The sequence below is a fragment of the Ostrinia furnacalis genome, unplaced genomic scaffold, assembly GCF_004193835.3.
Source record: "Ostrinia furnacalis isolate ACB-3 unplaced genomic scaffold, ASM419383v2 OfSCF1234, whole genome shotgun sequence".
In the NCBI taxonomy this organism is placed as follows: domain Eukaryota; kingdom Metazoa; phylum Arthropoda; class Insecta; order Lepidoptera; family Crambidae; genus Ostrinia; species Ostrinia furnacalis.
The window spans coordinates 91,190-378,047 of NW_021131473.1; the positions used below are offsets into that span (position 1 = coordinate 91,190).

At 38.1% G+C, this 286,858-nt stretch overlaps 11 protein-coding genes across 17 annotated transcripts; 5 read left to right on the forward strand and 6 right to left on the reverse strand.

Annotated features, from left to right (window-relative positions):
- Positions 1-16,438: 16,438 nt before the first annotated feature.
- On the reverse strand, positions 16,439-39,784 carry LOC114351986 (integrin beta pat-3). The gene is made up of 6 exons (XM_028303386.1): positions 39,716-39,784; positions 20,729-20,923; positions 19,442-19,755; positions 17,927-18,005; positions 17,463-17,841; positions 16,439-16,691 (listed from the first exon to the last, which is right to left on the reverse strand). The coding sequence occupies exons 1-6, from the start codon at positions 39,782-39,784 to the stop codon at positions 16,471-16,473; spliced, it is 1,257 nt and encodes a 418-aa protein (XP_028159187.1). The 3' UTR covers positions 16,439-16,470.
- Positions 39,785-47,300: 7,516 nt separating this feature from the next.
- Positions 47,301-86,928, reverse strand: NGR-A5 (neuropeptide receptor A5). The gene is made up of 7 exons (XM_028303406.1): positions 86,183-86,928; positions 69,145-69,292; positions 63,269-63,410; positions 61,133-61,254; positions 59,438-59,591; positions 58,508-58,620; positions 47,301-47,930 (listed from the first exon to the last, which is right to left on the reverse strand). The coding sequence occupies exons 1-7, from the start codon at positions 86,813-86,815 to the stop codon at positions 47,593-47,595; spliced, it is 1,650 nt and encodes a 549-aa protein (XP_028159207.1). The 5' UTR covers positions 86,816-86,928; the 3' UTR covers positions 47,301-47,592.
- Positions 86,929-94,641: 7,713 nt separating this feature from the next.
- On the reverse strand, positions 94,642-110,251 carry Akt (AKT serine/threonine protein kinase). Its single transcript, XM_028303387.1, has 8 exons — positions 109,611-110,251; positions 105,061-105,205; positions 99,281-99,478; positions 97,936-98,190; positions 96,661-96,764; positions 96,177-96,276; positions 95,364-95,528; positions 94,642-94,842 (listed from the first exon to the last, which is right to left on the reverse strand). Exons 1-8 carry the CDS (start codon positions 109,901-109,903, stop codon positions 94,642-94,644), a joined length of 1,461 nt encoding a protein of 486 aa, XP_028159188.1. The 5' UTR covers positions 109,904-110,251.
- A 2,315-nt stretch (positions 110,252-112,566) lies between these two features.
- On the forward strand, positions 112,567-120,409 carry LOC114351988 (uncharacterized). Its single transcript, XM_028303388.1, has 9 exons — positions 112,567-112,641; positions 113,520-115,847; positions 115,925-117,486; positions 117,614-117,782; positions 117,915-118,066; positions 118,146-118,311; positions 118,752-118,967; positions 119,468-119,612; positions 120,263-120,409. The coding sequence occupies exons 2-9, from the start codon at positions 113,551-113,553 to the stop codon at positions 120,407-120,409; spliced, it is 4,854 nt and encodes a 1,617-aa protein (XP_028159189.1). The 5' UTR covers positions 112,567-112,641; positions 113,520-113,550.
- An 87-nt stretch (positions 120,410-120,496) lies between these two features.
- LOC114351989 (uncharacterized) lies at positions 120,497-131,168 on the forward strand. The gene is made up of 15 exons (XM_028303389.1): positions 120,497-120,532; positions 120,930-121,118; positions 121,398-121,680; positions 121,772-122,704; positions 123,108-123,268; positions 123,735-123,896; positions 124,290-124,826; positions 125,325-125,393; positions 125,618-125,738; positions 125,773-125,960; positions 126,300-126,543; positions 127,636-127,854; positions 128,066-128,191; positions 128,781-129,190; positions 129,441-131,168. The coding sequence occupies exons 1-15, from the start codon at positions 120,497-120,499 to the stop codon at positions 129,675-129,677; spliced, it is 3,915 nt and encodes a 1,304-aa protein (XP_028159190.1). The 3' UTR covers positions 129,678-131,168.
- Positions 131,169-131,272: 104 nt separating this feature from the next.
- Positions 131,273-132,585, reverse strand: LOC114351995 (intraflagellar transport protein 20 homolog). Its single transcript, XM_028303401.1, has 3 exons — positions 132,353-132,585; positions 132,036-132,190; positions 131,273-131,716 (listed from the first exon to the last, which is right to left on the reverse strand). The coding sequence occupies exons 1-3, from the start codon at positions 132,474-132,476 to the stop codon at positions 131,600-131,602; spliced, it is 396 nt and encodes a 131-aa protein (XP_028159202.1). The 5' UTR covers positions 132,477-132,585; the 3' UTR covers positions 131,273-131,599.
- Positions 132,586-132,729: 144 nt separating this feature from the next.
- Positions 132,730-164,609, forward strand: LOC114351990 (spatacsin). Of its 2 annotated transcripts, XM_028303391.1 has the most exons (16): positions 132,730-133,060; positions 133,253-133,667; positions 134,116-136,001; positions 136,197-136,376; positions 137,233-137,421; positions 137,704-137,986; positions 138,074-139,006; positions 139,427-139,587; positions 140,290-140,451; positions 140,898-141,434; positions 142,081-142,278; positions 160,467-160,786; positions 161,734-161,880; positions 162,462-162,518; positions 163,335-163,481; positions 163,833-164,018. In XM_028303391.1, the coding sequence occupies exons 1-16, from the start codon at positions 132,884-132,886 to the stop codon at positions 163,903-163,905; spliced, it is 5,865 nt and encodes a 1,954-aa protein (XP_028159192.1). In that variant the 5' UTR covers positions 132,730-132,883; the 3' UTR covers positions 163,906-164,018. The 2 variants fall into 2 exon arrangements, with proteins under 2 accessions (XP_028159192.1, XP_028159191.1); XM_028303390.1 differs by lacking the exon at positions 161,734-161,880 and having other exon boundaries at positions 162,315-162,518; positions 163,833-164,609.
- On the forward strand, positions 147,799-148,655 carry Leb3 (lebocin). Its single transcript, XM_028303400.1, is given in 1 exon segment — positions 147,799-148,655. A coding segment is annotated over 1 exon segment (600 nt). The 5' UTR covers positions 147,799-147,935; the 3' UTR covers positions 148,536-148,655.
- LOC114351993 (lebocin-4-like) lies at positions 150,016-160,223 on the forward strand. The gene is made up of 2 exons (XM_028303399.1): positions 150,016-150,682; positions 160,030-160,223. The coding sequence occupies exon 1, from the start codon at positions 150,059-150,061 to the stop codon at positions 150,668-150,670; it is 612 nt and encodes a 203-aa protein (XP_028159200.1). The 5' UTR covers positions 150,016-150,058; the 3' UTR covers positions 150,671-150,682; positions 160,030-160,223.
- A 603-nt stretch (positions 164,610-165,212) lies between the features above and the next one.
- On the reverse strand, positions 165,213-178,169 carry inaE (inactivation no afterpotential E). Of its 6 annotated transcripts, none has more exons than XM_028303393.1 (15): positions 177,919-178,169; positions 174,581-174,676; positions 173,778-173,877; positions 173,085-173,188; positions 172,736-172,845; positions 171,592-171,810; positions 170,990-171,317; positions 170,480-170,597; positions 169,212-169,335; positions 168,914-169,039; positions 168,660-168,752; positions 167,540-167,694; positions 166,992-167,132; positions 166,449-166,519; positions 165,213-165,947 (listed from the first exon to the last, which is right to left on the reverse strand). In XM_028303393.1, exons 2-15 carry the CDS (start codon positions 174,673-174,675, stop codon positions 165,785-165,787), a joined length of 1,947 nt encoding a protein of 648 aa, XP_028159194.1. In that variant the 5' UTR covers position 174,676; positions 177,919-178,169; the 3' UTR covers positions 165,213-165,784. The 6 variants fall into 6 exon arrangements, with proteins under 6 accessions (XP_028159194.1, XP_028159197.1, XP_028159196.1 ...); XM_028303396.1 differs by lacking the exon at positions 177,919-178,169 and adding an exon at positions 176,194-176,473; XM_028303395.1 differs by lacking the exon at positions 177,919-178,169 and adding an exon at positions 176,173-176,473.
- An 85,527-nt stretch (positions 178,170-263,696) lies between these two features.
- LOC114352004 (deoxycytidylate deaminase-like) lies at positions 263,697-264,306 on the reverse strand. The gene is made up of 2 exons (XM_028303415.1): positions 264,088-264,306; positions 263,697-263,869 (listed from the first exon to the last, which is right to left on the reverse strand). The coding sequence occupies exons 1-2, from the start codon at positions 264,126-264,128 to the stop codon at positions 263,719-263,721; spliced, it is 192 nt and encodes a 63-aa protein (XP_028159216.1). The 5' UTR covers positions 264,129-264,306; the 3' UTR covers positions 263,697-263,718.
- Positions 264,307-286,858: the final 22,552 nt, after the last annotated feature.

The following is a 286,858-nucleotide window of genomic DNA, read 5'->3' on the forward strand; positions in this document are numbered from 1 at the left end:
ATGAGGGTAGTGGGACTCGTCGTGCGGCGCGGCGGCGCGCTCCGGCCAGCGCACCAAGTAAGCTAACAGCTAACGGCGCGTACCATTAGTGAAATGGTCAATTAATGTTACAGCGTCTGTCATTCTAACAAGTTTATGTAGGAAACAAATTTGACTCTGAAATAAAAGAAGTTATTTAATTTTGGAAATGTTTGTTTTATTTAACGACCGCTTCGGTTTTCCAAGCAAATGAAACGAAGGGATTGATTTATACATTTTATTGACTAGCTTACAATAAAATTAGACACTAAATAATACAAATTTACAAAAATATAAAATACTTATTCGTAAATCGACGTATACTGATACACAATAATTAATTACCAGAATTGTTAATGGTTATTAGATTATATTTACACAATTATTTCTATATTACAAAATGAGATACATTGAAAATTATTTTAATGTGATGTTAATATTGAAGATTTCAAGAAATTATAATTTATAACATTTAATGAACAGAATTTTTACACAAAATGAAAATTCCCGGTCGATTAAATGTAATAAACGAAATGAAAATTGATAGAATATTTACAAATAGTAAATCTATCTACACAACTAAAATACAGCTCCCTTCTCATACCATACACTTATTGAACAGTTAGGTATTTATTTCAATACTCAATAGGCAAAAATGATATCAACGTATTAATAACAATCGTAACAATATTTATGTAGACGTAAAGTTATACACTTCTTTCTACATTTATTAAAGTAGAGCCCAAAATAAAAATACAAAAAGTATTTTTAATAATAAAAATTTGCGTTTAATAGCATAGCCATCATCTTAATTTAAAATAAATTAATATTAAAATGATCTCTTTTAGATTTAAAGACATTACAATACGTATAGGAACTTCTCGATGATGGCATTTAAATTACGACTAATCTCGTTGGGTCTAAAATGATCACCAAAGATCATGAGTGTTTTAATGTTAGAAGTGCCAGTCCAATCGTCATAATGTTAGTTGTAATGGGTATATTGTGTCATAGTTCGAGTAAAAAACCCGTTAGTCACCGATGTGCCGTTGGTTCAGACGCAGTCTGCCCACGGGCATCGGCTACACTATGACACACCCACACACTCATAAAATTCACTATATCTATTCTACTTTCACATGTTGCTTTCTCTAACAATTGCAAATCATTTTTCAAACTATTCTTTTTTATTGTATAAGTCGTTGTAATTGTAACCTCAGAAATCAAACCGCGCTTCGGTGTTAATTTTAACACCGCTTGTGCGATATTACTTTTGTAACTAATATGGATGTGTGTTGTTTATTGCAAGTGACTAAGGTTCACAACCGTATGTAACCTTGCCATTGCGCCAATGTCAACACAGTTCGTTGATATAGTGATCAAACAACTTAATGGTGATTCATTCAACTATTACCTAATCGTAATAAATATCACAGAGGTGTTATTTTACTTTTATAATTACTAAATACGCTACATTATAAAGTGTAATCTAGTTTGCGACACATACACCGGACGAGAGTGATTTCTCCATCATCGGTGTTGCTCGGCAGTGGAATGGTTAACGCAGGACCGCGTTCAGACTTCTAGATTGGTGTAGGCACACAGTACATCTACAGTACAGGATGTTTGGCAGGCATGGTTATGGAAACGTATAACTCCAACACAGTAAATGTACGTGTCTAAAATAGCGACTCTAGTTTGCTCAAATATCCTGTACACTTAAAGGCACTAAAAATGCATGTTTATAACTTCATCGTAGAATCAACATCAAAAATACAAATTAATTTACATCCTCTATACAATAGAGAATATAAAGTAAGTACAATCAAAAGCAGAGACAACCAAATTGCATCAATAAATTAGGTAACTCTACACCTAAAATAATAGATTTAAACTAATTTGAATGCTGATGTTGAGTATGATACCAGTTTTAATCCGTCGATTAACACATTGGCTGCGAGCGCCGCGCCGTACGTTATCCCTCAGTGCTAAAATCTCACACAAAGCGTGAGCGCCCGCACCGGCGTTCCGCGCGCTATCTGGATCCAACGCCTGTGCGGCCGAACACACATTACGCGTAAAAGTTCGACGCTACGGCTGTGCGGGCGCACACGTAAAGCGCGTAATAATCTGCCCATACGTCAGTGCGGCCCAACACATATGCTGTGTTTTTCTATAAATTATGATTTTCGAATGTTTCTTTTGTCAAATCGCGATCCTGACCACACATACGTTTTAAAAAGCAATATTACGATGAAAAATACTTGTTAATAATAAGTAAGTAAAAAGTAACTTGTATTTTTAACGTTTTACTTAACCTATTATGAAAGCGCGAGTTAATAACGAATCTCGTTTTCCAGAAAACTACTTACATAATGTTTAACTAAGTAGGTAAGTATATAAATGATTTATCGACATAACTCACATAATAATGGCAGAACGTTAAAGTGCATAACAATAACAATACATCCGACTTCGTTGTTATGAGCAATTTTTGTCCCCACCCCCCAATAAGAGAGCGGAGACTCAAAAATAAGCGTATATTGTTAAAGGCGTGCGTGTTCGTTAATTCATTTGAACTTCATTTATGTGTAAATATAAATAAATTAATCGTATTAATCAAAATTAAGTCCTGGTACTTAAAGGAACGGAAAAAAACAAATGAAACCGCGATTTAACTTCCTACAACGCCATCTATCTTACTGTAGAAATACAGGATTTTTTGAGGTAATAATGTTTCTACTTTATTACGACAGATGGCAATTAAGCAAATTAATGCATCTATCGTAAAAAAAAAACTGAAACACCATCGAAAGTAGTTAAAAATAATAATATTATTGACATTATTAAATGTAATAATCTACCAATCTTTAATCAAAACAGTCGGGTAAAAATAATACTCGCTATCTAATCATAGACTAGATTACGATGAATGATTATAATTAATATTTGTGTCTATTAAAAATTTATAAATGTAGAAGTAACTTGTATTACAAACGTGTACCTTCTACCTATAACGAAAAATGCGAGACTTCGCCGATAGTGGGTATTTTTATTAAATTCCAATTCCCAACTCTACAATATTAGAACAAAGTTGGTACGAACGATTGTTTTGGTTAAATAATAACTAGGAATATACTTAACACAATCTTTTTAACGATGAGTTAATTATATTCCTAGCTGACGACAAGACAGTCCAGATACTTATAAGAAACGGAAAAAAAAAAATGAAACCGCGTTTTAATTTCCTACAACGCCATCTATTGAAAAGTAGAAATTAATTATTTAAGTTTATTCCTACTTTCTACGATAGATGGCGCTGTAGGAAGTTAAATCGCGGTTTCATTTGATTTTTTCCTTTCCTATAAGTATTTAGACTGTCTTTGCATCATTACGATTAAAATGAAATTACATTTACAATGAAATTATTTATTTAATATTTATATTGAAATGTAAATATGTAATATAACAATATTTATTTATTCTCTCTGGCTTCAAACAGCTAAATTTTTGGAAAGCCTTCTCTCCCCTCTACTGGGGAGTAGAAGGCTAAGAAAGATACTGATTGAATAGCTTAAGTTTACCAAATTATTTCATGCGCTAAATATCTACTGCCCGCGGCCGCTGTTGCTTGGCGGCTACTTAGCACTTGCACGATGAAAGCATTGCCATGGTGTTGGCTTGCACTGCGCGCGAGTACAAACTAGCACTGCCGATAGATAATGCCTGTTTTCACCATCAATTCCTAATTTTTAAGTGACCCCTATGGTATCTAAACTCCTGTTATGTGTTACCGTAGAGGTCACTTAAAAATTAGGGACTGATGGTGAAAACGGGCATAAGGCTGGTTTTAGTGTCACATGGACTGTCAGTGCGGATCGCTCCGCACAGTCGATCTGTTCTAAACTGCTAGGGAGCGGAGCGGTTCCTCCGGACCGCATTACTCTAAACGCTCGATCCCTAGAAGTTCATACAGATTGGCCGTGCGGAGCGGGTCCGCACTGGACGGTCCGCGTGACACTAAAACCAGCCTAAGTAGGTATATAGTGAGTGAGAGGGGGCTATTAAGTTCCTAGTTCTTTATCTTCCTAACTATATAATGTAGGTATGTGCATTCTCTTATTAATTTTCTATATTTTATNTCCTTATAGAAACAAAAACTACTCGACGGATTTTAACGAAACTTAATACAATTATTCTTCATACACCTGGGCAGGTTATAGTATACTTATGAATTCCCACGGGAACAGGAATTAGCGGGAAAATCCTTTTGTATGAAAAATCTAAACGCTGAACGGGAGTTAGACGCTTGAAATTTGGCGTGTAGGTACCTTAGTAAACTCAAAGCTTAGTTACAACAAGGAATTCCCGAAATTCCCACAGGAATTAGCGGGAAAATCCTTTTGTATGAAAAATCTAAACCGAACTTAAGTAGACCTGAAGTGATGCAGTGACCGCGCGCTCTCCGCCCTCTATCTCGGAAACGGTTCACCGTATAAAAAAAGTTTTTAAACAAAATTTGTAGAGAATTTAGTATTCTACAATATTGATAATAAATACAAATAGCAAAAAACCCATAGGAAATGAGATATTTCTAAAAAAAGCGCAAAAAACCGATTTTTGTGACCGTTGACCTTGAAATTTAATAGTTGCTTACACTCTACCCTAAGTAGGTTTTGAGACAACTTTTAGGGTGTCAATATACACGTATTTACAGACTTACAGCTGGGTATCTCGAATTCCGAGGTGAACTTACTATAATGACTGGACTAAAAGCATGAAGTTTATGTTCACAGTTGTAAGTCTGATGAGGAGATAGTAGGCATTATAAGTGTTATTAATTAGCTAGACAAATGTCCCTACTTATACGTAGAAAAACTTACAGTAGTTCGTTACTATTTGCCATTTAACTTTATTATTTTTAAGTCTAGTTTTCAACTTTTGGAAGTTATAGTGATTTTAATGTTTAAAAGCTTTTAACATTCAGTAATGTTTAACGGGATCGTTAAAAACAAAACATCTACAGAAGTATTTCATTCTATGTAGGGCATTCAAATGTGCACAGTTAGCTGTATTGTTTGTTGGCAAGCCTAGTTTTAAACAGTGCATTTGCTTATAGGCGAATTGACAAGCCGATACCATCGTGGTATATTACTTAGCGAGACCAGATAATTGGCCTCAAACTGGCGCAATAATGCTTGGTTTTACCATAAAGCTTGGGCTATTGGCACGAGATAACCGCCAAGCTGGCTTGGCAGGTTGATCACTAATCATAATTGTTGCATGCTCGCCCGATCTAATGGGCGACTTAGCTGGACTTATGGTTACACCTTGAGCAAGATTTACGGCGGCTATAAAAATACCTTAAGTGTCCCACTTCCACTTAGCACTAGGTAAAATGTTTTGATATTGACGCATTGTGGTAAATCTAAGCCTGCAATTTTAATCTCATTGTCAGCATCTTGAAAGCATGACTGTTTTTAATTGAGTCGAATACGTAAGCTCCGGTTGGACAAGTAAGTAATGATGATTGTGTTGTATGAAATGTATCTATGTCATATCGTCGCACAGACATGCCTTATGGAAAGCTATAAAATGATTGAATAACTGTAGATCATTAGGCTGGGAGTTATGCAGCGGGCAGATGTACAGACATGTCCTTTATAGACGTCCTGCGAGGGTCTTGACCCGTTATCGGCAATCGAGCCGCTGCTCGTGCCCCTTGTGCCCCGCACTAAACTGGGCTCAAATATTTGAGCTCGGCCAACAGCGTGATAATGACATCAGAGCATAACAACATGTGTGTGCACTTAGTGGCTTGTTATGGGTCACGTAATGACTCCTAAATCTCTAGCTAGAGCAACCTGAAAATGCTTTTAAGTTGAAAAGATTATCATATTTTGTTAAATACATGTTTGGTAGAGTCATTTCTTGTATCTACCTATACTATAGCAAGAGTAAGTAATTTGTTCATTATATGCAACGAAAGAATCCACCAAAGCTAAAAGAAAGAAATAAGGTCTTCCAACATAAAATGGTGTAATGTCACTATTCTTACAGCAGAAATAGCGTTATGAAGCCGATTACTATCTCGGTGCATAATGGCTGTATTATTGATCGTACAAGCCCGCGATAGCCCGATCGAGATGATCCAAGGAGTTACTCATCCAGTGCCCGGACCAGTTCTGCTACGAATGCGTATAATGTGGTCCGTGACGAAAGAATAATTAAGATGCAGCTACGAATAGATAAACGTAGGCTACACGAGTTTCCAATTAGTGGACTCAAATACTTATCTTATTCTGATTCAATAAGTATTCTCTCCTAAAATAAATTTTGTAAGAGAGGGAGTTTTTGTCATCGTGCCATTTTTAGTAAGGCAGAATATTTAAATGGTTCTAAAAAATTTATCCAGGCGTTCCAGAAGCTGTGTGTTTTTACAGCTGTAATTTATAGTGGTACCTATAAGAAACGTTAAAAACACGTCTGACCGTCTGGCGTCTTCAAGTGTCTCGATTTATTTTCCTGTTATGTTAGGTTGTACCTACTTATTAGGTTATTTGTAAAATTATAGCTTTTTATGAATGATGATCCATTTGCCCCATGACGCGCGATGCGTCAACTACCAAGTCTTCTATCAGTTCACATAAAACGTAAATAACAAGTTGGTAATTGGTAGTAATATGTATTGATTTATTTACTTTATCGTTACTCATATTCATAGCAAATTGTTTTAGTAAACGTTACCTAATATTACCGCGGGCATTAGACGTATATGAACAACGGCGCGACGGTCTATGTTTTCTTCGATTAACTAACTACCTCTACGATAAAAATATAATTTATTCTTATAAGGCACAACAAATGACACAGCGAACAGACAGGAATAGCAGATCGCGTCAATTCAATAAAACAGTGAGTAATCAATCAATGCTCTTTGATAAAACATGTTTTGGAATAAACAAAGTAGGCGCTGGTTTAGTAATTAGTTAGTTATTATATTTTTTTATTAAGTTCAGGGTTGTGTTTTTAGAAATGAGGTCTTCCACTTTACTTTCTTGACGTGACCTACCCTTTATGTATGAGCATTAGCTAAACAATAGACCAAGTCTTTGTTTATTACCAGAATTGTTATTTAAATAATTAACTCAATGAGGTTATTTATTAATCTTATGTGGTTTTCCTTAAATCAAAATTATGTGACGCAGTTTCAAATTGTTTTCCAATTTTATTAAATACTTGCTGAGGATACAATAATATGTTAATTAACATTAATACTATATGTTTATTATTACAAAACAGCCCATCATTATGAGTGATACTCGTAAGTTAACGTTACTTAAACTCAGACAACCCCAGTTGAAAGCAGATGGACGGTTTACTTTTATGTTAAAACTACGCAGTAGACACAACATTTAAGTAAACCACTGAATTTCATCACTGATACACCAATTAGCAGATAGGCTTTGCACGCCCTTGGTGAAGAACAAGTAAATTGCAGTGAGTGTAGAGTCGTAGGAAAATGCTAGTTTTAATATTATGATTGAGAAACAATGAGTAATCGAGAAAACAAAACGTGTCAGAACTTTCATGGTCACTAGATTGGAATTTAATTTAATTCTATATCGCAAATGTACCTACATCGTAAGTTGTAAATTGCAATCTAATTATTTATAATTTCTGAATATTATAAAATCGCGTGAGCTATAATTTATTACCGTTTAAAAGGTATTGCCCGGGGTGTTTCCGTTTATTAGTTCTACATCGCTAAGTTTAATATCAAGTATGCCTTATCAGATCTCACTAAGGACCCATTGGTTCTAAAATTGGTAGCATGGTCAATTTTGTCTGTAAAAGTAGTTGCATGTCGTTAACAGTGGACGCACGAAGTCCGATAGTCCGCTCGGTGCAAATTAAGGCGTGGAAGGGTAATCGTACTAACTGATCGCATAAGTCGCATGGAATGAATGGTACTGATGGCAATCTGAGGAAGGAGGAGCGTTGTGAAAGAATCTGCTGACAACCCGTGATAGATATTGCCTTAAATAAGTTATTCTTAACCATATTATTAACATAGACATTACCGATAGTTTTTACTTTTCAGTCTTTATTATAACTGTTAGACATCAGTAAAATAGTCAAGTACCTACCTAAATTCGAGGCTAAAGCTTAAGTTACTCATACTGAAAAATATTTTAAAATTGTATTTTGTAGAGCGCATTATATTCATATCAATTTGTATTTTTGAAAGAAAGATTACCTACTTAATTTAACAAAGCAACAAAACATTGGGTAGACGGTAACGATATTACGAGTATAATGAAATAATAACTGTTTTGTACATAAAGCTCAGCTGTATCAATACGGTTAATATTTTTTGCAATAATTGCACTTGAGACCGGTTAGTGTAAATTCCCTGTCATATAAAATTACAGTGCATGCCACGAGAAGTATCGCATCGAGTGCGAGATCACGTACGCAACTGTGACGTGCGGACTGGCCTGTTTCGCTGGCCACAAGTGGTAAATGAATAAAAAAGATAGTCGACATTCTTTTATTTATGGGTAGACAGAATGAGACAGTTAATTTAAGCACTTTCCGATATAATTTTTGTCTGGCTGCTTCGTGTATCATTCATTACTGAGAATGGAGCTCAATAGAGAGTTAAAAGTATTGTTCAGATGACGGTTTGATACATTAACTTGGCAAAAACATTCAAATATAGCGATTAGTCTCAAAGTTACCTAAGCATTCTTATATCGGGTAAAGGCAATACAAGACTTTCTTTCTTCATAGAGCCATTAATTTTACATGGGGATTTAGGTAAACTTGTTTAAAAAATCCTCAAAGCAATAATGCATTTTACATTAAACTGGATGATGAAATTATTCCAATAGATGACTCCATTAAACCATCCCATAATCAGGGTTATAGGCGTCAACAGAAATCGTTTTATATGCTAACTCGGGAACTATTAATGTAAGGCAATATTCCATAACGTTCAATGTCGTGAACGGTTTTTAAAAACTGGCTTGCTTGTAACTTATGGCGTTGAATGAGGTCAAACCACAAACGCAGCTCCGTAGAGTTAAGAAATTGTAGAGTTAACGACAAACTTAATTAGAACGATAAAATTTACGACTCTAATTTCTACCTTATATTGGATTCTCTGAAATATCAAATCCATTTCTAATATTAGTCGATGAATAGATTAAATAGATAGATACATGGTGACATGAAGTTTTATAGCTTGTTTTTGTTACCAATGAAAAATATAAAACACAAATAAAACAAGAGAAAGTAAGTAACCATCGTCGTAGTAAGTAATGCAGTATTCAGATTATCTGGTTCTATAAAGGTTGTTCTACTCGTAACAATCGATGTAAACATTCCTAATTAAAAATACCGACAGTCTTTCGCAACCCCGAGCACGTCACGTCAGTCAGCATTCGTGGAAGCCGAATGTGGTGCATGCGCCGGCGCATCGCGCGCATCTGCCGGTAATTAGCCCAAACAATCCGCGCTTTTGAGCACGTATGATTATGTTAACATTTCACGGCATCATTTGCGAGATCAAATGATAATAATATAACTTGTTTGATACTTTTAAATAAAATGACTTCTTCTTTCTCTTTGAAGTCTCGAGCTTGGCTTTTTAGTTTTAGTGCATTTGGTTATTTTATTTGAACAAAGGAATTAAGGACCTCAATTCAAAGAGTTCAATGTGACTATGTCACAAAGGCAGACCATTTGACTTATTAGGTATGCAATGCAATACAAGGTATTGAATGAAGGAAGTCTGAATGAGGTAAACCACGGAAGCGTTCTGAGGTGGCTTATTGTTGTGATGTCTCAATAATTATTACGCAATTGGTGCCATCTTTTCTCAAATAAGGATGTGGGAAATCTCTAAATTGCTCTACTATGAATGGTGGCGGGCAGTTTGGCTCATTACGTATGTTCAGTAGGTTGATGACTCGCACAGGAACCCACGGCGCTGATGATTGTGACCTCGACTCGCATTTGCAAGCGCTACGTCATGCCAAATAACTGTACTGTTCGTATATACTGGTATTAATGTTAACATTCAACTGGTTTTTGTGCGTCTGCCGGTTAAAGCTTTAAGATTAACCTATAGATACCTAACCTATAAATAATTAAATACATGTGCTTTTCAGTTTCGATTGTTAATGTTGCATAATGTTTTTAACCACAATTGAATGAGTATATGATTTTCAGCCTGAAACCGCAAATCACTTCTAATAGGTATTCACCGTTTGCTTGACTCAACTGCCTAGATCCGCGGTTATGCCTACACGCTTTTGTTCCCCGTAGGAGTAAAATATAGTCTAGTCTATGTCATTATACTCTATAGGTATCCATTTATTAGTTACTCTGTGCAAATGTTAGAGAAGCACAAATAAATACACATTCATATTCATAATATCCTGATATCGCGTTTGGTATTGACATTGATTTTGTAAAAAATACCAATAAGGAAAACGGATATTACTATCAATAGTGACCAGCTACTCATATTGTAAATACTCCCACTGGATGATCTAACCAATACCTTTCCCATGCATTACAAACAATTTGTCATGCACATGTCATTGTTTACATAATGTACAGTGAATATGTGGAAAAAACATATTTGCTAATGTCGTTGAATTGTAAGCAATGAGGCACCATGGGAATTCTAATAGAAAATAAAAAACAACACGGTCTTCAAACTAATGTTCCATAATGCTACTGCTGTAGACTTACGCAAACTACATAAAACGAAGAGTAAAAATTATTGGTTTATCTAAAACCACAATGGATAGAAGAAGTGAAAACGTGAAATGACAGACTTTCGACTTTATTAGAGCGCAATAAAATATATTGGTTATGGACCCTGCCTTCGAAAGTAGGTAGTTTATATTATTTTATGGCGCATTATCGTATATTAAGAACACGTGCTGAGATTTATAACCCGAAAAAATAATCTCTAAACACCTACTCTTTCAATTCTTATAAAATTATGGGAGCCGGTTATCAAACAACAAAATTAGGATTGAGTTTGCACGAAAAACCACGTTTATGTAAGTACCCATAACATTTCTATTTGAATCATTAAAATTTTTAGAAACATGCATGAAATTCCATAGTGCATTGACTATGCCGTCAATGGATAGCAGGCATTTTTTGCAACAATTTTTGATATTTTCGGTATTTATTTTCCTGCAACTGAGTGCAGTGGAATGAGTCGTCCTTCAGAACCTCGCAAGGCATCCAAAATAAACAACTGCAGGCCGTAAACATGCTAATGAATAAAGGTGTCCGAGTTCAACGGACCACTTATGCGCGCGCGCCGGACACACTTCGGTAATGCTTGATTTCGTGACATTAAATAAAAAGTTATTAGTCATTTGAAAAATACTTAACTTCGTCTATGATCTTATCATTATTGTACTGTAACTATAACTATGAGGCGTATAATGTAGAGTCGAGGTTCGTTCCTTTCAAGCTAGTGCCGTCTACTGCTGGGCAAAGGCCTACCCCAAGGATTTCCACAGTTTCTTATCTTTATCTGCCATAAAAAATATAATTAAAGTTCTTTCAGGAAGAAATAACACATTTCTGGCACCTACAGGTAAAAACCTTGCAGAATATGGCAATAAATATGAAAATTATAAATTCAAGTAATATCATTTTCGACAGAGAGTGAGACGCATGGCTGTACTAGGAACATTGAAGATTATAGTTTAATCTTAATAACATATTATACGCACGTAATTACTATTATATTAGTAAGTAAGCACAATGCCAAGCAAGTAGGTAAATAATATAGACTTATTATTCGTCATATCGACTTGACCCCAATGTCAGTGAACGGAAAAATTGAGAGTTCTAGTGGCTGAGTTCGAACCTATGTAGTAGGTGACTCAGTGATAGACCCATTACGTTCGTTATAATCTAAACACCAACTGAAAAATGTTTGTGTGTGTATAATTTGTATGGAACCTCGTAGGTATAAGGATTTTGTTGAACTAATAAGAGCCACGAGTAAACACTACTCTTTAAGTACCGATGTTTATTCTACAGATAGTCAAACCAACGATAATTTCGCCAATTTGTGGAACACCGTAATTTCATATGAGAAGATTATTCAATAAATTAAGTCAAACCTATCCTGCATCGTGATTAGATTAACCTAATTCTGCAATTTATAAAATTGCTTACCGTTGCTACGACGCAGTTCATGATTACCAACAAGTTTGAATCACGGAATAAAGATTCTGCATAAAAGGTTATACAGGATTTAAATAATATGTTACTTATACGTGATTACTTATAGAGGAATTCCCATAGAAGAGCCGTTATTTTTATGCTGTAAAGTAAACATAATCCAGGGACAAATAGTAGATTAAAATAAAATCCGCTTAGGATTAACATTAAATCTGAGATTCGTTTGAGAGCTATAAACTTTACAGTAAAGCTTCTATCAGACTAGCATGCTTTTGAAAGTCTCTGATGAAAACTGAATAACGCAGTGATAGAAAAACAAAAAAATATTTAGGTATTTAGGTCATAGGAATATGGACATCATCTGCTAAATAATCATGTAATTAAGCTTACCTTCTCTAAAAGGTATGCAGATTTCCCAATTTTGAGGCAGGAGGTTTTTTGTTAGTTAACTATTTTTTGAATCTGAAGACAGCCTTATTATTACAATAAGTATAGTTATTTATATTATTTCCGTTTCCGAAAGCTGCTAAAATATTAAGTGTGTGATCATGAGAGGTCGACGCAACAGTGCAGTGGTATGAAGGCCACTGTTTCTGTTAAGTAGGTAAGGTACAGGACAGGGTGGACAGAACGTTAAACTTAAGAAAAATTAAACCCCATAAATCATAAAGATTATTAAAATAACTACAGCTTTATACTCCCATTGGATGGATGGCTTTATAACGATACAAATGCTCCAAAGATGCGGTTAGTTTTTTAAAGCTATCGGTACGACTAGGTAAAGTATTAGAAGTAAACAAAGGGCTTTAATACGTAACCTCGAGTTTTCCTCTTCGTCATGGTATTCATATGACTGTGTGACGATTTCTATGACAAATGTTTTGAGCTTTTAGTGAATCATTTATGGAATTAATTCTAGGAGTTGTATTTGGGAGAAAGCTTAGCTCGTAAACACAGATGAGAAGGTAGGAGGTAGGTACATAGACGTATTCACGAAGCGTGTGGGCTCCGGAAATGTGCGTTGATATCTGACATTTCATCAGCAATTAAAGTACATATTTTAGAGCATTTATTAGGGGAACAATTCTTGCGTAAGGCTCTATAAACGATGCTACTTTTTGCAGCGATACAAACGCGCGTTTGACAATATTGATGCTGCATCTAGTCTAGAGCGAATCGCTTAGCATATTGCTGTTAAAGCATTGTATAAACTACTAGCTTTCCGCCCGCGGCTTCGCGCGCGTGGACTACATTATCTACATATTTTTACGGAACTCTATTTTTTTCCAAAATAAAATTTAGCCTATGTTACTTGTGGATAATGTAGCTTTCAAATGGTAAAAGAATTTTTAAAAACGGTCCAGTAGTTTTTGAGCCTATTCATTACAACCAAACAAACAAACAAAGTTTTCCTCTTTATAATATTAGTGTAGATAAAGGGCCTTAATGTAGAGATTAACATAGTGAAATAGAACACATTATCAGAATCGAGTTTTCACGAGTGAAAATCAGATGAATATCTTATCGTCAATAGCGTTGTAAGATGTGCGTTTTGAAAAAAATACAGGCCTGATTTTTTTCTTTACTTTGAAGTGATTTATTGCACTAAAATGTATACCCTAAGGCCTAAGGCCTAAGCTAACGTATTACCTAACTTGCAGCATTATCAATCACCTTGGTACTAACTACACTTACAACGCGTCTTAACATCATTATTCAATACTTCGCAATAGTAGCCTCGGAATCCTTCAGTTAGGCAATGGATTCTCTATACATAGATACTATTGTGGGGCATTATCTTTATACAGGATGTATGTAAACTATTGATACGTGTGATTTATTCGCATTTTAGACTATATTCTAATATTAACTAGTTACTTTTTACAACTGTTTATTACGTTACACTAAGTTTACTACATTTCATGATTTATTACCAACACCTACTTCCTATAGGTACATGTTTTATCAGCATAATATTAGCGTCACATGCGGTCAATTGATTTATAATGCTTTATAAATTGATTTACACGTAACTTGCTATCTTTGCGTCTGCGACATTAATCATTTTCGGTCAAAGGGCAATTAAAAGAACATTTAATATTGTATTAAAATGTTTTCTTTAACCAATTTGATTTTTTCCGGAGATTTGTTCAATAAAATCCCTTGCATTAAAAACTTAGCTCTACTAAAGGTTCGGACAAACCAACGCGATCACAGCGCGATCAGCCGGCGTGCAGCGATGGCGACCAGACCTAAATGCATTGATCGCCATCGCTGCACGCCGGTTGATCGCGCTGTGATCGCGTTGGTTTGTCCGAACCCTAAGAGATTCTTCAAGAGTTTCAATTTATTAGATGCAGATTCAAATGAATTTTGAAAAAGGGGCATTTAAGTTCATAAAAGTGACCAAAGAAAACAAAGAATAGACGGAAAATGTAATTTAATGAACGCCAGGCCTCTTCTGATTTTGCAAAATTTGTTTTTCGTTGTAGATTTTGTAAATAGGCGAACATTTTACAGCCTCGGAGACGGTAAAGATAACATCTGTTTAATAAGATTAAATCGCATGATAATGCGTCTTATCGTCTTTTTATAATCATCTCGGATAATTAGCAGATGATTACCTAGTAATGAGTTTTATGTTCAGCAGTACTCATTTACTTGTTTAGCACTTGATAGATTTTACTGTAGGTCGAAATTAATATCTTTTCGGGCATGATTAAGTTCACTTACTTTGGCTATAATACGAGTAGCACTTATATTAATTCAATTTGTGTCAATGGCAAATCATTGTCCATCCAATCGATGTACCCTGACCACTTACTTGTGACCTCATTAGGTGTGCCTCAAAGGATAATGTACGATAATAGCAATTCTGATACAGTCTATCTATAACTGTTCGATGGAGTTGCAATGGAGAGATCATATTTTGGAAGAATGTGTTATATAAATTTCTTGGAAAAAAAATTAGCAGTCTTAATAATTTAGGACCAAAAATTTATTTTTCAATTACTTTCTACCTACCAATCACTTAGCAGATCCTAATCTTTTAGTTAACCTTTCGGGACACTATTCTGTATTATGAACGAGAGGATAAGTAATAGGAGTTCGAAGGAAAGAACAAAATATCCAAGTTGTGATTCAATAAGTACATAATATTTCTCTGAAACATTTGCTGTGCCATTTTACCTTGGCTGCAGTTAATTTTGCAATTCCGGCATAGCTTTAGGCTGTTACTTTGTTGCGATTAATGGAGACTTACTTTTATAATATGTAGTAGGTAATGTAGTATACAATTAAAATTCGCCAGTAAATCAACTTACTCTCACAATGCTCCATTTCCATTGAGTTCTTTTCACACAATCTAACTAAAACTGTTTAAATGACTCTACATAGCAAGTTAAGCTAGTATTATTACACAGCTAAGTAACGTAATAAGTTATTATATTATTGTTCTCAGTCTTTAAAGTCGTCTCTGAAGACTCATAAACAATAAAATAGACAGACGAACACTGCGGTTATTATGTGTTAAGGAGAAAAGTTAACTGTAAATAGTGAACGGGCTGACATTATCGCTATATAAGTGTATAACTGACCAGTATAAAACTGCAAGGTTATCTTGCGATACGACCACCGCCCTGAGATCGAGTGAACTCGATAACGCGAGGAAATAAATTATTTTGACTTATTAAGAGGGAATTTCTTTTGTTTCCTCTTTTTCCTGATATAATCTCAATTAAATGCGCCATAAAATATATTAATAAAAAACTATAAGCGTGGCCTGTCAGACCGGTTAAGTTTTTGTGTGAATTGGACCGGTTGAGGCGAGGAATATGATAAAGAACGACAACTATCACAAACCCATAAATCAACTATGCGTTTCATTGGAGATATGGACGCAATCTTGTATGAAAGCTCGTCTTGTTTCGCATTTAATGTTTACGGAACTTTACGCAGGAACTCTTATGTGCAAAATGTGGAACTTTATGATATCAGACCTAATTTTTATATTGTCTATATTATTATCTTAATTCTAAACAGTAGCTCATCAATTATTGTTATCTACAGGGGTTAAGTCACGGTCACGTCTTACACCAAAACATCTGTGTTAATTGTTTCGATTCACTTATATCTTTGTTTCAAAACATTACTCTACCACACATTTCTCACACAATAAATCATAAGTGCTATGAAATAAGGTTCATTTTAAACTTACCAGGACTAGACTTTGGCGGCGCCCTTCCACAACGGATTGTTGTAAGACGAGGTGGGTGCTTTGTACAAGGGGTTGATTCCGGCGCTGTTCTCAGGACCCTCCAGCTCTTGGTAATGAGAAGCAGCCAAAGGAACCGGCGCGTTCTTGGCCTTCCACACCATGTAGCCCGCCACCGCTGTCGCCGCAGCTACGATGGCAATCACTCCCAGCACGGTTGGTAGAGTTACTGTGGAATTATTATTACTATTTAACAACCATATTGTAAATTCATCGTCATAAATTGGGATAAAACTAACTTTACTGATGCTAATCGATGCGATTTGAGTACCTATTGGTTAAGCTAACTACGGATTGTACTGTTTGTACAAGACAGTACCTACCGGCTGAGCTTTTCAGTCAAAGGTGGACTTCACCGGGTCAATATGAGATATTTTTTGTTACAATCATGGAATGTTTTTGAGGTAGGTAGGTAGCACATAAGTTTTAACTATGTGTGGCATCAAGGTGGAGATAATCGGTTCTGTGAGTGAAGTAAAAAGTACTATGTTAATATTTATGATAGATAATTTGCGGTAAGCGACGAAGCACACGACTCGGTGACGCACCGCCTTTGGCTTGTCGTCGTTCGATTGAAAACATGAGTTAAGATGACCTCAGAATACATGACGAACAGAACTTTTGCTGCACGATACAGTAGAAAGGAGCCATATTTGCTTAGAATAAAAACAAACAAACTTCGAGCAGATGGAGAGCGGTTACGTGTATGTAGCGAATGTCACACAAATAGACCGAAGCCATCTGTGTAAACTTAGTTTACATTTTTGATTTGGATGTTCATCGCAATAGCAATATTACCTATAGCGTTTATGCTCAATCATTTTGAGACTAAGTTTTTGTAAATGAAACTAATAGAGATCGTTGAAATGGTGGGTTTGTGACCCTGAGAATACCAAACCAATGTTAAAACGGAACGCAAAAGTTTGGTACAGGTACTCACTGTTGACATTTCCAGTGACGAATGAGTCCTGAACGCCATTGCAGGAGTTGATCTTCATCACGTGTAGTTCATCGTTAGCGTCCCTCATAGCCAGGTACTTGATGTTGCAGCCGTCAAGCAGATCTTGGCACTGTACCCAGACTTTCCGGTTCATCTCATCCGTTTCTGATGCACGCGTCTTGTTGTAAGGGTCTATGTTCAAATGGTCTTGGCATTTCCCCTCAGGCTTGTCATGGAGGCACAGCTCGTAATTATAGTTGATGATCATGCAGAGATCAGCGCAGGCGTTGTCTTTTTGGAAGTACTGTGAGCCCTCCCGGTCGTCGAAACAGATGCAGGCGTCGCAAGGGCCGCAGTAGCCGTTGCCTGAGCATTCCACCTGGTAGAGATACAGTTTAGTTTGGCATGACAACGTGTTTGATTCATAGTGTTTTGTTTTATTTTGTATGAGGATTAAAACTTACGTCACTGTAAGAATTGGTGCACTGTAGATCTCCTCGCCGATTGTCGCATACTGGTGGGACATCGCAGTATTTGCCGGACCTGTGAAAAATATAATTAAATTTTAATCTATGAAAAATGTGTAGGTAGGTAAGTTTTCAATTCGTATTGCGTCTCATGAATGTCCAATTACGCACGGGTATTCTTGAAAAGGTTTATTAGGTCCACTTATCATAATTAGGACGATCAATATCACAACAGGCAACTAATAAAGCAAGGATTTCCTGCTCTATACGAGACCGATTACCATCTAATAATACATCATAATATCCGCTGCCCTGCGATACTCGTAACTTTTGGCATAACATTGTTTTAATTTCAAGTCACGTTTCGTAGTTTATAGCGGTGAATTTAAACCCGATAAGTCACAAGTTTATACATTAATTTATGAATGTATCATACAAATAATGGATTGAAAGTCTGTGAACATCGTTATTAGGTCCAAGAAACAAAACTGACAAATTAATGGTCTTAAATGAGTTCACAAATTGTTTAATCATCTTTGAACATTTAAAGTAGCGGAACATGACACTATTGGAACGTTATCTACAAAAAGCCATTTGTAAAGTTAGATCCAAGACCCGTATTACAAAACTCTACCCAATCATGCGCGAATCTCTTTTTACAAGATTTCAACAAAGCAAATAACGACGATGTTCTATTGCCAGTTTTGACACAAATTAAGCAGCAATTTCTAAATTGTAGTAAATTAGTAAAAAAAACTTGAGTAATCAATAGGTTTTTCAAAGCACTCGTAAAAAATTCGTCTGTTTTTATCCAATAATTTGCCATAAAATCGAGTAACGTTCTGTAATATGGGTCCAAGCTTTCTCTAGAAACAGATGAATCGCATCTGTCATTGAATTGGCGTTTTTAATATGACGGCCATTAAGAGAAAAGGCTTCTTGATTGAGGCCGACTGTACAGAGCTGTTTTTGTTCTGCGCTTGCATCGACTAGCTACTAATGGCTCTTTACTGGGTTAGTAGTTGAGCCAATGGAAAAACACGACGTTTCTCATCGGTATTTATTTATGAAGCCTCTTGAGTGTCTAATTAATAAAACATGCAACTGTGACTCGGTGCTCTTAGGAACAGAAAGCTTATAAGTTAAAGCAATCAGTCTGTAAGTTATCTGCTTCTTTACACAAAAATCGAGACTTATTTTTGCTGAGTAATAAAAGGAAATTAGATCTAGTTCAAGTCTTAATTGTATTTAAATTAAGGTGTTACTGAACTACTGACTTAATTGTTTATGCATATTAAACTTAGGCTGAGTTGCACCATCTTACTTTGACTTTAACAAACGTCAAAATTCTGTCAAAAACACCGGTTAATGTTATAGTTACTGTTTTCACGTGACATTGGCGGAACAGTGTGCCCCCAGTGGCGATAAAACACAAGTCCATCGCCATCAACAAATGAAGAAGAAGAAGTAAAATGGTGCAATCCAGCCTCAGTATCACTAATCGGGACTTACCATCCTTTATGGCACTTGCAGACGCCGCACGCGTAATCACCCTTCCCGCCACAGATTTTCGAGTCTTTCTCCGCATTGTCTGAACACTTACACGCGCAGGGTACGTGGTATTTTATCCTGGCTTCCCCAGTCACATTCTCTACCTTGACCTTCACGTTCAGAAACTCGTACTTCCCACTGTTCGCCGAACAAAAATCGGGCTCCGTTTTTATCGAGACGTGGGTAGTACACTTCTCATGGATACAATGATCGGTGTTCCTCTCTATAATTTCAAAATTCGTGGACTGCGTCGAGTTGATAACGGTGATGTCGACCTGAGGACAAAAGATTTACATTAACCGCGATGCAATTAAAATATCATCAGCGTACGAGCTGTGGTACGAGTTTGTAGAATTTTAGCTATTGTTCTTCTAATGCTTGTTGGAATGGATGATATAATTGTTTAAGCCACATAACTGTCATGTATAATTATAGCTATTATGACAAAACAAGCTCGTTTATGTTTAGACGACAGAATGGAATTCGTGTACTTTATGTATTTTTAGACGTCAGAATTGGTGTAGGTAGATACTCAGAAATTTTAATATTGTATTATGTGCAGAGGATATAATCTGCCCGACAACACATCGATTGTGCTGATTTCTAAGTAAAATGTAACAAAGTACTCGTACGAGTTCGAACTCGTAGGGTCGTTTACCCTTCGATCCGTACATGAATCATACTTAAACGTATAAAAATCGAGTTAGCCTTCGACTTTTTTTCATAACTGGAATCTCCAGCTCTTTCTTTCTATTGGTCGTTTTTGCTTGGCGCTTAGTATGCATTATCCTGCAGCTCAGGTACGCAATCAGCATTTGCCAGTTATCAGACGGAATCGATGAATAAGAGCTACTTACAAGTACTTACAGTGCCAGGATTGTTAATTTTAGATTTAATCTTTGCTTATACTATCTGTCATTAACAATAAAATTACCCAGAGTTACTGAAGATCTTATCCCAGAAATATGGGTGAAATGAATCAGATGGAAGAGACAGCAAAAAATAATTAAGGACCTACGCTACGAGTATAATTATTATATTTTATTCCTAATTGTAGAGTCCATCAGGACCATCATGCGATCAAGGACTGCCGTATATCCGTAGGTCATAAAAGTCAATGATTTTTTAAAAAGCCAATGTTAGTATTTTTGTTTGATGTCTGACGAAACAGCCTCACGGTGTGTAAATCTTCTTTTATGATCCCGTTTTAGTGTCACATTATAATAATATGTAGGGTCAAGTACTCACTTTGGGGTGGCTATTGTTTGGATAGCTGTAGATGAAGGGTATCCGAGTGCTGGGCTTGTTGACCTTGATAGTGAGGGCTCTGTAGTTGGGCGTAATGGTAGCGCCGTCCATGGTCTCTTCCGGGATGGTGGGCAGCGCCTCGGTATGGCCGGGACACCAGTTGTCGTTGAGGCGAGCGGAGCAGTGGACCTCGTGCTGCAAAAGATAAGTTTAGATAAGTACTTGCTATTGTTTTAGGAATAAAGGGTTGATGGTGGTTCTTGATGGGGGATATTTTGTGTTAAAAGAGTTAATAAATAATAATAATAAATATCCTTGGACATTTTACACTGCGCTTCTAGTCCCAAACTAAGCAAAGCTTGTACTATGGGTACTAGGCAACAGATATAAATATACTTAAATGCTTTTTTTTTGTAAATACATACATACCTATTATACATAGAAAACACCCAGTCCAATACAAACAAATATGTTCACGCACACAAATGTTTGTACTGTGCGGGAATCGAACCCGCAACCTCCGGAATAGTAGTCCGTTTCGAACCACTACACCAAACTTACAAATCTAATTGAAGGTACGGTTTAAGTCAACTTAAAGATATTATTTGATTTAATTGCATTTTCCAAATAGGTAATCATTGTGTCTATACTCGTTGGTGACTAATTTTTGCTCAATTTTTTATGTTACCTAACACTGATTTAGATTCAAATAATAAGTTGTGGATCATAAGGGAATTCAATATAATCAAATAATTTATTGTGCATAAATTTGGGTATAGGCATAGGCAACAAACTGCAGAGGGGTTTTACATATTATGTGAGAATCCTTGACAGTTGGCGCCAGCAGTTGCCAAGTAGCTTAAGTATACCTAACATTAACCATAATTCCTCGCAAGACCTAGCTTGGCGTAAAATTACACAAATTACCAAGCAAACGTTGCACAGATTGACGCCGGTTAAAACAATTTTACAATGACGCACAATCAGCCCAGCTAGATGCGGCAAGGGCGAGATTTACCAAAGAAATAGAGCGTAGTAAATTATCCTGCGATTTGTCATTGACATTTGTTTACAGTTTTCACGGTTTCATTAGTGATGCCTTATTTTTCTAACCGTAGGTTTCATGACAGTTGTAACAGATACAAGGTTTGTTTTATTGTGCAAGTAACTTCGACTGGTTTCTTTGAAAATTGTAATTATGGTACTTATATTAGTAACTCTGTACCATGTAAATTATCGACTGTTCAAATCAAATCAAAGCTGTTGAGTTTCCAAATAAGTAAACAAATAAATGTTTGTATTTATATTGGAGACAGAACTTATAATTCATTAGGTAACTACCTGTGCATGTATTTCATTTTTTATTTTTTTGTACATTTCATTTATTTATTCCAGAAACAAAATACATTGTATAGGAAAATTATGTGTATCATATCATAGTATGGTGGTTATTGCAATTTATTTTTATATCGCTCTACATCTAGTGCTATAACAACGTTTAAAATGATTAATCGCCGGTAATCTCAACACCTAGTAATAGCCTTTGTGACATACCATTACTCGCTAATTAGGCGTAGCACACTTGTCTTTTCCATGTCGGTATTATAATTCCGTGTAAATGTCTCAGTGGCGCCGGTGTGGAGACGTGGATTAATGTCCACTGTTGGTAACTTGCTTAACCCTTGGCTTGCTTACTGGGTCTGTTGAGACCTGATAAACTAAATTAACTAACTAAGATGGTGGCTGGTGCAGTGACCCAAAGTGAGTCTTGGATTAAGCCAAGGCTTCTGACAATAAGAGTCTCCATTTCGGTCTGTTTTGCGCCACCTCTAAAACACTATTTTCGTTTAAGTCGGTTCAAAATAAGTGCTAGTATTTCTGTTTATGTGAATTGAAATCTATGTTTCTCGAAATTGACTAAAATAGTAAAAGATTATTAGATAACAAAGAAAAGAAACAAAAATAGGTACGTGGCACATGTGAAGATGACCGTATACTATCGGGTGTCACATTCAAGCAATAGTTTAATATTGAATGGATCTGTTAGGCCCTACGCGTAGCAAGGGTTAAGGCGGACACTAGCAAGATGCCATACCTGCCTTAATGATTGCTAATAATAAGGCCCTTTGTTGTGCATTATGATAGCTTGACCACAAGCACTTAATGAACGTCATAGCGTAGCTCCTTTGTTAGCGCGATTACTGTTTACAGCACTGTAAGCGAGTTCAGTATTAAAATTGTTTTTTATTCAAGTTTTACTTTGATATTTGAATAGTATAATTTATGTTTTTTTAGGAAATCACAAAAATTACTTCCTTATAAAAGTATCTACGGTGGACTTTTAGATTCATCTCCATGCGTCATTTTTATGTGAAAATCTACGATAAAGTTCTCCGCTTAATTATTATAGAATCGCATACTAAGAAAAACGTTTGAGGAAGGTAGTGATATGGAATTAGTAATTAATTATCTAAAAGTAAGATTCATCGAGGAATAACCCATATAAATATATTTAGCATTAGATATAAGCCAATGAAGAACAGCCGACATAACGTTTATTTACAAACTGTAGATTTTCATCGCTAATTCATTTATTTTGTTTTTTTTAATCGTTCGGGATTGCCACAGGATGACGATTCTAAGAGCATGGCGCTAACCGTACATGGGAGTATAATTATAAGCGTGACGGAGTTCATTAGAGTGCATTGTGATGCTGCCCGTGGATGAAGGCCACACGGACTCGAGTGTAGTTAGAAAATGCACAGTGGGCCGAGATTGGAAATTGAGAGGCACGGAATTTCTCTTATCGTTTCATCGACGTACCGGTTTTAGATCACGATTTTTATATAGAGCAGTGTGTGTCAAGATTTGGTTAGTTTTGCATTGTTTGGTGAAATAGATATATACATAAATGGTTTAATCTAATCCCTTTAGTATTTAAATTGTTGTCAGTATTTTGTACGTCCTTTGTAGTACCTATGTAGATAGAGACCATAAATAAACTTTATTTTAATTAAATGCTCTAACGATAGTTTAATCTCATCAGCAATGCGATATTATCATTTGATAATTATGCGCCACGTTCTAGAATATATTGCAATAATAATTTACAATGCGTTCCATATAAAGTATTCTTATAATTAGTAACTAAGCCAGTTCAGACAAACGAGTACATATTTGTGATGCAAAATGCAATGTTAGTTTTTACAAATAATGACTAGTTATTTCCTGTAACGCTTTTGACTTTGTTTTAGGAGTAAATTAGTGTAAAATAAAAATATCGTCTTATTTGTTGACTCATTTTAGGTCGAAAAAATCATGATGTGGTCATAAGTACTTAGCAGTGGTAAATACACGATGCAAGAACATAAAATGGTACTAAATAAGAATGTCGACCTTTTTAATTTGGAATATGAATCGTAGTTTAAAAAAGCTACTAATGGATCACTTTATTTTAATCCCAGATGATTTATAAATTTGGAAGATTATGATAATAATGGTGGACCACATTAGTCTTCAAATCTTGCATTATCTGCGGTGGGTCTAGTCAAAGGCCAATAAACCTTTAATCCGAGCGGTTTGCGCATACGCACCAGCGTGGGAGTACTCGTAATAGAGGAGATGTTGACGATTATTCCTATCTGACTAATCGACACAATTCCACCCTCTCACTCACTCAGTGCGCGGGTGATAGAGACAGGGCTAGGGACGGTAAAAGGAAAGAGTAGAACTGCAATAATAAGGTTCTGGGGTGTGGGTGGTGAGGTGCGAGCGCCCACAGAATGCAGCTTCTTGCGACATCTAGTACTCAGCGATTTAGCTGTGTAACCAGTTTTAACATAAATAAAGAGCGTTCAAAATAAACAACGCTTCAGAGATGAATCTTCGTTTTATTTGAACGCTCGAGGCTTTTGTGATCGTAGTGCAACGTATTTATTAACTCTTTAAAGAAAATACATGTGTCGGATTAAATAAATATACAGTTCGTGTTTTGAAATATGTAATGATCTATTGCTTTTATTCTTTCTCAAACATATTACGTAAAGGAAAATAAAGTTTACTTAAAAGGAACATTCCTATATTTAAGTGATTTAAAGTAAGTTACTTATAGGTATTTCAAAAGAGTTATTTACTTCGACCCCTGCGTTACTTGTAAACTTAATAATTAGTCTTAATTGTGGCTTGATGAACGCAACATCTTTTAAACGTTCTTGGAAGAAGTAAAATCTCTCATTAGCTTTCATTAATGCAGGTGGACACAGCTTGAGTTTGAGATCAAAACGACATCCTGCCCCATTCGCAAGGAGGATGAGACCCGATTTGCAAACAATGAGATCTTAACGAATTTTTAATTAGTTAAGTGATCCAGTAATGCAGGGTACCGCAAACGTGGACTGTCGTATTAACACACATGTGTGTTTGAAATTAAAATTACAAATTCGTACGGATCGGTTTTTTGCGGGACACTGCAAACGTATTACCTACTACTAAACGGGATCCTACAAAAAACAGGATGTCTCTGAGGGAATAAGCCCTAAGAACAACGACATCCTGCCCCATCCGTAAGGAGGATGAGCTCCGATTTGCAAACAATGAGATCGTAATGAATTTTTAATTAACTAAATCTCTGGAGCGGCGAACCTGATCTGCGCCCACGCACCGGCAACAATGTTTCCAGTCATGTTATGTGTAACTACAGGTTTGTGAAGCAACTGTTGCTTTTATTTTTGAAAGTGAAACTAATTAATAGCGAGTATCACAGGTGCTAGTGATAGACTGAAAAATTAGGGTTACAATAAAACAAGTTTGAGGAAAGTACATTTCTAATGTTATTTTTCGAATATAAACTTATGTTACGTTCTTGTTAACAATATTTGAAAGCATCCAAGCGTTTCAAGATGGTAGACAGGAAAAAAATACTCGTCATGTAAGATATTTTGGTTTTCCCTATTTATTAGTGCATCTAAACAGCTATGAATAGTTGGGGCGTACTCTAATAAAAGGTTTTAGTTTACAATAATGACATCACCCGCAATACCCGCATATGCTTCTCAGTAACCCCACGCCCTTTGACTCATAATGCTTAAACAATATTCTAATGTAGGACAAACAATCACTTCTTATTTAGATGAAAATGTAAAGGAAATTTGAAAAAATATTCAGTCATACAATGGGATACTTATGTTTTACTATTAGCATGAAGATTACATGGCCATGTATGTACCTATGTTGGAAAGTGAAAATTGCAGCCAAATCAAAACTATCAAGAAACATACGTTACAGTTATTTTAAGTTTAATAAGTAGGAACATATTGTTTTTTCCTGGCACAATATTTGTAATTCCTTATTTTTTCTGTCGGTCGTTGACTCAGTCCTCATTCGGAGAACAAGTGGAGTATTGTCCCAGACGACGCGCAAACTTACTAGAAAAATCGAATTATTTGCCAGTTGGCGTGATTCCAAACAATAATAGGACATTGCACTTTCCGAGTTTTATTATGCACTATATTACTGTCAGGAATGCCATTGTCGCGACGCTTTTTAAATGTCCCTTATCTGGCCATTTTAACTGGCGCAACCACGAAACTATTTGGATTTATTTGTTTGTATTCAACTCTATCACTTATTCCAGGGATTCTGCCAAGCTACCAATGTAGAGCCAATATCATAATGGGTTTGCAGAGTCCCATGGGATATACTAAATGCGATAAGAAAATTAATTTTTAACAATAGTTTGAACTAATTTCCATCGTCATTTAATCAATGCTGGCTCTACTAGATGAGAATATGATAAGAATTACATAGCTCTTAAATAATTTAAACCATATGTTTGTGTGAAAACATTTTGATATCTCCAAGAGTTTGTCTTATAGACTGTAGCACTATTATCGTAAATTATGAAAACACGGAACATACTGCGATAATCGCGAGATTGAACTTCTGAATGTTGATCTAGCTAGATTGAACTGCCTATTCCCGAAAATGACCCATTTGTTTTGCGCTCCTGCCAAATAGATCATCGGCTGTGAATCCTATGAGAATATATTCCAAATGTCAGTAATATTTGACGACCTCGTTGGCGCAGTGGCTTGTTGGTCTAAAGTTCCGGGTTCTATATAAATGAAGTCTAGGATTATTTCACCACTCACACAATTAAAGTCAAAGGTAGTTTATTAGTATTTCACATGGTCGGTTTCATTCGATCAAACTTTTATCCGAGAGTATAACTGGCATATTGACAGTTTCAATATGGGAAATATGTCAAAATGTCGAATAACTGACGATTTATTTTGAGATTAATATTTACTCTTGTTTGGTCGAATCCTACCCTGAGTGGTTGAAATTATCGTGGATTTTTAATCTTATTATGGATTGCCAAAATAAGCTAGAGCTAGTTTTTCAGTATTTCCAAGGGACACTATTAATTCGACATTGTGTTCTGTTGTGGTATAAGACCTGTTTAATATAACTGTATGTAAACATGATCTCCGTGCTTATGAATACTCAATAACATCGTAGTCTCTCAAAACACCACTATACCTTTACCTATACACAGGTATTTCAAAATGAGCCTAATGCTCCGTATAATACGAAGTATTTATGTGCCAATATTGCATGTGAATTCAATTTAACCAGACACTTTCACGGTTCACACAGGTAACGTTCAGTAGGAAACCTGATCTAGAAAAGAAGCGTGGGCGGTGTGTCTCAATACGGGCGAAGGGTTTCCTCGGTAGATAGAGTTAGTTATTTACGGCTACAGTTATTTCGTTGCGTTGAAAGACATGTATCAATTATATTGAGTAAGTGGGTGTTAATTTATGTTTTTTTTTTCATGTGCATCACTTTCTGTGTCATTTCCATTATTAATGCTATTTTTAAAGTGTTTTGTTGTAAAATCTTTTAAAAAAAATAGATTTTTAGATTCGTAATGAATTAATATATTTCAGTTGACGCTTTATAAACACAATTTGTTATCAGTCTATGTTAAACGTGTCTTAGTGCGCACAAATCAACCGACCCTTGCAGCAGGTGGTTTCGCAAGTACATAACTACGAGTAGGTAGTTATTTATAGTATCTGTAAAGTAATGTAGGAATCTAGTTTTACATATTAAAATGATAAATTAATTTATGATTTCAATGTGCATTCCCATGATTATATTATTAATAAGTAGGTACCTAATTTCATTAGAAACATCTATGGTTTACATTTATGTACAGTCGCAGAATGAAAAGGTTCGTCACCTTAGTGTCGGTTTTCGCTTGCACTAGGTACTGTAAGAGTCAAACCTGCCAACATAACAGTGCAGCAGTGCAAGAAACAGTGCTGCTAACATTTAAATAAAAATGAAGTTTGCTATTACGAATAAGGTTTTGCTTGTTTATTTTTCTATCCCATCAGTGCAATGCAATGATGACATTGACCAATTGACAATAGTTTTTTTATTTGTTAGAAATAATAATGGCAGGTTGAACCAACAAGAAGGTTTTAGTTTATCAATCATAATAATCTTCTTGACAAGATAAATCGTCAAACAACTTTGATCTGAATAATTTTCAACTTTAGTGACGAACGGTTAAAGATTATTTTCTTTACCTCGAGATTATTCTGTAACATAGTTTCAAAAGGTAATATGTGCTCGCGATTCGTTGAAGGAATCAATTTGAAAACTGACGAAACTTTTCATTCCGTGACTGTACTACGTACACTGTTACATCACCTTTTGTAGCATTCATCTGCCTATCTCAGTAGCTACTATTAAATAAACTTGCAACTCCAAAAAGTGCTAAATGTAACTCCCAAGTTGTTCTTTGTTCTTCAATTAATCCGTCGGAGTTCACACTTTCCGAATCGGTTAATGCTTTCAGTCAATAGAAGTTTTTAAGGCCCTTAGGGCGATTGCAAGACGTCCACTGGCCGGGTGGGGCCGTAAGAGTGAAAGCACACGATGCGTTGCGGCGGCGGTGCGACGTCGGAGCGGGGTCGCTGCGACGTCTTCCATAGAAATATCTGTGGCGGGCACACGAGTGGTGCGGCGCCGCGCCGCGCGATACGCCGAAATCTTTACGGTGCGGCGCCGCAACGCATCGTGAGCTTTAAGCTCTCAGAGCGCCCTTTGTGTGAGAGACGCTTGCGCAAACCACACCGAGATGTTTTATGCATATCGCAAAATAATGTTAATAGGTAAGTGGAGCGCGCCTTAATTGCACTGATTGATATACCACCGGGATACGAAAATACTGCCTTATATGGCCAACACTCATTTCGGTATTAATTGTCAGTACCTTATCTCCAGTAATTAGCGCGGTAAGTTGTCGATATTTCGGTAGGAATAAAGAATTGCCCTTTTAATGTCGATGATGGAGCAGCCCGGTCAGTATACATCAATGTAAAATCTTTTTTGACATTTATTCAAGGTTATGATTATGCATGGCAAATAAGAAATTACTTGTGTTGTAATAAATATTTATTGCCATTAACAACTTCTTACGTCTTCATCAGTTAAATTTCAGCATAGCTTTATTACATACATATTTTGGAAACCGTGATTATAGGGTTAAAGGGTAAAATGTCTCTATGTAAACATAATGTTATCAATAAGAAGGATCATAAGTTACTTCATTAATCGCAATTCCCCTGCCAAATCAAATTACTGCCTAGTTAGTTTCATTATTACAGTTAGTTACCCATCAAATGACCTAATTTTGTATGTACCTATACATAGAATGGAATTCTATGAATTACTTACTCATTCAATAGAGTCATTTGGGTTGTTTTTATAAGATTTCTTGCTTGTTTGGACTGTAAAAAATAGCAAGCAATTTATTCTCTATCATACCGTGACAAATAGGTTAGGTACCTTTCTATTTTTTTTTTTTTTTTTTTATCCACAACGAGGAAGCTCTTGGCCTGTATCTCACCTGATGGTAAGTGACGATCAGGCCGAAGGTGGGAGCGAGCTTCACCCGGAATCCTCAACCACGGAGGAACTGGCTATCTTACCTCTAACTGTCGGAACACAATAATGCTGTAACTTATCAAGTTTGGGTTTGCTGGATTTGTCTTTTCGAGCACTTTGGTGCTAAATTGTATTGTAATTGAACCAAGGCTCTGAGATTGAGATACTACTAGAAAGTGTAAATTAAAAAACTTTTTTTAAAACAAGCTTTTATTCTGAAATGCAGTTGTTTGTACTAAAACGAAAAAAATAATTGCACTTATGCAAGGTTCAAATAATTTCGAAAGCTTGTAGCATAAAAATAAATTCCACGCGCGATACAAAAGCTTTTGAAATTATTTGAACCTTGCATACAATTATTTTTTTCGTTTTATTATCATGTGTTAACGGATTAACGATTAACGTTAACTTGCGTTAAATCTTGCGAAATGTAACGTTTTAACGTTTAACGAAGTTAATTTTTTTATTAACGGTTTAACGATTAACGAAGTTAACTATTTGATTAACGGTGCCCAGCTATGATTATGGCCAGTCGAACCTATCAAGTAACATAAAACTTTGTGTGCTAATTTGAAGTAATATTTCACTGTTTTTTTTTATTAGGTCACGGAAGTTAGTAAAACTCATTTATTTTTGTTAGTAGGCTTTTAAAAAGCAGTTTTACATAAGTACACATACAAAAGTCCTATTGCTCAGTAGGTAAGGATATAATAAAGATATTTAATTTCATTCAGTCATAGGCTTAAGTACCTTGAGTTTTGAGGGTAGTCTTATTAACAATTTTGTCTTAAGTATTTCCATTAGAATAAAGTTCACAATACAGCCTCGTCTGAGATATTAATCAAAGTGTACCTCGAGAATGTGTTGAGCGTTCGTGAGTTGGGATTAATTTCAGACAAAGAGAATAGAATAGAAATTGCTTTGTTAAACACCTCGTAGTTCAGCTGGTAATTAAGAAGTAAGAAAACAAAGATACCTTGTCATCTTGAGTGATAATAGGTATGATTTCGCAACAGAAATGTCTAGGTGGCTGTAAAATTGGGTGTAAATATTTTTGCATAATACTGTACCAGACAGAATTTCAAGATTATTCAGTTCTTATCAACGAAATATCATAACAACAATGTTAACAGCCTTATTGTGTTCCGGCAGTTAGAGGTAAGATAGCCAGTTCCTCCGTGGTTGAGGATTCCGGGTGAAGCTCGCTTCCACCTTCGGCCTGATCGTCACTTACCATCAGGTGAGGTACAGCCCAAGAGCTTCCTCGTTGTGGATAAAAAAAAACCCAAAGATGACTGACTGACTAACTGACTGACATAGTGATCTGTGTCTAAGACGACATCGTAAAGGTAGCAGGGAAGCGCTGGACGCAGGCCGCTACCAATCGATCAACATGGAAAGCATTGGGGGAGGCCTATGTTCAGCAGTGGACGTCCTATGGCTGAAATGATTATGATGATGATTGTGATCTATCAACGCACATCCCAAACCACTGGACGGATCGGGCTGAAATTTGGTATACATACAGGTAGATGTTATGACATAGACATCCGTCAGAAAGGAGTTTATGAAACTCCACCCCTAAGGGGGTAAAACGGGATCCACGCGTACGAAGTCGCGGGCGGCCGCTAGTTAATACGAGTAATAAGTCATCAATCAAACATCATGCTGGTTGGGATTTACGTCTTTAGTCTAATAACAAATTCGCTGCCTGCTTCTGTCTTTCCCGAACACTATAATCCGGGCCTTTTCAAGGCGAGAGTGAATAGGCATTTACAGGGCAGATATGTACCATCCTTGACTGCATCTCACTTAACACCATATTACGTCCACTGCTGAACATAGGCCTTTTTTTGTCGCGGAGGAAATGCTTTGAGCACTGTCACCATTGCCGGGGGACCGGGTGGTGTGTGGGACTCCCGGCGCCCTGAAAAGGGCGCTGCTCTGACCTGAAAGGATTTTTTTTTTCTATTTATTAATTTAGGCCTCTCCCAACCACTTTGCTTCATTAATCAAATTTATACCATAATATATTTTTTTTATCCGCAACGAGGAAGCTCTTGGCCTGTATCTCACCTGATGGTAAGTAATGATCAGGCCGATGGTGGAAGCGAGCTTCACCCGGAATCCTCAACCACGGAGGAACTGACTTCTTACTTGTAACTGCCGGACGGAACACAACAATGCTGTTAACATTGTTGTTATGGCGACAGACTTAGGTAAGATGGTGGTAGCTAGCCAGGCGGACTTAGAACAAGCCCTACCACCAACCAAACCGAACAGATAAACTGCCCCCACTGGGAATCGAACCCGGGACCTCTGCGTCTGAAGCAGGTGGTCCTACCACTAGACCACAGAGGCGGTTAAATATATTTTATGTGCGTCCTTGTTCTTGGTTTTAATTGGAGGTCAAACTATAGACCCCGGCTATACCTACAAAAGTTGAAGTGGTGGAAAAGAGGGATTAGTCCCATTTAGGTATTCCTACTTTATATTCATTTTTTTTGCCCTTACAACTTTACTTCATTTATTGTTTTTTGCCGAGTGCTAACCCTGTTCTCGTTAGGGAACCATTTTTGGGCTGACAGAAGCGCTATTATTATATTATTCCCGTCGAATCAGCGAGTGAGTGCTTTTAAGGGAAACCGCGTTATATCTGTCAAAAGGTTTTTGAGTACTGTTTGTGAGCAGCGATAGGTTTCCGAAGCTTTGTTATTGTCATACGTTTAAATATTTTAGTAGGCCTGCCTCGGAAAATTAAACAAAAACGAACCTACATTGTTTTGAACATTGATGAGAAAGGGCTGATATTTTCCTGTTGAAACAAAGGTTACTGGAAGTGACTGCATTACGGCATTAAGTGCGCCTTGTGTACTAAATACTGTAGTACGTAAAGGATTATTAATACGATAAAATTGAAAATGTTTTGAATATTAAAACCATCTTCCTCGCACATATAATTTTCTTGAAAATTACGCTGTTGGGTAAGAAGACCTCCTTTTGCATTACGCAGTTGGGTAAGAAGACCGAGAGTCTATAAGTAACGTTATGCTTTGCGCCTACTTCATATTGACCAAAGCAGTTCAAGCTTACCACGACAAGTAAAATAGTTTTAAAAGTATTCTGCAAGAATACATTACTAACAGAGTGTATTATGCCCGTTTTCACAATCAATCCCTATTTTTAAGTGACCCCTATGGTAACACATAACAGGAATTTTGTTTTCATAGGGGTCACTTAAAATATAGGGATTGATAGAGAAAACAGGCATTAGTTTTTTTTTTTTTTTTTTTTTATCCACAACGAGGAAGCTCTTGGCCTGTATCTCACCTGATGGTAAGTGACGATCAGGCCGAAGGTGGAAGCGAGCTTCACCCGGAATCCTCAACCACGGAGGAACTGGCTATCTTACCTCTAACTGCCGGAACACAACAATGCTGTTAACATTGTTGTTATGGCGGCAGACTTAGGTAAGATGGTGGTAGCTAGCCAGTTACTTTACTAAAATAAGTGGCTCTTTCTTCTTACCTTCACTCTACCTTTGCACTTACTCTCTTCTTTCTTTGAAATTGATAAATCCATGACACATTTTTATAAAGGCCTAATGTGGTCAAACTTAGAAATCCTGTTGTTTCCTAAGTTTTTCCGGACACCCCAATAAATGCGGACAACTTAACCAATAAACAAATCGAACAAAACAGACACTATTTTCTTCAAAGTGAAAAATTCATTAGCTTGAAAAATCTTTTGCTAAGGTGCTTGTAAATAAAGGTAATATTTTCGTTTCCACCTGGAAAGAAATGTAGGTCCAAGGAAATTTGCTTTTAGGCCATTGTTTTGTAAAAATGCTGCGACATCGCGGATACAAAACGGCACGGGACTTTTGTACAACTGTGCTTTCATAACGGGGGATATTGAGTGAAGGTCTACTAGAGGCGCCATTTTGATTTTGTTTTTCGATTGCTGGTGTCGAGTGGTTTTTAACGATAAAGTTACATTACATAGGTATGGGATGGCGACTGGCGCAGTAAAGATTTATCCAAACCAACGCGATCAATGCTTTTAAGTGTGTTCGCCATCGCTGCACGCCGGCTGATAGCGTTGGTTTGACTGAACCTTTAATGCGCCAATCTAACCCTTAAACAACATAATTTCGGTCAATTTACTTGCGAATTGATTCCTGGTTGAATCAGAATTCCCTTGACTTCTGAATCAACCAAATAATAGATCAATAAAAACCTATAACTCTTACTGATGGGTATTTTACAAATGAAGGTTTTTCACATTTTAGGCAGACAAGTTTCTGAGGCTATTAAAGACTGTAGTACCTACTGCAAGGCTGCAAGGCCCTCGTGAATATGATCATTTTTGACATTTACACAGACTTAGCCGCAGGAAAAGCTAGTGTGTTAAGATAATTAGAAATTGATTGATTGTCAGCCCAAAATTCCGCTATAAGAGTGGCGTTGTCAGTAGTCTTCACCTGCACTCCAAGCACTCCAAGTTTACGCCGTTCAAGAAACTCCACTTGAACAGATTGTCCTTACCGAAGGATTCGCTTGTCCGAAGTCTATTCAAAGACTTCCAGGTAAGCCAGGGGATCTCAAGTCTTGAGAATTGACTGTTGATAAACAAGCATGAAATGGTTCAACAATTATAGTATCAATTCGGTTATTATCACAATATTGAGGTAAAACAGAAGTTTCCAACTAGAATCGTAAGTCAACACGATAATGTTGATTGAAAGCGTTTTCAAACTGAATTTAGTTGAGTACCTTGTTACTGAAGTTTGGAGTTTGTTGTTGTAGTATCATTAATTACAATACAAGTAAACATTTTTGGAATATTCATTACGAAGTTGGCGGTTAGTAAATGATAGTTTTGTTATTACAAAGTAACCAATAGTTTTAAATATCAAACGTCAGAATGCAATCAAATTTTAATTTAGGTGCTAGAAATAATAGTTAAATGTAAAACTTTCAATATAATGTAGATTGTTTCATCCACCAAGATGCGCCCCACACCATTCTATCGCTAATGTTTGAGTGTTATAGGTACACGCTAAATTACCCATGAGTGCACTACAATAATGACGATCGAATTTCTCAAATCAAACTCCCCGTACCCCGCGCTTCCCTCGATCAAAAATTGGTGGGGCGCGTCTTCGTGGATGAAACTATCTATAACTATGGAAACTGATGGTATTGGCTAGTACCTAGCAAGTAAATAAAAAATATGAAGAATTAAATGATAAACTAAATCATTTAAAAAATCACAAAAGAATATAATTATGTTGAGTTTAGTCACAATACTAGCTTTAATACCTTATTACTACAATTACTTTTCGAACAAACAATACCCATAATAATAATTATTAGTTTCCATTTTCATTGCTAATTTGACACCATAATTGGGCTTATTAAAAACTTTCAACGAGAAACACAAATTGCTTCAAAGTAATTGAGAAAACAATCCATTATTTAGCTAACTCTGAAACGTGACTGAACTTCATAAAGATACGCAATGCGGGCCGTTAGTGTTAATTTTTATTACGGTATTAACCTGCACAGTTATGGAAGTAAGGTTGGTTGTAGGTTAATGTATGAAAGTCGTTCGTTTCAGTCAAATGACGTCCACTGCTGGACAAAGGCCTCCCTCAAGGGTTTCCACAACGAACGGTCCTGCGCTGCCCGCATCCAGGTGCTTCCCGCTAAAGCCCGGTCTGTGAGCACGTAGATTTTTTTCCAATGCTACCCATCCTTTTTTATTTGAAGGGACGCGCTGGAGGAGCTTTTCCAGCTTCACCGGGCAGAGTGGCGAGTACAGAAGGTACTCTAGCCGTTTGGCGATCGTCGGTGCGCGTGCCGACGAGGCCGAGTGTGGGCTTCGCTTCGCGAAGCCCAGGCTCGTCCGCGTCGGTCGCAGACCGACGTTCGCCATCGGGCCGTATCGAGCGCATAAGGCGCCCGATCAGTGGCGAACCCAACTAGAGGGTTGCCCACCGCGGTGTTGGACCTAAGTCCAGCCTACGGCGGGCTCACTCTAGTGGGCCCGATCGAGGTACCCATCCTTATCGCACGCGCGTAATTATATTGGTGTCGCGACTGTGAGACTGGCACCCGCAGTGAGTGTGCGAGCGCGATAGCAACATAATTACGCGCGAGCGATAAGGATGGGTAGCTTGGGGTCATTGGACAAAATTCTACGTGCTCACAGACCAGACTATACCTTCAAGTTCGAGCTACTGGGAACTGTCTTCTGGCCCGTAATCGTCACTCGAGAACTTTTCTACCCCAGCAATTTTATTACGAAGCTGGGTATTAACCTCATCGTTATGGAGAAGGTTGTTTGTAGGTTAATGATTTTGAAGTCAGGATTTAATATTTACATACTTATGACGCAGGACCGTGATAGAAATCCTTTGGGAAGGTCTTTGTTATGAAATAACTACATGAAAAATATCACCAAAGTACGTTTTATGTCATTTTTCAGTGGCTTTTTTTTATGAATAACAAGGCAGGTATTTGAACGCAATCGCACCTGATGTTAAGTGGGATGCAGTCAAGGATGGTACATTTATCTGCCCTGTAAGTGCCTATTCACTCTCGCCTTGAAAAGATCCTATTCAAGACCCTTTTATGGTCTTAAATAGTTCACAAGAATTAATTCAACGATTTTTGTGCTTGAAATAACGTAACTTTACAAATACTTAAAATTAAAAGAAAAAACAAAGAACCTAGGTACTGTAATAGTTTTATCAGACCAAAGTTGTAGTTCTTTAAAAGCACAGACGAAAACCATTTCACGCACCATTTGCATACTCAAAAAGTCAAGAATCAAGATGTATCTCTTCAAATCATCAGCTTTAGTTTTACGAGGCCGGAGTGCCCTTTATTCACGTTCGTTCACTTTTAATGCCCTCTCGCTATAAACGCTTTAATGGCCGAAGGGCGGTCGTTTCCGTACCATTGGCACCTTGGACTGTCGACAGCATAACAGATTGTTCATTTTTGTGGCATAATAGCTCTTGTTCCAACTACGTAAGATTGTTTACCCTTATAACGACTGCTTTCAGATTGTGAAGCTTTCGGTTTACGGCAAACCCTTTTTAAAGTTTCGTGTTTTAAAAGAAAAATGCGCGAACCCAAGAGGATTTTGTGCTCTGCCGGTGATAGTAAACGCCTAGAAACGCGTCGAGGTATCATGAAAAAAATAATATTCATAATTATGTCTTCAATCCCTCGGAAGGTAAAAAAAACACACTGAACATTATATTTCTTGGTTGCTATACTGTCAAGATGATATTACTAAGTGGGAGTGACCTTTTTGGCATCAAAATTTTTGTATGATGTTTTATAAATCTATATCTATATAAGTGAAAGGTCACTGACTGACTGACTCACTGACTCATCACGAAATCTCAGAAACTACTAGTGCTAGGAGTCTCAAATTCCATGGGGGTTCTTTTTAGAACGTAGGTGCTCATTAAGATGGGATTGTGCAAAATTCAACCCTTATGGGGGTAAAGCGGGATCCACGCGGACGAAGTCGCGGGCGGCTGCTAGACTAGTGTATTTTATGTTACAGTTAAAACCCGTTTTCATTTATACATGTGTTTTTTTGCTTTTCTATTCTTTATTTTATCTGAAAGAAAGAAAGAAAGAAAGAAAATAATTTTATTTTGACAACAACAGATTCAGGGAACAAAGACATACATAAAAAAAAAATACTTAGTTGCCAAAAAAGGTCACCCACTCAGTAATATCTTGACAGTGTGACTGCCAAGACACTGATTTTCAGTGGGTGCCTTTTTGCAGCGCTATTTAACAAAAACAGAAAGAAGAGTAAAAAATAATAATAAAAACCATAAATTAATAATTCAATAAATTAATCAATTATACAAATTTTAAATTAAATAATAACAACATACATAATTAATTAAATTAAAAACATAACAATATTAATAAAATTCATACATAGACATGTCAAAACAAAAACCATTTCTACTGCATGGCCATAAAAGTCGAGGCAGAGACAGAAGAGAAAAAAAATACATAAAAAAAAAGTATCACTTGTCATCAAGTTGATTTGACAATTGCCACGTCCACCAGCCACGTAACAAAAATTATCAATCGGTTTTTGCAATACATACTAATTATAATTAACTTAACTTTTATAAAATTGTGATTAAATTAAATTGAGTAGAAATTATAAAATTGTGGTTAAAATAATTAAAAATGTCATAATCAGGTGCCGAGAATTGATAAGAACATAGGTGAGTGGATTTTTCTAACATTGACGAATAATCCCGCGTGTCTAATAAATAATTTACTCAAATAAATAAATATTATCTAGTACATTCTAAGCTCTATGGAGCATAGATTAGTGTGAAGCTTCATATCCGAGTGTTCGGCGACAATGCGAGCATCGATTTGTCTGACATCCATACTGGTGTATGAATCGCGGTGTTTGTATGCCAAACAAAGACATACAATGGATATTAAAACCTATGCGGTTGTTTGTTCGAGTTCAAATTCTGATAACTGGGGTTCTTGATGGGTCTTCAAAGATTTTTGCGCCAAATCAGTAATGCTTCAACCACACCAACGGGTGCAGATCGCCATCGCCGGCGTGATCATAGGGAAATGACAGGTCGCGTGAACTGTCATGGGTCGCGCGACCTGTCATTGGCCTTTGATCGCGTCGGCGATGGCGATGAAAATTGCGTCAAGCCTCAACACATTATCTTTATTCTTTCCTGGTTCTACTCTTCATTTTTTCTGACCAAAAAAAGCCAGAGTTATCAAAAATAATTAGCACAGTCCTCGCCTCAATTTTTTTTACCTGAAAACCTTACATTCCACTAAGTCATCTTTCTTTTGTTACATTATTATAGATAGGTATTTAACGGTTCTCGAGTGGCGACCACGGGCAGGAAGACGTAGCATGGGCAGGCCTACTATTGTGGAATACCTTGGGGGAGGCCTTTGTCCAGCAGTGGACGTCATTTGGCTGAAACGAACGAACGAACTTAATGGTTTAACGGTTGTGTACCCTTCCTGGTATTTAAACTTGGGTCTTCCAAATTGTCAGTGGCAATTTGTCACGCCTTACTTGTCATAGAGGCCAAACATTCAGTTAATGTTAAAATCTTTGCTCACAAAACGAAACACTGTCAGATTTGTTACTATAAAGGCCATTATAATGGATCATAACTTTGGGAACCCTTTGAGGAAACCTTTTAAGGCTCCCAATAAAGCGCCGATAGCCTAAAGTTCTAAAGTGGTCATTATAAAGTGGAACAAAGTGCTTTTAACGGTACGGTTTTAAATTTAACCCTTTTGTTGTAGAATAAAGATTGGGAATCGATTAAATTTAGTTTCTAGTTCATAAACGGTGTATCTAGCTAAGTAAGTAAATGTATCGTCAGGAACATCCTGATTGGGATTTAAATCGAAAAGTGATTAAATTTTGAAAAGGTACCTTCGTGAATACGACACAGTCCGTCACACACAGTCGTAAACTCGACAACTTCAAGAAAAATAAGCCTAAAATACTCCAACCTGTTTAAGTAGTATCGATGATTCAGAAGAATTACATTGAAAGAAATTTCAATTCCCATAGTCCAGGTTATGGAAAACCATTCAATCATGTCCTTACTCAACTTCAAAACACACTCTAATAATAATTTAAATCTCACTGAATTATCGAATTCATATTTTCTGTCTGCAATATTTTCTAATTCTAAAGTTCAATAAATCCCTTTCGCTGGCCAAATAAAACTTTCCTAACAAAGACAAATGCCCCCGAACTTGTAATGCCAGAAATTAAGTGATAGCAGGTTTTAGAAGTTGGCCTATTTATCTAATAAAACAGAGAGGTAACGCAGATTTGTGGAGCTTAACGACTTATTTGATCACGAAGGAGAACTTTTAGGTACTGATAAAATACTTTGGATAATCTATTTCAAATTCGATTGTATTATAAGATTTGTTGCACCTGTATCATTCATAGCATTTTACGTACCTCGTGGTCTGGAGGTGAGAGAGAGCCGGATTCTCTCGATCCTGGGGTCATCAGCAGTCTCATAGCCATAACCGACCAAATGCACGAAATCCCGGCCGAATGCACAAGAAAACACTACCGTTATTTCTATAAAAATATTATTGGCAGGTAGTAGTTGCTAATTGCTCATAAGATAGACCCCCTTAATTGATATTTATTGTCCGTGGTGCATAATCTTTTCTTAAAGGTTTTAAACCTTTGTTTGTCACCTGTCATCCGCTTTGCAATGGAGGGAAGTTGAACCTTAATTTCGAACTCCTCCCATGTTCTTCTGATTAATTTCGTTACAGTTTAAACTTTCCCCCGGGACAAACTTGACCTTCATTGGTTGGGTTTTTGTGGCAGTCAAGCTGTGGATCATGGCTACACAGGAGTTGCAGTGGTGGGAATAGTCCCGAATACCGTTATTTCTCTGTGAATATCCTTTGTATTCCACCTGGTCATCAAACCCAGGTCTTATGAGTTCAGTGATCTTGTCTCTCCAACTGAGAGACGAGAGAATAGTTAGGCTGAGTTGCACCACCTAACTTTAACCGTAACTATAACGATAGTCGGTGTTTTTTGTGTGGAGTTTGACAGATTTTTGACGTTTGTTACAGTTAGGTCAAGATCATCCATTTTCAACAGCAGCACATGGATCTACTGTCACTGGCTAAAAAGAATATAGACAGAAAAAAATAAAGGGCTTTTTAAGTAGCTTACAATAATGTATGGTATTTAATAAACAAATAACCCAACTGCGTAAAAATGAACTAAAAAGATAAAAACAAGACAACTCAGCCTTAGTGTTCACAAATGCAGGAGGCATCAATGACTAATAATTATTTTGTTGGTGACTATGTATTTGATTGTCCTCCTTCTGGCGCAGTCGGGTAAAAACAAAACAATGTAGGTAATTGCGATTCTACTGCATCAGTACTAGCTGTGGCAAGAACAACAAAGGGTGAAATTGGAAGGAGTTGCAATTAATATAATTTCGGGCCAATTTTTCGCTGTCACTTCGGATTTGACGGCGTTTTGAATCACCTTCTAGAAGAGATATTGCGGCAATCAGTGTTATTTCCTGGAGCCAAGATAATGATCTGTATCCATTCATTTAAACTTGAATGGGAATGAGAATGAGAATTTAAATTGTGTCACTCCAGTGTAGAAGTACGTTCATTATGTACAATGACTTCAAATAAAACATCAAGCAGTCTTTCGTATTCACAAACATTTCTATGAGGTTTCACAGTGCGCGTGGACGCATAGGGTGACACTCGAACCAATCACAGAGCTCTATTAAATGCTGTGCGTTCGATATGCTGTTTCACTTAAGCAAGCATCGTTTGTAAATACGGGCGTTTGTATACTTAGTTATTGTAGGACCGTAGTATACACGTCGTGTGAGGTATTGGTCGTAATATCATAATCCCATCAAAAACAATACTTGTCAAAAAAACCAAGTCTCGCAACTCAGTTGTTCTACGGTAAAAAGTTGTGAGATCCATGTAATACCAAGTCCAGGCCAGGAAATCTTTAACGTTTTACATAAATTATTGACTTGGCCATCGCACTAAATAATTTTATTTACACGTGTTTTCATGCGATGGCCAAGTCAATATATTTATGTAAAACGTTAAAGATTTCCTGGCCTGGACTTGGTATTACATGGATCTCACAACTTTTTACCGTAGAACAACTGAGTTGCGAGACTTGGTTTTTTTGACAAGTATTGTTTTTGATGGGATCTCATTTCTTTTTGTATTTTGTAGACAGCAGTTATGTATCTAGAAAACTGGACCGAAATTGAAAAATTTTACTCGACTTGGCGGTTGCACTACCGTGCCCCCAAATATTTTAGTTTTTCCTTGATTCATACACCAAACACTACTTATATTCCAAATTTGAAGCTTCTAGGTCTGCTAGAAGTGCCTTAGAGTTTTGATGATCGGTGAGTCAGTGAGTGAGTCAGTGAGTGAGTGAGTCAGTCAGTGAGTGACAAAATTAAGTAACTTTGACCCGTTATAATTCTTAAACTACTGGTTCAAATTGAATGAAATTTTAAATATACCGTGTCTTTACAATGCCTGCATAGCTAATGAAAATTCAGCCTTCTAGTTTTATCCACAACGAAGTTACAGGCGGTCGAAAATGGCCTGAATTGCTTCGAGAAAAGGATGGTACGGCCGTGCCGCTTTTTTGCTCGACTTGTTGGGGGCACTGCCGTGCCCCCAGATGTAAAGCTTGATTGATAATCAGCTAATGTAGGTACTGATCCTTTATAAATATTTTCATTGAAATACATCGGTTGATTTTAGTGTGATACCGACACTTTTCTTATATTAAGCACTGTTTTTATACTTACTACTTTCGTCTTTCTCCGATTCTTCCGAGTCCCAAAATTAACCCATTAACGCCCGCCGTACAATAAATAGTACACAACTTTAAGTTACGATAAATCTGGTTTAGTGGGTATTTTTACTCTGGAAATAATTACAATCGGTAAACAAAGGTCTATGCATTATATCCTGAGATGAAACAGACCATAACGATACAATCTTAAGGGGGTATTTTGCGATTTCGTTTCAGTGATTTTTTCGTGTCTTCTAGTGGGTACTTGATAATTTTTTATGCAAGGTTTAAGTTACACAAAATACCAAATAAGTTGTTTGTGTAATAGCTAACAACATATCCTAATAAAAAATACAAAGAAAAGTTCATTTCATGGAAAGTTTTTCATGCTATAACTCCCAAAGTGATGCTGTACTAACTTTTGTACAATGGGCGCTTGACACGTTACGTAAAATAGCACAGTAACGACATTATTATTAGAGTGTTTACCTATTGCTTCATAGTTTTTATATGTAATCATTGTTTTCTTTTTCCAATGACATGGCTCTTTATTTATGGGGTTACAGACAACAAAAAGAAACATTTTGTTTTCCCAATTATGACCTGTTTGTCGACCTAAAGAGACTTAGTTACATAGTTTTTGGAACCACACGTGAAAACAGAACCAAACGGTATCCTTTGATTACTTATAAAGATTTTCACAAAAAGCATAGAGACTTATTCGACAAGCCAAACATAATTTTACTAGTATTGATTGAAAGATAATAATGTAAGTACTATTGGATCAAATTTTGATGCTTTAGAACCATTGGGAAAGGTCATTATTGGGGTCTTTTGATAAAAAACCAGTAGAGTTAGGCACCACAGGGTGTCCAGCTACAATATAATAAGAAGATCAGTGGGTTAGATCAGATGGCTAGTCTATAGAACTTTACCAAATTGAGGTAAAAGGAAAAAAAGCGGTGGATGGGTCTTGTTCGCTTATATGGTGGACATGACAATTTCAAATGCATGCAGACTGCACTGCATAGTAAACCCATATAGTCGCTTAGATCAGCTAGCATTCCGAAAATATATAGTACGCACATATTTGACCTATAAAAGATAAATAAAAGTAGGTAGTCTTGCTCTAGTTGATGGAGAAAAAATATGAAATAATGGTTATAATCAAAATAAACCAGCAAACAAGCGGATTTGACAGCTTAAAATTACTGTGCGTTTCAATAGAGTCAAAACAGCTTATAGCAAGTGCCTGAAAATACTGTGCCAGGATGGAGAAAGCTTTGCTCAATATGACTCATAAGCACCCATTGTACAAAACTTAGTACACCCCTGAAAATCTAACTTCTGATTTTGTTTTTGGTTTTCTTTCTGTTTAGTATTATTTTTGAAGTATTTTTATAAAGAAAATAAACATTGGCTATGTGAAATTGACCGTAGTTTTCATTTGGGCGTTAATGGGTTAAGCAAAGCTCTTCCTAGTGAACGAATATTTAAAGTGTAAATATGACGTAGGGCATCCAGAAAGTACAAATTTAATCATCATCATCATCATCATAATTTCAGCCACAGGACGTCCACTGCTGAACATAGGCCACCTCCAATGACTTCCACATCGCACGGTTGGTAGCGGCCTGCAACCAGTGCCTTCCTGCTACCTTTAACAGGTCGTCGATCCACCTTGTGGGTGGACGTCCCACGCTGCGTTTTCCGGTACGGGCCTCCACTCCAGAACCTTGCTGCTCCATCGGCCGTCAGTTCTGCGTACTATGTGCCCTGCCCATTGCCACTTCAGCTTGCTAATCCTTCGGACTATGTCAGAGACGTTAGTTCGTTTACGAATCTCTTCATTTCTGATTTGATCTCGTAAAGAAACATCGAGGATAGCCCTTTCCATAGCACCCAATTGAATATTTACGTATTCGGAGTAAATATTTGTATGATCCTGAGATCAGACCTGAAGAGTCCTGAATTTGAGTACTTATTTTAGTTCATAAAAAATCGCTACTCTGCATATATCACTCCCATTTTGACCCCTCTCTAAATATTTTTCCCAGAACGTTGTAATATGCAAATCACTTATCTCTCTAATTTGTTTTGCAAACAGTTAGCTTGTTCTTTCACATTTAATTTTTATTTCGAGATATATTATGCCTATTTATTTCGGCTCGACCATTCGCATTGATCACGGCTCCTCAGAATACTTTGCACGGTAGACGCCGATCGTTCGTATCAGCCAAATGACGTTTACTGCTGGACAAAGTCCTCTCTCAAGGATTTCCATAAAGACCGGTCTTGCGCTGCCCGCATCTAGACCTCTCCCGCGACCTGGTCGGAAGACTAGGTGGACCGACGATCTGTTGATATAAAAGCCATATTAAAAAAAAATCTACGTTATACTTGTAATTTGACTATGAATTACTGAAATATTAGATATCATTACGTATTACATGTTGTCCTTTTCACTTTGAAAAATTTGAGTGTAGCGTCTATTCACATGAGTGGTCTGTGTTAATTTCACATAACATTAATTCGACGTTGCTAAATAAAACCAAATGATTCAATTCTCTCACATAATTTATTTGTACATTTGTGAATATTTTTCGGGCTAGACACATAATTCACTATTGGAAAATGGTGTGGGGGCCGTTTATTTATAGGTATATAAACATACATCATTGATTATTTTAACATTAGATTTTCACAACTTTGTAATACTATAGATAGACCCATTAATTACAAAATAATTAACTTTTAGATCCATTTAAATAATCTATCTCTTAGAACAATTAAAGATTAGTATTTGGAAACTTTAGTTTACAATAACATATTTAATTTCATATCGTATCTTCTGGAGATTAGGATAAATGTTCAATAGCATCACCAGGGTTGTGTCATAGAAACATGTCAACATAATTATTTGTCAAAATAAACTGTCATGACTAGTGTTCTTACATCATAGAAAAGCTCTGGAAGTATTGTTTAACATTTACATTAAATATTATAATATTAAAGATAATTACATTAAATATTATAAGATACTGCTCAATATTATTATTACTATGTACAGTTTACAAAAATAGGATTGTGGAAAATACTATGTACAGTTGATTAGAGGATAAAAATCTTATGTAAATACATTAAGTAGGTAAATGCAAAAGTATACACAGTTTTAAAATGTTTGTTTTTTTCTCTACTTAAGAAATTAAAAGAGAGATTGAACACTTTGTGCTTCAAGAACTTCATAAATTACTACTTATTAGTGTTTAAGCACACACTATTTAAATTATATTTTATAATTACAGCTCGCATATAATTTTGGTCTATTATAATATTATTAAAAAAGCGTAGATAAAAACACATAGAAACTTTTTAGCCGTTTCACGTTCAAGTTCTCTTAGTTTGATGAAAATAGCCAATCACTTGTTTGGACATAATAATGGTCATAAAATAAAAACAAAGAGGCAGAGTTACATAACATTAACATAGATTTCAATATATTTATCTTCATTTCGAAGTCCTGCTAGCATTATAATTAATATATTAATTTATGTACAAAACAAAAATATCTCACGTATAAATACATTCCTCTACATTATAATTTTATTTTAATATTCAATTTAATTTTAAATCTTGATAAAGAATCAAAATATATTCCAGCCTGTGATTAGGCCACACAAATTTGTGTCTATGTTTAAGTATATCGTTTCATCCAGGAAGACGCTCCCCATAAATTTTTGGTCGAGGCAAGCGCGGGGTGCGGGGAGTTTGATCCGAGCAATCCGAGATTCATTATTGTAGTGTGCGTGTGCACTCATGGGTAATTTAGCGAGTACCGATAACACTCAAACATTAGCGGAAGAATGGTTGTGCGCTTCGTGGATGAAACGATCTATAGGTGTGTACATGATAGCAATTTCTACGAGCCTAAGATCCAAGTTCACTGAACCATGGCACAACTATTTTTGCAAATGGCAAACCAATGACTAGTTAAAAGGAATTCCGAACATTGTTTCAAAAACAATTCACAGCTCAATCTTCTAAAGATAGACCGCCATGTTTTCCAAAACATGCCGTTTCCTGCCGCCGTGTTTATAAACAAAATTATAACGTAACAGCAATTATTTTGGTCACTCAATCGTTATGCGGATTGTGGTTTCAAAAAATATTTTTTAAAATAGGAAGTTCATAAACAGAGCGCGAAAAAGATGTACTTTTAACGTAGTCTAGGTAACCGAGACTACTAATGTGAAATAGTATCTAAAAATTTTTTTTCTGTTCTGAGCTGAGGCTAGTGTTTGACTCTATAAGCCGCTATTAACGGACTCACAACTCAAATAATCAATATTGGTAGGCTTGTGGGATGATTTTAGTGGCTGGTGGAGAACTTACTTTTCCTACTGGTTAAATGACATTTTAAAAACTAGGTACTTAAAATTTTATCATTTATAAAGAGTGTGGTATCTATGTACAAAGCTTGTCTGTGTTAATTTTTACTGCAAGATTCCTCTCTATTTCTTTTTGACTCTAACCAGTCTTAGACAGGTAATTTGAAAAACATTACTAGCTTTTGAAAAAGTTGATTAATTTTTGCCGTCACACTCTTTGTCAACCTTGTGGTCGGCTACAAATGTTACATTATACATACAATCATATAAATTAAATGAATATGGCAGTTCACATCTTAAATCCAAAATACTAGAAAATCATTATTACACACTACCAACTGCTTAGCGGTCGTTGTCACAAATTAATTAGGATAATAATACTGTGAGGTATTAAATCTCTGCTAATTAGACAGACATAACGAGCTCGAAAACAAAAGTAATTTAGCGGGACAGTGAAAAAGAAGATGCCTTTTTGCTAACATTTATCAAAGAACGCCATAAATCTTATTCAATCACACAAATGCGACTACAATAAAGTAAATAAGCGATAAAATTTTCCTTTGATATTTTTTTATGTATCCTAAAGATTCATAAACTTTATATAAATTTTGATCAAATTCCATTTGTCTACTGAGATTTTTTAGGAAACTTCAAAATCATATCTAAATTAATACACAACTAGATTTATAATAGTTTAGTTTAACGATGTATTCATAATGTTATTTACAAGAATTTTTAACAAAAAAATACAACAATATCATCTACAAACACAAATATAAAACGAAAACTTATTATTTAACATACAGTATTAACTTTCCTCTTATTCTTAATCTGACAACTATTAAGACTACGGTTAAATTTAAATTTAAACCCGTTTTTGGTTTCGTCGTTCAGTGTGAAAAGTTCCTTAGAATCTTTGTCGTTTTCTCTATAATCGGTGCAAGTATCGCTGTACCTTTCGTCCATGATGTGTTTCTCGTTGCAGCTAGTGCCGGGGCCTTTAAAGCAATCGTAGTAAGGTTTACAATCGATGCTGTTGGTACTTTTGGCTATGTAAGTGACGATGCCGTCAGATCTGTTCCGAATGTTGCCGTAGTATAAGTCCTTGCCCAACTGTCAATCTTTACCGACATCGGTTGTGAGAGTGAATCTGGTGGCTGACTCGCTGATGGAGTCATCTCTGACTTTGGGGCGGCGGCCATTGATTTGTTCGATGAAAGAAGTGTTGGTGTTCCTGACGTAGTCTCGATGGATACTGTTGTGGTTGGAAGGGGAGAGGTGGGTGAGGCGGTAGCTGACGCAAGAGTCGTTCCTCCTGACGACAGTCCTGGTGGTACCAGCTCGGGAGCTGCCAACGGGAGCGAAGGAGGTCCCGTTCTGGTCAGGGGCAGACTGGTTGAGGCAGCAACAGAAGCACTTGAAGTAAGACCTGTGGAACTCCCTACGGAATTTGCCTGGAACAATAGAAACGCTGTTGGGGAGATTTTCTAAGAATACTGTACATGGGATATAATTTAAAAAGGTACTTTTAAGTGACTTTTCAGGGTGCATTAAGTGATGATACTGTTTCAAAGTGGACAAACTTAAAATTTGTGTCTTTAAAAATACCACGGTGCGATCTTATGTTTGAAAAAGTGGCCATGCAAAATAAAGTAAAACATTAATCTGAGGTGGGATTCTAAATACCAAACAAGGTGCAAATTACGATGTACTTGTCAGTTCTCAGCACATCAAGTGCCACAAAATAATCAATTCTGAGAAAATTCGGTATTTTGTAGAAGCTTGAAGTACCATCGACTGTACTAAATGCAGTACTATTTATTTTGCATGCGTACAATTAACAGCTTGCCACTCAAAAAGAATTTCAAGAATCAGAAATAAATAATATTTTTAAAAGGGTAAAACGTGGGTGCAACTTTTGTATGGCGCACACTTTCTGGGAGAGTCTGGATTTTAACGCGTGCAAAAACTAGTATTGAATAGGTATCCTACACATTGCGTAACTATACTAAGCAGGTCTTTTGACTCCAGACGTAAAGGCGTTCCTTGCTACTTCAAATTGATTCAACTTTTTACAAATTTTGTAGATCCTCGCTTCTTTGTAAAGCTCGTAACAAAGGTTACAGACTTACAGACAAGACGGTTGGAAACTACTAAGTTTTAATTAATAAAAGTTAGTGCCTTTAAATATTTTGAGACGTTATAGTTTTTGCAACACAAGAAGGCGAGTGAGCTTTACTTGCGTGTGTACGTGTACATGCACATAACGATAGTGTAATGTCTATCAAAACTTTTGAAAAGCGAACAGTAGCGAGCCACCACACATAACTCACTCGCCTTCGTGAATTGCAAACATCTATACCTAAACTACTTTTTTACTTCTCAAAAATTCTATTTTTTTGGAGCTTCACAATTTTCTAGCCTTATGAGATAGAGTCTTATAAATACTTGGAATCTTCCCAGAATACTAGATTTATTAACTTGAGGTTCTAATTAAATTGACCGCTTTTGAAGTTCTACATTAAATAGACCGAATTTAAAAATTAGCTCGTAACTAAAGCCCAATTTTTTAATTTCAAGCCTTTATGTTTAGTTTTCTGTAGAAGGGTTTGTATTTAAGCGTAAAGATTTGGATACTATGTAAACCTCATTTTCCAAATTACTTTACGCCAGAAAATATTCTCGGAAAATACCTACTTATTCGTATAGTTGTCCAACACTGAACCGTCCCGTCCCACTATAACATTGATAAGAGGACCCTTCTATCAATACTGGGTAATCAGTTCCAATTTTTGCCACTTGACATTCCAGAATCATTTGATTATCTAAACTTAAAGGTGACTGACTGACTGACTGACTGACTGACTGACTGACTGACTGACTGACTGACATAGTGATCTATCAACGCACAGCCCAGACCACTGGACGAATCGGGCTGAAATTTGGCATGCGGGTAGATGTTATAACGTAGGCATCCGCTAAGAAAGAATTTTATGAAACTCCACCCATAAGGGGGTAAAAAGGGATCCACGCGTACGAAGTCGCGGGTGGCCGCTAGTAATACATATTATTTTCAAAAGAGCGTGCCCCCACCAAGTCGAGCAAAAAAGCGGCACGGCCGTACCATCCTTTTCTCGAAGCAATTTAGCCCATTTTCGACTGCCTGTAACTTCGTTGTGGATAAAACTAGAAGGCTGAATTTTCATTAGCTATGCAGGCATTGTAAAGACACGGTATATTTAAAATTTCATTCAATTTGAACCAGCAGTTTAGGAATTATAACGAGTCAAAGTTACTTAATTTTGTCACTCNTGAACCAGCAGTTTAGGAATTATAACGAGTCAAAGTTACTTAATTTTGTCACTCACTGACTCACTGACTGACTCACCGATCATCAAAATTCTAAGGCACTTCTAGCAGACCTAGAAGCTTCAAATTTGGAATATAAGTAGTGTTTGGTGTATGAATCAAGGAAAAACTAAAATATTTGGGGGCACGGTAGTGCAACCGCCAAGTCGAGTAAAATTTTTCAATTTCGGTCCAGTTTTCTAGATACATAACTGCTGTCTACAAAATACAAAAAGAAATTTACGAAACTCCACCTCTAAGGTGGTAAAACGGGATCCACGCATACGAAGTCGCGGGCGGCCGCTAGTTTTAGTATAAAATTAATAATGTCACATTAATTTATCACAAGTGCCAATTTTATTGCGAGTTAAAATTGAAATAAGAATTTTCGCTCTCCAAATTCGTTTATTGCTCATGCATACGCATGAGTATTATTTCATCTTAATTTAATTCCTGAAACTCCATATTTGAAGATCGATTTCACCTCAATAAGTAATCCAATTCTTATGAAATGTAAGGGAAATGAATACCATTGGAAGTATTGGAATGCTGTTCCAGATGATTGAATTCTCATGCTGAAGAATTGGGTTCTTCGAAAAACATTTGCCTATCGCTAATAAAGTTATGACGTCGATGAGTGCCTTCTTTATGCGTACTAAAGATAGCACATCAGAATATAAATTTTTGTGCCAAAATCGCCTTTATTACAACAACTGAAGATGCTTCAGTGTTTGGCGTTATGCCATCGTCTGTACTGTTTTCTTAATTTAAAGTTTGGGTGGTAACAATTATTGAAGTTACAGGTTTTATTTTCAGACTTTACGGGTTCTATAATTATGTAAGTATTGGGGTCCATAGCAATTTCGTTGTTTTGTTTGAACTAAGCTCTTCTTTTTACTGGCGGTCAAACTGTAGATCTACACAGGAGTTTCAGTGAATATGTCCAACTCAGAAAAGATTTGACCAAAATGTTTTGATTTATTTGAAAACATTTACAAATATCAAGCACAACAACGTTATCAAAATATTGTTCTCCCGTACTAAAGTTATCTCTATCATTGTCGCTCTGCAACTGCATAGAAAAACACTTAGAAAATTGCAAACAGACAAACTTTACTACCTTTTGTGCGCGATATAAAAATGTGCACTAAATTGTCCGTTTCGCTGTCGGGGCAAAACTAAAAATAGAATTCGTAAAAACGAATTTAAGCGTTTTAGCGTTTTCATTCCCGCAAATTCGTAGTGCGGAACGCGTAAAAAATGAGAGCTTTCAAAATTTTAGTGCGAATTCGTTTTGTGTGGCAAACATTAGGGCGGGTGTAGACGAGGGACAGTTCTTAATTTATTGTTTAATTTTGACAAGAATTTAGTAGGTTTTTGAATAAGTACAGTCCCTGAATAAAAAGTTGTGATGAAATTAAAACGAATAATATAAAAGAAGAAAATGAATAATTATATTTTGAATAGTTAGAAAGCATGTGGTAGTTTGACACGGCTGTCACAACACCCACTAGATTCAAGTCCTCTACTAGTATCAATAGTCGACTAACGATACATTTACATTCAAATAAATCAATTTAACGAAACACTATCTAAGGGATCAATCGTTTTGTATTATGTACGTACACTAACGCCCGTTTCCCATATTCAATCCGTGTCCAAATCCGAATTGCAACTGTCAAATTTGAATCTGTTTTCGATCAAATATCCATAATTTTTGATGCTGCTTAACTTTAATATTGTTTAAATAGTGTTATAAAATGTAAAAATATTGAAAACCGTAGCTATTTTGTCCAAAAACATATTGAAATTTGACAGTTGACGAACGGAACTGAATTAGGAATGAATAAAGGAAACCAGCATAAATTAATAGGAAATTGATTAGTTTTGGTTATACTTTTTTGCTTAGTGAAAACTACCTACATCGTTGGTATTAAGACGTGCATGATCGACAATAATATCAATTTCACTAGTTTTCAAAGTCGACTATCGATACTCTATCGTCGCTATCCGCTGCAAACTATTAGTCAATAAGTGCCAATAGTGGTCTAAATTGAATAAAATATTTTTGTTTTTGATTTTGATTGAGTCCATCGTCTACACACACCCTTAGATACCGACTGACCTGAAAACCCGGGGAATCCTGCAATCAAAATAATTAAATGACTTATTTATCTAAAAGTAAAGCATTTATGTAAATGGTAGATAAAGGAAATATCAAGCAAGATAATAATAACAAAGTTAAAAAAGTAAGACGAAATATTGTTTCAGAAAGAGCAAAGATTATAGAACTAAAAGATGGATGGTGTCTGTGATTAAAAATATTTGTTATAGTCCTTTTTTCATCGTGGATTGTGAAAAGGGCTCGTAAGTCGTCGTCGATACGATGTCGCATTGTGGTCGCATCGTGCTACGATGAAGCATCGTTTCACGACGATGTCATATCGAATCTACGACGAACAAGCGACATGATATTTATCGCATTTTATGGCTGAGTTGCGCCATCTTACTTTGACTTTAACAAACGTCAAAAATCTGTCAAATTCTATACAAAAACACCGGTTAATGTTTACCTACTGTTAAAGTACGATGGTGCAATCCAGCCTATTTGTTGTAGCCCTAAAACTTAAGTCAGAACCCTGGTAGTAGACTGGAGTAGTTTCTTGGAATTCATTAATAGTAATCTATACTAATATTATAAATGCGAAAGTAAATCTGTCTGCCTGTCCGTCTGTCTGTCTGTCTCGCTTTCACGGCTAAACCACTGAACCGATTTTGATGAAATTTGGCATAGAGATAGTTTTAGTCCCGGGAAAGGACATTGGATAGTTTTTATCCCGGTTTTTTTGCTTGTTCTTCGAGTGGGTTCACCACAATAGTCCAGCAGCGGGGTTCGAACCTGCGTTGCTCGGATTTTGATTCGGCTGGTTCGTCAACACCATTGGGCTATTGCCGCTTCAATTCATCATTTGGACATAACTTAGTAGTGTCACTTGGGTCTATTCACACTAAGTTTTGGGCCTAAACTTAATAGCCAAAGGAATTATTTAGATGCTCGCCGTTCTTGAGACCAACAGAATTTGGATGCAGTAACGTCACAATTTTAAAATTCTTTGAAAATCTTCGTAAAGCATGAGATGGAACTCATTAGCATCCACTAAAACCCGCAGGTACCTATTTGACCGCAATCGCACCTGATGTTATGTGAGATGCAGTCTAGGATGGTAACATATCTTCCCTGTGTCTATTAATTCTCGCCTTGAAAAGGCCCGGATTGTAGTATTCAGGAAAGACAAGCTCTCAAATCGTCGTGGTGCTATAAACTATTCCCACATCTCGTTCCCACCACTGCAACTCCTGTGTAGCCAGGATCTACAGCTTGACCGCCACAAACACCCAACCAATGAAGGTCAAGTTTGTCCCGGGGGAAAGTTAAACTGTCATTGGACCCGCAACGAAATTAATCAGAAGAACATAGGAGGAGTTCGAAATTAAGATTCGACTTCCCTCCATTGCAAAGCGGATGACAGGTGACAAACAAAGGAGGTTTAAAACCTTTAAGAAAAAGATTACGTGGAGATCGTTGTGGTGCTACTCACTGCGGCATTATGAGTGGGTGAGTGGAAGACTTTTTGGCATCATTTTTCAAATTTTCAAGTTCTGTAATTTGCTGTTTTTAATGTGCCAAATAAATGTAATTTCTTTCTTTATTTCTTTCAAATCCTGAACCTACTGCTTCCATCTTCACTAGGCGAGGGTCACGGCATTCGAGGCCGAACAAAGGCCTTTGTTCCACGATGGACGGCTGAAGGCTTTCTTTGAAACACGTGGCGGAGACAGATTTTTGTAGCTGCAAGTATGCAGAATTTGTCATTTGGACAGTCTGCTGGAGTAGTCGTGAAACGTCTTGGAACGAAGAAGAAGAAGGAGTTAGATTTTTAGTTGAGTCAATTTTAAACTTCTTTAACTATGATTTGTGACTGGGTATACCCAGTATATAGTCGCTATAGCGAGAGGTTCTAAATTGAAGTCCAGGTAGAAGACCTTAAAAAAAACATAATAAAAGTATAGTATAGCCCATATTTCAGCGTGTTACATGTATAGTGTATACATGTAACACGCTGAAATATGGGCCAGTTGTATACCATGAAACTATTGAAAGCTGTAAAGACTTCCTCAGACCCACTGTTCTATGGACGGACGACCTATAAAAGATTAGCTGGATTATCTTCCAATTTTAATACAGTTTTAACAAAATTATAATTGCAAAAGATGCTTTAAGTGTTCTTGTTGTATAAACTTTAATTTTTTTATTGGTCCTTCGAGCCGGATAAATCAATGTTAAAGAAAACTGTGGAAGCATCTCTTTTTTCTCCAGTTATGTGGCACTCAACTAAAGTAAACCTCATTATAGTGCCACTTTGTACAAATAGCGTACATTTCAAGAAATCAAAACTTATTTCCCCCACATATCGTGTGAGAGAGAAGTAATGGTGCGCCCTTTGGCTCTCGACGTTTGATTGATAGGGCAAATCTAAGGGCAAGTTGAGCTATTTGTCGGTCCGGTGGGTCTCTATTTTTCATTCTTAAAAGTCTTGAGATAAAGTTGCAAGTCCTTTGGTTAAGTGCAACTACTATTGATTTACTTACTGTGGATTAGAAAGTAGTTTGTCATGAAAAAAAAAAAACTCATAAAACTTATTTATTTTTGCAAATAGGCTTTTAAAAATCACTTTTACACGTCCCAGTATAAACCCTACCACTGCTTAGGAACAATAAATGGGCCAGTGCTGAGAAGAAGCAGCGCAAGAAACTCAGTCACTATTATCAGCCTATGTTTATAGGGAAATTCACTATGGCTTTCAAAATGCTTTGTCATGTCAAGTTAATATTTTAGTTTCAAATATCAATAATTTTAATTATTAAATATATAACAATAAATATTTTAAAATAAAAGGGGATAATAATTTATTCAACAGCACCATTTATGCAGTTTAAGAGTAGGCGCACGCCGTTGATTTTTAGTTGGCCGATAGTTGTGCCCGATTTTAATTTTGTATAAAGAATCGGCCAAATCCAATCGGCGTAGTGTGCGCACTCCCATACATGCCCATACTGATCAACTGCCCGACTAAACTATCGGCCGACGAAAAATCAACGGTGTGCGCCTACTCTAATAGCTAGGAAGCGAACTCTTTCAAACAATCTTGGTAAAAAACATGGTATTGTACCTATATTTCGCGTCATCAGTTCGCTAGCGGAGCCAAATGGTGAGAATACATAATTTGAATTTGAATTTGAATTTGAGAAAAAATACAATAACCCTCCTTACTCGAGTATCGCCTGAGAGTTTGTCCTTTTGACCTTTTGTTCTCTTTGGTATTTTAAAAATAGCATGTACAAATTGCTGGCCAAGTGTTTTGTTCTCAAGTAAAGGCTTTTTCCCATGGTGACTGCTTTTTTTTCGAATTTAGAACACACAAGGGTCTCGTTCCCGCTGCATCCGATTTTGTGGGGTCCATTAATTTTTTTTATCCCCAACGGGGAAGCTCTTGGCCTGTATCTCACCTGATGGTAAGTGATGATCAGGCCGAAGGTGGAAGCGAGCTTTACCGGGAATCCTCAATCACGAGTTAATGCTGTTAACATTGTTGTTATGGCGACAGACTTAGGTAAGATGGTGGTAGCTAGCCAGGCGGACTCAGAACAAGCCCTACTAACCAACCAAATCGAACAAAAAAATCTGCCCCCACTGGGAATCGAACCCGGGAACTCTGCATCTAAAGCGGGTGCATCTAAACTGAACTGTCGGTTTTTGGCGGGACAAACGGGATGTTCGGAAAACCTTAAAATGTGTGTTCACACGACTGTACAGTTTTACTGGATCTTGCATTACTGGATGCCTAAAAACTGGGTTGCCGTGAACCAGCCCTTAGGAAGTCGCAAATGCCGTCGTAATTGAAAATAAATAATGAAGTTAAAACAAGTAATAAGACAAAATGCCGCTCAGAACTATTTGTGGCTTCCCTAAAACTTCGAGTATCCATCATTTATTTTACGGAACATAATTTAAGTTTTATTTGATTAATTTCCTGTCTGACTATATTTTTTCCTGCTTTTAGGCCCTATTTTTGGTGTTTAATTAAATAAAAGATGAATTTTTTGCTGGAATTATCAGAGAACATCCTAGTTTATAAAGCTTTCTTGAATATAATGTTTATTTTATTTTCTTTCAGATACCTACATCATTGCGATTTTACTGAAGGTAAGTTTTTTATTTGAACACTAGAGCGTCATTTTTGGACAGTATGGACGATAGTACACCAAGTTAAACACAGTAGCTTCTTATCTCATTGTGATACAAGCTATTTTGCAACATAAATGTATGGCTTGATGTGCTGTCGATTGAACAGTCAGCGTCAATTAAAAGTTCGTGACACCCAAAGTAGCCAAAAAGTTCGCAACACGTCTTTGTTACGATTGGAATTAAGAGCGTTTACGCGAAGCGCGGCGTTTCAAGAGGCATCATTGGAAATGATTCGCGCGCGGCGTTTTTTAATAGTTTTCAAATGTTTATAGCAAAACAATAACAATGAATTAAATATCAAGCGAAATAAATGATTTGATTTGATCGTTTCAAAGTAAATATTTTAAAGAAGATGTTGTTTTATTATATTAAGCTATTTTTATGTTGAATAAAGGAAGAAAATTGGTGAAAAAATCACTTTGATTTTTGGGTATTTCACGTTCTTTTAATTTGTGATTTCTTCTTGTAAAATGCTTAAATCTAAAAATTTTCTAAGATAACTATTTGCCCAAGGATCTATGCTATAGGATATAAATGTTTGTTAAATCGTTTTCACAGTATTTTTATAAAAATTTCAGCTTATAAACTGACGCTAAAGTGGAAATTTACAAAACCTGTGTGGACTTATCTTGATAGAATTCTTAAATACTAAACTAATCGCAATATTTTCTCAATTAACTATTTAGACGACGAAATTGCCTAACTATTTATGCCTATAACAAATTTGTAAGTACTCTTTTTGCGCCAAACGGTAAACGCTCTTAAGTTGCGAATCAACTTTTTGGTCACTTTGGGTGTCACGAACTATTTGTTGCTGACTGTACATGGTTTTTTTTTCAGTAAAAGTAAATTTGGCCTCATCTTTAATAGAAATTAATATTCCACTCTTAGGCTGAGTTGCACCACCTAACTTTACTGTAACAACAACGATAACTGGTGTATTTTGTATGGAGTTTGACAGATTTTTGACGTTTGTCAAAGTTAAAGTATGATGGTGCAACCCAGCCTTAATAAAGAGCATTTGTAATGTTAATTTAATTTAACAAATTGCAACATTGCAAATTTAATTAAATGATAAATTCTTTTGAACGGACATAAAGAGCGGCGATTGCGTCAGCGTTTTATTAATATTGCTCTATTTTAACTGGCTTCTGAACATGTTTATATTATATATGCAGCTGTTCATTTCCTTTGCCAATTCCAGTAAATTATTCTGTTCGATATTTCGAAAAATATTTAAACGAATGTAATATTATTTCTCTCTTAAATATTATCATATTAATATTATAATACCAGTTATTAATGTTTATTGTTCACTTTGGAATTGATTCGTTGCTGTGTTTGTTCGGCAATCAAATATTGGTAGAGCTGTTAAATTATTTTTTCAGTTTATAAACCCCTTTATAAACTAGCACTTTACACAACTTTTGAGGATTGATTGATTTGATATTTTAATCAGACGAAATTGATGACCATGACGTATAAAGCAAATAAAAAAAAATAGATGAAGAGTTTGTTATGAACTTGATAGAGACAAAAAAAGATAAAAAACACAAAGATGATTCATGAATTGGTGATGGTGTAATTACACAATATTTATGAAAGATTTACAAAAGATACTAACGATATAAAAGCAGTAACTACTCATCAATAGATATAGAAACTGCTAAATGATTGCTAACTTTCTACAAATGTTATAGAGTTAGAAAATTGCTACGATAGAACACCTAATTCTGATGAAGAAAATGATACTTATGATACTGAATCTCTTGAAGTGGTGAACAAAATTTGTCAGATCAAGTTAATATGATTTTACAAACATTGAAAACTCATGGGAATGAATTAGAAAGTGATGATGATAAAATACTTAATGGTTATAAAACGATGCTAATAATACTAATTATTTCGATGAAAAATATGCTAAATCTCTTGTAATGATGAATAAATCTATCGATACAAAAGCACTTAATGATGCTGATGATGCTACATGTTTTCAATTGATGAACCGAATTGATAAAGTACCTAATTTAAATGATAATGTTACCAAATATCTTGAAGTGATGAACGAAACTGTCGATATAATTGCACTTAAACATCCTAATGATGCTAAATCCCTTAAAGTAATGATTAAAACTAATACAATGGCTAATTTTAATGATGAATAAGATACTAATTCCCATTTTCACCATCTATGAAAACAAAATTACTGTAATGTGTTACCATAGGGGTCACCTAAAAATTAGAGATTGATGGTGAAAATTGACATCAATGCCTTAATATAATGACTAAAACTAATACAATGGCCAATCATAACGATGAATAAGATACTAAATCTCTTGTAGTCATGGACGAAATTATCGATACAAAAGCACTTACCGCTCATGAAGTTGTAAATGAGCGGGTTGACGGCGGAGTTGGCGTAGCACATCACGTGCGAGATGAGAGCGATGCACGTCATCACGTCACTCTGTTGCACGTCGTAGGCCACCCTGGACGGATAGAAGGGATAGTTGTAGTTTATAAAGATAGAAATTGAGAAGTTTTCTAACAAATAAAGTCGAATATCGATAGCAGATGAAATAAGGATCTATCTCTGAAAAATTATACAGTACGATTATTATCAAAAGTAATATCGATAGAGCAGCAAATTTTTTATTTTAAACACCGTGCGCGGTTTGGTGTTGAAAGACGAAAATCAGACTACTCGAATTGAGCTCAATTTACGTCGTAGTATAATTCTGTTTTTAGGTCTGTCGTAGTACATTTTGTCGTAGTATGATTTGTCATAGAATGTGCCGTAGCATGTTCTGTCGTAGTACGTTGTATCGTATTATTTGACTCTGTATCGTACTATATCGTTCCATTCTTCGTTAGACAACCAACCTACACAGTGTCAGCCCAAAACTCCGCCACAAGAGTGGCGTTGTCAGTAGCCTTCATTAAATCTATCTTACCATTACCATTATTTTATACTATTCAATTTTAGTCTTTCAGGGCTCCTGCACACGACGCCGCCGCCGCGCCTTTGCACTGTTTATACGCACCGCATGAACACCGCTGCCGCGCCGCCGTCGCGCCGCCGTCGCGCCACGGGCGAAATTATGCTTTGACGCCGCGGTGGCGGCGCGGTGGCGGCGCGGTGGCGGCGCGGTAGCGGCGTGGTGGCGCGCGTAAGAACAGTGCAGGGGCGCGACGGCGGCGCGGCGGCGCGGTGGCGGCGTCGTGTGCAGGAGCGCTTATTCAGTCAAGCGTTTTTTTAGTAACGATTTTCAAAATAACCACTATACGACTGAGAAGAATATTCACCTCAGTACAGAGAGCAGATGTACCGGGAAGTAGCATACGGCGAACATCACCACCACAGCCACCAGCATCTTGGCTGCCTTCCTCCGAGACCTGAGCTGGCCTTCCGTTGACGCGTTCGCGTGGATAGATGGCGCTGTACGGCGGTTTGCTAGCCCTAGGAAGAAGAAAAAGATTGAGATAATCCACCACATAAACAAGTCTTTATCTAAATCTGTGTCTTTATCAGTGACCGAAAAACTTTGAGGTTTCTCAAGTACAATTTTTGCTCGACCTTTTGTTGTTTGGGGAAATAGTACGAGTTGTAAGAAACCTCCTTCTTATGCCCATTTTCACCATCAATCCCTAATTCTCAAGTGACCCCTATGAAAACAAAATTCCTGTTAAGTGTTACCATAGTGGTCACTTAAAAATTAGGGTTTGATGGTGAAAATGGGCATTAGTCTTTTAGACCTTACAAAAGAAAGTATATAAACGAAATTAACGTATATCGATACAATTTTTTAGCCTTAACCATCGATAGACTTTCAGTACACAACACTACTCTGATTAGGACATTGCAGACTTCATTACACCCAATTGTGTAAAAAGTTGAATGCATGATGAAGAACGACATTGGTTGAATACGTAATGCAGCAAGTCATTTCAATGCTTGATTAGATTTAGATCCTTAAAAACTTCAAAGCCAGTATGAAGCTCTTGCAATTGTGAAATGCTCAAAATATTTCTTAAAAATGCTGAAAAAGTTAGGATTTTTATTGGCGTCGCGCTCCAATGCATATAATTATGACTCTATTGTAGCATTGTCATGCATTTTAAATTCAATTCAACTGAAACTTGTGAATCAATGCTTTATGCCCGCGGCTTCGCCCACGTGAAATTTTGTATGTCACAGAAAAACTTTATCGTGCGCGTCCCTGTTTCATAAACCGGAATAAAAATTATCCTACGTCCTTTCTTGGGACTTAAACTATCACCACATTCTGTGGTTTAGGCGTGAAAGCGTAACAGACAGAGTCACTTCCGTATTTGTAAATTAAGTAGGGAATGAGTAAGGGCAGTGAGGAGAGTAGGAAAGTAGGGATAGTTGGGATAGTAGGGAATTAAGGATAGAAGGGATAGAAGGAATAGAAGGGATAGAAGGGATAGAAGGGATAGAAGGGATATAAGGGATAGAAGGGATAGAAGGGATAGTAGGGAAGTAGTGAATAGGCTAGTTGCCTAAAAAAATTTTTTTAGTCCGTAATGTTTAATATCAAAAAATATTGGACACATATATTTTTATTTATCAATCTAACAAATAATTACATAGTTATGGTGCGTTGAAGTTGCGCACGACGTCACAACGTGCGGCATTTTTAAGCAAGCGTTGACGTCACGGGCCTCTTCTTATGAACTTTGGGGCGCTTTATCTCTTTAAATTTTCATTAGTTTGAAAAAGTGAAAAATACGTGTAGAGTATTTTTTGATAATTTAACTGACGGACTAATTAAAACTCTTGCTTTTTGACCCAGGCAACATCCCCATTAGGGAAGTAGGGATAGTAGAGAAGTAGTGCATTAGGGATAGTAGGGAAGTAGTGAATTATGGAAGTAGGGATAATAGGGAAGTAGTGAATTAGGGAAGTAGGGATAGTAGGGAAGTAGTGAATTAGGAAAGTAGGGATAGTAGGGTATGGTATTAAGTCTAGCTACTCACAGTTATTTTGTCCAGACTGCGTGCACAACTTGTGGGACTCCGTGTGCCCCGGGATGTTGTCTGACCGCCAAAGCACTCTGACAATTTGGCAGTACGCTATCATCATCAGGAACAGCGGGAATCTGGGGAGAGAATCAAGGGTTAGCATGCTTTGTTTGGAATGCCTAATGCTTCAACCATACCAACGCGTGCAGATCGCCATCGCCGGCGCGATCACAGTGCAATCATAGGCCAATGACAGGTCGCGCGGACTGTCATGGGTCGCGCGAACTGTCACGGGTCGCGTGACCTGTCATTGGCTTTGATCGCGCCAGGGATGGCGATCTGTACGCGTTGGTGTGGTTAAAGCTTAAGTGAATATAAATCTGTGTCTTTCTATTGGCTTCCAACAATTTTAGGTAAATTCTAAAAAAAGATCAGATCGAAAATTACCGAAAGGTCTGAATATAACTTTAGTAGTTTAGTTTTAATGTTATTTTATTTATGCCTTTTATTAAAAATAATATGTATTTAAAATAGTTCGTAGACCAAATTTCAAATATCTTTGTTTTTTATTTATTCGGCCAAGAAAATTAAAATTTAAAAGCTTGTCAAGGGATTAAGAATTCTACTTTAATTATAAAAATCTTCATTGGAGCGTATAAGGTTACTCAATTAATTTTGTTGAATAGGTTAAGCTACATTTTAGGTTGTGCCTTGCGCCTTTAAATAAATAAACGATAAAGTGTTGTTCAAATTGGTCTGCTCGTAGATTCATTTTATATTCTTACCTCCTTTTTCTAAATCTAAATACAGATGTCTATATGTCACTATAGCCTGACCAGGAACATAAAAACCCTCGCCATGTTGCGGAAAACTATTGGTACTAATTTCTTATAATGGCAACAGTAACTGAAAACTTCATTGACATGTCACCTTGCATGTTTTAAATGTGCGCAATTGATTTTGTGCCATATTTTAAATGTGCGCAATTGATTTTGTAAATTAAATTGCTAAAATCTTTTTATAGTCGTGAAAGAAAAGTGGTTCACAATGTGTTAAAGTCTTTGTCGAAGAGAAATACTAAGGGTTCGGATAATATTTTCATGAATAATGTTTCCGACAAAGGTTGTCAAATTGACTGACATGTTTATCGTATAGTACAGTCCACTATGAAAATTAGGTTTAATTAGGTGTGGTTTGTTTCAACTACCTATTTTAAATTTTTTGTTACTTTAGTGTTGAATTTTATGGAATTGGGAAAGAAGTACCGAGTTTGAAGCGTTCATGAGCAGACATTGCAGTTGAATATTCAAGTTCTGAATTTGATTATTGATGAATATTAAAATAAATCCTACCAGCTCGATTGATGGTTTCATTTAATTTATTTAAACCAGGTTACCTATAATAATATTTTTTCGTTAATTTATAATAATATCAAATTAGCCCGTAATCCTGAATCCTGATACACAAAGTTAGCCTAATAATTTAACACAGGTACGACTGTACTCAGTGTTGCACTATCAAATGCAATTGACGCGCCTCTATGACAGGGTTTTTATGTTCCTGGTCAGGCTTATACAAACGTTTCCTGCATTTTAGAGCCATTCTAAATTGAGTAGTCAATACGGACAAAGACAATAGCATGGTTTGGATCCGGTATTTCGGATGAACTCGAGTGGTTGAAGGACCACTCGTTTAAATTGAGCCCGTATTGATAGATTGTGAAGCTAGAAACACTGCACTAGTACTAGGAATACGGTTACAAGTACTGTTTAATTGGCGACAATGGCTACAATTTAAAGGCTATTGTTAGGAGAGTGTGTAAAGTCCGTATGCTCAGTCAGTACTTTAATTTGTTGTAACTTAATTTAACAGTGCATAGTTTTAACAAAACACGTTGTGCTTGAAAATAGAATTTAGAGATCGTTCTGATTCGTTTAGCCAAACCAACGCGTGCAGGTCACGTCGGCGATGGCGATAACTGCGCATACAGGACTCGCGTCCTAGCATTGGCCTATGCACATCATAAGCAGTGTTTTTTACCACAAAATTTAAACCTAGTTGAAAGTGCTGTCGACTGTAGGAACTTTTTTTACTAACAACTAAAGCATAGATTTTTGCAAAGTAACGTACCATAGAGTAATCAAAACTTACGTGTAAAGGAAGATCGCCTTTATGATATGCCATTTGAGGTCACTGTCGTCTGACCAAGTGGATGCGCATTGCATAAAGTACTGCGCATTGAAACGAAGTTGCATCTTCCGTTGTACTTGAAGCATCACGAACTCTGGTATGTCTGTGGACAAAGAGAATCATGTAGAGCTTTGTATATAGCAATAACAATCGTTAACTTTTTTTTATCTACAACGAGGGAGCTCTTGGTCTGTATCTCACTTGATGGTAAGTGACGATCAGGCCGAAGGTGGAAGCCGGAATCCTCAAATATACCCACTGATGACAAAACATCAAACGCTAGTTTAAAAAAACAGAGCAAAATTATTTATTTTCCTTAGCAAACACAATGGCCGCGTTCTGAAAAATGCTGTCCTTTATTATTTTATTTCTTCCGCCTTCCTTTATTCCCAAATTATGGAAATTAATTGGCATGGTTGTCTGGAATATTTATTAGTATTTATCGTGCGACAGGCATTACGAGTCTTGTTAGGCCAAATACTTCAGTGGAGAAGATAAATGCCTAAATATCTTTTACAAGGTCTTTTGATAAGTAAGTTGGTATAGTCTGGTCTGTGAGCACGTAGAATTTTGTCCAATGACCCCAAGCTACCCATCCTTATCGCTCGCGCGTAATTATGTTGCTGTCGCGCTCGCACACTCACTGCGGGCGCCCGTCGCACAGTCGCGACAGCAAAATAATTACGCGCGAGGATGGGTAGCTTGGGGTCATTGGACAAAATTCTACGTGCTCACAGACCGGGCTTTAGTTTACTTACGCCCGTATTCACAAACATTACTATGAGGTCTCACAGTGCACGTGGACGCACAGGATGACACACGGACCGATCACAGAGCTCTATTCAACGCTGTGCGTTTAGATTTGCTGCTTCACTTATGCGATGTATCGTTTGTGGTGTGGCCAAAAACAATATGGAGCCACCGTTAGTATGAAAGTAAATTATTCCCTTCACACCACAGTTAGAAGTCGAAACTCCTGGAGTGGACTGTAGGTGTTGGTTTTGCGGTTTGTACTATTTTGCCTTGAATGACAATCGATCTCCATAAAATAATGAGAAATAAAAGTGAACGTGGGCCAGCAGACACATGGGGAGGATGGAAATGTGAAAGGTAAAAGACTCACGAGAGATATTTGTAGACAAGATCCTTGGTATGATGAGCTGGGTTTTTCGGGCGCTGGCGTCCAGGTGGTATCGTCTACCTGGACGTCTTCTTCGATGATGATGATCGAGTAAGGAGGTATTTCACACACCCAATGTACTGCACTATGTGGTCCACGAAGTACACTCGCGGGAGATCTCCAAAATGCGATTAACACAATATAAAACGATAAATAAATTCAGTCCAGAGCTGTGGGACCGAACGCGGCGCGGGAGATGCTTTCAACGTCACATTGCAAGCCAAACTGATGATCCTATAGTCGATGCAGAGGGCGTAGATGTTGCAAATCTCTCGATGCTTTCTTCTCACTCTCTCAAGGGCACCTAGTATGCGGGCAAGGGAGAGGGAAAATAAGAAATGCGGAAGGAGGAAGGATTCTAGTGTCTGCAGGCAAAACACCGATATTCATGTGATTAGAAAAAAACCTTAGATTAGGCGCGAAAGTTTAAAAATAGAAAAGATTATATTATGGCGGCACCAGATTGTGAACACGGGCGTTAGACTGTTGACTGGTAGACATTAAATCACACATTTTAAGTTGTAATTCTAAAAGAACATATCATTTTGTGTTGCTAAGTTGCTATACAAGAAGAAAAAAGTAAACAACAATATAATTCAGCTGAAATATATTTAATTTCAATTTGTTTATCAGTTCACAAGATTTATACAAAGCTTAGGTATTCTTACAAAGCCAAAAAGATATCGAATAGGTCGGATTTTCGCCCGGATGTCTAGAATTATTTATTCCTCTACGAGACGTTGATCGTGAGTTATGCCTTACGTTCATAATGATATGGTAATGCACATGCCAGGGAGGCACGTGATAGAATTAGACAGACCGTGTATCAAGATCGATCGTAGAGTACCTTGTAGAGGATCAGGCTGCAAATTGTAGGTAATTTAAAAAAGTTTTGTACAGATAAAAGACAGTATCTTCCTCTTTCTGTTGTTTAACGGCACTCAAACCTCTTTAGAAGTCAAGACGGTGTTTTGTGGCTGTTAACATAGATCACAGCTGTCAAAATATGGACGTCCAAATGGACCGTGTCGCACTCAAAAATTAAGGAACGGAAATAATATGAACTTAAGTGGCTACAATAATTGTGGAAACACTACTTGTTTAGGTATGTAGTATTTGTAACAAGTTCACTCAGGAGCAATATTTTCTATTTATGTGAACTCTAACTTAAAAGTGGAAAGTGTTAAACTACTTAGACAAGAATTTATAATTTGCAGCATGTTTCTACCGCACTCGGGCGACTGTAGCTCATTCAAAGGTATTGTAGTCATTCCACTCTTGACACAAACATAATTTACCTCCTTCTCCTTAAATAATACTTTATTTCATCTGTTCCATAGCAAACTAAAGCCGAACGTCCACCGACGGCTAAACTAAGTTAATTTAGCTTAGCTCGCATAGTTGAGCCAGTTTTTCATACATGTGCGACGTGCGTCCACCGCAAACTATGCCACATGTATGAAAAACTGGCTCAACTATGCGAGCTAAGCTAAACTAATTTAGTTTAGCGGGCGGTGGACGTTCGGTTTAAGGGACGGTTGCACCATTACTTTAACTTTAACAAACGTCAAAAAACTGTCAAACTCCATACAAAAAACACCGGTTATCGATATAATTACGGTCAAAGTTAGGTGGTGCAACTCAGCTTAACTGTACTAACACTACTAACTAGTACTGTTCTATTTATGGTTAAAATCCACTCAAAGTGCTGTTTGTGCAAGAGTCCCGCGTATGGCACATTAGTGCCGCAATCCGCTTAGCTTTAAGCCGGGTCTACATCCACTTAATGTATCGTTATGATACCGCTAAGGTTTGCAAACGTTTGCGTCTAGTTTCTATTTTAGATTGTGGGTAGACCCCCTACTAAAATGGCAACAGCTAACTCGTGAACCACTTGCTATTTTTAGATTCTAGGTAGACCAGTAGTAATAGGTGGGGATTCTTGGATGGCTCAAACTTGGAGTGCAAGTGTGGTTTTGTTCCCCAGTCGACGAAGCACATGATGTCGTGCCCTGCGTGCCCAAACAACTGCACGCAGGAAGATTTCATGAAGGCTACTGACAACGCCACTCTTGTGGTGGAGTTTTGGGCTGACGCTGTGTAATTTTGTTGTCGACACGACAAGAAGGAGAAGATAGGTTATAGGCAAGTTATTCAGAATTGATTTTGATTTGTGAGGAAAATTGGGGGAAGGGGATTTGCATAGTTATAACTTCTCGCCTCAACCCACAGTCATGTACCCACTATCCACTTAAAAGACCTGTAATGGTTCGTAACGCATCACTTGACCTTTAGGCAGGCCTGTTCATCTCCGCTAGTTTGCATGGAAAACAAAATACGCGCGACGACACCTTCTAGGATAACTAATCGACAGGACAATCACGAGCGAGCATTGACGCACGAGCGCGTATTCTTCACCTATTTGCATTGTAGAGACATAAACTATGTGTATTGGAAAGTAGATAAAACGTTTCGTCATTTTCATGGTCTTTATACGTTTAAAATCCATCCATAAATTCTGAACCAGTTAAAGTTTAGCCTCGTGCCGTTTGGAATGTTCGTGATACGTTCGGACACGGAAAATGATACATTATCGTGTAGACCGGACTTAATATCCGTTGCCCCAACGGCGATTTTGAAACCGTCGCATTTGGAATTTCTACGATCGAGTACTCCGTCATTGCACTGTTATAAGAAAGAAAGAAAGATACATTTATTACAATGGACATCACACAAATACAGGCAATTACATAGACATGACAGTGGCACATAATAATGAAAGAAGAAAAAATAAAAATAAAAACAAGAGTAAACTGAGTAGTGCCACCCATTAACCAACAAGATGCCCACTGCAACGGGACCTCACTCAGCATATGCCGTGGCCCACGGTGACGAAGGCCACGGCGCTGGTTTTCAGTGTGCCCCATGCCAAGTGAGGGTCACGGACCATTGGTAAAATAAATAAAATAGTAAGCTGCATAGTATTTTCTAAACATACATAAATAGTAACATAAAGTGGTCTACGTGCTTTTATGGTAAAATTATTACGATACTAAGCTAAGAAGTTAAAGGGATAGAAACTGTGGCACCTATCCACGTGCCCGCCATCTTTTTTTACGTTTGCACACACTAGAAGTGGTACAAACAAGAATGTCAAGTGATATTGTAGGTACCCTAAAATGTCACGTTCCCAAGACATTTCTGGAGTTAAAGATAGCTAAATGACGAAAATGAAAACCACTAAAAACCAGGAATTAAGTGTCAATACGCACTCCATTGCATTGCATTCAAAAATGATAGTAAGTAGAAAGACAAATGCATTTTTGTCCGAGGGGGCACCTAAGCAATTTTTAGTGTATTGTTCGTTTTTTTTTTCCATGTATGAGTACCTATTTTTGCTTGCCTTCTGTCAAATAAAGAATTTTCTTTTCTATTCTAAAACCATCATCATTGTGTAGACTGGTCTTAATATCCTGCCCCAACGGCGATTTCAGAATCGCTCACATTTCGTATTCCTTCGGAGCGAGTACTCGTACCTACCAGAGTAAATACAAATGAGTAGGTCATCTTCATAGAAACGCCCGAGCGCGGTTTGTATGTGAGCGCGCCAATACGTATGCGGCGCGCACGCACACACTGACAAAATTTAGCGTGGATTAGCGGTGAGGTGCGCTGAATTTTGTNTGACAAAATTTAGCGTGGATTAGCGGTGAGGTGCGCTGAATTTTGTCAGTGTGTGCGTGCGCGCCGCATACGTATTGGCGCGCGCTCACATACAAACCGCGCTCGGTGCGTTTCTATGAAGATGACCTACTCATTTGTATTTACTCTGTACTTACTCCGTCATTGCGCTACTCCCATTCCGAGAATAGAGTTGTTTGAACGAGTGAGTTTTAGCTTTGGACGTGTTTATTGGGTTAACGGGTGTCATAGCAAGTCAAAACAAATGAAATTGCTTTCTTCTGTGAAGAAAATAGTGGATTTAATCGAACGTAGTTAGATCACACAGTCATGTAGGTACTCATGCCAAATTGAACGAAATTATTTGTAAGACTGACTTAGCCCTCTTTAATCTCACTAGTTCAGCACTGAACTATGGAAACTGAAAACCAGTGTTCGTCCCGGGTTTAGCTTTTTTGTAATAAGGGGGAAACGTTTCCTATCAATGAGTTACTTACTACAGCAATGGCCCACATTTTTGACCCGAAGTAGTGGGAGGATCAATTATTTTAAATCATTTTTAAACTCTTCCCAATCCAATAGATGTTGTAAAAGGTGACATATGCGAACATGAACTCTCTAAACTATCTTGGGGAGGCCAAATCCTCAATCAGGTATTGAGACTTGATTTTTTATGCAGAACAAGGCAGATATTTGACTGCAATCATACCTGATGATAAGTACGATGCAGTCTAGGATGACATACCTGTCCTGTAAATACCTTTCACCTTGAAGAGGTCTAATGCACTCGTAAAGTTTGGTCGCCGAGCACGTAGAATTTTGTCCAATGACCCCAATCTACCTATTCTTATCGCTCGCGCGTATATTGCTGTCGCAATTGTGCGACGGGCGGCAGCAGTGAGTGTGCGAGCGCCAGACTATAGTTGCAGTGGTCGTACTAGTAGAGACTAAATAACGTAATAATGATGATACTTACTGAACAGCAAAGACAGCAGCCAGATGATGAGTATGGCGGTCTTGGCGCGGCCGGTGGTGGACTTGAACTTGAGCGGGAAGCAGATGGCGTACCAGCGGTCCACGCTGATGAACGTCAGCGTCAGCACCGACACCGTCACCGACACCGACTGCCGACAAAACATTAGTATTAATAAACCTGAATGTTCGTTACCAATCGATCAACATGGAAAGCATTGGGGGAGGCCTATGTTCAGCAGTGGACGTCCCTATGGCTGAAATGATGATGATGATGAATGTTCGTTGGTAAAAACTTGGTAAAATTAAGTTCTTAAGAGGCGAACACGGACCGGAGGATAGAATTATGTAGGCTGGCCTACTAATAGGTGAACTAACAATCTGATGAAGGTCGCGGAAAGCATCTGGATACGGGCAGCGCAAGCCCGATCATTAGAAGTCTTTGGGGGAGGATTATGTTTAGCAGTGGACGTCCTGAAGTTGAAATTATGATGAGACTAGCGTCCCGCCCGCGACTTCGTACGCGTGGATCCCATTTTACCCCCTTCGGCCTTTGCCACACTTAACACGGAAATGCCGTCGCAGAATAGTAATAGCTTGTATTGGCGGAAGACCCTCAGATTGGAGGTTCGTAAAATCCGATCTTAGCATCTAGAGAGCATACATTTTAAAAGACAATTCCGTAAATTGGCGTCTTTTTTTTTTCGCGCGGCCATCGAACAAACTTTGTTTTTTGATTACAAAATAGTGTAATAAACCAAACTTATTATGACATGTATACCTCTAAACTCAGTCTGAACTGAGTTACGAGCATTAGAAGTTTGATGATTTTCATACTAGATTTGCTTTTTGCGCGCAAAGTTTTGTAAGAAATTGCAACAAACTAGTGAGATTGTATGTGTAAACAAACAATACCATCCATTAAAGGCTCCAGACATCAGTATGGAGCAGAATCAGCGCAATAAAAAAATTGCGCAATATTTTGTTGCAATTTCTTACAAAACTTGCGCACAAAAAGCAAATCTAGTATGAAAATCATCAAACTTCTAATGCTCGTAACTCAGTTCAGACTGAGTTTAGAGGTATACATGCCATAGTAAGTTTGGTTTATTACACTATTTTGTAATCAAAAAACAAAGTTTGGTCGATGGCCGCGCGAAAAAAAAAAGACGCCACTTTCCATACAAAATCTGGCATTGCCATTTCAAGTCTCTTACTTCAAAAATAGAGAACTTTCATACAAAATTCCAACCCCCTTTTTACCCCCTTCGGGTTTGAATTTTGCAAAATCCTGTCTTAGTGAGCACCTACGTTCCAAAAGGAACCCCGATGCACTTATAGTTTCTGAGATTTCGTGATGAGTGAGTGAGTCAGTCAGTCAGTCAGAGACTTCGCTTTTATAGATGAAAAAAAAAAGATAAAGATGAAATTAGATCCGAGTTGTGCAGTCGTGTGAAAGTTTATGCGGATGGAAGGGTGGACGGATTTTTATGAGGATTATCTAGTAACATGACCACACAAGGTAAAATCTAGTCATCTAGTAATTGTCGTCAGTGTTATGGTATACAAATAAATAGGAAAACACCATAAAGTACTCTTTAGGTACCTTATTTTTTAACCTCAAAGTGGTTCCATAATAAGGAAGAGCTTGATTTATGAGAGACGTATAAATCAAGCTCGACGAGACGCATGCGTGGAATGTAAATGAGGCGATGTGTCAAAGTCAACATTCCTCCAGTTTTGTTTAAGAAAAAGTTAAGGCCCTAGGGAGAACATAAACAATCGTGAATCTCTGCCATGCTCTATGGTTTGCTTTAAGGGAATCTCTTCAGGGTATGCTGGGCTGCGATTGTAAATTTTTGAATGAAAAGATTTAATTCAGAACCATATAAGGCAATTTCATCAATGCTAGGTACTGGAGTTACTTAATACTAACAACTTGAAGTTTCGGCTTGTCGACGCGACGTGTTGAGACACGTGTTTCTCTATTTTAGTTAAAATGAAATGCGAAAGTTTAAAATCTTATAACACACACTGATTGTAGACTTTCGTCTTTAGACAAGGAGGTATTTTGAATGAAAATAATGTTGTGTGCTCAGGGTGTCGGATTCAACAATTGACCTCTTCTAAAAAAAATACTAAATGGAAAAAATAAATTATGTTACATCATCAGCAAGACGCAGTGTTACCGACTTTTTATACCGAAAATACAAATATTTTTACCTTATTTTTCGCGTTTTATTCCGTCACTTTCGGGACAATATAGTCTTGGAAGCCATTAAAAAGCTCACAGAAACGTTTGCGAGTCCATTTTATTAGGGTTCCTTTAAACGACCAAAGGAACCTTTGTGGTATCTCTTCGTTCGTACGTAAGTTGCAACGGTCTGCAGTTTTTGGTAGCTTTATCCCGGTTTTTTAAACAGGGACACGCGCGATATGTTTCTGTAACACACAAAAGCTAGTTAGTCGTTCTTGTATTTGTGCAACTCATGTAATGTGCTATTAACTTGAAAGTCGTCAATAAATTGTGAAATTCACCAGCGCCTATAATAATTTTATGTTAAAGAAGCCCTGCTCTTTTCATTGTAGTTCTTGTAACTCACGAAGACAAGTGGAGTTTTACTTGTGTGTATACGTGTAGGCACATGCACATAATAACGATAGCTCACTCGCCTTCGTGAATTGCAGTAACTATACCAATGAAAATTCGTCGTACCGATTTCGTCGTAACCTAGTTTATGATGTTTTTGTAATAAACTTAATAGTCCACTTTAATCTCTTCAGGAACTATTCAATTTTCCGAGATCCTATAAGATAAGAGCCTTATTTTGTAAGCTTCAGGGTAAGTATACGGGGTTTATTGGTAGAGGCTGGGAGCACAATAGTAAGGCGATAACATCGGTGATTTTCCCAGACTAATTTCCGGGAAAATCGCTCCAGCCGACGTGTATTCCCAGTGGAGTAGTCCCATGATGGGACTGCTCCACTACATTCTCGACCCGGCTTTGTCTGTTTTTTGAAAATATTGGGGGTGGGATAGTTCAGCCACGGTAATACTATCTATACAGTATTCCAACTCGGCCATATTTTTGAAAAAAATGTCAACAGCCCCGCGGTACGTCACGGTATGACAAAATGCGATAGGGCTGCTTACCTACAGTACCCATTCTAATAAAATTACATCTGTCTACTTAGAATTTCTATCTAGTTTTGTGATTGTAATTTTTTTTATTTAAACGCGTGTTGTTTTGTGATTAGTAGATTTAATTTTAAAAAATATACTGTAGTAGGTTCTTCAATGAAAGGCAGGATTTCAGTATATGTCCGTTTACTTCAGGAGTTTCAGAGTAGGTACAGTACAATTAGCGACAAGATAACAACTAAGTAGGAGTACGCGGTGTCGCGGCGCGGAGGTGCAAGGTCCGGAATATCCAGTATATGGGATCCCGTACGCCAGCACAGTCGGCGGGAATAACGTGTTCCGATGCCCTAGTAACGCTAAAAGGTCCAACAGATCCAGAGATGGATGCTGCTGTACGCTTCAAGCTCCTATGCCATGGAAGACGCACGGGCAATCTTGCCCTGACTACTTAAGGACGGGAAAAAATCAAATGATATCGCGAGCTAACTACGAACAGTGCCATCTATTGACAGCCGTGCGAACTACGTAGTGTCGTTGCTCGGTGATAGGTGTTGCTGATTATAGCAGCTCGTTGTTACAATACTAAAATAATTTTGAATCTACTAACCATAATGAGTACTTAATGACCTGTTACTTTAATTTCAGGCGGGCGAAATCGTTGGCAAAAGCTGGTTTTATACAGTATATAATTTTCATTTCAAATCAAACTGACTGAAAATGACAATTTCTGACAGTTAATGACTAGTTTTTGACAAAGATCGTAAATGACGCTCAGTCAAATTCAATCAGCTTAGTCATTTTCAACGCCATCGACGTCCGTTCGGCACATTCGCGACACCCCTAACTTTTGGATTTCGACCACGTCCCGAGATTTGAAATTCGAAGGAAAGCTCGCGTTTCGTCGGTTTATATGAAGTTACAATACTGTATGATATTATTACCGTGGTTCAGCAGTGGACGTCCTATGACTGAAATTATGATGATGTTTTAAGTATTATTAGATTTTCAACAGATTTTCAACAGCGTTATTCTGGACGTGATGGTGAATACATCTCTTTCGAACTTCTTAAGAAAGTCGACCTTTTTCTTATGATTCTTCAATCGAAAGGGTAAGAAAATGAAACCACACGTACCATAGTCAACACACTCATTCAAACGTCTACAATTCTGGGATTTAGCACTAAAGAAATAAAGCTGCAAATGTAAGAAAGTGGTCATTTTTGGAAGGTTGATCAGCTATCGACTGTTTAAGTAATTGAATAAGTCTGATTGGTTATTGACAAGGGTGGGTTCTAGATGATTTATAGTAGCCAGTTAGGCAACCAAATTAAAGAGGGATTCTGTAAGTTTCCTCTGTAGGCTATAAATCCTTTATTGCGATTGATTTAGGGCTTAGTGAGCTGATGGGTATATAGCCTACTTTCTAAATTAGTTTCTACGCAATATACGAGTGTATCCCTATTCGTTATACTTAGGGTGGATTCGACCAAACAATAATCATTATCACATAATAAATCTACTTCATTCGCGGATAAAAGTTTGGTCGAATCGGGCCTTAATTGTGAAAGTAACTCTGTCTGTTTGTTACACTTTCACACTTACGCTCGTATTCACAAACATTGCTATGAGGTCTCACAGTGGTCGTGGACGCACAGGGTCACACACGAACCAATCACAGAGCTCTATTCAACGATGTGAGTTCATTTTGCTGCTGCCACAGAACCAATTTTGATGAACTTGGTAAAGAGATAGTTTGAGTCCCGCTAAAGGACTTACAGGATAATAATAATATGTAGTTTTTATCCCTGTTTCAGGATGGGTCACAAATGCGTGCCAAGCCAATGCCTGATCCTTCATTTTGCCTTTGGTAAATAAGAAAGTCCTTTGTCCAGCAGTGGACGTCTTTCGTCTGAAACGAACGAAATGAGAGAGATCGTGTTCCTACAGTGAATATTTACACCATTATCTTTTAAAGTAGACCTAGATACTGTACTGAAATGTCTTGTTTCAGCAAATAACAATGTTTTTTTATTTTCAGGTATGGTGTGGCGATAAGGCGCTCTTCCCTCCTCCTCAGGTCAGAATTCCAAATTATAAATAGCATTTTTGTAAAGATGACATAAAATATTCACAATTAATATTTCCCCCAAGGGAAATGGAAAATATATTTAAGGTTTCGCGAAGCGGAGATTAGAAATGCCTTTTAATTTGCGTAAGTCGAGGCTCGGTTTGTAAATACAAAGTTGAATACTGCGATCATGGATGCTTAGATTGAAGTATCAAACGGACTAATTAACCTTCTATCTAAATATAATCTGGCTAATACAAAGATAAAGTGTACTGAAAGTTTGATTAAGAATCGGTATCTTTTGAACCACAAGTGGAAGCTCTTGGCCTGCATCTCACTTGATGGAAAGTGAAGGTGAAATGAGTCAGCCGGAATCCTCAGCCACCAATCAGAAAAAATGCTATACTTATTATAAAGGCTTCCACAGATCAAACGCAGGTCAGAAGCAGTGCGGGTCAGTTGCAGCGCAGCCGAGGCACACCGAAAGCAGCGCAGTTTCAAAGCAGTTGCAACGCGGGCGGTTGTCAAAAAATTTAATATTCGAAAACCGCTTTCAACGCGCTGCTACCGCCCTGCGTCCGGTGTGTCATGCTAATATGGCCGCCATAGTAATACAACAGCGCGGGCACGCGTTCGCGCCGCTTCTGTCCCGCACCCGCGCCGCCTCGTTTGTATTTCGGCAGTTGCAGTGCGGCGCGGTTGGAGCGCGGGCCCGCGTTCAAATTTGGTGTGACATCAAGAGTTTCTTGTATTACAACTTGCGCGGACCCGCATTCAAACTGCGCTGCTACTGCCCCGCGTTTGGTCTGCCCAAGGCTTTAAAGTCATAGTAGACTTATCAACTCGGAAATAGATCAACACCGTATCGCCTTTTGCGAGCTGTCATCGCTTTTCGCGCGCTGTCAACCCTGAGGCGAGGCGTTTACGTTAGGGTGCGGACAGGTGTGCGTTGCTGTTGGATACAAAGAATACTGACCGCCTCAAGTTGATACGGTTACGATTCTTTTCCAGTTTGATTAATTTGTAAGATGGTTAAAACCTATATCATAGTCACCAAGCTCCCGTCGTAGATAGGTATATTAGGTATCAGCCTATTAGTTAGGTAAATCGATATTTACCTAGAGTGAATAGGATTAGTATTACTGCTAAAGTCACCTTATTTGTTGAAAAACACAAACTAGTAGAAAAAAGAAAACCAAAGGAAACAACTCAGAAAACCCCCATAAATTGTGCTATCGACATGACCCACACCCAAAACTTGGCCCAAGCCTAAACCGTGGAACAAAACTATGCTAAATTAACAAGCCATAACATGATTTACAAAACCCGACCTTATTGAATGAGCGTAAAGTTTATTTCGACGTCTGATGGATTCTAATTAATTGACCGAGACGTTGATTAAGGATCTAAACATTTCATTTGAATTATGGCCAGTGATTTGACACCATAGACCCTAATCTAAGAGAGATTCCTGTTTTATAAGATCGGGGGTAAATAATATAATTTATCTATACTAATATAATATTATAAAGCTGAAGAGTTTGTTTGTTTACTTGAACGCGCAAATCTCAGGAACTACCGGTTCGATTTGAAAAATTCTTTCAGTGTTAGATAGCCCATTTATCGAGGAAGGCTATAGGCTATATACCATACGCTACGAGTAATAGGTGCAGAGCAACAATGAAAAATGTTGCGAAGACGGGTTTTCACGCGTACGAAGTCGCGGGCACAGCTAGTTAATAAATAATAGGCAATCGGATTAATAGAGTTAAATGCCCGCTTAACATATTATGAGCCGAACTGTATGGAGCAGAAAAGAGAAGTGAAAATAATGAAGTCTGATTGGTTATTCAAAACACTTCTGCGCTCCGCTCCACTCTACTTCGCCTTTGTGGAAACTGGGCCTTACGGGTTACGCAAGAGCTCGTCGGTTCACCAAGTGGGAAGCTTGCCTACACTATAGCCCGTGGTCATTCATGCCCGTTTTCACCATCAATCCCTATTTTTTAAGTCACCCCTATGGTTAGACATAACATGAATTTTGTTTTCATAGGGGTCACTTAAAAATGCCGATCGATGGGGCAGCAAGGTTCTGGAATGAAGGCTGCGTACCGGAAAACCCAGCGTGGGACGTCCACCTACAATTGGACCGACGACATCGTAAAGGTAGCAGGAAGCGCTGGACGCAGGCCGCTACCAATCGTTCAACGTGGAAAGCATTGGGGGAGGCTTATGTTCAGCAGTGGACGTCCTATGGCTGAAATGATGATGATGATGATGACTTAAAAATTAGGGATTGATGGTAAGAACGGGCATTATGCTCCTACGCCTTCAGTTCTACAATACCACTTTTTGTCAATTTCACGAGCTATGTCTATTAAAATTGCTTTTTGTTGAATCAATGCCAAAAAATCTGATATCTCGTACCATCGCCGCGGTAAGTACGCGGTAGAGCGGTAGTAATTTGTATGGAAATGTGGAAAACTTTCATTCTTTACAATTCTATTCGCATTGTTGTTAAATTTTATGAGACATCGAGAAGTATGATAGTCAAGTGACTTCATGTTTATAGCTAAATAACACTATTATACTAGTTTTAATATCATTATGTTAACCCAAAATTATGGAAATAAATATTTGAATTTGAATTTAAGTATGTTATAGATCCATCGAGGTCTTGGGACAACAGTGGAGACAACATTTCTGGTCAATTTTGTTGTTGGCAGAGCATTGGTGTCTAGCTAATCATCTTAAATAACTTCATAGACATATTATTTATGATCCAAGTCCGTCCTATAGTTTTTGCGCGAAGGACTAACAAAAATCTTCACTCACTTTTCTGTTTATTCAAAAATAGAAATCGATTTTTTTACTGCGATGTGTCTAGAATAGAACAGCACATCCCTAGCACTCGATATCTCATCTTTACAAGTCCCATCACTCAACTGACGACAAACGAGTGGGTCGTTGCATGAAACTAAATTAAACGTCAGCTACATAACTGGGGCCTTTGGTTTGAGTCGCGTATCTTAAGTACTGAACAATAGGTACCACTCTATTATTGCATCATTTAATTATAGTTACATGCAGAAATGCGTCGACGTGCTTCATACAAACACCTTCAAGTTGTTCAAAGCCTGCATTTGCACATTAAGCTTAACACTACTATGTATTAACATAGAATACACCACACAACACAGACACAAAAAAAAGTAAATATTTTTTTTTAGTTTGATATTATCGAACTGAAGAAACAATGTTGCCATGACGGGAAATATTTTTCAAATAATTTTTACCACGGGCATATTTTTATTAGTGACCGACCGAATATTCGTTTTCGTTTTCGTTTTCGGCCATTTTCGGCCAAAAAATGGACATTCAGCCATATTTTCGTTTTCGGCCAAAAACCAGCCGAAGCTTCGGCCAAACCGAATATCAGAAATACGTGAATAAGATGGTGAAGTTTATCGTTCCGATATCTTCAGGAGTGAATCTGATGCACTCATGGTTCCAATCAGACTTGACCGGACGCGGTATTGTCACACTCTATTGAAGTTTTGAAGTGAGGTTACATTGTAAAGGGTGTCCAGCGAAAATTTTCCAAGTTCAAAATTGAATACAAATAAAACCAAAGAGTTTTCATTAATTGTTTCAAAATAGAGTCTAATGCGGATTTCAAATACGCCATGAGTCACTGGTCGATGTGTCTTGCTTCACAGCAAGAAGGTGTCTCACCACACACGGAGAGTACCTCGATGGAGACACTGAGGACTATTTTTTCTAGCCGCCTCGGTCATCAGATCTCACACCATGCGACTTTTTCTTGTGGGGATATCTCAAGTCAAAAGTTTACAGCAAAACAATCCTTAAATAATTCAGGTTCTGTAAGAAAATATCCGCCGTGAAGTTGCAGGAAAATTATTAGCGCGATTTGCTCTCGCATAGTTGCGAATGTAAGGGTCCGGCTGTGAGAGTGCCTATAGTAAAACGGGCATCATTTAAAAGACATTGCCTATAAAAAAATAAATCCGCATTGTTAAACTCCAGTTTGCATAAGTAATAAATAATAAAAAATCATTAATTTATTTGTATGAATCATTTTTGAAGTTGAAAAATTCCCACTGGACACCCTTTATTTCTTCTTCACTTCCCAATATTTCAATATACACCGGAAATAATATTCTACTAAGAATTCATAATTCATTTTTTTGTGTTTTAATGCCGGTTTTCTTTAATCAATCCTTATCAAAAACAACTGTCAAACATCTATGTTTTTGGTCAAAACATTAACGGTTTTCAAAGTTTTTACATAATTTCAGATTGAAATTTGAGAGTTGAAGGTCATTTTCGGTTTCGTTTTTGTTTTCGGCCGAAAATGAGACTGCAGCCGAAGCTTCGTTTTCGTTTCCGTTTTCGGCTGAAAATCCATATTCGGTCGGACACAAATTTTTATCTAGTTTACTTGTCAATAATAATAATTGACCTCAATACTCTTCTTCTTGTAATTTCCAGGGAAAATTAAATTATTGGCGAGTTAGATTTATGCAAAAAAGATTTCTTGGTGTTTTTTCCTTGAACAATGTCTGGAGAAAATGTTGCGATCTTTAAACCTTATTTGAATCATTGTGTTTTGACACCAACTGAGAATCCGCACCGAAATAAACAAAAACAAGTAAGTAAGTACTTACCTAGTTGAGATTTTTTCCATAACATTTATAATTAAACGAAAAACGCTCTATGGCATTTTAATAAGCCATAAAAGTTGCTCTAAGACTAGCCGATTTTCAACAGAAATATTTTAGGGTTCAAAAATGAAATAATTTTTGAAATCGGTTCAGTATTTTCCGAGCATATTCATTACAAACAAACAATTTTATAATTCAAATCTTTCCTCTTATAAATGTAGAAAAGTTTGAGATATTATCTGAAAGAGATGGTACTCGTATCTTAACAAAAGAATCGTGTATATTGTAGCGTTTAAAAGTTTAAATTTCTTTAATATGTCAGTGTAAAGAGTATCTATTATCCTATCTATCTAGGAATAGAATGCAGGAAAATCGTTCTATTGACAAGCAATTTTATTTATCAGTGCCTGGTCTAGGTGAAAAATAACATCGAACAGCGAGGCTGACTCCGAAAGAGTTTCTCAGAAATGTACGAAATTCCCATTCAATTCCTTCTTTGGACGGCCATCTTCGTGCCGCTGTAGACTACTTACGTCTGTAGACACATGTGATTGGGACTCCACAAACAGGACGTTTATTTCTAATAAATGTCAGTTCATGATTGGGAAGCCGACTCCGCGTAACAAGGCGAGGCAGAAGGATAAAACTCAATTTTTTCCCATATTTTCGTTGTATATGACGGCGTCTATCCAAGCATGGACATGCGCGTGGTTCTGATGTCCAAATCAACACAATACGACTGAGGCCTATGAATTATAGTAAAAGTTAAGCTAACTAAAATAATTTATAGATAGGCATCACTCAATTCTCTCTTCCTTACATCATGTCTCTTGGGGCCAAAGCGCATTATGTTGCAGCGACGGTGCGACGTCGTCTTACATAGAAATCTGTGGCGGGCACATGAGCGGTGCTGCTCCGCATCGCGCGATGTGGCGAAATCTTTGCGGTGCGGCGCCTTGCGCTGGTAGCTTGAGGAGCTTTTCCAGCTTCACCGGGCAGAGTGGTGAGTACAGAAGGTACTCTAGCCGTTTGGCGATCGTCGGTGCGCGTGCCGACGAGGCCGAGTGTGGGATTCGCGAAGCGAAGCCCAGGCTCGTCCGCGTCGGTCGCAGACCGACGTTCGCGATCGGGCCGTATCGAGCGCATAAGGCGCCCGATCAGTGGCGAACCCGCTTTGGCTCTTGGTTTTTCTTCTCACTCTCTCTCTCTTTCTGACTTGTTGTTGTAAATGAAGGCGTCTATCCAGCCCCTAGTCTGTGATCCCCGCCCATTCATTAAATTCGCATGGGCGCGCTATTGTCCGATTGCAGCGAGCATGAACGGCAGAAGATTTGTTCGTCTTTATTGCCCCATTTGATGGAGTGTCCTATCTCTATGGGGTATCTTTCATTGGCATGGCCTTTGTGGAGTACAAAACAGCCCATAATCATAAAGATAATAATAAAAAAATCTACGTTTCGTCTATTAATAATTATTAATTTTTTACATTTAAAAAATGTTATCCAAGTTATTATTACTTCCTTCTTCCTATACTAACGCCCGTATTCACAAACGATGCTTGCTTAAGTGAAGCACCAAATCGAACGCACAGAGATAAAGAGCTCTGTGATTGGTTCATGGATGGATATGTTTCGCCCGACCGAACTCCGGCAGACCTCCAAAAATGGCAGGGTCGCCATGTAAGGATGGGAGCTCGGGAGCATAAAGTAAACAACTTCTTCTTAGCTATCTCAGTTTATTAATGAATGATTAAATAGGGACAATCGATATTTATACATACTAATACTGTTACATGCTACACACACACTACAGTATGTCACCCTGTACGTCCACGTGCACTGTGAGACCTCATAGTAATGTTTGTGAATACGGGCGTATGTTAGACTCGTATGTCGTAAATGACAATTTTAAATGGATGAAAGTTAATTTGTTACGTCTACACTCAGAAACTACTGAACGGATTTTGGTGAACCAGGCTATGATTATAACGACATTGAGTAAATTTTACCAAATTACAACGACAACACTTTCTACTTTTTGGCTACTTTCATCATCATCATCATCATCATCATCATCATCATCATTTCAGCCATAGGACGTCCACTGCTGAACATAGGCCTCCCCCAATGCTTCCCATATTGTCCGGTTGGTAGCGGCCTGCGTCCAGCGCCTTCCTGACCTCTATGATGTCGTCGGTCCACCTTGTAGGTGGACGTCACACACTATTTTGGGTGTCACGAACTGTGACGCTGACTGTACCTACTAAATTTCACACAAAAGCCAATACTAACTAAATTAACTTAATCGATATTTTTTGGAACACCTGAATTTTCATAACACGACTTTTCACTTAAAAACTTGCTAAGTAACTTTACCAAGACCCTGTTGAAGTTTTCAAGTTTTTTAACGGTGTTTAAATGTGGTGTGAGTGCGTGAAAGCCACATGAATCGACAATTATACAGGGTGACTTTGCAATCAGTATACAAAAATTTAAATAAGCTCTACAGAACAATTTAAAAATACAATTTTATCTAAATTATTTTTAACTCCGCGCAGCGGATAAAAATATTTAGATATGAAAAAAAAAATGTTTTTTTTACGTAAAGGACATTGTCAGAAACCGCCTCAGATTCCTGGGCACAGCAGTAAAGTATCAAAATTAATCTCTTACTTTTTGAATACTTAAATATTAATTAGATTGTAACGGACACTTGAGGATTAAAAAATGAAATAATAAAAGTATTTTATATGTATTCCATAATACTATGACGACATCCGGACATTTTAGGGCGTGGCCTGCTCCATATCCTATGAAGTTCCATAATTTGTGTCGATAAAATCTATGTAAAATCGGCACAAGGCAATGCCGTACTTCATTGTTAGGAATCCATGTAATAGTGATGTTGACTGCGGTCATCATAGACAATAAGATACCGATCTTGTAAATAAAATAAATCGTCCAAATTGCTACAGTATGACTAGATTTTAATTAAAAGTTAAAAATATATTGCACGATACTACAAGAAGCTATCTAATGTGTCCAACTGGTCGAAGGTCATGAATAAAATAAAAAGAATTGTGATCATAACACTGATATAGACAATGACAACAATATGGGATCATCTTTAATATATCTGTTACAGTTTCAAAATTCGATGAAAAATCCAATGCCGCTTAAAGTGAGAGAAATGTCTAAAGTTCTAATAGAATTGAAAGTTTTATTCGCTCAAAATGCTTATAACAATAATTGGTAATACATTTCAAATATTAAGTACCTTTATAATGTATCGATAGAACCAAAATGATATCCTCTCAGCTTGGAAAGGGAAAACCCAGGATTGGGGGAGCGCTCCAGGCAATTTTTAGAACATTTCATAGGTGGTAGTAAATAATATTTATTTTATTATTAAAATTGAATATTTTGATATTGATAAAATTGAATATATCTTTCGATTCAAATACCGAATATTTTTCAATCGATAATAATTATCGAGAATTGTTAATAATATTCAATTAAAAGTTGTTCAATCCCTAGTCATGCATAGACTAAGACGGTAACCATGGAGATAGTTAGTTTGGTAAGTCACGTGTTAAATGTCAAGAGTGGAAAGTAAACATAGGATTCATGTTATTTATTTACGTGCAAAATGTAAGTAAGTAAATCATAAAAGTGGAACGCCGAGCTATTTCCAAAACCCGTCCAATATTATAATACAATTTGGCTGCGACAACTACAATACAGAACATCTCCCAAATCGATGTGCATAAAATAATATAATACAATACTAGTAAGTAAGAGGTTATGATAACAATATTGCTATCAATAAGTTTATAGAATTGGTCCGCCAGGAATAATTGTTCTTACATAAAGATTTGTGTCATTTAGAACCTAGAAAGTATTATTTCGGCACTGTTGATCTAACGGCGAACAATGTATGGAGAACGAACATTGTCCTTTATTAAGTTACTGATTCTGAGTCGCTCCTAAAAATTTGGATACTGACTGAAAAATCATCCTGTATTATGTTTAAATAACACCACCTGTTAACAATCAAATCCTGTATGTGTAACTCATAATGATTAAAAAAAAAACAGCTACAAAAAATAGCCTTTAAAAATAAAATTCTAACGTCGGCAAGTTTTATACTAATATTCGTAAGTGTAATGAAAAAAATATTATATACGAAATTGCGAAAACCATTATCGCCGAGAAAGATTGATATTACGTTTTTTGTAGCTATTTCATATATTAAAGTTATATTGAATAAATAGTAAAGAATAGCTCGTAATATGTATTTGAGACAATAAAACCAAAAAGAGAGCCAGGCATTAATAATATTGAATTAAAAATATTTTAGGTAGATAGGTATTTATTTACTTTTAAAGGTCCTAACCTCTCGTAGATATTTACTATAATTCATTAGGAAGAGATTGTATTACATTTTCGCCCTTCAATTAAAATACAAAGTGTAAGTACTAAGTTGAAATGTAATTTAGCTTTCATATCACACCTGAATGAGCTAGAGACGCAATTAATTGAATCATTAATTAATTATAATAATTGCGACTAATTGTCACAGCTTGGTGTGATCAGCATATTAAGTTTCGTACGTCAGGTTCAGCCAAATGAAGTCCACTTCTGGATAAAGGCCTCCCCCAAGGATTTCCACCGCCGATGGGGCAGCAAGGTTCTGGAGTGGAGGCCGCGTACCGGAAAACGCAGCGTGGGACGTCCACCCACAAGGTGGACCGACGACATCATAAAGGTAGCAGGAAAGCGCTGGACGCAGGCCGCTACCAATCTAACATTAACATTTAGCATTGGGGGAGGCCTATGTTCAGCAGTGGACGTCCTTTGCCTGAGATGATGATGATGATGATGATGAAGGATTTCCACAACGACCGGTACCGTGCTGCCCGCATCCAGGTATTTCCCGCGACCCTCACCAGATCGTCGGTCCACCTAAGTGACCACACTACGTCTTCCGGCCCGTGGTCGCCACTCGAGAACTTTTCTTTCCTAGTGGCCATTAGCTCTACGAGCTATGGAGTCGCAAGTCGCGGGATTTAATTTTTAAATATTTTTTCTTCAGGCATTTTGAGCCCACTCTAAAATTCTAGAGTAGATTTTTGGAGTAGATTTTTGTTGATTTGGTGTTCAATTTATTAATATGCACAAAGAAGAAGGGCCAGTTGCCGGAAAAAAAATTGGCGATATAGCGACTTGGCCCGTGGATCAAGCTAAAAGTGGGCCAAGTCGTTGGAAGACTCGAACTGAGCTATGTGCCCGCCCACTGCCTGTATTTAAGCTCATAAAATCATAATAATATTATTATGAAATTATGAGCTTAAATTATCTTAAGTTAACACGTACATATTTAAACGGCGCGTAGTAGGGGCTTTGTTTGAGTTGGTGTTACTTATTATAAGAATTAATTAATATAACATTAATTTATTCTTTGTAACATCTATTTAACGTACGTGCGGTGACTTTGAAGGCATCCACGTGTCTCGTTAACTTCATGCTTTGAATCAATTTAATTAACACGAGTTTGAAAACTATTAATAGTTTGTAATAGTTTACCAGCATACATAGTTTTAGTATTATTAATAAGTAAACAACACGACGGCACATCGAGGTAAATATTGGGGTATCTTATGTAAAAAGACTATCTGACTGAGCGAATTTCGTATCTCCTATATTCATCCGATCAAGAATCTCATCATCATCATCATCTCAACCACAGGACGTCCACTGCTGAACATAGGCCTCCCCAATGCTTTCCATGTTGCCCGGTTGGAAGCGGCCAGCGTCCAGCGCCTTCCTGCTACCTTACCTAAAGGCGATGTGGTGAATTGTTTTATGCAATTTTTATGCGGTTTGAAAGTTTCTTCGTTGCGATGCATTTTACTAAATTTTAAAGGATCTAAGTTAAAACGGGACTATTCCCACCTCTTGTTCCCACTGCTGCAACTCCTGTGCAGCCAGGATCTACAGCTTGACCGCCAATAAAAACCCAACTAATGAAAGCAAATTTTGTCCCGGGGTTAAGTCATTGGAAGGATCCGCGACGAAATTAATCAGAAGAGAGACCCCTATCTAAGTTACTTATTATATTAAATACTAGCTTTCCGCCCGCGGCTTCGCCCGCGTGGAATTTTGTCTGTCACAGAAAAACTTTATCGCGCGCGTCCCTGTTTCAAAAACCGGGATAAAAACTATCCTATGTTCTTTCCCGGGACTCAAACTATCTCTATGCCAAATTTCATCAAAATCGGTTGCGAGGTTTAAGCGGGAAAGCGTAACAGACAGACAGACAGACAGACAGACAGACAGACAGACAGACAGAGTTACTTTCGCATTTATAATATTAGTTGGGATTCTACATTTCATAATGTGATCAGCTTCTGTGAAGGGGTGAAGGGAGAGCATGAGCTGTTAAGTTTCAGCCAAAGACTGCTGCTGGTCTAGACTCCTATTTTGTAAGATAAAGGCCTCCCCCAAGAATTACCACGACTGTTTCTGCACTGCCTGCATCCGATGTTTTCCTTAAACTACATAGTTTTAACAAATTCATTGATTTCTATTTACTTTTTACACAAATTAATTCTTTGTTTTATAGCTACTCATATTTTTGTGTCCGACAATTTATCACAATCCTATAGGCTACTTTTTCAACCGACTTCAAAAAAGGAGGAGGTTCTCAATTCGACCCGTATGTTTTTTTTTCTATGTTTGTTACGCGATAACTCCGCCAATTATGAACCGATTTGAACAAATCTTTTTTCGGCGTATAGGTAATACCTCAAGGGTGGTCCCATTTAAATTTAATAATAGAAAAAACAACCCCCAAGGGTGGAAAATTGAGGATGAACTTTTTTCTACGCAATATCTGCGCCGATTATAAATCAATTTGAACGATTATTTTTTTGTTGAATAGGTATTATCAAAAGGGTGGTTTCATGCGAATTTGAAGAAAATATTTCACCCCCAAGGGTGGAAAATTTTGGATGAACTTTTTTATACGCAATATTTTTAATTTTTATTTTTTTTTGTGTTCACGCATTTGAAGTCAGTTTTATTTTTTAAAAAAGTTAATTATTTCTCTACAGTATGCAAAATAGAAAAATGTAAAAGACACTCACCTGAAAGTATAATACGATCCTGCACATAGCTGTCCCGAAGAACCACGTTTCAGTCACGTCCCACAGCACAGTCGGGGGCAGGCATATCAGGATCACCATAAAGTCTGCCACTGCCAGGTTCACTATGAAATAGTTCGTCACCGTCCTCATACTGTGGTTCCTATACACTGCTATGCACACTAGCGCGTTCCCTATCAAGCCTATCACGAACACAATCGCGTGAGTCGCAATCAAAACCCACTCGTATGGGTGTGGGAATATGTATTCATTTAGCATCTCCATGTACGCTTCTTCCGTCATATTGCAATATTCTGGATCACCCACACACGGCTCTTCTGTGTAATTGAACATTTCGTAATCTGTTGTATCCTTTACTTCTTTATCAATGTCTTCTGATTTATTTTCCTTAGATTTATTAACAAGAATAAATTCAGATTCTGTTGAATCTTTTGTAACATTGTCAGATCTCTTAACTCTTAGATTGTATACATCTAGGTCTAAATTAATGTATCTATCTACAGGGTAATTTGTCAGGTCGCTTTTTCTTCTATTTCTAACTACGTTTGTGCAAAGACAGAAGTTCCATAAAAGAACCATGGTTAAGGTTGTGACATGCGATCGTGGTATACCCATGTTCTCTTCTGGTATCTACGTGTACATGCCTTGAAGATCTTGAAGAGGTTTTATTTGTATTCCGTTAACGGTCATTATTGTGTGGTCTCGGGTCTTCTGATAGCAGACTAGTGCGCCATCTGGAAAGAAAAGTGATGATGAGAAAACTTTGTTTGGTTCGTTATTTTTCACAATTTACACTTTCTGATTCAAATACATAGTTTATTCAGTACATAGGGCCTTTGTAGGGCACTTATACACGTCCCAAATATAGCTTGCCCTACCACTTTTTTTGATAGAATTTAGCAATGATAAATTCCTGATTGAAACCCCTGTTACATATTTTGTAAATTTCAAGTTGTAGGTTGAACTTGCTTGGATCTTTGTTGTTCATATAAATTTAAGCAGAAGTGAAAATAAACTAGAAATAAAGTATTCTTTTAATAACAGGTATATTTTTTTGAGTTTGTTAAAACATAAAATTAGTTAGAGAGCTTAGTTTCGGGTTAGTTAATAAAGATAAAAGCAATTTATTTCATTCATATCTTTAATCATCCGAACCAATCATAATTAGTCCAATCAAAGTAAATTACTTCAGTTACTTGGTAGTTTTCGTCTAAAAGCCCAGCTAATTCAAGGTTTAGGTTCGTATTTAATTTAACACAGCAATTATTATTCCAACTTAACCCTAGTGAATCGACAGTCATTAGTTTGTTAGTTAGTTTTTAGCTTAGGCACAAATTCAGTGATAATTGGATTTAGTAACGTTAAAGGTAATCCGCTTAGTTCTATAACATTTCGCAGCGTGGAAAAACTGTACGTTAATTATGTGGCTTTATGAACGTTGAATGGATAAATACCTACAGCTACTGTATTAACGGGACTATTCAAACCTCTCGTTCCCACCGCTGCAACTCCTGTGTAGTCAGGATCTACAGCTTGACCGCCAATAACCCAACCAGTGAAGGTCAAAGCCCCGGGGGAAAGTTAACTGTCATTGGACCCGCAACGAAGTTAACAGAAATATTATGGAAATGTAAATCAATAAATATTGTAACCTTATTATGTAAATTATGTGTGTAGCAATGAAGAAATCTGCCTCTCACTGAAAACTAAAGTCAAAGTCAAAATTTCTTTATTTGTTTAGACTAATAAATAGTTCTTACAAATCGTCATTTTGCTCTTAAGGAGCCTCTACATGTCTCATAATCTTTTTACCCTACCAGCGCTTTGAGACCAACATTTGGCAAGTGCTGAGAAGAAGCGCCGCAACAAACTCAATCACCACTGTCTGCCGGTTAATATTAATAATACTAAAACGAGAACACTTGCAAAGTTTACGCTCATAAAGTTGGTTTATTAAAACACTTGGTGGTAAAGTAGTACCTACTTAATAACTTTGAGAGCACAGCAACCTACCACAGAATGACGAATTTAAATGCTATGTTTTCATGGTAAGCTTTAAAATCTTAACTTTTTATGATCTATAGAGGTGATAATTCTCATTCACTCTCTTAACATGTATTATTTAAAATTTTGTTTAGATTATAATCTACTATTTCTAAAAAAATAAATGGCCAAGTGCGTGTCGTGCCACGCGCAGTGTAGGGTTCCATAGTTGTCTGTCGTTACCACAGTAAATTTCTTCATCTAAAGTCACTTTTAATATTTTCTTCTATCCCTTAGATTTTTATTAGTTAAGAAATTTTATAATACATGAGTTAAACGACTATTACTCTTAAACTAATATTTCTAAAAAGGAAAGATTTGATTGTTTGTGTTGAATAACCTACGAAACTACATATAAGAACGATTTGAAAGACTCTTTTACCATTAGAATTCAACGTTATCGCTGATAAATATAAGGTATACTCGTAGATTAGTTGACTCGTAGTCTGGGTTGCACTATCGTACTTTAACGTCAAAAGTCTGATAAACTCCATACAAAAAAACGTCGGTCACAGTTCAAGTCATGGTGATGGATAAAGACATTGTGTAAAGCCGCGGCCACGAGCTTGTTATACAAGTAAAAGTGATTTTCACGATACTTCTCTTATTCTCAAAGCATCTATAGATATACTTCTATACTATTATTATAAATGCGAAAATAACTCTGTCTGTCTGTCTCACTTTCAAGCCTAAACCACTGAACCGATTTTGATTAAATTTGGCATAGAGATAGTTTAAGTCCCGAGAAAGGACATAGGATAGTTTTTATCCCGGTTTTTGAAACGGGGACGCGCGTGATATAGTTTTTCTGTGACAGACAAAATTCCACGCGGGCGAAGCCGCGGGCGGAAAGCTAGTTATCATATATCTTAAGGCCGGGTAACAGAGAAAATGGCGAAAATGAGGTTTTCATTTTTCATTTTTGAGGTACTAAACAGTAAAATAAAAGGCTAAGATTTTTTTTGAGCATAGTTGAGGATATTTTCTAGGGCTATTAACGGATGGAAACACGATTTGATGAAGTTGACTCGATAGAATAAATTCCCAAAGTTACCTCTATTCGTTTTCTAATAATTGTTTTATTTTTAAAATAAGCGATTTGAGATTCTGTATCTTTTACTAAACTAAAGTTCAGAAATAACTTGAGGGCTTTTAACGGATGAAATTTTTATATTGCGTCTTATTTAGTTACTATGTTAAAAAATGTGGAAAAAATCGCCCATGACGGCTTGGACAATCTCAATCAGTCGCGCGGTGGCGCTTACGGAGGACGGTTAAGCCGGCGCAGAACTTCCAGAAGGTCGGGCGACGCCACGGCCACTTTGAACAGTGTTTACTTCTGCAGTTATATTTTATATTTATTCGATTCTAGAATATATTCCCAAAAAGTCTGAAAGGTGTTTTTATTTGTATCACTTGGATATGATTTCTATTAGAAAGTGTTGTGAGTGTGACGCTTGAAAGGAAGGAAGTCAACCTAACCTAACCAACTGCGTATTTCTATACTGTGTAGCTGGAAATTGTGGCGGGAGCTCTTTGACGCGCTGTTTTCGGCGAAGAATTGCGCGCGCAGATTTTGACAGCGCGAAATACCTACTTTAGAAGAAATACCAAGCCTTAACTTATCTAGGTACTCAATTACCGAACTCCATTGTCGCAGACTACTTGACATTCAAACAGTGATGTTTAATCAATGACCAATATGTCGGTGTCTCTTTACTATGGCGCGCTAATTGATGATGTTGACTCCGCATACAGATCTGATTAATTGCATTTTAGTAAGGGTTTCGTGTTAAGCAAATATAATGCGATATGATTGGTGGCGATCGCATGTCGATAAATAATAGAAATAGATTCAGTAGCCATTAAAATGTGTGTTGAGAAATCTTAACCTCTTGTTGTCTCATTTACACAAAACTATGAATTTTTTGAAAAAAAAAAAAAAAAAAAAGGCGGAAATCGAACTAAATCTAAGTAGCTCACATGGAAGAGCAGCCGCTGGGAAGCGAAAGGTCGTGGGTTCGATTCCTGCTTTAGGCAGTTCGATTTTTTCAAGTTTTTTATAATTTTCAAATTAGTTTGAGATGCAACTCTTAACGCAAAAAAAAATAACAAAATTATTTTTCTGATGAATCTCTTCTGTGACAAACTACGTAAGTGACCAATCATATTCCTACATTACCTAATTAATGTTTTAATTTCCATTAAAGTTTGTATATTTTCTTTTTAGTTTAGTTTTATGTAGAGCGCTTTCTCTGTCCATTTCTGTTATACTTTAATCACATGTATTTATGGTTTGAGCTAATTCGCCAAGTCGTCCAATATTTAACGAGTCTTGGTTACTGATTACAAATCGAATGGTTAATGTTGACACAGGCGTTTCTATGAATCTGTAATCAGATCTATACTAAAATTGTATGTGAAAGTTTGTGTGGATGGATATTCAAATTCAAATTCAAAATGTTGGTTTCTGCTTAGCTAAAAATATTGGAGTTTACAATGTTTATAGCTCAATTCAAGTATAGGCTAATTTAATTTATTATCTTGTTTGAAAACATTTCGATTACGTTACTTTTTGTCGAAGTCCACCAAAGCAAAAATAGCTATAACTATAGACCCTACTTGTTTGGCTAGCGCTCTTCCGAACACCCTGTATTTGCACTAAGAAAAATGCATGGCATCAATATGTGGGTAAGTAAACACACCTGGGTGCTATCTTACAACCTTGGACCTAGCCCGTCTATTGTCTTCCAGTAGTCAACACCTACAATGCGTTTCATCGATTTTGTAAATATAAAATCAACATTTTAGATTTTTTTCCTTGCGTATACCTACTACTTTAAAAACACAACACTGTTAAACTTAAACTACTTTAAATAAAAACTCACATAGAAAGAAGTAAATATACGATATAAGGGTTGTTTATTTTGAGCCAAGCTGGACCAAAACTTGGAACAATATTTGTGGTCGCACCACTGGCAGGAAGTGCCTGTAACGCTTGGCTGGCTCAGTAAATATACTATTTTAAAGCTAGAGGCTCTTGTTATCAAATATTTGCCAAATAGCAGCAAAACATTGGGGATTTTTGTTGGTAGTCATTATTGTGTGCAGAGCAAATGAAAACCGTCCGTTATGTTTATCTCAGAGAATTTGGATGTTTAATTTTATTTAATTTCATATGAACAGTTCTAGGGAATACCTCAAAGTGGACGTATAATGTTGTTGAACGTAATTCAAAACCATTTTAGACTTTAAGGCAAAATTTTGAAGTTTTTGAAAGGAGTTGTTGACGCCTGGGTAGCACCATCTTACTTTAAATCTAACAAACGTATACAAAAACACCGGTACTGTTATAGTCACGGTTAAAATGAGATTGCACTATGGTGTCACTCAGCCTAACGCCCGTGCCCCGTATTCACAAACAATGCTTGCTTAAGTGAAGCAGCAAATCGAGCGCACAGCTTTGAATAGAGCTCTGTGATTGGTTCGTGTGTCACCCTGTGCGTCCTCCCGCACTGTGAGACCTCATAGTAATGTTTGTGAATACGGGCGTACATCGATTTGATATCGGCTGATTCCTCGTAAAAAATAGAAGTCGACCAAAATATCGTCTGATAAATATTCCGTAATAAATAGTCTGCGTGGACTCTATTTACTTAATTACAGAAAATAACACTTTTACAACTGAAAATAAACTTGTTATGAGAAACATTACTTTATTTCGCAAAATGTGCTAACAGGCAACAACTCAAGGACAAATAAGGTCGGTTCGCCTATTGGTGTCCAACACCAATCAGATAAATAAGAGTCTTTCAGTAACTTGGCCCACTTTTAACTTGGTCCACGGGTCAAGTCGCTGGTTTTAATTTTTAAATAGTTTTTCTTCCAGTGGTTGATGTTTAATTAACAAATTAAACACCAAATCAAAAAATCTACTCTAGAATCTTAGAGGTGGTAGTTACTGGTAGAAAAACTATTTCAAAATTCAAACCTGCGGCTTGGCCCGTGGACCAAGCTAAAAGTGGGTCAAGTCACTGGAAGACTCGTAACTCAAACTTTATTTTGTAAAGATTGAATATCATGACCACCACAATTTATTTATTGCGCTAAAAACTTTTCAAGACTTATTACGAATTCATAGCTTTATAATTGAACACGAATGCTTTGTTCTCTGAAATTGGTTTATGTTCAGCGTAGGTAATTTATCGCAGTTTTAATTCTTTGTTAGTTTAATTTCCCTTTCGACAGCTAACCCTATTAAGGAGTCAGCTCACAAAATTAATTATGGACTGGATTAGTGATGGGCTTAGTCGATAATAACTATCGATCAAAGGGCTAAGTCGATTAAACAATTACTTAAAAATTTCAATAGATGGACCTATGATTTATTGTTTGTTTTGTGTAGGACTAACGGACCAAGTGGTTAGTAAAACTCATTTGTACCTACTTTGTTTGATTATAACGTCGCAACTTCGCAAGCCTAAGCAGTAATTTTGCTCTTCTGAACAATACAATATTACTTTTTATCTAATATCTTAAGGAACCTGGAATAACGCAAATAAAGACTTTTGATTTGATTTGAACAATATTTTTATGCACAATTTTTTGTCTATTTAATATCTCGTAAACATAAGCACTAATTGATAAAGTAATTTAAGTATTAATTCAATTGTAAGGCTTCGGAATACTATTAACTCACATTGAGTCAATAGTATTTAATTCTGCATCAAGGCTTTTGTGTGTGCGTTCATCTATTACTGGAGCATTTGTGCTCTAGGAATATCGATAATATCGACTGAAAACGATAAAACGGTCGTAACAGTCCACACTACTGTCACCTCACTAGAACGAAAAGTGTATTAGTGGCTGGGCTTATTTTAATTACAACCAAAAAGAATAATTGATTATCTACGTTGCCATTTACTCTGTACAAATTGTACTTAATCATTTTAAATAAGTACCTATATTAATAGTCGCATGTTAACGTAAGGCGTAGGACGGTGAAGCCTTCTTCATCACAAGGTGGACCGACGACCTCATAAAGGTAGCGCAGGAAGGCGCTGGATGCAAGCCTTTAACCAAGTACCAATCGGTCATTAAGAACATCATTGTGGGAGGTCTAGAGTCAGCAGTGGACGTCCTAAGACTGAAATGTGATGATGACAATGATGATAATGACCGAACAACCAGACGCAGGATAGCGTAACATCCCTATGCTCACATTCCACCAGCTTACACTAAGCGTTTCGATGACTCTTTTATAATGCGAACAGCTAGGGACTGAAATTCGTTGCCTGCTGCTGTCTTTCCCGAAGACTGTAATCCGGGCCTTTTCAAGGCGACAGTGAATAGGCACTTACAGGGTAGATAGTACCATCCTAGACTGCATCCCACTTAACACCAGGTGCGATTGTGGTCAAATACCTGCCTTTGTATGCATTAAAAAAAGATTTTAAAGTAACAGGCAAGAATTTACTTGGACGAAGCTGCTACAAGAAGTGTGTTGAAATAAAGTGAGCTAAGTTAAAAATAGCACTTTTTTGATATGGGTAAAACATTTATAAAGGCTTATTTAGCACTTGGAATTATATTGGATCAAAATAAGTGTTTTATTTATAATTTGTAAGGACTCTAAGGTTATAAAATGTTATATGAAATAAAGAACGTAATTCATTTTTTGGAATGACTGGCCCATTAGCGTAATACCCGTGTGTGAATAAAGCTGTAATTTATTTATGTAAACACAAAATATTATGTTCCTAATGACACACTCGAAAATTTTGGTCAAATTAATGACTACGATTTGGGAAGACCCCAATGGGTTTAATTTGAAAAACAAACATCCCACCAAAAACATTCTGTAAAAAACTAGCCAAGTCTCGATGGAGCTGCTTGTTTATCTCTAAAAAGTAATGAAATCTAGACAAAGTCGTGCCAAGTCTATGGTTCCTTACTGCGATTTCTTTATTATTATAGTTAATGTTGTGTGACTTGACCGTTGAAGGGTGACAAAACCAGGTGCTCCATGACACCATTGCACCAATCTGTTTCCAGAACCGCTNGTATGTCATATTTTTACTGAAACAAGAAAAAACTCGTCAAAACAGCTCGTCCTAAGTGGTGTCTGTTTCCATTACAAAAACACTAATATCTTTTTACAAGTATCAATTTTATTTTTTTCCCAAAAAAAATCTATAGTTAAAATATTTTTTTCTAATTTTCCATACAGAACGTCTATTTTATACTTGAACACCTAATATTAACATTGTTTTGAACATTACAGTTGATTAATACGCACTGCCAGCGTTGTATTAATTCCATTTTAGTATATAGATTTAAATCAGTGATTTTTATTAAAAAAATCATGCAATAAAAATCGTGATTTAAATCACCTTGATTTAAATCATGCAACCCTGGTGAGCGGGGGCGGGTGCGACACTCACCTGGTACGAGAACTGCGGGAAGTGCTCCTCCTGGATGCGCGCGAGGTGGTCGGGGCGCTCGGGCGGCGTGAGCTCGACGGACTCGCCCGTGAACTCGGAGTCGAAGTAGCGCGTGTCGGTCTCCGACTCCACCTGCGGCTTGAAGGGCGGCGGGATCTGCGGGCGGGCGAACGAGGCGAAAATTCAAAGCCCGAAAGTCGAATCGGAGCGTTCGTTTCGCTTTTAGGTTTTTCGTGTGCGTGTAAATAAAATTATAGTAAAAAAACTTTTTTAAACACAAGCTTTATAAGTTTTTTTACTATAATTTTATTTTACACTTTTTAGTATCTCAATCTCTGGGCCCTGGTGATCATTTAGCACCAATGTGCTCGAAAAGACAAATCCAATGAACCCAAACTCGATGAGTTTCCGCCGTTTCGTTTAGGAGTTCCTATGGCCACCTCCTGTCTCCATCATCAGACCAGCTCAATGGTACCATAACATTGCATTGTCATCGTACTTACACAAGTATACCAAATTTCAGCTCAATCGGTTGAGGAGAACTGGTCTTAATTTCAGTTGCAAGATTTGTTCCACACATACTAACAAGTGAAGTCATAAAGCTTGTAATAAAAAGCTTGTAATAAAATATACGACGTGGGATCGGGACCGGAGAGCGGTCCGCTCCCCGCGGTTACCTTCTTGGCGACGAGGTCGGCCCAGTTGATGGAGGCGAAGAAGGGGTGGTGCATGACCTCGAGCGCGTCGTCGGGCCCGGCGCCCAGGCGCTTGGCCGGCTCCTTGGTCAGCAGCCCGGCCAGCACGCAGCGGCACGCCGCCGACAGCGCGCGCGGGAACCGCACCTGCGACGCGACACGGCGGCGTTATAACGTCGGCGATGAAATAATGCAACATTTTAAACATTTTCAACCGACTTAAAAAAAAAAGGAGGAGGTTCTCAATTCGACCCGTATGTTTTTTTTTTCTATGTTTGTTACGCGATAACTCCGCCAATTATGAACCGATTTGAACAAATCTTTTTTCGGCGTATAGATAATACCTCAAGGGTGGTCCCATTTAAAAATAATAAAAAAACAACCCCCAAGGGTGGAAAATTGGGGATGAACTTTTTTATACGCAATATCTCCGCCGATTATGAACCAATTTGAACGATTATTTTTTGTTGAATAGGTATTATTTGTGTTCACGCATTTGAAGTCGGTTTTATTTTTTTTAAAGTTATTTTCTCTCTCTTAATTGCTTTTAAACGGCGAAATATTTTTGAAGCGGCGGAACGACCCGATCCGGCGGTCCCGCGTGCCTGTGCTCGTGAAGGAACACGATGGAGAATATCGGAGCAGATTTTTAATCTCGTGGAACGAGTCGCGAACTCGCGACGCACTCCGAGCGTGACGGGGATCCCGGATCGAGTCGTCCCTCGAGGAAAAACGATCCGGACGTTCTTTTCGTCCGGGCTCCGGGCTCCTGTGGAAGTGTCGGGATGCACAGACCTCCTCGTTCATGATCAGCGAGAACAGCACGTCGTGGTCGCGGTTGTAGAAGGGCAGGCGCCCGCACGCCATCTCGTACATCACCACGCCCACGCCCCACCTGCGGGCAGGCGGCATTAGCACGGGCCTCGAGCTCTTAACGATCACTCGCTGCACATACAAATCACTAAAGGGCTTCGCGTTAATCTGATGAGTTTAAATGAGCTGATTTTAAACGAGCGAGCGACATGTTCGCTCTCGGTGCGAGTTTACATTGAACGTCATCGCCAGCGATTGCGTAAAAAAATGACACGAAAGTATGACAGAAAGTACCGCGTCCCCGGCGGACGCTTTCGAGAGCTAAAATCTTCATCGATTTTTTGACGCCCTCACTGGCTACGACGTTCGATGTGAACTCGCGCCGAGCACAACGAAAGCGGTATAATAGACACATATGCGGGATGTTGATATGAATGGTGAGCACAAGATAAGGCGTGGCACAGACCAGTCGACGGCGGGCCCGTAGTCCGTGTCCTCCAGCACCTCGGGCGCCAGGTACTCGGGCGTGCCGCAGAAGGTCTTGGTGGTGCGCCCGTACGTGATGTTGACCTGCGGGCGCGCGTCAGCACCAGAGTAAATACAAATGAGTAGGTTATTAGAAACGTACCGAGCGCGGTTTGTATGTGAGCGCGCCAATATACGTATGCGGCGCGCACGTACACACTGACATAATTCGGCGCAACCACGACTGGCTCCCCGCTAATCCACGCTAAATTTTAACAGTGTGTGCGTGCGCGCCGCATACGTATTGGCGCGCTCACATACAAACCGCGCTCGGTACGTTTCTATGAAGATAACCTACTTATTTGTATTTACTCTGTAAGCAGGCACTCGTACACGAGAGCGCCATTCGTACGCTCGAGTGTACGAGAAGCCCGCTCTTCTCACAAACGGTTATAGAACTATACTGGTCATCACAAAAATCGGCCCACCTACGTTTTACAAGAAAACTCGTTTCTACTGACACAATCATGGTGCCCCAACAATATTGGTGTTATTTGAAAGCCCAATAAATATCCTTAAAGAAAAACACATTTAATTTCTTAATAAATGATTAACATGTACCATAAATGTGACTTGAAAAAAGACCTCACTTTGGGCTCACCTCTGGGATCAATTAGACCAAATTTTATAGTTATAAAACCAAATAATGATCACACGTGTCCTCTTTAATAGATGGATAGCGATTAATCCCAATTCAACAGTTTTATAGCCATAAAAGTTGGCTCAAGCGTAACTACCTATTTTTTGAAGAAGTGGATGCTTCTAAAAACACATTTTTGGGGTAAAAACCTTTCCTTTAATGAAATGAAGTTTAGAACTAGGATTTTAAATGTTGCCAATATTGGCGGGAAGTGGGGATGCATACGTTTGAAAGTGCTTGTCGCGGGAGGTGCGATTTATTTAATATCGAGAGTATTTATCTACACTAATATTATAAAGAGGAAAACTTTGTTTGTTTATTTGTAATGAATAGGCTCAGAAACTACTGGACTGTTTTTAAAAATTCTTTCACCATTCAAAAGCTACATTATCCACGAGTAACATAGGCTAAATTTTATTTTGGGAAAAAAAAATGGGTTCCGTAAAATATGTAGGCTATATATAATGTAGTCCGGAAAGCTAGTAAAGTAATATTTAGATTAAATTTCAACACACGACAACGACAAACGAATTTGACTTTACATATAACGAACGCCTTACGAGTCCGTTCGAGTACCTTGCAGAGGCCGAAGTCGGCGATCTTGATGTGGCCGTCCTTGTCGAGCAGCAGGTTCTCGAGCTTGAGGTCGCGGTAGATGATGCCCTCGGCGTGCAGGTAGCCCAGCGCCGACACGATCTCGGCGCCGTAGAAGCGCGTGCGCTCCTCGCTGAAGGAGCGCTCGCGCGACAGGTGGAAGAACAGCTCGCCGCCGTTGGCGTACTCCATCACGAAGCACACGCGGTCCACCGTCTGGAACGAGTAGCGCAGCGCCTGCGCACAAGCCGGAGGAATCAACACGCTAGCGAGGTGCGAGATGTCAAGTCGAAGTGGACGTTACAGCTCGTAATGAAAACTTCTCAAAATGTCCACTTCTCGAAATGACAACTATAGTTCCAAAATACTGGACTGTCCTGTCGATGACATTGACAGTGGGGCGCCACCGTCAATACCGGATCGCTGGTTCAGATTTTTGCCATGTTGGAAACCATATAGTTGAACGATGGTAGCGCCCCCCTGTCATTGAGTTTGGTGGGACAGTTCAGCGTGGGTCATCTATACTTAAAATGCCAACTTCGCTGAAAGACAACTTCTCATAGTCTATTTCTCACAATGACAAATTCGCATTTGGTCAACTTCGCATAATGACATTTCTAGAAGAACTAGAACTCTAGATATAATGAAAATAAAATATCAACAAGTAGTTGACATTATGCGAAGTTGACCAAATGCGAATTTGTCATTGTGAGAAATAGACTATAATTATGAGAAGTTGTCTTTCAGCGAAGTTGACATTTTAAGAAGTTGTCATTTCGAGAAGTGGACATTTTGCGCCCCGGTTGTCATTTTGAGAAGTTGTCATTACGAGCTGAAACGGAAGAAGTGGACGCGGTCGACTATTGGGGAGTCAACAACGAATTAAAGACTGACCCGAGCGCCAGCCGAGAGAGAACGACATAAGTCAAGTAATATTCAGGCAGTGTTCCCCGGTGAGACCAGTGGGTGTTAGGCCGGGGGGCCCATCACCCACATTGCACGGTCCCACCCTGTCTGGGGGGTCTGCCAGTGTACCGGCAGACCCCCTCTTTAGCGCGGGAGGCCCGGCAAAGGCTGGGCCATGCGTCGGCACGGCGTGGTCTGAATCTGTAGGACTCCACGTCGTGCCAGTAAAACGCAGAGGGTGCACCGCAGGTTTTTAGTGGGTATACTTGTCGGGTGACAGCCGCTATTGCTGCCACCCGACAAGGGAGTCCCACATAACCCGTCGCTTCCCCCGAGGCGGCGGGTATACGCAAAGTATTTTCCTGCGCAAAAAAAAAAGGCAGTGTTCCCCGAGTGCGAGCGAGAAGGCAAGCAGGCTCACCGTGAGGAAGGGATGCTTGGTCTTCTTGAGCACGCGGTTCTCGGTGATGGTGTGCGCCACCTCGTCCTTCTGGATGATGAGGTTCTTCTTGAGGATCTTCATGGCGTAGAGCTTGCCCGTGCCCTTCTCGCGCGACAGCACCACCTTGCCGAAGGTGCCCTTGCCCAGCACCTTCACGAACTCGAACTTCTCCAGCGTCTGCAACAAGCAACAACCAGGGATCGACTGAGGGAGCTTTTACTTTACATGCGAGATACAGCCTTTTCTATTAAAAGGCATCTCGATTGATATATCGAGGCTAAATCTAAACCGATTAAATGATAAAAGTTAATTTGAAGAGAAACACTGTGTTTTCTTGGAAAAATATATAAATACCCTTTCTCTACACAAACTTGAAAAATAATACACTAATGCCCGTTTTCACCATCAGTCCCTAATTTTTGAGTGACCCCTATGAAAACAAAATTCCTGTCACTTAAAAATTAGGGATTGATGGTGAAAATGGGCACTAGCCCTTTTATGGTTTCGGGCGGTCACTTGCGCCTGGGCGACCTTGTATTTAATTCTCCAGTCACATTGTAAGTAATAAAACTTTCGAAATAGCTTGACGGATTTGTGTGTAATCAGTAGGTTGAAGGGACGTAAACAATTTTTCATAAACCTAGGTGCAAAACAACGTTTGCTGGGTTATTTCTTAAAATTATGAGCTGAATATGCTACTTAGATTTTGCTTTGACTGTACTTTTTCAAAGCATAATTTGATTTATATTTGAATAAAATAAATACAATGCTAGTTTTAATGAAAGAATTCTACAATAAATAATTCATCTCTAAACAATGTTTTATGTATCCCCTTTGACTGATAATTATAATATTGCAATAATATAAATAAAGAATCCGTTAGAATGCATGTTTGTAATATATTATAGAGCTGTGTTTTCTGAATAAATAAAATGTATTTTCTTTTTGTCCTGTCGACAACAAATCTACACAGTGTTAGCCCAAAACTCTGCTACAAGAGTTGCGTTGACAGTAGCCTTGTAATATAAAACGTATCGTATTATGATAAATACTAAAAAATCATCAATGAAGTGTGTATTTTTAAACTTCCATATTTATAACGCTTTCCTTGCGTTGTATTAAATTTTTAAATGTGGACCTTTTTAACCCTTGAATGGGAGCATTGTCAAGCGCGAGACAAAGCCGGAGGCGGCGCGCGCGTTGTCATTCACACGGCGTACGGACTAATTTTGAGCCGATTTCCCCAATCGGCAACTGGAATGTCCGATGTCGTAACGCTTTCGGCGAGCGTCGCAAACAACCTGACTCACGCTGCAGCCACAATAACAAGTCACGCCGCGCGCCCGTGCCCGTCAGGCCGCGCGGCTGGCTTGCTGGAGCCGACTCTGCTTACCGAAGACCATAATATTGTACTACATTATAGCAAGTGATTTTAATCACAATATCGGCCAGACTGCAGCAGCGCGGTCATTAACCTATTTCAAGAACCGCATTCTATTCTATCGTTATTGTTAAATTAATCTAATCGTTGCTTAAAGACGTGGTGATGTGTATATGTTACGGTTAAAGAGATAAATTGAAAATTATGAATAATCGCCGGTTATTATGAATAATTACCGACAGGTGAGGTAAAAGTGATAAATTAATCACATTTACCAGTGATTATTTCATAATGTAACCTTAATACTAACAAATAACATAAAAGAGAACACCGGCTCGTGTAGGTACAGCGCTCATGTACCTACAGCTTCACATTTTGAACGTTTTGATATCATAGGATTAATATAATTTGGCAAAATGAGTTTGGACTGTTTCTTGCGTAACATTACTTTGCCATAATGCCTATAACACATTGTTTTGATTTAAAGTGAAAATAGGTTGAGGTGCAGCGTGGGTGGCCCTTGGGCCACCCCTAAGCCGCCTATTTAGTTTTATACAAACATAAATGATCGCATTTACCAAATCATGAGGTAATTATTCATAATAACCGGCGATTATTCATAATTTTCACATTTATGACATCAACCGTGAACCATCATAAGACATGATAAATTGATAAACTAATTTATTTATGTAATACGAATAAAATCACGGTATTTCCGATTTATATTGACGGCAAGGAAACTGCCAGAACTTAATGGCTTACCCATTCAGGACTTGAGAATTTTATTTCGTACCTTAACAAAACAACAGATTTTTCAGGTTCTTAATGGGTTCTGAAGTAGGTACCTACATCGTAAAACAAGGATGTGTTTACTAACTTGGCAATCATTCTAATTTTTTTAAATTTATTTATTTATTTTATTGGGCTATCAACAGAGATACAGTATTAAACACAATTAAAAAAAATAAACAATTAAGCCAAAGGTCTCCAGCTAACTGCTCCCACACAAACGATAACCACAGCATGCATAATATTATAATGTAAGCAACCCGTGAACTTTACACAATAAAATAACATAATATAGTACCTAATTTTGAATTTAAACAACAAAAAGAAAGCAACAAAAAATAAAAATAAAGTAATAAGAGGCCTCCTAGATGCATGCCACCAGGTACGGGCACGTCACCCGTCTTAAGAGCGTTTACGCCGTTTGGCGCAAAAACAGTACTTTTTCAACTCGTTACAATCATTAACCAGTAATACTACAAATATGTTATAGGCATAAATAGTTAGGCAATTTCGTCGTCTAAATAGTTAATTGAGAAAATATTGCGATTAGTTTAGTATTTAAGAATTCTATCAAGATAAGTCCACACAGGTTTTGTAAATTTCCACTTTAGCGTCAGTTTACAAGCTGAAATTTTTATAAAAATACTGTGAAAACGATTTAACAAACATTTATATCCTATAGCATAGATCCTTGGGCAAATAGTTATCTGAGAAAATTTTTAGATTTAAGCTTTTTACAATAAGAAATCACAAATTAAAAGAACGTGAAATACCCAAAAATCAAAGTGATTTTTTCACCAATATTCTTCCTTTATTCAACATAAAAATAGCTTAATATAATAAAACAACATCTTCTTTAAAATATTTACTTTGAAACGATATTTAATTCATTGTTATTGTTTTGCTATAAACATTTGAAAACTATTAAAAAACGCCGCGCGCGGATCATTTCCAATGATGCCCCTTGAAACGCCGCGCTTCGCGTAAACGCTCTTAATTGTTTTTAAGAAACCAGCGAGGCAGACATTAGCATTTGTAGGCAACAAATCTGAACAAATCAGAACCTATGTATGGACCCTATGAACCTGCGAGCTGCGTAGCGTTCTTTGGTAACCAATATTAATGAAGATTGACTTTACAACTGCTACGTTAGGTATTGAAAAAAAAAAATCCTTCAAAAAAGTAACCGCCTAAGCTTCGGATTTAAGCTCAACGTAACACAACCCAAATATTTTCTGATTTTTGAGACACCTAGAAATTTTCGAGTTTTTGGGGTCTCGTGTTTCACCAACTGGACACAAGTGTGTCCGGTCTCTTGTCGATAAGTAATGCAAGAAATAAGTTTGGAAGAATATCCCGAAAAGTCATCATCATCATCAAAAGCATCGGAAGCAACGACATTTCACTTCACACACTGTCGCAACTACCTTTATGCAAAGCTGCGATGGCTGTCAATAAAATTTAATATAGGATTTCAAAATACTCGAAAAAACCCATCCTGTAATTCCATAAGTAAATACTTCTAAAGCAGCTCAGGGTCATGAAATTTGAACAAAATGTGCGAGGCAGTGGCCTCTACGACTCCCCGCAGTCTACTCTACAGACCTATTGTCGGCCGATAGTTTGGTTGGCTTCTAATTTGTATGAAGAATCGACCCTTGCTAAATCGGTGTAATGTGCACACTTTCATACATGTTCATACCTACTAAACAGTTCGACCGACAAAAAGTTTGTAGACTGTCAAAAAGATTCGAGAGTATCGCCCATATTCACAAACATTACTTACAATGAGGTCTGAGCGCGTGCACGCACAGGGTGACACACGAAGAAATCACATAGCTCTATTCAACGCTGTGCGTTCGATTTGCTGCTTCACTTAAGCAAGCGTTTGTGAATACGGGCGAATGGCTTTTTTGAAAGTCAAGAAAATCTTTTTTAACAGAATTTGTGGTCTAAAATTAATAAGGATTTATGTAGGTAGGCATACAGCTGGGTTAGGTTATCATTATTTTTGGATTATTATTTCTCGTATGTTTCCCTGATTCGACCACAACGTGAAATATTCTGTGAAATAATCTAGAAAGGGAAATCCAATTGATGATTAATAGTAAAATAATTTAGCTAATTGTTTATTCATAATAAAATAATTTAGCTAGTTTGCATAATGTGTACTGTACGACCAATGGACTTCCAGGCTAAGATCAATAGGTAATTTAAAAAAATATAGGTGCAATTTATTGAAACATCAATTTGAACCAGACCCTATATCGTGTATTTATGAACACTACTACAGGACGTTGCCTTCGAAAGCACCATTACGACTATCCGGATTCCAATTTTAATTTCAGAATGTTTATCTCAAGTGTTTCGGGTATCGCTCGTGATTCATGGCGCATGAGGGCTACTCCGAAACGCTGTCTACTTAGTTTCGGGTCCTTATCTGTCACCGTCGCTCATGCTGACATCTCGGTTTGCGTGAGGGGGATGGCAACATTCGAAACTTCAGATAACGTTTTTTGTAGTAACCCCGCAGACGCGGCCAGGGAGGCGCAGCTTGTCGCGCTTCCGAGAAGGCGCGGGCGCGCGTTGACTCACGCATGCAGTTTTCCTGTTTACCAAATACTGCACGCACGTGGCGGCACATCTGCCGCGCAATCATAAACCTCGACACATTATTATTTATTCGATAGCTACAGGATTTTAGACGTACCTATCTCTGAATGCTGAGTCAATAGAATAAAAAAACGCGACGTAACTCATTAAATATTTGCTTAATTTTTCATTGCTCTTTTAAATCATATTATATGAATTTCTTGCGGCTAAAAATTTTATTTTATAAAAACTAAAAACCACTTCAATGTGTGGTTTATTTTACCATTTTTTTTTTTCGACTAAAATGCATTGAGTTGCATACCCAATGGCTCGGGGGGGCCAATGGGTTATGTGGGGCTCTCCCTGCTAGAAGAGCAGGGCCTACCCACTAAAAACCAGTCGGGTCCCTCTGGTCGCGCTTAGTGGGGCACACCGCGAGTCAAACAAATTGTTCGGGTGCATGCCCCCACGCTACAGCCGCAGCCTCTCCCATAAGGCGTAACGTTATACTTTAACAGAAACCAATTGCCGTGCTGCAGTGCTAAGCTATTACGTATCCTGCTAATGATAGATGTCAACCGCAAAGCTGACGCAATTTGTGACATAATTTTCCTCTTAATGAATTCTAGTGTAGCTCCCATTACTTTCTCATTCAAATCAAATCAAAAATATTCAAAACAAAATAAAACAAAAAGTAAGCCCTTAAGCCCTAGTTTATAAAAACAGTAATATTGCAAAAAACTTTCTAGCTTTCGTGCTAACTATAATATAAATATTAATAGAAAGCCAAGGAAGATTCTTAACTTCAGGAAAGCGTCTTCGGTCACGGCGTAACTATGATACTTTGTAGAAGTTTCTTACGACAAATAAATATTTTAAACTAAATAATGTAAATGGCCACAGGTAGCGCGTACTATTACTTATTCGTAGTAGCGCTTGTTTATTCAGCGAACACGATCACTGGAGCAGTAAAGTAAGGCGTGGTAGTACTCACGATGCGGCGGGGGTCGCGGAAGCTGGTGCCGAGCTGCGCGATGTCGTGGTCCTCGGCGTCGACGGGCGCCGCCGCCGCGCCCGCGCCCGCGCCGCCCGCGCTCAGCTGCCCCGACACGAAGCGGATGGCCGCCACCCACTCCTCGCTGCAACACGCAACACCCTCAGCCCGCGAGCTTCATGGCGTGTCCACACATGCCGCCGGCTTTCAAATGGGGGCTATCGTTTTTATACTTAACAGTTGGCACCCCTGGCGATTGACAGGACCTTACTCTACAGTGGCGCCATCTTGATCAGTGCAAATGCGATAGTCCTCCTACCACTTTCGCGCTCACCAGTTGGTGCCACTGTCTTCGCTACTAGCAAGTGACGGGACCTTACTCTACAGTGGCGCTAACTGGTGAGCGCTAAAACGATAGCCCTCATTGCCTTGCCAGTGTGCCGTCCTGGCCGCCGGGTTGGCCGCCAGGAGTGCCGCCCGGCATGTGTGGATGCGCCATCACGCATAGGTTGATGCTGACCGATGAAAGAGTGAGTAGCGGACGGGGGCACAAACTATCAGAGACGGCTCTGAGCCGTCTGTCTACCACCGTGATATTCTATTAGCAATGCTAGCTTTTTGAGTTAAATTACCTCGTAAGATCTAAACGCCTAGCTAGTCTATAGGTACTGGGTTACCTACGCCATATCGAATGACAAATGATCGAAAATCAAAATATCGAATACGTTTCATCGAACGATCAAAATATCGAACGATCAAAATATCGAATGCTCAAAATATCGAACGTTCAGAATATCGAACGATCAAAATATCGAACGATCAAAATATCGAACCATCAAAATATCGAAAGTCGATATAGACGTTTTTATTTAATTCATCTACCTTGCTCGGCTCCGGTGCATGGTTGTGTTTGGTCGTACAGTTTTGTTTTGCCAGTTAATGTGTGCCTTAAGTATTTTTGTGCCTGAAAAGTTTATAAATTTGGAGAATAATGTCCGTGGGGACCTATTATAAGCCTAGCCTGTCCCAAAAAGGAAAAACAGTCATGTCACCAAACACAACCATGCACCGGAGCCGAGCAAGGTAGATGAAATTTAATAAAAACATCTATATCGACTTTCGATATTTTGATGGTTCGATATTTTGATCGTTCGATATTTTGATCTTTCGATATTCTGAACGTTCGATATTTTGAGCATTCGATATTTTGATCGTTCGATATTTTGATCGTTCGATGAAACGTATTCGATATTTTGATTTTCGATCATTTGTCATTCGATATGGCGTAGGTAACCCATAGGTACTAGGCAAAAACATAATAATTTGCAAATAAATCCTTCCTAAGTGATGACAACCAGAGAAATGGACCGCAATTTAAAGTAAAGCAAAGATCTATTTCCTTTTTTAGGAGTCCTTATTTAAGATAAGACAAGTTATTTGATAATCTATTATTTTTAGGCCCTAGGGCTCTTTCAAATTAGACGTTTTGAGACGGACGTTTGTCGTGCGTTTGCGATGCTGCACACTGTTGGTTATTGAATATTGATTGACATTTTTATTCCAATGCAGTTGTAATACAATTTTCTATGTGCGGTCCTGCAAACGGACGACAAACGTCCGTCTCAAAACGTCTAATTGGAAAGAGCTCTTAGGTTCTACATACATAAGAGACCCAGCATCACCAACAAACAGTTTATCAAACTTAACCTGGGTTTCAGCATTTTACTTTAACTTTAACAGTCTGTCAAACTCTATACAAAACGCAGGTTAAAATTATAGTTATGGTTAAAGTTAAGGTGATGCAACTCAGCTATTTAGTTCTGATAATGTCATTGCAATTTTTTTTGTGACAGCAAACACTCCGTTGCCATGACAATTAATTTAACAATACTCAATTCTTGGTGAAATTGGGTCTATAAATCTAAAGGCTGATTTACACGTATTAAGTAGTTAAGTGTTTAACTAAATTTTATCTTAATTTTAAGTGATCAAATTGCATTGTAACTAAATTTGAACTTGAAACTGCTTGTCAGATCGTGTTAAGTGACAAGCCCCGCCCACCAACTTGACAGAAAAATCAAGTTTAAAGCCTTAAAGGCTGATTTACAGGTATTAATGTGATAACTAAATTTTAATTTAATTTTTCTGTCAAGTTGGTGGGCGGGGCTTGTCACTTGACACATTTTGACAAGCAGTTTCATAGTAAACAAGAGCTTGACATTTGGACATAAACTTAAAATTAAGTTAAAATATAGTTACAATACAATGTGATCACTTAGAATTAGGTTAAAATTTAGTTAAATACTTAATACATTACGTAAATCAGCCTTAATGTTGATAAGTTGGATCAGTCTATACTTTAAGTGCCCCTGTGCATTAAATGGCCTCTATGATGCTGCCAACGACAAATCCCAAACATATTTTTTTATTTATAATACAAAAACACACTTATTATATTAATATTATAAAGAAATCAGTAATTGAAATAAGTTATTTTAATAAGCATTTTTTGGTTAGTATGAAAAATAATATGAGTATAAATATTTTTTTTGTATTAAATAAAAAAATTAAATCATCAATTTGTGTAATTACACTATTTATTTAATTATTGTGGTTTTCCACATGTATTAGATGTAATAAACTGGTAATTAAGAGGCTAACTAGAGAGATTGCATAGAGATGGAAACTAAATAAATAAATAAATAAATAAATTATTATTTTATAGTAGATGATGGCACGGCATGGCTAAATATGGTCTACTATACATAATAATGTGTATGTAGTATATTTGTTTTTGTCTTTCTTTAGCTATCTAGTTCGTTCGTTTCAGCTATTTAGTACTGCCAAAATATTTCTTTCTGCTAAGCCCGAACTTAAACGTGTTGAGAATGTCTTATGGTATTAAGTTCGCATTATGTACCTAGTAACAATATATTTGGGATTAATTTAAAATGGCATAGACCCTTCACACTAATATTTCAATTGGCATTACCAAATAACTTGCACAGATACTTTCACTGAACACTAAATTACTCAATTCAAATTGATGTTTGATGACTTTCCAAATTTTAATTACTAGGATCTATTGTAATTGAATTTAAAAAAATATATATCAGATCCATAATTTGTGTTACAATAATTATTCACAATGTTCAATGAATAATAGTTCACAATGTTCAATGAATGTAATGTTTGCAAATATCTTTCCAACTTCAGAATTACCATCAATCCCCAAGTGGTTGGATATGACTGTGTAATTAAGAACCTATTGGGTCTCCATTTGCGAGGCCTGAAGGGTTAAATGGACCACAATAGCGCTCTGATATACAGACAGAGTTGTTTAAAAATACAATCAAACCAAAAGTCTATTTGGAGAGTAAAATAATAAGTATCTTTTGCCACTAAAAGGACTACATGTAAAAAATATTATATGTAAAACTCAGTAAAACTCATTTATTTCTGTAAGTAGGCTTTAAAAAAGCACTTTTACACGTCCCAGTATTAACCCTACCACTGCTTCAGGACAATGAATGGGCCAGTGCTGAGAAGAAGCAGCGCAAGAAACTCAGACACTATTGTCAGCCTCTTTTTCAAAGGTTTACAGGTTTTCAAAATACATAGTTATAAATATTTATGCGAGCTAGGCAGTTACGCATCCCAAACATTTTTATCTTTTAAATAATCATCGACTTTATAGTAGCCCTTTTTCATTAAGGCACTTTTAATGTGCTTTGAATTTATGAATGGGTAGTTCTACAACAGTTTGTGGTAATTTATTAAATAATTTAATACATTTCCCCATAAATGAATTCCCAATCTTATGCAGTCTGAAATTTTATTTTTGTTTCTTGTATTAAAGTTATGCAAATCGCTTTTTTTCGTGAATTGATCTATATTTTTGCGAACATATAAAAGGTTTTCATAAATGAACTGTGAAGCTACTGTCAGTATGTTAATTTCCTTAAAAAATTCTTTCAAGGAAAATCGGGGTCCAAGGTTATAAATGGCCCGCACTGCTCTCTTCTGCAGAACAAACACAGTTTCAATGTCCGCGGCTGAGCCCCACAACAATATGCCGTATGACATTATACTGTGAATGGAAGCAATTACCATATTATGGTAATGGTCCATTTAATGGATAGGATTTTTGTGGAAGAGAGGGAATACAAGTAAGGGGAAGCACAAGATCCCAAGGGTCGACATGCTCTGCGCTCATGCCATAACAAGATAAGATGATAATGGTACTTTAAGTTACATATTTTTCTTAATAGTTCTCAATTAATAGTATAGGAAATATTATTATTTGTTATGCCATTTACATTTGCATGAGATGTCAGCAAATGATTAAGAGACCAATAAATTTATACTATCTAATGATTAGAATTTCAAAAGAATTTTATTATAAAATAATGTACTTAATTATGTACAATTCAATTAGTACTGAATATCATAAGACTGATGTTTTGACACTGACACAGTAAAAAATGTGATGAGTTCTATGATATCAGGCACAATAAATATTTAGTGTTATGGCAGTGAAGCATACTGACCGTTCCTTCTCCGTGTCGACGGAGAAGTTGCGCTCGATGACGGTGGTCCACTGCAGGCCGCGGATGGTGAAGGTGTAGGGCCGCGGCTTGTCCACGGCCATGATCTGGCAGTCACGCACCGTGAACTTGTTGAGGGGGTCGCGGTAGTTGTTCCGCTCGGGCTGCGTCTTGAAGCCCACCAGGTCGCCATTGTCGAATAGGATGAAGTAGCGGTCGCGCCAGTTACGGATGTGCTCTCCGCGCTTCTGCAGCCAACCCTCCTTCACGATGTTCCCGGGCGGCGCCTCCGCCATCGCCCTCGCGGCCTCGCTGTTTGATAACAAACGACGGCTACTGCCAGCCACACCACGTTGTGCACTTCGGTACCGTGGTGACAGTTTCACCTAGATTGGTTGGCGATGGGCACGATTGTACCGAACATTTTCCCGTTGGATATCTGTTTATGCACGATTTCAATGTATTTTACTTTTCAGAAATAACACGAACTTATGCGACGTACTCAACGTAGCCTCGCGGTTATAATACGATGAATTAGGGAAGGTGTCTGGAGAAATATCCGACTGAAAAGGAGCAAGTTCATGCCGGGGTTAATGGAATGGTGAGAAAGAGAAATCTTACACGTTTACGACGTCAAACGCGATCTTTTCAATTTATCCGTATTATAACCTATTTTGACAAATTAGTTCTGTATGTCTGCCACCAGAGGAATGAATGGCGCTAGGCTATTCTTTTTTTTTATTACGTTCCGTTTATTACAAAGTAAAATCGTACAACGCGTTCCGTTTTACGAACTAAATCTATTGTGAATTATTGGAAATTGAGATGAAGAGAAAATAAATTACTTAGAAAGGTATTGAATAAAATTAGACGTCCAACTGCCTACACATCTTCGGTCACAATAATAAAGTGTATCAATCGTTTAAGCGATAAATTAATGCTAATTGATAGGTATCGTCCTCATAACGATCTCAGCTGGATACTAATAATAGAAGTCATAATAAGTACCTACCTAGAAAATATTACACCGACCTGTTTTACGCCCACCACCCACCCCAGAATGGTCTGGTGCCCCCCATCCCCTCAGGATTTTGGGCTACCGATTCGCAGATGATAGTTTGTAGTAGTCACTTATGAGCTAGGGGTCGTGCAAGATACGAATCCCTTCAACTGCGGTGGTGGCCCTGAAGCTGGACCTGGATACCATCCGGTACGAGATGACCTACGAACACCGACCGGTTGCCGCATTAAAAGCGGTGTCACAGTTCCGAGCTCAGGATTGCTATCACGCGGCCTATGAAGACGGAAAACCTTCACCTCACCAGTACGGACGACTCGGTGACGGTGAGGATAATATGGTTAGCAGAAATATTGGTGGACAAGAGGGATGCCACAAAATTGTGTGATCATGCGCCTGCCGCAGAAGGTCGCCAAACGACTAGCCGAAATAATTTCGGCTGCTAATCGGCTATGCAGGTCATCCTGTTGAAACCAAGAACCCTGCGGTGCCACGCGTGTTGGGCCGATATCCCATAGCGCACAACTGTGCGGCCGCAGTGGTTCGCAGTTTCTGTATTTCCGCTGCGGCGAACCCCAGCCACAGACAGAGAGGCTGCCCAGCTGCGGCGCCTAAGTGCGTTTTGTGCGCAGCTGATGGGAGAGCTACTGATCATCTGGCAGGGACCAGGGAGTGTCCCGTGCTGAAACAGCTTTCCAAAGCAAAGAAGGTGGTGGCGACCTGCGAGGAGTTCATTATATCGCTATCTTCGAAGACGGTAACCTCACAGGGGGCACTCTAGACCGTTCTGAAGTGGGAACGGCGCGCATGGCGACAGAAGCACAAGATATTAAGCCATCTGTAAGCTAAGCCTGGTGTGCACCTCATCTTGCGCTAGCAGAGGATCTCATAACTCATGAGGTTCTAGGCTAAAGGGCAGCCCGCCAAAAATTCTTAGCGGAGTCCCACATAACCCTTGGCTGTCTACTCGGCCTGGGGTATCTGGAGTTGCACACAGCATCTCCTGGTGTAAAAAAAGGGCATAACAATATTCTTAATTCATGGCACCCCTGGACCCCTCGCTAGTTAGGCAATTTAATACAAAAATACTGGACTTGTGCTCGGTTTCTGAATTGAGACTTTAGCTTGAACAGGCTCATCTCCAACATAAAGTATGAACATTGATTTTTTTTTAAGAGACTGGAGGCAAACGAGCAGACGGATCACCTGATGGTAAGTGATTACCGTCGCCCATAGACACCCGCAGACCCAGGGGCGTTACAGGTGCGTTGCCGGCCATTAAGGTGAAGATACGCTCTCCTCTTTATAGCTTGCAGGTCGTATCCGTCCGGAAACACCGCATACGACAGTCCATTCCACAGTTTGGTTGTACGGGGCAGGAAGTTTCTAGAGAAACGCACTGTTGTGGACTGCCAACCATCTAAGTGATGGGGGTGGAAGTGCTGTCGGGTAGATCGGTGGCGAAAAGTGGCGGCAGGAATAAGTCCGGATAATTTTATTCTTCGGAGCACTCCCCGTGATACATGCGATAGAAGATGCACAGTGAGGATACATCTCAGAAACCATATTATTTATTATTTTCTGAAACTAAATCTCGTGATTAGGTAGCTTGATTTTTCTATTTTTTAAATACATAGGTAGATCTTTAATCGAGGACGTCAACGAGAAAGTATATTCTTGGTAGTAGCAGTAATAAACAAATTCTTCTATGGCTAGTAAGTTTAGTAACCTATATTCATTTTTAATGTGACCTAATAGACAAATAAAGTGCATAAACCACAGACACAGCTGCATCTAAATCGTTACGCAACTAAATAGATTGGGTCGGGCTGGTTTCCGAAGCAGCGGTGACACTTGAACTTTGAGCGGGCCGGTGGGGCCGGTGGGCGGTGGGGCCGGGGGCGGCTGCGCGCGCCGCGGGTCGATACGCGCGGCGGCAGCGCCCACTCCGCGCAGTGGCTGCCAGCGGCCCCCGCGATCCGACCGTTCCCGCGACCGCCGCGTGTTGCGATGAAGGTATAGAGCCCCTTGCCCGTAGCGCGGTAGTGGTATGCCTTAGCTGTAAGTAGCGGCGGCTGGAGGCGCCCCGGTACGTGTCCGTAGCTAGCCGCTGTGTGTGTCTCTGTGCCGCCGCGACCTCCCACCCACCGGCCTCGCCCGCTCCATCGCCTCTTCACTGCACGGAGCTGATCATCATGCCTCTGAATCACCGTCCATATCCTCACAGTGGTCTCCCATTTCACTTCACGCCAGGCGATTACAGTTCTTGATGTCATAAAGTACTTTTTTACTCTCTGCTGTTCACTTGTTGAAACAAACCTTTTGATCCAAGCATCTACTTCGAAATTCCTAGTATTACCGACATGAAATAGACTTTTATTACACTATTTTGGAGCAGACAATGCAGTTTCCTCTGTTAATTGATTGCAAATGCAATAATACGAAAGATTGTGTTAACAGGACATCGTCGATCAATAAATCACTTTTATGTATAGGCACATACGTCATGGCATGTCTGTCTATGTAACGAGCATCTAGCAAGTAGCTAGGATTTTTGTATGAAACGCGCTACAAATTCAATTCAAGAAACAATGTTTCATAAAATGCGAAATGGTGTGGTAGAAATAGTCACAGAATTACATAATATTTCATGGCTGAGACAGTACTTAGGCTACGATTGCGAAATTAATAATGACACTCAGGACGTCGTTATCCATATTCATTGCCGTACCAGTACCTACTTCTCATTTTTAAATTTTATGAGTAACTTACAATTACGAAAAAACTAATTAATTAGGTATCAAAGTTAACACTAACTAGTAATTAACTTAAATATTTGAAAAAAAAAATAGAAGTAAAGTCACCAATTACATAGCAAATTGATTTTGTTTCAGCAACACGAAGAACCAGTTGTAAGCACGTATAATGCTAAAGTTACCCAAAGGCCTTAAAAAGAAGAAAAAAGGGAAAAAGTCTAAACGAAAAGGTGAAGAGGAACTTTTCACCGAAGAAGAATTAGAAAAATATAGAAGAGAACATCAGCAACAGCAATCCGAAACAGGAGAAGGTTCTGTCAAAGAGAATGAAGAGTGGTCTAAGTTTAAGGATTTAACAACTGGTGTCGATTCTGTGCTTAAAAAAACACAAGGTGATTTAGATCGGATAAAGTCGACCTCATTCTTTCAACGTATACCCGCGGGAGCTAAGAAGGCTGAGAAGCCAGAAAGGCCAGCTCCTCACCGACCTGTGGTAGAGGTCACAGAGGCAGACTTCCCTCAACTGGTGCAAGCCGCGGCTGCAGCGGCGGACGACGAGGACAAGAGCGAGTACGGCGTCACCGACGACGAGTCCGAAGAAGACGACCAGGACGACATATTCGACACATCTTATGTGGAAGCAGTTGAACGAGGCGAAGTAAAACTAGCTTATGTTCCAGACTCTCCAGACGAACCACAGGACGACGACATATTTGATACCTCTCATGTTGATGCTTTAATCAAAGGTCAGGAAGTAAGAAACGTCAAAGGAAAGAAAGCTCTAGATATCGGCGTAGCAGTTGAAGTTCTTACTGGAAGAATCGATAATGTGAAAATAACAACAAAAAGACCAACCAAGAGAGTTATTCCAGGAGATTTGTTACTTGAAAATACTGAACAGGATTATTCAACAGTTACTGTGCAAGCTGTTGCTGAACCTGCAGAGCAAAGCATTCTAGATATTGATGCTGACCTTCCCATTACAACTCCAATCGACTTGAGCGTTTCTCTGCACACTTCATTGATACAGCAAAACAAATCGGATGACAAAGAAGATATTTTTGCATCTGATTCAAATAATAAAAATGCAAACGAAGAAGATGAATTAGACGAATTCGCTTTATTAGCTGCGGAGTCATTGGAAGTGAGTGGAGAAGTTACAAAATTGAAAAACAAAGAAATTAAAGTTGAACCAGTACTACAAGAATCTTGGTCTGCATTTGAAGCAGATAAAAATGAATCAGTATATGCAGAATGCATTATTGAGGATGAGATTGATGTTATTGACCCTTATGTAGATCAAGACGATCCATTTGACACGAGTTTTGCTGATGCTGTTATCCCTGTGAATCTGTCGCAACAAGTGCAGAAAGAAGCTGTCATTTTAGAAGACGACGACGACTTTGATCCACGTGCAGAAGAAAATCGTGCAAGACTAAATAATAGACGAAAATCGTCTGTACGTATTCACCTGACAGATCCTTCTGGACTGAGGGAATCAATTACATCAGATGACATTATAGAAAACAAAGGAGATACGTCACTATCTCGCGATTTATTAGGTGGCAGCTCCACTGACTTAACACAGCTCGGTGATTCGCCACTCGATCCCGTAGATATTAACAATCCAGGAGATATCGACCCTTTCGACACGACTATTGTTGACAAAATTGTTGCACCAGGCAGAGTTGAATTAAAACTTTTGGAACAAGAATTAATTGGATCTACTACAACTCCAATCTATAGAGTTCCCAGTGACCCTGACTTTGATCCTCGAGCTGACGAGCCAATAAAATCTGAGCGAAGAGCTTCTCGGCCGGAAAATCTTACTTATAGTAAAAGTGTGGTATTTAATGTTGACTCCACGGAGACGCTTAGCTTAGACCCAAAAACAAAATCTGCAGCTAAACCTTTGACGCCATATTATACGCGGGAGATCTCAATAACTGAAGATATTAATGAAGAATTAGAGGCAGCAGATACTGTGGGTGATATACTTCCAAGAACTCGCTCGGACGAAGATATAGCACCAAAACAAAGTTACCAAAATAAGAGACGTCATTCAGAATATCCTCAATCAGATCATACGAAAGTTACTATCAAAGCGAGTGACTTATTGCACAGTGGACAAAACGATATACCCGTGAAGGTATTAACTCCTTCAGGACCTCAAGAACCTATTTCTGAAGATACTGAAATAGACCCATTCGATACCTCCTTTGCGAGTAACATAGCACCGTGTAAAACGGAGTTAAAGTTACTTGCAAAAGAATTTTCGTGTGAAGAAAATTCAGGTCAATTTAATATTGAAGGAAAACCAGATTTATTAGACCCGTCTGACGACATATTTCAGGTGAAAGCTCTTACTCCAGAACCGACAGATACTGCAAAGGTTCCACAAGAAGATTTGGATCCGTTTGATACATCTTTTGCCAGCGATCTTAACCCAGGGCGCACAGAGCTGAAACTCTTAGAATCTGAGTTTTTGGGTTAAAAAATACTGTAAGCTTCAAGAGCAACATGGCTTTTAATCCGTTCTTAAGTATGAATGAGCCGGCGGCGCCAGTTTCCGCTGATGTGCTTAATCCGTTTATGATGTCAGAAGCAGAATCAGATGCATTCACAGGAGACAATCCTTTTGCAACGAGCAACCCGTTTTCAGATTTCGGTGGTAGCTATGAGCCTCCAGTAGGTGATGCCGTGCCAGTTGATATATTCAGCAGCACAGCACCTAATGACATTGGCGCTAAGCAATTTGAAGATTTTGCTACAGATTCAACGTCTCCTTTTGATATGTTCGGAACTCAGGATATGAAGGACAGCGAACGTCTTATCAAACCTACTGAACTAGATCTCGTTACAACAACAGCTGATAATAGTTATTCTGTTGTTGAAGATGCTCAAGGTCCCGCAATTCCTGCACGTCCACTGCCACCAGAGACACAGAACTTAATTTTGAGTGTCACAGGGCATATGGAATTTGCCAGTTCACATCTTTTGGATCGCATTCCACCGACACGGACTCCGAGCCCAGTTTCAGTGAGAGATATTCATTCTGCATGCCCAACCCCTGAGCCAGAGGTTCCAGAAGCACCGGAAGAGGCAATAGCTGCCGAAGCGTTTGACATCAATAGGAACAAGCCTGCGCGGCCACCGCCAGCTCGGCCGCCCCCCGCCGCGCGCCCTCCCCCGCCGCGCCCAGCACCGCCGCCCGTACCGGTTAAACCGATATCGCAACCGCAGCCTTCTGATGATATCAATTTATTTGATGCACCGATCCCTGCAGTGGTTAAGCCAACAAAAGAGGCTATTATGAGTTTGTATTCGGCGCCTAAACAAGAGGAAAAGCAGGTAGATTTTCTGAGCGATGACATCTTAGAAACTATTCCTCAGCATGATGTCAGCAACGAATTACAACTTCAGGGGTTAAGTAATCCTGAGCCAACGCCAGTTATAAGTCAGACAAATGATCATTTAACTGACGAACCGGTAGTCAGTGCATCAACACCTATTACCTTCGATACAGCACCAAAGGATGCGCCGTTTGCCACTGCAACAGATAATGTAGTGATGGATTTCACAACACCAATGGATTGCTCAGAGCCACCATCAGATACAAATGTTCTATCAAATACTTCTCCATTTGCGGACGCTGTAAATGACAATGTCGAAATTCGTCGGCCAAGCACCAGTGAAAAAAATCCTTTTGAGGATATAGGGTTCACAGAAGTTACTAGTGCATCGACTACATTCACCGATACCGCCTCAAATATATTTGGTGTGAATAACGAAGAAACGAATAAGCAAAACAATGTCATATCGGCAGTAACGCCAAATGATATGTTTTCTACAATGCCTACGGAGGAACCTCAGGCTTTGCAACCCGACGTGTTTACGTCCCCATCAGCGGACGCTTTTGGAAGCACTCAACAATCGCAATTGGTTGATGATCCATTCATGAGTAACGACACTCAGGCAGTCGACCCTGGATGGGGTGACATATCGTCTGAAAACATGATGCATGATCCCTTCCCAGAATCTCAAGACGCATTTGACGCCTTCTCAGCAAAGTTCGATTCTACGGCAGCTAATCATGCAAACACAGGTACGTACCTACGACTAATAAGTATTTTATTTACATTTAAAAGATACACTTACTTAGACTCTTACCTACATGTCTATTTTCTTAAGTTGATCCTTTTTAAAACTATTTACAATAATAATGTGTGCAGGTGCATGGGGTGATGAGGGTGCAGCGGAGGCGATCACTGACGGGTTTGAAGCGGAAGCGTTTGATCCGTTCTTGAGTATGGCTGCGCCGCCACCGCCAGCCGCCACGCCGCGACTCGATCACCAGGGATCGCGTGAATCAACGGATGATACTTTCTCTGTCTTCATAAGGTACGATATATGTTTTTTTTATGAAGAAGGTAATCCACCAGTGATGATTATCGGATTTGCTACTCAAAATGTAATATATTATTTCCTAAATTAATTTTAACGTACCTATATTATTTTTATGATTGCTGACAGACCAAAAGAAAGCGACGCGAGTGCCGAAGAAGCAGCAGTTCCTGTATTGGCACCACCTCCGCGACCTCAAGCTCTACCCGAGTCACCGCGTGTCAACCCATTCGACAAGAGCGGCTTTGAGGCACAACAGCCACCTCAGCAACAGTTTCAAGGTTTGAGTTTGTTCCGGAAAACGTATAAAACACCCACTCGAAAAGAACAATAAAAATAATCATCTTATGTATTTATCAGAAGACACGCGCCGGCACTCAGGCAGCGGGGGTGAGACGCCTCCGACGCCACTTTTCGATGAAGATGTGTCGATGCCATTGGAAGACTTCCCGCGCACCACCTATAAGGGCCCTGGCTGGGAGATGCAGCTGCGCCAGCCCAATAAAAAGAAAATCACTGGACAGAGGTAGGTACAGATAGATAGTTTTACATTGAACGCACACCACACAATACTCTAACAAGAAAGAAAAGAAATAAAAACAAAAGAGACGGTAAAATTTAGGCGGTCTTGTCGATATAAAACGATCTCTTCCAGATAAGCTAGCCAGAGGATAGTTCTTTGTTAAAAAATAAGTAAAAAAGAGAAAAATGCAGTGAACGTCATTATTAAGTTAGGTGTAATAAAATTTATGTGAAAAATCTTCAGATATTAATTAAATTTGAATGTCAAATATTGTCCAGCTTTTGCTCGCGACTTCTCCACCGTACAGCTGTGGAATGCGGTCTGTCCCAGAAAGTATTTATTGCAATTCCTTGTTATTGCTTTAGGAAACATTGCATATTGATTTATACTCACAGTAGTCACAGTCCTCAGATGGTGCACAGTAACGTGGATCGTGTCCACAGGTTCTGGAAGACGATCTTCGTGCGGCTGGCGTGGCAGGGCGACAGCCCGGTGGTGCAGCTGTTCAACGCGGCCGGCGACAAGGAGCCGTTCCAGGAGCTGCCGCTGCAGGCGTGCTACTCCGTCTCGGAGATCGGCGCGCAGCAGTACGACCAGTACGGAAAAATCTTCACCGTGAAGCTGCAATACGTCTTCTATAAGGAACGCCCTGGTGTCAGGTATATTGTAGCAATCACTCAAAATTTTTTATTGGTGCTTTTTCATTCGTTAAACCTGAGTTCATATTGCAGATAATGCAATTTATTCCAAAAACATACAGATACATAGAGGACAATAGAGATATAGTCACATCAATAACATAATAAGTATATTTTTTGCTAAGCCCATCTATAGTAATTTGGCATCAAAAATACATACCAAGAATTAATGTTCTGGCTGGAGGCTGCTGTGATCTGGCTGGCCCTATTCCAAATACGCATGCATATTGCGTATGTGCTATGATGAACCGAATGTCAATGGTACAAATGGTTGCCCACTCATCTTATTATTTCAAAGAGAATGTTAAAAATAATTAAGATTGTCATATTGTTAAAAATTTGGCAACACCTTGTAATGTCGCCAGTATGATTTGATTTGATAATCGGCCTAATAGTTTTCCACACTAATAACTGTAAAAAAATGAGATACGTCGATAATATCGATAATACTCGTTCATCAGACCGGGGCAGGTGACAAAAGCAGAGCGCATCACTAACAAGCTGTCGCAGTTCGCCGCGTACGCCATCCAGGGCGACTACCAGGGCGTCAAGGAGTTCGGCAGCGACCTGCGCAAATTGGGGCTGCCCGTCGAGCATGCTCCGCAGGTAACCCTCTTCTGTGCAGTACTACTCTTCTTCAAAACAGCACACAGCACACGTTCTTTTATCATTGTATGTTTTTTTTAACAATCGAATAGGGCATATAGTAGGTACGCAGAACTGACGGCCGATGGGCAAGGTTCTGGAGTGGAAGCCGCGTACCGGAAAACGAAGCGTGGGATGTCCACCCACAAGGTGGACGACGACATCATAAAAGTAGCAGGAAGGCGCTGGACGGCCACTACCAATCGATCAACATGGAAATCATTGGGGGAGGCCAATGTTCAGCAGTGGACGTCCTATGACTGAAATCATCATCATCATCAACAGCCCTTTACAGTCCACTGCTGGACTATGAGCCTCCTCCACTATAGTGGAGGGATTTGCCATAATCCCCATGCTTGGCAGGCGGGTTGGAGATCGCAGTCTAAAAGGTTGATGTTTTTCAGGGAGCGCTGCTGCCCGTTCTCTGTTTGATGTGTAGTCCCTGAGTCGCCTCTTACGACACCCGCGGGAAGAGTAGGGGTTGGTGACAAATGTATTCTTCTCTGCCGTCACTACACGGCACTGACATGATTGAAGACATGACTGAAATGATGATGATGAAATAACCAAATACATACCACATTTTTGCTAAGGCATCTTGTGCTCGTTAGGTGTCGCAGCTGTTCAAGCTGGGGTCGCTGAACTACGAGGACGTAAAGCAGTTCTCGTGCTGCGTGGAGGAGGCGCTGTTCCGTCTCGCTGCGCACCGTGACCGCGCGCTCACCTATAAAATGGAAGAGGTACTTACATTTTCCTGATGTTTTTTTTAAATTTATTCAAATCTTTTAACTTGTTAAANCGCCACGGGCCTGAGGACCCGCCCACCGCGCTGCTACGCGCCGCTGATGTGTGCAGGGAGCCGCTGTTGGTGCTGCTACGAGGTGAGTGTCCCCCAGTACAGTATCAGTCCCCCCCGGCGTTACTGTTTAGCATGTCAGCTTGTTTATTACTGGCGATCGCCGCTGTACATCGGAGTGAATGTTTAGAATACAGCTCAGTTTCAAAATAATCATACTTCGGTTACAAAAATTTTTTTAATTTTTTGACAATAAACACTTTCATGTTATTGACTGATTGTTTGCTTACCAACTTCTAGCGAGGATCAACAACGTGGAATAAAATTGTCATTAACCTACATCACTTCCAAATTATTCATGGAATTGTAATTTTATGCCGTATGTTATCTTACTTCACGGATCAAAGAACACCAAACTTTTTTCAATTTACTTCTAGATAAGATATTAACTTCGGTAAATGGTTTTATAAAATTTCTTCCAGCCAAACGCGGTCGACGTTCTCTGGCCGCAGTGGATCCTAGCATCATTGGGCCCGTCTGCGCAAGTCAGCAACCTTCAAGACATGGACCAACAGGACACGCCCGTTGACACCTTTCAGAGAGTGGCAGAAATCTGTCTTAGAGAAGGCTACATTTCTACTCTGCACGAGTCTATGCTTATATTTATGCCGGTAAGTTTTACTTTTGAATTCCATTCTTTGTATTTAAATAATATTAAAATCTTGTGGCTCTGAGATATAAGAATCGAAACAAAATACGTCTTGGTAGTGTAGGACGCCCGCTTGATGGAACGATGACCTGAAAAATATAGCATTGGTTGGATGAGAAAAATCGGGAGATAGTGCTTTGTTTTGCTCCTTGATGGGGCCAATAGTGACTTCTATAGGCTGCAAAGAACAATAAATAAACTCGTGATATATTAAACGTGTTTGTTTTAATAATCTTTTCAGGAAAGTCCCCTGACACAACTCACTTCGTTCCTCTACCGATGCATTCGCCACCGCAACTTCGATTCTGAGACGGTCAGATTGCTCAGCAACTTCTTGCAGCACTGCCAACGTAAATACAGTGTCGATGCTGCCAACATGACGTGGCAATTGTCTAAAGAAGCACTGCAAAGGATAGCGGTGGCGCTTGTCAAGATAGCAATCGGGCGGAGTTTTGACAGTGCTTTCCATCAGCGAGAATTCTTGAGATGCCTCGCTGTGGCGCAGTTTGAGAAAAATTGTACTGGTAAGACATTTTTTTTTACAAATCCGTGACGTCATATAAGACACAAGTAGTTAAAGCATAATGATCATGTTTTATTTGTTTGTTTTTACAGTGGCCACACCCAACTTCATGACCTTATATGAAATACTACAAATATCGATGGAAACGTCATTCGTAGTGGACATATCGAAACTGCTCCAAGACGACTCCAAGCATTACCTGACCGAATGTATCGATTTGTACATCACTAACCGAAACTATGATGTTGCCCTCAAGATAGCTAAACTGGCAAGTTTGCCTGTCGGTGAAATTTTGAAAGCCGAGTGGACGCATAAATACCAAGTGCTGGTGAATAAAGAAGATGTTACTTTAGAAACCAAAGACATTACATTGTTTATAGCTCAATGCAGCGAAGCGTTCAAAAAAGCATCCGTAACATTCAAAGAAGGAACAGATTTTCTCATCCAACACACAGAGAACATAACCGACTCCGTACAGAAGTTCTATTCGTACAGGATTATAATGAGTTGGTTCGAGGAAAATTTGGAATACGGTCATAGAAGAGAGGAGATCGAACATCGAATGTGGGAGGCATACTTCGATAGCGAGCCTCATAATGACGTGTTTCTCAACAACTATTACAGTACTTTGCACTTTATTTTGAACGGGCAGAAAGACCCTTCTGTGTCACGGAAAATTGGCGTTGTGAATGTTGAGAAGCCCTTTTCTTTGACTCTTGGGGAAATAGAAATCGAGTCAGACGTGGGTAATATAGAAAACGTGGTGATGTTGGAAGAGGCTGAGGCTATTGACGCTTGGAGGAAGGTTATTAACCAGTTGTTGGAATGGCGACTACTAGTAGATGCGTTCAGACTCTCAGCTTTGTTTAAGACTCCACCGGAGTACCGGTATAGGCATCCCGCGTGTCCCGTGCAAATTATGAGGACCTGTCTGAAGTTAGCTGAAGGATCGTGTACACCGTATGAGCTACCACAGGAATTAAGACTGGTGATTTCAGTGCCGATGCTGCAAAACAGATTGACAAGTACGTAGACAACATTCGGATAGATCTAGCGTTTAACTTAGTAAGTACTTGTGTCTGATCGAGCGACATGGGAGGCTGTATTTGTAGCGTCAAACGTCAGCGAGACTTCAGTGGGTCTAGACAAAGTGCAAATTATAATCGCAAACCAGTCGAAAAGTGGTCGAAAAGCCCCTTTTTTGTATGGAGTTTTGACTTCGATTTTCGATTCGATCAAAAAGTGCGTTTTGTCTAGGGGGGCAGGTCTCCTTCAGAATTATATGTTGTCCCGTCACAATATTATGTCAATGTCACTCCTCCTGTGCCGTTCCATACCTCAGGCACTGACTCAGTTGCGCTAGATAGTACATGTAAACCTGCATAAAGTTGACGTGCTTGGTAGCATTAAACTTTCTTTCTCTCACAGTCTCGGGGACTTCCGATGCCAGTTTCGAAGAGCTGGTGGTAATCCAGGAGAAACAGGACAATGTACCAGAAAGTGCCCACTTGGCAGCTCGCGAGGAAGCCGATAGATTGTCAGCGCTTGACGCATTAGCCGTCCGTAGCGGGTTGTCATTGGCTAAACAGGTATAAGCTTGTTCTTTTTTTTATTGTAATTTTTCCTTCTAGTACAAGCATGCTTACGTAACGCAAGAAATTATACACCTTATCTCCGCTGTCATCTAGTTTTTAGTGTCTCGATAGTTAAAGTATGTAGAGAAAATGATTAAATTATGTGCATACCAGCACAGATTGCATAAACTCTCGCTAGAGAAAATGCTATTTTTTCTCAATAGTTGTGCTGTTTTAGCATGAATTTACTTATTATATAAATGTAGGTACTTATTTGTATAAGGTTTTTATATGAATTCTGAATGCAAATGATGTAAATAGGCGACAATAGACCAATGGTGTCGGGTGTCTGTTTCTATCCGAAAAACGCGGATTCTATCCTTGGATCCACTCGTAACACAAGCATATTTAGCTTACCACGGGGGTTAAACAGGGCTTAATTTTTTTGAATTATTTATCTTTAATAAAATGTTGGTTTTAGGTGGCGAGTTACTTCCGCATAGCTTTACAAGTGGGTTGGGACTACATATCGGTGCTTAAGTACCAGAACCGCTCTGTGGACTTCATCAACCTCGTCAGCGGCAGGGCGAAGATGTCTCTGGCGAATCTGGTCTTCAGGACTTTCAATATACCTTCGAAGCAGGTAATAAAATAAATAAATCGATAAATGAAGAGGTATCCGTGGGTTCCACGGATTGTTCTGTTCATTTCCATAAATCAGCTAGTAGTAATTAGTGCAAAGAGGCAAAGCATGTTTGTAAGATGGGGATAGCGGTGCGGGTTGTACAATAACTAAATGTCGATGTATAACTTTACTGCATACCTGAATGGTACAATTGTTTGTTATACTAAATAAAATAAAATAAAATAAAATAAAAATAAATAAAAAATCAGTGAAACAAATAAAAAAACTTTCAATTGGATCCACTAAAGTTAAAAACTCTTGCATTAAAAAAGGTATACTAAACGAAATCTTAATCAAAAGGTTAACCTGTTTTCTAAAACTTGAATTTGAAATTTTATGTTCTGTTTGCAGATTGCAGAATATCTTTGCCGCGAAATGGTAGCTGCCATAATATCCCCCCACCTTGTAAAGACTTCCACTTTTCGCCAAAAAGAACACTTCCAATACACCCTCTGGGGTTACACACTCAGTTCCGACGTAGAAATGTTCCTGAACATGCGACCTGACGCTTGTAGCCAAATCGGCAGATTGATCCTCGACCATCTGATGGCATTCCAAAAGATATACAAAGCGAATACAGCATCGAAACTTCCAGAAAACACAATGGACGACAGTTCCCTCGACGTTGAAACGTTGATAGACGAGGAATACCAAAACGTGGAAGCCGATGAAGTGGAATCTGTATTAACTGAAGAAGGAACCCTTATGTCAGCTGATACAGAGTCTATTTATTCTGTTTCCACAGTTTATACTGTAGGGAACAAAATGTCCAGAGATTCGAGAAGAAATCTTTTTGATGTCATTGCGAAAAGCAACGTCCATATTCGATACGAGGTCAAGTCCAATATAAGGAAAATTACGAAAGGCGCTAAACTGTCTACGAAGCAGGTAAATACCCTATTCTTATTACTCTTATCGGTGCTCATCATAGGATTGTGATTTCAAAGAAATAATGTTTTACTAACGTAATTTATCGTATACTTATCCTTATTCGTGGATAATTTACGCAGCGTTTTCTAGTGCCAATGTAACTGAGCCAGACTTTATTTTGAATTGCATATAAAATCTATGTTACAACTGTCTGTTTGTTAGTAATAAAGAAAGCCAAACATCGGGAGAAATGTAGACAGATTGTAAGATAGTCACTTTCCTTCAGTAATGAAGAAAACAACTGTAACGAACTTTAAGCAAAAAACACACAAACCAATACTTGATAGCCTGGTGTTTCTACCGCTCTGGTACTGTGTCAAGCGGACTGGTTATTTTTACCGCTGGTTAAACTGGTTTCGTATGATTAGGTTAGACTTGAAGCTTCGGACGCCCACTTCTTATCGATGGGGTTGTCAAATGGTATCAATCTATAATAATTATGCTCATTTCTCCCAGGTGAACATAATATCGATCGAGCTGCTAGTTCTCGCGCACGAGTGTTTCTCTTGCGCGTGCGATACGGAGGGCGTGGCCACAGCGCTGCGGTCTGCGCAGGCGCTCTCCGCTCGGTTACTGGCGGCGCGGTCGTGGCGGCTCATGGTGCGCCTGCTTACTGGGCTGGCTCGCTACACTGAGTGCGCTTACACCTTCCAGGTGAGTTAAAGGAATTGGAACATAGTAGTTCCAAGAATGACTGGAACAACAAAAAAGTCGCGCAAGGTAGACTAGGCTGCGCGTGCGACACGAAGGGCGTGGCCACAGCGCTGCGGTCTGCGCAGGCGCTCTCCGCTCGGTTGCTAGCGGCGCGCTCGTGGCGGCTCATGGTGCGCCTGCTTACTGGACTGGCTCGCTACACCGAGTGCGCATACACCTTTCAGGTGAGNTTATGCAAAACATATTGCAGGAGCCTCAAGTTCGAGTTCAGGGTTGTCGTTTGCTGCAGGATCAAGCTCGGAACAGGCAGGTGAGGGCGCTTCGTCCAGCAAAAACGGTGCTGTTGAGATGGACACGACCCCGGATAAACCGGACGAAGACTCTGGTGGTGTATCCTCAACTAATTCAAATGAAGAAGACAAGGATGTGAATGGAGAGGTGGGTAACATAAATCTTTATTTCATTGCTTATAAAAACTCCTTTGTATTATTTTACTGTAGCCATGTGTCTGTTACCCAGTAGTTGAAGTATTTGAGCTTTTGCATTAAGAATGTTCCACTAAATTGAGTAGGTTCAGTTCTCAGCTAATTTGCACCCAATTTTAGGATTATTATTATTAGGATGTGGCAGGCTTGAATAAAAAAGTGTCCATAAAATATTCTATGCTGTATAAAAGTGTTTTTTAAAAGCCTACTTGCAAAATTAAAATTAGTTTTATGAATGAGGTTTTTTTATGTGATGAATTTTATTGTATTCACAAAAATTGCCTTTCTACAGGTTTCAACCAGTGAGCCTGACGAGAAAGCTAAAGAGGCCCAAAAGGCGTCAAAATCAATCTCCACAGCCCCAGACAGCTCCGAAGACAACTGTCATCAGCCGGAGCAAAGCGGAGATGCCAAGCCCACTGGCAACGGTGCCAGCGCCTGCAACGGAGAGGTCACAGACTCCAAACAAACTGATAAGGAAGAAGATAACATTACATCTTCTAATGGTGCTACCCCTGTGAAGGGGAAGGGCAAGGGTAAGTCTTCATTTGATGTTAATATTTTTAATAGGGTAGAAGTAATTTTCAGTGTTTAAGAGCGCTTTCACATTTAGTCTAGGTGCAGACCATCGATTTTTCGTCGGCCGATAGTTTAGTCGGGCAGTTGATCAGTATGGGCATGTATGGAAGTGCGCACATTACACCGATTTGATTTGGCCGATTCTTCATACAATTTAAAATCGGGCACAACTATGGCCGGCAATACACGGACCGCTTGAAGCTGTCGACCGCCCGAATCAATTGCAGCTGCTCGAGCGGTTCGTGTATGTGCGTCCATAGAACTCTGCAGTTCACTGTGCAGTCGACAGCTTGAAGCTGTCGACCCTGACTGCTTCAAGTGGTCCGTGTATTGCCGTTCTATCGGCCAACTAAAAATCGGTGGTCTGCGCCTAGGCTTAGGCGACTTTAGCAGCGCGACATACGCTTGACAGACGCGCTGCCGATAATTTCTTCATACTATGTGACAGCCTTCACATTATAAAAACGCCGCTGCTACGCTGGTCGCGCTTCTAACACCCTAATGTGAAAGCGGCCTAAGAGGCGCCAATAATGTGGCAATCTTGAAAAAAGCTTGCATAATATTCAGACTGATTTCTTACGAAACCGCGGCACTATCGTTGCCTGCAGGTTATGTATGTTTTCACGAGATAAGATACGTCATTTTAAAATATGAGTTATATGCATGTATTATCTTGTCTTGGCTAGGGCTTAGGTGGCGGTGTCGTGCGAAAAGGTGTTTTATACTTTTCTGAAATCTTATTTTACTAGATTTTGTTCATTGCTTATTTACGAGATTGTCAAATTATATTAACGCCAAACGTTAATGATAAATGTTCAGGCTTATCAACTTTTGCTTGTAGGTGTAATCACGCCAAGTTATAATCGACAGTTTCAATAAATCAGTCTAATTGACCAATGTAATGTCCCACACTGAAAAGGCATGTGTTCCAATGTGTCCCAACTTACAATCTAACACCCTTACCTTGCTAACAAGGTGGTATCATCGCCACAGTTCTAACCTGTACAGCGGTTGAGATATTTCGCCACTCATAAAAATGCCCATTCTAGAGAAAGTATCGCCCGTGTCGAGCACAGACAAAGCCGCGCCTGAGAGGCCTAAGAAGTCAAAGCTGCGTCGCGCGGCGGCGGCGGTCTACGAGACGCTGTTGAGACAAGCAGCCGAAGAAGACGACGAGAGCGACTCAAACGACGAAACCTTCGAAGGCGGCGAGATCAACTCATCCGACGAAGAAAACGTCAATGGGCTCGAGGAATCCTCCAATGACGGTGAGTGGTTGATTCTGCACATGATTGGCGAAATATCGGCTCCAGCTCGAAGCTCGTGTGGCTGGTACCAAACCTAACCACCGGCTTCGAGAGTTTAAAATTCCGAATTGATGAACCACTTCAGACATTAAAAGGGGTCCCAAAAGATATAGGACATTTTGTAATCTCTTTGTTCCTGATTAATAATGGCGTGAATCTTTTGTTCTATCAGGTGAGGCTGAAGAGGAAGAGGAATACGAGGCCGAGTCCAGCGATGAGGAGGGCGAGGAAGACGCGTCCCTCACTGAGGAGCCCGGCAACGATAGCGGCTGCACGGCGGTCGTGGCGCTCCTCAAAGGTAACCTGCATAATTTTGGAAAACATAAGTTTTACTCATTGAAAATTTTGCTGATGCTCTTTGATGGATAATTGTAATAATAGATATAATTTTGCACAAGTCCACATGCAAGATGTGCTGGTGAGATAAGCTACACTTCTCACAACAGATTCAAAGATTGTTTGAATCTTCCTTTGGATGCATATCTACCATCTTCACTCTATCGCAAAATAAGTTTATAATATTACTATGAGGATAATGGTGCTGGTTGCGTAATAGTATAGTACTTACGCAGCAGTTGAATTTGCAATATTGCGCAATTGTTTGTTATCCCAAATAAAATAAATAAATAAGATCACAGTATAGATTACTAGCTTTTGCCCGCGGCTTCACCCGTGTGAAATTTCGTTTGTCACAGATTGTCATAAATTATAGCCTATATGTTAATCTGGGTTATAAACAATAATGCTGTAAAGTTTCATCAAAATCCGTTCAGTAGTTTTTGCGTGAAAGAGTAACAAACATCCAGACATCCAAACTTTCGCATTTATAATATTAGTAGGAAGTAGGATGCTTGTGATCCAAGTACTCATTGTAATATTTTTCACAGGCAATGAGCTTTACGTTGCGAACGCTGGCGATTCGCGATGCATCATCTGCAGAGAAGGCAAAGCTATCGACATGTCGATAGACCACAAACCGGAGGATACTCCCGAACTGGAGAGGATCACAAAGGCCGGGGGCAAAGTCTCCAACGACGGCCGCATCAACGGAGGCCTCAACTTGTCCCGGGCCATCGGAGACCACTCCTACAAACAGAACAAGGAATTGGACGCTAAGGAGCAGATGATCACAGCGCTCCCTGACGTGAAGACGCTGACCATTGACCCGGTGAAGGATCAGTTCATGGTGCTGGCTTGCGACGGAATCTGGAACTTCATGTCTAGTCAAGATGTGTGCGATTTTATTCTGCCCAGGCTGGCAGAGGGTCGCGAGAGGCTATCGCAAATTTGTGAAGAGGTGTGTAGTAGTTTTATGATGTCAATGCTTTAAAATGTTCCCCTGTAATCTTCTATGTTTACAGAAAGATTAAGTTTGGTCTTGTATAGCATAATTAACCATTGTCAAATGACAAATCTAAATGCGAACTACTGCTTCGAAGGTGTGTTAAAAGTGTAAATAATTCTTCTAATCTTACACTTTAGTTCATACTTACAAAACGCTTTCAGTTGTTTCTTTATATATTTTAAATATACCTTTTTGTTGTCAGATGTTCGATCACTGCCTAGCACCCAGCACCATGGGCGACGGCACCGGCTGCGACAACATGACCGCGATCATCGTGCGGTTCAAAGACGGCGCCATCGCCGACGCCGCGTCCGCGTCCACAGACGGTGCCAAGAAGCGCGCCGCCGACGAGGAGCCGTCCGCCGACGACCAACAACACTCCAAGAGGCAAAAGGTCGACGACCCCCTCTCCAGTTCGGACGTCACGTCCAGTGTGTAACTAGCTTTAAGGACGAAGTGTTCAAGCCACGCATAGTATTCGTGAAACTTTCGGTGGAGACTAATCTTTATAAGTGGGAGTTTTCGTAGCAATTAATTTTCAGTTTTCTTTTTAGGGAAACGATCCCTATTTTGTGTCCGATGATCCCGACCACTATTTGCACGTTTTAAAATGCGAGTTGTCCTGTGTTATCTAATTTAGGATGCAAAGATCTGGAGTGAAAACTTTATGATATCCCAGTAGAAAGCAGATAGAAATTGCGCATGCACATAGCTTGAGGATATAGAAAAGTTAATGACGTTTAATATAAACAGTTATTTTAATAACAATGAGAAAATATTATGTGTATTCAAGATGCATTTTGAATAGTATGTTTCTTCACGCCTGTGAAGAAACAAAGAGCCTTCTTAGAACTGTTGCATTCACAAAATGTTAGCAGTAATGTTTGTGCTTTAGACAGAATGGATGAATCAGGATTCATAAAAATGTTTGGTAAAGCTGTATGCTCACTATTAGCATGGATAAAATTTTTCAGTGTTTTGATAAAGCTTTTAGATACAAAGATTTTGATCAATTAAAGTAACTTTTGAATAGTGTGTGTACAGCTGATGGGGGAGTTATTATTACTCCCAAAGTAAGAACTGACTTGTTGATGATAGGATGTAGTATTTAAGCAGTCTTAAGTGTAAGTTACTGAATAATTAGTGTTTTGATTTTAGTTTTTTTATTTCCATAATTACTTAATATTAGGTGAAATCTTACTTTTTGATTAAGGTAGCTAAAGAAAGCAATTTATGTTACTTGATACATTTCAGTCACATTTTCATCCAAATTTTTGAATAGTCTATTGGTAACCAAAAATGTGCCATTTAGAAGTCATTTCGTTTAATATCCCATCGAAGAAAACGTTTTAATTGAGTCAAATAAAATTTTTGATGGCATTAATGCTTATTGAGACAAAAGTTGTTTTGTTGTCGCATTACTTTAATAACGCGCATTTACTTGCGGTTTAAGGAAATTTAACTTATTGACGAAGCAATAAATGTTAATTCGATTTCATAAGTAACATGTTAATACTTTGGATTTATTATGACTGGTCAAATATCTCATGGTACTAATTTTTGGCTAAATAAATTCATGTTATTAAAATTATGATTGGATCAATCAAATGTCTTGAGCCTTTCTAAAGGAGGCCAATTTTGGAAAGAACATAAGTAATATACATTACTGCGTGGTTAATGATTGTCGACTTCAATTTACAACAATAAAATAAATTGCTGATTTAAAGATCGTAAAAGCCATAGCAAATTGAATTCAAAGTGATAGACAGTTTAGATTATTTTGCAGGCTCTATTCCCAATTGAACTCGCAACCATTACGGCAGTAGGAAAGGGTTTTGGATGGTGTTTGGTGCAAAAAATTACATTGGCATGTTCCTACTACATAAAAATTATTCTAAAATTAACATGAAATCAAGGGAGTGTATGTATATTTCAATTATTTATCTGTGTTACTCTGTAGTCGTAAGTAGTTATATTTTTGTAATCACAGGTATTGTATAAAATAATGACATGTTTATATGATTCATGTTGACATATTCCAAAATGGGATTTTTTTCATTGTGATTTGTTTCGTTTGATAAATTATTACAACTACAATTATGCAGATAACCCCACTACGATTTAAATACAGTTCAATTATAATAACTGTACTATCATTTTCATGTGTGTTTCAATGAAAATTACATTTTTACAGACTGTAACATGGTTTTCTTTATAAATTGCCTACTTTACCTTTGAATCATTATGAGATGAAATGGAAAGAAAGTTATTTGTTCCTAGTAACATCAATGAAAATTAAAAGAAGAATCATTTACAAATAGCTACTTTATTCAGGCTTACCAATACGTTTTTTGTGATAAATTATCTGAGTTGTGTGAGGTATTCAGTAGTTTCTATTTGAGTTGCTTCCAAGATCTGAAGAGCGTCGTATTCACTGTCGAGCTGCTCTAGAATCATTGTCTTGTCATTTATTTCTGCCTGTAATAAAATTGAATTTTTGTAGATTGTGAGAGCAGTCGCCTGGCTAGCGAAAGGTCGTGAGTTCGGTTCCCAATTTTAGGCCAGACTTTTTTTTGTTATTTAAAAAAAATACGATTTTAAGGCCGACTTCATGAATGCTAATACTATCTGACGAATTGTTATAAACCATTTTATATTAACTTGAACTTTTATGCACCGCCTTTCTTCACTAAAGGTTGACTGGGAGATAATGCCATTACGGTATGAAGTTCGCCCTTTGAGCCTCTACTACTGTAACTTCTTACTAATTTTGTATTTTAGGCTACGAGAAACTTACTTGCAACTTCGCTTGTTCAGACTCTCTTTCCTTCGCTATGGATTTTAACAAATTCATAGAACCAATAGCAGCCATTTTCTGTTTTTCAACATTATCCCCAAGTTGTTTTAATATTTCTAGCAGTGAATTGATGATCTTCCCGAAGTCTTGAAGTTCTGCAAAAATTTGAAAAATTACGCGGTCAAATTCAATCGTTCAACTTTTAGGTAGGACAAAACTACCTACATTTTGTGAACGCATAACGGAAATACTGTGATTAGTTTACACATAACTGAGTTAGGGTAAACGACAAACAACTTGGGAGAGCTTTTACTAACTTGTTTCATAGTCTTTGCAAGTGTCTTTTACGTTTTCAGTTTCTTTGAGGACAGCGGGTTCTAAAACGCGTATTTTATGAATATCGTCATAAAATAAATGCGCCTTTTGCAATTCCTCTGCCATTTTCAATTGTAAAGCAAGATATTTAGTAAAAATTGCGTTCAAAGTTGTTTCGAAACTGGTGCTGGTGCTATGAGGTGCTATGTTTGTTTTTGGGTAACATAGCAACCAATATAGCAACCAATTTAGACAAACAAACAGAGCCATTCACTTTAAAAAATTCGGACTGGTCTAAGAACTGTACAGTACGATTCGGACCGGACTGGTACTTATGTCAATTGTCAGATATGTCACTAATGTCAGTCAAATTGTCAATGTCAGCTGTGCATGTTTATTGCGAAAAATTTTCATTGTTCTTGTCTTGTTTGCTCTCATTTTGGACGTTAACAAAATAAACTGCATTAACGAATTAGTCACGCATAACCAATTGATCTGGATACTACCCTCCATGAATATATTATCACATAGGCATGGAAGGGCTAACGCAGAATGAGAAAATAATATGGTCTTGCTGGGAAGAAAAGGCTCCCAGGGATGTGGTCCGGGAGGCAGCCGCCAAAGGAACCCATTTAAGCCTTTGCTTGAAGTATTTAATGCATAAGAATAGCTGGAATGAAACTACGGCTACCGACTGGTTCCTAGCTGAGGTATGTTTTCCCAATTTACATTGTGATTGTTTATTTACATTAAAAACTACTTTTAAAGCTATTGAATTCTATAGCAGTTACATCACAATAAATAGAAATCAAATATCAGTTTAGTGGGATACTTTTCATTGCTTAAGAAAGTAACCAAAAAGTTAGAAATACCCTAATATTTATATTAAAATCTATTTTCAGGTGAAAGCATGGACAGTACAACTGTTGATGCGTAAACAAATTTTCAAAGTGCTTCACATACTGGGTAAAGTCAAAATAAACCCTGAGAAACATTTGATATCGCTTGCCAAAACTTCTCCACAAATTGAATACAGAGATTTTATCGTTGAAAACTTGGATAAGCTGTCAAAAGATATGTTAGCCGAAAATGTCAATGAATGGCAAGAGTTCAGAAGGCACTGGAATTTGTTGAGGTACCTAGAGAAATCTTTTGAAGTGGACGGCACGTTCAAACAGAACAAAGTGTTTGGCGTCGGCAAAGACAGAATAATTGTAAATGAGAGTGAAATAAAAGCCTTGACGGTTGAGAACATTGAGAAGTACCCAAGTCTATGGAAAAGTAAAATAGCTACTACACTGTTCTTTGAGTCATTTGGTAAGTTTTTTCTTATTGTGTCAATCCGATCTTAAAGTATATTGTGTTCTCATAGGTTGGTAGTCTTAATTTAAGCGTTAAAAACCAGCTACAGATTACTATTTAAAACACTGAATGAAAGCTACTTGAATTGCTCATTGCCTTATTTATTACTAATGACAAGTAGCATTGAGTTTAATGATATTTATTTAGTTTGTAAGTACCTATTTGACACATTTGAGGGGAACAAATGGGTGTTGTTGTTTATATTAAACTAATTAATTTATGATATCAATGTTGGTAAAGAGGCTGTGATAACGATGCTTGCTGTGTAATCTATTTAAGCATGCACTACATAGTTTGGAGTGATATCCGTAAAAATTTTATAAGTATGCTACACTGATTATTTATGTTAATTGCCTATTGCAAGTGTATTATGTTGTATCAGTTATTTTTTATTTACTTCCAGAGTTTTCCTTACTGGACTTCTCAACACCTCAAGCAGTATGGGATCACCTGGTGCAACATAATAAAGCGATGATACTCGTTCGCTGGATTAATGTGCAGATGTCGGAAGTGGTGCGCGATATGAATGCTCGCTACAACTTTTTTAATAACGAAAACTTTGTCCAAAAGTTTCTCAATGTTGATACAAAAGGGTTCAGTAATGATATCCTTGACAAATTAGACGAGATTTTTCGCAACTGGTCAATTACTGACGATATGATTGCCAGCATTGCTAATAGCAACTGCTATTGCTACACTAAAATGTGTATCTACGACACATTGTCTTCCTATGGCATAGTAAATGAAGATGAACGCAACAACTTATATGTTACTATATCTAGACTCTCTCGAACGCAGAATTTAAAGCTTATTGACGATATCTTCACTGAAACATGCTCTACTATAAGCAAACCAGACTTTTATGTAGCATTAGCTAAATATTGTGTTAAAAATAAACTGTACAAGGTTTTGACCATGTGTGTTGAAGGTAATATTTTAGAATCACATCTATCTGATGTAGAACAAGAAGCTAAGGAATGCATAGAGTTATGGTTGCTATTTAAAAGCATCGAACAGACATCCGACCGGCAGAGTCACGTGGTCCCAGTGTACAAGACCTGCCAACAAATAGCCAAAGATGAAATTGATGATTACATATCTTCAAATCCTCATTTAATTCTTGGCATGATACTTTTAGAGGATAATGCGAAACTATTTGATATTTTTTCTAAAGAAGAATTTTTGTACTTTAAAGACTTTAAACTGCCAAACAAAGGGTATAAGAAGAAGTTGTCTCATTTGTATAATATTTACCAAAAGTTTTCAAAAATTAATAATCAGAAACAGTCTCAGGATGTGAATGTATATCAATTACTGTCTGGGTACCGAGGATTGGATGTATCAAAAATATTTGAGTTTCAACTGATAAATCAGAATGCTAAGAGTCTTATTACCGACAAACCTGACAGACGCAGCCTCGGCAGTCTTTTAGCTAACGAAGTGGATGTTAACACCGTTAGCGTTAAGTTACTCACGCAAAAATCCATGGATATGCCAGATTTCGCGAACGAAAAGTTGATGAAAAGATATGGATATGTTGCGAAGTTGAACCACGTTTATTATTTGAAGCAATATAGACCTTGCAATGCCAGTCAAGCTTTCGTGGAACAGCAATATCTAACGTACAATCGCTTGCAAGAAAAGAGTGTTAAGAGTGCTTGTTGTGAAGCTCACGCCTTGGCTTTGCAGAATTGGTCTGACCCTGCCATGACGGCATGCGCTATATCATTCGTTGCGATGATTGGTTGTAACCCGACAAGGTGCAGAGTGCACATGACGGCCGCTAGGATGGTCAAAGACTACTTGATATCATACAAAGGATTGTCTACAGAAAAGGCTACCAAAACAGTAAATGACTACATGTACAAGCTAATTCAGAGTAACGAGGAAGCTGCAAAAGAGATTTTGGGTTATCTAGAACTAGTCACTCTAGACACTCTCCGTGAGAAGCAGGACTTAGATGGGAAGGTGGATATGTCGATTGTGCTCTTTGAATCCCAAACGATGGTGAAGTTCGCCATGCTTCACAACTTACCTTTACCAGAGTTACAGTTGAAGGAATTTGTGAACACCAATTCTTGGTTCAACTTTTTGCTTTTCGGGGATGTATTCCGTTACCCGCTAAACCAGATGTTGCAGCTGACTCAGGAGTTTGGAAATAAGTCTTATGCAGAGCATTTAAAGCACATAATGCTGCACAGGAACTCGGACGAGGGATCTGATAAAGATTTTAAATCGAACCCAAATAATGGACAAAGGCGAGCCTCGAGAATGAATTCTATTGAAGTGGTAAGTATCCTCGCATGCACAGGTAAAAGTAAAATAAATAAATAGTGGCATTAAAATTGCATGGAAATGTAATGCCAAGCTCACATCGCACTGCAGTCAAGCCAGTTATATGTCATATACTAAAAGAAATCAAATTCATTTTTATACATTTTACAATTCATATTATAATAGATTTTTTTTATTGTTTCTTACAAGAGCCCGACTCAGAGCACCCACAGCAACTCATTCGAGTTCCCAGTCAGCGTGTACACAGGCCGCGAGCTATGGGAGGTGACGGCGTCGTGCCACGGGCCTGAGGACCCGCCCGCCGCGCTGCTACGCGCCGCTGATGTGTGCCGAGAGCCGCTGCTGGTGCTCATCGCCAGCTGCTACGAGGTGAGCGTCCCTCAGCTCAGTCCCTGTCCCCCCGGGCACAGGCCGCGGGCTGTAGGGGGCGGCGTCGTGTCACGGGCCTGAGGACCCGCCCGCTGCGCTGCTACGCGCCGCTGATGTGTGCAGAGAGCCGCTGCTGGTGCTCATTGCCAGCTGCTACGAGGTGAGTGTCCCTCAGCTCAGTCCCTGTCCCCCCGGGCACAGGCCGCGGGCTGTGGGAGGCGGCGTCGCGCCACGGGCCTGAGGACCCGCCCGCCGCGCTGCTACGCGCCGCTGATGTGTGCAGAGAGCCGCTGCTGGTGCTCATCGCTAGCTGCTACGAGGTGAGCGTCCCCCAGCTCAGTCCCTGTCCCACCGGGTACAGGCCGCGGGCTGTAGGTGGCGTCGTGCCACAGGCCTGAGGACCTGCCCATCGCTCTGCTGCGCGCCGCTGATGTGTGCAGAGAGCCCCTGCTGGTGCTCATCGCCAGCTGCTACGAGGTAAGCGTCCCCCAGCCCAGTCCCTGTCCCCTCGGCGTTTATTAATATCGTTCGTTTCAGCCAAATGACGTCCACTGCTGGACAAAGGCAAAGACCAAGGATTTCCATAACGACCGGTCCTCCGCTGCCCGCATTCACGTTCTTTCCGCGGCCTATTATTAGTATTAATATCACTTTCATGTTATTGACCTGGTAGTCGAGGATCAACAATGTGGAATAAAATCGTCATTAACCTACATCACTTCCAAATTATTCATGGAATTGTAATTTTATTCCGTATGTTATCTTACTTCACGGATCAAAGAACACCAAACTTTTTTCAATTTACTTCTAGATAAGATATTAACTTTGGTAAATGGTTTTATAAAATTTCTTCCAGCCAAACGCGGTCGACGTTCTCTGGCCGCAGTGGATTCTAGCGTCACTGGGCCCGTCTGCGCAAGTCAGCAACCTTCAAGACATGGACCAACAGGACACGCCCGTTGACACCTTCCAAAGAGTGGCCGAGATCTGTCTTAGAGAAGGCTACATTTCTACACTGCACGAGTCTATGCTTATATTTATGCCGGTAAGTGTTACATTTGAATTCCATTCTTCGTATTTAAATAATATTAAAATCTTGTGGCTCTGAGATATAAGAATTGAAACAAGATAAATCTTGGTAGTGTAGGACGCCCGCTTGATGGAACGATGACCTGATAAATATAGCATTGGATGGATGAGAAAAATCGGGAGATACTTAGTGTTTTGTTTTGCACCTTGGTGGGTCCAATAGTAGACTGCTTTAGGCTGCAATGAACTGTAAATAATTCGTGGCACATTGAATATAATAATTATCTACTCTTTTCAGGAAAGTCCCCTGACTCAACTCACTTCGTTCCTCTACCGATGCATTCGCCACCGCAACTTCGATTCTGAGACGGTCAGATTGCTCAGCAACTTCTTGCAGCACTGCCAACGTAAATACAGCGTCGATGCTGCCAACATGACGTGGCAACTGTCGAAGGAGGCACTGCAAAGGATAGCGGTGGCGCTTGTCAAGATAGCAATCGGGCGGAGTTTTGATAGTGCTTTCCATCAGCGAGAGTTCTTGAGATGCCTCGCTGTGGCGCAGTTTGAGAAAAATTGCACTGGTAAGACATTTTTTATGAATCTATGGTCGTCATAAAAGATATAAGTAGTGAATGCATAATGATCATTTTTTATTCCTATTTTTACAGTGGCCACACCCAACTTCATGACCTTATATGAAATACTGCAGATATCTATGGAAACGTCATTCGTAGTGGACATATCAAAACTGCTCCAAGACGACTCCAAGCATTACCTGACAGAATGTATCGATTTGTACATCACTAACCGAAACTATGATGTTGCCCTCAAGATAGCTAAACTGGCAAGTTTGCCTGTCGGTGAAATTTTGAAAGCCGAGTGGACGCATAAATACCAAATGCTGGTGAATAAAGAAGATGTTACTTTAGAAACCAAAGACATTACATTGTTTATAGCTCAGTGTAGTGAAGCGTTCAAAAAAGCATCCGTAACATTCAAAGAAGGGACAGATTTTCTCATCCAACACACAGAGAACATAACCGACTCCGTACAGAAGTTCTATTCGTACAGGATTATAATGAGCTGGTTCGAGGAAAATTTAGAATACGGTCATAGAAGAGAGGAGATCGAACATCGAATGTGGGAGGCATACTTTGAAAGCGAGCCTCATAATGACGTGTTTCTCAACAACTATTACAGTACTTTGCATTTTATTTTGAACGGACAGAAAGACCCTTCTGTGTCTCGGAAGATTGGCGTCGTGAATGTTGAGAAGCCTTTCTCATTGACTCTTGGGGAAATAGAAATCGAGTCAGACGTGGGTAATATAGAAAACGTGGTGATGTTGGAAGAGGCTGAGGCTATTGACGCTTGGAGGAAGGTTATTAACCAGTTGTTGGAATGGCGACTACTAGTAGATGCGTTCAGACTCTCAGCTTTGTTCAAGACTCCACCGGAGTACCGGTATAGGCATCCCGCGTGTCCCGTGCAAATTATGAGGACCTGTCTGAAGCTAGCTGAAGGATCTTGTACACCGTATGAGCTACCACAGGAATTAAGACTGGTGATTTCAGTGCCGATGCTGCAAAATAGATTGACAAGTACGTAGACAACATTTAGATCCATGTTAACGCTTAACACAGTAAGTACTTGTATGAGAGTGGTACGGGAGGATGTATTTGTAACCATTCTAGAGTGAAGTAAATGCGAAAAAACGCTTAACGGTTGGAATGTGCAGGGTTAAAAATGTCCATATGGACCGGCTGTTATTGTGGCAAAAAGTATGAACGTCAAAATGTCCCAGTGTCAAAATGTACATATCACCATGGTTACAATGGTTTAGTTACAAACTAACGTCAAAGTAAACGTCCGCGTCAGCGAGACTTCAGGTCTCCTTCAGAATTATATGCTTTGTCACGTCACAATATGTCATTGTCACTCCTCCTGTGCCGTTCCCATACCTCAGTATACCTGCATAAAGTTGACATGGTTGGTAGCATTAACCTTTTTTTCTATAACAGTCTCGGGGACTTCGGATGCCAGTTTTGAGGAGCTGGTGGTAATTCAAGAGAAACAGGACAATGTACCAGAAAGCGCCCACTTGGCGGCTCGCGAGGAAGCCGATAGATTGTCAGCGCTCGATGCATTAGCCGTCCGCAGCGGGTTGTCATTGGCTAAACAGGTAAGCTTATTCATTTGTTTATTGAGTCTTTTCTTTTTGTAAACTTATAGCTAATAGAATCATGATAACTTAAAACCTAGCCTCCATCGTGTAGTTTTTAGTGTTAGACTGTATAAACTCGCTAGAGAAGAAGTTATTTTTTCTCAATAAATGTGCTGTTTTAGCAGGTATTTCCTTATGAGGTGAATACTTTTGGTAGGAATGTAGGTACTATCGGCAACAGTGTTAACTGCCCATTGTCAGTCATGTCCTCGTTCTATCGCAAAGAATCACCATTTGATTAGAGCGAGAGCAAAAACGGAAATGGATAGTTAACAGTGTGGCCGTGTGCACATACTTGTATAAGCTTTTTAAACGAATTTAGGATGCAGATGATGTAAATAAGCGAGAATAGACCAATGGTGTCGGGTGTAGGTTTGGATCCGAGAAACGCGCGTTCTATCCTTGGATCCACTCATAACACAAGCATATTTAGCTTACCACGGGGGTTAACAGGGCTTAATTTTATTGATTTTTTTTTATCCACAACAAGGAAGCCCTTGGCATGTATCTCACCTGATGGTAAGTGACGATCAGGCCGAAGGTGGAAGCGAGCTTCACCCGGAATCCTCAACCACGGAACCTCCTCGGAACTGGCTATCTTACCTCTAACTGCCGGAACACAACAATTATTTGTTATCTTTAATAAAATGTTGGTTTTAGGTGGCGAGTTACTTCCGCATAGCTTTACAAGTGGGCTGGGACTACATATCTGTGCTAAAGTACCAGAACCGCTCGGTGGACTTCATCAACCTCGTCAGCGGCAGGGCGAAGATGTCTCTGGCGAATCTGGTCTTCAGGACTTTCAATATACCTTCGAAGCAGGTAATAAAATATAAATAAGCAATCAATAAAACAAAAAACCTTTCAATCGGATCCACTAAAGTCAAATCAAAAAAATATTTATTCCAGTTTGATCAGTATTTTGGCACTTATAATCGCCAAACATAATATAAGGTAGCCCTTAAGGATTTTTCTTTGGTAGAAATTTTAATGGTTCGTATTTTTCTTGCCATCTATTAAAGTTATCTTCTTCTCGTGTCGACAACAAAGTATCAGCCCAAAACTCCGCCACAAGAGTGGCGTTGTCAGTAGCACTCATCAAATCCTCCTGAGTGCAGTTGCTTGGGCACTCAGGGTACGAAATCAGGTGCTTCATCGACTAGGGAACAAAACCACACCTGCACTCGCATGTTCAAGCCATCCAAGAATCCCCACCTGACCAGATTGTCCTTACTACGGTCATTATTAAAGTTATGTTCTGTTCGCAGATTGCAGAATATCTTTGCCGCGAAATGGTAGCTGCGATAATATCCCCCCACCTTGTAAAGACTTCCACTTTTCGCCAGAAAGAACACTTCCAATACACCCTCTGGGGTTACACGCTCAGTTCCGACGTAGAAATGTTCCTGAACATGCGACCTGACGCTTGTAGCCAAATCGGCAGATTGATCCTCGACCATCTGATGGCATTCCAAAAGATATACAAAGCGAATACAACATCGAAACTTCCAGAAAACACAATGGACGACAGTTCCCTCGACGTTGAAACGTTGATAGACGAGGAATACCAAAACGTGGAAGCCGATGAAGTGGAATCTGTATTAACTGAAGAAGGAACCCTTATGTCAGCTGATACAGAGTCTATTTATTCTGTTTCTACAGTTTATACTGTAGGGAACAAAATGTCCAGAGATTCGAGAAGAAATCTTTTTGATGTCATTGCGAAAAGCAACGTCCATATTCGATATGAGGTCAAGTCCAATATAAGGAAAATTACGAAAGGCGCTAAACTGTCCACGAAGCAGGTAAATAAATACCCTATTCTTATTACTGTTATCGGTGCTCATCATAGGATTGTGATTTCAAAGAAATAATATTCTACTAACGTATACTTATCCTTATTCTTGGATAATTTACACAGCGTTATCTAGTGCCAATGTAACTAAGCCAGACTTTTGCTACAACTGTTTGTTTGTTAGTAATATAGAAAGCCAAACGACAGGAGCAATGTAGACAGGTAAAATAAACACTCACACGACACGACCTTCAGTATTGAACAAAACACTATAAAGAACAATCTATAAATAAATAAAAACCGACCGACGACGATCTCAAAGGTAGCTGGAAGGCACTAGATGCAGGCCGCTACCAACCGGGCAACATGGAAATCATTCGGGGAGGCCATTGATCAGCAGTGGACGTCCTGTGGCTGAAATGATGATGATAACAGACCAATTACCTGCATAAATGTTTAATGCACCACCTCCACCTCACTACTCTTCTTCAATGGGGTTGTTAGATGGTGTTGCGGGGATTCCTATGTTCAGCTGTGGACGTCCTGTGGCTGAAATGATGTTGATGAAACACCAATACTTTCGTACGTTTAATGCACCTACCATCTTCTTCAATGGAATTGTTAAATGGTCACTTTATTAAGCTCATTTCTCCCAGGTGAACATAATATCGATCGAGCTGCTAGTTCTCGCGCACGAGTGTTTCTCTTGCGCGTGCGACACGGAGGGCGTGGCCACGGCGCTGCGGTCTGCGCAGGCGCTCTCCGCTCGGTTACTAGCGGCGCGGTCATGGCGGCTCATGGTGCGCCTGCTTACTGGGCTGGCTCGTTACACTGAGTGCGCTTACACCTTCCAGGTGAGTTAAAGGAATCGGAACATAGTAGTTCCAAGAATGAGCGGAACAACAAAAAAGTCGCGCAAGGTAGACTAAGCTGCGCGTGCGACACGGAGGGCGTGGCCACGGCGCTGCGGTCTACGCAAGCGCTCTCGAATTCCTCCTATGTTCTTCTGATTAATCTCGTTGCGGGTCCAATGACGGTTTAACTTTCCTACTGGACAAACTTGACTTTAACTGGTTAGATTTTTATTGGCGGTTAGGCTGTAGATCCTGGCTACACAGCTGCAGAGGAGTAGCAGCGGTGGGAACGATAGGTGGAAATATCCCCGTAAAGTTCCAAGAATGGGCGGAATAACAAAAAAGATCCGCGCAAGGTAGACTAGGCTGCGCGTGCGACACGAATGGCGTGGCCACGGCGCTGCGGTCTGCGCAGGCGCTCTCCGCTCGGTTACTAGCGGCGCGGTCATGGCGGCTCATGGTGCGCCTGCTTACTGGACTGGCTCGCTACACCGAGTGCGCATACACCTTTCAGGTGAGTTAAAGGAATAAATTGGAACATAGTAGTTCCAAGAATGGGCGGAACAATAAAAAAGTCGCGCAAGGTAGACTACTGCGCGTGCGACACGAAGGGCGTGGCCACAGCGCTGCGCTCAGCGCAAGCGCTCAGCGCAAGCGCTCAGCGCAAGCGCTCTCGAACTCCTCCTATGTTCTTCTGATTTTTTCGATGCGGGTCCAATGACAGTTTAACTTTCCTCCGAGACAAACTTGTCCTTTACTCGTTGGGTTTTTATTGGCGGTTAACCTGGCTATACAGGAGTTGCAGAGGTGGAAACGAGAGGTAAGAATAGTCCCGCAAAGTTCCAAGAATGAGCGGAATATCAGAAAAAATAGTAGGATAGAATAGGCTGCGCGTGCGACACGGAGGGCGTGGCCACGGCGCTGCGGTCTGCGCAGGCGCTCTCCGCTCGGTTGCTAGCGGCGCGTTCGTGGCGGCTCATGGTGCGCCTGCTTACTGGACTGGCTCGCTACACTGAATGCGCTTACACCTTCCAGGTGAGTTAAAGGAATTGGAACATAGTAGTTCCAAGAATGAGCGGAACAACAAAAAAGTCGCGCAAGGTAGACTAGGCTGCGCGTGCGACACGGAGGGCGTGGCCACGGCGCTGCGGTCTGCGCAAGCGCTCTCGAATTCCTCCTATGGATTAATTTCGTTGTGGGCCCAAACGGTTTAACTTTCCTCCGAGACAAACTTGTCCTTTACTCGTTGGGTTTTTATTGGCGGTTAACCTGGCTATACAGGAGTTGCAGAGGTGGAAACGAGAGGTTAGAATAGTCCTGCAAAGTTCCAAGAATGAGCGGAATATCAGAAAAAATAGTAGGATAGAATAGGCTGCGCGTGCGACACGGAGGGCGTGGCCACGGCGCTGCGGTCTGCGCAGGCGCTCTCCGCTCGGTTGCTAGCGGCGCGCTCGTGGCGGCTCATGGTGCGCCTGCTTACTGGGCTGGCTCGTTACACTGAGTGCGCTTACACCTTCCAGGTAAGTGAAACAAATTGGAAGTCAGTAAATAGTTCCAAGAATGGGCGGAACAACAAAAAAGTCGCGCAAGGTAGTAGACTAGGATGCGCGTACGACACGGAGGGCGTGGCTACGGCCAGCCTCCGTCACTCGCCTATGGCGGCCGAGATAATTGCATACAGCGCGCGACAACTTCAAGTTGAAAATCAGTCAGGGCCGCCACGCGCCTGTGAACACACGCGTATTTCTATAAACGCTCGATCGATCATCGTCGCAATCAAGTTTTATTGTTCCAACAGCACTGTTATTCTTCTTTAATGGAAAACCGAAATATTTAGGAAAAATTATTAACTGTAGCAATTTAAATAATTAAATAAATCTACACTTTTTAAATAATTTTGAAATATTTATGACAAAAAACTGTAGCAAAAAAAAATATTTTAGCTAATAAAAACATTAACTTTACTTCACCGTGTGTATTTTCCGACACTACACCTTTTAAAACTGTTTGTCCAATTTCGAATTATCGCAACACTGAAGTTTATTAATAGGACTTTAGAGATGGTACGATTATACAAACACCACTAGATTAAAGTTTACCAATCGTAAATACAATAGGTAAATGTTTATTAAAATTTAGTTTTTATAGCCTGACCAGGAACATAAAAACCCTCGCCATGTTGCGGAAAACTAATGGTACTAATNGAGAAATAAACATTACTTTACTTTATTTTAAACTTCCAGACATCCAAACTTTCGCATCTATAATAATAGTAGGATACAATTATGTAATGTAGAAACAAACAAGACAAAAAAAAATGTATACTTCAGCAACGCGAATTTTTTTATACTTCAGCATATTTAGGACACCCGGCAGCGTGTCCTGCCATGATCAAAGAAAAAAGAACTCGCAATTTAGCAGGTACATTAATTTGACTGTTTCACAACTCTAAATCTATTTAACTTACATGACATGAAATTTATCACATTTATCAAAGCTTCTTAGCTTGTCAATGTCCCAAAAATTATAAAATGAAAAAAGTAGTTGTCAAAAACCTTTTTTAAGGCGGATTTTTTTAATAAGGCGGGCGCGCGCGCGGCTATAAACGAGGTCACAAAATTCGGAAAGAACATAGCGAAATCTATTTATTCACCAATTTTCAAAAATTCCGGAAAACTTTCCAAGTAAAATTAACAAATAACTGGACTATTTACTCGTTATTGAGCACAGAGACACAAACTTGGTTATTTTTCCTTTAGTTTTATTTTAGTTGGAAAAAGACAAAAAGTGGTAAATGGGTTAACGTGCGGGGGCTGCAAAATCATGTTGTGACGTCACGCGCGAAAATTGGAAATTTTTGAAAATTTTAAAAAGTCCGTAAACTTCTCGAGGCTCTATCTTCGGTAATACTGGATGGATTGAGGTGAAATAAAAACTAGTGTAATGTGTGTGATCTAAACTTTAAATTAAGTCATAATTTAACTTAACATTACAACTTATGCGTGTTGTCCATTGTGTCGGTGGTCGGGCCGGATCAGAGGAACGCGGGTTCGATGCCCGCTACGGTGCGCCGTGATTTGAACCATTAGTGGTTAAAATTTAATTTGATTTGATTTTGTGATGAACCCACTTGTAACACAAGCCCATTTAGCTTATCACGAGGAGTTACCGGACTATTGGGAATTTGTATTTCCAAATTAATTATATTCTTATTATTTTATTCATGTTATTCATGTGTAAAGAACCACGTATAAATAAAAATAATAATAATGTTGATTTATTTCTCTTTTACTTAGTCATTACAAAATACTGTCATGAAAATGACTGATTGCTGGTGAGTTATATTTTTAGGAAAAGTTATTATTGAGGTTGAATGTTATGCTAGGGGCATTCTCTGTTTTTTGCTTAGACATTTTATTATTTACTTAGGCTGAGTTGCACCACCTAATTTTGACCTTAACTATGACGATAACCGGTGTTTTTTGTATGGAGTTTGACAGATTTTTGACGTTTGTCAAAGTTAATGTTTGATGGTGGAACCCAGCCTAAGACGGTCAGTGCACTGCTTTAACGGGTGATTAAATTGATTACATATTGGGACTATAGAAAACAAATAGTTTTATATGAAAATATTGATTTGTATGATATTCAAGATTGAGACGATGTAGTTCCTTGTAATCCTCACAAAAAGATTAATGAATTATAACATTATTGCAAGTGACTGGTCCATAGGGACTGTAATGATATTATTTTATGAGTAGTTAAGTTTTTTTCAGCACTAAGTATCGCCGAAAAGTATATCGGCTTGAAAGACGAACATTTTAATCGTTAAAAATTATAAGGTCATGAAGTCAGTTAATTTACAATGATAAAACTTNAATCCTACTAGCTCGATTGATGGTTTCATTTAATTTATTTAAACCAGGTTACCTTTAATAATATTTTTCGTTCATTTATGAAAATATCAAATTAGCCCGTAATCCTGAATCCTGATACATAAATTTAGCCTATTAATTTAACACATGTACGACTGTACTCAGTGTTGCACTATCAAATGCAATTGAAGCGCCTCTATGCCAGGGTTTTTATGTTCCTGGTCAGGCTATATTTATTTTACTTTGCTTATACAACCCTGACGCTTGAGCTGTGAGGTAGATCAATTCTGAATACAAAAAAAATGCGCTCTTTGTAAGCGTAGTAGTAAGGTGCGATTTCGAATGCACCATGTGCGTTGCATTATTATTATTACCGTTAAAATGTCGGCATCTGATCCTACACAAAGGAGTGCAATTTCTGTTGCTACTATTATGTATTCTGTGCTACGGCGCTGCGGTCTGCGCAAGAGCTCTCGAATTCCTCCTATGTTCTTCTGATTAATTTCGTTGTGGTCCAAACGGTTTAACTTTCCTCCGGGACAAACTTCACTGGTTGGCTTATTATTGGCGGTTAAGCTGTAGATCCTGCCTGGCTACACAGGAGTTGCAGAGGTGGGAACGAGAGGTGGGAGTAGTCCCGTAAAGTTCCAAGAATGGGCGAAATAACAAAAAAGTCGCACAAGGTAGATTAGGCTGCGCGTGCGACCTATTTTATTAAGATTTATTTTACTAGACTTCGGCGGGTGAATTTTTTTCCCATTTCGAACACGAAGGCGTACGCGAATGTTCGAGCTTAAATATTTGCTTAAATCGTTACAATATGCACAAGAAATATGGCCATGAACCTCAAACGGCTCGTGCACGCCAATGCGTGTTAAGAAAAAACAAATGCTTCCAGACATAAAAGAATCTTAATAATTTTCCTCATCGATTGCATAGGGAACACATTTTCCCTGAACGACTGTCACCTAAACGTTCATATTAATAAGAGCGATATTTGAAACTCAAGTTACTGTCTTTGTATTAAGTTATCGATAAGTCGGGAGAGTCCCTGAACCGACCGCGCAGTCTACATTATGATTCACATAATCAGTGTAACGCGTTTTCGATATTACCTACTTGACTAGATAGTATCGGATTCCGGTATGCAGATGTAAATGTAGGTCATAATCTAAGTAATAAAACTAACGGTTACACTGTGAACTAAGCGAACAAGCTAAATTATTGATTTTATCAAACAGTTACGAAGTTTTAGCCCTTTTAATATTTTGGTATTTGTTCGTTCAGATGTAATTTCTTAGGTAACTTTAATAATACATTTCTAAATACATATTTTGAAAAATGGCTCAAAATGATTTTACTTCTTGATGTTTATACTTTGTTCCTGTTACTAATTACGATTATGCAATATCGCATTATGCAATATATCTGCTAATTTCTCAAGACTTCTTCCTTCGCGTGCGTATAATACACTACGAAAAGGTAAATTGCAATTGCAATAAAAAATATTTATTCAGTATCATCATCTCACATTTTATAAGAGTGTAAATTCTGAATATTGAGGAAAATATGAAACGTTCCTTATCAAAGAGTACTGTTAGTAAATAAACATGAATGTAGTCACATCAGCAGTTTCATTATGTGTTTGTAAACATACGGCACGCTCGGTAATTCCCGTTCCCCGGATGATATGTTCGCATGGGGTAAAGTACCGCAACTTCCTTAAAGATCGCTATAAAAGCCTGAACATATACTGGAACATTATCAGTCCCAACCGACAAGATGCAACGAGTAGTGTTGTGTTCCCTGGCCGCCGTGCTTCTGGCGTTCGTCGCTGAATCGTCAGCGCAGCGTTTCATCCAGCCGACCTACAGGCCGCCGCCTCAACGACCACCGAAGATATACAGAGTGTGAAGAGATGCAGGCGAACCGCTATGGTTGTACCAAGGTGATGATGTTCAGCGAGCGCCAGCCACCGGCGACCATCCTTACCTGCCGCCAAACATCGACGACATCCATCTAGACCCCAACACCAGATACGCTCGCAGCGTCGACTCTCCTAGCGCTAAGCGTGGAGGAGGCAGCCACAGCACCTCCAGTGGAAGCAGGGACACGGGCGCAACGCACCCCGGGTACAATCGCCGCAACGCCCGAAGCATAAGATTCGACCCCATCTCCCCGCTGCCGTCCCCGACTTTCCCTAAGCCATTCGACCCGTTCAACCCCCGCCCTGTTTCGCCCACCAGACCCTTCCCCTTGTACGCGAGAAGCAGAAGAGATATCCAATTCCCTCAAAAGCCGAAGCACCATGACATCGTTCTTACCGGATGGAACCCCAACGCTCGCGTCCAGCCTTGGCAGAAAATTAGGGTTAGGGCGTAGTTAAGGTAATTTTGTATTAATTAAGACAGTTGCATTGTAATGTAACTAGTTAAATTGTATATAGCACTTGATTGTGATGTTATTTTTACCAAATATATAAATTTATTATTTTAAATACTACTTAATCTTTTGCTTTAAACCCTGTCTTCATCTTTGGTCAGTTAGTATTACGCTACATCCCTCTGAAAAAAATATTTTACTAGGATAGGTAATACCTGAGAATATCTAATATATCAATCTATAGAACTCGACTCAAGATCTCGAATCATTGTAGAAAGACGAACATTTGTGCATGCGTCACATGCGTCTCATGCAGCTCGGTCTTGCTGGGTCGTCTTTTTGTTAACTTGGGCTTCTTGAGGTTCTTATTCTATGGACATCCATCATCCATGTTTCCTCGTCCTAAGAAAAGGGGAAGGCCACCTAAATTTCAAATATTCAATAAAAAACAAATCAACCAGAAATGTTTTTATGATAGAGGTTGAAGTAGGTATTAAAGTACTATTTAATAAAAAATTAAAAAAAAAACGTAAATCAACAACAGCCCAATGGACATGGCGCACAATTTTTGTTGAAGATGCCAAAAAANCACTTGTAACACAAGCCCATTTAGCTTATCACGAGGAGTTACCGGACTATTGGGAATTTGTATTTCCAAATTAATTATATTCTTATTATTTTATTCATGTTATTCATGTGTAAAGAACCACGTATAAATAAAAATAATAATAATGTTGATTTATTTCTCTTTTACTTAGTCATTACAAAATACTGTCATGAAAATGACTGATTGCTGGTGAGTTATATTTTTAGGAAAAGTTATTATTGAGGTTGAATGTTATGCTAGGGGCATTCTCTGTTTTTTGCTTAGACATTTTATTATTTACTTAGGCTGAGTTGCACCACCTAATTTTGACCTTAACTATGACGATAACCGGTGTTTTTTGTATGGAGTTTGACAGATTTTTGACGTTTGTCAAAGTTAATGTTTGATGGTGGAACCCAGCCTAAGACGGTCAGTGCACTGCTTTAACGGGTGATTAAATTGATTACATATTGGGACTATAGAAAACAAATAGTTTTATATGAAAATATTGATTTGTATGATATTCAAGATTGAGACGATGTAGTTCCTTGTAATCCTCACAAAAAGATTAATGAATTATAACATTATTGCAAGTGACTGGTCCATAGGGACTGTAATGATATTATTTTATGAGTAGTTAAGTTTTTTTCAGCACTAAGTATCGCCGAAAAGTATATCGGCTTGAAAGACGAACATTTTAATCGTTAAAAATTATAAGGTCATGAAGTCAGTTAATTTACAATGATAAAACTTTATCATTAACTTGAACGTAACGTAAAGTGACCTCAGTGTTCTTTAATGTGTATGTTAAATCGATATTATGTATAGCTTATAATAAACAAACGCTTGTGCGGTTCTTCCCTTTTCCCGTCTGACATTGGTATAAAAGTTCGAAATTAACGAGACCAGTATCAGTTTGTACTGTCACTTCAACAAGATGAGACGTACAGTCCTGCTGTCTTTGGCCGCTGTCCTGGCATTTGTGGCCGAATCGGCTGCCCAGCACATCATTCTGCCGACCTACAGGCCGCCGCCTCAACGTTTTCCGAAGATATACCGAGTGCGAAGAAGCGAACCGCTAAGGCTGACCGACGTGGACCCAGAGCCATCTCCAGAACCGTGTGATTACCCATATGTACCGCCACACCTTTGCGGTCTTGTAGATCCGTACGAATACGCCAACTCTGCCCATCTTGATGTCGAGGGAAGCAGTCAACAGAAGCCAAAGAGTAGATACGCCCGCAGTGTCGATTCTCCAAGCGCCAAGCGTGGTGGAGGCAGCCACAGCACCTCCAGTGGAAGCCGGGACACTGGCGCCACTCATCCCGGGTACAATCGCCGCAACGCCCGAAGCTTAGGACCGAACGTTGCATCTCCAACTGTACCTAAACCTCTCATGCCTACCTGGACGGTGCACGAGCCTAAACTCGCAAGGAACGCAAGAGACATCCAGTTCCCGCAAAAGCCAAAGCACCATGACATCGTTCTCACCGGGTGGAACCCGAATGCCCGCGTCCAGCCCTGGCAGAAAATTAGAGTTAAAGCGTAGGCTAGCTAATAATAGGGGAGAGTTCGGTATATTGTACCGCCGGGTAAATTGTACCACCCTCATATGTATTTCGGAAAGTATTTATTGAATGTCTGTAACTGCAACACTCAGCGATACACAACTAAAATCAATTAATATCGGCCATGTGGTTTTTGCCGTGACAACAAACACGTGTGTTTTATTTTGAAAAGTATTTTTTCATTGTTTTCAAGTAACTTTTGACAATACATGTTTAGTTTGTAATTTTGTTAAATTTAATTACAGGGTGTTTCTAATATATTATTTAGAAGCGTAAACTAGTGTGGATTACAATTATTTGAAACATTTTTCGGTATTTATAAGCTATATTTTTTACCAATTTTTTAAAAGCACTATCACCTAGTCGGCTAAATTGTACCACATCAAGTTGTATGGAACTTTACCAAAGGATTTAGAATTTTTTTTAGTAAATCATATTTTGAAGTTATAATAGCTAAGTTATGTTTGACTAACAATAAATGAAAGCAAAAGACTGGCAAAGTAGATTAGGTACAAGTGTGCGTTACGATAATTGGAATTACAAAATTTGTACTCAAAATCGTGATAACGTGTAAAACAATATCGATTGTCTATGTTATTAACTACTGTTCCTTTTCGTTTCCTAATTTGTTAAGAATGTATCGTATAATATTTTGCCATAGTTTTTTTATAGGCTTGAAATTTATTGAAATCCAATTTAGTAACCCTGTGGTACAAATTATCAAACCGGTTGGCTAATTGGANCGGAACACGCCCGTATTCACAAACGTGCTTGCTTAAGTGAAGCAGCAAATCGAACGACGTTGAATAGAGCTCTGCTTATAGTAATGTTTGTGAATACGGCCGATAAAACGTACTCTAACGGTATTTTTGTAAGGAAAAAGACATTTAGACAAAAGAACAAGTATATCTAGACAAGATTTTTAAGAACGTTGTTAAAACTTCATAGCTCATGCGACTCTCTCAAATATTACTTTACACTTTGAGTCTTATTCAAAGATACAAATAATTAAAATATTGAAATTAGCTCACACAGCCTTGAATCTAATCTTGAGTATACATTCATACTCGAGTTTGAGCCTAAGAGGTTTGCGAATAATGAACTATCTTAAATTAAATAAACAATATTTTTCTCTTTCTCTTTCTATCACTAAAGTCACCTTGGGTAAGTTAGTAGCGTGCATAGTCTCCAAAAGCCGGTCGCGGAACATCTGCGCGCTCTTGAGACTGATCCTCATCACCAGGTCATCACCGACGCCTACCGTCATAACGAAACCCTCGGTGTACCGTGCAGCATCACGACTTAGTAAGCCCGCTGCAAAAGGACAAATAAATTATGATGACCGACGTCAAACGCACTGGATCTGGTTATTTTAGGCCCCGAACAGACGGTGAAACGCAACTGCAACGAAACTGCAACTTTCTGATGATTCTTATGAATGAAACTGAAACTGAAAGTTTCAAACTGGTCGCGTCATGTGTGGCCTCTCAACGGACGCTATGGCAGACACTTAGATGCAACTCAAAAGTAACTAGCAGTTACAGTTTCGTTGCAGTTGAGTTTCACCGTCTGTTCTGGGCCTTAGAATCTGGAATTCACGTGGATATCGTAAGAGACATTATGAACACATCAAGCCTCCCCAACCCGTCTAGCCAATGTGGAGAGTGTAGGCCAAATCCTCCATTTGTCTCTGGTAAATAACAGAGGTTTGTGCAGTAGATATTAAATGACCTGATCTGAAATAACAAGTAGTCCATAGGAAAAATAGGAATGTTTTCGAACTCGACGCCATTAACCCGTCCTACGAGTAAGTAGGTACACACGGCCACAGTGTAAACTATCCATTTCCGTTTTTGCTCTCGCTCTCATCAAATTATGGTGATTCTTTGCGATTTAGACATGTCCGGAAATGGGCAGTTAACACTATTGCCGATAGCACATTACTTATCATCATCATCATTTCAGCCATAGGATGTCCACCTGGACGTAGGACGCTGACTTTGTACTTTTAGCTTTGACGTAATTAATTTTACAAAAATCATAATTTTTCCATGATTATACTTATTTAACAGTCAAACCCCATATTGCAGTTAAGTACATGACAAAAATTGTACAGCTTGTCAAAAATATTTTTAACAGATTCCAATAATAATATTATGTTAACAACGTCTTAACAAGATATTTTTAGTAGTCGCTTGTTAACAACTGGAGTTAGTATGGTAATTAAGATTTGAATTTGAATAGACAAGTAAAAGGTGAACAGACTTACACGGTGTTGAAAATGCAAATACTTTGAGATGGGGATATTTTGGTTTTAACTTGATACCAAGTAAAGTAGATATTGCAGCTCCCAAACTGTGACCTGAAAAATAGGTAAATATTATTAAAATAGGTACTTGTTAACTTTCTAACGCCCGTATTCACAACATTACTATGAGGTCTCATAGTGCGCGTGGACGCACAGGGTGGCACATGAACCAATCACAGAGCTCTATTCAATGCTGTGCGTTCAATTTGCTGATTCACTTACGCAAGCATCGTTTGTGAATACGGGCGTAAGTCTTTGTTACTTTACACATTCCTTATGTAAATAAGGCAGGTATTTTTCTCGTTATCATAATATTTTCAAGATGCAACGATAACATTTTACTAAATATTCGTTACCTACCTGTTATCACTAGTTCATAGTCGGGATACTCAGCAAACGCTCTTTCCAAAATTGGCGCGAGTCGTTCTAGAGTCTTCTCTGTGCCCAATGCCATGCCTTTATGAGCCAGGGAACCTTCTGGTAGACCTGAACAAAGATAAATAATTATTTAATACGCTAAAGATATTGTTGGAATTCCATTTAATTTATCAAACGTTTCAAATCCTTAGTTAGTAATCCTTAGTAAGTAATTATGGAAAATACGAAACTAAATTCCTACAACATACAGGAGAAGAGGAAAATTCCACCAACCTTCGGCTTGAAACGCATGCGCAGGGCCGGCTAAGTCTGTGAACATGTCAGGAATCGAAATGGACCCTCGGACGGTCACCACGATGCACCTGCGTTCGTGCTCAGCAATTACGTAGAAAGGCACCTGATATAACAATGTTACCGTCAGAAAACAAAACGGAAGTACCAAAAATCAACAGTTTTTCTCTAAACTTAACTTACAGAGCAGCTGTAATTAGCAAATAAAATTAAGTAACCGTGTTACTTAGCTTACGTAGCAGCCGTAGCTACAAGGTAGTGGTCAAAACAGTGGTCATTCGTAGCTACTTATTAGTAGCCAAAGTAGCAGTCTTAGCTACATGTAGCAGTCGTAGCTTCATGTAGCAGTCGTAGCTACATGTAGCAGTCGTAGCTACATGTAGCAGTCGTAGCTACATGTAGCAGTCGTAGCTACATGTTAGTAGTCGTAGCTATTAGTAGAATAGTAACGTAGCAGTTGCAGCTACTTGTTAGTAACCGAGTTAGTAATAATGCACGTAGCATTTGTAGAATAACAGTACTGGTAGGTAAGTAGCAGTCGTAACTTATTGCTGTGGCTTATGTAGCAGCTGTAGCCAAAACGTCAGCTTGGTGATAGTCGAGAATCCAGTACTCACTCAACTCAAGTAGGTTTTTAAGTAGGTACATTGAAATGAAAATGTGTTGCATACTAACCAATTATATTAAATTATTGATTACTAGCTAATAATAATAATATAGTGCAAAACTCATATTAATGCAATTTACGTACTTCAAATATGTGATTCTCGAACGAAACGAAGAGGAAGTCTTTGTCGGCGACATCGGACATGTACTTGAGGCCTGCATAGTTGCACATGCAGCAGTTGTCACCCTTGACATGTCGCGGCCTGCACACAAATGGAATTTTAAAGTTAAGGAAGGAAAAGTGTAGCAATAGTCTTACTTACCTATATTAAGGATAGAAAGATAAATAAAGGCGCAACCTTTTAGTTGTTTGCAAATATTTGATTCAAAACGATTCAAAAAAATAGAAATGGTGATCGATTACGATTAACCACGAAGTTGGACTTTTGTAGTATATGCCCAGATTTTATATAATAATAATTTTTAAAACACTTACCTCCAGCAACAGCATCTCAAATACGGAAGGAGGAAGCAAAACCCAGCACAATAATATCTATACAGCACATAGAGTCCACCGTACGCCGCCGTAGCATACTTCAAGTAATGCTGAGCCTCTTCTACCGTCATCCAAGCCGGTACGTCGGCGCAGATCTTTCGCATATCTGTGGTATACTCGTTCTCTTCAGTGACTGTCTCAGCATCAGCAGGCTGGGTGACTTTCTTGATCCTTGACTCGCGTTTCTGACGGACGCGTAGGAGTATGGACCCGGCAATCAAGTCGTAGAGAACCAGGTCTGATGATCTGAACAGTATACTTAGAAGCGCTGGAAAGAAAGTTTTTTCTTTAATTTTTATAAACCTTAATACGAGTATTATAGACTTTTTATTACGGAAGCTTGGCAGCGGTCGACCTAGACAGGCTGTTCGCTTTTAGAATGTAGGTAGGTACTGGGTTAAGTTGGAGTATGAACATAAACCACAAATCAATCAATGTCCCAATCAATTGATTGTGGCTACTTAAGTGGCTAATGCCCGTTTTCACCACCAATCCCTAATTTTTAAGTGACCCCTATGGGAACAAATAACAGGAATTTTGTTTTCATAGTGGTCACTTAAAAATTAGGGATTGATGGTGAAAACGGGCATAAGTGGGATATGATTGTCCTACTAAAGCAGTGGTTCTTAACCGGTGGTCCGCGGACCACTGGTGGTCCCTGGACCACTGGTGGTCCCTGGAGACATTCCAAGTGGTCCACGAAGTGCACTTGCACACCTTGATTAAAAACACTTTTAACTGATTTTTGCAGTTAAACTTGTTTTGACCGATTATGATGTGGTCCCTGACAAGACAGAAATTTGGTAAAATGGTCCCTCATGACTTAAAGGTTAAGAACCACTGTACTAAAGTAACTATAGACCTTAATAGATAAGTTTTACGAGTAAGCTTAGGCTAAGTATTAATTATAATATCTCTCACATGCCATTTCGCTGATTGCCTCCTTCATCTTGCTGTCTTTAAAATACCAAAACGTCCACCGAAGCCTGCTCTCCCATATTTCTGTGAACTTCTTATGGTAGTAGTCCCTCTCTTCTGGGGTCTGCAGATCTTCGTACTTTAGAGTCCCTAATGGGTCGTAAGCAAAGTACACAGCCAGTGCCATTAAAGCCATTGGTATCCATGACAGTATGACTATACCTGAAATAAGTTTCTAATTAGGAAAGACAGTGAAATAAAAGAAGAGGGATAGAAAGGCACACCTTATCATTTGATGCTAAAGAATACCTAATCCTCTAGACATAGTATGAAACTACTTTGTGACAGATTTAATTTCGTGATCGCTTCAAATTCCGTAAAGAACCTACAAATATTATTATGTAGAGAGAGAGAGAGAGAGAGAGAGAGAGAAGAAAAATATTTTGGCTTCAGCCCTGTTTCAGGACGTAGAAAAGCTATCATGAAGTTGAAACTGTCATACCTAAATGTTGATATATACTACAGTCGACGGACATTTGAATTATCTCGCTAAAAAAAAACTACTTACATTGTAAAATCGTCTTGGTGAACCCAGATACTTGGCAATCGACTGATCCAATTATTACCCAAATATTACCCATAACGAGTAATCCCATCTCCACTATCAGGAAGAACAATCTGAAATCATTCATGATCATTAGGAAAAGCAATTTAATAAAATCAACAATTTGCAAAATAGATTTATAAGTTTTTTGTTTATCTCTCTTCCAACTCCATGGCTAGTGATTAAATTATAACAAACTAGTAGTTAGTACATATCTGGGAGTCATATTAACTTTAATCATCAAATCAAATAATATAAAGCTTTTAATATTATAAACATTGGGGCAAATATACTTGCAAATCAGTAGATGCCCGACGTATCTCCGGGGCTCTTCGTTTGTGAGGGAGCCTCTCGCGGAGTGCACCGCAGTGGCCACCAGAAGCAGGATTTCCACAACCTACACCAATAAAGTCCTGTTAATTTAACTTATTCAAATCAAATCGGTACTTAGGCTTACGGGCACGCAGGGCCCAAATATAGCTTGCCCTGCCACCACTTAGGGACAATATAATATGGGCTGGTGCTGAGAAATATTTGACTTATTTCTGTTCTATGAGATTTATAATTCAAATATCTTATAAGCTAACAGAATACAGGTTCCAAAGCGTTAGATATGAGATAAGCACCTTTGGGTTTGCTTCCGTGGTTCAGTAGTTAGAGAGAGCTGGACTCTATAAGAATATCCGGGTGTGATTCGCTTTGGATAACATAATTAAGAAGATTATGTGTTTCCGAGATACGTTAGGTTATGGGGTCGAGTATGAGATAAGAATTGTCTAACACACTCACACCCAAAAACAATAAATTATATTATTTAAGTTGTAGGTACAACAGTTATAAATATTGTAAAACAGTAAGTAATACTGTAAGCCTAGATTCTAGGCCTGTGTCTAGGCCCTAGATTAACTTATTGTTACTCCTTATACAATATGTAGTAGTAGGTATCTAATACTTATGTGTCACCTATGAATACTTATCTTGTTCTATCTGAGGGTTAAAGTCTAAGTACCTGTATCATGAGGCATCCATCAACGAACAGCTGCGCGTACGACGTCTCCCTGCAATCGAAGGAGCCGCTGTCTCGCAGCACGAGCGACAGGAGCAGCAGCCTGGAACAGTTAGCATGTTAAAACAAACTATTAAGCATCCTTTAAATTACAGTATCATATTCAAGTCAAGAGTTTAGTTCTATTACGTGGTATTAAAATTTTTTGTGACTCTTACAAGGTCTGAAATGTAGGCTTCTCTGTGCTGAATCTTCAGTTTTAACTCAGTGTAGAGTGGCCTTTGGCGAGTTTAACAAATCATATTTTTACAGTCATACTTAGGCTGGGTTGCACCATCTTACTTTAACTTTAACAAACGTCAAAAGTCTGTCAAACTCCATACGAAAAACACCTAGTGACTGTTAAAATAAGGTGATGCACAGCAACTCAGCCATTGATAAAAGAAAGAGCCGTGCGAAAAAGATTCTCGAGAGGCCACGCAGCCAAAGTTACACTTAGACCCAAAGCACACGATGCGTTAACTTGCGGCGCGGTGCGTTGCCGGAGCGGTGTCGCTGCGTCGTCTCATAGAAATATTTGTGGCGGGCACACGAGCGGTGCGGCGCCGCGCGAAACCGCGAAATGATTGCGGCGCGTCGTCGCAACGCATCGTGTGTTTTGGCTCTTATATCTAAGTACTAATTAGGATTATTCTTGCGCAATTAATTCGCATTGTGTTCGCCCGGCCCACCCATTGCTGCCCCTGTCAGCTTGTTTTGATAATTATGTTATGTTCCTATATTTACGTACCATGTCAGTCTGTATGGTATTTCCAAGATGGAGGGGAACACTAGATCGTCTGAGGCAAACATCCATCGTCGCCCCAGAAGACGAAGCGCCGGCATTCTAAAAATAAGTACAATTACATAAAAATATGAAAATTTAATAAGTAAATTATACAAATGACACTGTAATGAGTTTAATTCATTATACTTAATGGTTTTAGGTAGGTACTTTACATAATTAAAAAGTAATTGCCTGCTTACATTATTTTTACCACATTAATCTTGTTTATGTATTGTTTTTTTAACGTCGTTTTAAAAGATATTATACTTAGTAAATGAAAAATAAATAAATCAATTTAAATGAGTTACTTAATAGTTACGCATCTTTCATTTGGATAAAAATCTTACCTGAATAACCACGCTACTATTTAAACTACGACCACGCCACAAATTAAAGCTTGCTAAACAAAACACTGTCTAGACCAGCTGCGATTTTTCTAATTCGTCCGTCTCATTCAAAACAAGCGAACTACGCGAAAGGGAACACCGGTCGACCCTCGCGAATGGCCGATGACTTCATCATTGAGACACGCAATTTAATAACGAATTCATATCACTCGTTATAACAAAGGTTAAACTCCTTATTGTAATAAACACGGCCGCAATAAAGCTTTTAGTCGATTAAAAGTGGGTTTGCAGAAAATACGTACGCTCTCTACAATGTTTACACTGACACTAACCGGCTAACCGTGGCGAAGGAAGACCTTGGTGCGTGCGCTCGTGAAACACTAAAATAACCTTCCGACATACATAACACTCGTATATAGGTCGGCGTCTTTTCCTTTATGACTCTTTCCGAAGTGAATTTTGTTTTCATTGCTTTATGGGCCTTTCACACCGTAGATGTTAAACATAAATTCTGTAACCATACGTCACTTAACTAACTTTGCTTTGCAGCCACTTAAGGAAAACCACATGCCTATTAACGTATCTATAGTAAAAACTTTTTGTGTCTATTTATATTTATTTTCCAATTCCTATGTCGTACGTACAACAGAATGACATTATGGTATTATTTATTATGCACGAACGAACGTGGTATTTTCCTCCTTTTACGTTCCGTCTCTACTTATTACCTAATGGATAGATTAGAACTCTATAAAGCAGTCTTTACTCTCTTTTCAGTGAGTGAGATTTTTAATCACTATTTATGTGTTTTGTAGGTATGTAGTTACTTTATTAAAATGTAGGAATATAAACAAAAATAATTATTGGAGTGATGAAAGTAGAACGTGAAAATATTGTTCAAAACATGTTTGTAAGTAATTTATTTTACCCGATGCGCATCGTTACATCTGTCTTAGTAATCAATGAATCATTGTTTTCTATTTAAATATCGTGTTCAACGTGGGAATTAATTTACAAAATACATAAAACATCTATGTAAACAACCAAACTGAATGACTAACTGAATATCTACATAAATAAGTAGGTAAAGTACCAGATTGCTGTATTTATTTACTTAAGTTCACTCTCCGATCTTCTTGATCACAGGTTCAAGTCATTGAACGATAGCAAGCCATATTGTTATCACCACACATTGTTTATCATTTAATTTAAACATACACAAGTCTCTATTATTATGGAAAATATCACTGGACTGTACGTAACATTTTGAATCAGTATTTTTGTAACTCAAAAACAATTGAACCACGATGTTTTTTTTATGACAATAAAATAACGAATGCAGATAAGCAATTAACACAGCATGCATGCGGTAGCGACCGGAGCTACAGCACGGACTGATAACACAAATTGTTACACTATCTGTCAATGTTATCGTCTGGTAGTTTGAGGACTAGGTTTCGTCATCGATATAAACAATCGATATTGCTNCGGACTCTCCCTTATTATACCAAAAAGAATGTGATTGTTGATATTGTCATTATTGTGATATTTTTTACCCAAATGATATTTACGACTCGAATTTTCTACTGACAATGGATAAATTCAGGCACGTTATACTTAAACGAATTTAATATTGTTTTCTGTGTAAATTTATGTTTACTAGAATTTTGACATTAAATAGCTTTTACCTGATATTTATTCTTCTTCCTTCGAAACCTTAATAAGATAAATCTATCGATTAATGTACCTACACCCCTCCCCATACATTGTTAAAAGTACTTAAGTAAGTATTTGCAATCGTAGTAGGCCTTGTAGTCCTATGGTAAAACAAATAAAATATTAACAAAAATCAACACGTAAAGAAAGTTCATACTATCCTAGTCGAAACCAGTATGAAACTTTCATAAATCTAAAGCAAACTTATCTTTATTTTGCAGGCGTTACGAGACAACCACCAGTTCGAGTTCCTCCTTGGCCAATTCGACTACATGCTCGGCCAACAGCCGGACAAGATTGCAGAATTCAAGCAGGGCCTCCTGGACTTCTTGAAAACCCACTGTCCTGGGGACACGGACGCCTACATCATGGTGGCTTTACACTTTAACATGTATGCTGAGGCGGCCAACGTCAAGAGAAAACAGGCGTTAGACCTGATTGAGGACTTGGAGAAACTGGCGATGGAAGCGGCCAGAGGGGTCCCTAAAAAGCCGAACCAGCCACAAGTGTGGCTACAGATACATGATAATGTTACGACGAGGTAAAATACATTTATTGATATACTAGCGGTGTAATACCCGCGACTTCGTACGCGTTAAAATATAGGACTTTTAAACAAACTTCCAATCCCCGTTTTAAATCCTTAGGGTTGGAGTTTCGTAAAATCCGCTCTTAACGGATGTCTCCTTTAAAGAACCTACCTAGCTATAGAACTCAAATTAGGTACAGTTTATTAATAATTTTCGACGAATCGAATTTACGATTACGATCGCCTGTCTTGGTGGTTCGCATATCGGACTTTCACTTTATTTTTCTAATCCCGCGAGAGACTCGCGTGATAAACAAGAGCGTTTATTTACCCAAGTAAGCCTTTTGAAGCACGCATGAATTGTTTACTTATTCGCATATCAAATACATTAATCTTTTTATTTTTTTCCTTATCTACTCAGATGTCATACTTTCATTCTGTTTACTTTTACTTTTTCCTGTTTAGTTTAGGATTTGGTAATTAAAGTGATAGTTAGAACAATACCTATAAGTAGGCATCTTCCATATTTTAGTTACTATTTTTTTTAAGTTGGAATCACATCTAGTTTTGTGTCTAAAATTAGATTATAATAGGTACTAAAGGTGGTAAATGTAGCATAAGTTTTTCCCTGGAATATTTTGGTGCCGTTTTAGGTCCATAGAGATGCCATAAAACTATGTAACATTTTTTGTAGCCTATGGAATGTAATAAATTATACAATAGCGGCCGCCCGTGACTTTGTACGCGTGTTAAGGGTTAATTTTGCAAATCTCGCCGTAAAAACCATCCTTGGACTTCAACAAAAATTTGAAAAAATGAATTGGTTGGTAAAATTGGTCCAGGCGTTGTTGAGCTATGAGCTCACCAACACGTTTTGCGATTCATTTTTATATTATAGATTAAGTACCTCACGTGTTATCTCAATAAGCTATTTTCACAGCAATGTTTTAACATTCTAGGTCTCTCCTAGAGACAGCTCTGAACCACTGCACCGACGCTTCGGAGTTGTACCTCCAAGGCGGCTGCACCGGCTTCGCTGGCGAGATGGCAGCACTGGCGCAGCAGGTGGCCTTGCAGATGTCTCTGCTGAACGCTTCGCCCACCAGGCTCATANGTGCAAGAAACAGTGCTGCTAACATTTAAATAAATATGACGTTTGCTAACGAATAAGGTTTTGCTTGTTTATTTTTCTATCCCATCAGTGCAATGGCAATGTTACAAAATGTAGTTTTTTTTATTTAATAGATAATGGCAGGTTGAACCAACAAGAAGGTTTTAGTTTAACAATCATAATAATCTTCTTGACAAGTTAAATCGTCAAACAACTTTGATCTTAATAATTTTGAACTTTACTGACGAACAGTTAAAGATAATTTTCTCTAACTCGAGATTATTCTGTAACATAGTTTCAAAAGGTAATATGTGCTCGCGATTCGTTGAAGGAATCAATTTGAAAACTGTCGAACCTTTTCATTCCGCGACTGTACATCGCGTGTTATCTTATTAAACCTATTCTCACAGCAATGTTTTAACATTCTAGGTCTCTCCTAGAGACTGCCCTGAACCACTGCACCGACGCTTCCGAGTTGTACCTGCAAGGCGGCTGCACCGGCTTCGCTGGCGAGATGGCAGCACTGGCGCAGCAGGTGGCCTTGCAGATGTCGCTGCTGAACGCTTCGCCCACCAGGCTCATACTGAACAGAAGCACTGAGCAGATGTATAAACTCGTCAGCGAGTATTTGAGGTGGGTAATGGAACTGTCTTTTGTTTTTTTTTGGTTGAAGAAGGGCTTTAAAAACAAAGTGTTGTGTTTTGTTTCTGTGGTTTAAGTTTGAAAACAGCAAGTCTAGCACATAACTGAATAACGCCCGTATTCACCAACATTACTATGAGGTTTCACAGTGCGCGTGGACGCACAGGGTGACACACGAACCAATCACAAGGCTCTATTCAACGCACATAAGCAAGCATCGTTTGTGAATACTGGAGTAAGTGCCTGAGGTAAGGGAGCGGCTCGAAAATAGTGAGGTGTATAATAACAAATGACGTAACAGAACGTACAAGCCTAAAGCACATTTGAAGTCTGACCTTTGACGTCATTAAAACTCTCCCGTGGCTGGCCCATACCTCAGGCATTGGCTCAGTTATGCAGTATTTGAGGTGGTCAATAAACTATTGTCTTTTGTTTCTTTGGGTAATGAAGTACTTTGAAAACATCTTGTTTGCATAGTGTAGTGACTAAGTTGAAGTGTGACATAGCAGATGATGAATAGTAAGGTCACGGCTTCATTGAATCATTAGTGTCTTTTGTGTTGGGTTATTTTACTATTATGTAGCTTGCTATACCAATTTCCTCTATAAAGTGGGTCATACAAACTGATCATTGTTAAATGATAGAGTTTGCGGTTAAAACTTGAACTCGTCGTCAAAATATTTTTTTTAAACATGCTGATTAAGACTAAATTTTAGTACCATATACGTAAGGACGGTCCTTAAAGGACCTTGCATTTGTGTAGCCTTTCCAACAAATTAACGAGAAAATATTCCAATATCGCTTCAGCTTCATGGAGGGCCTGGTACTCCTAGCGGGCCGCGGCGGCGAGGCGTGGCGAGAGCTGGCCTACCGACGCGCGATGGGCAACGACCAGGCCTACCTGCGCGATATGGCCGCCTACAGGCCCGACGTGGCACATCACTTCTTAGAGAGGTAGGTAGCTATATTTAGAGAGACGTTAGCGTTGCTAGTGGCTGTAGCAGTGAGGTATAGTGAGAGCTGGCCTAACGACGCGCGATGGGCAACGATCAGGCCTGAAGCACAGAGTCCGGCTTTTGTGTTTTAGGATCTGGCCCATTTTATGGCATTAAGGATGTTTTTATTGCCATTCCAGGTGTTAGCCCTAAGCAGGAGAAACCTTTTTGTGTTGTAACTTTATCATATTAATAGTTTTTTAATGTTGCTTCACGTATATCCTAAAATGTAGGACCTGATCCTGCTTTTATTTGATTTACAATAAGAGTTCAAAATTGAGCGGTAAGCTGATATAAAAATGTTTTATAGGTACAAAACGGAGAAGAACAAAACCCCGGTGTCACAGGCCGCTGTGACGGAGCTGCGCAATCTGTGCAGATGATATTCGGCCCGACGCTGACACAGTGATGTCACGATCTCATTCTTAAAACGACTCATTTAGCATAGGACATTAACCCATGCCATACCCATAACCGACTATGTAATATTGCGCATGTAGTAAACTATATAAGCAATCAGGCGTTCAATGGGTTAAATACGCAATATAGCTTACGCCAAATGTATATTGTTAGACTATATTAATGCTTTTATATCGTTATAATTTCCAATGTTATCCAAATCGTTAATTTAAAATTAATAAGATATTACTCAATCTGTTTACTATTTTGCTGTGATATTATAAATTGACTGATGATATAAGTGTATTTTTGTATTCTATTTTAAAATAAATAAAAATGCATTTTAATATTCTCTCTTATAATGTTTTATTATTTCGAGTGCTGGATCGTAAGAAGTCGTCCATACATCAATAAAAATATACGTTTCACATATAATAATGAATACAAGTACCAACTATTCTCCAATGACATAAGAAATACACATACAATTTACCAAGTAGGTATGCCTGCGTTCAGCAATGATAATTATGCCCGTTTTCACCATCAATCCCTATTTTTTAAGTGAAAACAAAAATTCTGTTGTGTTACCAATAGGGGTCACTTAAAAATTAGGGATTGATGGTGAAAACAGGCATTAGACTTTTAAAAACTCACTTCAGTCACTCATACTCAAGTAAATGGAAGCAATTGAAATTAAAAAATGCTAACAATAATAAATACTTATTTATAAAACACAATACGTATGCATACGTATAAATAACAAAAAATATTACGCTTAGTTGTACTGGGATGTTCATATACCAACATAATTTATTTACAAATAATTGAGTATATTGTAAATGAACTTCATGCAAGTGAAACTTTTAACAATGCATTAACTTATCATAAATCACTTTTAGTCAAGTAGGTATTCAAGGGTTTTAAGTAGGTAGTACATAAGTACAGTCGGCGGAATATGAAGTTAAACATGTGGTTTTATGTATAGTCTGGTCTGCGAGCACGTAGAATTTTGTCCAATGACCCACTCTCTGCGGGCGCCTGTCGCACAGTCGCGACAGCAATATAATTACGCGCGAGCGATAAGGATGGGTAGCTTGGGGTCATTGGACAAAATTCTATGTGCTCACAGACCGGGCTTTAGTTATAATAAATGAGGTTTAGCAACAATGTTTTAACATTCTGATGAGTTACCGACTGTATCATGCTTGTCATGTAAAAAATATGTTAGAAATTCAATATTATCTATAAATGCTATCTTCTCAAATAGTTGTACCGTTTATTATTTCTAGTAACAGCAAAAATTAAATCAACATAATTATTAAGTAACACTTATTGCACTTACATTCTATTGCATTGTAAAAAAATATCACATCATACGTTTTTAATCTGGGACATTATACATTTCAAAAAATACATAGATCGTTTCTCCGTATTGAGACACCATAGGCACTTAATAGTGAATAAACTCTAGATTAAGTTTGTTGTATTACAGACGCTTTAAGAGTTCAAGTTTTTAAAACTCAGTCTCTTTCTATGCTACTTCAGTAAACATTTCGGGGCTTCGCTGTTTCCGTATTTTCCAATTTGTTATTAGTCGCTCTTGCTTGACTTGCTTTGAGAAAAAGGGATCAAGATCCAAAAATACGGACAACTTTTTAGTGAGTACCCCGCTGTTACTTCATCTGAACTGTTAAGATCAGAACGTATCAGAACGTTCACGCCATATAAGATTGCAATATTGCAAATAAATATGGCCGACTTAAATTTCCATCACAATGAAAAAACAAAGAGAATCTTCATTGTTTGTATTTACAATATCGCCAATCACTGGCGAGAACTGTAACAATACTTGATTACGCTTATCTACATAATATTATTTAATCTGGCGCTACAAATGGATTGCAAGGGCTCCAGAACGTTCTCGGGCATGTGGTCGACTAGCATGCTTGGTGTTACCACTAGTTCCGCGAAGTCTTCGGCGTTTGCCCACCGGAGTTTGTACTTTGGCTCACGGTCCAGGGCACTTCTGAAAAAGATATTGAAAAACAGTATTTATTACAAGGCCCTTTGTTTAATAATCAGTTAATTCAATTGACTGCGTAAAAGGGTAGGTAAGTAGGTACTTTTTACATGTATGAGGTCATATTAAAAGTGATTGTAAAAGATTAATTATTAGACTTTGATTTCTGATGGCATCATGTTTATTTCACTATCACTTTGTAAATAAACTGCAAATAGACATGACTCATATCCTAGAACATTTGTGTTGGGATTAATAACTTAATTCAGGACTTCGTCATGGCAAAAGACATTGACATTGAATATTAATTGTAATAATTATAATGACCACAAATTATGATAAGAGTGACTTATTGCAAATTATTTAATCTTTGCGATTAGTTTTATTTATTTAATGAATATTCAATAGCTACTACCTAAACTAAGTAGATTCTTATTATTATTCTGTGCCTCAACATGCATATGGTTTCGATAAGTTAATTATGTATACAGTTTCAAACATCCTTACCTGTCTATACCGGCTGGTTTGTGAGGCACAATGTGAAGAATGCGTCCCGCGATGTACATTCGTTCTATGTCCTGTAATGTAATACAAACATTTGAGTGAATGTTTGGCTATGATATGCTAAATATAGAAAGGTTAGTTCGAGTCATCCACGAAGACGTGCCCCACCATTCTTCCGCTAATGTTTGAGTGTTATCGTTACACATCATCATCATCATCATCATTTCAGCCATAGGACGTCCACTGCTGAACATAGGCATCCCCCAATGCTTTCCATGTTGATCGATTGGTAGCGGCCTGCGTCCAGCGCTTCCCTGCTACCTTTACGATGTCGTCTGTCCACCTTGTAGGTGGATGTCCCACGCTGCATCGTTACACGCACATTGCAATAAAGACGCTCGAATTGCTCGTATCAAACTCCCCGCACCCCGCGCTTTCCTCGACCAAAAATTGGTAGGTACCTACCTAGGGCACGTCTTCGTGGATGGCACGATCTATGTCTTATTTTTTGGCTTTTTGGCAATAAGATAAGTATTAGGTACTTACGTATGAAACACTTCTCACTAATCTAGTTGGACCGATTAAGTTCGCCTCGATGTCATCCGTCGGTGCATTGAAGACAGTGTTCAGATCCGTTTCAGGTATCGTGAAGAACATGTAGCGAAGTCCTTTCAGCAATATCCGGTACTGAAAAGATGAGAACAATGTAAGTAAACCTAAAAGGTTTCCGTTTGAAGAATACCTACTGCAGTACTTAGATGTCAGAAAGGGGGACTAAAATGTAATGTATGGTATTTTTGTAAGCAAATCTTCAACTTTCATTTAGATAAACGAAAAAAGTATACCTAGACAAGATATTTATGAACGTTAGTAAACTTCATAGCTCATGCGACTCTCTAAAATATTAATTTACACTTTGAGTCTTATTCAAAGATACAAATAATCCAAATATTGAAATTAGCTCACACAGCCTTGAATCTAATCTTGAGTATACATTCATACTCGAGTTTGGGCCTAAGAGGTTTGCGAATAATGAACTATCTTGAATTAAATAAACAATATTTTTCTCTTTCTCTTTCTATCACTAAAGTTACCTTAGGTAAGTTGGTAGCGTGCATGGTCTCTAAAAGCCGGTCGCGGAACATCTGCGCGCTCTTGAGACTGATCCTCATCACCAGGTCATCACCGACGCCTACCGTCATAACGAAACCCTCGGTGTACCGTGCAGCATCACGACTTAGTAAGCCCGCTGCAAAAGGACAAATAAATTATGATGACCGACGTCAAACGAACTGGATCTGGTTATTTTAGGCCCCGAACAGACGGTGAAACGCAACTGCAACGAAACTGCAACTTTCTGATGATTCTTATGAATGAAACTGAAACTGAAAGTTTCAAACTGGTCGCGTCATGTGTGGTCTCTTAACGGACGCTATGGCAGACACTTAGATGCAACTCAAAAGTAACTAGCAGTTACAGTTTCGTTGCAGTTGCGTTTCACCGTCTGTTCTGGGCCTTAGAATCTGGAATTCACGTGGATATCGTAAGAGACATTATGAACACATCAAGCCTCCCCAACCCGTCTAGCCAATGTGGAGAGTGTAGACCAAATTCTCCATTTGTCTCTGGTAAATAACAGAGGTTTGTGCAGTAGAGATTAAATGACCTGATCTGAAATAACAAGTAGTCCATAGGAAAAATAGGAATGTTTTCGAACTCGACGCCATTAGACCGTCCTACGAGTAAGTAGGTACACACAGCCACAGTGTAACTATCCATTTCCGTTTTTGCTCTCGCTCTCATCAAATGGTGATTCTTTGCGATAGAACGAGACGACATGTCCGGCAATGGGCAGTTAACTCTATTGCCGATAGCACATTCTTATCATCATCATCATTTCAGCCATAGGATGTCCACCTGGACGTAGGACGCTGACTTTGTACTTTTAGCTTTGACGTAATTAATTTTACAAAAATCATAATTTTTCCATGATTATAGGTAGGTACTTATTTAACAGTCAAACCCCATATTGCAGTTAAGTACATGACAAAAATTGTACAGCTTGTCAAAAATATTTTTAACAGATTCCAATAATAATATTATGTTAACAACGTCGTAACAAGATATTTTTAGTAGTCGCTTGTTAACATCTGGAGTTAGTATGCTAATTAAGATTTAAATTTGAATAGGCAAGTAAAAGGTGAACAGACTTACACGGTGTTGAAAATGCAAATACTTTGAGATGGGGATATTTTGGTTTTAACTTGATACCAAGTAAAGTAGATATTGCAGCTCCCAAACTGTGACCTGAAAAGTAGGTAAATATTATTAAAATACTTGTTAACTTTCTAAAGTCTGTGTTACTTTACACGTTCCTTATGTAAATAAGGCAGGTATTTTTCTTGTTATCGTAATAATTTGAAGATGCAACGATAAGATGTTATGATACCTAAATATTCGTTACCTACCTGTTATCACTAGTTCATAGTCGGGATACTCAGCAAACGCTCTTTCCAAAATTGGTGCGAGTCGTTCTAGGGTCTTCTCAGTGCCCAATGCCATGCCTTTATGAGCCAGGGAACCTTCTGGTAGACCTAAAACACAAAAGATAATTCATTCTACGTCAAAGATAGTGTTGGAATTAAATTTAATTTATCAAACGTTTCAAATCCTTAGCTAGTAATCCTTAGTAGGTAAGTACTTAATTATGGAAAATACGAAACTAAATTCCTACAACATACAGGAGAAGAGGAAAATTCCACCAACCTTCGGCTTGAAATGCATGCGCAGGGGCGGCTAAGTCTGTGAACATGTCAGGAATCGAAATGGACCCTCGGACGGTCACCACGATGCACCTACGTTCGTGCTCAGCAATTACGTAGAAAGGCACCTGATATAACAATGTTATCGTCAGAAAACAAAACGGAAGTACCAAAAATCAACAGTTTTTCTCTAAACTTATCTTACAGAGCAGCTGTAATTAGCAAATTAAATTAAGGAACCGTGTTACTTAGCTTACGCAGCAATCGTAGCTACACGGTAGTAGTCAAAACAGTGGTCGTTCGTAGCTACTTATTAGTAGGTAGTCGTACGCAGCAGTCGTAGCTAAATGTAGCAGTCGTAGCTAAATGTAGCAGTCGTAGCTAAATTTAGCAGTCGTAGCTAAATGTAGCAGTCGTAGCTAAATGTAGCAGTCGTAGCTAAATGTAGCAGTCGTAGCTACATGTAGCAGTCGTAGCTAATTAGTAGAGTAGTAACGTAGCAGTTGTAGCTACTCTTTAGTACCCGACGTAGTATTTGTAGCTACGTAAATGACAAACGTAGGTAATATACTCAACATCAAATAAATTGCACCTTCCGCGACGCGAACTTTAAAGATTTTCTTCTGACACAATCATGGTGCTCCAACAATATTGGTGTTATTTGAAAGCCCAATAAATATCATTAAAGCAAAACACATTTAATTTCTTAATAACTAAATGATTAACATATACCATAAATGTGACTTGAAAAATGACCTCACTTTGGGCTCATCTGTGGGATCAATTAGACCAATTTTTATGGTTATAAAACCAAATAATGACCTCACGTGTCCTCTTTAACAGATGGATAGCGATTAATCCCAACTTAACAGTTTTATAGCCATAAAAGTTGGCTCAAGCGTAACTACCTATTTTTCGAAGAAGTGACTCTGGATCCTTCTAAAGACACATTTTTGGGGTAAAAACCTTTCCTTTAATGAAATTAAGTTTAGAACTAGGCTTTCAAATGGTACCAATGTTGGTGGGAAGTGAGGAATTGAGGATGCATACTTTTGAAAAGTGCTTGTTGCGGGAGGTGCGATTTATTTGATGCATATTAGTAGCAGTCGTAACTTCTTCGCCGTTATTTAACTGTAGTCAGTGATAGCGTAGTGTACTAGAGTTATTAGTTTGATGATGGACGAGAAAATGTTTTCGTTGTAGGATTAAAATTTCTTGTTATTGGTTAGTTAGCTGCTATTAATATAGTGTAAAATATGGCAATTAGCTTACTTCAAATATGTGGTTCTCGAAGGAAACGAAGAGGAAGTCTTTGTCGGCGACATCGGACATGTACTTGAGCCCTGCGTAGTTGCACATGCAGCAGTTGTCACCCTTGACATGTCGCGGCCTGCACACAAATGGAATTTTAAAGTTGAGGAAGGAAAAGTAGCATCAGTCCTATTTACATACATTAACGATAGAAAGATACCTAAATAACAGCGCAACCTTTTAGTTGTTTGCAAATATTTGATTCAAAACGGTTCAATAAAATAGAAATGGTAGGTACAGTTAGCGATTTAATAAAATAGTGTGCAGATGTTACGAGTAGTTCTTGTTTTATGATAAACAAACCAATTTCTGCTAAACTTAACAAAGTATCATTTGTTTTTGAAATTAATTAATTATTTACATAATTTGCGTAGCATTATTACTTCTAGTAACAATTAACTACGAAGTTGAACTATTAATGTACCTACTTTAGATTAAGAAGTCCATAAAATATTAAAAAGAAACACTTACCTCCAACAACAGCATCTCAAATACGGAAGAAGGAAGCAAAACCCAGCACAGTAGTATCTATACAGCACATAGAGTCCACCATACGCCGCAGTAGCATACTTCAAGTAATGCTGAGCCTCCTCTACCGTCATCCAGGCCGGTGCGTCGGCGCAGATCTTTCGCATATCTGTGGTATACTCGTTTTCTTCAGTGACTGTCTCAGCATCAGCAGGCTGGGTGGCTTTCTTGATCCTCGACTCGCGTTTCTGACGGACGCGTAGGAGTATGGACCCGGCAATCAAGTCGTAGAGAACCAGGTCTGATGATCTGAACAGTATACTTAGAAGCGCTGGAAAGAAAAGTTTATCATTTAATTTATAGACATTAATACATAAGCTTTGCAGCGGCTGGCCTGGACAGGCTCGTCGCTTTTAGTGATCTGGGTTAAGTAGGAGTATGGACATAAACCACAAATCAATCAATATCCCAATCAATTGATTGTGGCTACATAGGTACTTAAGTGGGTAAGTGTGATATGATTGTCCTACTAAAGTATAGCTAGACCTTATTAGATAAGTTTTACGAGTAAGCTTAGGCTAAGTATTAATTATAATATCTCTCACATGCCATTTCGCTGATTGCCTCCTTCATCTTGCTGTCTTTAAAATACCAAAACGTCCACCGAAGCCTGCTCTCCCATATTTCTGTGAACTTCTTATGGTAGTAGTCCCTCTCTTCAGGGGTCTGCAGATCTTCGTACTTCAGAGTCCCTAATGGGTCGTAGGCAAAGTACACTGCCAGTGCCATTAAAGCCATTGGTATCCATGACAGTATGACTATACCTGAAATAAGTTTCTAATTAGGAAAGACAGTGAAATAAAAGAAGAAAGGCACGCGTTACCATTTGATACTAAAGAATGCCTGATCCTCTAGAAAAAGTATGAAACATTTGTGACAGATTTAATTTCGTGATCGCTTTAAATTCAAATTTCTTTTCTGCTCAACCCAAAGGTAAACTGGTCGAGAATGCTTTAGTGCATTAAGTTCGCCTTATGTACAAATGTATTTTGCCATTAAAGTTAAATACAGTCAAACCTGGATAAGTGAGAACTGGATAAGTGAGAAAACTCTATAAGTGAGAGTAATAGCCAGGACCCGTCATTTTAAGCTCCCAAAACCTCTATTAGGGAGAAACAGAAACCTTTGTAAGAGAGAGTCGTTTTTCCCTCATAGACCTCCGTAAGTGAGACTGCTACTTATCTATACCTCTATAAGCGACAGTCGAGCTTTATTTACAAATTTAACATGTGCTATTTTATGTCTCATTCTTAACTTTCGTGGAACTTCCTACCATTGTTTTTGTATTCTCGTCAATATTGTTCCTAATTTCGTGGAACTAAATATAACTTTATTGTTGTTATTTTATCGCATTCTTTTCAAATGGACACGTGTGACGGTGTGACCCCTATAAGAGAGAAACGCTACCCATGTACCTGCATTAGCGAGAAACTCGGGTTAGTGAGAAACCTCTATAAGCGAGAATGAGATTGTGCTCCCTTGAACTCTCGCTTATCCAGGTTTGACTGTGAATAAATAAATTCCGTAAAGAACCTACAAAAATGTAGAGAAAGAGAAGAAAAATACTTTGGCTTCAGCCCTGTTTTAGGGCGTAGAAAAGCTATCATGAAGTTGAGACTGTCACACCTAAATGTTGATATACTACAGTCGACGGACATTTGAATTAACTTACTAAAAAAAACTACTTACATTGTAAAATCGTCTTGGTGAACCCAGATACTTGGCAATCGACTGATCCAATTATTACCCAAATATTACCCATAACGAGTAATCCCATCTCCACTATCAGGAAGAACAATCTGAAATCATTCATGATCATTAGGAAAAGCAATTTAATAAAATCAACAATTTCAAAAAAAGATTTATAAGTTTTTTGTTTATCTCTCTTCCAACTCCATGGCTAGTGATTAAATTATAACGAACTATGCAGTACTTAGTACATTATCTAGTCTTATTAACTTTAATAGGTAAATAATAAAGATAATAAAATTCTCAAATAATAAAGCTTTTAATATTATAAACATTTGGGCAAATATACTTGCAAATCAGTAGATGCCCGACGTATCTCCGGGGCTCTTCGTTTGTGAGAGAGCCTCGCGCGGAGTGTACCGCAGTGGCTACCAGAAGAAGGATTTCCACAACCTGCACCAAATAAAGTCTCTTAATTTAACTTATTCAAATCAAAACTTTTATTCAGTATCCACCACCACTTAGGGACAATATAATATGGGCTGGTGCTGAGAAATATTTGACTAATTTCTGTTCTATGAGATTTATAATTCAAAGAAGCTAACAGAATACAGCTTCCATAGCACTAGCTTTGGATAACTTACATTAGCATTCTTTAAGAAGATTAATGTGTTTCCGAGATACGTTAGGTTATGGGGTCACCATATGAGATAAGAATTGTCTAACTCGCTCACATCCACAATTAATTATTTTTACTTATGTTGAAAACTTTCATGTTGCATTTTTACTAAATTCTCACTTTACTATGTACGGGATTTGGCAACACAACACTTTTAAAAAAGGTCGTGCAACCAAAATGGTGGATCCAAACATCGGGATCTTTTTAACTTTTTTAAGTGTTTGTGTGTTGCCAAATCCTGTAGTAGTTGTAGTGAGAATTTAATATTGTAAGTAGATTTCCTTACTAATTAAGTAGTAGATAAGATATAGGTATGTGTCACTTATGAATGCTTGTTCTTTCTGAGGGTTAAAGTGTAAGTACCTGTATCATGAGGCATCCATCAACGAACAGCTGCGCGTACGATGTCTCCCTGCAATCGAAGGAGCCGCTGTCTCGCAGCACGAGCGACAGGAGCAGCAGCCTAGAACAGTTAGCATGTTAAAACAAACTATTAAGCATCCTTTAAGTTACAGTAAGTATCATATTCAAGTCAAGAGTTTAGTTCTAATTCGTGGTATAAAATTTTTTTGTGACTCTTACAAGGTCTGAAATGTAGGCTTATCTGTGCTGAATCTTCAGTTTTAACTCAGTGTAGAGTGGCCTTTGGCGAGTTTAACAAATCATATTTTTACAGTCATACTTAGGCTGGGTTGCACCATCTTACTTTAACTTTAACAAACGTCAAAAGTATGTCAAACTCCATACGAAAAACACCTAGTGACGGTTAAAATAAGGTGGTGCACAGCAACTCAGCCATTGACAAAAGAAAGAACCCTGCGAAAAAGATTTTCGAGAGACCGCTACCCACGCAGCCAAAGTTACACTTAGAGCCAAAGCACACGATGCGTTGACTTGCGGCGCGGTGCGTCGCCGGAGCAGTGTCGCTGCGTCGTCTCATAGAAATATCTGTGGCGGGCACACGCCGCGTGAAACGGCGAAATCTTTGCGATGCGGCGCCGCAAGTCGCAACGCATCGTGTGCTTTGGCTCTTAATTCTAAGTACTAATTAGGATTATTCTTGCGCAATAAATTCGCATTGTGTTCTGTTGTGTTCGCCCGGCCCACCCATTGCTGCCCCTGGCAGTTTGTTTTGATAATGATGTTATGTTCCTATATTTACGTACCATGTCAGTCTGTATGGTATTTCCAAGATGGAGGGGAACACTAGATCGTCTGAGGCAAACATCCATCGTCGCCCCAGTAGACGAAGCGCCGGCATTCTAAAAATAAGTGTAATTACATAAAAATATTAAAATTTAATTAAATTATACAAATGAAACTGTAATGAGTTTAATTTATTATACCTAATGGTTTTAGGTAGGTACTTTACATAATTAAAAAGTAAGTAATTGCCTGCTTAAATTATTTTTACCTTATTAACCTTGTTTAATATCGTTTATTCACAAACGAGGCTTGCTTAAGTGAACAAACAAATCGAACGCACAGCGTTGAATAGAGCTCTGTGATTGTTTCGTGTGTGACACTGTGCGTCTTAAAGGGTCTATTGCATAATAAGAAAATAGTCCACTTTAAATCAGTATTAATATAGTAAATGAAAAACAAATAAATCAATTTAAATGAGTTACTTAATAGTTACGCATCTTTCATTTGGATAAAAATCTTACCTGAAAAAGCACGCTACTATTTAAACTACGACCACGCCACAAATTAAAGCTTGCTAAACAAAACACTGTCTAGACTAGTAGTTGCGATTTTTCTAATTCGTCCGTCTCATTCAAAACAAGCGAACTACGCGAAAGGGAACACCGGTCGACCCTCGCGAATGGCCGATGACTTCATCATTTAGACACGCAATTTAACTAATAACAAATTCATATCACTCGTTAGAACAAAGGTTTAACTCCTTATTGTAATAAACACGGCCGCAATAAAGCTTTTAGTCGATTAAAAGTGTTATTGCAGAAAATACGTACGCTCTCTACAATGTTTACACTGACACTAACCGGCTAACCGTGGCGAAGGAAGACCTTGGTGCGTGCGCTCGTGAAACACTAAAATAACCTTCCGACATACATAACACTCGTATATAGGTCGGCGTCTTTTCCTTTATGACTCTTTCCGATGTGAATTTTATTTTCATTGCTTTATGGGCCTTTCACACCGTAGATGTTAAACATAAATTCTGTAACCATACGTCACTTAACTAACTTGGCTTTGCAGCCACTTAAGGAAAACCACATGCCTATTAACGTGTCTATAGTAAAAACTTTTTGTGTCTATTTATATTTATTTTCCAATTCCTATGTCGTACGTACAACAGAATGACATAATGGTATTATTTATTATGCACGAACCAACGTGGTATTTTCCTCCTTTTACGTTCCGTCTCTACTTATTGTTACCTAATGGATCGATTAGAACTCTATAAAGCAGTCTTTACTCTCTTTTTAATCGCTATAGTTACGTTTTGTAGGTAAGTATGTATGTAGTTACTTTATTAAAATTTAGGAATATAAACAAAAATAATTACTTTTTGGAGTGATGAAAGTAGAACGTGAAAATATTGTTCAAAACATGTAATATATTTTAGCCGCTGCGCATCGTTACATCTGTCTTAGTAATCAATGAATCATTGTTTTCTATTTAAATATCGTGTTTAACGTGGGAATTAATTTACAAAATACATAAAACATCTATGTAAACAACCAAACTGAATGACTAACTGAATATCTACATAAATAAGTAGGTAAAGTACCAGATTGCTGTATTTATTTACTTAAGTTCACTCTCCGATCTTGATCACAGGTTCAAGTCATTGAACGATAGCAAGCCATATTGTTATCACCACACATTGTGTATCATTTAATTTAAACACACACATATCTCTATTATTATGGAAAATATCACTGAACTGTACGTAACATTTTGAATCCGTATTTTTGTAACTCAAAAACAATTGAAGCACGATGTTATTTTTATGACAATAAAATAACGAATGCAGATAAGCAATAATTAAGACAGCATGCATGCGGTAGCGACCGGAGCTACAGCACGGACTGATAACACAAATTGTTACTATCTGTCAATGTTATCGTCTGGTAGTTTGAGGACTAGGTTTCGTCATCGATAGAAACAATCGATATTGCTTAGGGGGCGTCCATTAATTACGTGAGACTTTTAGGGGGGGGGGGGGCCCCCAGAACAACCTCACTTAATCAATCTCACGTAAGGAAGGGAGGGGGTGTCGAGTAATATCACGTAATTTTTTTCCACAACAAACAGAGTAAATCCTCCGTCTGCATTTGTGAACACAGGCCCAGTTTTTCGATCCGCAGTTTGCTACCAATGCTTAAATATTAACAAAATGTATACTAATAATTAAAAATTGTACTAAGTTAATTTTTTTACGCAGGTCTGGTTTTTTTTATAAAATCCAATATTTTCGAAGCACGGATTATCTCATTTACATTGCAAATAGGCATTTTGGAAAATCTCACGTGAGATTAGTTGGTGGGGGAGGGGGTCTGGCAAAATCTCATGAAATCTCACCAAGGGAGTCGGGGGGTTAAAAAATAGCCAAAATTGTCCCACGTAATTAATGGACGCCCCCTTATAAACAATCGTGAGTACAGTATACCTACCTACCTATTACATATCTTAAAATACGTGCGTGTTGACTCATCCAGTTTTTTAACTGGTGAAATAAAAAGTTTGCATGAAATATTACTAATCTGTCGTTGATAAGTGGACTTATCAAGTGCATCTTAACGTGTCACGTATTATTTGCAATTATAATCCTGGTTCAGACTGGCTCAGTTGATAATGTTAATTGCTTTATGTTTCCTAAAGCCTAGGCTTTTCAAACGTACAATTGCGTTTCACTTGACATTTTTTAAATCTTCAAACTTAATTTGAACAACTGCTCTACATTTTATTGTTGAGTCTAAGTAGTAATTGCTATCAAAAATAAAGTAGGCGCCAGCTTTTCTTTTTAAATATTATTAGTAATTTGTTCAATTTTTTCTCATTACCTTTCCAGGCAAGCTAAATAAAAAGCGGTAGACAGGAATCGAACTGCGTCCTCTGGAATTGGTCGTATGCCTAAACCGTTGGGTTATCATCGCGAACTTTTGTTGCAAGGATTATCCTTAAAGATTTTTTGTACTCATAGAGATGTAGAGTTTACCCTGGACTCATACTAAAACAAACTACACAGTATTTATATTTTTTGTTTTACAAGCAGACAAAATTTAAATAATTTTGGGTCTGCTAAAATACTTGTTTTTTTCAATTTTGCACTTTCAACAAAAGTCAGACACTAACAAAACTTTTCGTATCACTGTAGGTATGTGTTTTTAAATAAGTTTTTAGTACCATCATTAAGTTATGAAAAACTTAGGAAATTCAACACGATGTAGACCTTTGACAAAAAACAACGTAACGATAATGGTCGTTTAAATGGCTTTACTTACGTGATATAATGACAAAAATTAGCACTTACCTCTAATACACTTCGTAATAACCACTGTAGTAAACTGTTGTGCCCTTTGACTTGTTTATCGCAGATTCTATGATTCATTCTAACCTCCACACAAAATGTCTCCAGCGGTGGAGCGATATGCACAAGCGATGTTCATGTTCTGTCGATTCATGAACAGTTGGTTGTGCATCACCCCTAGAATATTAATGTAAGGATGTTTGTTACACGATTGGAAAAGTAGGTTAATTGTGAGCCTTCGTGCGACATAGAGAGGTTAGTCTGTGTACGTACCTGCGCGAAAGAGGGTGCGTGGTGACAATAAAGCCACAGTCCGGAAATAGAGCAGGTAGATTTTTGTCAAACAATGTTTACGGTTTTGTTGCTACGACGAGTATGTTTTATAAAAAGTTAGTACTTAGGTAGAATCTAATTGTAATTCTATCGTATTCAACATTTTATGTAGAGCGGAATCTTATAGTATATACCTATATCTTATTGACTCTACGTTTTTGGGTACGGGTAGTAGTTTGCATAACTTTCAATATTAATATCGAGTTCTTGCTGAAATAAATGAAACAGCAAACTACTTAAAATATATTTTAATATAAATTAACACAAACCCAACACAAGACATTGGCTATACCCTAATACAAAGGTGAGAGAGATTACAAAGCCCTAATTTAGGGTACAAGTGATAAGAAACTCAGTCCTTTTAATACTTGAACATACAACAACATACACACAGATCTACGACACGTCGGTTAAAAATATTTTTTTACAATAATAAGTATTCGCCTTTTCGTAGCCGACGGTTATCATTTTGATAATTAAAATATTGTACAGTTGGCCATTTTGAAAACTGAAGAACCACCTTAGAATATCTTTCTAGGCTTAAAAATAGTGACGAAACTTTGTAGGTAATGATACTTAGGTATTTGCCTTTTATCAACAATTCAATCAACTATTTAAAAAGCTTTCCGCCCGCGGCTTCGCCCGCGTGGAATTTTGTCTGTCACAGAAAAACTTTATCGCGCGCGTCCCTGTTTCAAAAACCGGGATAAAAACTATCCTATGTTCTTTCCCGGGACTCAAACTATCTCTATGCCAAATTTCATCAAAATCGGTTGCGAGGTTTAAGCGGGAAAGCGTAACAGACAGACAGACAGACAGACAGACAGACAGACAGACAGACAGACAGAGTTACTTTCGCATTTATAATATTAGTTGGGATATGAAATGGCTAACTTCAAATTTCACAAATCCTGAAAATTTTTATTACAATAACTTGCAGTTAAGCTTAAGCTTACCTACGATTTTCAGATCTGTCAATGCATAATAAATCTTTTCTCGGTAAAAATCTGTACAAAGAGGAAATATGACGCATAAAAATAGCATATTTGTTTCTATTTACAGCGTGTTTTTTGACAATTTGGTCATTTTGTAAATGTAAGGTAGGGTAAAAAAGGTCAAAAGGTTAAACCACACTGGATGGACTCTATTATAATCATAATATTATGTATGCCTAAGTATGTGTAGAGCTTTAGCAAGACGATTTATTTAATCAAGATAAAATGTAGCTCCAAATACATAGATGATACGACTGTATTTGGCACACTTGTGACAAACTATTATCTATTATTTTATAAGGACTTGTAGAAAACAGATATACAGATTTAAATATAATATGATTGAAAGCCGTTTTCCTTTGTCAAAAAATATAAATACTCTAGAAATATACCCGTATTCCAGAATAATTCAAAAAGAAATTCAAACTTAAAAAAATAGTTTAAAATTTTATACATATATTGGATTATATTATTAGGATTTCTTGACTCCAGTGTGTTCATAAGTAGGTAATACTGGAAACTACGAGCACAATGATAAGGTGCATCTTAAAATTTCGTTACTTTTAGCATAAATAACCTACTCATTCATACTGAAGGCTAAATAGGATACAAAATGGAATGTAAATTATTCGAAGTAAATGCTATGTACAATACATCATTCAGAATCTGTTCGAAGGTGATCGAAGTCACATTATTATTGTTCCCTACGTTATTTTAGAATCGAACATACACAAACGGATTAATATGCATGTAAGTATTTAAATATCAGAGCGGTAACAAGTCGTGCTTAGTATGTTTTTATATAAAGATTTATTAAATGAGTCAAGAAAATTGACGTCAATAAATATGACTGTACTGTGTATTGTATTTTCAGTTTGGATAAGGATAATATTTTATTTCGGTTCTAGAAAAAAATCAACATAAGTACGCTTCTAAGTAATTGACTCCGGTAACATTACTGTACTGGTAGTACATTTTTAATTCCTATTTTTAGGTATATGGGTAATACTTATATTAAAAAATCGAAGTGATTTAACAACCAAATATTTGATGGCGCAAGTACACTATGCGGAAAATTGTCCAAGTCGGAGCGTGAGCCCGCACACCGAAGTATGGGCGACACACACGGGGGAAGGAGAAAGTAACCAAGATGGTGTTCACACTATAAAGTCTTGACCACTTTCCCACATAGTGTACTCGCGCCATGTAGTTAATACTTTTTAAGACGTAACATTACAATTTCAATGTTTCTATGTCAGAATCTACAGTAATAATACAAGGCGAAGGAACAGTTTGGTAAAAACTTATTCAATGAAGATCTCTACTTACTGGATTTTTTCTAACAACACATCTGATTTTTGTAGCCTAATAAAACTTATCAATGTGTTGTTTATACATTGGGGAGTAGAGAATATCTTTTACTTTTTCGAATATCAAAATTAAAATTTCACTGTTTAAGTTTTTCCCAACAAGTCCTTTAAACGCTGTGTTTTATTATTAAAACATTGATTAAACTCTAATATTTAGGCCCAGTGGACTTTTACCTTTAACAGATCCATACTTTAATATCATTTCTAATTATAATACGCAGTTAAAATATTTTTGCGTGTCAGGAGACATTTTTAACCTAACCGCGTATTGCGTTAATATCTGTCAAAATTAATTAAATGATGCAACGCGAAATTTTAAAAATAATCAATTGTACTTTCAAAATATTGGGTGTAAAATTTTAACTGAGATTCATTTTAACAAAAAAGGCTTTGAAACTTTTTTTCTAGACATTGCATAAATAGGACTTCAAAAATAAAATGTTTTTCATGTGGTGAGTAGTAATTACATCAGTCAAACGAAAATTGCACAAGATTGAGCAAAGTAATTTTGAAAACATGACAGGGGTCATGGTGTTATCGAGGAAGAATTAAAACGTTTTGTACGCTGATATGTGGACATTTAGAGTCCCAACTACAGAATTTTTTTATCAGCCGTTATTTTGGTCGGCTTCTAATGTGTATGAGGAACGGGCCGATACCAAATTGGTGTAATCTGCGTACGTAGTTTCATACTGATTAACAGCCCGATTAAAATAACGGTTAAAACTCTGTAGTCGGTAGGGGCTCTTACACTGGGACGAGGTGATTGCTTTGTTTCCCAGAAACTAAAGCAATATAGGACTTAAAACTAATATGTATTATATACAAATTGCTAAAATACTTAACTTTACATACAACACATTCAACTGCCCATAAAGATTTCACTTACTTTAACAATAATCATACTATAACATCATCACAGTCTTCTCACATTTCTTACTTAACTTTACATAATAATTTGACACGTATTTTGTCATTGATTGCTAGTGTTTTAATAAACAAATTGTAGTGGGAAATTTTATTTCCGAACTTTTATTTTTGTCTGTAAAAAGAGTGTTCATTACATGAAAGGTTCTTAGAGAGTTGACGGGTGTATTGTCGTCGGCAAATGAGGATCAGTACTGTTGTAGAAAATTCAATAAAACTAGTATCTACGTTAATCTTTAAGACATAAGAAAGATATATCTTTTTGAACTATCCAAATCGGACCATTACTTACGAAGATATTAAGTAATAAACATAGGCCGTTTTTGCCGCTAAAAGTCAACGTACGCAAGGCCGCGTGACGTCATTATATCCGAATCGAGCGCAGCCGGCGTACTAATGGGATGGAAAATATTTTTTTCCGGCTAAACTATCAGTTTTAGAAAAAAACTTTTAATAACATTTATTCTTCAAAATAAAGTAACCTATCGACCAGTAATTTTTAAAAATAAAAATTGTGAAAAATAAGTATTGCTATGTCCAAAAACCACATTTTCATAGGATTCGATGCAATGCGGAGACGCGGTTGGGGTGAGTGTAACTTAATGATTGTTTGTATTGAACATAATAATACATAATATGATGCTAATACCCAGTTTCTGGCCTGGGGGGGGGGGTAAGTAATACCCAGCTTCCGGCCGAGGGGGAGTCATACCTAGCTTATGCTTATGGACTGGGGGAAGGGGCTAGCCTTACCCAGTTTCTGGCTTGGGGAGGGGGGGGGGGAGGGGTCAAGTCATAACCAGTTTCTAGGGCTGGGGGGAGGGGCTAGCCTTACCCAGCTTATGGCCTGGGGGGGAGGGGGGGGGTCAAGTCATACCCAGTTTCTGGCATTTCTGGCATGGGGGGGGTGTCATACCCAGCTTCTGGCCGAAGGGGAGTCATATCCAGCTTATGCTTATGGCCTGGGGGTAGGGGCAAGCCTTACCTAGCTTCTGGCCTGGGGGGAGGGGGAGGGGTCAAGTCATACCCAGTTTCGGGCCGGGGGGTGGGGGGGGTAAATCATACCCAACTTCTGGCCGAGGGGGAAGTCATGCCCAGCTTATGACCTGGGGAGAGGAGAGGGGCGGGGTAGTCATACCCAGCTTCTAGGCTAAGATTAAATAGATTTCCAGCACGGAGCGGCTGTCCTTTCCTGCAGCAGCTGGCCCGCCCATGGGAACGGCGAATAGATAGGTAGGTGCGTAGGTTTAACTCAGAAAAACTAAATAACAGGTAGGTATTATTAAGTGTACATCGAAATGATTTTCATAGCAATGTCATATTGTTAGAAGTTATACCTTATTGTTAGAAGTAAATAAATTAATACTTATACATTTTTATATTTTACTTGGAAGAAGATATGACTCTAACAACACTTATGTACACTTTATTTGAATAAATCGCCAAATATACCACCGCGGAGACCCCAATCGCGTCTCTGCGTGCCATTGAATCGTATGAGCGTATGGATTTTTTGCGTTATTTTTCACAATTTCCATTTTTAAAAATTACCTATCGATAGCTTACTTTATTCTGATGAATAAATGTCATTACAAGTTTTTCTCTAAAACTGATAATTTGGCTAGAAAAAAATATTTTCTATCCACGCAGTACGCCGGCAGCGTTCGGATCGGATATAATGACGTCATCGTCCCCGCGCCGGGCGGTCAGTGAACTTTTTTAGTAATTTGGCCATAACTTCGTAAATTTTTGTCGTAGAACAAAAATTTTTGCACTGTGTATTAAGGATTTCTTAGCCCTATAAATCTGCATTCACAGCTAAAAATCGAAATGATCCTCATTGTACGATTCTTTTACTTTGTCGTCAATTTACATGTTGGTTTCGTTTGGGAAAGACAAATAACACGTCTAGCCATTTTGTATGCTGAAATTCAGTAAATTGTATAAAAGAGTTTCAATTTGAGACATAATAATGTTTTATGGAGCGCTGCTATTTAACCTTTTCAACGCCACGGTCTTCTCTAATAGACAAAAGTTTCCGTGAAATAAAAATGGCGACCTCTGGCGGTATTATTATAACCTGGCGGTATTATTATAACCTACTTAATTGACGATGTTACATCTCTTTCGCTAAACTTTCGATCGTTGCTCAGGTGATAAATCAATACAATTTGCCGATGACACTATTTAAGTAGTAAGATTGGGTTACCAAATCTGTAACATTTAGGTACGTCTAAGTTTTTAAAAGTATTTCAATTCCTAACTTTCAAACGTTGAATCCACCACCATAGCTGCATTCACTCTTATAAACAAATTAGAAACTGTTCTTGAACTATAAAAATAAATGCTTCAGTAGATTCAATTCTTATAATTATTTTATGTTAATTAAGTAATATGAATTTATCCTCATAGAGTCTGCTTAGTAGCTCTCAGATTATACCTTGATTTTTTAGAATCCAGCAGAGATGTAAACAAACACTTTCATACACAATTACACCATAATCACTTACGTGTTCATAATATCATACACACTATTTAACAAGCCCATGAAACCAACTTTATTTTCACGTTTATACAAGTTTGAAATCAATCTTTGAAACAAATTATTTTAGCAAAATACGTGGACGATGAAAATTTGTGACATTGTCAAATTGACTTGACGTTTAAAATCATGTGTTATCTCCATATTGTCTATGACTTGTCTCTGACACATCAGTGCCGTAACCTGTGAGTCATAGACAATAATCTGTAAATTTAATCGATATTATTTTAAGTATTCACTTATTCCGATTACTGATTAATTTTAAATAAAAAATATACGATACTTTGCTTAGTTTTCCAGCGATAACTTCGACAATATTGGAGATAACGTAAATTTATTTTTCTACTTTTAGTGTTTACTTTTTCGGAGTCAGTTTAATTTTTAGTCGGTTTTATTTAAACGAAATTATTTTACTTTTTTATGCAATTATGCTTACGTATTGTTCCATTGTTTATTTTTAAGAAAATAAAAAACTTCTTTCAATGAGGGTTTTCGCGATTGAAAAATCCGCCAGATGGCAATACGTAGACGCGAGGTCCAAATGCTGCATGATTGGTTATTTTTGACATGACATTGACAGATATGTCAAAATCCACCAATCACGCAGCAAGCAACAGAAGTTTAATAACTTTACGGATATCATTGATTGTTTTACTGTCCAGTGTGCTTTTTGATTACATCTGTGCATACAGTTTGTTTCCTGTTCTCGAAAATTTCATAATCAGTTCACATTCAATGTTGCGACTTTGTTGCATATTTTTAGTATTTTGACGATCACCCGGCGATGATACGCAAGTACTACAACATTTCACTTCGCGATTAACGAGAGGTTTTGTCGCATCACTAGTTCACAGACTAAAAATATTTTTATGTCAGTTGGCCATATTTGATGACATTTCTGCTGATTTCTAAAAAATTAGACTGTTGCCCCCAGATTTTCACAAATAAATAGTCTGAAAGTCAAACCAAAGCTAATTTTGGACTCGTTAAATGAACTAATTTTAAGTGATTAATTAAATGTTTTTACATGTTGTTTACAACTTTTAATTAATTACAATATGTGTTTGCAACATGCAATTTATTTACTTACTTAAAATTAAGTTAGGATTTAGATACCTACTTAACAACTTAATACGTGTAAATCAGCCTTTACATAACAAGCTTTTCTAAAAAAATACGTTTCAAGATCCACTTTCATTTTTCACTTCACTCTTTCACTTTACTTTTTCACTTGTTTGCGGAACCAAATATCTTGACAAATATGTAATTCTAATTTGTCATCTAATCGAATTGAGGGTAGGTCATTTAAATTCACACGTCGCGTGATACCCCGTGGGCGATGGTCGTGATTTGACGGTAGGCACATAAAAGGAAATTTCCAAATTAATATTAATGATATGAAGGCGAGAATGAATTTATTAAGAAGCACTCGCGTGACACACGCTATTACGTTGGTTGCAATTTAAAAACATATAAAAATTATACTTTCATATCTTGTTTAGCTAAAATGTAAATTATCAGTTATTTATAAATACGAGTAAAATATTAGAGGATGAAATAAATGTCTATAATGAACTTCTTCCCACAAGGTGGACCGACGACCTCATAAAGGTAGCCTCAGGAAGGCGCTGGATGCAGGCCGCCACCAACCAGCCATTGTGGAAATCATTGGGGTGGCGTATGTTCAGCAGTGAACGTCCTATGGCTGAAATGATGATGATGATGAACCAACTTCTTCGTGCAAAAATTACTGAACGGCTATTGATCATAATCTACAATGATGAGCTTTTGCATCAGATTTAAAAGCAAAGTTTAATCTCCATATTAAAACTCTGGTTTACCGGTTACTTAACTTTAGTAACGAGTCTTCCAGTGACTTGGCCCACTTTTAGCCCACGGGCCAAGTCACTGGATTGAATTTTTGAATATTTTTTCTTCCAGTTTCTTCCCACTCTAAGATTGTAGAGTAGATTTTTGTTGATTTGGTATTTAATTTCTTGATAAAAACATTCAAGGTGGGCCCAGTTTACTGGAAGTCTCTTAGGCTGGGTTGCATCATCTTACTTTAACTTTGACAAACGTCAATAATCTGTCAAACTCCATACAAAAAGCACCGGTTATTGACTAAGTTACGGTCAAAATAAGATGGTGCAACCCACCCTTAGTAGCTTTTGGTTTCACAAATTGACTCCACAAAAATGCTCCAGAATTATATTTTAATTATTTACAATAAAATTGAGGAAAACTCACAATCAAAATAACACTTATACAAATCAATTATTATATTAGCACCTAACAACCTACTTCTTTTTTGGTTCACCCTTAAGCCCTTAATGCACCATACATCGTTTTTGGGTCACTTAAGCCCTTTGTACACCAATCAAAGGTGAAAGGACAGAATGTCGCTTTTGTGCCTGTTATATTTTCTATCACGATAATTTTATTTCGCCCCCAATTCAATATAAGAATCACGTAATCTTATTACATTACTGCTTTGATATTATTCCATATAACCCCTTTGTTGGGTTCCGAAAATGGCGGTGGGTCAGCTGTAGTATACGTTTGTGTTACAAAATTGTATTGTGGGTTAATCCTGTGATACGATTTTATTACAAAATAATACCTTTTACAACTGCTGGTGCCAGAGTATTAGCCTTGATGTTAACAGTCTAGTTCCAAAATTTTTATGTATTTTGATCGAATGTTGTAAATGTCAAGGGAACCACATATACAATCAAATTAACAAAAAGTAAATTTAAAAATAAAATGTATTAAATTTTCATTCAATTGCAATATTGTTAATTGCAGTTTTTGTTTCCTTGAATTTTCAAAAGTGCCTTTCTTTCTGGGCCAACCTGTTTAACGATAACAGATGTTTTTTGACAGTTTTTGACGTTTGTCAAAGTTAAAGTAAGATGGTGCAACCCAGCCTTAATGTCTGGTTGTTCGTGTTGAGAAGTGACGTCGCGTGACTGCGCCATGTGACAGTGACAGTACACGAAAACTTTGTCCCCAGCGAATAGACGGTTTAATTTCATGGAAAAGATTAAAGATACTGTGTTTGTTCAAGTTCAGCATGACGTGACACTATAATCAGTTTAGTAGTTCATAGTAAAAAGTATGATAAAAATCAACTCAAATTTACCCGTCTCAGCAGTATTCTGAATAGAAACGGGACTATTCCCACCTCTCGTTCCCACCACTGCAACTCCTGTGTAGCCAGGATCTACAGCTTGACCGCCACAAAAACCCAACCAATGAAGGTCAAGTTTGTCCCGGGGGAAAGTTAAACTGTCATTGGACCCGCAACGAAATTAATCAGAAGAACATAGGAGGAGTTCGAAATTAAGGTTCGACTTCCCTCCATTGCAAAGCGGATGACAGGTGACAAACAAAGGTTTCAAACCTTTAAGAAAAAGATTATGCACCACGGACAATAAATTAAATTAAGGGGGCCTATCTTATGAGCAATTAGCAACTACCTGCCAATAATATTTTTCACAAAATCGCTTAAAAGCACGGAAATTTTTCCTTGTCGCGACAAGATCGGTGTAATAAATTGCGGAAACAGATGTATGTTGTATTGAATTAAGCATTATATCACGTTCATGTTTCCAAAGATCACACTCCCACAAGATATGATGGGCAGACTGCTCATGATTGACATCATCAGTGGAACACTCGCAAAAAGGAGACGGAACTAGTTTGAATTCGTGAAGTTTATGTTTATGTTTATGAATTCTGAATAGAAGCAATAAATTGTAAGCAAAGGTAGGTACTTAATTAAACCACTACTCGTATTATAATTATGTAAATACATTATACAAATCGGTGTCTATTGTCATTATTTGTTAACATCCAGCTTCTATAGGGTGATTAATTTGGAGGTACTATTTTCAAATCTAAAAATAATGTAATGAAAACTAATTTATTGGGTAATTTTTATTACGAAAAAAAAGAACGTCTCTTGACAATTATTTCTTAAAGATTATCTCTTTCTAATTTTGGTTATACCTAATTAACATAGACTATTCTGCGGTTGTAATCAGGTGCGATTGCGGTCAAATACCTGCCTTGTCTAGCATAAAAAAAACGAAAAGTGCTTTTTAAAAGTATAATATTTGTAGAAAATAAATGTTTAATACTTAAATTCTAATCGCGAGAAAGCCGCAACTCGTCAGTTCCGTAAATAACTTCAGAAACCTTCAAAATAACTCGTATTTTGTTTCATGAAATATTAACTCGTTTCTGAGCGAGTCGGTATTCTTCGGCCATCATTTGCGTTATCTCAACGAGTCTATTTCACTAACAAAAGAAAAGGAACAAACAAATTATAAGGGACGAAAACAAGGAAACTTTTGCAGTTTATACATTTTGTATAAATTCAAAACGAGTTGTATACAAGATCAGTCAGTCAGTTTACGTCCTATTGTTTTGCAGTTAGGTGTTTGTGATCGTCATCATTTCAGCCACAGGAGGTCTGCTGAACTTTCAAATTCAAATTCAAATTGTGTTTATTGTGATATCACAGGTACATAAGTCAGGTCATTAAATTTGTATGATAGATCAGTTGTGTTCCGCCGCATGGGCATACAATAATGGTAAGATACAATTGGTAGGTAGTAAAAATCTATGACACAATAAATGATACAATGCAAATACAAGTCAATTATTAATAAATAAGTTAATTAAGTCATACAGAAAATATCAGCAGAATACAATATTATGTCAGTCGGAGAGAAAAAAAAATCATTAATACTTTGACACTGACATAGGCCTCCCCCAATGATTTCTAGATTGGATGTTTGCGGTCTTTTGTTTATGTTGTATTTTTAGCAGTTTGTGGACAGTGAACGGGTTAATTTCGTTTCAAATTATAGAGGTGAGTATCAATTCAATATTTCCAATGCAAAATTAATTGTCTGTTTGATTTTCACGCCTAACAGTTCAAAGAATTTGGGTGAATTGCGAATATAGAAAATTACATAAGGCTAGCTTTTAAATTAAACTTAATGGGATGAAATAGGGAATTCAAATGTAGGGATAGGAAATCCCCATTCGTCATTTCATTATGTTAACGATATGAAAATTTAATTTAAACTTTTGGGCTTCAGTATAAAGTGCTTAACATACCTACGCAGTGTGTCATTTTGCGTCGACACATAATCAAAATCAATTGCTTACATTACTGGGTTGAAACAATGCCTAAATCACAATGCAATGTCCACACTGCCCGTACTGAGTTGTAATGTATGCTAACCACTAAAGCACAATACTGAAGCGTAATGGGTCGAAAACGATCCGGGCATAACTCGTACTGCATTACGAGTATGCAATGGATGAAACGCGTTATGACCCGGATGAAATCGGGAAGAAACTTAGTATAGTTTCAGTAACGTTTTTCAATATCATAGTTTTACGGTGATGTATAAAGGTTTTAGTCCGTATTTTTGAAAAAAACTCAACTATTAATCTATTCTTATGAATGAATTCAAGTCTGTAATTATTTTTATGAGTGACATTAAGCCTGAATCATATGCCTGAATGAATCTATAACATAGTGAAATTTCACTTAGATATCCATTAATTTTCAGCCTGAGAGAGCTACAGTTCATCCATGAAATCTATATTGAAAGCTTTAGGGTTACCTCCAACATTAACCTCGTGAGACCTGGCGTCCTTTTTTTGGAACAAATTGCAACAGTGCCACAGCGTCCTGAAATTTTTAAAACACGACCTTTCATTGTGACCGAATGTTCCAGAAAGGGAACAAAATATTTTTTCGCCTGTATTTTAAAATTATTTAGTCTTATCCAAATAAGGCAATCAGACATTTTTCTCATGAAGAAGCAATAGCATAATTTTTTAGTCATCAGCGAGATACTTATAGATATAAAAAATAATCTTATTAACCATTTTCAAATAAATGCATGGTTTATCTTGCAAGTTTACAAACAGGTTTGACATCAATGTACTTACAACGTCGAACATGTAAATTCGAATCTGTCCATCCCCTCTCATATCGATGACCCGAGTGACTAGATAGCCTCGAAAATATGGACACCGGATAGCACTGGACCTCGTTACTCTAACGCAGGGGTTCCGAAGCAGTGGTCCACGGGCCAAGTCACTGGTTTGAATTTTTTAAATAGTATTTCTTCCAGTCGTCCACCCTCAAGGTGGTACGACGACCTCATAAAGGTAGCGGGAAGGCGCTGGATGCAGGCCGCCACCAACCGGCCATTTTGGAAAAATCATTGGGGGAGGCCTATGTTCAGCAGTGGACGTCCTATGACTGAAATGATAATGAATAGTATTTCTTCCAGTGACTGGGTCCACCTTTAAAATTTTAGAGTAGATTTAGATAGACTTCTGCTTGTCATTAGAGTTTTAGTAAAGTATAGAAAAATCACATTGAAAGTGGTCCCTGGTCCAGAAAAGGTTGGGGATCCCTGCTTTAACGTGTGTGACGAACCAAAATACCAGGGTATTTCCCAGTCGAATATTGACTTAATTGGATGAAGTTTCGGCTGGCCAAATGATTCTGGCCGATTATTAATTTATCACTTTCGGTCTCGGTAATTAATCGCCCGACATTGATTGAAACCAGGGATGTTATGGGTATCTGTAACTGTAACCGAAACTTTCGGATATCCGAAATAAAAAAATATTCATAACCGTAACCGAAACCAGTATAATATGATTTCTATATCCGTAACCGTATCCATAATCGAAACTACATATCCATAACATCCCTAATTGAAACCAACTTTAAATCAGCATGAGTTGGTTCAAAAGAAATTTTGCAATAGCATGCCTTATCTCTAGTGGCATGGTTATGAGTATATCAACTAGAAGATAATAACGTATGGCATTACGTTTATATTAGTTTTTATTTACGTTTATTTTTCTTTCACTGGAGAAAAATATTGACCTTTCTACGGACCATTGAACGCTTTACTGTTTTACGTTATGAAGCGACATCATCATCATCATTTCAGCCATAGGACGTCCACTGCTGAACATAGGCCTCCCCTAATGCTTTCCACGTTGATCGATAGGTAGCGGCCTGCGTCCAGCGCTTCCCTGCTACCTTTACGATGTCGTCGCGTTTTCCGTTACGCGACATACAAAGAAATAATAATGACAGCTAAAAATGTTACCTAAATTTACTTCGCAAATTATTCTAGAAAGTAGGACTTAGTTGATTGCTAATAAACCACAATTTCCAAACAACGCCCGTTCCATTGTTTCAAAATGTAAAATCTCCTATCCATTTTTTTTTCCAAAAATCCATTGAAATTCAGATTCGCACATAAAAAAATCCTATCGCCATTAATCGCACAATGGCTACAAATAAACCTTTTCAGGCGGTATCCATTATTTCAGCGGTCACGTGATCGGGTCCCTCTAAATTGGAACAGATAAAAAATATTAATTTACTGTAACGCGTACGCTGTGGGCACACAGCGTAGAGAGAACAGCCGGAGAGAATGGGATCTAGAATAGCCCTTTAGCTGGGATTTTGGTGGAAATATGTATTTTGCCTTTGCCTGCGACTTACGCCCGTATTCACAAACATTACTATGAGGTCTCACAATGCGCGTGGACGCACAGGGTGACACGAACAATAATAGAGCGCTGTGCGTTCGATTTGCTGCTTCACTTAAGCAAGCATCGTTTGTGAATACGAGCGTTTCTCTATTTTACTAAACAATATTTTTTTGTAACATAAATAAGTTATTTGTTATTTTATCTGGCAAGTATTTGGGTTACGTTAAATAATAAAATTGGAATTTCAAAATATAGAGTCTCGGTAGAAAATGTTATATTATTTCCATCTATGTATGAAAGTTTTGGCAATCGTGACCTATATTCTTTTCTTATCTTCTTTCTTCTTTCTTTTCAGCCAAATGACGTCCACTGCTGGACAAAGGCCTCCCCCAAGGTTTTCCACAATGAACGGTCCTGCGCTGCCCGCATCCAGGCTCTTCCCGCGACCTTTACCAGATCGTCGGTCCACCTAGTAGGAGGCCTGCCCACGCTACGTCTTCCAGCCCGTGGTCGCCACTCGAGAACTTTCCTGCCCCAACGGCCATCGTCTCTACGAGCTATGTGTCCCGCCCACTGCCACTTGATTTTAGCAATTCTGCGAGCTATGTCGGTTACTTTGGTTCTCCTGCGGATCTCCTCATTTCTGATTCGATCACGCACTCTTTTCTTATACTTGACTTCAATACATAAACTGTACAGTTACTTTTGGCGTATCTTCAAAAATATTTTTTTTGTCCTGGCTGTTTTAGCTCTGCTATGCCGATGGTAAATGGGATGTGCCAATCACACTGAAGGCGGTCAATGGAAACAAAAGTCATTGTTTCAGACGACCATTAGCGTCAAACCTACACCGGATATCTGCGTTATTTCAGTACTTGAGTATGTACAGACAGCACGTAAGATTATAAATGTACTATCTATAAACGTCAATTTAGTTCGGTATTATTTGCACTAAAGTTCGCAAGCCCTACTACCTGTTTGTCCACGCAGGTATTGTATTATTATTAAATACTAGCTTTTACCCGCGGCTTCACCTGCGTGAAATTTCGTTTGTCACAGATCGTCATAAATTATAGCCTATTATGTTATTCTGGGTTATAAACAATAATACTGTATAATTTCATTAAAATTCGTTCAGTAGTTTTTGCGTGAAAGAGTTTCGAATTTATAAATTATAGTAGGATTAGTACAGTAGGATTGTTGTAAAATCGCTCCTATCATAATATCATCATCATTTCAGCCATAGGACGTCCACTGCTGAACATAGGCCTCCCCCAATGACTTCCACATCGCACGGTTGGTAGCGGCCTGCATCCAGCGCCTTCCTGCTACCTTTATCAGGTCGTCGGTCCAATTTGTGGGTGCTGAGTTCTAACTCCCCCCCTCCTATCACAGCTACATACGAGTAAGATTTAGATTTTATAGCCACGATCATTGAGTTATAATGTAGTAATATTACTTTAATAGCCACGATAGCCGAACGGTGAAGGGGTCAGAGTGGCCGACTCGAGATCTGACGAACACGGGTTCGAATCCCACCGCCGCTCGACTATTGTGGTGAGCCCACTCGTAACACAAGCTTATTTAGCTTAACACGAGGGGCTAATGGGACTATTAGTAATTTGGGCAACACAAATTGCTAATAATCTTTAAAAAAAAAAGACAAAAATATTGAGCTTGAGGTGCTGCCGACTGTACGTAACAAAAAATGTAACATCGGAAAAATTCCACATAATATATTTAGCTTTGTTCTCAAAGGGTTTGCTGAAAAATCTATTTTACGAACGTGAAGTCATTGTTAATGTAGAGACGTCCCAATATCAAGTTACTCGTACATGTGTCTTCTGTAGAACAATAGGATTTTTCCTATAAAATTGTTTGAACAATTCGGTTGAGTTAACTGCGTACCTGGCGGCTGTGACGTCACATCGACGCTTTGGTACGAACGGGGCGACCGAGTTTTGGGGGTGAGTGCGAACAGTCGCATTCTAGCAAGGTGCGCAGTTATCTTGACTTGGTTATAAATTGAGACAATTTTTATTTGATTTTGGTTTTTGATTATGCTCATAATGTTGAAGAGAAAATCGTACAATAAGGCTAGGTGGCACCATCATAATTTAACTTTGACTAACGTCAAAATTCTGTCAAACTTCATACAAAAGCACCGGTTATCGTTATAGTTGCCGTTAAAGTTAGGTGGTGCAACTCAGACTAAGTTTTTAAAGACCTATTATTAAGCAACAATATAAAATTTCGTCCACACGTGGCAGTGCCAGCACGCTAAGGCGACTTTAGTAGCTCTACGAATATTGCATTCATTAGATGGAGATTAAAGGGATGAACAAAAAGTGACTACTTGACTGTTTTCGGAAAAGAATTAGAAGGAAATTATGATTATCTTAGTTTTTCTTGAAAAGCTTTCCATTTTTAACGTTCATTTTCATCTGCTTACAACGGGTGCAATGCAGGCCAAGACCTTCTCCTAAACGGTAAAAAAAAATAAACAAGGGATTTTTTATTTATTTAGGAAAACCAGGGTTTTACAGTGTGTAATAATGACATAAGATAGGCAACGAGTAAACCACTTATAGGTTTCCACAGGTTTTGAATGCACTAAAATTTCGAAGGTACTTTTTAACGAATTACTTATGGTCACCCTGTATAGGGTTACTTTTGATTTGCCACAGAGTGGACTAGTCACAAGAAAAATAATGTCAAAATACTTTAATAATAATGTCGTGACCTCTTGCATCGAATTTACTTTCAATTTAGTTATTCATTGCGGGCATACAGTGAAATAATTTATTATTAATAAATAAGTAATTATAAATAGTTATGGAACTTACAAATTTGAACAAAATTGGATTAAATCAAGCATAGGTACGCGACTGAAATACCGTTACTGGAATACCAGAGAAATACGAAATAGAGAAAGTTCGAAACTTCTTCCAGCATAGTTTGATCGCGAATTCTTACTGAGATTATCGAAGTACTGATTGCATTACACACATTGTCAAAGACATACTTTGATGTTAATAATTTACTGCAGAACATGAATGTTCATTATTAATTACAATTTAAATTCCCTTGTCATGACGAAACTTATCTGAAATACTAAAACAGGGTTATTTTGTAAACATTACCTATCCAAATTTAAGCTCTCTTTGCAGTTACTTGTGTGTAAGTATTTTTCTATGAAAGAAGTATAACATTATTATCCACGTGGGCTATATTGAAACCGCGCGCAGCGGATAAAAATAATTAAATCATGAAAAAATTTAGTTTTCTTTAACGTAAATCAATTAAGTCTGACTTGACTTGACTGATTCTTTATTATTATTATGCCTTTATTTATATTTTCTTCTTAATTTTAAATATTTTTTTTACAATGTAAACTACAAAAAAAAAATACATTTAAAAAAAAACTTAAAACTAGTATATCCGCCGACAGCGGAGCAGGGCCCGAGCTACCGGTGGTCAGGGTCACAGGCTGAGGAACCTCCGGACAATGCGTGCCGTGCTGAGGATCACCGCCTTTTGTATTTGACCCTTGAGCCAACCATCTAGCGAGAGCTTATTATTATTATTATTATTCTGAGTCCCTCCTAAAAATTTAGACACTGATTTCAAATTCAGCCTGTATATCTTAAGTTCAAAATTAAAAGCTAAGCGTAAAACAGTATAAATAAAGCCCATTGAACGGGTAGCTCACAAAACAGAATATTTATGTTTGTCAGGGATTTTAGTATGTTGCTAAAATCACCTAACAATGTGGTAGGTGCTTTTAAACAAAGCAAGCTCGATTCCAATATTAATGAGTCAGTTGAGTTGATTACCAAACAGAATCCATAAATGGAAAGCGTTCAGTTTCTCTGCTCAAATATATTCCTTCTTGATTGCTTGCAATTTCTGTGTTGCCAGGATAATAATATAGCTTGAGACTCAATGGACATGGATAGATTTAGTTTTCTAGGTTTGAAAATTATAAATAACTTGAAAAAATCGAACTGCCTAAGGCGGGAATTGAACCCACGACCTTCCGCTTGCCGGGCGACTGCTCTTAAAACTGAGTTACTTAGACACTGGATGAACCCGTCGAAATTTTCAAGTGTTACATACGCTGTTACGGCCAGCGTTTGTTTCAATTTTCTAGGTTTGTTATGTGGTTCCGATACGAATATAAGAATAGCATTTCAGGCATATACGAACATCAGGAATGCTTAGGCCAAACCCTCCATTTACCTTTGATCAAATAGAAAAGGAGGACTCTCCTCCTCTGGGCCAAATAGTCTGGCCAAATGACCTAATGATAATAATTTTAATGATGATATTGCATGAGGAGATCCGTAAACGAACTAAAGGCACATAGCCCGACGGATTAGCAAGCTGAAGTGGCAATGGGCAGGGCACATAGTACGCAGAACTGACGGCCGATGGGACAGCAAGGTTCTGGAGTAGAGGCCACGTACAGGAAAATGCAGTGTGAGACGTCCACCCACAAGGTGGACCGACGACCTGATAAAGGTCGCAGGAAGGCGCTGGATGCAGGCCGCTACCAACCGTGCGATGTGGAAGTCATTGGGGGAGGCCTTTGTTCAGCAGTGGACGTCAATGATAATGATGATTGCACGCGAATTTTCAGTAAAGACCTCAATAACCAACTTATTTTGAAACGACTTTAATTTACTGATGAGACATTAATATATTACAGTACAACCCACTTTAAAATAATAAATTCATGTATAAAATTATGTAATTTGATACTTCAGCTTATCCTTCTGTTCCTTCGTCCGTTACGGCAGGTAAAAGAGGTTATTTTCAATCGAGTACGCGGGGTGGTTAAATTTTTATGACTCAATTAACTGGAGCCTCGCTCGTAAAAACAAGGACTTTTTACAATGTAGAGACAAACATCACCTGTCAAGTGACTAGGGTCGTGAACGAGTATGTATTCTACCGATATATTGATTAATTTTGCGATAAAATTCGATACCTACTGACCTATAAAGACTCGAATTCGTGACCGATACTCAACACTCGATTCAAACTCTACCGTTGATTCAAACCTATGAATTAGTTTAATGTGAATTAGCCTAATCATAGGGTATTTTTAAGTTTATTTTTCTAACCAATCGATCAAAGGCACCAAGAAGCTAAAACTTGTATGTCGTGTAACTGATGAGCATAATTGTAGATAGAGGAACTATTACGTATTGTTAAAAATTCAATACCCAGTCTAAAGTAGCAGTGACGCCTTATTAATAAAAGTCACACCCTAGTTAAACTCTGCATCAAGGTGTCATTTAGTATGTGAAATGTCATTTTAATCCAAAGTTCATCCTAGGTGTATTTTTTTTTAATAAGGGGGTACAGGTCTAGGTGTAATCCACCTGCCAAGCGTGGAGATTATGGCGAAACCCTCCACTAAAGTGGAGGAGGCTCATAGTCCAGCAGTGGACTGTAAAGGGCTGTTGACGTTGATGATCATGATGATATAGGTGTAATATAATAACTATGAATTGATATCGATACTTTTGATAAATCGAACACCACTACCATAAGTGAGTAACGTGAACCTTTCAGACAATAACTTTGAAGGCACGATCCTACAGAGTTGTTGTGATAAAGGGCCTTGATCGAATAACTGGAAGCCTTATTTTAACAGTTAATGCATATGTTTGGGGTTATTTGTTGTTTCTGGTTATTCCAAATCAAACAAACCCTTTTGAATTTTTTTTTACGCAAAAAAGGCAGGTATTTGACCTGATGTTACGTAAGATGCAGTCTAGGATGGTACATATCTGCCCTGTAAGTGGCTATTCACTCTCGCCTTGAAAGGCCCGGATTATAGTCTTCGGGAAAGACAGCAGCAGGCAGCGAATTCCAGTCCCTAGCTGTTCGCATTATGAAAGAGATATGACTTTCAGTAAAGGTCTTCACGATTGCTTACCGATTACTCACTCGTCACTGCGCCATCTAGTCCAAAACTGAGCAATGTTTGTACTATTAGGAAATAGAAACCGCGCTCTTTGGCATTGTTCATTACCAACCACTACACCAAACGGGCGACAAAAATAGCATGAAGAAGTGGATTGTGATTGCGATCACAATCGAATAAGAACGAAACGTAATTTAATGAAAAAGAGCTATTATGGTAATCCAAAACGAAACTTAAATTAGTTGAGCGAATTAAATGTCATTATAGATTTTGATCGTAATTTCTTTTCCCAACAATTATTTTTTATTTGAGGAAGCACTAAAAGCCGCCTGGGCCTGATTTGATTTAATCCCAGTTATTACAGGGTGGAAACGATAAGTGATCTCACTCGATGATTTCTGAACTATACAAGATATTAATAAACTAGTTACTGATCCTGAGAGTGCTTCATAAGCTCTATCAAACGGTATTAATAATAGGTTACAGAATAAACTGGATCCATCCGAAAATTCGATGTTTCCAGCATCCATACATTTGGTAAAGTCACATTATTTTAAAACTACACATGATATCGTTAAACTGATTACTGATTTTAAAAGTGCTTCACAAGTACTATCCAATATAATGGTATCAATAAAATAGATTACAGAAATAACGTTTCCACCCTGTATAGGGTAAGTAGTTAGTGAAGGATTTAAAACAAATCCTTTTGGGTAAAAGCTTAAACTTCTCAGTTCGTTTATTGGTTCGTTTCAGCCAAATGACGTCCACTGCTGGACAAAGGCCTCCCCCAAGGTTTGCAAGACTAAGGGCTGAGTTGCACCACCTTATTTTAACCGTGGCTATAACTATAACCGGTGGTTTTGTATGGAGTTTTTTTATGTGACATGAGGCAAACGAGCAGACGGATCACCTGATGGTAAGTGATTAGGTACCGTCGCCCATAGACACCCGCAGACCCAGGGACGTTACAAGTTGACAGACTTTTGTTAAAGTGAAAGTACGATGGTGTAACCCAGCCTAATTAAAAAATACAGTTTTGCCCATAAGAAGCCTTTACATGTCTCATAATCTTTTTGCCCTACCAGCGCTTCGAGACCAACATTTGGCAAGTGCTGAGAAGAAGCGCCGCAACAAACTCAGTCACCACTGTCTGCTCGTTTTAAATAAACAGTAACGGTAGTAGATAGATTGAGCAATGTTGTACTATGTAATTTTATTGTGTCCCTATTGAAGGTATTCATTGTTGACCTTTTTTATCAGTCCTAATATTCGCTGAATATTCATAAAGTTGAACAATGAGTGTTGACACAATTTTGCGTGGACGAAAAAATTTTGTTGGAACGATTTATAAAAAAAATAGACAAAGCCCGTTTTGGATAGAATACCTTCAATAGGTATTTAACTGTTTGTTAATAATTAGAAGTGTTCGAATTGTATTTTTTTCCCTAAAATTCGAACAATAAGGGCTCCTGCACACGACGCCGCCACCGCGCTGCCGCTAAATTATGCTTTGATGGCGCGGTGGCGGCGCGGTGGCGGCGCGGTGGCGGCGCGGCGGCGGCGCGGTGGCGGCGTCGAGTGCAGGAGCGCTTAGGTGATAAAATTGATATAAATGAAACAAAAGATACCTACGAAGAGTACAACATTCTAAGTGAAAAAAGTGTCGGTATTGGTATTGAACACAAAGGCATGAGATGAATTAAGGTAATTGATTAGTGGCAAGATCAAGTGGCAGTGGGCGGGGCACATAGCTGGTAGAGACGATGGCCGTTGGGGCAGAAAAGTTCTCGAATAGCGACCACAGGCTGGAAGACGTAGCGTGGGCTGGCTTCCTACTAGGTGGATCGACGAACTGGTAAAGGTCGCGGGAAGAGCCTGGATGCAGGCAGCGCAGGACCGTGCATTGTGAAAAACCTTGGAGGAGACCTTTGTTCAGTAGTGGACGTCATTTGGCTGAAACGAACGAACGAATTGATTAGTGTGCACCAGGTATTAGGATTTACCAATGCCTCTATAGAACAATGATCAAAACAATCTGTGACTGCCAAAAAATTGTGGTTTATGAATTTATTTTTTATCACCTGAGGCAGTAAACTTTCTCAAATGAAAACTTACATTATTGTGTATATTATCTATTTCTATTAATTTCGAAAAAAGCTTTAAGAAATGTGTTCTACTGACCATACCTACCTAGAACACAACAAAAGTTATCCTATATGGTTTCTAACCTCTTTTTCATATCTTAGATAACAAAACCGATGCTAACCCTTTGGGTTTCCTTACAAAGGGAAGATCGATAGCATCTTCATTTGAATGCATAACCTTTTTTATCCTACCCTCGGTCCTTTTTATACAGAATGTCCATGTAAGTATAGATTAAATAAAAAGCATTGATTCTACTATGCAAATGCAACAACTTCCTTTTCTTTTCCTACAGGAACAATTATTATAAAACTAGTAAAATTATCTAAAAAATTCGTCTCATACTAATTGCCTAATTAATTACTCACGACATTTTTTTTATCATTTTACAAAGGAAGTTCTTGAACGATAATACAATTCCATTGCATTGGCATAATCATTTACCATCAGGTGATCATTCTGCTCAAAATTATGCCTTCTGGAAAAAAAAAGAAAGTTTTTTTTGAAACATTTGAATAATTCCTTCCCTTAGGAAATGTCGTTGCGTTTCGCGTTTGAGCCGTGGAATCAATCCTTTTTATTTGATCTATTCTTACAGGGACACCCTGTATTATCCGACGGTTTAACTGGATTTGGACGAGAACACGACACAGAAGTTAAAGAATAAATCTATTTGGACGTTCCCTTGGATCTGGAATCCCATCGGCTTGATATTATCTTTGGGGATTGATAATGCGAAGATGTATTGGGAATTATCTTGGTATATTAGGACTTTGGGGAAAAAGCTTATTTGTAAAAAGGTTCTTGATTTCGACAGTAATTTAATTGTTAGGGGTGGTTAGGCAGGAGCATTACTATACCCACCGTTATTTTGGTCTTTCATATTATAGTCAGCATCAAGACAGAGTAAATACAAATGAGTAGGTCATCTTCGCGCGCTGTATTGGCGCGTTCACATACAAACCGCCGTCGGGCGTTTCTATTCATTTGTATTTACTCTGATCGTGACACCACAAGTAGCCAAAAAGTTCGCAACACGTTTTTGTTTCAATTGAAATAAGGTTGCGTTGTCAAGTTCTTGGCCACTTTGGATGTCCGGGACATCCTTAGCCAAAATTAGCCCAAACGCGATGTATCAGACTTGATTTTAAAGGATGTAAGTTCAAACCTCGTCGACCGCAGAACGGAGTTCTCCTTAGAAAGTAATTTTCATGATAATTGGCATTAATTTTTAACCGACTGAAGGAGTGTTATGTTTTTTTTTAGATTATTCTTAGTTATAGACCTATAAATATAGTGATGGATTTATAGATAAATATTGGATTCCCCTTATATCGAAATCCATTTTTAGAATAATTTATCTGTGTAACGGAAAGCCATAAAATGCGGATATCGCTGGAAACTTGAATCCTTCCAAAAAGACTACCGCCAATCACGGAACGAGTTTAACAAGCTACCGAACTACCGGCACCTATTCCGTAATTTGATCGCCATACGATTCCGTTTCGATTTGATAGAGATTTACGATTTTTTATCTATGGTCTATGTCAGGGTTTCCCAATTTTTTTTTGCCAAGGAACCCTAATTGATTATACTTTTCCTAGCGGAACCCCCGTACTACTCCGCCCGCACGCCCTGCCCCTCCCTTGTGCGTAAACAAGTCGGTGCGAGCGAACAACGTCGGTCACGAAGCGGGATAATATTTTTTACGGAACCCTTGCGGCCTTTCCACGGAACCCCAGGGTTCCGCGGACCACCATTCGGGAACCGCTGGTTTATGCTATGTTATATCTTTAGCTATGTGCTCGTTAGCGGTCGCCCGCGTCTTCGTACGCGTGGACCCCGTTTTACCCCCTTAGGAAACTCCACACAGTTTCGTAAAATCCGTTCTTAGCGGATGTCTGCACCCTATGAGCTGATAAATTTAAAGTTTGTAGGTGTCAAAGTTTCAAGGATTTCGTGATGAATGAGTCAGTGACCTTTCGCTTTCATATTTAATAGAAGATAGGTTAACTAAAACTAATTTACAAAATATTTTTTCCCGTCATTTTAATAGGAACCATTATAAAGGAACCTGCCATGTTTCATGAAATTCGGAAAATTTAATATCTCCAGGGGTTAAAAGGCAAAGAAAATTTTTGCCTGACAGTAAGTTCAAAAGAAAAGTCAAATAACACCATGAAAAAAGGTTAGATCGTTTGATTAAGTTAATTTCGTTGCGGTTCCAATGACAGTAAGCTTCCCCTGGGTTTAAGTAGGCTTTTTACTGCTAGGGAACGAAAGGTGGGAAAAATTCCGTAGGTCGGAATGGCAGACTGAATTACATAAAATAAAAAAAATATTTCCCCTAAAACTGTGTTCACAATTTTTCTTTGTGATTAAATATTGTTTTTATTTTCGGCAAAGTAGTCTTTGTACTTCTACTAGAACACATTTTTGTAATTTTTAGTTGTTTATTATTTTTAAGATTGATTTTTCTGTTTAGACACGATAATAAAAGAAAGACTGAGTAACTACTAATTATTGTAAAACTTCTTTAAAACACAGGTGAACTTAATGCTACTTCACATTCCCTCCAGTTAACCTTAAAGTCAAACTGGGAATAACGGCATGGATATGGATTACCTTTAATCCCCATGAAAACATGACATCCCTTGAAAGCAATAGCAACTGATTTTAAATTACACTATAAGGTCGGATATCGGATGGGTACCAGAAAATTGAAATCTAAATCCGTTTTGGATATCCCTACGAAAATGCCATCGAAAATATCCGTCTGACCTGATGTTTACCTAGCGTGCGCTGTACAGATGACATAAAATAAAATTCTGTTTTTTATGATTTTTTTTTATCCCCAACGAGGAAGCTCTTGGCCTGTATCTCACCTGATGGTAAGTGATGATTGGGCCGAAGGTGGAAGCGAGCTTCACCACGGAGGAACTGGCTATCTTACCTCTAACTGCCGGAAGACAACAATGCTGTTAACATTGTTCTTATGGCGATATCGCGACAGACTTAGGTAAGATGGTGGTAGCTAGCCAGGTGGACTTGGAACAAGCCCTACCACCAACCAAACCGAACAGAAAATTCTGCCCCCACTGGGAATCGAACCCGGGACCTCTGCGTCTGAAGCAGTGGTGTAACCACTAGACCACAGAGGCGGTCTGTTGCAAAATCTACCTTATTGCGACTTCATTAAGATACTAGTTCTTAGCTTGACGTGGTGTCTGTACAAAATGGCCGCTAGGAAAGTGCCTACGTTAGCAAACTATTTTCTAGTGAAACACCTAAAGATAGAAATAGAATCCATTTCCGCATAATAATTATTATTATATTAAAAAATAAAATAAATAACGTAAAAACATTTCCTTGGACTCTTCATTCAGGAAGTTCTAAAGAAAGGACACTGAAGCATTATTTCAAAATTAAGATTCAGGTGATCTGTCTGCTCGTTTGCCTCCTGTCACATAAAAAAAAAACTAAGAATACACCTGTATATTAGTATTTTTTTTTTTAATTTAAAAAGTTTGTTTACTCCAATTATAAGTTTTTGAAATACACCCCAAAAGCAATTAATTACCGAAGAACCAAAAGCTCGTAAGATTCACGGGATCTGTGAGTTTTAACCGACACTTCACGGCTCAATTTATCGCGATGAGCCGGTAATCCAAAGTTTTCAAATCTCCAATACTTACTGAACCAATTCAAAGGCTGGATAATAAAATTAATATCCAAGAGCTTCGTTTGGCCGAAGATTTTTCATTAGGAAGTTTGCTCGCGTTAAGCGATTGACAATAATACCTTAAGGTGCTCGCTCACTTGAGCATTCGCCTGTAACGTAATATTTTAAATGCAACTCTGATCATTAAGGCTGAGTTCATCATCATCATCATCATTTCAGCCACAGGACGTCCACTGCTGAACATAGGCCTCCCCCAATGACTTCCACATCGCACGGTTGGTAGCGGCCTGCATCCAGCGCCTTCCCGCTACCTTTATCAGGTCGTCGGTCCACCTTGTGGGTGGACGTCCCACGCTGCGTTTTCCGGTACGTGGCCTCCATTCCAGAACCTTGCTGCCCCATCGGCCGTCAGTTCTGCGTACTATGTGCCCTGCCCACTGCCACTTCAGCTTGCTGATTGCACATGAAGGCTGAGTTGCACAATCTTAATTTGACTTTGGCAAGCTTTAAAAATCTGTTAAACTCCATACAAAAAGCACCGGTTATTGTTATTGTTATGGTTAAAATAAGGTGGTTAGTGTCGGCGGCTTGAAGAAAGAAACATGTCGACGTCTTGTACTTTTTATACATTTTGATAAAATGTCAAAAGTTGACGCCTTATGTCTGCTAAACTGCAAATACTTCAGTGAAAGAGCACCTTAACGAAAGATTTTCCGCTTAGCACAGATTTTATTTTCTTGCTCGATATTGGATTTAATACTAAATGGTCGGTTCTGCTACTCATTGGTCGGAGATGCCTCTGTAATGTGATTAACTGGGTTATGAGTAGTTATAATGCACGTTTCTTTCTGTTGTTAATTACTATCAAGATTTTGAACAATGTTTTAACGTTTGATTAAGCAATTTTTGGTTGTTTTAAGCAACTAGGTAATTAACCCGTTATTGATTTCAACTTTATTATGTAACTGAGTAAATCCGTCATTTAATTTTGCCTCTGGCAAATTTAAAAGAGGAAAATTTTAGTTAGCAAGTTGTCAATAGTAATCCATTGTGTTGTCGTAGCTATTAAATAAACCGTCTAAAGCGGACTAAAGTATGTGTCTCCCTAAACACTTGACATTGGCAAAATCACTGCGGCAATAAATACGCGGGATTGTCCAAAAAATAAATAAATAAATAAACCGTCATACTGATTCATTTGTATTGTAGCTAAGAACGTTTGAAAGGGTATTAAGATCATTTTTTTAACAATGTCTTTACTTTTGGAAACAAAACAGTATTTCAAAATAGATTCAGCTTCAGACTATTTGTCAAACCTATATCAACGCTGGGTAGGTACAAGCCTAACATTCGTAAAAACTTTGCCCCACTTCAGCCAACTTTCCGTATAAAGACAAACACAATACAGCTTACATTAATATATTCAATATTGGAGCGGAAGCGGCCTACTTCGAGCGAAGCGAGCGGTTATCGCCTCCGCGGAAGCTGAGCGAAACTTCTGAACTGGTTGACATGTTTGTGGGTTTGTACTTTGTAACACAACGATAATGAGTTTTAGAAAATGTTGATTGAGTATCGCTATAGAATTGACACACACTCGAGTATGACAATTTTTCAGGTTATTTGCTCTCCATTTTAGAGGCACGAATTTAAATGGAGGATCCTAAAGTCGCTGACATAGTCCGATGGATTAGCAAGCTGAAGTGGCAATGGGCAGGGCACATAGTATGCAGAACTGACGGCTGATGGGGCAGCAAGGTTCTGGAGTGGAGGCCGCGTACCGGAAAACGCAGCGTGGGACGTCCACCAACAAGGTAGACCGACAACATCATAAAGGTAGCAGGAAGGCGCTGGACGCAGGCCGCTACCAACCGGGAACCATGGAAAGCATTGGGGGAGGCCTATGTTCAGCAGTGGACGTCCTATGGCTGAGATGATGATGATGATGATGATGAAATGAAGGATTTGGCCTACGCTCCTCACGCTGGCAAGACGGGTTGGTCATTTTCAGGTTATTTTGTCTCCACTGCGTAAGTATGGGTCATCATCATCATCATCATCATTTCAGCCACAGGACGTCCACTGCTGAACATAGGCCTCCCCCAATGCTTTCCATGTTGATCGATTGGTAGCGGCCTGCGTCCAGCGCTTCCCTGCTACCTTTACGATGTCGTCGGTCCACCTTGTAGGTGGACGTCCCACGCTGCGTTTTCCAAAGTATGGGTACTTTATCTAATTTAAAACCAGAGGCAAATTGAGAATGAGGATCTACCCCAGGTTAGCCTTCAGGATTGCGGAGGACTGATACTTGCATATTTAATTTTGTCTCTTGATAACCAAAAAAATAGTGGGGGTGGTTATTATCAACCAATATTATATTCTGTATGGTTTTTTTATGTCTCATCAAAGGTTTCTGCTTGATGGACCGATGAACTCAAGAATCTAGCTGGATAAAAAACGAGAGATCGTGTAACAAATCGTTCGATGCTTAGCTAATACTATGCTTTTTACCCGACTGCGCCAGAAGGAGGGTTATGTTTTTAGCATATAACCTAAATTAGAAATGAAATATATCGTATGACGTAAAATGATTTGAAAGGTTTTTTACCTAGAGTCATAGGATAATTAAACAATACGAATAATGGACTTACGTAACGGTTGTTATTTCAAAATTCGGCGTTATTTCCATGAAAAAGTTCCAATAATGTGAATTGAAAATAATACCCCGTGCGGAAATAGAATCCTAACAGCCAAATTTGATCCCCTGCTGAACAACTTAAAAGTGGTGGGTAGGCTTATTTTTCACTTGTCACCACATAAACAAAACAAGCTGCATCGACATTAAACTTCAAATTCAAAGTCACAATCAAAATTCCCTTATTTGCTATTATAAATAGTGCTTACAAATCGTCCAATATTAAAATAAAAACTCATTAAAAATACTAAAGTTTTGCTCTTATGGAGCTTTCACATAATCTCATAATCTTTTTACCCTACCAGCGCTTCGAGACCAACATTTGGCAAGTGCTGAGAAGAAGCGCCGCAACAAACTCAGTCACCACTGTCTGCCGGTTCTAAGTACCTAAATTCTAAGTAAAGGGCATCTTTTGGATTGAGACAATAATTTAGTTCGTTCGTTTCAGCTAAATGACGTCCACTGCTGGACAAAGGTCTCCCCCAAAAAATTTCACAACAGTCCGTCCTGCGCTGCCTGCATCCAGGTACTTCCCGTGACCTTCACTACGTCTTCTGGCCCGTGGTTGCCACTCGAGAACTTTTCTGCCAAAACGGCCATCAGCTCTACGATGTATGTGCCCCACTATGTCACTTAAAAGTTTGGCATTATGCGGGCTATGTCGGTTTCTTTGGTTTTCTTACGGATCTCCTCATTTCTGATTTGGTCACACAGGGAAGCCAGTCTGCTTGTGACCACGGCTGCAGCATAGCAGCCGAAACATCAAGCCGTGAGTACATAATACACTCGCGAGCAAAAGTATGGAATCACTTACATGAAGTTGTTTCCACGCGATCTTGTGTACTAACGAATTTGTTAGTAACTAAAAAAGTAGCACCATTTTAAAGATTAAACTTTTAACTTTAAATTGATACCAAATTCATTTAAATCACACCGGTATTTAAAAAGATATCCCGGCTGATGTGAAGAAGTAAGAAAAAAGACATGTACCAACTGTTTGATACGTCGCGAGTTGCGGCCTATTTACCCCCTATAAAAGCACGTGTTTTCGGATTTTTGCGTTCACACGTTGATCCATACACATCTCGGCTTCTTTTGACACTTTACCTGGGATTCTACACCTTCAGAATCAGCACAAATCGTTGCACTATTGCAAGAAGGGCTAAGCCAGCGGGCTGTAGCACGTCAGCTCCACATAAGCCAGTCCTGGGTTTCAAAAGTTTTAAGACGCTTTCGGTAGACTGGTGGATTTATCCCGAGACCAAGTTCTGAACATTGCCGGTGCACATCGCAGAGGGAAAACCGTTTTTTCATGTCAACTTCTCTACGAAATCGTCATTTGACTGGTATCGACGTCCAGCAAGAGCTCAGAAATGTTCGTAGGATAGCTGTTAGCGAGTGGACAGTTCGTCTAAGATATGAGCAATAAAATTTGACTCCAAAAAGGCCTGCCACAGGCTGGAAACTGACGGCAGGTCGCCGACAAGCACGCTTTCAATTAGCTCGCACTCGGAAGGCGAGTAATGGAGGCGAGTTTTGTTCTCCGATGAATGCAGACTGTTTTTGCAGTGCAGCAGTCGAAGAGGTCGGGTCTATAGACGGCCTGGGGAGCGATTTGTGCAGTCCTGGTTCGCTAAAACATTGGCTTATGGGGGTGGCTTGCTCGACTTCCCATCGAGATGTGTAGGAGCAAATTGAAAGCGTGCTTATCGGTGACCTGCCGTCAGTTTCAAGCCTGTGGCAGGCCTTTTTGGAGTCAAATTCTATTGTTTATATCTTAGACGAACTGTCCACTTGCTAACAGCTATCCTACGAACATTTCTGAGCTCTTGCTGGACGTCGATACCAGTCAAATGACGATTTCGTAGAGAAGTTGACATGAAAAAACGGTTTTCCCTCTGCGATGTGCACCGGCAATGTTCAGAACTTGGTCTCGGGATAAAGCCACCAGTCTCCCGAAAGCGTCTTAAAACTTTCGAAACCCAGGACTGGCTTATGTGGAGCTGACGTGCGACAGCCCTCTGGCTGAGCCCTTCTTGCAATAGTGCAATGATTTGTGCTGCTTCTGAAGGTGTAGAATCCCAGGTAAAGTGTCAAAAGAAGCGGAGATGTGTATGGATCAACGTGTGAAAGCAAAAATCCGAAAACACTTGCTTTTATGGGGGGTAAATAGGCCGCAACTCGCGACGTATCAAACAGTTGATACATGTCTTTTTCCCTACTTCTTTACATCAGCCGGGATATCTTTTTAAATACTGGTGTGATTTAAATGAATTTGGTATCAATTTAAAGTTAAAAGTTTAATCTTTAAAATGGTGCTACTTTTTTTGTTATTAACAAATTGGTTTGTACACAAGATCGCGTGGAAACAACTTCATGTAAGTGATTCCATACTTTTGCACGCAAGTGTATAACTCATTCATAAATGTCGCGTTAACACCCGTGTCTTTCTATTTTAGTTGAAACTAATAGCCGCCCACAACTCGTATGCGTTAAGACATAGGACTTTCATACAAACTTCCAACCCCCGTTTTACCCCCTTTGGGTTTAAATTTTGCAAAATCTCGTCTTAGTGAGCACCTACATTCTAAAAGGAACCCCCATACAAAATTTGAGAATTTAGCACTTCGAGTTTCTGTGATTTTGTGATGAGTGAGTAAGTCAATCAGTCAGTGACCTTTCGCTTTATAAATATAGATGGAACGCGAAAGTTATAATCTTATATCACACAGGGAATTATTATTACGTAACCTAAGCCTACTATATGTTTTTCTGTTGTGACGTAGTTTTGTGGTTTATTGAGAGCAAAGTTTAAACATCCATCATACGTGGTTGTGTGTTCATCAAACTAACATTTTCAGGGGTAGACTTACAGAGTTAGTTTGGATAGCGGTTTTGTTGTTTTCCATATATATTTATGCTTAGACTACTTAATATTATAGTATCAAGTTGTATAAATATACAGTGTGTCCGGGTTTGTAGTGATCAAACTTTAAGGGCGTAATCTATGGACAATTTTATCGNGTAAAGCGTCTGTGTTTATTTGTACCTACAGTTTCAGTAGTAATAACGCCCGTACTTACAAACGATTCTTGCTTTAGTGTAGCAGCAAACGTGGAACGCTAGAGTGCTGTGATTGGATCATGTGTCACCCTGTGCGTCCACGCGCACTGTGAGACCTCATAGTAATGTTTGTTAATACGGGCGTTATTTCCGTTGTATTGTGGCTAATATTTAAGACCATCCTAATTGAAGTAAACACTATTTTCCATCGGTCAATTTTCTAATTACTTGCCATTGAAATATTTTAAAATATTCAAGGTCTATTTTATGTATAAATTTATTGTTAAGTCCGTTCTTTCCCTGCGGGACCGTTCACTGTGGGAAACCTTGGGGAAGGCTTTGTCCAGCAGTGGACGTCATTTGGCTGAAACGAACGAACGGATTCTGAAGTCAACCGGCCATTGTGGAAACATTGGGGGAGGCCTATGTTCAGCAGTGGACGTCCTATGGCTGAAATGATGATGATTCTGAAGTAGGTTACAGTTTGTAAATGACGAAGTTAGTGTTGTCTTGGCAGTACTATATGTATTGAATATCGGCCCTATGGTTTTTGCCGTGACAATTATCACGTGTGTTTTATTTTGAAAATATTTTTTTCATTGTTTTCAAGTAACTTTTGAGAATGCATGTTTAGTTGGTAATATTGTTAAATTTAATCACACAGTGTTTCTAATTTATTAATTAGAAGCGTAAATTAGTGTGGATTACAATTATTTGAAACATTTTTCGGTATTTATAAGCTATATTTTTTACCGATTTTTTAAAAACACTATCACCTAGTCGGTTAAATTGGACCACATCAATTTGTATGGAAATTTTACCAAAGGATTTTGAAAAAAAATTAATGAATCATATTTTGAAGTTATAATAGCATAGTTATGTTTGACTAACAATAAATTAAAGCAAAAGACTGGCAAAGTAGATTAGGTACCTACTAGTGTGCGTTACGATAATTGGAATTACAAAACTTGTACTCAAAATTGTGATAACGTGTAAAACAATATCGATTGTCTATGTTATTAACTACTGTTCCTTTTCGTTACCTAATTTGTTAAGAATGTATCGTATAATATTTTGCCATAGTTTTTTTATAGGCTTGAAATTTATTGAAATCCAATTTAGCAACCCTGTGGTACAAATTATCGAACCGGTTGGCTAAATTGGACCGATGCTCTGAACTCGCATTTTCTTGATTTGTGCTAAATATACAACAATCATGTTGATTAATACCTATGAAATATTAAGTTGAATAATTTATCTTTTAATTATTCTTTTTATAAAACAAAACAAAACTATGTGTAAAATGGGATTGAAAAAAACTGGTCCAAATTACCGGACTCTCCCTTATATAGCCTTAATTATTATGAAGTGTAGCCTGCTGCCCGTGATACCATGTATCAGTTACTACACTGTCTATGAGTTATGTTCACATCGCCAGATGTTTCGTGGTAGCCATTATAGAGTGTGTTAGGTAAATGGGTATATGAGCCGACACTAGCCCATGTTAACATGGGCATATAAATGGTATGGCGAAGTCAGAAATTCGATATCATCACTATTTTTTTTTAATAAATTTTATAAAATCCGATTTGTATGAAAATTAAAATAATTAAAATGGAGATATCAATTTTCTGACTTCACCATACCATTTATATGCCCATGCTAACATGGGCTAGTGTCGGCTCAAATACCAATTTACCTAACACCCTGTAGAGTTGGAGGCGTGTTTCCACTTTAAGCGGTAATATGAACGCTAAGCTGAGTTGCACGACCTTATTTTAACCGTAACAATAACATTAATCGGTGCTTTTTGTATGGAGTTTGACAGACTTTTAATGTTTGTTAAAGGTAAGTTAGATGGTGCAACTCAGCCTTAAAAGTATTTTATTAATCAAAATGTTGGGTTATTCGTTCGTTCATTCGTTCGTTTCAGCCAAATGACGTCCACTGCTGGACAAAGGTCTCCTCCATGGTTTTCCACAATGCACGGTCCTGCGCTGCCCGCATCCAGGCTCTTCCCGCGACCTTCACCAGATCGTCGGTCTACCTAGTAGGAGGCCTACCCACGCTACGTCTTCCAGCCCGTGATAGTGGGTTATTCATTGTGTGAAAAAGTGGGCTCCGCAGAAAGATTATTCTGCCATTTGGAATTTAGGTATTTGAAAACTTAGGCTGGGTTGCATCATCTTACTTTAACTTTGACACAAAATATTCACTGATGGTAGTAAGTTGGAAGATGGTGACGTTGGAGCAGCAATCGTCATCTACAAACCAAATAATGCACCCGTAATTCAGAAATTGAAACTACACAATAGCTGCACCGTCTTTCAAGCTGAGCTACTAGCCATAGAATGTGCTGTTGGATGGGTCAAAGATGATAATATTGAAAACGCTGTTATCTTGTCCGATAGTCTTTCTGCTCTGCAGGAGTTAGAGAATAGTAATACTACCAATAGTCTCGCAACCAAAACACACGACCACTTGCGAAACCACTCTGGGAACGTGAAATTTGTATGGGTTAAGGTTAAGGCACATTCGGGTCTCGAAAGGAACGAAGCAGCAGATGAAGCTGCGAAAAGTGCCGCAACTTCCCACCAAGCCCACGATTTCGCAAAATTCCCTATCAGCCACGTCAAACGACTCTCGCGCGAAGCTAACAGACGTCGTAGCGAAGAAAGATATGATACTTCAACAACAGGAGTGCGTACAAGAACCTGGCTTCCAAACTTGGACAGCGTCACAAAATTATTTTCAGTAGTGAAACAATCATTCCACCTAACGCAAGTCCTTACCGGTCACGGCTATCACCGGCAATATTTACACCGGTTCAAAATAGTCGCGACCGATAAATGTAATTGTGACCCAAACACTGTCCAGGATATTGACCACCTTCTCAAAGTTTGTCCGAGATATGCCCGACAAAGGGAGACACATGTAGCCCTATGTCATCACTTAGACGTGTCTCCATTCGACATACCAGCACTAACAAATAGTGAAATAGCAATTAAGTCTTTCGCGGAATTCTGTAAATATATTGTAAATACCCTTAAGGAATATAATGATACATAGTTCATAAAAATTCATAAAAATAACAAAAAAAAAGATCTTGTAAATAATAACCATCATCATCAGTTGCAAATATAACCATCATCATCATTTGTAAATATTGTCTTTTTCAGTTTGCTCGTAGAAAATTGCGAGAAACTATCCTACTCTCTCAAAACTTAATAAAAGTAACCTAATAATAACAACATCCAATTAAAAAAAAAATAAAACATTAATTCTGGTAGCAAAATACCAGTTAATTAAACAAACCGTAACGGTCAAAGTTAAAGTGTTGCAACTCAGCCTTCTTAGTGCCTCTGCTCTGTTTAAAGGTTTTCTTCGAATAATAAGTTACAATAATCTAGCACCCATAACACAAGCATATTAATTGCTTACTTTGGGGCTAGATGGCGCTGTGTGAGATTGTCCAAAGATATTTATAAAAAAAAAATAAACCAGATACCTTTGTTTTTGTTTCACTAAAATTTTAAGAGTATGCTGAGCATACAGAAGTATTCGTAAGCTAAAAGACCTATTAAAATCCGTCCAAATGAGCAAAATAATTTCAGGATCCATTAAAAAGGATCAACAAACCAAAGCATCCGCTGTCCATGTTATACCAACTAAAAACAAAACAATGGTGAAACTTCCTCCAAAGGTTGTATTTCAATTTGCTGCAAATGAAGCCACAGCCCTAAAACTTGGGACGTCCCTATTGTGACTTTCAAACGGTTCCCAAAGTTTTTGTCCCGCAATGGGTGTCCCTTGCGGCCGGTTTGCATACGCCTAATGGAGCCCTGGGTAGGGTTGCCATGTCCATAAACACAAAAGCCGGACTCTGTGCTTCCATTTGGCCGGACATTTTACCCTAAAAGCCGGACGTGTCACTTTGCGGCAAGCTAGTGTCATAGCTCGAGTGAGTCATCATCATCGGTTGCCCAACATTCTGATACGTGCGCTTAATAATTCTGTGGCTCGACTTTCGCCTGGCGAGAAGAGAATATTCAAAATCAAATTCAAAGAGCTGGCGCATTTCTTGGCCAACAAATCAGTTTGGCCATTCACAGCGGAAATTCAGCCAGCATTCTGGGCACTATGACACGTTATTTTGACATGGATTTAGGACGTATTTGTGTAGTCCAATGTAAATAACATAGAATTTTATTTACCTTCAGAATAAAACACAGGTCTTATCTAGAAAAAAAAATCAAATTCAAATTATTTTATTGCATGTCACATGGGTAAGGGATATTTGGCCGGACAAGTCCGTAAAAGACAAACATGTCCGGCTAAATCCGGACACTTGGCAACCCTACACCTGAGGTACGCCCATTCGGTGTCCTATCTCAAATTACCTCGCCTTTAGCAGTTTTTGGTTAATGAAGTGGGGTTAGTGTGAAAGGGGTTTATCGGTTGTTTTGGAACTAACAGTGGGAAAACACGGGCTTTGCGTTGACGCTGTGTTTGATTTAGGATATACGAGTATTTGTGTGACAGACAAATGACAGTTTCCGGCCTTGTGGCTGAGTTTTTTGGCCTTTAGTTCATAAGTAAGTACCTATTAGGCGATCTGAAACTTCAATTTAGGTACAGATGACGAAACATCAAGGTAAATAGCGTAGGTTCATAGATTTTCATTCTGTATCTGCACTGTAAAAGATAGTTGGTCATAGTACCTATTTAGCTGATTAATCTATTGACAATGCCCATATTTAAGTCTTAAATAGTAAAACACACAAGTAATGATATAAGAACTAATATTTACGATTCTAATAAACGTCAATGTATTAAATAGTGCTTAATCTGAACATAAATATTTGATCACAATAGATAGAAACTTTATGCAAGGACATCATTGAACAAGAACGACCTAACACAAACAAAAAACAAAGTAAAATACAGCAATAAAAGAAAGGTGTTTACAGAAATGAAAATAACAACAAGAATCCGTGTTTATTTACTGTTTTGTTACAGCTGAGAGAAAACGCCATTACTTCAAAATAAGTTTGTGGTAGACCCGCGAATAAATTTGTCTGGCCCATCTTCTCTTTATTTTCATCGCTTATTCTTCAAGTTTATAAATATTGTCTGTATTTGCTGAAGATTTCAGTATTATCTTTTTTCTCTGTCGTATTCAGTAGTAGGAAAACAAAAATATTTTGTGTTTATTTTGTTCATATTTATAACTTTCTTTCCCCTAAGGGGTAAAATGGGATACGCGTACGAAGTCTGGGGCGGCCGCTAGTAGACTTATATGAATACTAGATTATTCCTGCGGATTGTTTCTTTTCGTGGATTTGATCTTTTAAAAATCTTCAAAAAGCAAAACTGACTGACAAAATAACAAAATATGGACTGTTAATGTCTGAAAATATTTTTATTAAACCTAAAATCGTACTTTTTCTTCTTCTTATTCGTTTTGCTCTTGGCAGAACGGCCGTGGTCACGTTGAGTAATCGTACTTAGTTTTCAATTAAATGTTATCAATGTTTTTAAGACACCTACGAGTAAAACACAAATTTTAATCCAGGAAAAAAGGATGAAATGCAAAGAAAGGAAAGTACTTCAAACCATAATTTAATTACGGCAACTGTAGCCATTTAACCACAAGACTTAACCTGCAGTTTAAACGACTCGAATTGGCGCATAAAATTAACTCTAACTATAAGAATTCCGTTTATTTCGTTCTAAAATTAACTGTAAGTATTCAGAATTATTTGATAGTTAACAGGACGAATATTTTGCATTCCTTTTACTTTAAGGAACTCGTTTTCCCTTTCCCATCCCTAGATCCATCATTTTTCATCTATTCTGAAAACGAAATAGCAATAATTAATTTCTCACTAATGCATTGAATGAAAAAATATCAATTATTATCATAAAAAGCCATAAATTGACCGCCTGTCATCACCAAAAATTTGCATATTTACTCGTATAATAGTTATTCTGCTATTCGTAGCGCACAGGAATTACACAATACCATTTAGATAATTAAAATCGGTCTAGCTGTTCTTCAGTTATAAATGTCACTTGTTTGTAACAAAACTCCTATGGAACGGCTTGACCGATTCCTATGAAAGGTTGTGAATATTCAGTACTACCCGTTCGCGCTAAGTTTGCCGGTCCGTGGAATGCGCGCCCCCTCCCCCAACAGCGATTAAACGCAATTAGTTAGTGATTAAACGCAATTAATTAGTGTCTTATTTTACGCAAATACACAAAATTTATCATTATTAATAAATAAAAAATATTTTCAATATAGTTTGCTACACTTATAGACACTTTCCTTCGAGTGACGTCATATCGCCAGCGGCAAACTTATCGCAAACGGATAGTAAGTAGGTCTGAGAATAAGACGTACCTAAACTTTTTTTCATATCCCCAAGTGACAAGTGACCGCTGGGGCAGAAAAGTTCTCGAGTGGCGACCACGAGCAGGCCCCCAACGAGATGGACCGACGATCTGGTGAAGCGCCTGGATGCGAGCGGCGCAGGACCGGTCTTTGTGGAAATCCTTGGGCGAGGCCTTTGTCCAGCAGTTGACGTCGTTCGGTTGAAACGAACTAACGAAGTGACAAGTGGTTTTCATGCGTACAAAGTCGCGCGTACAGTTAATATTATAGAGTACTCGTATGTATTCATTCACATCATCCGATTGAACTATTTCCTACTCGCAGCACAATCTCATAAATATGGCAAGGAAGTAACCTTATCTGCGGAACGAATGGCTTATCAGGGACTTATCAGGCACCTCGTGAGTGTATTGCAATGAATTATTACTCAAGCAACGTGCAAGTAGTATTTGAGAGAAAGTATTAGAGCCCTGTCCTAGAGCAATAAAACTACACTGTGGTAAGAATATACTAGTGTGCGCCAATCCAGTTTTGCGGGACTCAATACTGCAGGATCCTAACTGGACTGTCGTGTGATAGTCATCATCATCATCATTTCAGCCATAGGACGTCCACTGTTGAACATAGGCCTCCCCCAACGATTTTCACAATGGCCGGTTTGTGACAGCCTGCATCCAGCGCCAACTTTATGAGGTCGTCGGTCCACCTTGTGGGTGGCCCGACCACAGACGTGTGCTAGTATGAGTTGGAAATTTGAATTCGGACCGATCGGTTTTTTGCGGGACACTGCAAACGGGATTAAAACGTTAAAATATTATCTTCTATAATTATAATAAATCTGTAGAGAGGTCAATTCTGTACATGAAATATATTTTCAAAATAACTATCAGGGGGTGATAAGTGATCGATACTGATGCCAAAAATGCAATCAGTAAAATTTTTGTCTGTCTGTCTGTCCGTCTGTATGTTCCTTATAGAAACAAAAACTACTCGACGGATTTTAACGAAATTCGGTACAATTATTCTTCGTACTCCTGGGCAGGTTATAGGATACTTAGGAATTCCCACGGGAACGGAAATTAGCGGGAAAATCCTTTTGTATGAAAAATCTAAACCGCTTAAATTAGACGCTTGAAATTTGGCATGCAGGTATCTTAGTAAACTTAAAGCTTAGTTACAACAGGATATTGCAAAAATCCCACGGGATCGGGAGTTAGCGGGAAAAAAACATTTGTATGAAAAAATCTAAACTGCTTAAGTTAGACGCTTGAAATTTGGCATGCAGGTATCTTAGTAAACTTAAAGCTTAGTTACAACAGGATATTGCAAAATTCCCATGGGAACGGGAGTTAGCGGGAAAAAACATTTGTATGAAAAAATCTAAACCGCGTAAGATAGATGAAGGGGTAAAACGGGATCCACGCGTACGAAAAAAATATAGTACGTATACTACTCAACGGGATTCTGCAAAAACAGTTCCTGAAATAAACGACGTCTCTGTAGGAACGGGCCCTAAGACTATAATATGCATTTTTATTGCAAATTAGACCCTATACCACCTAAATAAGATGCCTTATTTAATTTTGATGTGCTGTCATTTGTACAATCATCATTTTGCTGAAACTTACAGGTTTAATGGAGGTTTAGTGTAAGGTAAATTCCCTGTAGTAATAATATGACGTCACATTATGACGAATTATGAGCATACCAATGAATTTTGAACTTTATTTCGAACCTTACACGGTTCAAATTCAATTGACTGACATTTTGGGGTAAGTTAATGTGCTGTCAAGAGTGCACAGGATTACTTGAGAAAAACTAGAGATTTTTCATCATAGTTACTACCTACATAATAAGCCATTCAACGGTCTGGACAAAAAAAAGTACATTGCGGCAAATATTCATCTATAATTTATTATGTCATAAAATATGTACGTAATATACGTTACGTGTATAGAAATTTCAGTCATATGACGTCCACTGCTGCAAAGGACATGGCGCACAATTTTTGTTGAAGATGCCAAAAAAAACTACAAAAAATTAGAATGAATACTGTATTTTTACTTTTTTGATATCTTTAAAAATGACTGAAATATTCAAGCTCAAAGTGCGCTCTTCCGCTAGGAGCGATTTTCCGCGCGGATTTAGAAAATGTGACGTAGTAACATGAAAAGCTGCATGCAAGATATTATCTGTGTACAATGGTTAGAATGGTTAGTAGGGGAGCCGAAGCGGGGATTTCGGGACTTACTAAAGAGTGGCAGACTAACATACAAGGAAATACTTTGTACCTGGTTGATTACCTCTAAGTATGAATTTTTGATATAAAACGGCATTAGTTCTTATGCCTCTCACCCAAAAAATACCTCAATTAAGCCCAAATTTGAGACCGCAGCCAAACTTTGAGTGACGATGGAAACTAGCCTAGATGGAGGACACATGAAATTGAACTTCTGCTTCTTCATTGATAAAGACTTATCATTTACCATACCTTATCATTTTGTATTCCATTTTCAAGTCACTTTTTTTTCGCTTACTGTTTAAACAAAACGTGGGATTTTTTTAAATCTCAGGTCTTTTGAACGCACATCTGAACGATGTCTGGTTTTAATTTCTTCAGTTACTCCGTGACCATGGCGCTTGCAACAGTGCCGAAATATTGGAAACTCAAAACTAAGGTACATGGTAGCAATCCCGTCAGTAATAATAATAGGAAAATGTCTTGAAAAATAAGTAAATCGTATATTACTTTATGTAACTAATTTTATTATGTATCATACTTATAACTAATCACTTCATTCAGAACTAGAAAACGATTCCAAGGATTCCACTTTTCTTCAATAGATGATCAAGATAAAGAGTTATTTATTATAAATTGCTCTTCCACCATTTCAATTATTCTATCTTCTATCTTACTTGATGAAATCTTTTTCAATTTTATTTACATGGTCATAACATTTTCACCATTCCTCTGCACCAATTTGTGAGGTACACCTGAAACCCCCGATAAAGCAGCTATTATAAGAATAATATTTAAAAAAACCCTCCTTCTGACGCAGTTAGGTAATAAACTAAATGTATCCAATTTCACTCCAACTTACTGTCAACTCAACGACGCGCTTTAAAATCAAAGATTGACTTTGAATTATGCCTTATTTTACAATACACATTGAAAACAATATGACTTGCTTGAGCTTTTTCGACTTTTTCACAAAAATAACAAATAGGCATGAAGAGATTACAAAATTTCTGCAGCGACTGACAGTTCACTTGATTTACTTTGACAGGTGACAATAAAGCCATAGACATTTGCCATATGAAAGACACACTTTTCCAATATTTTTGTTTGCCATGAGATTCTGGTACACCTATACCTATCATTTAATGAAAAGATAAATTAATTTTTTTCAGCACAACGAAAATCTGCTTTGGCGCGTAGCAATGCAACGTGACAACTACAGTTCGGACTTCTTTATGCGTCCACTACACATAAAATAAAATTCGAACTATCGCACATTTTTTCTTTTTAATTCTAATTTAGTAAAAAATGTTTTTGAAACCTTCATTCAAAATTCAAAAGTTATTATCATATGACAGAACTTATGACCAGACTATGTACATTGAATAAAATATTTTTCTTTTTATCATCAAGCTTAGCAGTCTAATAAGTTACTATGACACTCGAGTTAATCCACATTCAGCACCATAGCCTCCCCTTCTACAAGGCCCTCTACAAATGTCAAAACGTCACTTAACCCTTTTAGCACCAGTTCTTTTGTTTTTGAGAAGATGTACCCAAATTTTTATATCAATTTAATTATAGTCCAGTCGATTGGTACAAATTAACGTGGTTACCTCGAAAGTGTTTCACAACTCTAAATCTATTTAACTTACATTACATGAAATTTATCACATTTATCAAAGCTTCTTAGCTTGTCTATGTCCCAAAAATTATAAAATGAAAAAGTAGTTGTCAAAAACCTTTCTTAAGGCGGATTTTTTTCAATAAGGCGGGCGCGCGCGCGGCTATAAACGAGGTCACAAAATTCGGAAAGAACATAGCGAAATCTATTTATTCACCAATTTTCAAAAATTCCGGAAAACTTTCCAAGTAAAATTAACAAATAACTGGACTATTTACTCGTTATTGAGCACAGAGACACAAACTTGGTTATTTTTCCAGAAAATTTATATTTAAGTGCATAAATTGTCGGCCGTTTGGTGTAGTGGTTCAGAACGGACTACTATGCCGAGAGGTCCCGGGTTCGATTCCCGGCCGGGCAGAAAATTGAAATGATGAATTTTAATTTCTGTAACGGGTCTGGGTGTGACTATGTATAATATGTATGTATTTAAAAAAAAAGTATATAAGTAGTATATCCGTTAAGCTAGCACCCATGACACAAGCATTAAGTTGCTTACTTTGGGGCTAGCTGGCGCTGTGTGAAATTGTCCAATGATTTATTTATTATTTATTATTATAAATGTAAAAATGGCTTCATAGTGCACAAAATTGGCAATAGGTGGCATAATAATGGTTACTTTTATAGCGCCTAGTTTGAAATGTGACTGAACGATGACAACTAACAACAGTTGTCAGATAGGTAAAATTTTATTTTAGTTGGAAAAAGACAAAAAGTGGTAAATGGGTTAACGTGCGGGGGCTGCAAAATCATGTTGTGACGTCACGCGCGAAGATTGGAAATTTTTGAAAATTTTAAAAAGTCCGTAAACTCTTCGAGGCTCTATCTTCGGTAATACTGGATGGATTGAGGTGAAATAAAAACTAGTGTAATGTGTGTGATCTAAACTTTAAATTAAGTCATAATTTAACTTAATATTACAACTTATGCGTGTTGTCCACAAAAATGTTTAGAGTTTTATGGTGTACAAAATTATTATTACGCGTTTGTTGTATCTACGTTTTATTAAAGTCCCGTACCCCAAAGGCACAAAAAGAGATCCTATTAGTATGCCTCCGCTGTCTGTCAACGGCGTATCTCATAATCCGGAATAGGTAGACAGCTTTCATTTGCGCAGAATGTATGTAAAAAAAAAGTAAAGAGTATTTTATTTGCCAACAAAAAGGATTTCCACAAAGACCGGTCCTGCGCCGCTCGCATCCAGGTGCCTGCCGCGACCTTCACCAGATCGTCAGTCCACCTAGTGGGAGGCCTGCCCACGCTACGTCTTCCGGCTCGTGGTCGCCACTCAAGAACTTTCCTGCCCCAGCGGCCATCAGCTCTACGAGCTATGTGCCCCGCCCACTGCCACTTGATTTTAGCGATTCTGCGGGCTATGTCAGTCACTCTGGTTCTCCTACGGATCTCCTCATTTCTGATTCGATCACGCATAATTATGCGTATTTCTAATTAATAAATCAATGCAATGCGTCAGGTTTCAAGTAATCTCACAAAGGGCGAAGCATGCGCGTGCGCACGTGCTCGAATACATTCCGACGTGCTGCGAGGATTGTGAGGTAACTTGAGGAGGTGATAACGTATATGAGTAACTAATTAATTACCTACATTTTGAAATTTGTCTTAGTTTAGGAGAACCACTTTGGGGAAAATTAACCGTGTAATGTTGATTTATAAATTTTATTGAAGTCATGTGCGTGAATTTCTAACATTTCGAAAACCGAAATAAAAACTAACCTATGGTTTTAAATAAATAAATAAAAACATTATTTATTGCCTTAGAACCTTAATTATACTCATACATAAAGGAAGTAGGTATATGTATATTCCCTGGAAGTCGAATTTTAATTCGTTAATAAATTTTCTCTAATTCGGTTGTTGCTGGGACGTCCACCTACAAGGTGGACCGACGACATCGTAAAGGTAGAAGCGCTGGACGCAGGCCGCTACCAATCGATCAACGTGGAAAGCATTGGGGGAGGCCTATGTTCAGCAGTGGACGTCCTATGGCTGAAATGATGATGATGATGATGATGGATTCGGTTCAGCTGTTGTTTACGCCTAAAATATTTATATCATGTTAAGAGCGTTTACGCCGTTTGGCGCAAAAACAGTACTTTTTCAACTCGTTACAATCATTAACCAGTAATACTACAAATATGTTATAGGCATAAATAGTTAGGCAATTTCGTCGTCTAAATAGTTAATTGAGAAAATATTGCGATTAGTTTAGTATTCAAGAATTATATCAAGATAAGTCCACACAGGTTTTGTAAATTTCCACTTTAGCGTCAGTTTACAAGCTGAAATTTTTATAAAAATTTATGGTCTCCAACTGTCCCTTCCTAACAGGCCTCGGTCGCTAGACATGGAGGTGTCTGGTGGCGGCTAAGGACGAATGCTACAGGCAACAGCCAATGGCGATGTCCCGCGTTCCCTCATATCACTCATATGGATCATGGCAGAAACAGTCAGGTTTTTAATGGGTGTAGGGGCTACCCACCTTCTGGTAGGAAGAACCCCACATAACCAAATGTTATGCATTTTCCGGATAAAAAAAGAATAGTAAACAGGAAAAGTTTGTTTTGAATAGAACCGATTTGAAAAAATCTCTCACCATTAAAATTCATTTTTTTTTCTGCTGAACATAGGCTGTATAAAATATTCTCAAAATAGTAAAAAGCCTTTGATAATTTACTATTTGATAAAGAATTTATGTATTTATTATTGATTAGGACTAATGTATACCATTATTTATAATTATAGAGTCGGTGTTGGAAGATTTGAAGATTTTATAGTTTCTTTGGGCTGTCACTTGACAGCCTGGCACACTTTTACGATGGTGGATCAAAGTATTTTGGTTTGACTATAGAGCGTGAGAACACGCACACAGTCACAATTATTTTAGTGTGAATAAAAATAGCATCGAAATTACCTAAACTTGACATGCCACGCTAGACGTAAACGCTCTTAAGCACTGTAGTGTTTTTAATGTGGGTAATTCATGATATTTTGTAGCAAAAATTGATTTTTTACAGGCAGGTATAACCTGAAAACCCAATCCTAGAGTTTATTTTACACTAAAAAATAAAGCTTCTCATTACTGAAGCAAAAAATAATTAATTCCAGAGATTTTGGCCAATGATACCGCATTATACAGATAAGACACGTTGGGTAAACAGACCCTGACTTGCATTAGCGAAAATTTACTCGGTGGAGTAAATACAAAGTTACTTACATTCTCCTGAATATTTTTGCTGAAAATCTGTGCCTCTGTTGGCGTGAATTGCGTTACATGGATTAAAAGCACTTAAACCACTGAACAAACTATAGCAAATGATTTTTGATATTAGAAATTACAACGTTAAAATTAAATAAGATTTTTTTTATCCACAATGAGGAAGCTCTTGGCCTGCATCTCACCTGATGGTAAGTGACGATCAGGCCGAAGGTGGAAGCAAACTTCACCCGAAATCCTCAATCACGGAGGAACTGGCTATCTTACCTCTAACTGCCGGAACACAACAATGCTCTTAACATTGTTGTTAATGATTGCTAAAAATCTATGTTTATAGTGAACTCTTTAAGCAATTCTCTGCTTTACCTACGTGACGTGACGTAATACAATATAATGTAGTATGTATCAAGCTACTATGACGAATTTCTCTCTCGTGATAGAGTGCGTTGTGCGCGTGTATAAAATTATAGTAAGTATTACACATATTTGTTCAATGCACTTTACCTTGATACATACTTTTGAGATACTAATTATAGCTGGCACATAAAGTTATGTTTTATTTAGAAGTTTTTTTTGCTGCTTACTTAACCCTCGCTGTACCAGGTGGGGTGTGACACACCCCAGTCCTTTAAAAATCGCCATAATTAAAAAAAAATGCAAGTGCTTAATTTGAAATTCTCAATAGCTATAATTATGACGTTGCTGCTTCGATCAGTGTTGCTATATCAGTCCTGTGGCGACTGCCAAATGAGTTACATGCTTTTAAAGTGCATGTGGTACACACCCAACCTGATGCGGCGCGTTGATAAATAAAGAGAGGCTTGGTATATACTCTTTGATATTTCAAATTAGACGCTTTGAGCGTTAGCAAGATTACATACGTCACACTAAATTACTACATTCCACGTATAGCACAATCGTTGTATGTAACGTTACCATCTCGCCTATACCTAGTATCATGTAAAAATGCCTGAACCCTCGAGCATACCTTAGTTTCCTTTTAAGTTTCATCATAATTTATGATCTATAATCCCATAGCAAGCCCTAAAGTGCTAAACAATACCTGAGCTATATATTATAGCCTCTAGGGCAGGGGTTCCTAATCTTTTTCATCCCGCGGCGCACTTACTTTAGTATTTTGTCACGGCGCTCTACCCTTTGAAAAAACCCTAGACTCTAGGACATTGTTTCCCAAAGGGGCGCGCCCCCCAGGGGAGGCGCAAAGACCTTCAAAGGGGGGCGTGGGCCATCTGTGTACTTAAGTATTAAAAACCTGCGACCGCTGAGAGAATACATTCCAGACTGCTCGATACGACCAATAAATAATCTTGATTGGAGGATGGGAGGGCGCGGAATTTTTTGTATGATCGAAAGGGGGCGCGTCTCATAAGTTTGGGAACCAATGCTCTAGGGCAAAGGTGTAGTAGGTTGAAGAATGTGGTTCCTGAGAGAATGCTTTACGAGTATTAGGTGTAATGGGTAGGCAAAAATGTATGGAACTCGAATTCGATTAGTCTATAAGTTTTGTAGGTAATGAAATAGGCTTGTTCTGTAGATTTTTTTTCACTGTTTTTTCCATCAGGGTAGTTAGTACGTATTGTATTGTTTCTGCAGTGCTCGAGTAACTTTTGAAATAAAAATTAGGTACTATTCTGAATTGAGATGTTTTTAGTATTTTTATGAAATAACTTTCTACGCGTTGTGTTTGAATTTACAGAACTTTTTGGTAAATAATAAGTATGATTGAACTCATAATCAGTTAGTCAGCCAGTAGCAGTAGATACAGTAGAATTTGTATTACATAAATTTAGTAACATTTGCTGGCCCACAAGGTGGACAGACGAAATCATAAAGGTAGCAGGAAGGCGCTAGACGCAGGCCCCTACCAAACGGGCAACATGGAAAGCATTGGGGGAGGCCTATGTTCAGCAGTGGACGTCCTATGGCTGAGATGATGATGATGATGACGAGTAACATTTGTTCTTGTGATGTGGCTTTGTCTAATAAAACTAAATAATTGCGATGTGATTGATTCAGGTTCACTTTTAAAAATAGTGGGTGCTGGTTACCGACCGTTATATTAGCGCGTTAAAAAGTTATATTTCCCATTCTGGTGCTGAGCGCCGCATAAATTCCCCAAGGAGTTATATCTTAATCAAGTATTCAGTGCTCAGTTGAAGCCATCATTCTCGTACATCGCCATATTACACCCTTGGGGTTGGCGTGGCATGGCTGAGTTACAATGGGGCTTTAGTGGGTTTATGGGATTACTAGCTTTTGCTTGCGGCTTTGCTTGCGTGGAATTCGGTTAACCATACCTTTATCCTATCAAAACTTAATTGTGAAGTTAGAGCCAAGTTGTAGTAGATGAATTGAGATTGATATTGGTGTCCATCTCAAGATTTGACTTGGCTTGTTTTTACCACAAACCTAATTTTAGAAAAGTAACCTTTTCTAATTAAATATAATAAAGTCAATCTACGTAAAAGCTAAATTCGCGTAAATAACACTCGGCTGCAGCGTCGCTAGTTCCTTTTTCTTTGAACTTGCCTAGACACGCTGCTGTGTGTCCCCTTTGAAAAATCTTGAATAAGGTCAAAGCTTTTATTCATTCAGTACGCTTTTCAGGGCGTCCAAAACATAGCTTGCTACCACCACTTAGGGAAGTAAAAAAAATACTATCCATCTCTCTATCAAATTTACAAAAAATGTGAAAAAGTAACAGACAGACAAAATTATTTTCGCATTTATGATATAAGTAGGGATAGTAAGGATTTGTGTAATAAGTAAGCGGTAGAGTTATCACCGTTTTATGGAGTTGGTCGCGTCTATGGCCAAAGTTTGCGAAATGAGGGACGTTGGCGGTCGATTTACGAAGAAAGTGATAATAAAAGATAAGGGTTATGGAAGAAATTGGCCGAAAATCATACCAAATTCATTTGAAGATAACAATATAGATATGTGACACGGGACTATTCCCACCTCTCGTTCCCACCACTGCAACTCCTGTGTAGCCAGGATCTACAGCGTGACCGCCACAAAAACCCAACCAATGAAGGTGAAGTTTGTCCCGGGGGAAAGTTAAACTGTCATTAGACCCGCAACGAAATTAATCAGAAGAACATAGGAGGAGTTCAAATAGTATGTGACAGTGATAGAAACTTTTTTGTCACCTCCATACAGCCACGGTTAAGCCACGATAGCCGACTCGTGAACCAGAGAACGCGGGTGCGAACTCCGCCGCCACTCGACTATTCCGGTGAGCCCACTCGACACAAGCATATTTAGCTTAGTACGAGGGGCTAAGTGATTTGTGTGTGCAATACAATTTTAAAAATATTTGAAACTTCTGCAGAACATAAAATCCTTCACGAAGTCATTGTAACGAGCTTCTTTTGTCCTTTACTAATCTAAAACATTATGACGTCATCGTACAACCCATGTGTACATTTTCGCGTCAATCAACACAGTACAAAGTCGACATTTCCCTCCGATTCGAATCAAAGCGGAGCTTGCAGAGACATACTTAATTTTCAGTCCGAATATGGTCCGATGGGTTTTGGTGAACAAAAAATAGTCAGCGCTTTCTTCAGTTGAAATCGTGTTAGAAATGATTGGTGCTCTAGTTGTGACTTTAAGCCTTATAAAGGAGCTCAATATTGCACAGCGTGCTATGTGGAGGGAGGTCTATGTGGTCTCGATGTTTCTTTACGAGATCGAAGAACTAAAGTCGTTGACATAGCCCGACGGACTAGCAAGCTGAAGTGGCAATGGGCAGGGCACATAGTACGCAGAACTGACGGCCAATGGGGCAGCAAGGTTCTGGAGTGGCGGAAAACGTAGCGTGAGACGTCTACCCACAAGGTGGACCAATAACCTCATAAAGGTAGCAGGAAGGCGCTGGATGCAGGCCGCTACCAACTGGATGATGTGGAATTAATTAGGGAGGCCTATGATCAGCAGTGGACGTCCTGTGGCTGAAATGATGATGTTGCTGATTATGAGCTGACATCGGCATTCCAAAGTATATACGCTTACGGCTTATGTACTCAATATTAATAACCTTAACTTTGACTCCTCCTATATTCTTCTGATTATATTCGTTGTGGGTCCAATGACAGTTTAACTTTCCCATCGGGACAAACTTGACCTTCGCTGGTTGGGTTTTTATTGGCGGTCAAGCTGTAGATCCTTGCTACACAGGTGGTGCAGCGGTGAGAACGAGAGGTGGGAATAGTGCCGCTAGTTGTGATGAGTGGGATTTTCCGGCAAAAATGTTTACTCTGACGTGTTTTGGACTCTTCATTAATTAATAATCTTCTTTGGAAATTACATAATACCCTGTACAGCTACTTCTGCTAACTAGAGCCCAAACAATACGTTCAAATTGGAACGATTGGTCGGTTGTTAATCTGCATACACTGACCCCACCAACATTAAGCTACGCTAAAATGAACTTTAAGCTTCGGTAATACGGTTGTGGTCGAAATGTAGATACCCAATGAAAATTGCCACCTTCCGCTTACGTATTGCACTGGACAGATTGTTGGACTGAAGATCTAGAGTTAATGGATGTGGCATCGAATCTAGATAATATAGATCGTTTCATCCACGAAGACGCGCCCCACCAATATTTCCAATATTTGGTCAAGGGAAGCGCGAGGTGCGGGGAGTTTGATCCGAGCAATCCGAGCGGCATTATTGTGTGTGCACTTATGGATGATTTAGCGTGTACCTACCGATAGCACTCAAACATTAGCGGAAGAATGGTGGGGCACGTCTTCATAGATGAAACGATCTTTAAGACTTATTGAAAACCAAAGACCTTATTTTATTTTTGCATAGACTCCTTGAAAATAGTAATCGACCCGGGTTAAAAAGTATATGTATAAACTTCTTTGGGTATCACTGATATACACCACACCAGTCAATTGAAATGTTTTTATATAATTACAAAATGATGTTTTTTCATAAAAAAACGAGTGTTTATTGACGGTTACTTTATAGGTCTTGTTTTCAAAGTTACTTAACTGACCAGTTTATTATTGACTTCAAATGAATTAATATTTATCTAAAATCTCTTGTTTGTGTTTTTTGTGAATCAGTGTCCATTATCTTATTCTTAGATTTACTCTGAAGTACAAGTTTTGTAATTAAATAAAATATTACTTTTATAACTACTATCAATTTCCCTTAGAGGAAATTTGTGAAAGATCAACAAACAATCCAACTTCTTCCTAATCTAAACGTCTCTCAGGCTGGAAACTTAAGTTAGTTAAACCTTGAGTAATCTTTAAAGTAATCGTTTGAAAATATCTAATTTCGTTGGTTGTTTTTGTAATTAATCTTTAAAGTAGAGACAGTAAACAATTATTGTTTACTGTCTCTACTTGTTGTTCTATTAAAATCAAGGAGAATCTTTTCCTTGAAGGTCGTTTAAAAAACCAGACCTCCAGTCAAGTGGGTGGTTTTCCTCAAAGATGACTCTTCACAAAATTTATGAGTACAACTTAAATACGGTAACGTGTCAAGTGACTTTTGAGTGTCAAGTTATTTGGAAAAACTTAAGACTAGCTTTTGCCTGCGACTTTGCCAACGTTAATTTGGTCTATCTAAAAAATTAATTGCGTCAGTGTTTCCCCCTTCAAAAACCGTGATAAAATTATCCTATGTTTTTTCTTGGGTCTCAAACTATATCCATACTAAATTACATCTAAATTGGTTCAATGGTTAAAGTGTGACAAATTAACAGATTATAACATACTTACATACATACTTTTTCATTTATAATACTTTTATTATGTACTAATAGTGATGTCATCGACAATTTGAGTATCAAAATGAAATAGTTGACTTTAGATGAGAATTATTCTGCATCTCGATAAATAAAGTATATGGGGCTGATACGACCTATCATGGTTACAAATGACCAATATCTCACCTCAGTCAATAATGAAGTTCAACCATTAGAAGTACCAGTAGGTTGAGTAGTCGAGTAAAAAGTTGATAGTATTAGAGGCCGGTAGATCTATCCTCATAAATAAAACACTGGATACTCATCTTTCACATTATATTGCCATAATTTAGATACAATAAAATTCATCACTTAGCACAAAAGAGTCGTATCCGCGCGTCCCTCTATTCTAGTGGTTCCCAAACTTATTTAGTCTACTGCCCACTTTGAGAATAAATTATTTTTTAGCGCCCCCCATTTTGTAGTCAAGAGTCGAGCTCAGTCGGTGTCTAAGAGTCCTCCTAGTAGATGACGCCTCCCAAGCCTCTACACAACGTCCCGATTTTTTTTCTGTCTCTTACCGCCCCCCTTTTAGCCTGCAGCGCCCACAAGGAGGCGTTATCGCCCACTTTGGGAAAGACTGCTCTATTCTCACGTTTGATCCTAGTGTGACATTGACGTATTGTCGTATTGTCAATGCCACACTATGGCTACAGCTCATTGGCCACAACGATACCGTTATTTTAACGTTTTAGATTTTTCACAATTAACAATAGCTATATTGGAATAGCTTTATGAAAATGGGAAATTCTGTTAATTTGAATAACATTCTATTAAATAAATAACAATTTTATAATAAGTTTTTTCCAACTGATGATCAACTAAAAAACTATTGGATGAAAAACATTATTACTCACAGTTAATAAATGTCACTTCCAGGCTTAAACTCTGTCCACGTCACTGCAGTAGCGGTCGGGATGACGTACAACGTTGTTCCAGATGGAGCACAGCTGATAAATCCTCAGAGGTAACTCGTGATTCGAAGTCAGAGCTCAAAGGCCGGATTATAGGACTAGGTTGCCAATTTCAACTGAGTGATATCGTGAAATTTAATATCTTTTAAAGAACTTTTACAATCATTTTGTGTTTTATAACTATACTGGTCATCACAAAAATCGGCCCACCTACGTTTTACAGGAAAACTCGTTTCTACTGACACAATCATGGTGCCCCAACAATATTGGTATTATTTGAAAGCCCAATAAAATAAATATGCTTGAAGAAAAACACATTTAATTTCTTAATAAACGACTTACATGATTAACATATACAATAAATGTGACTTGAAAATAGACCTCACTATCGGCTCACCTCTGGGATCAATTATACCAATTTTTTATGGTTATAAAACCAAATAATGATCTCACGTGTCCTCTTTAACAGATGGATAGCAATTAATTCCAACTTTTAACAATTAATAAACGTCACCCCCCCTCTAAAAACTAAACTGTTGACTTTAAAAATGTGGAAAAAAACATAATGATACTGCTTTTCATGAACTTTCAAGGAAAACTATAGCGGTTAAGATACATCAGTTAGTTGAAAAGGAAAAGTTATTTAACTCATGTATTATAAAATTTCTTAACTAGTGAAAATTCCTTAGAAGAAAGTATTAAAAGTGACTTTAGATGAAGTAATTGCTTGCTTTTGAAACATAATTATTGTTTTAACGACGGACAACTACGGAACCCTACACTGCGCGTGGCACGACACGCACTTGGCTAATTTTTAATTTAACCCATTCCTCCCCACTGTCCTATTTTTAGGACACCATATTCAACTTTTTTTTTTTACAAGTTAATAAACTAATTTTTATTGTTTTTGACAAAATTCGTATTCTTGCACTGTTATTCTAATAAAATATTTATTTTCGGCTGCAAAAAGTGTATCCGTTATTTTAATGTAATTTTTTCAAATTAACACTTTTGCTGCCTCAAAAAGAAGCATCATATTTTGATTTTATATACCATAATATAATAAAACTGGCCTACTCCAATTTACATAAAACTGATTCTTAGACATCTACCAATACATAAAAAAATTAAACATAAATAAAACATAATTTAAAAACTTGTGGTAATGTTTCAAAATAAGCCGTACTATAAATATGACACTGGGAACATGTCTATACAATTTGCCGCGAAAGCATTTTCGGGTCTGCAACGATAAGCACTAGTTCAAACGTGTCAATTGTTTGTTTCTTGCGGGTCTTGTGTTAAGATAACTCAAAAGGTCTCTGCCGAACAGATATAAAGAAAACTGTAGTGATGAGGAGTTGGACGATAATGAAGTAGCCATATTACCTCCGGACGAAGTGGACGAAATTACTGACATGGAAGAAGGTTCTGGCGACTTCTTCTAGTAATCCAGATTAATGAACATTTTAGTTCATTATTCCCCATTATAAGTTTTATAAGCTCCAATTGGCGTTAACGGGGATTAGTGAACAAAAAGTTCACAAAACTTCAAATATTTCTATCGTTGTTCGTTTCAACCATATGACGTCCACTGCTGGACAAAGGCCTCCCCCAAGGTTTTCCACAATGATCGGTCCTGCGTTGCCCGCATCCAGGCTCTTCCCGCGACCTTTACCAGATCGTCGGTCCACCTAGTAGGAGGCCTGCCCACGCTACGTCTTCCAGCCCGTGGTCGCCACTAGAGAACTTTCCTGCCCCAACGGCCATCGTCTCTACGAGCTATTTGCCCCACCCACTGCCACTTGATTTTAGCAATTCTGCGAGCTATGTCGGTTACTTTGGTTCTCCTGCGGATCTCCTCATTTCTGATTCGATCACGCAGGGAAACTCCGAGCATAGCCCGCTTCATCGCCCTTTGGGTGACCTTGAGCCTTCTTAAGAGGCCCATAGTAAGCGACCATGCACGTCTCAGATCCGTATACCATCACTGGCAACACACATTGGTCAAATACTTTCGACTTGAGACACTGCGGTATTTCTGACGTGTGTATAATGGCGAAGCTTCCCGAACGCTGCCCATCCGAGTTGGATTCGACGATTGACCTCTTTCTCGAAGTTGGACCTACCTAACTGGACTGTTTGTCCCAGGTATACATAATTGTCAACAACTTCGCGTGTAGAGTCTCCAACCTTCAGAGGAGTGGGTGCAACACGGACATTAGACATGATTTTTGTCTTGTCCATGTTCATTCTGAGGCCCACTTGTTGAGAGGCTCTTCTATCGTTGACTTTCGTCCAATTCTGTAATCAATAGATTATCTTCAGCTTTAGAGGCAAAAAATGGTATTGGCCTTAGTCATTCGTGTTTTAGACATGTGTCTAGTGAATGCATGGATTATTTATTATTTACAACGAGGTAAATAAAGATGAGACATTGAAATCTAGAAAGATTTCAAACGTAGAGTTTTTTCTTGGATAAAAAAATTGGGAGGCAAGGCAAGCAAACCTGCACCAGGTACATATGAACGCCTTTTACGACCTGTGAGGTTTGACAATATTATTATGATCAATATTGACGACTATATGACGAAGAGGGACAAATAGAGGCATTGCCAGGGAGAAGATTGTAAAAAAAACTCTTATTTTTTGTGCTAAATGTGAAAAAAACACTCTGCAGTGATTGTTTTATACCTTACCATACAAAATAAGTTCCTAAAACTTTATGTTTAAAGCTGTTTACGGACAAATTTTCAAATCCTGCTAATTTTCTTATAATTGTTATCTTTTATTATTTCTGATCACATGTCCCCACTGTCATATTTATAGGACAGGCTGACTCAGCATTAAAGGTACTATTTTTTTTATTTTTTTGTTTTTATTATTTTTTCTTAGCCGATTATAAACTTAGTTTCGAGATTTGATCAAAAAATTCCAAAGATTTCGATGCTTGGGAAGTAATGGGTTAAGTATAATGAAGAATGACAAAAGGTTTTCAATTCTTGGTTTAGCAAACTTAGTTATTGTTAATTACACTTAAAATTATAACTATTACAGATAAAGCATTTGATAAATACATAATATATATTTTTTATTTATTTATTGCTCACAAGAAATAAAACTGAAATATCACAAATATGTACTGAAAGTGCAATGAAATCAACTGCAAGGGCGTTGTTGCATCTATATCGAACCAGCCGCACGCGCTAAACTTCTTGAACTCTCGTTTGTTGATATGTTGTACTTGTTTGTTCAAGATCTTCTCATAATAAGCTGTCGAAGAAATAAAAATAAAATACATCACTACATTTTATAAAAATAAAGGATGTAGCACATTAAATCAATCCGGAAAGGGAACGTAACCGTATCAACTTGAGGCAGTCAGTATCCTTTATACATAACTAGCTTTCCGCCCGCGGCTTCGCCCGCGTGGAATTTTGTCTGTCACAGAAAAACATTATCGCGCGCGTCCCTGTTTCAAAAACCGGGATAAAAACTATCCTACGTCCTTTCCCGGGACTCAATCTATCTCTATGCCAAATATCATCAAAATCGGTTCAGTGGTTTTGGCGTGAAAGAGAGACAGACAGACAGACAGAGTACTTTCGCATTTATAATATTAGTATAAATAAACCTCCATACTGTATCACACACTTCATCCGCACCATAACGTAAACGGCTCGCCTGGCGATGACAGCTCGCTTCTCCTGTTAAAGCCCGGTCTATGAGCACGTAGAATTTTGTCCAATGACCCCAAGCTACCCATCCTTATCGCTCGCGCGTAATTATTTTACTGTCGCGACTTTGCGACGGGCGCCCGCAGTGAGTGTGCGAGCGAACTATAGTTGGTGTTAATATCGGTGCGCTGCACGCACACACTGACAAAATTCGGCGCAATACCCCGCTAATCTACGCTAAATTTTGTCAGTGCGTGCGTGCGCGCCGTATACGTATTGGCGCGCTCACATACAAACCGCGCTCGGTGCGTTTCTATGAAGATGACCTACTCATTTGTATTTACTCTGCTATTACCATTTCAGCTTGCTAAAATAAAAAAATAAGCAAGTACCTACGTTCTATTTCAAGTATTCTGGAAAATATGAGAGGTTTATCCTCCTACAGTGAAAACTAAATGATCTGATGATGATTATGAAGTTAAATACGTACTTGAAACTCCTGAAATAGTGTTCATTACTGAAACCACCTGGACTTTTTCGATTGCTATGTACAGATTCTCACATTCTATACAAAGAACTGTTATTAATATTATATTTTTTAACATCCATATTGATGTTAAAACAATTATTATAAAAACTGACCCGACATCTGGTGGTAACTGTAAAAGATGTTTTGTATGTAGTAATAAAAGTAATAATAAAAATAATTAGAAGCTTGATAGACCGATCTGAGATCGGTTTATCGGTTAGAGAGGTTTAAATGTACATATGTTACGGTTAATGTGATAAATTGAAAATTATCAATAATAACCGGTTATTATTAATAATTACCGACAGTCGCGGTAAAAGTGATAAATTAATCACATTTAACAGTGATTATTTAATAATTCAACCTTAGTACTAACAAATTTCATAAAAGAGAACAACATCTTGTGTACATGCTCCTGTACAGCCAAACTTTTGAACGTTTTGATATCATATACTTTTTTATAATTTGGCATAATAAGTTTGGTATGTTTTTTGCATAATATTACTTTTCCATGATGCCTATAACATAATGTTTTGATTTAAAGTGAAAAATAGGTTAAGGTGCGGCGGGGGTGGCCCTTGGGCCACCCCTAAGCCGCCTATTTAGTTTTATACACACATAAATGACCTCATATTAATCACATTTACCAAATCATGCGGTAATTATTCATAATAACCGGCGATTATTCATAATTTTCACATTTATCACTTTGACCGTAACACATACATTAATGTTGACACGGAAATAATTTGCAAAGGCTTTGACAAACTTAAGGTTCGGCCAAACCAACCCGTTGAGTCAGCGATCGATCAATGCATTTAACTGTAATCACCATCGCTACCGCCATCGTGCACGCCGACTGCACCCATTGGTTTCGTCGAACCTTTACAGATAAACGGGACTATTCAACACTTCCCTTTTCTGTTTTATGATGGAGACATATCATCGACTTAGACTTAGCACTGATAGTGATTTTTTTTTACTTTATCAAGATTGCGACTTACGTCGTCCATATTAGTTATACTCGATTTATATAAGGCTGCTACTCGGTTGACGTAGAACAATGATTGCAATAAGGCCGAAACAACATACACCAGGACCTAAAAATAAAGTTACAGAATGAAAGTGCTTCATCATAATTTTCACTATCATCATCATCATCATCGTTATAATCGTCATCATCAATATAACGGCCAATACAACCACCAACGCTCCCCGATGTAGGTAATGGTAACCCATCGCCGCAGGACAGTTTGTGATGAACCCACCACAAGGAGTAAGTATTTAAATGAGTAGTTTCACCTGCTTCTTGAATCCTTCTTTAATCATTTCGATGGTTTCCATAATATCCACGTATCTCTTAAGCCTATATTTTGCCCAGTAAGGTCGCAGTCCAGTTACTGACATTGTTTTGGTATACAACTCCAAATTGTATCTTAATGTTTTTATAATTATAGTCGGATACACTATATTTAAATCCAATGAATTCATTACAAATATGCCAAATGTCCCGATTTTGTTTTTAAAACAAATTTGCGCACTGATTATTATAATCACATGAAGTAACGCCACGATAGATGTATAAATCCAGTTGAATATTTTTACTTTTTTCAAACCACCACAATAATATGATTGCCAATTAGCTGAAATTCTGTAAGTTTTGACCATCAACTGCACATTTTTAGGGGAGTTTAAGACATTTTCTTTGAAACTGATGGTTATACCAATAATGGTTAATATTAAATCTAGTATATGTCCAAAAGTTATATGGATCTTGTAGATAGAAACTTTTTGTAGAACTGCAATTATGTAAACTGAAATGGTTGTGATCGAACAAGCAGCGAACAGTACTTTTGCAATTTTACTATTTGGAGTCACAAAATTGTCATTGATTCTAAATTTTGGTAACAAATATAAGTTTTGCAAAGCATGAAGAGGCTGAAATATTTTTAAAACTTCTTCGTCAATATAGTTTAGAGGTATTCTTTTTATGTATGGCCTCATCGTTAAAATACACGACACGTCTGTACTGTACTGTAAGAAGTTAATGATTAATTGCATTGATCTATTTTGAAAGCTATTACGAAAATGATGGTACTTAGGTACCTACTAACATTTTATGTGAATTCATATGTGTAATTACTATGTTCCATAGTTATTATTTAAACTATAGGTACTCAAAACAAAATAGTACTTACCATTTGATTACTTTGTCTCTAATTTTACTCGTAAAGTAATTCATATTGGTAAAATGAACTACTGCTAGGTACTTATTGTAGACAGTTATGTTATCGTAGCGTAGCAAGTACGCAAAAAAGTCAAGTGCTTAGAATTGCCCATTTTTATGGTTCCGTAGTCCTGACAAGGAACCCTTATAATTTCAATATGTCTGTCTGTCTGTCCAAGGACACTGTTTGCACGAGGCTTGGAAACTGTTTGCACTAGAGAGCTGTAATTTTGGTATGTAGGAGGTATTAAGCACGCCGACAAAACGGTAAAATATAATTAACTTTTTAAAAAAATAAAACCGACTTCAAATGCGTGAACACAAAAAAAAACTAAAAATTAAAAATATTGCGTATAAAAAAGTTCATCCCCAATTTTCCACCCTTGGGGGTGAAATATTTTCTTCAAATTCGCATGAAACCACCCTTTTGATAATACCTATTCAACAAAAAAATAATCGTTCAAATTGATTTATAATCGGCGGAGATATTGCGTATTAAAAAGTTCATCCCCAATTTTCCTCCCTTGGGGGTTGTTTTTTCTATTATTAAATTTAAATGGGACCACCCTTGAGGTATTACCTATACGCCGAAAAAAGATTTGTTCAAATCGGTTCATAATTGGCGGAGTTATCGCGTAACAAACATAGAAAAAAAAAACATACGGGTCGAATTGAGAACCTCCTCCTTTTTTGAAGTCGGTTCAAAATTGAACCCTACACTGAGCTGGCACGACACGCACTTGGCTAATTTTTAGCGTTAAGAGTCGCATCTCAAACTAATTTGAAAATCTATATTAATATTATAAATGCGAAAGTAACGCTGTCTGTCTGTCTGTTTCTCTTTCACGCCTAAACAACTGAACCGATTTTGATTAAATTTGGCATGGAGATAGTTTGAGTCCCGGGAAAGGACATAGGATAGTTTTTATCCTGGTTTTTGAAACAGGGACGCGCGCGATAAAGTTTTTCTGTGACACACAAAAAACCACGCGGGTGAAGCCGCGGGCGGAAAGCTAGTTATAAATAACATGAAAAAATCGAACTGCCTAAGGCGGGAATTGAACTGGGATTTTTTCAAGTTATTTATAATTTTAAAATTAACATAATATCATTATTTACCTACTACAAAAGATATAATATAAAATTGGAACTGCACCTTGTTTTAAGGGTGGATTCAACCAAAAAAGAGTAAATATTAATCTCAGAATAAATCGTCAGTTTTGACATATTTTCCATACTGAAACTGTCAATGTGCCAGTTATACCAAGAGTTATTCTCGGATAAAAATTTGGTCGAATCGGGCCTAAGGAACTTCAGCTGGGTTACATAATCTTACTACAACTTTAATAAAATATATCAAAAGTTAAAACTTTGACAAACTCCATACAAAAAACATTGATTATGGTTAAAGCTACGGTTAAAGACATTACTTTAAGGCAACTGCATTACCTCTAGTGTAGTGAATCGTCACTAGAATTAGAATTTAAAATTATTAGCATAAACTGTTATGTAGGTTTTCTTGTCTTTCCATATCCTGTACTAAATACAGGTTTATACAAATCTCCCATACTGGTTCATCATCATTAAATTATTTAGTCACAGAGCACGACCCTCTCTAAATTACTAGAGACTAATAGAGGATTTGATCTACGCTTCCCACGCTGGCCAGACACTTGGGAAAGATAGTCGTATATTGTCCTTAGGTCCCCTTTTACGACATCCACGGAAATTATACTGTGCTGGAATCACACGACTCTACATAAGCTTATTTTCCGTAAGAGATAAAGTACACATGCTACTTTTAAGCTGAAGCTGAATGCAGCGACCACACATTCACCGCACAACACACACACTTTAAAAACGTTAAACGCGGCTACAGCAGTCGCTAAAACGCGTGATTTCGATACCGCGTCCTAACGTTATGAAGTCATGAAATCGCGAAGCTGTATCGGTACAGTGACAAAGTCGCCAATAATTGGCTGAGATGATGATGATGATGAATTCATCATCATCTCAGCCATAGAAAAGTCGCCAATTGCTATTGTTAAAAGACAGACAGGTGAAAAGGCGTGAACTGTCATCGGTCACGCGACCTGTCATTGGCCTATGATCGCGCCGGCGATGGCGATCTGCACGCGTTGGTGTAATGAGGGCTATCGTTTTTATACTTAACAGTTGGCACCCCTGGCGATTGACAGGACCTTACTCTACAGTGGCGCCATCTTGATGAGTGCAAATGCGATAGACCTCCTACCACTTTAGCGCTCACAAGTTGGTGCCACTGTCTTCGCTACTAGCAAGTGACAGGACCTTACTCTACAGTGGCGCTAACTGGTGAGCGCTAAAACGATAGCCCTCATTGAAGCTTAACATGTGTGCCCTAATAGATAATTTTCTCTTTATTATAAAGATATCTCTGTAAGGAAAATATCCAGTAAAATAATCAGCACTCCACAGACCTGGAAGCAAGTTGGGCAGATGATAATAATAACAAAGACCAAGCCGCCTGTCCCGCATAACCTTTGTTATAGGCGAGTTGGTGATAATGTGTGTAAAGTAAATACTTTATATGTGTACTCTTATACAGGGTGTCTCAGAAAGGAGTGAGAGGGATTTATAAGATAGAGCATCCCTTTAGCTATCTAAATAAATAACCCTCATAAAGGAATTCATGAAATGGGTGTATTCATGGCTTTTTTGCAATTCCACCAGTTTTACGGTGTATTTCATTATTTTTTAAACTCGTGTGTAGCCATTATGAAAACGAATGCAAAAACATTCATAAATTTTCATATTCATAAAGAAAACTCATTAATCACGAAGTTATTTATGACGGTAGGTTTAGCTGAGAACGTCATAGCAGTTGAAAAAATAAAACTTACTTAAAGGTTTTTTTTTTCGACTGCTATGACGCAAATCATAGAACGCACAGACGCCGGCACATCAACTGTGACTTTTATAGACTTATAATTGATGCGGTTTTGCTTAAAAAATGTAGTAGTCTGCCTAAAGTATAGCTCGCCTAACGAAAGTTAAGGCGAACGCGCAATTATACTGATGTAGAATACAAAAAACTCATTTGACATTTTTTATGCATACCTAACAAGGCAGGTATTTGACCGCAATCGCACTAGGTCTGTACCACGTTCTTTTTAAATGTCTGATTGAGACAAAAACTGTTTCAGTTCGACTACGCAAGACTACGTTAGTGCAGACAGCGCACACAGAGTCAGATAAAAAAATGTTTGCTTGTCTTGATTATCTCAACTCTCGTTGCGCAACCTATACGGTATGTTTTTTCTTTTTAAAGAATATTAGTAATTCATAGTAATTTATATTGCACAAATTACTAATAGTCCCCTCGTACCTACTAATCTAAATATCCTTGTGCTTGAGTGGGCTCACGACATAGTCGAGCGGCAGCGGGGTTCGAACTGCGTTCCTCGGATGTCGGATCGCCCAGTTCGACGCCTTCACCGTTCGGATATCGTGCCTCGCAAAATGATTCACTTGCTAACGATTACATATTTGCGCCATTTGGTGTCGAGACCTTCGGAGTCTTCGGACCCAATGCAAAATTACTGTTTCGGACCATTACCCCTACTAAAAATTTCGGGTAATTTGAATGCTGGCTCTTTTCTTGCACAATGGCTTAGGGCTATATTTCACCGGGACACCATGGCGGCGCAACCAGTCGCCGCTACCAACAAAATGTATACAGCTTTGCGCAACCAAACGGACACCAGGTGAGTAACCCTCTATAATAGAGCTGTATACATTTTGTTGGTAGCCGGCGACTGGTTGCGCCGCCATGGTGTCCCGGTGAAATATAGCCAGCATCCTCACCTCTTTGCCTCGCGGGCACGCTTTTATTTTTGTGTAATCAATAAGTTTTATTTTTTCTTTGTTTAGAGTTAAGTTTGCGTTAGTTGCTTGTCTATTTTGGGACACCCTGTATGCGTAGAATCTAATTCAGGTCCAACCGCAGTATTAGCTAGATTAAGCCTAACTCTAAGTAATGGTTAAGGGCCATCCATACCTATCACAATGGGGACGCGTTTGGGTTAATGCGCGAACCCATTTGCGAAGTGTGTACCGTTTGTATTCTGAGTCCTATCGTTTAGAGGATATACAAATTGATACTATATTTTCGTTAGGCACCTCTTACTTTTCGAAAATTCAAGACTATTTTTTCTATTAAAGTAGTAAGACACGGGTCTTAACGCGACGTTTATTAATGAGTTACATTATGTACTCACGGCTTGACGTTTCGGCTGATAAGCTGCAGCCGTGGTCACAAGCAGACTGATTTATTAATATTAATTTTTTTATGTCACCAGTAAAATTGTCTGTACAATAAACTGGCACAATTTACAGCTACTGTAAGTTAATGAATAATGCTGATAAAACATGCATACCCGTATTCTTGAGTCAAGAAATGAAACTCCTCCCATCTTCGTCTGTTTCTCAAATTTTGACCTTCAGGTCCAGTAAAATACTAATATTAATTTGTCTGTGATGTCTGTTAACTTTTAACCAATTCGATATTTTTTGGTATATTGAACTGGAATGTATAAAAACTTGTATGTGAAATAGGGGATTAAATATCGCGTGGAGAGAGAAGACGTTTTCCCTATTCAAGTATTTAGTCATTGACATGGAAAGAGTCCTTAATCTATTTTAGTCTAATATTAAAGGGTTTGAAAGAAAACTATCAGACGTGTTCTAGAGGATGTCTGTTACTGAAAAAAGCTGCGAACACAAGATGGTAAGAATTAAGTATGCGCCAGACAAGACACAATTTTCATTTGCGCTAAAGTGTTACAGTTACAGTTCAAGGTTACAACGAATTAATGCTGAGAGCGTCTCACAGCATCCCAGCAACTTTAGATGCTAGTTAATTAAGTAAAAGTTGCTTTTTAACCTGAAGAGGAAAATGTATTTTTTGCCATTCTTAGGTACACACGGCCACACTATTAACTATCCATTTCCGTGTTTGCTCTCGCTCTCATCAAATGGTGATTCTTTGCGATAGAACGAGATGACATGACTGGCAATGGGCAGTTAATACTGTTGCCGATAGTAGGTACCTACGTGGTTTTCAAACAAAAATTCTTTAGTAAGTTTTCCCTTTTCAGAGCACCTATACACGTCCCAAATAAAGCTTGCTATATCCCCATGCTCTTCAGGATAACATATCAACTGGTGCAGAGACGTGACGGAATAAACCCATAACAAGCGACAAAGGCCTCCCCAAGGATTTCCACAACGACCAGTCCTATGCCCCATCCAGGCACCTTCTGCTAACAATCGTCAGTCCACCTAGTGGGGAGCCTGCCCACACTACGTCTTCCGGCCCGTGGTCGTTGTTGTGACTGACTGGCTGACATAGTGATCAATGCACAGCCCAAACCACTGAACGGATCGGGCTAAAATTTGGCATGCAAGTAGATGCTATGATGCCCCATCCAGGCACCTTTCGCTAACAATCGTCAGTCCACCTAGTGGGGGGCCTGCCCACACTACGTCTTCCGGCCCGTGGTCGTTGTTGTGACTGACTGACTGACATAGTGATCTATCAACGCACAGCCCAAACCACTGAACGGATCGGGCTGAAAGGCATGCAGGTAGATGTTATGACGTAGGCATCCGCTAAGAAAGGATTTTACGAAACTCCACCCCTAAGGGAGTAAAACGGGATCCACGCGTACGAAGTTAGCTATACGACAGGTAAGTAACCAAAACACACAATTGGACGCAAAATAGAATAGTTATTGAGTAGACTATAAACTATTATATCCATAGACAACTCATATTAATTGCACACGTTAGAAATTCGGGTTACTCAGGAGCTTACTGAAGTTTCAGGTCAGTGTGATTAATTAAGCTGTCGTGACGTCTAATAAGGCTTAACATGCGAACGCAATTTGATTGTAGGCGGGGCGCTGCGGAACTAAATCCATTATTATCTGATAAGGTGTACACTGTACACTGACTATAGAGCCTGGTGTAACTATGAGATATTATTGTTTTGAACTGGAATGAAGTAACGCCTATGAAATTAAGCCCCAAAAAAGAGCATTGGTGTAGCACGAAAAAAGTGTTACAAGTTTCATCATTATGATATCACTACTCTTGTAAAAAAGTGTAATCTTACAGCACAAGAAATCAAAATCAAAAAATCAAAATCAATAATATTTTATTATTCAATTTTCACCACTGGTGGCACTTATGAACGTCAAAATACAGTAAAAAAAAATTGCTTAAAGCAACCTATGTGACGAATAAATTATATCTGTTCTCCTTTGGAAAAAGTAAAAAATATGAAAACAAACGATAATCCCAACGACCAAAGCTACATTTTTTTCGAAAAGTTATTTATAAGTTTACATAATTTCAGATTTCAAAAGTTGTAAATGTTTTCTCCAGCGCCTGGCCTACGGAATTTTTTATACGGCTTTCAAGATAGGAATTATTATTAATCACATTTTATGGCAAGGGAAATTAGCAAAGCTATTAAGCTTAATCTTTTTGGACTTGAGTTATGGGTTTGTACCTGTCGACCTACAATATTAACATTGCAAAGATTTTGACTATGAATAACATATAATATGCATTTTGATGTGGTTTTGCCCGCGTTATATTCACTGACTTTGACCAAAGTACCTACATCATTATCATTATACAATATACATACATACCTACATTATTATTCAAATATGCTATAAGTAAAAATGTTTTAATGTACCTACGTTCATGATACTGTTACTACTTTTTTCGTGTACGAGTTACAAACATCGATCCATCCAATTGTACCTACATCCAAAGTTCCTTACAAACTTGCACCTAGTATTAATATAATTAGGAAGAAGATAAAATACCCACCTCTCGTTCCCACCACTGCAACTCCTGTGTAGCCAGGATCTACAGCTTGACCGCCATAAAAACCCAACCAATGAAGGTCAAGTTTGTCCCGGGGGAAAGTTAAACTGTCATTGGACCCGCAACGAAATTAATCAGAAGAACATAGGAGGAGTTCGAAATTAAGGTTCGACTTTCCTCCATTGCAAAAAAAAGGTTTTAAACCTCTAAGAAAAGATTATGCACCACGGACAGTAATAAATATCAATTAAGGGGCCTATCTGATTTAGCGATTAGCAGGAAGAAGATAGTTAAGTTAAGAAACGAGCGTTAAGTATTTTGAATCGAATGTTTATATTGTACGGTAGCTATACATTTAAGTAGGTACTTATACAAAGTTTTGGCAGATTGTCGACGATACAATAGTATAGGTAGTAGTAGTAAGACAAATTCATTGATTTACAACGGCATTTCAAGAGCCATAACAGCTACTGTGGCGCTATCAATAACTCAGTCTAGCAGATTTATTGCGGTAATTGTTACGACAACTCTACGTTTTCACTAGCGGCTGATATATAGCTCTAAGCAATTTTATTTAGGCTTTAATTGTATGTAAATTATTCGGAGTTATTCTAAAGGGTTAGCTCTATTTGTGGCCTAATCTAGAGATGTAACTGTATTAGAGTCTACATTAAGTGTTATTGTGGCCTTTAATAGTGTTGTTAACGCTACAATACAGCTTCTATAGCACCATTCTTATCGTTTATTGTTTAATACAATTCCTATAGCGCTATTCCGAGCGCTTTATTGTTTGTTAAGATAATGTATTCTCTTTCAACTTGATTTCGTAACAGTAAAGCCTTTTCAAGACCGACATAATCTCAAGACACTTATGATATACTAGCGGCCGCCCGCGACTTCGTACGCGTGGATCCCGTTTTACCCCCTTCATCTGTCTTACGCGGTTTAGATTTTTTCATACAAATGTTTTTTCCCGCTAACTCCCGTTCCCGTGGGAATTTTGCAATATCCTGTTGTAACTAAGCTTTGAGTTTACTAAGGTACCTGCTGCATGTCTAATTTCAAGCGTCTAACTTAAGCAGTTTAGATTTTTAATACAAAAGGATTTTCCCGCTAATTCCCGTGCCCGTGGGAATTCCTAAGTATTCTATAACCTGCCCAGGAGTACGAAGAATAATTGTACCAAGTTTCGTTAAAATCCGTCAAGTAGTTTTTGTTTCTACAAGGAACATACAGACAGACAGACAGACAGACAAAAATTTTACTGATTGCATTTTTGGCATCAGTATCGATCACTAATCACCCCCTGATAGTTATTTTGAAAATATATTTCATGTACAGAATTGACCTCTCTACAGATTTATTATAAGTATATGAATTTTCTCGAGTCAATTCCATTTTCTCAACGACTAAACAAGTTTGACAAGACCTTGTGATACGACCGAGAATCTTTTTTTAAATAAATAAATGGTATACGATTTTTAAAACCCTGGAGTTTGCAATTAAATAGATTTTAATATGACTGGAACAGTGGAAATATTCCATTCCCGATACTTTTAGTGCAGCCCTCGTAGATTTGCGTCAAGATCATATCAATGGTAATGTGTGCTGGAGGTTAAGAGATCGAAATAGATCGCACTCGAGTCTATTGTGAGGTATTGTTCACTTATTCATGATCCAGTGTTTGTGATTTTTACAACATGCGTTGCAAAAACAGTCTAAAGTAAAAATTGAATGTTATTTCAAAGAAAAAATGTGTGAATTTAAAATATGAAGTAGATACTTTCTCAAAAACTTAAAAAGTAGAGGTATCGGTGAAGGTTTGTTCTGTATTCTGAGTGGACAAGCAAACAGGTGAAAATACATTATTATATTATTTCTAGCTGGACAGCTTCCCTTAGTACTTATTAGTTATTAACTGGATGTATTGACAATAAATTTGTGCTAAGTTGTTTGGTTCTTATTTATTTTGAATATTTTTTTATTTGTGATTTGGCTTGAGCCCAGTTCATATTGTTATAATTCAAGAATATTAAATACCATTGATGTAAAAATATTTGGTTTAAATTGACTCTTGTTTATGTTAAATGTCAAATAAATTAGCATTCTCCAAAACTCACAGAAAAATAACAATATTTTCGCATTCGTGGAAACTTGTAAACCGAAAAAATAACGTTTCTGTGACTTCCATGAATTTTATAATCACGCGTGGGTTTCAAAACGAATTTAATTAAGAGCATTTCTTTGAAAAAATATAAATATTATAACTAAAAAGAGCTCGTGTGAACTTCCGTCGGCCTCCCGGAAGTCCACGCGAAGCTTTTGCTCATTTGCACCGGATACAGTTTTGACCCGGAAGGGCTGGTAACAAGAACCGGTTTTCCTGTTATGAGAGCCGGGCATGTTTGGAATAAAACAAAAACATTCCGAGCTTTATGACACAGATTTATAAATCACTAGCTGTGCCCGCGACTTCGTCCGCGTGGAATAATGACTTTGGGTAGGCACTTTTGATAATTACCTCAGTATTTATTGGTAAACATTTTTTTAACATCTCAAAATCTGCATGTTTCATACCATTGGATTAATTGTCGCTTTTACTAATGATATGACTGACATTTATTTAGATAACCACATTATTTAAAACTTATAAAAATAGTTACAACTTTTATAACAGAAAAGAGATTCTCCGATATGGTTTATAAAGAAACATCCAAATTCCATCCCTCGGGACTCAAAAACACCGTCTAAGCTTCGTGAGCTTTTAAGCTTGATTGACTTTAAGCTCGTTCGAGCATAGCTAAGGCACGGGAAAACCAGATTATTGGGGCACAGTGTAGTTACATACAGTATGTTTAATTTTTATTTATGCAAAAAAAATACCGGTATTTGACTATAATCGCACCTGATGTTACTTGAGACGCAGTCTAGGATGATACATACCTGCCCTGGAAGTGCCTATTCACTCTGGTCTCAGAAAGGTCTTATTTTTATTTTATTTTACTAAGAAGTATCTATAATATATCTCTGGATAAAGCTCGTAGTAACAAATAATTTATTGTACACTGGCCTGCAAAATTAAGTAACTACATACTTTTTTTTTTCTAAAGTTTAGAAGTTAGAGGTTTAAAATAAACCTCTTATAACAAATTTTATCAGTTTTATTTGAAACTAGAAGTAATGTAATTAATATATTTTTCTAGTCCTTTTCATTTGGAAAGTATACTATGTACTGCAAAGCAAAATTTTCTTAGAGTACATTCGGTACGAGTAATAGGTACGAGTAGATATGTAATTTTAAGCGTTTGTAACTTTTAATTAGGCACAAGGGCTTAATTATACACGCGCCAATACACGAAGGATTTGTTCTAAGTGATTTTAAGTATTACGAAATGTAATGAGAAAGACACAAAATTGCTTTCAATATTAATTGTTTAAATTTATAAACATCTGAGGGCTTGTATTCACAAACGATGCTTGCTTATGTGAAGCAGCAAATCGAACGCACAGCGTTGAATAGAGCACTGTGATTGGTTCGTGTGTCACCCTGTGCGTGCACGCGCACTGTGAGGTCTCATAGTAATGTTTGTGAATACGGGCGATAGACAACTAGTAAAATTGCTATCATCGCGAACTTCGTTTTTTATACTGTGACACTTTTCGATAATTTCGTTATTACTTATTACATAAATTTACGTTTTTAAACCTTTTTTTTTTGTTTAATTTAGAGTAAGAGCTACAGTGTTTCATAAAAATATGTTGAAAGAAGATAAAAAACCTATCTTATTATACTTACACTTCTAGAAAGTCAGCAACTGATCGCTTACCTGAAAAAACAAATGGTCGCTTTAAATAATTTTACTTGCGAGTACATAATTGAAATGTTATTAACAAAATGTCTTAAAATAAAATCTAGAGTAAAGCTTGGATATAAGTAGCGCTTATTTGAAATTACTAGATAAATAAACCCATCAAAAACAATACTTGTCAAAAAAACCAAGTCTCGCAACTCAGTTGTTCTACGGTAAAAAGTTGTGAGATCCATGTAATACCAAGTCCAGGCCAGGAAATCTTTAACGTTTTACATAAATTATTGACTTGGCCATCGCACTAAATAATTTAATTTACACGTGTTTTCATGCGATGGCCAAGTCAATATATTTATGTAAAACGTTAAAGATTTCCTGGCCTGGACTTGGTATTACATGGATCTCACAACTTTTTACCGTAGAACAACTGAGTTGCGAGACTTGGTTTTTTTGACAAGTATTGTTTTTGATGGGATCTCATTTCTTTTTGTATTTTGTAGACAGCAGTTATGTATCTAGAAAACTGGACCGAAATTGAAAAATTTTACTCGACTTGGCAGTTGCACTACCGTGCCCCCAAATATTTTAGTTTTTCCTTGATTCATACACCAAACACTACTTATATTCCAAATTTGAAGCTTCTAGGTCTGCTAGAAGTGCCTTAGAATTTTGATGATCGGTGAGTCAGTGAGTCAGTGAGTCAGTCAGTGAGTGACAAAATTAAGTAACTTTGACCCGTTATAATTCTTAAACTACTGGTTCAAATTGAATGAAATTTTAAATATACCGTGTCTTTACAATGCCTACATAGCTAATGAAAATTCAGCCTTCTAGTTTTATCCACAACGAAGTTACAGGCGGTCGAAAATGGCCTGAATTGCTTCGAGAAAAGGATGGTACGGCCGTGCCGCTTTTTTGCTCGACTTGGTGGGGGCACTGCCGTGCCCCCAGATAAGTCACAAACGTCCGAATACAAGTTATATTCATTACCTTTATTATTATCCCTACTAATATTATAAATGCGAAAGTAACTCTGTCTGTCTGTTTGTGTCGCTTTCACGTCTAAACCACTGGACCGATTTTGATTAAATTTGGCAAAGAGATAGTTTGAGTTCCGGGATATACATACAGACATAGGATAGTTTTTATCCCAGGTTTTGAAACAGGGACGCGCGCGATGAAGTTTTTCTGTTACAGAGAAAATTCCACGCGGGCGAAGCCGCGGGCGGAAAGCTAGTACCTAAATAAATAAATCACAACGTCCGAATACAAAAAATATTCATTGCCTTTGTTATTTGCCTCCATAAAACAAAATAACTTCAGATTTGCGCACCTTAAGACATCAATCAAAAATAATACATTATTTTGCGAGTTTTACATTTATAATGCGAAATTTTTTAAACACGAATTTTCGCTTAAAAAACGACATTGATTGATTGCTAAAAGACGCTGGGTCACATCATAATGATACACTCGACAATTTTTACAGGTAGGTTGGAGAGCAGTTAGGTACTCGGCAAGCGAAAGGTAGTAGGTTCGTGTCCCATAATTTTGCGGTACCTACTGGACGAATAATATTGAGGTGAAGGTCCACACAGCGAAAATCAAGTTGAAAGTAATTAATTTATTGTGAAGAAAATACAACCATCTTACACAAAAATGATGGAAATTACGCAGTTGGGTATTTTGTTTATTTAATAATTATTTTATTTTAATTTTTCAGTTAAATGGCATACATAGGTTACTCGATTGGTTTTGAGATTTTTTTAAAGACATTGTGGCGCCTAAAATCCGCCATTTTGATTTTTATTTTCAACTAGCGGCCGCCCGCGACTTCGTACGTGTGGACCCCGTTTTACCCTTAGGGGTGAAGTTTCGAGTTTTTTAGGGTTTACCCGGAAATTATTCAAACTTTTCTCGCTGTAAAAACCATCCTTGGACTTCAACAAACATTTTAAAAAAAGAATTGGTAAAATTGGTCCAGGCGTTGTTGAGTTATGCGCTTACCAACACATTTTGCGATTCATTTTTATATTATAGATTATAGATTTAATATAGCCAATGTTAAACTGCGATCTCCAACCCGCCTGCCAAGCGTGGAGATTATGGCAAAACCCTCCACTATAGTGGAGGAGGCTCATAGTCCAGCAGTGGACTGTAAAGGGCTGTTGATGATGATGATGATGATAGCCAATGTGTCACTCTCACGATTAAGACGAATCTAACGACACCTCTCACGCTAAAATCGGCCAAGCTGCTTAGGCTGTAGGCAGTGCCAAAGAAATATACTTACAACATACATACATACACTCGAAAAACATAACCCTCATTCTGGCGCAGTCGCGTCGGGTAAAAAAGTGCCATAGAGCATAGGCGTCGTCTTGGTGTTGCCAGACGTTGTTATTAAACACTTGGCATGGTACGGATTGTGGTAACTAGTCACGGTACAGGCTTTCAGCCTATGTTTTTTCTTTTTAAATAAGATTATTAGTTAATTTGTTATTACACAATATACTAATAGTCCCGTTAGCCCTTCGTACTAAGCTAAATATGCTTGTATCACGAGTGAGCTCAACACAATAGTCGAGCGGCGGCGGGGACCGAACCCGCGTTCACCGGATCACGAGTCGGCCAGTATTAGGTAGAGCACAGCTAAGCCTAACCTAACTGCTGGACTAACCTAAGCTCTGGACGATCTAACTAGGTGGACCAACGATCTGGTGAAAATCGCGGGAGGTGCCTGGATGCGAGCGGCGTATGACCGGTCTTTGAGGAAATCCTTGGGGGAGGCCTTTATCCAGCCGTGGACGGTTTTCAGCTGAAACGAACGAACGAACAAACCTAAGCTCCCTCCTCTTACCACAAAGTCCAATAACTCGATTTTCTCATCCATACTACTAGCTCTAAGCATCAGGTAATTTTTATGACCACTGTGAGAGGAAATTCCTCTATGATTTGACCTACATTTCTCACGCTGGACTGATATTATTTACAAAACGCAATTCCCAATTAATATAGTAAATTGGCAACGACTGAAAGAAAATAAAAACGACATTGTTGATTTGTTTTCATTGCATAATTAATAACAGAGCCATGTTCTTACTTTTATTTGTTTACTTATTCAGAAACCTCTTTAGACTTCTGCTTTTTGGTCTTATTTTAGATCATCTGTATTACAGAATGAAGCGGAAAATCATTATAATAGTGTGGTGTAACCACTCGAAACATAAACATTTAGCTCGCCACGAGGGGTTAACGGGACAAATACAAATTACTAATACCTATTAATTTTTTTAAATAAAAAAAACTTGATCGAACCCAAAAACAAAATCTTAAAATCGGGCTTTCAGCGTTGTTTTCTAATAAATACCTTATTAGACGTCCAACAAAGAAAATGAGCTTCAAGATATGGTGGTAAATAATTTCCCACCACCTGTGTAAAAGGAGAATAAGATCCAAAATATAGTGGCTAATAATTTCCCACTACCTGTGTAAAGGAGCACCCAAGTAATATCAATATCTCCCACAGGATTAACGATGGGTAGCCGGATGTCGGCATAGTGCCGTTCCTTGTCCCGGGAAAAGCTTTAGTCTGTCCCGGCTTAAAGAATCGAATGGTAAGTGGGAATAGATTTTTTTAAGGATAACACTTTTTTTTTCTTTTTTTAATACCTTGGACATTTTACACTGCGCAGCTAGCTCCAAACTAAGCAAAGCTTGTACTATGGGTACTAGACAACGGATATTAAAAACACCCAGACCCGTCACTGAAATTAAAATACAACATTTCAATTTCTGCCCGCCCGGGAAACGAACACGGGACCTCTCGGCATAGTAGCACGGTAATAAATTAATAATACTATCAATAGTAGTCCGTTCTGAACCACTACACTAAACGGCCGATCTTGAACTTGCGACCGACTTGCGACTTATGAAGACTTCGTGTTCGTCACTACAGAATGCTATCTACTGATGACAATATTAAAGCTAGGCGCAGACCACCGATTTTTAGTTGGCCGATAGTTGTACCCAATTCTAATTTGTATGAAGAATCCGCCGATACCAAATCGGTGTCATGCGCGCACTTTCATACAGTCATCTTCGTGCGGAATATACATAATGTACGAATATATAGAATAAAAATAAAAATAAAATAGATAATAAGCTAAGGTATAAGGTTAATAACACTCAGTTCGGAAGTCACTATTTTTATGTAAGCAACAACAAAAAAAAATGAATAAATAACTTTTCAGTGCGAGTATACATATTTTTGTGAACCCTTAGTTTTGTCGGACTATTAATCAATAAACATGACGTATGAGCAGGGGCGTAGCTACTAAGGGGCAAGGCGGGGCAGCGCCCCGGGGCCCCCATGCTTAGGGGGCCCCCGAATCATTACCAGAAAATCTCAATTGAACTGAACTTTTAAAAATTCCTTCCTTCTGTGGGTTGGCAGTGTTGTAAGGATAGCGTGCGTTTAATGCGTTTTATTAATCATCGATGTGCGTTTTATTGTGAAGAGAATAGAAGAGAACGGATAATAAAAAAAATGCTAGTAAGTCAGTAAGTAAGCTTATTGTCAATAAATTTGATAAAACCCAACCCTAGTTTAGATTGCAGTGGGGCCCCATTTTTTGATTTGCCCCAGGGACGTTGGTTACCTAGCTACGCCACTGCGTATGAGTAGGTATGGAACTACGCAAATGATACCGATATGGTATCGACCGATTCCTCGTACAATTAGAAGCCTTAAACTAGCGGCCAACTAAATAAAGTTAGTTTTTGGGGAGTCTTATTATGATTACATTAGACATTAGGCCAGGTTTCTCCCAAAGCGGAGCCAAGCGGAACGGATCAGTGTTTGGAATAATCAGTCATCATCATCATCATCATCATTTCAGCCATAGGACGTCCACTGCTGAACATGGGCCTCCCCCAATGCTTTCCATGTTGATCGATTGGTAGCGGCCTGCGTCCAGCGCTTCCCTGCTACCTTTACGATGTCGTCGGTCCACCTTGTAGGTGGACGTCCCACGCTGCGTTTTCCGGTACGCGGCCTCCATTCCAGAACCTTTCTGTCCCATCGGCCGTCAGTTCTGCGTACTATGTGCCCTGCCCATTGCCACTTCAGCTTGCTAATCAGTCAGATTTCATTATTTCCACTAATCCGCTACGCACCGCGCCACTGCAATAGGATCGTAACCGTAACCGTAACCGTAATAACTCGAAGCGGTCAATTTTCTTCGTATGAAACTCCATACTGCAACGCACACGTGACTCGCGCGCGAGGTTGACACATTGGGTTGACAGCGCGCGAAAGGCGATGACAGCTCGAGACAGGCGAGACTCGTTGATTCTCCGAGTGGTCGGTGGCGGATCAGCAAGCCGCCACTGTTAAAAGAAGGATGTGGTAAAGACGGAGTCTGCACACTTAAGCGGACTACATGAGCATTGGTTGGATAGGTCGGGATAAGGCTCAGCTACACCGGCTCCTGCCTCTGCTCAATAAGACGGAGATTGGTGGATTTTTAGTGGGTAGGCCCCTCCCTTCTGGAGGGGAGAGCCCCACATAACCCGTCGCCTTACCACAGAGGCGGGTATGCAACTCAATGCATTTTTACCACCTAAAAAAAAAGGCGAGACTCGTTGATAGTCTGCTACCACCTTTAGTATTATGTAATTAAAAATTGTCTCTAGTCCGTCGACGTTATTGAAATATGATTAAAAGTAAGCAATCATCAATACTATTTTAAGAATAGATCCGCCAGTAATTACTCGAGTCTCAATACCTTGGCCTTCTTAAATTGTAGATTCACACTTGACTGTCCTCTCTTAATAAGGGTTCTAAATAAACAGTCATGAATTCAGTCTATTTTCTAAAGGATCTATAGGCTGACGTATAATAATTAAGATAGTAAATGTCCTGGAATTTAGTCCAAACTCCAAAGTGCCAGTAAAATGCGCTTAGAGACTAAATTTGATATAAGGGTAAGCTTCTAATTGCTTTCGGCCTTTAATTGTTTCTGAGGCCCTTTATCATGAGACCTTTAAGACCTTTGAAATAGGCTTTGCTGTAATGAGAGCGAGGCGATTTATACTCACAAACATTACTATGAGGTCTCACAGTGCGCGTGGACTCACAGGATCAGACACAAACCAATCACAGAGCTCTACTCAACGCTGTGCCTTCGATTTGCTGTTTCACTTATGCAAGCATCAATAGTCATTAACGATACGGGACTATTCCCACCTCTCGTTCCCATCGCTGCAACTCCTGTGTAGCCAGGATCTACAGCTTGACCGCCAATAAAAACCCAACCAGTGAAGGTCAAGCGGTAGTTAAACTTAAAACTAATAAGGATGAAGACATATACAGTCTGTCAGAGGATGACTCTTTTATAATGCGAACAGCTAGGGCCTGGAATTCGTTGCCTGCTGCTGTCTTTCCTGAACACTATAATCCGGGCCTTTTCAAGGCGAGAGTGAATAGGCACTTACAGGGCAGATATGTACCATCCTAGACTGCATCTCATTTATCACCAGGTGCGATTGCGGTCAAATACCTGCCTTGTCATGCTTAAAAAAGTGTAAAAGTAATTGAAAATATAGCGAAGCGATCACCTTCTACTGTGCGTACACCCTTACAGTAACTTCCCGTCACATCAATTAATATTTGTTTTCACGAAAATGTAATTTTAGACAAATAATATTAAACATTGTGTCAAAGAGGACTCGTCATTCGTAACGAAAGACGGCGCATCCATCCGTAGTCGCTACGATAATGTCTGACCTTGGTATTATATTCTTGTTGCTTTTTGTTGACTGTCTGGAGTATTTAGCATAATGGGGGTCCACACGCAAAGCTTTTCATGAGGACGTCAATAGGCTAGATGACAAAATTTCAATTATTTGTCCGTCAGACAGATAATTAGAAAATATTAGACTCGTATAATTTATTTTCTTTCATAATTAAATAATAACAGTGCACCATCGAGTTGAAATGGCGCGTTACGTCACGCTTGAGTAGATTTTTGACTCAAAAGTGAGTCACGCGACATTTCAACTCAATATAATACTGCAATTATTCGATTATGTCAAAAAATTAAAAATATGTGTCCAATTTTTTTTTATTATCTGTCTGACGCACTAAATAGAATTTCGATTTCATTACCCAATCATCATCCCTATTGTTTTTTAAGAATTTCGATATTGTTCCTGAAGAATCGTTCGTTCGTCAGCCAAATGACGTCCACCGCTGGACAAAGGCCTCCCCCAAGGATTTCCATCAACCGGTCCTGCGCTGCCCGCATCCAGGCTCTTCCCGCAACCTTTCACCAGATCGTCCATCTAGTAAGAGGCCTGCCCACGCTGCGTCTTTCGGCCCGTGGTCGCCACTCGAGAACTTTCTGCCATAACGGCCATCGTCTCTACGAGCTATGTGCCCCGCCCACTGCCACTTGATTTTAGCAATTCTGCCAGATAATGTCGGTCACTTTGGTTCTACTGCGGAATAAATTCCTGAAGAATACATTGTTTACCGGAAAACGCAGAGTGGGACGTCCGCCCACAAGGTGGACCGACGACCTGATAAAGGTAGCAGGAAGGCGCTGGATACAGGCCGCTACCAACCGTGCGATGTGGAAGTCATTGAGGCCTATGTTCAGCAGTGGACGTCATGTGGCTGTGATAGTGATGATGATGACATTGTTTCATTTGAGTAATAGAATCAAGCTTTTTGTTTGCTCATTCACTCATCTACGAGTGCACTAATTTTGATTGTTTATTTGTATTGAAAAAGTTCCGAAACCGCTGCACCGATTTGAAAAATTCTTTCACCATTTGAATCTCAAATTATATCTGATGTACTTAGGCTTTAAATGAGTTAAGATTTTATTTTCGGTACGGAGATTGTGGGGGGAGCTTGTTCTGTTTAATAATAATGTTTTGCTATCGCTTTTATAATAATTTTAATAAATTTAATTATTTAATAAATTACCACAAACTGTTGTAGAACTACCCATTCATAAATTCAAAGCACATATTAAAAGTACCTTAATGAAAAAGGGCTACTATAAAGTCGATGATTATTTAAAAGTAAAAAATGTTTGGGATGCGTAACTGCCTAGCTCGCATTAATATTTATAACTATGTATTTTGAAAACCTGTAAACCTTTGAAAAAGAGGCTGACAATAGTGTCTGAGTTTCTTGCGCTGCTTCTTCTCAGCACTGGCCCATTTATTGTCCTGAAGCAGTGGTAGGGTTAATACTGGGACGTGTAAAAGTGCTTTTTTAAAGCCTACTTACAGAAATAAATGAGTTTTACTGAGTTTAGTTTTTTTTTAGTTTTGCTCTATTTCGATCACTCTATAATTACGGCTTTCCAAACGTTCTAGCAATTAGATTGTTTACCACAACATAATTTGATTGCTAAACTTTTTGAGTCTCAAGTGAGTTCTACTCGTAATCAGCTAGTTAAAAGTTTAAAAGGGCGCTTTTAGTAGTTATTATTATGGTTAAAAGTTAATTATGCTAGACAAAAATAGATGAATTGTAACCAAAAAAACACTCCTTTCTGCTTAGGGCTGATTTTTAAATGGTCAGATAACTTTTATCTGAAGAATAAGTTTGGCACATTGACAGTTTCAGTATGGGAAATATGTCAAAATGACAAGGTTATTCTTCAGATAAAAGATATCTGAGGATTGAAAAATCAGCCCTTAGAAAATTAAGTGTACCTACTCAACACCTCATTTTGATTTTTTTTTTTACTTAGGTAAGGGCTAATTTTTCAATCGTCGGATAACTTTTCAGGGGTGGCAAACCAATGGCACGCGTGCCACAATATTTAACGCCGCCAGCAATCACAAAATTCACTAAAAATAAAATAGTAAATAATATAATAGTGTTTTAAACAAAAGAATAAGTTTGGCATATTGACATTCTTCAGTTAAAAGTTAACTAATGATTGAAAAACCAACCCTAAACCGTATAGTCAAATAGTTTGGTAGAGTCATTACCGAGAGTTATGTATGTTTGAATCGTGCGAATTCCTATTCGCATACGCAATTGCACAAATCTTCAACAAATCCCTTTACGATTATCGCAAATGCGTAAATCAAATCAAATCAAATCATTTATTTCGCTTGAAAGTGGTACATGTAAGTGATGGTAAAGTAGATTTGAGTAGTATCACACATTTCGCCAGAGTATGGCATGCAAAAATATAAAATTTAAACAATGTCATTTTAAGTAATTATGTCAACAATAAAGTTATTAGCATCAACAAATAGAACACAAATATTAGATATGAATAAAGTCACCGAGTATGTAGTCAAAAATCGGTTGATTAGAATATAAATATCAAGGTTACAACAACTTCCCTGATTTAAAATAATTAAAATATTCGTCCATTGAGTAAAAACATTTTTCTATCAACCATCGTTTGAGAGTGCATTTAAATTTGTTTAGTGGGAGTATTTTCAAGTCATCTTGTAATTTATTATATATTTTTATTGCCATACAGTACGTATGCAAATGGAATTCGAGTGCTTCCAAAATACGACTAGAGAGGGTGACAAGGCGCTTACACGTGTACCTGGTATAACATAGATAGGTATTGTTAATTGTGATAAATCTATAACGTTAAAATAACGTTATCGTTATAGCCAATGAGCTGTTGTCATAGTGACATTGACGTAATGTCAATCAAAAAAATAATCAAGAGCAAACACGCGGGGACGACTCCTCGGGCTTTTGTGCTAAGTGATGAATTGTATTTAAAAATAAAACACTAAAATGTGAAAGCTAAGTATTCAGTACCTATAAATATAGGTATTATAGTAGATAGAACAGACTGTCCAAAGGCATTTTTTGGCTTCCTTTTAATATTACTATCAGTCTTACTCCAATGACAGTTTAACTTTCCCCCGGGACAAACTTGACCTTCAATGGTTGGGTTTTATTGGCGGTCAAGCTGTAGATCCTGGCTACACAGGAGTTGCAGTGGTGGGAACGAGAGGTGGGAATAATAAACCAGTCTCACTCGGAGGATACTATGCAATTAACGATGGCGTGACTTTCGCCGATTCACTCGTGACTGGAAGAGCTGAGACCTATTTTTATGGTAGTTTACGCACTAAGTAAAATTTCCGTCATCTAATTTCTCTAGTTAGTTTCCTAAGATCCGTATTTCGACGGATTCAAATCGGGTTTAGTGCGAAATCGCTCTGTCTACAGATAATTTTTACTTAGAGTAAAAACTTTGAATTACTTTTACCAGAAAAAATGGATAAACAAACCACTTCATTTAACTTTTGCTTATTTAAAACTTTATCTTTCTATCATTTTCGAAAACTAGCTGAAAATACTCCTTTAAGCAGTATTATTTTTCAGACCATTGAGAAAGAAACGTTTTTACAAGTGCGTCGAAAAAGCACGACATTTTATTGTACTCAATTTGTTCGGTTTCTGCGAAATTCGCAAGTATTTTTGGCTTCAACTTGTGTCACAGTAAAATTTTACTTGGTATACACAATTTTATGATATTGACAAAATAACTAAATTGCCTTCACATTTAACAAGAATAAGAAATACTCGTAACTTCTAATCAATGAACAAACTTTGTCAAACTTGTTTTCGCTATTCATAAACTGCGTAGCAGTCTTATTAGGTACTTAATACACAAAAAAAATGTTAATAATACGATCTACATTATTAATTCTTTTAAATTATCAACAGTAAATTCTAACTACTGAGCTACAGAGCTATATTAAAGAATAATAACGTACTTCGTGCAAACCACTAAATCTATCTGAACTGTAAAACGTAGAAATTGAAAAACATGAGACATTTTCAGTGTCCTGATTTTTTTAAAGCCCCTCGTTCTAAGCTAAATTTGCTTGTTTTACAAGTCATCACGATAGTCCGGCGGCGGAATGGAACCCGCGTTCCTCGGCTAAGTTTTTTTTTTTGTTAGAAGTTAACATACTGAATCAAATTTAACTATGCCTTGACTTACTAGGCCATAGCTTTTTATGGGTCTCCATAATAATTACACCATCTGCCTGTTTGTATACAAATTACCGATTATTTTTTCTTCAGCAGTAAATTATTTCAGGGATGAAATAATATTATGAACTTTTTAGCATTTACGTAGGGGTGCCAGCGACCACTTATAGAATCGCTTAGAGAGACAACTATATTTATGAATACTGTAATGAAACTGAGCAGGGAAGCGCTGGATGCAGGCCGCTACCAATCGATCAACGTGGAAAGCATTAGGGGAGGCCTATGTTCAGCAGTGGACGTCCTATGGCTGTCATGATGATGATGATGAATAAAACTGAACATTTTTTTTCTTCTGCTACTGTCCCATTTTAATCTTAGAGTTAGACGTCTCCCTATTTTATTCGTTGATACCATAAGAGGCGACTAAGGGAAAAATATGCGGACATCAGGCCTCTCCAACCTGTTTGGTCTACGTTGGCCAGATGGTTTCCTACAGCCACAGATCACAGAAGCCAAAGGGAGATGTGAAAAGGGGGCGGGGCCGGTGTCGCAGCAATATGCCCAAAAACAGAACACATTGTTCGTGACAGCAATGATTACAACTGCGTCGTCATAATGTAAACAGTTTACATTGCTATACGCAAGCAATGTAAACTGTTTACATTATGACGACGCAGTTAACGACTAAAGATTATTCGAACGTTGAGTACTGATGCCGCAGCAGTAGATAATGAGCACATTGATTACTTTGTGTGTGAATTTCTAATGCGACACTGAGTTTCGAACTCAGCGCATTAGTTGGCATCTCTCTATATCTCTATGACTATGCCTACATCGAAGACTGATAAACTGACGATCATCATCATCATCATCATGTCAGCCATAGGACGTCCACTGCTGAACATAGGCCTCCCTAATGCTTTCCACATTGATTGATTGGTAGCGGCCTGCATCCAGCGCTTCCCTGCTACCTTCACGATGTCGTCGGTCCACCTTGTAGGTGGACGTCCCACGCTGCGCCTTCCGGTACGCGGCCTCCATTCCAGAACCTTGCTGCCTCATCGGCCGTCAGTTCTGCGCACTATGTGCCCTGCCCATTGCCACTTCAGCTTGCTAATCCGTCGGGCTATGTCAGCGACTTTAGTTCGTTTACGGATTTCCTCATTTCTGATTCGATCTCGCAAAGAAACACCAAGCATAGCCCTCTCCATAGCACGCTGTGCAACTTTGAGCTTCTGTATAAGGCCTATAGTGAGAGGCCACTTATTTCCGAGCCATAAGTTATCACTGGTAACACACATTGATTGTAGACTTTCGTCTTCTTCTTCTAAACTGACGATAATGTTAATAATGACAGACTTTATGAAGTCTAAGAGCCCTCGGAAGTATTCTGTATACACCTTAAAGTAAACTAAACTTCTCTCAGAAGAGAAAATAAGTGTAGGTATAATAAATAGAGGTCTCGCAATTACTTAACGCTGGACCCAACATTTAATTTTGCGCCTCATTTACTCCAGAATGATAATGAGCTAAATTCCTGTTAAGCTGGGATAAGTTTCGTTGAAATACAAATTGCAACTATCAAGTAACAAAGTGGTATGTCGGCTGCAACGACGCCATCTTGGATTAAGTGTCAAACCACAACCGAAGTAGGTACAGTAGTACGGACGATGGCATTTCAAAGTACCTACCTTATGTATTTGTAATAGATACGTGCTATAATGAAATGTGTAGTTAGTCACAAGACAGTGTTGTACTAAGCCAGTAGAAAAAAATTACACCGCCTTCTCTCAGTTTCAGTAAAAGTTCACTTAAATCTACTACTAATATTTTGTGTTTATTAATCTTATACGCATCTTATATGGGGCAGCAAGGTTCTGGAGTGGAGGCCGCGTACCGGAAAACACAGCGTGGGACGTCCACCCACAAGGTGGACCGACGACATACAGATAGTAGGAAGGCGCTGGAATCAGGCCGCTACCAACCGGGCAACATGGAAAACGTTGGGGGAGGCCTATGTTCAGCAGTGGACGAGGACGTCCACCATAGGAACGGCTGAGATGATGATGATGATGATGAATCTTATACGCAAAATTCATAGTCTGCAAAGTCAACTACATATAAACTATCAATACAGGTGTATAATCCAATCAAGCTGTCTGCGCACCTCGCTGGAAAGCGACTCTCCCTCGCACTCACCCGCAAACCTCGGCTGAACCATTTAAGAACCTAGTACAACTTAAGTGCAGCGGAGCAAATTTTACAGGAGAGCGAAAAAACGCATTTTCATTTGCCCTGCTAAGATGCTTAAAGATTTGGATAACTTCCGATGTTGATATTAAAGATTAGTTACTAAAGTATACTTTATGGAATAAAAGAATATATTTAGTTAGAAATTGAATTGATAAAAGTTTTATGCTCTTTACTAACACTAAAAATTATTTTTTTGACAAAAGTGCCTCGTAAAAATCAAAATTAAAATCGAATATGAATCAGTACTCATGTAGTCCCCAGATTTTGATATGGTTATCGAGTGTCAGCCAACAGAACTCGAAATAATATTTAAATGACAGTAGCATTTTACCTCTAGTAAGTCACATTGACCATTTTGAAACCTAGTAAGTCCATGCACTTTCTAGGTTTTAAATGGTCATTGTAACTTGCTAGGTTTTGATAATGGTTTTTGCAGATTTGAATTGGACTTACTACTACTTACTACTTACTAGGTTTTTAGCAACGCGTTTCTCCGGTGTTAAGTGTAATAGAGCGATTTCTGTCTTCACATCCTGTGAAGGCCTTAATTCTAAGGTGATTTATGACAAAAAACGAAAATCTGAAAAAGTGTCCCTTACTAGGTTCTTAAATGGTTCAGCCGACTCCTCGCATTCGCCCCGTCCGTACCAGAGTCATGTCTATGTGACGTCACTGCTGTCAGGTGCGCAGTTAACTCGATCGGATTGTGCTCGTATGAACTAAATATGTTGGTTCAAAATCAAAAATCAAAATCTAAATAATTATACATAACTCAAAGGTGACTGACTGACATAGATAAGTAATAATAATAATAATAATAATAATAATAATAATAAAAAAATATTTAAAATTAAGAACCAAAGTTAATAAAGATAATAATAATAATAATAATAAATCTTTATTTCATTACCAGCGGAATTGCTTATAATTAATAATGATCGATGCCTCCTTTTAAGCTTAAAGAAGCCTGTGCCAGGAGACATCGCTCTTCCTTGGAATATAATGTGTGCGTAAATACAATTCAATAGGTACTTATACAAAAATAAAAGTAAGCACTAATAAAAGTAAGCACTAATACTACATAATATCAACTAGGTATACTAAGTAACATATCTAGTAACAAAGTAAGGGGGATGGCGCACGCGGAGTGTGAGTGTATGTGTGTGTGTGTGTGTGTGTGTGTGTGTGTGTGTGTGTGTGTGTGTGTGTGTGTGTGTGTGTGTGTGTGTGTGTGTGTGTGTGTGTGTGTGTGATGTTAGTTAGTTACACTGTCTCTATTCCCAGCCTTGTAAACTGGAGTTATAATTGACTTTTTAAGTGAAGACGGGAAAATTCCCTTGTTAAAACAGAGGTTTGCAAAGTGGGTTATAATCGGTACAACATGAGACCTTATGTGTTTGAGAAAGTTAGTAGGAATATTGTCCCAGCCAGGTGCACTGCTTGACTTAAGCGACATCAGAATACTACCAACCTCATCCTGATCTGTGTCCAATAGGACAAAAGAGTTAGGCTGACTTGGTAAGTCGCGTAAGTAAGTGTTCCGTTCATCATCAGACGTCTGCACGCGTTTAGCCAACTGCTCACCAATATGCGCAAAAAAGTCGTTAACAAAATCTGCAGATGCAGTTGGAGATGATTTGACATTAATTAGTTCCGAATTATTACTGTTACATTTGCTAGTGTGAGTGATATTTTTTATGTTCTTCCAAAGTAACTTGTTATTGTTTATAGATTTACTAAGTAATTCTCGTTCATATTGTCTTTTAAGTTTTTTGATAAGGTTGTTACAATAATTTCTGTATCTAATGTATGTTATTTTATGTATGTCGTTGTGTGGTTCGTCTTTTGTTTTTTTTTGCAGTTTGTTTCGGTTACGTATACAGCGAAGAATTCCAGGTGTGATCCATGGCTTAATATTACGTTGTTTTTTAGGTATCTTTTTAATAATTGTATTGTCCTTTATTGTCTCTGTTAATTTAAATATTAGGCCGTCAATCACTAAATTTGGATCGGTACAGTAAAGCAGTTCTGTGAGATTTTTAGATTTAAGGTCCTTTATGGCAGCCTCATAATTTATAATTGAAGTAGTTTTACTTGCAGTTTGGTGATTTTTAATTTTGCCTATAGTGAGAAAGGTCGTGTAATGATCAGTAATACTAGTCTGTAATACAGCTATAGTTGCACAGAAATTGGTTCTATCAATTTTTACCATAAAGTGGTCTAAGCAATTCTTTTCTCGTGTAGGTATTGTGTGACCAGCTAATATGCCGTAGACAGACAGCATATTCATGTAACTCATGCGGTTTTTTTGTTCATGTGGTGGTTCAATAGACTTAGATGCAATGTTAATATTGATGTCTCCCGCAATTATGATACATTTGCTAGAATTGATAGTCTCTAGATGAGCACCAAGAGAGTCTACAAAACCATCTGCATTAACATTAGAAGGCGATCGATAAATGCACAATATAGTCTGATTTAATATTTGAAGCTGGAGACAGGACGCCTGAGCTAGTTGTATCTCAGTGACTTTATGCTTCAGGTTATTATTTATATAAACAACAACACCGTCATTCTGGTTAAGTTGCGACTTCGTAAAATATGATTGATAGTTTAAAATTTGAGGTATAGGTTTGTTATTATCGATTCTACATTCTGTAAAAATTAATAAGTCTATTTCAAATTCAAAGTTAGATAACGTTAACAGAAAGTCGTCAAGATTTTTATATATGCTTCGTATGTTTTGGGAGATTATAGTGAAGTCCGTTTTTTTAACGCTAATGTAGTTCTTAAGCTTCGAGACATCACATTCAAACGAACGTGCAATCTCTATCGCGTCCAATTCTTTATTTACAGTTATTGCGTCACCCATTTACTTGATAAAAAATATTTAAGCTAGTCATAGTATCAAAAAGAGGATGTGTTTTGTAATATAAAGTAAGCTTTATATCGGAAATATGATATGAGCATCTATATGTGGTAGTTTGGGTGGAGAATGGTATAAGATAAGACAATTTGTATATATTAATATTATATGGTATGTGTATTTGATATGTGTATGATATGTTTATTTGATATGTGTAGTTGTATGAGTGTGTAATTTTGTATGTATATGTGTATGTGTGTGATTGTTTGTGCGCACGATCCATTGTATTTAAAAAAATATTCAAACAATAAATGAGTGTATTACATATTATGTGACAGTTAGTCAGACATCTTTGAAATAAATATGTTTCATTTTGTGAAGTTAAAAACATTAGGACACTACTTAAAAGTGTTACAATGATAGTTTTATAAGTTAAACAATAGATACAGTGAACCATAAAAGTGATAGTTAATATCAAAAGCTTATTTATCAGACAAGGGATACACTGTAATAGACAAAATATAATTAAATATAAATAACTTATATAACTCACAGATAGTCAGTCTTGTGAGAGCAGTTTGTGTATGTGTTCTTCACTTTTTATTAGAATAACTGCCGACTCTTCAGTCTTCCGTACATATATTTTCCCGTAGGACGTCCAGCAAAATCTGTAACCCCTGGACTTAACCAAGTCTCTTGCCAAGAAATGAAGGCGAGAACCCTTGGGGGTCAGGTGCTCCGACAGGAATACGGGCGTGTCCTCACTAGTCTTAAACCCAAGGTGTTTGGCGCATAATTTCGTTTTGTTTCTAATATTAAAGGATTTAGTCATTCTTAGAACATCTGCCTTCAGCAGAGCAGACGTAGTCTCCACTATAATAGGTCCCGCACAAAAATTCCCGCACAAAATGAAGTTTTGAACGAAAAACCGTTTGACCGACGTACCACGTACGTACGTCAGTGGTTAAGGGTTAATCAAATTAATATCTCTTGACAAAATAATTTGGTGTTAGGGATATGGGAACTTAAAACAATTTAGGGAAGCTTACCCAATGCCAACAATTTTCTTCTCTGTGTTTACCACACATGCTCCTACTTGGTAGGTTGGATCTTTGCTGCGTTTTGCCGCTAAAAATGCTATAGCCATAAAATATTCTGTCCAGTCTATGTAGTCTTCACGCTTAGTTTGTGAACCACTGCCATGAAAAAAGAGTAACATTAGGTAATTTCAAAATAGCACTATCAACGACACCAGATGCGTGTTTAAGTTCAGTTTCAATTTACCACATTAAAATTAAGTGCGGTCTAGATTTGGTTATTACTATTTTTTACTAGTCTCACGAATTTACTTACACGCTCAGAACAATAAATTTTAAACTTCTTTTGAAGTTATGTTTGCACATTGTTTACATACCTTGATATTGACATGTTTTCAGTTAATTCAGCGAGATCCATTGCAACTTTGCTATGCAATTTTAATAATCTTTTAATTACAATTACTGTAGGTGTAAATGTGGATGTAAAACTGGCAAATTTATGTAAGATAAAATTCAAATCTGATATAAATTTATGAGGTTACAAAAACATATTAGGTTACAAAAAGAAAGAAGTCTCGTCTCGTCGTTCCGTGTCAACAAACCATTGTCAAACACAGATGTGTCAAAATTGTTTGTCTGTCACTTCTGTCAGTTTCCTGTCACGCTGTCACTGTCTCAACGTTTAGTTACTTGCTACCGGTGACTTAAAATCGAACAAGGAATGCGTTTTGATAATTCCAACATTCAAAGTATGATGAGATTGAATGATTTTTTTGTAGTGTGTTGTGCAATGCTGAAACCTTTTTAAAGAACTGAGGAGTGTACAGACGTGGTACAGATGCCAGCACATCAAGCTTTAAGTACAGTTTTGTAGCACAAGAGCATCTACCATAGGATAATGATCAAAGGATTTTTCAAATCGATCCACTAGTTTCGGTGCCTGTTCAATTCAAACTAACAATCAATCTTCCTCCATAAGGAGGAATATAAAATAGTATTACTTAATGTAGACTGTGATTACTTAAATCCCAAATATAACCCAGGATTATTCGGCTATTAGGTAGTAGGTATTTCAAGTACCTAGTCCACAGCTGAACATAGGTTCTCCCATTGACTTGCTCAGGGCTCTCCCATTGATGGCATTTTGCCATAATCTACAGGGTGGCCAAGTAGTTGACGTTCAAAGCTAAAATTTAGATTCCTTACATCAAGGTGTATCTAAATCATCCCTATGTATTTTCTACAATTTTTTAAAATTTAGGACAAAGTTAATTTTGTGACTTTTTCCTTTCACCTATTGGTTGGATTTTAATGTTTTTCTCACTCTGGCGAGAACTTGTAGTTTACTTACGCTAGAGAAGCTTCCAGTGAAGATCAACTTTCAAAGCTTCACGGTTGTTTCTCACCACGTTCTAAATCACAAAATTAACTCTATCTCCTAAAATAATTAACTTTTTAAAAAAATAAAACCGACTTCAAATGCGTGAACACAAAAAAAAACTAAAAATTAAAAATATTGCGTATAAAAAATTTCATCCCCAATTTTCCACCCTTGGGGGTGAAATATTTTCTTCAAATTCGCATGAAACCACCCTTTTGATAATATCTATTCAACAAAAAAATAATCGTTCAAATTGATTTATAATCGGCGGAGATATTGCGTATAAAAAAGTTCATCCCCAATTTTCCACCCTTGGGGGTTGTTTTTTCTGTTATAAAATTCAAATGGGACCACCCTTGAGGTATTACCTATACGCCAAAAAAAGATTTGTTCAAATCGGTTCATAATTGGCGGAGTTATCGCGTAACAAACAGAAAAAAAAAAACATACGGGTCGAATTGAGAAACTCCTCCTTTTTTGAAGTCGGTTGATAAGCAATATCGTAGAACATACTCGTACATGGGGTGATTTAGATACACCCTGTAAGTATAGTATAGTCATCTGTCCACTTAGCGCTATAATGGTCGTCATTCTAGAATCTTTTTACCCCAATCGGCCGTCAGCTCTACGTGTTATGTGCCTTGTCTAGCCATTTTAGCTTGCTAATCCTTAATTTTCAAATACTTTTAATTACGTGTTAATCGTATGCATATAGCTTAACACAGCATAGGCCTTGGTTCTATTAGACTCATTAGTAGTTTTGGTGGATACGATTTACTTACTATTGCGATCAGTCGCTGAGCGCAGTGCGTTAAACGTGACGTGATTGAGTGATCGATATTAATCTTCTCGATTTATAAAGATTTGCATTTTTTTAAATACAACTTTTTAGAGAGTGGTGTGCATCGAAAATGTATAAGAAATTGTACTGCGTGAGGATTTTAAGACTTTATTAAACAGATAAAAATGTTAAATTTAAATGTGGCGATTACGAGATTTCTGAGGGCAATCGAGGCTTGCAGCTCGTCCCCTGTGGTGCGGTGGGTGATGAGGGTCCTGGCCCTCAGCCAGGCCCTCACCCCGGCAGGCTGGCCCGAACACTACCCCTTAACAGGTAACTTGTCAAAATTATCGCGGGTAAACAGAGGTTCTGAAACAAAAATCCTATGTAATCCTAATGTAAAGTAGGTATTATCTAGACACGCGGCAGCGTGTCAAGCCCAGGTTCAAGCATCTAAACTGTCATAAGTAATTTTCGAACGTCTCAGTTTTTCTACTTGACCTGTGGTTGGCTGGTAGATAATGCCACCCGGCATTAGTTCGACACTGTATTCACATTGATTTTCAAAAGATTAAATATATAAAGGAAGAATCCCAACTAATATTATAAATGCGAAAGTAACTCTGTCTGTCTGTCTGTCTGTCTGTCTGTCTGTCTGTTACGCTTTCCCGCTTAAACCTCGCAACCGATTTTGATGAAATTTGGCATAGAGATAGTTTGAGTCCCGGGAAAGAACATAGGATAGTTTTTATCCCGGTTTTTGAAACAGGGACGCGCGCGATAAAGTTTTTCTGTGACAGACAAAATTCCACGCGGGCGAAGCCGCGGGCGGAAAGCTAGTAGACTATAAAAACAATAACAAGGAAACAAATTATCGTACCAAATTATCTCCTCGTACGTAGTATATGAGGTCTCGTACTATTTGGTAATAGTTCATCATCATTTCAGCCATAGGACCAGTGGCGGCGTAGCATGGCTTGGCACCCGGGGCGGTCATCCCCCCCCCCCNGAACATCTGCCTTCAGCAGAGCAGACGTAGTCTCCACTATAATAGGTGTATTTTTCATTATTTTTTATCAAGAGTGTACCGAGTTCGATTGCTATCGTTCAGTTCGTCCAATTTTCAAGTTAGGTAGGTATATTATTGTATGAAGCAATCGCCAATTTGTGAACTACTTACTACAATTAATTCATGTACCTAAGTACTATCCGTTCGCGATAAGTTTGCCGCTGGCGATATGACGTCACTCGAAGGAAAGCGTCTATAACTTTAGCCAACTATATTGAAAATATTTTTTATTTATTAATATTGATAAAAATTGTGTATTTGCGTAAAATAAAAAACTCAATTGCGTTTAATCACTAATTATTATTTGCGTATAATCGCGGTTGGAGGAGGGGACGCGCATTCCACGGACCGGCAAACTTAGCGCGAACGGGTAGTAAGTATACCTAGATTAGTAATAATTTATTAGTAGTTATAGTGCGCGTACGCACCTAGAAGCCGAGGATCAAACTTTGAACTACTAGATCGGACCAAAGACACATTTTAATTAATCGCCGAAAAGAATTTATGGGAAACAAGATTGTTAGTATTGAGTATTTTGGAAGTGGTAAGTACCTATCCAAACTGGAATGCTGGATGTGCTATGTAAGCTGCTTTTCCCCAAGCAGTTTCATGATACAACTTTAAATTACGATACGATTGTGAAATGTCATGGCGTTAGGAGCAAATACTTACCTAATAATATTAGGTATCTCTCGTCACGATGTCCCGAGACATTTCTGATTGCAGCATTTTCCCGTAACAAGTCGGCCGTGGGACAACGCCAGGCCCGTACTTATCTGGCCCCAAACCTATAAAGGCATTTTAGGGGTTTTCTTTAATAAGACTCTAAAAATACTCATCATTAATATCATAATTTCAGCCACAGGACGTCCACTGCTAAACATTAGGCCTAAGCTCCCCTAATGATTTCCATACTGCTAGGTATAGCTGGTAGCACGGATTAGCTAGCTAAATGGCAATAGGCAGGGCACATAGTACGCAGAAGTGACGACCGATGGGGCAGCAAAGTTTTGGATTTGATAGGGTCGTCCGAGCACGCCTCCCTGGGCAAGATACATCCCTGTGGCGCTGCATTAGACTGGAGAAATGGCGACACTGGGCGCTATTTGTGAACGTCGTCCAAGTTACAAATGAGGGTGATTTACAGCTTAGTAAGTTGTTTCATAAAAACCTCATACTTTGTTAAGACATTGCGATTTATAGCAAAATTTCAATAAGCTTGCATTTATGAAACTAAAGAAAGCAGAGAGTTTTGACATAAGTAATGCATTCGATACTGACCTTTAGGATCAATCCTACCTTCACAAATCATATGAACTGTATGAATCTTTAGATTTAAAGCTTTTAAGTAATTTATCCTCAAAGATTTTGGTGCAAAATTTATTGCAGGGTCGTGGTTTAATAAGAAAAATAAAACAAAAATAACCTATCCGTTTGGTATCGCTGCTTTCCCGCCCTCGCGGCCTCGGGGAACCGTATAATCTGTTATGGGGAAGGGCAATCTTATTAAAATAACATAATTTACATATTGGGAGAATAAAGCCTATAATGTGGCTGTTTGGTATCAGCAGAAAATAATACCTTTCTTCCACGTCGATGTACGATAATCATTTTGTAGGCATTTTCGTCAATAGGAATTACATTTTTAAATAAGCAATAGCTAAACAAGTAAAGGGACTGTAGGCTTTAAGTTACTTAACTTACCTACCAGATGCGTAATTGTTTAAAATAACTCTATCTTCCGCCATGTAACATCTAAAAGTTAGGTAGGTATAGGGACAATAAAGGATTATTTTGGTAAGATGTAATACCTAAAGCAAGATAGATTCGTCTCGAATATTTATTATGGTAAAAGTTTAAATCAATGCAGGTATGCATCCGCATCCACAAAGTAGAGCATCAATTTTACTTTGCAGGTCGCTCCATTGAACGGACCCGACTCAGCCAGACGGCAGCGACGGCGACAGCTGATACCGGGATGTTACCCAGTGTGACATTCAATAAATTGATCAATAATCCATTTAACTTTATAGGCGATCTACTTTTTAAACTATAATAAACACTAGGTACCTATTTCAAGGATTTTGCTCTGGCAAAACAGTAAAGTTTCATTTATAATGTACTAGTAATATCCACATTCAGTGCTGTCTATAAAACTATTGAAAAACGACAGTATTTTTTTATTCATTGTTTTTTTTTATTACATTTCCTTATTAGATTACAAATTCAGGACGATCAGTCCTTGCATTCGTTATCATCATTAGTTGAGCCTGGCGAGGTGTAGCGAGCCGATACAAACGGACTTATTATAGAAACGATGACAACGGTAGGTAGGTAATTGCCATCGGACTTGGCAAGTTCATTTCAAGGTGTTAATTTCATTGAAAGCTTGTGTTGTGTTAAAAAATAAGATGACCTAAAATACATATTCAATAGGTTGCCGTCAATGACTGCAATGAAGCAATTCTTGAGTTCTCATACAATTACCAGTGGCGTTTGACAAAGATATTAAGGAGGTGATAAGTACTCCAGACTCCAGGGGTTTCTAAAAATGCATGGGCCATATTATTGCTAGGAACTTAAGATGGAAATTACGTTGCACAATAATAATACGGCCTTTGCGGAGCAAGAATGCGATTGTGATCGTTGGTCTTTACAATACGATATCGGCGATGTCCTGTTGGTCGGATGTCCAATATTCATACCGCCAGGTGGAGCCACCGGGGATCAAATAAATAAATATTGAGAAAGCTGCGATTTTAAAAGGTTGTTTATTTGAATCGAATAAGGTATCGTACCTACTCGTATTTCATTTTGTCCCGATAGATTAGCATATTTATTGAGTTCTTTTATCATAGTAGGTATAATAATGAGTAATTGGTTTACGTACTTAGTTAGATTTTGAAAATGTAAAGTAGGCCCGTATTTTAGTAAATTAATATTTATTTAATGAGATAAGTTGACGAAATTAAGCTACCTGCTGGAGTAACAGATATTGTTCGATGTTCCCGAGTAAATTACCTTTTGCCTTTTTCAGGGTTAACGCTGAAAACTTTTTTTTATTTTAGACCGTAACCACAGATTTCCAATACTCTTGATGTAAAACATGCTCAAATCTTGTTTCGACTCTTCTTTGACCGACTTCTATTTACTTTTACGAATATTATGTTAAAATGTATGAACTGTATTATGTATGTGACTTTGTTGGTGTACCTAATAAATAAATAAAAATAAAATCATTGGTTGGATCCTAAAAGTTTGGATTGAAGGTAAGTACGAGTATTGAAAGTGCCGACAAGAAAGGCTGGATCCAAGATGTTTACCCGAACTTCGAGGCTACAACAGGTGACTTATTTCGGCCATGACCCCCACTCAGTAATAGGCATATCCAAGGCACAAGATAAGTTAATTTATGGGACCTCGGGGGAGAACCCTTGCGACTCATTTTGAACTTGTTCCGAAGCTTCGTAAATATCTTAAAGTCGTGTCATACGGGGAGTGATGTGATAAGGTAGGGAATTAGGAGTTTGGAACAAGAAAATGATAATGAAATATGCACTGACTCATGTAGAATAAACAGCCTGTAAATGTTGCCAGCAGGAACTTTATTATTAGGTTGCGGGCGCCACGACGCCCGTGCGGCGTATATGTAGTAGGTAGTCCTGCGATGTTATTAATTAATAGTTACTCATATTTATCATAATGAAGTAAAAGGACTCTTTGTCTTTATTTAATCAACAGTAATAACACATTCAAAGTTAAATTACCTACTCTAGTTTTCTTCGGGGACATTTAAGATATTGTCTAAGATAGGTACATACTTAGCAGATAAGACTTTTGCCAGTTATGATGTATATTAAACTATATTTTTCGTCTTGGATGTAATCAAAGTTTGTAATTGGATCGCGATCGTACAGAATTTTGTGCTTTAGATCTGAAATATTTTGGGAAATAGGTAGGTAACTCAAATAAGTAGGTAACTAGTTCGCTCATTTCGTGGGAATTAATTTGGTTGACTTACCAGCCTGTGCAAACGGGGCGGTAATTGTCTGTGTTCCTTACCTTATGAGCTTCGTAAGCATTAAACTTCTTAAGTTGACTTATGACTATGAGGTTATTTTAGTTTCATTTTGATTGCACGTTTGTCGATAAAATATATAAACATCCATAGTTTTAAGACGTTATTCTGTCTTGTGTGATAAAAATAAACTTAAACACAAGAAATCTATAGGCCATGAAAGTTTTCATTGGGACTCGTTTGGAGACCTAATTTTATATGTAAGTTATAGTTTTATTATTTGAATACTGTAAATATTTTAAAACAAAAACATTGATTTCATATTTTGAAATACATGGAGGAAGGAGGCACATTTTGTGCCTTTAGATCTAAATAAATCATAAATAATGTTTTATCAAGCCTGATAGTCCACTAAGCGACACTTTCAATGGAGCGTTTCTAAGTTCTAACTGTCTCACTCATGCGTGTTACCATTCTCAGGTGAAGTAGAGGCATTGCCACGAACATCGACGTTGTTTGTGGACTCCATCCAGATGCAGCGAGGATCAGTCTCCCGCCTGGCCGCTCTCAGCCGGCTTTGTAGCGCTTGGGCAGCTTTGCCCTGTTTGCTCAACAGTCTTTTTTAAAGAAAAATTTAAAAACTTCAGACTTATATTAAAGAGTAATGAATTATTTTTTTACTCGTATGTAATGTGTTATAATATATTGTATGTTGCGTCCAGAACTATGAGAAAAGGTTCACAAAAAAACAAAGCTGCAAGTCAGCACAAAAATATAGTAAGTTAAAGATGTTTTTTGTGTAAGCCTACTTAGGAAAGTCGTTTATTTGGCAGACTCGAAGGGTGCTAAAAGGCCACAATACGCGTAATAAACAGGCTGCCAATATGCCAGTGCGGGTGTACCGAGGGCGGACTCGTCAAATTGAACGGAAATTGATAAATGAATTAACAAATTACACAAAGCGCGCGCGGCTGCCCTTTGAAGTTTTGCACCCTGTTTGCATATACGTGATTTGACTGCTAAACGTTTTGATGTTTAATATAGGTACATCCATTTACAAATTGGCCTCTTCAAATTAATATTTGAATAAAAAATCATTTTATGTAAATGAAATATTTTGAGAGCGTAAGTATATTAATGCTTGTAAAAGTTAAAAGTATGTGTTTTGACTTTTGGTTGAGAAATTGTGCTCGCGCGCCATTTTGGATTTTTTAGTAAAGTATTGTTTTCGTTCGGGTGTTTGTGTCATTCGTGCAGTTAAAGAATTATAGAAGTGAAAATTATTGTTTAGTGCACTAAAACGATGTTTATTTTTGAGTGGCTGCAATAAAGCAAAATGGAGCGACCTGTAATGTAAGTCTATAATAAAATTATTTTTAAAGTTATTAGATCAACTACAAAGCTTGTCCATGTTGATAAGAATAGTTTTAAAGGTTATTTGTATTCTATGAGCTTGATCTATGAGCCATTATTGGACTTATTGTAGGTGATTATTTCATTAATTTGTTTTTCTATTATTCACGTATGTACGGGTGCATTAATGTATATTATTGATTTGTTCAGCATAAGCATATCTATAAGTTACACATGCAGTGCATAATTAATGTTTGTCTGTTTTGCGGCTGAATTAGCAAAAATTGTAATAAATCTGTTTGTGCTTCTATCATAATTTAGACGTGATGACGTAATTACTTTCAACTTCAATACCATTAACATTTTTTAAAAATTTAAACCTTTGTCAAAAAATATCAGCAATTTGTTCATAATAAATAAATATTTAAGAAAGCTTTGTATCCCGGGAAGGAAACCGCAGCCGAGCGGCAAATGATATCCTCTGAAGCCTCCTGGGGCTGGGGAGCCTGGGAGGCCGGCTGCCGCCTTCAGTTTACATGCAAATTCATACGGCGAATACAATATTAGGTTAGTTTAAAGCAAGTGGGTGTAGGATATAACTAAATAGGTTGTAAATTAGTTGTGTATTACGTATTTTTTTTATTTAACAACTTACTATTATTTTGTTTAATAAGCACTGGTGACTGAAGCTTTTTCGAAACCTTATGGTGTTGCTAGTTACAAAGTGTTGTTTGAGATAAACGGAGTTCGATTTGCCAATAAATGTCCAGCGTGTCCTGCTATTTCTGTTTCAAGGGCTTGATCCACAAACCTTGAGCTCAGAATACGTATTAGTAGCCTTAAGCAGTACAAGGATATACCCACTAAACAAATGCGGGGGAACGATACGCAAATGGGTGATACGAGTGGTTGTTTGTTGTACTGGAGATATATTTGCCTAATTCATGTAAACAATGTTTGTTGTTTGTTCTATTCTATAAGAATAATATGTTCGTAAACCTTGTTATTAAAAACTAATTTTCCGTTTCAATTCTTTGGAGAGCTTCTGTTTTTCAACGTATACCTATCCTATTGTTACTCGTATTTTCTTATTATTCTGTTTGAGCTTTGGTTTAAGTAACATATTATAGTTATTTATTGTATGTAATATTATGGGACATGAACACCGATTTGATTTCCGATTGTTTGCCAAAAAATATTTTACGGGAAGTTTTGCGCACAAAGAAACCTTTGTTCTGCGGCCCAGGACAGCAGAGGCGCGTTCTGAAAGCCACTCGAGGGGACCAGGCATTCGGAATGGCATTCGAATGCCGTTATGAAAGTCGTATATAATATGTATACGCTTGGATTTAGTAGTTTCGATTTATGCAGAGCTATTTTTAACATTGAAGATAAAAACATTTTCGACGTTTGTCGTCGCTTCAGGGGACGACAGTGGAAATCTCTATGAAATGAAATCCAGCAATTGTTAGATTTCTTTACCACAATATTATGTGTGTGCTCCATAGGAATCGCCAGAAAAACCTCATTTACGAGTATAACGAAGTATTTTTTCAGCATTATCAGCGGCGACCGTACGTGTCCGACAAACAAAACTGAAATGATTTCCCGAAACAAAACTCATTTAATTTTATTTGTGCACAGAGGTCAGAGGGCGGCTATATGTATTCATTGCTGGTGTTGCGGGTGAGTGATACTCTTTGCCCATTCATTCGTCCATTGAATACGTGAACTCTTTAACAATAGGATTGAAAGTCGTTTAATTTCATTTATTTATTTAATTTACTGTAGACTAATAGGGATTTTGCCCATACATTTTGACGTCGATAAAAGTTATCACGGCGCGCATCTTAGGCCTGCTTGTAAGAACAAAGCCGATAGACGACAATAAGGTGTGACAACAATAAAACTTTTTATCGTTACAAGAGCTAACAAAAAGTATTATAATAATATTGCCAACAACGCATACTTGAAAAATTCTTCTATTAAAGGTTTCAGATCTGTCTGCATCATGTTACAATGAAACACAATGTAACAATAATTATTCAGTGATACTTTATGGAATCCCGGACGCCCCTTTTTCCATCTCATTCAGTTTATGGCAACATTCAAATGTACAAAGCGTGTTATATTTGCGGCACGGGCGGTTATCGCCGCTAAAGCGCTGTAAAGCAGCTAAAAGGGGCATAATGACTGTTTGTCGAGCTGCGGCGATTATTACACTTGATGCTTGCAGCTAAAGACCTGCAGTGCTTTTTGTACGTTTAGGTCGAAACATTCGGAGCTCTTGGCTGAGATTGTTTTGTAGCTCAAAGTCTAAGGAAACTTTGAGCAAAGTGATATGCACGCACCCTAAAATCACTGCAAAATTATAGGTTATCAAATCCTCATGCCTAGTTCCATACAGTGTACTCCGTAACAGTAACAGTATTAGGGATATTAGCTACTTGATGAAAAGAGAATAGACCTTGTTTTCGACTACTTTGAATAAATGTTGGGCAAGATGGAAATAGTTATAAAAACGTCATGAATTCGTCGGTGCTATAATAATAACCTCCGTTTTATCCTCTGGGGTCCAACCGTCACCAAATGGGGCGTGAACCGATCCGCAGCTCGTAAAACAGCGCCCTCCGCCTGACTGTGGCGCAAAGCCGAATTAATTTTCACGGAAAAATTCCCGAGCGTTTGTTTGTCTACGGTCGGGTCGCCAGGGGTTAACTCTTTCAGGGACCTTCAACCATAAAATTATTTTATTTTCTTTTCTATGAGACTGTTAAAATTGACTTAATAATTATAAATAAAATCTTAATGCCTATCTGAACAGAAAACCAAAATAGTTATTCAAGAGGCATATTTTGCTCTGGATTGGTATTATTTAAAATTTGATATTTTGAAAAAACGAGGCAACAATTTGTTTAAAAGTGGAAGTATTCTCGGGAAATCCCGTCTTTTAGTTCTAATTATAATTCTTGTTATTTAAAAATACTTAGTCTTGCTTTGTAAGAATACCTAATCCATTTAAGCATCAGTCCAAGATGACACGTTCGCATGGTGCCCCTAGGCCCTAGAGATGTTGTTTTGATTTACTCCCATCGTTAACGGTAGGTGGCGCGCCGCGGCGGCGTTGGCCGCTCTCCGCCCAAATATTGGCTTAAAGTGGACTTGTAACGATCCAGACAATTGTTATTACTCGCAATTGAGGTCCTGTTAATTGAACTAATAAGGGGAAGGTCTGTTTCAGTTACCAGCAGTGTACAGGCTAACCAGTGTCCAAGTAAAAGTCTATTAGGTGGTTTTCTATTAACTTATCCAAGTACGTGCGAAACTTCAGGGGACAATTTCTTTTCGATCGAGTCTGTCAGCGTAAACATACATCAATATGTTAACAGGTCCACAATTCAATTATTGTTGCAGAACTTTTCTCTAACTCCAGTTAGTTACTCTTTTTCAAGATAGTTAGTCAGTTAGTTACCTACTTTCCTCGTTATCTATGCAATTGACTTTGCAGAAGAAAAGTTAAGTTCCGGCTTCATTTTCAGAGTTAAATTCTTAGACTACTTAGACGGTGCAACGCAAGCAATTCCCGTGGGGTAGGTAAATTGAAAACTTACCGGTGCTATAGGCGAAAACCATCTGATTTATGTAGTAGTAGTAGTAAGTGCCGAATGGCTCATTTTTGTGATGATTTAATGAGCCCCAGTGGACCCGATTATTTTTTCCATTTATTTGAGACAAAAAACAGTTTAAATATTCATTTTTAGACAGGGAGGCCTCTTGGCGGATCTCGTGGAGGAGGCGCTAGGCGCGGCGATAGAGAGCGATTACGGTTTGATCGGCATGTAAATTGGAACTGGCCTGGGACCGGCGATTATCGCGGTGCCTAAACGAGGCCTTTCTCAAGTGAAACCGTGTCGTATTTAGGCACTGGCTCCCGCGTACAAGCGCACGCTGTTAATGGAGCCGATGATTGATTGCGCTCACTTAGCTCCAGACTTATTGTCTTAGGATTTATGGTGCTTTTTACTATTTAACTCAGATATCTAGATTAATAATATTGTTTTATTTTGAATAATCCTCCGTTTTAGGATTGGTGGAACATTCGTGTAATACATTTTGTCTGAAAGTGAGTTATGTAAGCTATTTATTGTACACTTTAACATATTACTTTCCACCATGTGATACGGGCCAAGAGCTATCTCATTGTGGTTTAAATAAAAAAGGAACAAGATGTACTGACAAAATACTAATAAATTGCGTGCCACCTACGTTAGCAATTAACTTTGAAGGGGATGAAGCTTGTTTCAGGCTATGTAGCCTAAGCAAGGATTATTTTTACGTAAACAGTGTTTAATTATAAACAGCTAGAGTGACATTGCTCAGGCTGCAAGGGCTACTCGTCAGCGGCGGCCTGACAGGCGACATCTGGAGGCGCGATATTACGCACTCATTTCGCCTCCTCTGTCAGCTTCAAACGATACAAATAGCTCTTAAGTTTAATGAAAATTTTTCAATTAAAATATTCCTGCTTTTATTGAGGGCGCACAGGACTCTATCGAATCTAGGACTTTTTACGCGTTCAACACCACGCCATAGGAGACTATTCTGCGAAGTAGGGTAAGATGGTCTGACATCCTAAGCGGTGAAGCCGTGTAGCGCCTCAGGTAAACGAATATCTATGGCAAGGTTATATCTATCTATGGCAAACGAATATATATACGGATTATCATATTATGTCATTAGCCGCCGCATCTGACACGTTACGTACGATATAAAATACTTGTAATATAGCGGTATCTTAAGTAACCACGTCTTCATAAATTAATATTTATCACGTTTGGATCTCTTCAACAATTTACCTATTCATATTAATTTCTTTCATCTTCTTTCCACCTAATTATTTATACGAGTAATAGTAACTTTTAAAACCTATATCAATCACGATGCTTGCTGCAAAAACAATCATCTATTTTGGGTGAAATTTTACTAACTACTTAGTATTATACACCCGCTACAATAAAGAATCATCCCTAAATGGTAAGATAACTTAATAAAATGTTATACATTATATACCAATAATTACCCTGTAATATCCTAACATAAAATAAATAATTAATGATAGTGATAAAAGATACGCAAGAAATAAAATTATTATACGAAGGTTATTAATATTTTATGGGTATTTTTATCTTAAGCAGATATTAGAAATATTAACCAAGGTCGTCTGTAAAAGATTGGGGTTACGATCTTTCTATAGTAAAACCTCCGAAATATTGCAATGCATTGTTGTTGTCAGTAAAACATCTAGGTACTCATCAAACTGATATTTTATTAGGTTGTTTCACTCAACTAAAGATGTTAACATTACGACTATTTTACTTAAACAGAAATGGCAAGTATATTCACATTACTAAACAAATAATTAAGACTACAGTAGATACAGTACTACTACAGCTACTACTTAGAGCGGAATTTTTTGATAGACACTTTTGTCTGTGTAAAAGCTAGATGATCGGTACCTACTGTTCGCATGACTCTCCAAAAGTGGATTTTGCAAAGATTTTGCATGACGACGCCACACTGAACCAAACATTTGATACAAATTGACAGGAGTTTGTTAAAGGAGGATAAATGGGTGCTTTCACCCTATTTATTGTTCAGTAAAAATTCAAAAAAATCTGTTCAATACATCGTTCGGCAGTACGAGGCATTTCGAATGCTTTCCGCGGAGTTTTATAGCTTTTGTGTTATCGACAACCGAGATGTCGCATTTACTCGTGTGACAAATGTTATTAGGCGGTTGCGCCATATTGGAGGGGGTGTGGGTGTATAAAAATCGCTATAAAAGGTGACATTGTCTTTCCAATACCTTGCTTTATCTGCTACCTTTTTGTTTTTATTTTGCGAATAAGTTCATTCATTTTTATCGATTGGTTGGTGGTGATCTAGTCGCTTCTAAGCTGGGTTGCGAGTGTGCTGTTGCCCCTAAAACTATTAATCGTTCGACTGTTTTCTTATCTGACTCTTCTTGTTTGCACTGATGTTTACATGAAGAGCTACTCGGCGCTACCAAAAATGCTGATCTATTCAGCCAATTAATATTTGTTCGGTTTCTGGAAAGCTCTTGGTAAGCATGGATAAGTAATAATAACATAATATTTTAAAAATATTATCTACTAAGATGATTAGATCACGATCCTTTCAGTTCCGTAGTTTCAATATACAAATTCAATAAAGTAAGACGCTTGGCACGCTTTGTGTACATTCCTCCATACGCGGGAAGATTTATGTTTGTAATATTGCTTAAAAGCTTATCGTCGGAACTCGTTTCCCATACAACGCGGTATGCAAATGAATACGGAATCCTCTACAGTCACGCCAAATACAATCGTATTACATAATATAATCATATAAGGGGTTATGACTGTATTCCATAATTAACTAGCGGCGTGGCAACCCAATTTTGCGGTTAACTAATAAGGGTTGGTTTACACCAGGGCGAGGCTCATTTGTAGCTCCGCAGCCGTAGCGGTTATCGACGTAATTGGATTGATTAACGGGTGTGGGATAGGTTAACCATTCCGACCGTTAATTTATAAATTCTTGCATAAGGCACGTTGAAAGTTGATTACGGCTGATTATCCCTGTACCCCTCGCTTTTAGGAGGAAGTTTCTAAGTAGGTTTCTACTTAACTTCGAAGTTTTCTATTTAATCAAGTTTATAAATTATTCCGACTATTGCATCACATAGATTTCCTAATTCAAAATTGAGCAGAGCTTATAGCTACTGGATACTTATAGCTTATACTTATAGGGACTAGATCACGAATAAATAATACTCGCACTCAATTAATGTAATATTATAAAACTTTACATTAAAGGACCAATTTTATTTCGGCGTGATTTGAATAACCGCAGCTGGCGTTGTAGTCCGGCACACGAGTTAGGAATCCAGGCGGCCGTCGAATTTCAATTATTCCTTGTTTATGAGACCCAAAGTGGCAACTCAACTCTCTTCAGAACCTTCATTTTGTTTGATTCGCCACCAAATTTTTATTCACATGGTAGAGTTGCTACAGCGTAATTTTAGAGTCATCCTCGCAGTGGCACATTCCATTACTAAGACACATTTTAATTATTTATTAGGTATTGGTTAAGTTGACTAGACGGCCGCTCCAGAAGCCGTATCTTTTGTCTGGCGAGACCCGCAGGGACGATAAAACATGGCGCCCACCAATTTGGAGCCCACAAAATTGCGTTACCGCCTCATTGCCATTCAGGCCGAGCGGCGTGGCGTGACGGGCCTCATGACAGCAGCAGCAGCTCGTATTTCTAGACGAGCCCCACAGGCGCACAGGTCGTTCTGTCCAGTGCTCGGACCGACAGTATACAAGCCTTTTCGTTAGGGCTCCAATATAACCAAGGAGTTCGTTGGGTAACACATGTAGTTTTTACATTAGGCGACAGCTGCTATAACTACTCGTAATTGCACTGAGACTGTTGACTTAATCATTCTAAGTGCTGTTATTTCCCTGCGAAACTTAGGCTTTACATTCCACCTTACCAAATTACTGCAGACATTTTGACTAGTGGAAACTTTAGTACAATAAAGACACCGAAAATATCGTCATTACCTAATTACTAAGGTCTTAATTAATTAAGCAACTAATAAATTAAGTAATATATTTAATGTCGACATGTTAGCGGCTATTCCTTAGTTTCGTACTGTCTATAAATAAATGAAACATACTGTAACATCCTCACCTTTAGGACCAAATACCCTTTGAAATAATCCACTCAAGATAGTGCATTTTCATGTTCGGGAACAGTTCGCGGGTGAGCCCTAAATCCGTTTAAAATGTCCGCATTAAGTTCGGAAGCGAACGCGACAGGCGCCCAAATTAGGCTCATTGTTACTAAGCACAGTATAATTGGTTTTAAATTCACTGCTTAAAATTCTGGCAACTCGTGGAATATCATCTAAATTGATTGTTTTAAAGAAGTTGAAAACGCTTTGAATTTTTTAAGCGATGTTCGTAGAAGGTTTATTAAAAGTATTTAATGGTTTTTATCGATGCATAATAGATTAAATCAATTTGGTTTTCTAAATTGGAAACATTTGATTTACTATATTTATATTTACGCCTACGCCTACGCCCGGGAATCTAAACCAGGACCTGGATCTGGAATCCAACTGCAAAGCATTGTTAATGCCTTCAATTCAGTAAATACAGGTGTCGATCACAAATAGCAGAAGTTTGAATGCCGTTAGTTCTGGATCCTTAAGCTGCAGCTTAAGTTCCAGCAGCCTGCCCCGGGGCCCGGCGGGGGCGACAGTTTGTAGAGACGTGGAACAGATGAGTAGTTCGCGCTTAAGCCTAGATTTATCGGCGTATCTATAACGCGAATTTGTCCTAGAGGTGACGGATGCTCGTCGACTGTCGATATCGATAGCGACTTGCAAAACGTGCTATGTAGAGCTAATTCTTCTCTTTGAAATGGTTTTTTCTTAAGTAATTACTTAAGCAATTATTATAAATTTTAAATTTTGTGTGTATTTGTATAGCAAAGTCTACAAGATTGAGATTTACAGATTACGTTCTATCTTTTCATAAAAAATATAATATTTATTATGTGATATACAGTATGGTATCATACACTGCACCTTTTTAATATCCTCTTAAGGAGTTATGTAGCACGATTAATTATGCGCAGTCATGTGTGTGCTCCTGAGTTGCACATTTTATGAAGATTGTGTACCTGAATGTCGATATCGACATTTCTGTAAAGCCTCCGCGCGCTAGGAATGATTCCGAAATGTTAGCCCGCGGCGCTGCTGTTTGATGTTCTATGAATTTTCATGTTTCATTAATCTGCGTTGGGATCGGGCGAGTCGCGCTGGCACGGCACATTTACATTGGCCGAGTCTAATTCGATTCTAGCCTGTATTGATTCAGATAGCCATTAGAGCTAGATTTAGGGAATATGATACTTTTAAGTGATTTTGATGATTTTATTTTAAGAAGGATTAAAATGAAATCGTGCATTTTCGTCCAATGAGATTTACTGCTAGAACTGTTACCTGATTTGAGAAAAGTGAATAATTGTTCGAAAAGTTTAATTTGCGGCAAACGATTCATATTTTGTATATTCTCATCGCATACATGCGATTACGTCAACATTATTAAATTTACTGCGAGTTTTTAAAAATCACGCGTCTTTTTACTATAGTGAGAAAATATTACGGGAGTCTTTGCCTCATGTCACGTTTTGGCATACCAAATTATGTAAATCAGCGTACGAAATTCCCGAACACCAACGGAGTAGAGTGTAGACTAACCCTAACAAGCATAATGTAAATTCACTTCAACTCGAGCAATATGTGTACGTTTCAACCACGTCCCGGCATCACCTGACAGTGTGTCATTGAGGTGTCAGTCCCTGTTTGTGCGCTGGTTCAGGATTCGGTTCCCTCCTGGCGCTGCCGGCTGTTTGCCGAGCAAACAAAAACACATCGGCGACAGACGCCATTCCGCTGGAGGCTAACGGAAAATGGTGGCAGATTTTTGGCGCAATACACATGGGGTCAGTGAGGCGACCTTGATTAATTAATAATATGATGGGAGTAAGTCGCAACATTTGCTTTTTGGGTGAGATTATATTCAATAACCAACTTCAAAACATTTGATATAATAAATCATATTCAGGATTACACACATATTTGATGTAACATATTTGTGTTTAAAATGAACCTTCTGAATATTATTCTGTTATGCTTGTGTGAGGGCACGGTGTGAGGGTGTCGAAGCGTATTCCTTTCGGAGATTTAGTTGTCCATGGTATAGTTCAATTTGTCAGTGCTGCCAGCGAGAGCCCGGACCGTTCATTATTGTTCGTTAGGGTAGGCGGTAGGTGCGAAGTTTTGAGGGATATAGTTACCTACCTTAAACCGGTGGAATTTGTAGAATCACACAAAAAGAGATGATGGAAAGTGGCTCGCAGCTTGCATTGCTAGTTATTTAGTATGTAACACATGAATTGATTAAAAAGAATAATAAATAAAATGTGTTGTTACATAAAATCCTAAACAAAAGTTTTTCATTTAGGTACCTAGAAACGACTATTGTATTCAGTCCGTGATGTTTCAGAACACTTGTTTTCAAAATGCGAAGTAGAAAACCCAATTAAAGTTACGTAAAAATATTATTTTATCTCTAAGCACGTGTACGGAATGATGTTACTTGAAAAGGAAATGAAAGTTTCAAGTTGGACGCATAATCTAAGTTCCGACTGCGAGATCAAAGTCGGGGACATGTAACTTTAATGTTTTCAAGTTTCTTTCGCAGATCCAAGTTATAACGAGTACTTCCCTGTTCGGATCTCATTTCACTTTTGGAACGTATAACATTATACTAAGAAGTGATAATTTAATTATGTATCAAGAAGTTTTTAACAAACAAGGAAGTTATCTACAAATTGGATTTATTTTTAGCATGAAAAAATATCTTAACAAGGTAGGATAAGATAAGATAAGATAAGATAAGATAAGATAAGATAAGATAAGATAAGCATTTATTGTTAATTGTGTTGAGGGATATATAGGTTTGAATAATGTAGAGCAGTTGTATATGGGACGCGTATAAATTTGGTAGAGATATTAAATGTGAATTTAAGGGTCGCTTGTTTCTCTTGAAGCTCGTAATTGTTCAAGTTCATCGTTAACAAACTGTAGAGACAAAGTTTCATACTTATTTGTTAACTAGCGGCCGCCCGCGACTTCATCTATCTTACGCGGTTTAGATTTTTTCATACAAATGTTTTTTCCCGCTAATTCCCGTTCCCGTGGGAATTCCTAAGTATATTATAACCTACCTAGGAGTATAAAGAATAATTGTACCAAGTTTCGTTAAAATCCGTCGAGTAGTTTTTGTTTCTATAAGGAACATACAGACAGACAGACAAAAATTTTACTGATTGCATTTTTGGCATCAGTAGGTATCGATCACTAATCACCCCCTGATAGTTATTTTGAAAATATATTTCATGTACAGAATTGACCTCTCTACAGATTTATTATGAGTAGGTATAGATAATAATAGTCTTAACATAATCACAGAATATTATACTCATTTAAAAAAGGAAATTAGGTATGATAATAAATAGCCTTCAATTCCTTTAATGATGCCTAAATACATTGCTATGCGGTTCACAGGTGAGCAATATCAAATCGCGCGTCTCTGCCGCACCCGCACCTTCCGCTGGCGCGTCTCCACCTGAATATGAAATGACAGCGTTCAGGAATTCTGTTGCCACCGAAGAGGGTTATTTTTAAACCATTTTAAATCTCTACTAAGATGCTCGTATTCTTAGAACAACGAATTGCTAAATCATTAATCTTTATTTCCCATAAATTGTAATTAACAACTGCTGTTGTCAATTCGTTCGATGTTTTAACGGTTTCTATTAACGGAGCTCGTTAAAAGCTAGTAGTTCCTATTAAACTAGTGCCTCTGCCTGTTGATTACTAAATAACAACAATGTTGTTTCAATGAGATTTGTTTATCCCTCGTTGGATAACAACATTTAGCTTTGTTGAAATTGGGAATCTTTGAGTTCATTATCACCTCGCTTACTACTCGTGCTCTGGAGAAAAACATCCGACGCTACTAGTGTTGCCTAAAAATGATTAGCTCGAAATCGATTGTGTTTATCGTAAAATGCACTAACAATAAATAATAATAATAATGCGGGCAGCGCAGGACCGTTCATTGTGGAAAACCTTGGGGGAGGCCTTTGTCCAGCAGTGGACGTCATTTGGCTGAAACGAACGAACGAAATAATAATTAATGAGAATTTACTTACAGCCACTATAATTAGAAACCGCCAAGATAAGATGGTACAATCACAGTATTTACATAAGATTTTCCCAAACCATTCAATGAGTTAATAAGCTTACACCGATGTAAACTCGGGAATCCTGACAATCACAATGGAATTACAGACCAACTAATTCTCGCATAGATGTGTATTAATTATTCGCATCCTGTAGACATGGAGCCGGCAATTTGATAAGACGCGCGAGCAAACACGCCTATCGCGATAATTGCCGGAGCCGGCGCGCAGTGCGCGAGCGCTTGGTAGGACACGAATAATAAATTTTGACACCGAATGGTCTGTCCCGAGTGATGTATGTAGGTACTTACTTGCCTATAAAAATGGGTATTTTGAGGGTATTTTAGCCAGATCTAAGTAAAATCTAGTTTCAAAATTTTCATTAATCAAAAGAATAACTTAGTTACTATAGATTATACGAGTACAATGACTTATTATTTGTACTTCTTTTTATGTTCAAATAAACTCTAATTTTGTAACGAAATTGAAATAATTTCTCAGATAGGTAACAAGGACCCTATACAAATAATTTCGTTTTTCCACACGAGTGAGCCCACTGCCTCCGGCTCGAGACGGCGCTCGTTATCGCGCGTATTTCGTCTCAATAAATTATAACTTAATTAATGACGGCAACTTCATTTATTTTGAAAAATTCATGACGATAATTAATGGATGGTGACAAGTCTGCCTCGCAGCGATGCCACTTTATTCGGTCAATTTTAAAGGACGCACTGATTTTAGGATACAAATTAATTTCTACCACAAATTAAATTAACTCTTTCGGTTCTCAGACTAATTGAGGAATCTTCAATATTTTCGAAATGGCCCAGACTGAGTCTGCTGAAAACTCCCGTCAGAATTACCTACTGTTTTATTTATTTAATGATTAATGTTCATTAATATTTCTATTTGCATGACCCGTTGACGTTATTTTCCTTCATGAACAGGAAGGCTTAAAGTTGTAATTACATAGCGGTTTATTATGTCGTTGCCGAAAGGCCGTCCTGCATGCCTTCATACTACAAAAATATACTGAACCTCAACATGGAGAATGTAACAAAAAGATTCCGACCGGGACCGCCGCAGGATGTGTTGTCATTTAACAAACTATAATGTGACGCGGGTCCCGCAGCCCGTATTATTTGCCCGGGGAGCTCGTATAAAATTGGAGGACTCTCTTTATTTCAGCGGGTTTAATAACTTGTTTGAGCGCGGTACAGAACATGCGCCGAGTTAGTTTTTCTTCATAAAGTCCAAAGCACGCTACCGAGCTCAAACGTGAGATATCATTGGATTAATTATCGATTGCGATCCCGAGATTCCTGAGCTAAGCTTTATGTTAGTGACATAGTTCTCGTAGCAGATTGAAATGCTACGGAGGTGGCTTTATGATCCGCTACGAAAATTAGAGCGATGTAGCAAATATTTATAATGTATCTATCTACTCAAATATGTTATTTAGGGTAGTAGAAGCACTTGCATTTATGTAGATTGACAACATTAATTGATGTTCTCTTCATAATACTTATTATTTCGGCATTTTCTCTGTGAACTCGAAGTGGAACATAAAAACTTTCAAAGTTTTCAAAACAAGAAATAATCGTATCCAAAGGCGTTCCAGCTCCATGTAGCGGGTCGCCGGCCGGCCTCCCAAATATTCCAGCAATCCTGTGGTTTGTTCCCTGTTTTTCTTCCCAACATAGGTACTTGATCTACACTTGTTTATTTTGTGAGAATATTCCGAAGCTGTTTTTGCAGTATTTTCATAACCCTGTTTGTTAGACTCTGGGTATTTTGAGATAGCGTTTTAACTCTACATTCTATTTATTCATTACAACAGATGTAAAGTTGATTCATGGAGTTATTGGAGTATATGATTGGAATTCCTTAAAACCTTCTGCGAGGGATTAGGACCACGAAAAGATAATCGCCGGAGGGAACCCGCGGAGTTCCTTTACACAAACACAGCGAAGCAAGCGAGCGGCTGCTGAGCTAATACTCGTACGTCGCACGCGCCCCTACTCTCGGACCCGCGCGAGTCGACTTCGGAAAAGTCGCTATTTTCCGAACTACCAGGTCAAAGTCAAAGTCAAAATTTCTTTATTTGTTTAGACTAATAAATAGTTCTTACAAATCGTCATTTTGCTCTTAAGGAGCCTCTACATGTCTCATAATCTTTTTACCCTACCAGCGCTTCGAGACCAACATTTGGCAAGTGCTGAGAAGAAGCGCCGCAACAAACTCAGTCACCACTGACTGTCTGCCGGTTAATATAAATAAATAGAAAAAGCAGTAGTAGGAACATTTGATTCAGGAGCAGTTAACTGAATTTAACACGCAATCTTGTATGATGTATCTTATAAGAATGGGTATACAAAATTGCGTGGCATATTAAACCCTCTTACCTATGCCGTGTTTACTATAAGTTTCGTAAGACAGTTCAATACTCTACTATCACAAAGTAATTATACGAGAGGGGTACATACGAGTACATAGGCACGCAAATCAGGTCTTATAGGTCTATTCCGAATAGCGGATTTTATAAATTGACTTATCCGTCTGTCCCTTTAGCACTTTACATGAATAATAGGGTTAAATTATATTGAAATCGTTTAGCGGAGTAGGGGTTCAGACTTCTGTAAGTGCTTAATCTGTGG

Coding starts and splice junctions, on each gene's coding strand:
- LOC114351986 (XM_028303386.1), bottom strand. CDS start 39,784: ATGGCTATGAGACTGCTGATGACCCCAGGATCGAGAGAATCCGGCTCT. Junction 20,924..39,715: donor TCTCACCTCCAGACCACGAG/GTACGTAAAATG, acceptor TATCTTTTGCAG/CACGAGGTCCACTGCTCCGC. Junction 16,692..17,462: donor CGTCACTGGAAATGTCAACA/GTGAGTACCTGT, acceptor ATAATTCCACAG/TAACTCTACCAACCGTGCTG.
- NGR-A5 (XM_028303406.1), bottom strand. CDS start 86,815: ATGGGTATACCACGATCGCATGTCACAACCTTAACCATGGTTCTTTTA. Junction 63,411..69,144: donor GCTGCTGTCTTTGCTGTTCA/GTAAGTATCATC, acceptor CTTTGTCCACAG/ACATACCAGAGTTCGTGATG. Junction 58,621..59,437: donor CATCTGCTCTCTGTACTGAG/GTGAATATTCTT, acceptor CTATCCGTCCAG/GGTGGCCTACGACGTGCAAC.
- Akt (XM_028303387.1), bottom strand. CDS start 109,903: ATGGCGGAGGCGCCGCCCGGGAACATCGTGAAGGAGGGTTGGCTGCAG. Junction 105,206..109,610: donor GTCGACACGGAGAAGGAACG/GTCAGTATGCTT, acceptor TGCGTGTTGCAG/CGAGGAGTGGGTGGCGGCCA. Junction 96,765..97,935: donor CCGACTTCGGCCTCTGCAAG/GTACTCGAACGG, acceptor GCGCGCCCGCAG/GTCAACATCACGTACGGGCG.
- LOC114351988 (XM_028303388.1), top strand. CDS start 113,551: ATGCTAAAGTTACCCAAAGGCCTTAAAAAGAAGAAAAAAGGGAAAAAG. Junction 117,487..117,613: donor AGCTAATCATGCAAACACAG/GTACGTACCTAC, acceptor TAATGTGTGCAG/GTGCATGGGGTGATGAGGGT. Junction 119,613..120,262: donor CCGTCGAGCATGCTCCGCAG/GTAACCCTCTTC, acceptor TGTGCTCGTTAG/GTGTCGCAGCTGTTCAAGCT.
- LOC114351989 (XM_028303389.1), top strand. CDS start 120,497: ATGTGTGCAGGGAGCCGCTGTTGGTGCTGCTACGAG. Junction 121,119..121,397: donor CTATGCTTATATTTATGCCG/GTAAGTTTTACT, acceptor TAATCTTTTCAG/GAAAGTCCCCTGACACAACT. Junction 123,269..123,734: donor GGTTGTCATTGGCTAAACAG/GTATAAGCTTGT, acceptor TGTTGGTTTTAG/GTGGCGAGTTACTTCCGCAT.
- LOC114351995 (XM_028303401.1), bottom strand. CDS start 132,476: ATGGCAGAGGAATTGCAAAAGGCGCATTTATTTTATGACGATATTCAT. Junction 132,191..132,352: donor TTGCAAAGACTATGAAACAA/GTTAGTAAAAGC, acceptor AAATTTTTGCAG/AACTTCAAGACTTCGGGAAG. Junction 131,717..132,035: donor CTGAACAAGCGAAGTTGCAA/GTAAGTTTCTCG, acceptor ATTTTATTACAG/GCAGAAATAAATGACAAGAC.
- LOC114351990 (XM_028303390.1), top strand. CDS start 132,884: ATGGAAGGGCTAACGCAGAATGAGAAAATAATATGGTCTTGCTGGGAA. Junction 133,061..133,252: donor CCGACTGGTTCCTAGCTGAG/GTATGTTTTCCC, acceptor ATCTATTTTCAG/GTGAAAGCATGGACAGTACA. Junction 136,002..136,196: donor GAATGAATTCTATTGAAGTG/GTAAGTATCCTC, acceptor GTTTCTTACAAG/AGCCCGACTCAGAGCACCCA.
- LOC114351993 (XM_028303399.1), top strand. CDS start 150,059: ATGAGACGTACAGTCCTGCTGTCTTTGGCCGCTGTCCTGGCATTTGTG.
- inaE (XM_028303392.1), bottom strand. CDS start 175,557: ATGAAAATAAAATTCACATCGGAAAGAGTCATAAAGGAAAAGACGCCG. Junction 171,318..171,591: donor GGCAATCAGCGAAATGGCAT/GTGAGAGATATT, acceptor TTTTCTTTCCAG/CGCTTCTAAGTATACTGTTC. Junction 168,753..168,913: donor CTATGAACTAGTGATAACAG/GTAGGTAACGAA, acceptor CCTACTTTTCAG/GTCACAGTTTGGGAGCTGCA.
- LOC114352004 (XM_028303415.1), bottom strand. CDS start 264,128: ATGGATCTCGCTGAATTAACTGAAAACATGTCAATATCAAG. Junction 263,870..264,087: donor GAAAACATGTCAATATCAAG/GTATGTAAACAA, acceptor TTTTCATGGCAG/TGGTTCACAAACTAAGCGTG.